The 288,358-nt window shown below is 47.6% G+C and overlaps 1 protein-coding gene across 4 annotated transcripts; it reads right to left on the bottom strand.

Moving 5' to 3' along the window:
• Positions 1–52,940: 52,940 nt before the first annotated feature.
• Positions 52,941–280,289, bottom strand: PPT1 (palmitoyl-protein thioesterase 1). Of its 4 annotated transcripts, none has more exons than XR_011279561.1 (10): positions 280,162–280,289; positions 238,852–238,961; positions 238,614–238,741; positions 233,054–233,124; positions 229,452–229,554; positions 177,451–177,541; positions 157,529–157,627; positions 138,253–138,324; positions 54,852–56,473; positions 52,941–54,738 (listed from the first exon to the last, which is right to left on the bottom strand). XR_011279561.1 is itself a non-coding variant. In XM_069622394.1 (9 exons), exons 1-9 carry the CDS (start codon positions 280,247–280,249, stop codon positions 56,351–56,353), a joined length of 885 nt encoding a protein of 294 aa, XP_069478495.1. In that variant the 5' UTR covers positions 280,250–280,289; the 3' UTR covers positions 52,941–56,350. The 4 variants fall into 4 exon arrangements, 1 of the variants encoding a protein (XP_069478495.1); XR_011279562.1 differs by having other exon boundaries at positions 52,941–54,624; XR_011279560.1 differs by having other exon boundaries at positions 52,941–55,307; positions 55,365–56,473.
• Between the last annotated feature and the right edge of the window lie 8,069 nt (positions 280,290–288,358).

The following is a 288,358-nucleotide window of genomic DNA, read 5'->3' as shown; positions in this document are numbered from 1 at the left end:
TATAATTAGTAAGGCATTAGAAGGCGGTAAGGGAGCTACCGACAGGTAATGATTCTGGGAATGCTATAATTAGTAAGGCATCAGAAGGCGGTAAGGGAGCTACCGACAGGTAATGATTCTGGGAATGCTATAATTAGTAAGGCATTAGAAGGCGGTAAGGGAGCTACCGACAGGTAATGATTCTGGGAATGCTATAATTAGTAAGGCATTAGAAGGCGGTAAGGGAGCTACCGACAGGTAATGATTCTGGGAATGCTATAATTAGTAAGGCATTAGAAGGCTGTAAGGGAGCTACCGACAGGTAATGATTCTGGGAATGCTATAATAGTAAGGCATTAGAAGGCGGTAAGGGAGCTACCGACAGGTAATGATTCTGGGAATGCTATAATTAGTAAGGCATTAGAAGGCAGTAAGGGAGCTACCGACAGGTAATGATTCTGGGAATGCTGTAATTAGTAAGGAATTAGAAGGCGGTAAGGGAGCTACCTACAGGTAATAATTCTGAAAATGATATAATTAGTAAGGAATTAGAAGGCGGTAAGGGAGCTACCTACAGGTAATGATTCTGGGAATGCTATAATTAGTAAGGCATTAGAAGGCGGTAAGGGAGCTACCGACAGGTAATGATTCTGGGAATGATATAATTAGTAAGGCATTAGAAGGCGGTAAGGGAGCTACTGACATAATGATTCTGGGAATGATATAATTAGTAAGGCATTAGAAGGCGGTAAAGGAGCTACCGTCAGGTAATGATTCTGGGAATGCTATAATTAGTAAGGCATTAGAAGGCGGTAAGGGAGCTACTGACAGGTAATGATTCTGGGAATGCTATAATTAGTAAGGCATTAGAAGGCGGTAAGGGAGCTACCGACAGGTAATGATTCTGGGAATTATATAATTAGTAAGGCATTAGAAGGCGGTAAGGGAGTTACCGACAGGTAATGATTCTGAGAATGCTATAATTAGTAAGGCATTAGAAGGCGGTAAGGGAGCTACTGACAGGTAATGATTCTGGGAATGCTATAATTAGTAAGGCATTAGAAGGCGGTAAGGGAGCTACTGACAGGTAATGATTCTGGGAATGCTATAATTAGTAAGGAATTACAAGGCGGTAAGGGAGCTACCGACAGGTAATGAATGATTCTGGGAATGCTATAATTAGTAAGGCATTAGAAGGCGGTAAGGGAGCTACCTACAGGTAATGAATGATTCTGGGAATGCTATAATTAGTAAGGAATTAGAAGGCGGTAAGGGAGCTATCGACAGGTAATGAATGATTCTGGGAATGCTATAATTAGTAAGGCATTAGAAGGCGGTAAGGGAGCTACTGACAGGTAATGAATGATTCTGGGAATGCTATAATTAGTAAGGAATTAGAAGGCGGTAAGGGAGCTACTGACAGGTAATGATTCTGGGAATGCTATAATTAGTAAGGAATTAGAAGGCGGTAAGGGAGCTACAGACAGGTAATGATTCTGGGAATTATATAATTAGTAAGGCATTAGAAGGCGGTAAGGGAGCTACCGACAGGTAATGATTCTGAGAATGATATAATTAGTAAGGAATTAGAAGGCGGTAAGGGAGCTACCGACAGGTAATGATTCTGAGAATTATATAATTAGTAAGGAATTAGAAGGCGGTAAGGGAGCTAACGACAGGTAATGATTCTGAGAATGACATAATTAGTAAGGAATTAGAAGGCGGTAAGGGAGCTACCGACAGGTAATGATTCTGGGAATGCTATAATTAGTAAGGTATTAGAAGGCGGTAAGGGAGCTACCTACAGGTAATGATTCTGGGAATGCTATAATTAGTAAGGCATTAGAAGGCGGTAAGGGAGCTACCGACAGGTAATGACTCCAGGTAATGATTCTGGGAATGATATAATTAGTAAGGCATTAGAAGGCGGTAAAGGAGCTAGTGACAGGTAATGATTCTGGGAATGCTATAATTAGTAAGGCATTAGAAGGCGGTAAGGGAGCTACTGACAGGTAATGATTCTGGGAATGCTATAATTAGTAAGGCATTAGAAGGCGGTAAGGGAGCTATCGACAGGTAATGAATGATTCTGGGAATGCTATAATTAGTAAGGCATTAGAAGGCGGTAAGGGAGCTATCGACAGGTAATGATTCTGGGAATGCTATAATTAGTAAGGCATTAGAAGGCGGTAAGGGAGCTACTGACAGGTAATGATTCTGGGAATGCTATAATTAGTAAGGAATTAGAAGGCGGTAAGGGAGCTACTGACAGGTAATGATTCTGGGAATGCTATAATTAGTAAGGCATTAGAAGGCGGTAAGGGAGCTACCGACAGGTAATGATTCTGGGAATTATATAATTAGTAAGGCATTAGAAGGCGGTAAGGGAGCTACCGACAGGTAATGATTCTGGGAATGCTATAATTAGTAAGGCATTAGAAGGCGGTAAGGGAGCTACCGACATGTAATGATTCTGGGAATGATATATTAGTAAGGCATTAGAAGGCGGTAAGGGAGCTACCGACAGGTAATGATTCTGGGAATGATATAATTAGTAAGGAATTAGAAGGCGGTAAGGGAGCTACCGACAGGTAATGATTCTGAGAATGATATAATTAGTAAGGAATTAGAAGGCGGTAAGGGAGCTACCGACAGGTAATGATTCTGAGAATTATATAATTAGTAAGGAATTAGAAGGCGGTAAGGGAGCTACCGACAGGTAATGATTCTGGGAATGCTATAATTAGTAAGTTATTAGAAGGCGGTAAGGGAGCTACCTACAGGTAATGATTCTGGGAATGCTATAATTAGTAAGGCTTTAGAAGGCGGTAATGGAGCTACCGACAGGTAATGACTCCAGGTAATGATTCTGGGAATGATATAATTAGTAAGGCATTAGAAGGCGGTAAGGGAGCTACTGACAGGTAATGAATGATTCTGGGAATGCTATAATTAGTAAGGAATTAGAAGGCGGTAAGGGAGCTACTGACAGGTAATGATTCTGGGAATGCTATAATTAGTAAGGAATTAGAAGGCGGTAAGGGAGCTACCGACAGGTAATGATTCTGGGAATTATATAATTAGTAAGGCATTAGAAGGCGGTAAGGGAGCTACCGACAGGTAATGATTCTGAGAATGATATAATTAGTAAGGAATTAGAAGGCGGTAAGGGAGCTACCGACAGGTAATGATTCTGAGAATTATATAATTAGTAAGGAATTAGAAGGCGGTAAGGGAGCTAACGACAGGTAATGATTCTGAGAATGACATAATTAGTAAGGAATTAGAAGGCGGTAAGGGAGCTACCGACAGGTAATGATTCTGGGAATGCTATAATTAGTAAGGTATTAGAAGGCGGTAAGGGAGCTACCTACAGGTAATGATTCTGGGAATGCTATAATTAGTAAGGCATTAGAAGGCGGTAAGGGAGCTACCGACAGGTAATGACTCCAGGTAATGATTCTGGGAATGATATAATTAGTAAGGCATTAGAAGGCGGTAAAGGAGCTAGTGACAGGTAATGATTCTGGGAATGCTATAATTAGTAAGGCATTAGAAGGCGGTAAGGGAGCTACTGACAGGTAATGATTCTGGGAATGCTATAATTAGTAAGGCATTAGAAGGCGGTAAGGGAGCTATCGACAGGTAATGAATGATTCTGGGAATGCTATAATTAGTAAGGCATTAGAAGGCGGTAAGGGAGCTATCGACAGGTAATGATTCTGGGAATGCTATAATTAGTAAGGCATTAGAAGGCGGTAAGGGAGCTACTGACAGGTAATGATTCTGGGAATGCTATAATTAGTAAGGAATTAGAAGGCGGTAAGGGAGCTACTGACAGGTAATGATTCTGGGAATGCTATAATTAGTAAGGCATTAGAAGGCGGTAAGGGAGCTACCGACAGGTAATGATTCTGGGAATTATATAATTAGTAAGGCATTAGAAGGCGGTAAGGGAGCTACCGACAGGTAATGATTCTGGGAATGCTATAATTAGTAAGGCATTAGAAGGCGGTAAGGGAGCTACCGACAGGTAATGATTCTGGGAATGCTATAATTAGTAAGGCATTAGAAGGCGGTAAGGGAGCTACCGACAGGTAATGATTCTGGGAATGCTATAATTAGTAAGGCATTAGAAGGCGGTAAGGGAGCTACCGACAGGTAATGATTCTGGGAATGCTATAATTAGTAAGGCATTAGAAGGCTGTAAGGGAGCTACCGACAGGTAATGATTCTGGGAATGCTATAATTAGTAAGGCATTAGAAGGCGGTAAGGGAGCTACCGACAGGTAATGATTCTGGGAATGCTATAATTAGTAAGGCATTAGAAGGCGGTAAGGGAGCTACCGACAGGTAATGAATGATTCTGGGAATGCTATAATTAGTAAGGCATTAGAAGGCGGTAAGGGAGCTACCGACAGGTAATGATTCTAGGAATGCTATAATTAGTAAGGCATTAGAAGGCGGTAAGGGAGCTATCGACAGGTAATGAATGATTCTGGGAATGCTATAATTAGTAAGGCATTAGAAGGCGGTAAGGGAGCTACCGACAGGTAATGATTCTGGGAATGCTATAATTAGTAAGGCATCAGAAGGCGGTAAGGGAGTTACCGACAGGTAATGATTCTGGGAATGCTATAATTAGTAAGGCATTAGAAGGCGGTAAGGGAGCTACCGACAGGTAATGATTCTGGGAATGCTATAATTAGTAAGGCATTAGAAGGCGGTAAGGGAGCTACCGACAGGTAATGATTCTGGGAATGCTATAATTAGTAAGGCATTAGAAGGCTGTAAGGGAGCTACCGACAGGTAATGATTCTGGGAATGCTATAATTAGTAAGGCATTAGAAGGCGGTAAGGGAGCTACCGACAGGTAATGATTCTGGGAATGCTATAATTAGTAAGGCATTAGAAGGCAGTAAGGGAGCTACCGACAGGTAATGATTCTGGGAATGCTGTAATTAGTAAGGAATTACAAGGCGGTAAGGGAGCTACCTACAGGTAATGAATGATTCTGGGAATGCTATAATTAGTAAGGAATTAGAAGGCAGTAAGGGAGCTATCGACAGGTAATGAATGATTCTGGGAATGCTATAATTAGTAAGGCATTAGAAGGCGGTAAGGGAGCTACCGACAGGTAATGAATGATTCTGGGAATGCTATAATTAGTAAGCAATTAGAAGGCGGTAAGGGAGCTACTGACAGGTAATGATTCTGGGAATGCTATAATTAGTAAGGAATTAGAAGGCGGTAAGGGAGCTACTGACAGGTAATGATTCTGGGAATGCTATAATTAGTAAGGCATTAGAAGGCGGTAAGGGAGCTACCGACAGGTAATGATTCTGGGAATGATATAATTAGTAAGGCATTAGAAGGCGGTAAGGGAGCTACTGACATAATGATTCTGGGAATGATATAATTAGTAAGGCATTAGAAGGCGGTAAAGGAGCTACCGTCAGGTAATGATTCTGGGAATGCTATAATTAGTAAGGCATTAGAAGGCGGTAATGGAGCTACTGACAGGTAATGATTCTGGGAATGCTATAATTAGTAAGGCATTAGAAGGCGGTAAGGGAGCTACTGACAGGTAATGATTCTGGGAATGCTATAATTAGTAAGGCATTAGAAGGCGGTAAGGGAGCTATCGACAGGTAATGAATGATTCTGGGAATGCTATAATTAGTAAGGCATTAGAAGGCGGTAAGGGAGCTACCGACAGGTAATGATTCTGGGAATGCTATAATTAGTAAGGCATTAGAAGGCGGTAAGGGAGCTATCGACAGGTAATGAATGATTCTGGGAATGCTATAATTAGTAAGGCATTAGAAGGCGGTAAGGGAGCTACTGACAGGTAATGATTCTGGGAATGCTATAATTAGTAAGGAATTAGAAGGCGGTAAGGGAGCTACTGACAGGTAATGATTCTGGGAATGCTATAATTAGTAAGGCATTAGAAGGCGGTAAGGGAGCTACTGACAGGTAATGATTCTGGGAATGCTATAATTAGTAAGGCATTAGAAGGCGGTAAGGGAGCTACTGACAGGTAATGATTCTGGGAATGCTATAATTAGTAAGGCATTAGAAGGCGGTAAGGGAGCTACCGACATGTAATGATTCTGGGAATGATATATTAGTAAGGCATTAGAAGGCGGTAAGGGAGCTACCGACAGGTAATGATTCTGGGAATGATATAATTAGTAAGGAATTAGAAGGCGGTAAGGGAGCTACCGACAGGTAATGATTCTGAGAATGATATAATTAGTAAGGAATTAGAAGGCGGTAAGGGAGCTACCGACAGGTAATGATTCTGAGAATTATATAATTAGTAAGGAATTAGAAGGCGGTAAGGGAGCTACCGACAGGTAATGATTCTGAGAATGACATAATTAGTAAGGAATTAGAAGGCGGTAAGAGAGCTACCGACAGGTAATGATTCTGGGAATGCTATAATTAGTAAGTTATTAGAAGGCGGTAAGGGAGCTACCTACAGGTAATGATTCTGGCAATGCTATAATTAGTAAGGCTTTAGAAGGCGGTAATGGAGCTACCGACAGGTAATGACTCCAGGTAATGATTCTGGGAATGATATAATTAGTAAGGCATTAGAAGGCGGTAAGGGAGCTAGTGACAGGTAATGATTCTGGGAATGCTATAATTAGTAAGGCATTAGAAGGCGGTAAGGGAGCTACTGACATAATGATTCTGGGAATGATATAATTAGTAAGGCATTAGAAGGCGGTAAAGGAGCTACCTACAGGTAATAATTCTGAGAATGATATAATTAGTAAGGAATTAGAAGGCGGTAAGGGAGCTACCTACAGGTAATGATTCTGAGAATTATATAATTAGTAAGGAATAAGAAGGCGGTAAGGGAGCTAACGACAGGTAATGATTCTGAGAATGACATAATTAGTAAGGAATTAGAAGGCGGTAAGGGAGCTACCGTCAGGTAATGATTCTGGGAATGCTATAATTAGTAAGGCATTAGAAGGCGGTAAGGGAGCTACCTACAGGTAATGATTCTGAGAATTATATAATTAGTAAGGAATAAGAAGGCGGTAAGGGAGCTAACGACAGGTAATGATTCTGAGAATGACATAATTAGTAAGGAATTAGAAGGCGGTAAGGGAGCTACCGTCAGGTAATGATTCTGGGAATGATATAATTAGTAAGGCATTAGAAGGCGGTAAGGGAGCTACTGACATAATGATTCTGGGAATGATATAATTAGTAAGGCATTAGAAGGCGGTAAGGGAGCTACCGACAGGTAATGATTCTGGGAATGCTATAATTAGTAAGGCATTAGAAGGCGGTAAGGGAGCTACCGTCAGGTAATGATTCTGGGAATGCTATAATTAGTAAGGCATTAGAAGGCGGTAAGGGAGCTACCGACAGGTAATGATTCTGGGAATGCTATAATTAGTAAGGCATCAGAAGGCGGTAAGGGAGCTACCGACAGGTAATGATTCTGGGAATGCTATAATTAGTAAGGCATTAGAAGGCGGTAAGGGAGCTACTGACAGGTAATGATTCTGGGAATGCTATAATTAGTAAGGCATTAGAAGGCGGTAAGGGAGCTACTGACAGGTAATGATTCTGGGAATGCTATAATTAGTAAGGAATTACAAGGCGGTAAGGGAGCTACCGACAGGTAATGAATGATTCTGGGAATGCTATAATTAGTAAGGCATTAGAAGGCGGTAAGGGAGCTACCTACAGGTAATGAATGATTCTGGGAATGCTATAATTAGTAAGGAATTAGAAGGCGGTAAGGGAGCTATCGACAGGTAATGAATGATTCTGGGAATGCTATAATTAGTAAGGCATTAGAAGGCGGTAAGGGAGCTACCGACAGGTAATGAATGATTCTGGGAATGCTATAATTAGTAAGGAATTAGAAGGCGGTAAGGGAGCTACTGACAGGTAATGATTCTGGGAATTCTATAATTAGTAAGGAATTAGAAGGCGGTAAGGGAGCTACCGACAGGTAATGATTCTGGGAATGATATAATTAGTAAGGCATTAGAAGGCGGTAAGGGAGCTACCGACAGGTAATGATTCTGAGAATGATATAATTAGTAAGGAATTAGAAGGCGGTAAGGGAGCTACCGACAGGTAATGATTCTGAGAATGATATAATTAGTAAGGAATTAGAAGGCGGTAAGGGAGCTAACGACAGATAATGATTCTGAGAATGACATAATTAGTAAGGAATTAGAAGGCGGTAAGGGAGCTACCGACAGGTAATGATTCTGGGAATGCTATAATTAGTAAGGTATTAGAAGGCAGTAAGGGAGCTACCTACAGGTAATGATTCTGGGAATGCTATAATTAGTAAGGCATTAGAAGGCGGTAAGGGAGCTACCGACAGGTAATGACTCCAGGTAATGATTCTGGGAATGATATAATTAGTAAGGCATTAGAAGGCGGTAAAGGAGCTAGTGACAGGTAATGATTCTGGGAATGCTATAATTAGTAAGGCATTAGAAGGCGGTAAGGGAGCTACTGACAGTTAATGATTCTGGGAATGCTATAATTAGTAAGGCATTAGAAGGCGGTAAGGGAGCTATCGACAGGTAATGAATGATTCTGGGAATGCTATAATTAGTAAGGCATTAGAAGGCGGTAAGGGAGCTACCGACAGGTAATGATTCTGGGAATGCTATAATTAGTAAGGCATTAGAAGGCGGTAAGGGAGCTATCGACAGGTAATGAATGATTCTGGGAATGCTATAATTAGTAAGGCATTAGAAGGCGGTAAGGGAGCTACTGACAGGTAATGATTCTGGGAATGCTATAATTAGTAAGGCATTAGAAGGCGGTAAGGGAGCTACTGACAGGTAATGATTCTGGGAATGCTATAATTAGTAAGGCATTAGAAGGCGGTAAGGGAGCTACCGACATGTAATGATTCTGGGAATGATATATTAGTAAGGCATTAGAAGGCGGTAAGGGAGCTACCGACAGGTAATGATTCTGGGAATGATATAATTAGTAAGGAATTAAAAGGCGGTAAGGGAGCTACCGACAGGTAATGATTCTGAGAATGATATAATTAGTAAGGAATTAGAAGGCGGTAAGGGAGCTACCGACAGGTAATGATTCTGAGAATTATATAATTAGTAAGGAATTAGAAGGCGGTAAGGGAGCTACCGACAGGTAATGATTCTGAGAATGACATAATTAGTAAGGAATTAGAAGGCGGTAAGGGAGCTACCGACAGGTAATGATTCTGGGAATGCTATAATTAGTAAGTTATTAGAAGGCGGTAAGGGAGCTACCTACAGGTAATGATTCTGGGAATGCTATAATTAGTAAGGCTTTAGAAGGCGGTAATGGAGCTACCGACAGGTAATGACTCCAGGTAATGATTCTGGGAATGATATAATTAGTAAGGCATTAGAAGGCGGTAAGGGAGCTAGTGACAGGTAATGATTCTGGGAATGCTATAATTAGTAAGGCATTAGAAGGCGGTAAGGGAGCTACTGACAGGTAATGATTCTGGGAATGCTATAATTAGTAAGGCATTAGAAGGCGGTAAGGGAGCTATCGACAGGTAATGAATGATTCTGGGAATGCTATAATTAGTAAGGCATTAGAAGGCGGTAAGGGAGCTACCGACAGGTAATGATTCTGGGAATGCTATAATTAGTAAGGCATTAGAAGGCGGTAAGGGAGCTATCGACAGGTAATGAATGATTCTGGGAATGCTATAATTAGTAAAGCATTAGAAGGCGGTAAGGGAGCTACCGACAGGTAATGATTCTGGGAATGCTATAATTAGTAAGGCATTAGAAGGCGGTAAGGGAGCTACCGACAGGTAATGATTCTGGGAATGCTATAATTAGTAAGGCATTAGAAGGGGGTAAGGGAGCTACCGACAGGTAATGATTCTGGGAATGCTATAATTAGTAAGGCATTAGAAGACGGTAAGGGAGCTATCGACAGGTAATGAATGATTCTGGGAATGCTATAATTAGTAAGGCATTAGAAGGCGGTAAGGGAGCTACCGACAGGTAATGATTCTGGGAATGCTATAATTAGTAAGGCATTAGAAGGCGGTAAGGGAGCTACCGACAGGTAATGATTCTGGGAATGCTATAATTAGTAAGGCATTAGAAGGCGGTAAGGGAGCTACCGACAGGTAATGATTCTGGGAATGCTATAATTAGTAAGGCATTAGAAGGCGGTAAGGGAGCTACCGACAGGTAATGATTCTGGGAATGCTATAATTAGTAAGGCATTAGAAGGCTGTAAGGGAGCTACCGACAGGTAATGATTCTGGGAATGCTATAATTAGTAAGGCATTAGAAGGCGGTAAGGGAGCTACCGACAGGTAATGATTCTGGGAATGCTATAATTAGTAAGGCATTAGAAGGCGGTAAGGGAGCTACCGACAGGTAATGAATGATTCTGGGAATGCTATAATTAGTAAGGCATTAGAAGGCGGTAAGGGAGCTACCGACAGGTAATGATTCTAGGAATGCTATAATTAATAAGGCATTAGAAGGCGGTAAGGGAGCTATCGACAGGTAATGAATGATTCTGGGAATGCTATAATTAGTAAGGCATTAGAAGGCGGTAAGGGAGCTACCGACAGGTAATGATTCTGGGAATGCTATAATTAGTAAGGCATCAGAAGGCGGTAAGGGAGTTACCGACAGGTAATGATTCTGGGAATGCTATAATTAGTAAGGCATTAGAAGGCGGTAAGGGAGCTACCGACAGGTAATGATTCTGGGAATGCTATAATTAGTAAGGCATTAGAAGGCGGTAAGGGAGCTACTGACAGGTAATGATTCTGGGAATGCTATAATTAGTAAGGCATTAGAAGGCGGTAAGGGAGCTACTGACAGGTAATGATTCTGGGAATGCTATAATTAGTAAGGCATTAGAAGGCGGTAAGGGAGCTACCGACATGTAATGATTCTGGGAATGATATATTAGTAAGGCATTAGAAGGCGGTAAGGGAGCTACCGACAGGTAATGATTCTGGGAATGATATAATTAGTAAGGAATTAGAAGGCGGTAAGGGAGCTACCGACAGGTAATGATTCTGAGAATGATATAATTAGTAAGGAATTAGAAGGCGGTAAGGGAGCTACCGACAGGTAATGATTCTGAGAATTATATAATTAGTAAGGAATTAGAAGGCGGTAAGGGAGCTACCGACAGGTAATGATTCTGAGAATGACATAATTAGTAAGGAATTAGAAGGCGGTAAGAGAGCTACCGACAGGTAATGATTCTGGGAATGCTATAATTAGTAAGTTATTAGAAGGCGGTAAGGGAGCTACCTACAGGTAATGATTCTGGCAATGCTATAATTAGTAAGGCTTTAGAAGGCGGTAATGGAGCTACCGACAGGTAATGACTCCAGGTAATGATTCTGGGAATGATATAATTAGTAAGGCATTAGAAGGCGGTAAGGGAGCTAGTGACAGGTAATGATTCTGGGAATGCTATAATTAGTAAGGCATTAGAAGGCGGTAAGGGAGCTACTGACATAATGATTCTGGGAATGATATAATTAGTAAGGCATTAGAAGGCGGTAAAGGAGCTACCTACAGGTAATAATTCTGAGAATGATATAATTAGTAAGGAATTAGAAGGCGGTAAGGGAGCTACCTACAGGTAATGATTCTGAGAATTATATAATTAGTAAGGAATAAGAAGGCGGTAAGGGAGCTAACGACAGGTAATGATTCTGAGAATGACATAATTAGTAAGGAATTAGAAGGCGGTAAGGGAGCTACCGTCAGGTAATGATTCTGGGAATGCTATAATTAGTAAGGCATTAGAAGGCGGTAAGGGAGCTACCTACAGGTAATGATTCTGAGAATTATATAATTAGTAAGGAATAAGAAGGCGGTAAGGGAGCTAACGACAGGTAATGAATGATTCTGGGAATGCTATAATTAGTAAAGCATTAGAAGGCGGTAAGGGAGCTACCGACAGGTAATGATTCTGGGAATGCTATAATTAGTAAGGTATTAGAAGGCAGTAAGGGAGCTACCTACAGGTAATGATTCTGGGAATGCTATAATTAGTAAGGCATTAGAAGGCGGTAAGGGAGCTACCGACAGGTAATGACTCCAGGTAATGATTCTGGGAATGATATAATTAGTAAGGCATTAGAAGGCGGTAAAGGAGCTAGTGACAGGTAATGATTCTGGGAATGCTATAATTAGTAAGGCATTAGAAGGCGGTAAGGGAGCTACTGACAGGTAATGATTCTGGGAATGCTATAATTAGTAAGGCATTAGAAGGCGGTAAGGGAGCTATCGACAGGTAATGAATGATTCTGGGAATGCTATAATTAGTAAGGCATTAGAAGGCGGTAAGGGAGCTACCGACAGGTAATGATTCTGGGAATGCTATAATTAGTAAGGCATTAGAAGGCGGTAAGGGAGCTATCGACAGGTAATGAATGATTCTGGGAATGCTATAATTAGTAAGGCATTAGAAGGCGGTAAGGGAGCTACTGACAGGTAATGATTCTGGGAATGCTATAATTAGTAAGGAATTAGAAGGCGGTAAGGGAGCTACTGACAGGTAATGATTCTGGGAATGCTATAATTAGTAAGGCATTAGAAGGCGGTAAGGGAGCTACCGACAGGTAATGATTCTGGGAATTATATAATTAGTAAGGCATTAGAAGGCGGTAAGGGAGCTACTGACAGGTAATGATTCTGGGAATGCTATAATTAGTAAGGCATTAGAAGGCGGTAAGGGAGCTACTGACAGGTAATGATTCTGGGAATGCTATAATTAGTAAGGCATTAGAAGGCGGTAAGGGAGCTACCGACATGTAATGATTCTGGGAATTATATATTAGTAAGGCATTAGAAGGCGGTAAGGGAGCTACCGACAGGTAATGATTCTGGGAATGATATAATTAGTAAGGAATTAAAAGGCGGTAAGGGAGCTACCGACAGGTAATGATTCTGAGAATGATATAATTAGTAAGGAATTAGAAGGCGGTAAGGGAGCTACCGACAGGTAATGATTCTGAGAATTATATAATTAGTAAGGAATTAGAAGGCGGTAAGGGAGCTACCGACAGGTAATGATTCTGAGAATGACATAATTAGTAAGGAATTAGAAGGCGGTAAGGGAGCTACCGACAGGTAATGATTCTGGGAATGCTATAATTAGTAAGTTATTAGAAGGCGGTAAGGGAGCTACCTACAGGTAATGATTCTGGGAATGCTATAATTAGTAAGGCTTTAGAAGGCGGTAATGGAGCTACCGACAGGTAATGACTCCAGGTAATGATTCTGGGAATGATATAATTAGTAAGGCATTAGAAGGCGGTAAGGGAGCTAGTGACAGGTAATGATTCTGGGAATGCTATAATTAGTAAGGCATTAGAAGGCGGTAAGGGAGCTACTGACAGGTAATGATTCTGGGAATGCTATAATTAGTAAGGCATTAGAAGGCGGTAAGGGAGCTATCGACAGGTAATGAATGATTCTGGGAATGCTATAATTAGTAAGGCATTAGAAGGCGGTAAGGGAGCTACCGACAGGTAATGATTCTGGGAATGCTATAATTAGTAAGGCATTAGAAGGCGGTAAGGGAGCTATCGACAGGTAATGAATGATTCTGGGAATGCTATAATTAGTAAAGCATTAGAAGGCGGTAAGGGAGCTACCGACAGGTAATGATTCTGGGAATGCTATAATTAGTAAGGCATTAGAAGGCGGTAAGGGAGCTACCGACAGGTAATGATTCTGGGAATGCTATAATTAGTAAGGCATTAGAAGGGGGTAAGGGAGCTACCGACAGGTAATGATTCTGGGAATGCTATAATTAGTAAGGCATTAGAAGACGGTAAGGGAGCTATCGACAGGTAATGAATGATTCTGGGAATGCTATAATTAGTAAGGCATTAGAAGGCGGTAAGGGAGCTACCGACAGGTAATGATTCTGGGAATGCTATAATTAGTAAGGCATTAGAAGGCGGTAAGGGAGCTACCGACAGGTAATGATTCTGGGAATGCTATAATTAGTAAGGCATTAGAAGGCGGTAAGGGAGCTACCGACAGGTAATGATTCTGGGAATGCTATAATTAGTAAGGCATTAGAAGGCGGTAAGGGAGCTACCGACAGGTAATGATTCTGGGAATGCTATAATTAGTAAGGCATTAGAAGGCTGTAAGGGAGCTACCGACAGGTAATGATTCTGGGAATGCTATAATTAGTAAGGCATTAGAAGGCGGTAAGGGAGCTACCGACAGGTAATGATTCTGGGAATGCTATAATTAGTAAGGCATTAGAAGGCGGTAAGGGAGCTACCGACAGGTAATGAATGATTCTGGGAATGCTATAATTAGTAAGGCATTAGAAGGCGGTAAGGGAGCTACCGACAGGTAATGATTCTAGGAATGCTATAATTAATAAGGCATTAGAAGGCGGTAAGGGAGCTATCGACAGGTAATGAATGATTCTGGGAATGCTATAATTAGTAAGGCATTAGAAGGCGGTAAGGGAGCTACCGACAGGTAATGATTCTGGGAATGCTATAATTAGTAAGGCATCAGAAGGCGGTAAGGGAGTTACCGACAGGTAATGATTCTGGGAATGCTATAATTAGTAAGGCATTAGAAGGCGGTAAGGGAGCTACCGACAGGTAATGATTCTGGGAATGCTATAATTAGTAAGGCATTAGAAGGCGGTAAGGGAGCTACCGACAGGTAATGATTCTGGGAATGCTATAATTAGTAAGGCATTAGAAGGCTGTAAGGGAGCTACCGACAGGTAATGATTCTGGGAATGCTATAATTAGTAAGGCATTAGAAGGCGGTAAGGGAGCTACCGACAGGTAATGATTCTGGGAATGCTATAATTAGTAAGGCATTAGAAGGCAGTAAGGGAGCTACCGACAGGTAATGATTCTGGGAATGCTGTAATTAGTAAGGAATTACAAGGCGGTAAGGGAGCTACCTACAGGTAATGAATGATTCTGGGAATGCTATAATTAGTAAGGAATTAGAAGGCAGTAAGGGAGCTATCGACAGGTAATGAATGATTCTGGGAATGCTATAATTAGTAAGGCATTAGAAGGCGGTAAAGGAGCTACCGACAGGTAATGAATGATTCTGGGAATGCTATAATTAGTAAGCAATTAGAAGGCGGTAAGGGAGCTACTGACAGGTAATGATTCTGGGAATGCTATAATTAGTAAGGAATTAGAAGGCGGTAAGGGAGCTACTGACAGGTAATGATTCTGGGAATGCTATAATTAGTAAGGCATTAGAAGGCGGTAAGGGAGCTACCGACAGGTAATGATTCTGGGAATGATATAATTAGTAAGGCATTAGAAGGCGGTAAGGGAGCTACTGACATAATGATTCTGGGAATGATATAATTAGTAAGGCATTAGAAGGCGGTAAAGGAGCTACCGTCAGGTAATGATTCTGGGAATGCTATAATTAGTAAGGCATTAGAAGGCGGTAATGGAGCTACTGACAGGTAATGATTCTGGGAATGCTATAATTAGTAAGGCATTAGAAGGCGGTAAGGGAGCTACCGACGGGTAATGATTCTGGGAATTATATAATTAGTAAAGCATTAGAAGGCGGTAAGGGAGTTACCGACAGGTAATGATTCTGAGAATGCTATAATTAGTAAGGCATTAGAAGGCGGTAAGGGAGCTACTGACAGGTAATGATTCTGGGAATGCTATAATTAGTAAGGCATTAGAAGGCGGTAAGGGAGCTACTGACAGGTAATGATTCTGGGAATGCTATAATTAGTAAGGAATTACAAGGCGGTAAGGGAGCTACTGACAGGTAATGAATGATTCTGGGAATGCTATAATTAGTAAGGCATTAGAAGGCGGTAAGGGAGCTACCTACAGGTAATGAATGATTCTGGGAATGCTATAATTAGTAAGGAATTAGAAGGCGGTAAGGGAGCTATCGACAGGTAATGAATGATTCTGGGAATGCTATAATTAGTAAGGCATTAGAAGGCGGTAAGGGAGCTACTGACAGGTAATGAATGATTCTGGGAATGCTATAATTAGTAAGGAATTAGAAGGCGGTAAGGGAGCTACTGACAGGTAATGATTCTGGGAATGCTATAATTAGTAAGGAATTAGAAGGCGGTAAGGGAGCTACCGACAGGTAATGATTCTGGGAATGATATAATTAGTAAGGCATTAGAAGGCGGTAAGGGAGCTACCGACAGGTAATGATTCTGAGAATGATATAATTAGTAAGGAATTAGAAGGCGGTAAGGGAGCTACCGACAGGTAATGATTCTGAGAATTATATATTTAGTAAGGAATTAGAAGGCGGTAAGGGAGCTAACGACAGGTAATGATTCTGAGAATGACATTATTAGTAAGGAATTAGAAGGCGGTAAGGGAGCTACCGTCAGGTAATGATTCTGGGAATGCTATAATTAGTAAGGCATTAGAAGGCGGTAAGGGAGCTACCTACAGGTAATGATTCTGAGAATTATATAATTAGTAAGGAATAAGAAGGCGGTAAGGGAGCTACCGTCAGGTAATGATTCTGGGAATGATATAATTAGTAAGGCATTAGAAGGCGGTAAGGGAGCTACTGACATAATGATTCTGGGAATGATATAATTAGTAAGGCATTAGAAGGCGGTAAAGGAGCTACCGTCAGGTAATGATTCTGGGAATGCTATAATTAGTAAGGCATTAGAAGGCGGTAAGGGAGCTACCGACAGGTAATGATTCTGGGAATGCTATAATTAGTAAGGCATTAGAAGGCGGTAAGGGAGCTACCGACAGGTAATGATTCTGGGAATGCTATAATTAGTAAGGCATTAGAAGGCGGTAAGGGAGCTACTGACAGGTAATGATTCTGGGAATGCTATAATTAGTAAGGCATTAGAAGGCGGTAAGGGAGCTACTGACAGGTAATGATTCTGGGAATGCTATAATTAGTAAGGAATTACAAGGCGGTAAGGGAGCTACCGACAGGTAATGAATGATTCTGGGAATGCTATAATTAGTAAGGCATTAGAAGGCGGTAAGGGAGCTACCTACAGGTAATGAATGATTCTGGGAATGCTATAATTAGTAAGGAATTAGAAGGCGGTAAGGGAGCTATCGACAGGTAATGAATGATTCTGGGAATGCTATAATTAGTAAGGCATTAGAAGGCGGTAAGGGAGCTACCGACAGGTAATGAATGATTCTGGGAATGCTATAATTAGTAAGGAATTAGAAGGCGGTAAGGGAGCTACTGACAGGTAATGATTCTGGGAATGCTATAATTAGTAAGGAATTAGAAGGCGGTAAGGGAGCTACCGACAGGTAATGATTCTGAGAATGATATAATTAGTAAGGAATTAGAAGGCGGTAAGGGAGCTAACGACAGGTAATGATTCTGAGAATGACATAATTAGTAAGGAATTAGAAGGCGGTAAGGGAGCTACCGATAGGTAATGATTCTGGGAATGCTATAATTAGTAAGGTATTAGAAGGCAGTAAGGGAGCTACCTACAGGTAATGATTCTGGGAATGCTATAATTAGTAAGGCATTAGAAGGCGGTAAGGGAGCTACCGACAGGTAATGACTCCAGGTAATGATTCTGGGAATGATATAATTAGTAAGGCATTAGAAGGCGGTAAAGGAGCTAGTGACAGGTAATGATTCTGGGAATGCTATAATTAGTAAGGCATTAGAAGGCGGTAAGGGAGCTACTGATAGGTAATGATTCTGGGAATGCTATAATTAGTAAGGCATTAGAAGGCGGTAAGGGAGCTATCGACAGGTAATGAATGATTCTGGGAATGCTATAATTAGTAAGGCATTAGAAGGCGGTAAGGGAGCTACCGACAGGTAATGATTCTGGGAATGCTATAATTAGTAAGGCATTAGAAGGCGGTAAGGGAGCTATCGACAGGTAATGAATGATTCTGGGAATGCTATAATTAGTAAGGCATTAGAAGGCGGTAAGGGAGCTACTGACAGGTAATGATTCTGGGAATGCTATAATTAGTAAGGAATTAGAAGGCGGTAAGGGAGCTACTGACAGGTAATGATTCTGGGATTGCTATAATTAGTAAGGCATTAGAAGGCGGTAAGGGAGCTACCGACAGGTAATGATTCTGGGAATTATATAATTAGTAAGGCATTAGAAGGCGGTAAGGGAGCTACCGACAGGTAATGATTCTGGGAATGCTATAATTAGTAAGGCATTAGAAGGCGGTAAGGGAGCTACTGACAGGTAATGATTCTGGGAATGCTATAATTAGTAAGGCATTAGAAGGCGGTAAGGGAGCTACCGACATGTAATGTTTCTGGGAATGATATATTAGTAAGGCATTAGAAGGCGGTAAGGGAGCTACCGACAGGTAATGATTCTGGGAATGATATAATTAGTAAGGAATTAGAAGGCGGTAAGGGAGCTACCGACAGGTAATGATTCTGAGAATGATATAATTAGTAAGGAATTAGAAGGCGGTAAGGGAGCTACCGACAGGTAATGATTCTGAGAATTATATAATTAGTAAGGAATCAGAAGGCGGTAAGGGAGCTACCGACAGGTAATGATTCTGAGAATGACATAATTAGTAAGGAATTAGAAGGCGGTAAGGGAGCTACCGACAGGTAATGATTCTGGGAATGCTATAATTAGTAAGTTATTAGAAGGCGGTAAGGGAGCTACCTACAGGTAATGATTCTGGGAATGCTATAATTAGTAAGGCTTTAGAAGGCGGTAATGGAGCTACCGACAGGTAATGACTCCAGGTAATGATTCTGGGAATGATATAATTAGTAAGGCATTAGAAGGCGGTAAGGGAGCTAGTGACAGGTAATGATTCTGGGAATGCTATAATTAGTAAGGCATTAGAAGGCGGTAAGGGAGCTACTGACAGGTAATGATTCTGGGAATGCTATAATTAGTAAGGCATTAGAAGGCGGTAAGGGAGCTATCGACAGGTAATGAATGATTCTGGGAATGCTATAATTAGTAAGGCATTAGAAGGCGGTAAGGGAGCTACCGACAGGTAATGATTCTGGGAATGCTATAATTAGTAAGGCATTAGAAGGCGGTAAGGGAGCTATCGACAGGTAATGAATGATTCTGGGAATGCTATAAATAGTAAAGCATTAGAAGGCGGTAAGGGAGCTACCGACAGGTAATGATTCTGGGAATGCTATAATTAGTAAGGCATTAGAAGGCGGTAAGGGAGCTACCGACAGGTAATGATTCTGGGAATGCTATAATTAGTAAGGCATTAGAAGGCGGTAAGGGAGCTACCGACAGGTAATGATTCTGGGAATGCTATAATTAGTAAGGCATTAGAAGACGGTAAGGGAGCTATCGACAGGTAATGAATGATTCTGGGAATGCTATAATTAGTAAGGCATTAGAAGGCGGTAAGGGAGCTACCGACAGGTAATGATTCTGGGAATGCTATAATTAGTAAGGCATTAGAAGGCGGTAAGGGAGCTACCGACAGGTAATGATTCTGGGAATGCTATAATTAGTAAGGCATTAGAAGGCGGTAAGGGAGCTACCGACAGGTAATGATTCTGGGAATGCTATAATTAGTAAGGCATTAGAAGGCGGTAAGGGAGCTACCGACAGGTAATGATTCTGGGAATGCTATAATTAGTAAGGCATTAGAAGGCTGTAAGGGAGCTACCGACAGGTAATGATTCTGGGAATGCTATAATTAGTAAGGCATTAGAAGGCGGTAAGGGAGCTACCGACAGGTAATGATTCTGGGAATGCTATAATTAGTAAGGCATTAGAAGGCGGTAAGGGAGCTACCGACAGGTAATGAATGATTCTGGGAATGCTATAATTAGTAAGGCATTAGAAGGCGGTAAGGGAGCTACCGACAGGTAATGATTCTAGGAATGCTATAATTAGTAAGGCATTAGAAGGCGGTAAGGGAGCTATCGACAGGTAATGAATGATTCTGGGAATGCTATAATTAGTAAGGCATTAGAAGGCGGTAAGGGAGCTACCGACAGGTAATGATTCTGGGAATGCTATAATTAGTAAGGCATCAGAAGGCGGTAAGGGAGCTACCGACAGGTAATGATTCTGGGAATGCTATAATTAGTAAGGCATTAGAAGGCGGTAAGGGAGCTACCGACAGGTAATGATTCTGGGAATGCTATAATTAGTAAGGCATTAGAAGGCGGTAAGGGAGCTACCGACAGGTAATGATTCTGGGAATGCTATAATTAGTAAGGCATTAGAAGGCTGTAAGGGAGCTACCGACAGGTAATGATTCTGGGAATGCTATAATAGTAAGGCATTAGAAGGCGGTAAGGGAGCTACCGACAGGTAATGATTCTGGGAATGCTATAATTAGTAAGGCATTAGAAGGCAGTAAGGGAGCTACCGACAGGTAATGATTCTGGGAATGCTGTAATTAGTAAGGAATTAGAAGGCGGTAAGGGAGCTACCTACAGGTAATAATTCTGAAAATGATATAATTAGTAAGGAATTAGAAGGCGGTAAGGGAGCTACCTACAGGTAATGATTCTGGGAATGCTATAATTAGTAAGGCATTAGAAGGCGGTAAGGGAGCTACCGACAGGTAATGATTCTGGGAATGATATAATTAGTAAGGCATTAGAAGGCGGTAAGGGAGCTACTGACATAATGATTCTGGGAATGATATAATTAGTAAGGCATTAGAAGGCGGTAAAGGAGCTACCGTCAGGTAATGATTCTGGGAATGCTATAATTAGTAAGGCATTAGAAGGCGGTAAGGGAGCTACTGACAGGTAATGATTCTGGGAATGCTATAATTAGTAAGGCATTAGAAGGCGGTAAGGGAGCTACCGACAGGTAATGATTCTGGGAATTATATAATTAGTAAGGCATTAGAAGGCGGTAAGGGAGTTACCGACAGGTAATGATTCTGAGAATGCTATAATTAGTAAGGCATTAGAAGGCGGTAAGGGAGCTACTGACAGGTAATGATTCTGGGAATGCTATAATTAGTAAGGCATTAGAAGGCGGTAAGGGAGCTACTGACAGGTAATGATTCTGGGAATGCTATAATTAGTAAGGAATTACAAGGCGGTAAGGGAGCTACCGACAGGTAATGAATGATTCTGGGAATGCTATAATTAGTAAGGCATTAGAAGGCGGTAAGGGAGCTACCTACAGGTAATGAATGATTCTGGGAATGCTATAATTAGTAAGGAATTAGAAGGCGGTAAGGGAGCTATCGACAGGTAATGAATGATTCTGGGAATGCTATAATTAGTAAGGCATTAGAAGGCGGTAAGGGAGCTACTGACAGGTAATGAATGATTCTGGGAATGCTATAATTAGTAAGGAATTAGAAGGCGGTAAGGGAGCTACTGACAGGTAATGATTCTGGGAATGCTATAATTAGTAAGGAATTAGAAGGCGGTAAGGGAGCTACCGACAGGTAATGATTCTGGGAATTATATAATTAGTAAGGCATTAGAAGGCGGTAAGGGAGCTACCGACAGGTAATGATTCTGAGAATGATATAATTAGTAAGGAATTAGAAGGCGGTAAGGGAGCTACCGACAGGTAATGATTCTGAGAATTATATAATTAGTAAGGAATTAGAAGGCGGTAAGGGAGCTAACGACAGGTAATGATTCTGAGAATGACATAATTAGTAAGGAATTAGAAGGCGGTAAGGGAGCTACCGACAGGTAATGATTATGGGAATGCTATAATTAGTAAGGTATTAGAAGGCGGTAAGGGAGTTACCTACAGGTAATGATTCTGGGAATGCTATAATTAGTAAGGCATTAGAAGGCGGTAAGGGAGCTACCGACAGGTAATGACTCCAGGTAATGATTCTGGGAATGATATAATTAGTAAGGCATTAGAAGGCGGTAAAGGAGCTAGTGACAGGTAATGATTCTGGGAATGCTATAATTAGTAAGGCATTAGAAGGCGGTAAGGGAGCTACTGACAGGTAATGATTCTGGGAATGCTATAATTAGTAAGGCATTAGAAGGCGGTAAGGGAGCTATCGACAGGTAATGAATGATTCTGGGAATGCTATAATTAGTAAGGCATTAGAAGGCGGTAAGGGAGCTATCGACAGGTAATGATTCTGGGAATGCTATAATTAGTAAGGCATTAGAAGGCGGTAAGGGAGCTACTGACAGGTAATGATTCTGGGAATGCTATAATTAGTAAGGAATTAGAAGGCGGTAAGGGAGCTACTGACAGGTAATGATTCTGGGAATGCTATAATTAGTAAGGCATTAGAAGGCGGTAAGGGAGCTACCGACAGGTAATGATTCTGGGAATTATATAATTAGTAAGGCATTAGAAGGCGGTAAGGGAGCTACCGACAGGTAATGATTCTGGGAATGCTATAATTAGTAAGGCATTAGAAGGCGGTAAGGGAGCTACCGACATGTAATGATTCTGGGAATGATATATTAGTAAGGCATTAGAAGGCGGTAAGGGAGCTACCGACAGGTAATGATTCTGGGAATGATATAATTAGTAAGGAATTAGAAGGCGGTAAGGGAGCTACCGACAGGTAATGATTCTGAGAATGATATAATTAGTAAGGAATTAGAAGGCGGTAAGGGAGCTACCGACAGGTAATGATTCTGAGAATTATATAATTAGTAAGGAATTAGAAGGCGGTAAGGGAGCTACCGACAGGTAATGATTCTGGGAATGCTATAATTAGTAAGTTATTAGAAGGCGGTAAGGGAGCTACCTACAGGTAATGATTCTGGGAATGCTATAATTAGTAAGGCTTTAGAAGGCGGTAATGGAGCTACCGACAGGTAATGACTCCAGGTAATGATTCTGGGAATGATATAATTAGTAAGGCATTAGAAGGCGGTAAGGGAGCTACTGACAGGTAATGAATGATTCTGGGAATGCTATAATTAGTAAGGAATTAGAAGGCGGTAAGGGAGCTACTGACAGGTAATGATTCTGGGAATGCTATAATTAGTAAGGAATTAGAAGGCGGTAAGGGAGCTACCGACAGGTAATGATTCTGGGAATTATATAATTAGTAAGGCATTCGAAGGCGGTAAGGGAGCTACCGACAGGTAATGATTCTGAGAATGATATAATTAGTAAGGAATTAGAAGGCGGTAAGGGAGCTACCGACAGGTAATGATTCTGAGAATTATATAATTAGTAAGGAATTAGAAGGCGGTAAGGGAGCTAACGACAGGTAATGATTCTGAGAATGACATAATTAGTAAGGAATTAGAAGGCGGTAAGGGAGCTACCGACAGGTAATGATTCTGGGAATGCTATAATTAGTAAGGTATTAGAAGGCGGTAAGGGAGCTACCTACAGGTAATGATTCTGGGAATGCTATAATTAGTAAGGCATTAGAAGGCGGTAAGGGAGCTACCGACAGGTAATGACTCCAGGTAATGATTCTGGGAATGATATAATTAGTAAGGCATTAGAAGGCGGTAAAGGAGCTAGTGACAGGTAATGATTCTGGGAATGCTATAATTAGTAAGGCATTAGAAGGCGGTAAGGGAGCTACTGACAGGTAATGATTCTGGGAATGCTATAATTAGTAAGGCATTAGAAGGCGGTAAGGGAGCTATCGACAGGTAATGAATGATTCTGGGAATGCTATAATTAGTAAGGCATTAGAAGGCGGTAAGGGAGCTATCGACAGGTAATGATTCTGGGAATGCTATAATTAGTAAGGCATTAGAAGGCGGTAAGGGAGCTACTGACAGGTAATGATTCTGGGAATGCTATAATTAGTAAGGAATTAGAAGGCGGTAAGGGAGCTACTGACAGGTAATGATTCTGGGAATGCTATAATTAGTAAGGCATTAGAAGGCGGTAAGGGAGCTACCGACAGGTAATGATTCTGGGAATTATATAATTAGTAAGGCATTAGAAGGCGGTAAGGGAGCTACCGACAGGTAATGATTCTGGGAATGCTATAATTAGTAAGGCATTAGAAGGCGGTAAGGGAGCTACCGACATGTAATGATTCTGGGAATGATATATTAGTAAGGCATTAGAAGGCGGTAAGGGAGCTACCGACAGGTAATGATTCTGGGAATGATATAATTAGTAAGGAATTAGAAGGCGGTAAGGGAGCTACCGACAGGTAATGATTCTGAGAATGATATAATTAGTAAGGAATTAGAAGGCGGTAAGGGAGCTACCGACAGGTAATGATTCTGAGAATTATATAATTAGTAAGGAATTAGAAGGCGGTAAGGGAGCTACCGACAGGTAATGATTCTGGGAATGCTATAATTAGTAAGTTATTAGAAGGCGGTAAGGGAGCTACCTACAGGTAATGATTCTGGGAATGCTATAATTAGTAAGGCTTTAGAAGGCGGTAATGGAGCTACCGACAGGTAATGAATGATTCTGGGAATGCTATAATTAGTAAGGCATTAGAAGGCGGTAAGGGAGCTAGTGACAGGTAATAATTCTGGGAATGCTATAATTAGTAAGGCATTAGAAGGCGGTAAGGGAGCTAGTGACAGGTAATAATTCTGGGAATGCTATAATTAGTAAGGCATTAGAAGGCGGTAAGGGAGCTACCGACAGGTAATGATTCTGGGAATGCTATAATTAGTAAGGCATTAGAAGACGGTAAGGGAGCTATCGACAGGTAATGAATGATTCTGGGAATGCTATAATTAGTAAGGCATTAGAAGGCGGTAAGGGAGCTACTGACAGGTAATGATTCTGGGAATGCTATAATTAGTAAGGCATTAGAAGGCGTTAAGGGAGCTACCGACAGGTAATGATTCTGGGAATGCTATAATTAGTAAGGCATTAGAAGGCGGTAAGGGAGCTACCGACAGGTAATGATTCTGGGAATGCTATAATTAGTAAGGCATTAGAAGGCGGTAAGGGAGCTACCGACAGGTAATGATTCTGGGAATGCTATAATTAGTAAGGCATTAGAAGGCGGTAAGGGAGCCACCGACAGGTAATGAATGATTCTGGGAATGCTATAATTAGTAAGGCATTAGAAGGCGGTAAGGGAGCTACCTACAGGTAATGATTCTGGGAATGCTATAATTAGTAAGGCATTAGAAGGCGGTAAGGGAGCTACCGACAGGTAATGATTCTGGGAATGCTATAATTAGTAAGGCATTAGAAGGCGGTAAGGGAGCTATCGACAGGTAATGAATGATACTGGGAATGATATAATTAGTAAGGCATTAGAAGGCGGTAAGGGAGCTATCGACAGGTAATGAATGATTCTGGGAATGCTATAATTAGTAAGGCATTAGAAGGCGGTAAGGGAGCTACTGACAGGTAATGATTCTGGGAATGCTATAATTAGTAAGGCATTAGAAGGCGGTAAGGGAGCTACCGACAGGTAATGATTCTGGGAATGCTATAATTAGTAAGGCATTAGAAGGCTGTAAGGGAGCTACCGACAGGTAATGATTCTGGGAATGATATAATTAGTAAGGAATTAGAAGGCGGTAGGGGAGCTACCGACAGGTAATGATTCTGGGAATTATATAATTAGTAAGAAATGCTGAGATTATTATGGTGCAGCTACCTAGGGAAGGGGCCAGCAGTGAGAGCCCAATAAGAATTTGGGAGGGCCCCTCAGAGCCTGCTGCGATCGTGGGGATTATGGGGGCCCAGATCCCTCGTTTCAGGGAGGGTGCCGGTCCTGTTACACCAGGGGTTGCAGCACCAGTACACCAGCAGGGAGCCACCGGTTTGGGTAAGTTGATTGCGCAAGGACAAGGTGAAAGAGGGGTAGCAGCCCCAGCATTGGCTTTAGAGGCGGTGGGGGCTACCCCCTTTTAAGCATTGCACCTTTACTGTCTGGCAGGTCTACCTATGCATGGAATATTCCTAGGCGAGTGAAATAGCAGATTTGGGAAAGGGACTATTTCACCATATTCTCATTATTATCGGTACAGGCGGCAGGGCCGGATATTACGGTTAGCAAAGAGGAGGACAAGAAGAGGCAAAAAAAGAAATAGGTATGAGGAGAACATGGTAGCAGTATTGATGGAATATTGCAACAGCCTCTTTCTCAATCTTCCTGCCTCTACTCTCCGCCCTCTGCACTCATCCAGAACAGAACTGCAAGACTTGTCCTTGGCCTCAAGCCCAGGGATCGTATCTCGCCATGACTGAAATCTCTACACTGGCTCCCAGTGGCTGCAAGGATTAAGTTCAAAACCCTCTGCATTGTCCACAAGGCCTTCTGGCGCACGGGGCCTCAATACCTTCAACTCTCTCTTCCTAAATATTTTCCTTCTCGAGCCCTTTGCTCATCTACCTCCAGCTCCCTCAGGGTCAGTCGCTTCTCCGAGCAACGAGTTGGTGGTAGATCTCTTTCCTCAGCTGGGCCCTCTGGAACAGCCTCCAACCCTCCCTAAAACTTGAAGAGAACCATCTCTGGTTCCGGAAGCACCGCAAAACATTTCTCTTTGCTTCTGCTTTTTCTCCTCCTCTCTGCTGCTGATTTCCTGGCTGAAACTGAAACTGCACTGGTTACCTGGTCACCCTCTGATCTCGGACCCAGGCCACCTCCCCTGCCAGTTGCAGACCTGCACTGCCTTCCTGGCAACCCCTGCACTTAGGGAACGTTTTCTGTATCCCTACGGTCCCGCTATCTGCACTTGACACCTGATGCCTGCACTTACCCTCTACCCTTGCACTTGCCACCTGCTGGCCATACTTTACTATTGTTATATATTCTTTTATCCAATGTATTGCACTGTCCCCTCCTTCTTCCCCCGCATTTCCCCGTTCCCCCTCGCTTGCACTTGTGTGATCTGAATGACACCTGGCCTAGTAAGATCGTTGTTTGTCTTCTCTCTGTTCCCCATCCCTTGCCTCGTCGTGCCTTGAAACACTTGTGTATAGGCACGTTATAAATGCCTTATATCATATCATCATAGGAACTAGGACTCTGCGGTGTGGATAGATTACGACAGGGATTTCAGATCCAAGATACTGATGGTTCCGGATATGGCATGGGACCAGGAGGACATGGAGGGCTGTGTTTCATTCATGGGTGGTAAGGCAGGGCAGTAAGGCAACTGTTGAGGTGTCAAAGGGTACACAGAAGCCGGGGTACAGTAAGAAGGAGGGCAACCATTAAACTGACGGGTTGGCCCTTTCACCACCGCACCTCAGCATCGAGGCAAAATGATCAGGCATACAGGTTTTGGATCTGGACTGGCCTGGCCTGCAGATCATTTAACAAGGGGTCGTGCAGTTGGTGCACAGGGTACGGATTTGCCCACCATTGATCAAAGTGTGGGGGTAGTCACCCAGTTGCAGGATGCTTCAATTCCAAGGGGGAGGGCAGGAGCAGAGGGTGACACAAAGGTGCCCAATAGATCGATGCAGGAAAAAAGGAACCTCCCCAGTAGACAAAATGGTGCTTCAAGAATTTCTAAAATTATCATCCAAAGGATGAGTTACTATGAAGAGCTTTAGGGTTCTGCATACTTCAAGTGTTAATACTGATGAACCTATGTTTATATGCTGTCGTAGGAAAGGGAGCTATCAGAGGGCGAGGAGGACAGCCTCAGGTTTGTCCCAAGAGTATGGCCATGAGCACAGCAGACGTGCACAGAAGTTTGGTAGGGTGTGGGATACTCCCACGGGATAGAGCCTCAGCGGTAAGACTGAATTGTAATTCAAAGATTGCAGAGAAAGGCATACAATTAGAAGTATGAAATACAATCAAGACAAATCAAGTCTTGGTGAAGTACTTTGTCATACAGTCATAAGAATAAAAAAAAAAAACACAAGCCTGGAAGGTACACAGACCAAAAGCATAAACGTGTTATGACCAAATCTATGTTTACAGGTGCTTTGCAACATGCTGAATGGACACCCGAAAGGATGGATGGTGAGTATATTGGCCCAAAACTGTTGGGGCAGTGTGAAGGAGTACTAACCTGGTGGTCAGACACCAGAGGTGGGCCGTTCCCGCAAGAACGGAGACATGCGTCATCCAGGTTATGGGAATGACTGACCTGGCAGTCAGACAGCATATGGCAAAAACAGCTCTAAAATGGGCAGGATGTGCTAATGAGAACAGGGAATGTATATGCAGGTAGATAAGGTCAGAACGCTTTTGGGGGCAGCGGGGAGCCATCTCCACAGCATGGCAGTTACGGGGCGGTCCTAGCGAGGGAGGAGTTTGACAGTGCGGTTTCAGCCGTGGGCGGTTCCTGATGGCCACATTCGAGCCAAATACAGACGACGGGCACCGAGTACCTTATGGACAGTTAAGACTTCTTGTCAACGATATTCAGTGGTCCCAGGAAATTACTGCTTGGCAGTTGGTAACCAGAGGCGGACGTCTGCTACTCTGTAAAACTAGAAGTTAAAAGTGTCACCTGTTGGGAAGGGGGCAGCCTCGGCCCACCCCCTAAGCGCTGTAGAGTGAGGCAAGATGCATTCAAAGCACTATGATGGGCCTGGGGGGCGGTGAAAGGACCAATACAAAAATCCCCACTTCAATATAATCAATATAATGAACCCACACAATGTTGCGCAGGGCGCAAGCAGCATTGCTATTTTGCATAGATATTAGTATTCATAGGTAGACGGTAAGGCCTGCGCAGCAAATGTGGCAGTGCATGCACTAGGCCCAAATTACAAGATCAGGGAAATGTCCAGCCATGCCTGAGCTCCCATGAAGATAGCCCACACCCCCAAACACCACAACGCCTATTCATTGTTCTAACAGTGTTGCAAAGATGTGTTTGTTACTCATGAGGAATGTTCCCTACAAGGATGTGATCACAGACCGGCACCTGCTGTGCATGTTATCTCACACTGGCCAAAGCACGACCCGGCCCATCCCCAGGCGACCACAAATTATAGCCCATATTACTGACTAAACCTCATGATCGCTGAATTCCATGGCACCAGGTGCCCTTTGACTACCAACCCCAACGTAACAAGCCCTGAAATGTTCAAAGAGGACGGACAGAGCACATCGTTGAGTGACAAACGTATGATTTTTATTGCGAGGTGCTGGGAGTGATACATTATTGTTCAAAACAAGGGTGGAGACCTTGGAGCCAAATGGCACGGAGGGAGTGAGTGAAATGTGTGTGTGAAGGTTACAGTGCCCCAGAACATTTTTTGTGCCAGACTTAAAGCCTGCTAAGTGCACAGCATAATGTTGATGCCACATTTCGTTGGGAGTGTAGGTAATTTGTTCTTTGACCTTTGATGTGAGAAGATGATCACTGCAGCACCTATGTGATGGAAGATGGATGGACTGGACTGGATCACTTGACACAAAAGGACCAAGAAAAGGGTCTCAAGCCTGAGTGTACCCTTACGTATTCACACAATAGAAGACTCAGGTTTATCAATTTTGTAGGGATATTTTCACAAAATGTTTAATTTTTTATTTTTAGTTCGCCCTCTAGAGAACAGAAGAGAAACACGGGAGATTTGAAATACTATTCTTTTTTATAAAAAAAACAAAGGAATATCAGTACACAATAGAAATATATCTATCTGCACCTCCTTTTTATACCCTGTGGATAGAGAAAGCGAATAAAATCATTTTTTGATCTATGAAGCAGTCTTTTTTTTTTTTTTAACTTTGGTTTTATTGGTAATTTTTCAGAAAAAGAAACAATGACAACACCGGGAGCAGTATGAATATCACATTAACATCATCGTCAAACCCCCGTAGTCTCCCCCCCCACCTCCTCCCCTTCCCAACTCCACCCCTCCCCCCAGATTAGAGTCCCATCGTAAAACCAATCGCAGGAGTCGTCATCCATACTCATGTCTCATCCATACTCTAATGCCTTCAGTGCTTTGGAGCCATGCTGTGCGTTCCCTTCAATGCTGGCTTAGACGGATCTGCTGTCTCCCGGGCCGTGGGCTACCCCATTGTTCTTGAGTGGTTCTCTCTGGGCTACATCGCGCCCCCGCCCCGTGTTGTCCACGTAATGTCAGTGAGCCTCCCACCCCCATACCAATTTGCCTGGAAGGTGCTCGATTCGTTGTTTACCATGGCCGTCAGTTTGTCCATGAGGAACATGTTCTTCAGTTTTTTTAGCCAGTCTTCCTTAGAGGGGGTCTCCGGGCTCTTCCACCTTTGCGCTAGGGCCACTCTTCCTGCTCGCAACATGGTCTCCCACATTCTCGAGTACCTATATATTTCTGCCTCCTCCGGTGGGAGGCCCAACAACATCGTCAGTGGATTGAGTGGGAGAAGTTCTTCAGTGACCTCCGCCATCCTTCCCCGTACCTTCTCCCAGAACCCCTGTACCTTAGGGCAGGACCACCACGTGACCCCTCGTCCCCACTTGGCCACATCCTCTTGGGCAACTGGGGGACACCCCCGGGAACATCTTGGATAACTTAGATGGGTCCCTATGCCATCCCTGTAAAATCTTAAAGTTGTGCTCCATGTCCGACGTGAACAGGTTCCCATGAAAAGCTATTTTAAACACCCTGGACCATGCGTCTTCCGAGAGAGCCTCTCCCGCCAGGTCATTCCAGAACCCACAAAACCCTCTCCTCCCTTCCAAGTTAACAGTGTTCAATATTTGGTAAATTTTGGATACTACTCCCTTCCTCGTTGTGGCCGTGTCTAATAACTTTTCAAAGGGGGTCAGCTGTCTCCGCAGATTCAGGCCCCAAGTCTGGTCACAGAGGATGCCCTTCAGGCGCAGATATTCAAAGACTGAAAGAGACCCCCGCCCAAGCGCTTCTCACAGCTCCTCGTATTCGAGGAACACGCCCTCCTTGAACAGCTGCCCCGCTCATTCCAGCCCCCCATCCGACCAGGACTGGGCATTCCTGAATCCGCTGCTACCTAGTTTGAGCGGGTGGCCCCAGAGCGAAGACATCGGGGAGGGGCAGGACGTGAGGTGCACAGTTGTGGGTCCCTCCTTCCAAACCGACCAGAGTATTCCCAGGGTTCGGTGGGTCTGCAATTTATTTGGGATGTGTTTACGCGGCAGCCACAAAACGTTGCATATTTTCAGAGGGTGGGCATCCATGTCCTCCAGATAAGACCAATAGGGCCTTAAACCTGTCCTCAACTGCCCCCTGCCCCCCCCTGAACTGAACAACCCCAACTGTTCCTTCACCCCCCACCCCGGCGTCCAGCCAAATAGTTCCACCATTGCTGGTAATTGGCCGGACCACCAGCCTACCGCCTCCGGCTGGGCTAATGTCGGAAATTACTCCTCCTTGAGCACCCCCCTTTGTCCTCCTTCCCCCAGATAACCGACATACTTGCTGTTCTGGGAGGCCCCTTACGTCCTTAGGCCCCGTAGTCCTGGAAGTCTACTCGTCCTTGTGCCAGGCCGGACGTTTGTGATCGTGAGTTGAGTTCTTTGCCCGGTTTCCCCGTACCCTTTTGAACTTCCAGGCTACCCTGGGCTCGACCGGCCCGCTCCTCCCTGGCCGGGGTCGGCGTCTTCCCTGTCCATCGCCGGGGACGGCGGGTTCAGTTTCTTAAATTTCCGTGGACCCGTCTTCTTTCTCCTCTCTCCTTGTGACCTGCGTTCCCTGGCTCCTTCCGCTGCCAATCCCGTGGGTTCTCTCCGCGGGGCCGGATCCGACACATACCCTTGGATGGCCTCCCTTATGTCCTCCTCTGTAATCAGGGTCAACCATTGGCCCTCGTACTCGAACGAGAGGGAGAAAGGATACCCCCATCTATAGCGCACCCCCTTCTCTTTTAGCATTTGTGTCAGGGGGGCGGCACATCCGGCGTTTGGCCAGCGTGTATGAAGAGAGGTCCTGGAAAATGGACACTTGTGCGTTGTTATAGGTTATTTCCTGTGCCTTTCTGGCCTCCTCCAGAACCTTCACTTTCTCAGTGTAGTAATAGAAGCGGACCAGGATTGACCGGGGGCCCCCAGCTCTGCCCCCACTCTGTGGACCCGGACAAACGTTGGTGCAGCCGTCATCTCGTCCGAGAAAAGGAGAGTGATGATGTCCCTCACCGTCCGTTTCAGTTCTCTTTCCGTTTCTCCCTCCGACTCCGGGACTCCAAAAATTCTGAGGTTGTTCCTCCGTTCCCTATTTTCGAAGTCGTCCATTTGCCTGGCCCTCTACTCGTCTCTTTTTTCTAGCGCAGCTTTTCTCATGGACATGTCCATCTCTTGGGTCGTTGCTGAGGATTGGTTGGTCTCCAGCTGCAACAGTCTGTCCTCGACCTTGTCCACCCTGCGGTCCATGTTCTCCATTTTCTGGGCAATGTCCGCCCGCATGTCACTGATCTCCTGCAGGACCGGGGCAAAGCCCTTTTCCATTGTAAGGGTGGGCGGGGGCGAGGTCTCGGCCTGGGACATTCTAGTCGTCCGATCCAGGCCGCTAATCTCCCTTCTGGCGTCCTGGTAGCGATACTCCTGGAGGGTTTGGCGCCAGCTCATCCGATCTCCCTATCTCTCCCTCCGGTCGGTGGTCTTCGGGGGCCAAGAGCGATGATCCTGCTGGGAGACTGCCCTTCGGGCAAAAACCGCTCCGTGTGGGGCTATCTTTGAGCGGGCACACGCCTCACCAGTCTCCGGCGGGGGCCTCACACTCTCTACATGCTCTTTTTCCCACTACATCTGTCCTCGTGACGGCGATGAGTATCAAATTTGTGATCGGATGAGGGTCCAGGCCTGGCCCCGGGGACGGGGGGCGCAGCGCCCACAGCGTGCTGGTGGGCCATGTTTTCTTCTGAGTTCGTCTCCAGGCGGGCACTCGCCCTGGGATGGAGCCCAGGGGCCACCACCTGTATAAGTCTCACACCTTCTTCATGGCCTTGCCCCGCTGTTGTCCGCAGTACACCACTCCGATGGGCCTCGCCAGGGTCCGTTGGTTGGGGTCCCGGCGACCCTGTTGTTTGACTCCGTGATCGGGTGCTCGGGTCAAGCGGGCTGCCTCACCTGGATTGGTTGGTACCTTCCCCCCTTGCCGCGGAGCCCCGATGGTGGAGTCCCCGCCGAAGCGCCGGCGTTCTCTATGACCGGAGTAGGGTGGAGGGGTCAGGCGCGCTTGCAGGCCTCAACGGCTACTGCGTACCGCGACTCCCCGCGCAGCTCTGGAAATGGGCGGGTCCTCCTGCGGATTCTCTCGTTGGGCCGCGGGGACTCGGCGTCCGAGGGTCTTTCGGCGTCGCTCTTTCACCCGGGGGGGTCTCCCGGGATTCACCGCCACTGAGAACCGCAGCTGTTTCGTGGTGGGGTTGCGGGGGGGGCTCAATCCCTCAATACGGCCCAGTTTTGGCGGGAGCGGCGTCTTCAGGCAGCCATCGCCTGTGCGCCCCTGGTGGCCTCCCGAAGCAGTCTTTTTAAAGTAATTCCAAGTACCTCTCTAGAGGGCGAACTAAAAATAAAAAATTAAACATTTTGTGAAAATATGGACTGGACTGGAACCAATGAACTGGCATCCCTTATGGAGCCGGTGGATCATGTATAGGCGCACACCAACCAGCCGTGCGCGTTTCTACTGTATATATTGCGACACTTATGACAATGTTTTGCCTAATAAGATTCTGCTTGTACCTCTTTTGGGCAGAACGATCTTGGCGGCCAAGTTCTTTGCTGTTGCTCTCATCTGTGTGTGAGATTAATTTGTTATCCTTACACGATCGAGACTTGGGCCTTTCTTCCCTAGCGGGTTGTATTCTCTCCGGTGTGAGTGCTCAGCGACTTGCCTTCACACCTGGAACAATAAAACTATTGCAAGCCCGGGTAAAACCCTAAAGGGCCCCCTTAGAAGTCTAAGGAGATTGCTTCACTTAGTGGCTGAGACCGCCCCCAAATGGTATATGACTCCATAAATGTCATCTTGTGTTTCCAAATTCCATACAAAATGTCCATGTGATTGTTATGAATAATGTAACCATTGCATCCATGTCTTGGCCCCTGAGGGAGAGGGGAGGGGCCATAGTGGGGGATGCCCCCCCCCTAAGCCTCCAGTACACTTTGTAATGTTGAAAGGGAGGGAGAAAAAATTCCTACACACAGTGGATGAGTACTCGCACAATACAGGGCCCTGGAATAGAGTCTACATACCCCTGAAGCAAGTGGTAAGTTACCAAGCACTAGTACTCACACCACACACAAAGCTCCCACAAGTGAGTTAGGTGGGAGCAGAGAAGCAAGCGAGAGACTCGCAGGAAAGTAATAAAAGGCTCTACACAACAATACTGGGTCTGATCAGGACCCACTTCACCCCTAAATACTCGTGGAATAAAAAAGGTTTCAGAGAAACACTGACCTACTCACCGTCCCAGAGTAAAATGTTGTGACTTTTCCACACAAACTTAGACTACATCCATACGGCTCCTTAAATTCACAGCAATTGTTTTACGAATTGTATGACCGATATATGAATCCGTGGGGTGGGGGTGTCTTCCACTCTTGCACTTGCACTCTGCTCCCCCTCGCTGGGTAGACACTGGGTGCAGAGCCGGATGCTATTCGACGAGCAGGGCGGTCATGCACACCTTTTATTAAGACTTTGCATGTCATCACGACCGTCCCCGTGGGTGACATGCTGTGATCACTCAACTGGGCCCACGCCCAGTCACAACAGACCACAGGGGGTGTAATGAAATGGCGAGTTATGGGTTACTAAACTCCAAGGTCACATTTGAAAAGTGCTAAAGACTTAGGAAAGTTTCTTCCGTAGAAATTACTGGAACACACACACATGGCCTGCTTTTGGTTGTGGGCTGAATTTGAGATAAATACATCCCACAGGTGCAGCAGAGGAGGTAACAACACCACACTGGGGAGTCTAAGCCACCCCTCACCGCCATAAGAGACCCAGCTCAAGGATCAAGAACCAATGGACTGACCAGAGATGGGTGCAGAGTCAGAATCAGAAGGGAACAAGTAGGTGTAAAGACCTGAGGGGGATTATCAGTACCCCCGCCCACCATATGGCAGAGTAGAAGCACAGAGCACCCCAGCCAAGATTCTCTATAGGGTAGCTATGGACGAGCAATCAAGGCTTAAGCTCTCAGGAGGTGGTGCAGACTGGTTCTTAAGTACAGGGTAGCCCCCAAGGCCCCTGCAAAGGAATGTCCACACACTAGGTTATGTGGTAACACAGTTCTTTACATAAATAAGGTTCAATATATATACACAATCAATAACACACTTTGTGCTTTGGAAAATCAGATATGGTAAATATGTACAATGTCTATGTGGTACCACAGTTCACTCTTGACTCCTTTAAAATGCACTAACTGGGAGAGGCCACCAGGGGGCACAGGCGCGGAGAAGAGACGGAGCAAGGGTCCCATCAGCCAAACGACCCCCAGCAGATGCCGTATGAACTTGTGGCCCCCCACTGGGTCCGACTCTGGAGCCAAACCGAGACTCCTGGGCCGAGCTCTGCAGCCCGAAAGTTTCTGCGGCCCCTCCCCCTCAGCCCCGCGCAACACGCCGGGGAAAGCCGCCACGGCCGCGCTCAGCGAGGGCTCCAGGAGTCTTGGCGGCGCATTGAGGAGGGAGCCTGTCACGGGTGAGGAGAAGGCCGTGCCAGTGAAGCGCAGAGACATAACGGACAGCCTGCGGGACGTTGAGGCCCGTGTTCCAGTCTTCCGGGTGGCCCCCGTGCGGCCTGTGCTACGCAGCCCTGCCTCGCCTCGAGGACTCAATAGCCATATACGCGGGGACCGACAAGGAGCGGCCCCCGCCCATCCCCCTCATTCACACCGACGAATACGCCGGGGGGCCGACGCGGGAGCGCGCCCCTCACCTCCTCCACCAGCGGTGTACATCAAGAGGGGACATCTGGGTCTCCGAACATGGACCCTCCACCACCTTGGGCGGGTCCCTTGAGAATGCGGCATAACCTCGGCGGCCGGGTGGAGTTGAGCGCCGGGGGGCCGACACGGGAGCGCACCCCCCACAACCCCCCTCAGCTGTAGACATTGAAAGGGGGTATCTGGGGTGCCGAACGAGTATCCCCCACCATCCTGGCAGGGCCTGAGGCACTTTCACTTCTTCTTCTTCTTAATTATCGGATGCGTGGGTGGACCCACGCAGGCGCTTCCCCATCCTAAAGGATGATGTGCACCAAATCCACCAATCAATGCTTAGCTCACATAAACTCACAACTCCTCCCACCGCCCCGTCTGCCTCACAAAATCCAACATCACACTGCTCCTCCTCCTGCCTCTCACCCAGTCACCTCCCAGCAAAGCCTTCCCACTCAGCTCAGCCACACACAGCGCAGACAACCGAACCCTCATCAATGCTCTCTCCTCAACATGTTACGCGGATCCCCACGGCAGAGGAGACATTGCAACACAGGGAGCCAAAGACCTCACCAACTCCCCCAGTCCGGGCCGTCGCGGGAGCGCGCCCTTGATCCCACAGACTGGGGGACATAGGAAGCAACATACTGCAGGTGAGGGGCCCCCCGGGCCAGAACCCCCATACCTACCCCCAGGACTTGAACCCCCCCGGGGGAGGGCTACCCAGAGAGAGGCTTGGCCGCAAGATAAACCGCAAAAGATGCTACCCACTGGAGACCCTTGGACAGCCACCTATGGAGTGCCCCCAACCCAGAGCGTGCTGTGCCACGCTGCTACCATTACCACAAACCCAGAGCCCACCCGCCGAGGAACCCAGAGATCACCACCACATGGGCACCTGTCCACTCCAAGCAAACCAGACCCACACCAGGGGCCAATAACCATGAACAGCGTACCCCCACCCTCCTCCCATCGTGGTGGGTCCCATTACGGCCGCAGGCCAAACAGTGCTCACCAATAAAGATCGATCAGAACGAACACCCCATGAGTTGGAAAGAGAACCTGTCCAAATATCAATTTGTGGCCAACAAGGGTACTATGGCGACTGGGGGCCCATCCACCCCGCCCCCGACATGGGCGTCATCCAGAACAATATTCAGATGATCCTGGAGGAGATTCTTGGGATAATGCCGGAATGGGCGCCAAACTAGCACGACCAAAGTCACCACCTTACAGGACCGAATGGAGGGAGTCGAAAACAACCAGCTCTCCACAGCACTCCTGGAGACTCAAATGGAAGCCAGATTCCAAGAAATGCAACGGCGCAAAGAAGAACTCCGGCTCAAGGTGGATGACATGGAAAACAGGGAGAGGAGAAACAACCTGCATATTTTTGGACTAGCAGAAGCAGAGGGTGAAGTACACGACATAATAAGGATTGTCATGGGGGCGGATGCCGATGGTGAGATCATATTTGACAGGTTCCACCGCGCGGGTGGAGGGGGCAGAGGCCCACGCTCGGTGCTAGCTCGGTTACACTACTACAAGGACAAAGCCAAAATCCTAGAGAAAGCGAGGAACTTCGGCAACATTCAATATGGAGATTCTAGGGTGGATATTTATCAGGACCTGTCAGCCCTCACCCTGTTAATGAGAAAGAAGTGCGGCAATCTTACCAGATGGCTTCAGGGAAAGGGGTTAGATACCGCCGGGCCACTCCTTCTGCCTGGCATTCGAATGGCTGGGGGAGAGACACCACTTGGTGTCAGAAGAGGACATCCAACGGGTCACGGATGACTCAGTGGGTGACCGTGCCGGCTACTCCGGTGGCCGAGAAGGAGAAGCCCGGGACCCTTCACGGGGCCCTGAGAGACTGGAGAAACTCAGTGGCAAAGCTAAGGTCAAGGGGGCCCGCAAATTCCAAAAAACCAGACACCCATCAACGACCTCGGAGGGTCACCGGAAGTAATAACAGCACCACCTCCCTGGAGGTGGAGGAAATTCTCCTATACTCATTTGCACCAGGAGGTGTCACTGGGGGGGGGGGCTGAGGGCCGGAGCCTGAGGGAACTACAGCTACGTGGCACATTGTTTAGCCCGCAAGGCTGCAGGGCTGGTTGATGTTTGCTAAATGTTAATAATGTTGTTACACAGGCGGCGGTGGGGGGCCTCGGATGTAAGGCCACACCCCACACATTTGTTCTAAGGTTCAATGCATACACTCTGAAAGAAAGAAATGGGTTACCCGAACACCTACACTACCCGGGGCTGGGGTGGAGTCCTTGGTGGTTCGTTGATCGTCCCTGAAGGAAATCGGGCGACATGGACGAACGCCTCAAGATGGAGAGGGGAGGGAGGGAGGGAAAGGGAGAGGGGGAGGGGGAGGGAAAGGGACAGGGGGGTGGGAGGGAATGACCAACACAAATGTCAAAATGGAGTCACCAAGAAGGGTCTATGGGGGGAGGGGGGATTAGCCAGATCGAACCTGAGTCTTTTATTCCACAGCAGGCTGCACACCAGCACTATACCAAGGGGCAGAAAGAGAAGGACTCTCTAAACGTTAAGGGTTGAAGGCAAGATAGGGACTCTCAATGTCAAGGGCCTGAACTTCCAAAACAAAAGGTCTCTGACCAGCAACATGTTCCGCAAACAGCAACTAATGGTGCTTTTCCTCCAAGAAACCCACTATAAACAGGGCAAAGAATCACCCATCAGGGGGAGGGAAATCGGGTCCAACTTCTGGGCCTCCCACAGAAGCTCAAAGAAGGAGGGGGTGGGGATCCTCCTGAGTAAAACATTCCACCTCTCAAACAGTGAAACCAAGAGTGGCTTCGAGGCGAGGTTCCTGGCGATCAAGGGCACCTATGAAGGCGAGCGCATCACTCTGGCCACCCTCTATGCACCCAACTCAGGCCAGATAGGGTTCCTGACCCAAATCATGGGGGTAATGGATGAATGGGCAGAAGGGGCCATGATACTGGGGGGCAAGTTCAATCTTATAATGGATCCCAAACTAGATGGGTGGACGGCGAGCGGGGTTGAGCCGAAGGGAATAGCTAAAGACAACCTGGCATTGCAGACCCTCCTAAGAGAACACTACTGGGAGGATGTCTGGCGAGCGGCACATCCAGAGCCGGGGGGGATACATATTCTTCTCCCCCCCCCACACCACACCTACACCAGAATCGACTTGCTTCTAACTTCAAAGGAGCGGGGTGGGGTGGCTAAAATCCCAAAGGTCGAGGCAATAACTTGGTCCGACCACAAGCTCTTGGTGGCTAGTTGGTCGCTGCCCGCGTCCCCCAGATCAGCCCGCTGGCGGTGCAATGACACACTTCTTAGGGATCCAGTCTTCAGGGACTTCCTGAGAAATGAAATGGTGGCGTATTTCGAGACAAATTATAACGGGGAAACAGACATGGTGACAGTATGGGAGGCGGCAAAGGCCACCTTTCGTGGTCTTCTCATAGCAGAGGGTGCCAGGCGCAAATGTGAAAGAGGGCTCATTGAGGCCAAGATACGAACGGAACTCAAGATCCTGCGGGGTAGGCTCAACCAGGAGGGAGCTGACAGGGAGTCTCTCCTGGCAGAAATGCAAGAGAAACGACAAGCCCTACACACAGTCCTCATAGGGGAGGTGGTCAAGAAATTGAGATATACACGACAGAGGTACTATGATAGGGGAGACAGGGTGGGGACACTACTGGCGCGTAGAGCCAGGGGATGTAGATTGGAGAGGAGGGTCGGGCCTATTAAGGACGGGGAGGGTAATACGCTCAATAAAAAGGCAGAGATAGTAGGCTCCTTTGCAGATATTTACAGGGACCTGTATGCGAAACAGGGGGGTGGGTGGGGAGATCGCCAGAGGAGATCCGGGCATACCACGAAGAATACCTTCTACCCCATTTAACGGAGGTTGAATTGCAGGATCTTGAGGGGGACATAGCTGTGGAAGAGGTTGAGGCAGCCATCAAGAGACTGAAAGTGGGGAAGGCCCCGGGAGGAGACGGATACACGGCTGATTTCTACAAACAATTCCAGCCCACATTGATGGAGCCCCTCGCCAATCTGTTTAATCCAATCCGAAACAAAGACACGGTCCCCCCCCACCTTCCTGCAGGCCCTCATCACGGTAATCCCTAAGCCAGGAAAAGATCTGATAGAGTGCGTTTCCTACAGACCCATTTCTCTCCTGATCCTCGATGCCAAGATCTTTGCCAGGATCCTGGCCACCCGCCTGGAGAAATACCTCCCCCGTCTGGTTCACCCAGACCAGGCGGGCTTCATACTCAGCAGGCAAGCCTCAGACAGCATGCGCAAAACCCTCCATGTGCTACATTCAAGGGAAACCCAGGACGAAGGGGCTCTACTGCTATCCCTGGATGCAGAGAAGGCCTTTGATAGGGTGAGCTGGGCGTTCATGGGGGAGGTTCTGTCAGCAATAGGGATGGGCCAGAGGTGGTTGGGATGGATGGCGGCACTGTATTCCGCCCCCATGGCCAGGGTTGCTGCCAATGGGATGGAATCGGAGGCCTTCCCCCTAGGGAGAGGAACAAGACAGGGCTGCCCACTATCCCCCCTGATATAAGCCCTAGTTATGGAACCCTGGGTGATCTCGGTGCGCAATAACAAAGTTTATCACTGGAGTTCGGATGGGCGACTCCCACTGCAAGATCAGCTTGTTTGCCGACGACGCTCTCCTATATGTCACCAAACCATCACAAACGATCCCCCATGTGTTACAGGCCTTGGCACGCCATGGGGACCTCTCAGGGTACAAGGTTAACCTGGGCAAGTCGGTGGCTTTCATAGGGGGTTGATTGCCGGAAACCGAGATAAAAATATGTGGAGGATCTCCCCTTCCAGTTGCAGAGAGGAGGTTCCGACACCTGGCAATCCAAATCACATCTAACCCGGATGACCTCTTTTCGAGCAACTTCACCCCACTGTGGACAGATGTCAAGAGAGATGTAGAGAGGTGGGCGGCCTCGGGGTTCTCATGGATGGCGCGACTCAATCTGATCAAAATGGTAGTACAAATTCCTGTTTCTCTTCCAGATGCTCCCCATCCAGGCAACTAAACCCTTCCTACACTCAATGAAGCATACCCTGCTCAGGTTCCTCTGTGCGGGAAAGAAACACAGGATCTCCTACGATGTCCTAACAAGGTCTAAGGAGGACGGAGGTGTGGGGTTCCCAGATCTTGACACATACTACAGGGCATCCCAGTTGAGGATCCTTGTTGATCACTTTAACCCTAGGACAGAAAAGCAGTGGGTGGCCATGGACAATAGGTTACGCGCCCCAGTCACGTTCGATGAATGGTTATGGGTCCCAGGAGCACGCATCCTCAGGCGGGTACTGGATCACCCAGTACTCGGGGTCCTCTGGTCCGTCTGGAAGGAAGGTAGTTACTATAGATGGCTCACAACCTGGCCCTTCCTGCTGAGCTGCATTTGGGCCCCGCCGTTCCTAGCTAAAGTGGCGGAACCAGCTACCTACCAGAGGTGGTACGAAGCGGGCCTCATCAGGGCTTGCCACCTGTGGGTGGAAGGGTCCTTCATACCCCTTATGGATCTTGAGGAGGCCCTGGGGCTGGGTAAACTGTCGCCATTCCACTACCTCCAACTCAAGGGAGTTCTCTCAGAACCCTCATGGGGCGACACCCTCAGGAGGGACCTAACGGACTTTGAGAAAATGATCATCTCCACTCGAGGTTCCAGGGGGGTTATATCCTGTTTATATAAGCTCCTCTTGTTCTTGATACCAAGGGATCCCCCCCCCGCCCCGGCATGGACACAATGGGAGAAAGACCTGGGAGTGGCAATAGATGACAAGAGGTGGACAAAGATGTGCCTCCGGGCCCACCGCTCAACGACCTCCCCCCAGTATAGACAACAGTATAGACAACAGGCGCTAAAGGTCCTACACAGATGGCACTACCCTCCACAGAGGATATCTAGAATGAGCCCGGGCTACGACCCTCACTGCTGGAAATGCCAAAAAGCAAAAGGTGACTACATGCACATGTGGTGGTCCTGTCCTAGGGTGCAGTCATATTGGGGAGAGGTCCTGTCCTGGATTAGGGGGGTGGACGGAATCAGTAGACCCCTGTGCCCCTGGTTGCTCCTCTTTGGGATCGAGGTAGGAGATGATCAGGAGGACACCCAGGGTCACATGCTTCAGGTCATGCTGGTGGCAGCCAGGTGCTGTCTGGCCCAAAGATGGAAGAACCCACACATGCCCGAGGAGAAGGAATGGGTCACCAAGGTTTGGGCGATATACGACATGGAGTTCCTAACGCCTGTCCTAGATGAATCCAGATCCAACATTGAGGAGCTCTGGCTCCCCTTCTTTGAAACCCTAGCCCATAGACCCGCCCAAGCCTCAGGACACGACGAGGTTGGGACACCACAGGTGCTAACCAAACAAGGCACGGCCCCCCCTCAGGGGGTGCCACCAAGTTGAGCCCAAGACTAAGTGTGCACAAGACTATTCGACAGTCCGAGTCTGTAAATGCTTCTTGTGGGCCTGCAAGACAAATTTGAAACTGATACTCGGTCACTGGCTACGGGGGGGGGGGGCTAGGGGTGGGGGAGGGAGAGTGGGGGAAAGGGTTATTGTTAAAAGGTTATTTAAGGGAATGCATACGATTTGAAACAATGTTTTTTCTAATAACCTAAAAATGACAATAACAATTATATTTTTTAAAATAAAAAGCACCAACTGCTGACAGTCTCACTGGCATACACATCAAATAGTAATGTGAATCAACATCAGACATAGGAAGGCAGAAATGTTGGGTTAAATACCAAGGTACAATTCTGTGTGAGGATGCCCCCACCTGGGCAACCTGTAATAAAGTCTATTAACAAGCCCAGTCCATATATGTTTAAATAGTCTTGTTTCCTGGTAAAAAATGTTCCTCTACCCCCAATGTACCTGAGTTAGCAGAGTTTCTTTGACTGATCCCTCAAGGGTGGACTCTCTTTAAAACAGGAGCCACAGAGCATGGAGAGTTCTTGAAGAAATGGGAACCTCAGTGTCAAGAATCCTTGAAGAAGAAAGTTTGGTGCCGCAAGAAGATTCGATGAAGAACGTAGGGCTGGCAGTGGAGCATCGAGGGTCAGCGTTGGATGTCAGCATCGGCGATCAGGACTCAACCACGGCTGGACTTTGGATCTTCACTTGTCAGCGGCTTTGTGGACTTCGGGTGGCAGGTAACCCACCAGCAGATTCTCCTTGGTTGTCGACGACCTCAACTTTCTCTGGCGGGAAAAAGCAGTTGACGGTGATGGCAAGGGAGCCCTTTGTTTCAAATGTTCTTAGGCAAACGGTGGAGCGTTGCGGCTCTTGTCGTCGAGCAGCACAGTGTCAAGCTGTCCCAGCTTCTGGGAAACACGACTCGACTGGCTTCCAGCGGTTACGGAAAACCTCTGAACCCCGGTCGATTGCAATGGACTTCGATGTCCGAGTGCTTTACTTCAAGATTTCTCTGTGGACCCAGTCTCCGGTCGACAGTCTTTCGGCACTGGCTTTAAATTTCAACTACAGCTTCTGAACAATTCTGGTAACCCAGATATACTGTTCTGTCTCTCATTCACACTTCTGGGCCAAGCTCAGCAGCCAATCAGGCTCACAGTGCATTCACTTCCACCAAATACTCACAACAAGGAATGTAGATTGGGACAATCTCTCAGAGAGAGAGCGAGAGCAAGGGCGAGGGCGAGGGCGAGAGAGAGAGAGAGAGAGAGAGAGAGAGAGAGAGAGAGAGAGAGAGAGAGAAAGCACATAAGAGAAATGTCATGGAATATGGGTGGTTTCCATAAACTAACTGGTAACACCATGAGTGCTTTCAGATTGGCAAATGTGATAGTACTACTGAAAACAATGGCAGTTGATAAATTTGATCTGATAGGATTCTCAACCTACTGTGAACCGGCAACTCGAGGGGCTAAGGGTCGAGCCAAAGGAGGGCTGGCGATAGCCATGGACATAAGTTGGGAATGTACACATCAGGAGATAGAAGTGATCCCAGATGACCTTATGCCATAAACCTCTTCATTCCTCAGACCCGAGTAAATCTACTCGTAGTGAATGTTTATGGTAATCAAGAAAAAACCTCAATCACGGCCCTACATGGCCTCTTGGATGCCCTGTTCACAGATTGGTTGGGGAGACATGAAAATTCCCATATTATCGTGGCTGGAGATTTCAATGCAGTCTGTGTAAGAACTCACGAGGAACAGTGATCAGATCCAAGAGTGAATAATCTGATGGGCTAGTATCTGTGCCCCTCTACCCCTGCCTGTTAAGACGGATTTCTGAACTCTGTCCTGGCGGCGCAGAAGTTCAGAAGGCCAACCTAATTACTTGGAACAGGGTAACCTCTGGACAAGCCAGACCAATCGGGGTAGCGATCGCGGCGGTCAAGACTAGGTCTCAAGAGGGGTGAGGGTGACTGAAAGTCCGCAATGAGCACACGAAGCAAGGACACTTACAAATTACTCCAAACAGGTGTTATATTAAAAATATATACACATTTATTCCAAGGCCTTTAAAACAATGACGGTAGCGAGAAATCACAATACAACTCTAGTAAACCAACACATACCAAACCAATACAATATATATACAAATACAAACGAGTCTAAAGCGTTAGATGCACGAAATGTGTAGTCCACCTAGAAGGGGACGAAAACAGGCAGTGCAAAATATTGATTAGACCCAGTCCGCCTTCAGAGGCACCGAACTAAAAGGAAGTCCAAGCCCTACGAAGAGTGGAGCCTTGTGCTCAAAAGTACCTGCACACGCTGGTGCCAACGGGCAAAAAGGGAGTCTCTTCGAGGGAATCAGGCAGTTCAGTTTGGTGCACAAACGAAGAAGAACAGAGTTCTGCGACTGAAGCGCAGCCTCCACTGCGGGCAGAAGCAGAGCGCGAGTACGGAAAGGCGTACTGTTTGACACAGCAGGGAAAAGCTATGGGCTCCTGCAGGAGGGCGACCAGTTCCTAGCTATGCTACTCACCGGTCCCCGATGCAAGCAGACCCAGGCTTCTCCGCGTCAGTTTCAGTGCTGGCAGGTTCAGGGGAGCAGGGGACGTCTCGTCGTCGTGTAGATTTTGCAGCAGCAGAGTTGAGTTAAAGATGTCCCAAACGAAGTGAACCCGCACCGTTTGTTACCACAGCAGGGCAACGGAGCGGCCGTGTGTATCTCAGCCAAATGTACACTACTCACTTCAGACCTGGGAATGCCAAGTGTACGAATCGTGTGAGAGTGACAAGGACTCGAAATACAACACAACCTGGCGGCGGTTACAGAGCAAGACTCCTGGGTAGGCTGGTCAGTCTGCTGGATGGCCCAGAGACACTTCCGAAGGCTTACGTGCAGGAGATGGTGAAGATGCCGAGAATAGCTGTACCCGCTATTCCAAGGGTCGAAGTACCAGTACAGGCCTTCTGGTTCGATCAGAGGTAGAAAGGGTTTCACAAGGTGACAGCAGTGCAGAGGAGCAGTCCTTCAGCGGGTCACCAGCGATTCCTCGGTTCAGCCTCGTGGTTGCAGGATACTTGGCTCCTGTATTCCTTTATTCGTGAGAACTCAGGAGATTGACATGGTAGTGGCGTTTCCAGCCCCCTCTTATCCACGGTTCCCTTCGCGCCTAAACGGAGGGGACCCAATGGGAGATCCGCTCATAAAACACTCACACCATACGTGGACCTATCACGGACCACGGTGGTCCCAGGCATTCATACCACACTAGACTCTCTGGCACCCAGGATGTGTATTGGGACCAGACATCCCAGCCCACATCCTGGAGGCACACACAAGGCCCGTAGAAGCCCGCGAAAGCATCTGTGTTTCGCGGGAAAGTACATGCCCAAATAAGGAAGGCCCTGGGTCGGCTCGACCTGGGGAAGGTGAAGGGAGCAAGACGGGCAATGGACAGGACAAAGGAGCCTCGTGGTCTGGCCATTTTGGGAGCCAGGCCACCATTTTGGGCTAAGTGCGAGAAACGCGCTTAAAACGCCAAAAGGAGATCAAAACACAAGAAACGATCGCTGCCACCATTCCTGTCCGTGATTCACTTGCACCGATCAGTTACAATACAAAAAGAGTATCTAGGGCCTGTAGGCGGCTAGAGACCCAAGAGAGCAGTAACTTAGCTTACAGTGCCCTCTTGTGTCATGTTGCACGAAAGCCGCAACATGATAAAGAAACTACGGAAAACAGCGTTTCCCGGTACTGACTGTCTTAAGGGCATGTCAGTTTCCCCGTAAGAATGGAGCGAAAGCCCAGAGGAGTGCGGAAGAAGGCTGCACTTCTCTGGCAAAGTCTAGATCATGGTGAAAACAACAGCAAAAAGTTTAGGGGTTTCCACATGGAAGGAAAATTACCCACAATTAAGAAATCTTTCCTAACACTGCCGAAGAGAACATTGAGGAGTTTTTACTTGGAAGAGAGGAGGAAAAGAATCCTGGATTGATCGTATGTTCCTATCTGCTGACTTGGACAAACTATGTGATTTACTAACTAGGGGAGAGTCCTTATGGAGTGATCACCTTCCTATAAATCTTACCATTTACATGTCCCGGGTACGTACTTTCTTGAACCGTCCTTCACCTTTACTATCGTAGCTAGGGGGGGGGGGTTGCCATAAGGTGGAATACGAAGCCATGTAGGGCTTTTATGTCTATATGGGGAAAATAATTGGAACTCGTGCTAGATGAATGGGAAAAAGTAAATGCTAGCAACAGTAACAGCAAGTTACAAACCTGCATGAAGTTACTCTCTGCGAGGGGTCAAATCCAAGGGAATATCTTCCATCCCCATAGTTGCAACACAAGAGTCCAGAAGGAAAAAGCTAGTAGAAGATCTGCGATCAGAGTAAGCCGGCAAATGGCGACCACTAAAATAGGGTTTCATGAAGCAAAGAGAAGAATCCTACTAGAGCATAAACGGTCATTGAGGCTATTGAGGCAAGAAACCCTAATTAAGAGAAACCAAGAGATGGTTGGGTCGTTCATTGGAAACAATGCAGCTAATTTTTGGTCTCTGATGGAGGGGCACCACAAATTAAAAAGACTTCAATCTGCAGGAGACTATCAGATTAAGGTGCAGGTTTGGGAACCATATGTACCGTAAAGTACTCACTAACCGGAAACAAAGTAATCATGGATTTAGAGGGGAGGGGGGGGCAAATAGATACAATATGACCTTGGGATTTTGAGGATGTCCTCTGGGCAATAAGCAAAGTGAAACCCTCAAGGGCTCCAGGGCCGGACGACATCCCGCTGATGATCATTAGAAACTATCTAGAGATGTGGGTCCCTCCCCTCTGGGACCTATTTAAATATGTGGGTCTCACTCACACGGTGCAGACACATGGAAACAATCTTTGGTAATCCGCCTTCATGAAAAGGTGGATGAACTAAACCCCAAAATCTATAGGCCAATTGCACTCCTAGACTCATCTAGTAAAATCTTTGGAACCCTGTTAAAAGAACTGAAATCTCAGATCACAAAACATAAACTGCTAGCGGAATTCCAAACCCGTTTCATGCTGGGATGGGTACCCCCCCCCCCCCTCCCTTCACCCCCTGCTAAACACTTTTGTTATGGCTCACATCTGGGCAGCAATAAAAAGAAAACGGCAGGTACCGTTTAAATGGCTTCTATCGATGTGGCAAGTGCATTCAATACAGTCAGTAGAGGACGGCTTTGGAGTAAGCTTCTGGCAGGAGGTGTCCCCGGTCAACTGAGTGCAGCTGTTGTCATTGCTGCACACAGATACTACAGTGAAAGTGAGATTAGATAGGGAGGGGGCCATGACAGCTCCAATTAGGACATTTGTTGGGCTAAGGCAGGGTTGCGTGGTGGCCCACACCCTGTACAACCTTTACACAGCTGACATAGGAAATATATGGGAGGGGGCTCACAAATCCAGTCGGGTTGGGCTCACTGTCCCTTGATTAGATAGCGTTTGCGGATGATATAGTCGTTTTTGATCTTACCCCAACTAGACTTCAACAGAAGCTTACAATGTTCCACTTGTGCTCAGCAGAAAACTATCTAAATGGCCACAAATCGCAAGGTCTAATCTTCTCTACAAAGAGAGGTCTGCAAGTAATGTCCTGGCGGTGAGGGATGATGCATTGGAGTGGGTTAATTCTCTGACTTACTAGGGTTATGAGGTTTTAAATACCACCTCAAAACTATATGGGGTAGAGCACATTAATGCAAAATATAGCCAGTTACTAACAAAAATGAAACGGGTCTATGCTCAGCTGTGCTTCTTTTCCATGAAACCTCTGATCCAATTTTACTTCAGGCAAGTGGAACCCACCATTCTCTACAGACTAGATACCAATTTAAATGATTTGGGCAACTCAGGGTATGCTCTGAAAAAAAGACACTCGGGCTAGCAAACTCTTTACCAAATTCCGTGATAAGACACAAACTTGGGCTTGTTTCCTTGGCCACCAGAGCGAAATGGAGGAAAGTAAAGGAATATGCTGAGCTGATAAATCCACCCCTCCATTCAGTAAATAAAGAATGGAATGAAGATCAAACGCGCCCCTCAGGGCTAACAATGACCAAACGAAAGGATCACAGGATCGCTCTGTCGACTGAAGTAGGATCTTCTAAAGAAGAGCTTGCCATAGATCTTTCAAGGGTGAAAAAAACCTATTCCAACATGATTGGGCAAAAACCATTGATGAGTTGGACAACTTTACCCTCCTCAAGGAATATGCCAAGCTCATTAACAAAAGGGAGCAGGTCTCCAAATATTTTACTCATTTTCCCATATCCATTAAAACGGATAATGTATCTCAGTTTCCAATTGAACCAGCTGCCAACACTAGAGTGAGCCAATGGAAGGACCCGGAGGGGGACATGAGCTGTAGGCTCTGTGGAATGGGGAATATGAAGGAAACCACAAAACATCTGGTTATGGGCTGTACGGCCTTGAAGAAAGTTAGGGGGAATTATCTAGATAGCGCTACAGTCAATGAAGCCTTGCGGTGCGGTCTGATGGGTTGTCAACTGCAGGGCTAGATTTTTGGCATTATGTGGTTTTCTCTCTATAATACTTAAAAAGCTAGAAATGCTAACACTTGGTGAAGACTTTTTAACTGAAACAGCTTAAATTGGATTTTTATTATGTAGTTAATTTAATGATGAACTTGATTCTATTATGCAATTTTCTTTTCTTGTATAGTTGTCTTACATCTTCCATTGTATTTTATACTTGTGAAAGGTTCTTACTTGCTTTTGTTTGTAGGAATCAAAACAATAAAAAGAACAGGAATACATTGCGGATTGCTGCTGCATCGCAATACCTTTTGAACTTGCTTATGCAATAGCGGTGCAAAGGCTTCCGCAGATGAGCCTGCTGTACTTTATAGGTCCGGGGTTGACTTTAAGTGATAGTACAAGGGCCAGGCCACCGAGTGAACAGAAATGGAGACGGTGACCCAGACGTTCGTGGACCCTATCCTGAGTTGTCCCATAGTTAGTACTTTGGTGGAGGGTGAGTATTAATCCTGTTTTGGTCCTTGGTGGTCTGGGGGGGGGGGCTGGGTTGTTGCATAGGCTGGTTAGTAGGGGTGACCATTGCTCTCCTGGCCATGGAACACTGCAGCCTCCGGTGTACGTTGGATGCAGCGGGCCTGCTTCGCTTCTTGTTGATCTCTCCCTCTCCACTCCCTCCCCTCTCACCACTCCCTCCGCCCTCTCTCTCCCCTTCCCTCCCCTCTTCTCGCTCCCTCTCACTCACTCTCCGGTTGATCATTACAGTGGTCTGGTGACCGTTCAAATCTCTGTTTTCTTGACTCAATGGATTTTCCTGCCTTCTGGCTCGGATGCAGAATTTCTGAAAACAAGAGAAAGACACTGGCAAGTATCTGTGCAGGGGGGTAAAGCTGGAGAAAACCAGGATATGCTCGCACAAGGGGGCGGGGACAACGGGAATGGAGGCCCTCTCACCTGCCACTATCCACCTCTGGGCTAGGACTGGCTTTCGATTCCTCCCTAGTAGGCCTCTTACACTGCGGCTGAGAGGGGTTCCCATCCCCTCTCAACAAGGCAAGATAGCTTGCCTTGTCGGTAAGCTACCCCGTGAGTTGAGCACTTTCTGCTGCAAACTGTATGCGATCAGCAGGTTGCAGGTTCGAATCCCAGCAAGACCAACTCAGCCTTTCCTCCTTGTGAGGTCAATAAATGAGTTCTAACTTCGGTTGGGTGATAATTGTATGTAAAAATGTTCCATGTACAGCAATATGGCTAAAGTGCTATTTAAATAACAAATCATTATCATACGGCCAGTGGTCGAAGTGTACGAAAAGACGTAGTGGAACTATGTTCCCTACTGGCCTGCACCCTCTCCCCACAAACCCCATTGCCATGCCGCCTCCCATGCACAATACAAACCCCAAAACACATGCACCTGCTGTTTAGGGGAACATTCAGTGAACTGCACGTTTCAAATGCTTCCTACACTTTTGTTTTAAAATGAAACCATTCCAGAACAGTTTCTTTTTTAAATAAAAGTATAGGAACGGTAAAACGTAATTAAAAGAAGTAGAGGAGCACCGCTCCCGACCGCTCCCACCCACTTCGACCACTGCATATGGCCATCCATTTCCTTTCCAACAAAAGAAGTCAAGTTTAACTGTGGCGCTCCTTCAGAAACGAATGCAAGAGCTTCATGTAGGAGCATTCTGCCAAAGAGCAGCCTTGCTCTGTAATTCAGACAGTGTGGGAAATGATTGGGCGACTTGCCACGGATCCTTACTTTATATTATTTTATTTATCGGGTATTTATGGCACCTATATACACAGCAATGATGTTTCAAGCGCCGTGATGCCAGAGGGTTTTGTGCACTTGACAAATGTAAACAATAAAATACAAAATAAATAAGGAGCAACAAGACAAAGGGGGAGGGACAGGGATGAAACGCGGTCCTACTAGGCCTTGTGACATTCGGATCGTGCAAGTGCAGTAACAAGAAGTGCAGGGGAGTGGGGAGGAGGAAGTGCCGGTCAGAGGAAAGTGCAAGTGCTAAGGAGGTAGGAAAGGAAGCGCAGAGCGAGAGCGTGCAAGTGCTGGGAGATGACAAGGGGGTGGAGGGGAGAAGGCCCCTGGGCTAGGCGAGTGCTAAGGGAGGTCAGGTGGATAAGTGCCAAGAGAGCAGGGGAAGCGACGTCCACATGCTAAGTGCAAGGACGGGGCAGGGTGGGGTCAAATGGGTTCAATCCCAGCCAGCCAAGTGCAGGGGGAGGGAGCCTGGTAGGGCAAGTGAAGGATGGGGGGGCAGAGGAGACCAAGTGCAGGGGTAGACTGGACAAGGAGAGACAGGTGCCCTGTATGAATCAGAAGGAGCCAGGCAGCCAGTAAAGGCAGCAGAGGGGACATTATCTGGGGGAGGGAAGGAAGAAGAGAAAAAGGAGGGTTTTGAGAAGCTTCCGGAATTTAAGGCGATACGGCTCAAGTCTGAGAGGGGCAAGGAGGCCATTCCAGAGGGAGGCTCCTGCGGAGGAAAGAGATCTACCCCCACTCTCGGCTTTGAAAAGCACCTGATCTGCAGAGAGTTGGAGCTAGAAGACCAAAGGGCTCTAGCAGGGAAGTATTTAAGGACAGTTGGCTGCCCCAGAAAGCTTTTAGATGATGCAGAGGTTCTTGAACCTGATCCTTGCAGCAACCGGGAGCCAGTGGATAGATGTTAGGGCTGGAGAGATGTGGTCCCTGGGATTGCGGCCAAGGATAAATCCGGCAGTCCTATTCTGGATTAGTTGAAAGGGGCAAAGTGAGGATTAAGGCAGATTGAGGAAGAGGATATTGCAGTAATCCAGCCTGGAGAGGACCAGAGCTCTGGAGACATTGAGTTTCTGGGGGAAGGTGAGGAATGGAAGGATGCCTCCGAAGAGGTGCAGCTGGAAGTGGGCCTTCTTGCCAAGGTCTGTGATGGTCCAGGATTGCTCAGCGGCAGCGTGCTCGACTTGGAAACAAGACGACACGGAGCAACACAGGTTCGATCCCTGGGTCCGCGCTTAGAAACCTCTGGGTATTAAGCGTGTTATAAATAACCTATCATATCATATCATAGCATGGGAGGAGAGAAGGAGAGAGAGAGAGAGTCAAATATGACACCACAGTTTTTCACCTCACAGGAGGGTGATGGGAGGAGGCCTGTGGAGTGCGGTCAGAGAGTAAGAGAGAACAGTGCATTAAGGCAGAGATTGTTGGCAGCACACAATGCCTGAATAGCTGTAAAACAGTTGGGAATGAGGGAGGAGGGAGTGGAGGGAAGCTTGAAGGAGAGCTGTGTGTCTTCCGTATAACACTGGAAGTGAGGAGAGGAGGCTGAGATCAAATGGGCCAGAGAGGCAAGGTAGATGTTGAAGAGCCACAGCGAGAGGATAGAGCCCTGAGAAACGCTGCAGGTGGAGAGTGTGATGGGGAAAGGAAAGGGCCGAGTTGAACCTGGGAAGGTCGGTCAGAGAGGAAGGAGGTCAACCAGCCCAGTGGCAGGTCTGTGATGCCCAGCGTATCACGGAGCCTATTTATAAGGGTGGCATGATTGACCGTATCAAAGGCAGAGGAAAGGTCAAGAAGGCTGAGAACAGAAGGAAAGTTGGAATCGAGAATGGAGAGAAAATCTTTACAGGTATTCAGGAGTGCAGTTTCTATGCCTCTGGCTGCACTGGAGCCAGGCTGGTGGTCGTGGAGACAACCAACAGATTCAGTGTGGTGGATCAGCTGGGAGATGACCAGCTTCTCAGGAGTTTGCCCAGTAAGGCAACTATCTTCCAGGGCACAAACGAGCTAACTAGGCCAGTTTACTGCTGTAGAAGGACACAAGGTACTTTTTGGACATCCGACCCTGAGAGGCTTATGGGGGCCGCCCCTCCTCCTCAGATTCGCCAGAGCACCTGGGGACCACTCCGGTGGTGCCTTTGCACAGTACAAATACCTTTAACATCAACAATTCCACAATGTTGCATCCCTATTGAGTCCTTGGAAAAAATGCTCACTTAAAGAGAAGTTTGGTGACAAGCAAACCAATGTGTGGGTCATGGCAGAGGCAGCCACAGCCCAGGACTTTCATCCCAACACATGGTACCTTGTTACGTTTCCTGTAATTGATGGCATGTGGATTGGGGAGGCAATACTGCTGTCAAAGGGGACATGGAAGCACTGGAGCAGCACACCGGCACCAGTGATGCCGTAGCAGCTCATTACACCAGAAACAGGGGTGCACGGCATAGTGTACAACAAAAGAGAATTTCACACTTTGGAAATCTAGACTTTTATTATTTCAAGTAGAATTATTTACCAGTGCAAATCACAAGTGAGTTTTAAGGTTTTTAGAAAGCAGCTTCAGTGGGAGTATCACACTCTAATGGGCCCTTATAGGTAGGAATGCAGGGGGTTTGGGGGAAAGGAGGTCCCGGGAGACTGTGTACCTACTGGGAACCTGTGCTACCTGACTGCACTATTCCTAAGAGAGATTCTTGAGAAACTGCTGCCTCCCGAGACTGTGCTACCTCAGCCCGAACTGTGCCTTCTCCTATAACTCAGTACGTACTGCATAAAGACTGTGCTACCTTTAGAGAGCGAGCAGGAGTCTTTTGCCTAGTATTTAGTTTACAAATTATTGTATCGTATACAAGATGTTTCACCCTTATCTTCTGTGCCCCTTATTCACACTGATGCAGTCTTGTATTTTAGACTACCCAGCTACGTCACCTCACAGAGAATATTCTCACTCATGGGACATTGGCCACTCCCAAACAGCAGGAAGCGCTATGTGTACATTAGGGCTGCTTCGGATGACTCGTTGGGCCACATCCTGGACCTCACTATAGGCCTTCGGTAGCCCAAGTGGGTCCCATCAAGTTCTTGCAGTTCTGTTAAGGGTGGCGTGGCTGCCTGAGCTGCTCATATCTTGGGACCCACAGTACAGCAGAGGTGGCCTCAGCAGCCATCTCCTGAAAGTCACAGTACAGCAGAAGCTGCCCGAATGGGTTATATTAGGGGCATACAGTATGTTGGCGGCTGGACTGGCTGCTTCAATTGGTTGCATTCTTTAACTCATCATAGAGCTAGCCCTGCTCATGTGTATACCTATGGAGAGAATGGAGGCCCCAGTGTACAGCTCACACTGCTCATGTGTTTACCAATGAAGAGAGTGGAGGCTCCAGTGTACAGCTCCCGCTCCTCATGTGTTTGTATATGTATGGAGAGGGTGGCGGCCCAAGTGTACAGCTCCCGTTGCTCATGTGTTTGTGTACCTATGGAGAGAGTGGAGGCCCCAGTGTACAGCTCCCGTTGCTCATGTGTTTGTTTACCGATGGAGAGAGTGGAGACCCCAATGTACAGCTCCCGCTGCTCATGTGTTTGTATACCTATGGAGAGGGTGGTGGCCCAAGTGTACAGCTCCCGCTGCTCATGTGTTTGTATACCTATGGAGAGAGTGGCGGCCCAAGTGTACAGCTCCCGTTGCTCATGTGTTTGTGTACCTATGAAGAAAGTGGAAGCCCCAATGTACAGCTCACGCTGCTCATGTGTTTGTTTACCTATGGAGAGAGTGAAGCCCCAATGTACAGCTCACGCTGCTCATGTGTTTGTTTACCTATGGAGAGAGTGGCGGCCCAAGTGTACAGCTCCCGTTGCTCATGTGTTTGTTTACCTATGGAGAGAGTGGCGGCCCAAGTGTACAGCTCCCGTTGCTCATGTGTTTGTTTACCTATGGAGAGAGTGGAGGCCTCAGTGTACAGCTCACGCTAGTCATGTGTTTGTTTACCTATGGAGAGAGTGGAGGCCTCAGTGTACAGCTCACGCTGCTCATGTGTTTGTTTACCTATGGAGAGAGTGGAGGCCTCAGTGTACAGCTCACGCTAGTCATGTGTTTGTTTACCTATGGAGAGAGTGGAGGCCTCAGTGTACAGCTCACGCTAGTCATGTGTTTGTTTACCTATGGAGAGAGTGGAGGCCTCAGTGTACAGCTCACGCTGCTCATGTGTTTGTTTACCTATGGAGAGAGTGGAGGCCTCAGTGTACAGCTCACGCTGCTCATGTGTTTGTTTACCTATGGAGAGAGTGAAGCCCCAATGTACAGCTCACGCTGCTCATGTGTTTGTTTACCTATGGAGAGAGTGGCGGCCCAAGTGTACAGCTCCCGTTGCTCATGTGTTTGTTTACCTATGGAGAGAGTGGAGGCCTCAGTGTACAGCTCACGCTAGTCATGTGTTTGTTTACCTATGGAGAGAGTGGAGGCCTCAGTGTACAGCTCACGCTGCTCATGTGTTTGTTTACCTATGGAGAGAGTGGAGGCCTCAGTGTACAGCTCACGCTAGTCATGTGTTTGTTTACCTATGGAGAGAGTGGAGGCCTCAGTGTACAGCTCACGCTGCTCATGTGTTTGTTTACCTATGGAGAGAGTGGAGGCCTCAGTGTACAGCTCACGCTAGTCATGTGTTTGTTTACCTATGGAGAGAGTGGAGGCCTCAGTGTACAGCTCACGCTGCTCATGTGTTTGTTTACCTATGGAGAGAGTGGAGGCCTCAGTGTACAGCTCACGCTAGTCATGTGTTTGTTTACCTATGGAGAGAGTGGAGGCCTCAGTGTACAGCTCACGCTGCTCATGTGTTTGTTTACCTATGGAGAGAGTGGAAGCCCCAATGTACAGCTCACGTTGCTCATGTGTATGTTTACCTATGGAGAGAGTGGAGGCCTCAGTGTACAGCTCACGCTGCTCATGTGTTTGTTTACCTATGGAGAGAGTGGAGGCCTCAGTGTACAGCTCACGCTAGTCATGTGTTTGTTTACCTATGGAGAGAGTGGAGGCCTCAGTGTACAGCTCACGTTGCTCATGTGTATGTTTACCTATGGAGAGTGTGGAGGCGCCAGTGTTTGTATACCTATAAAGAGAGGAGGCCCCAGTGTACAGCTTACGCTGCTCATGTGTTCGTTTTCCTATGGAGAGTAGCGGCCCCAGTGTACAGCTCACGCTGCTAATGTCTTTACCGATGGGGAGAGTGGCGGCCCCAGTGTACAGCTCCCGCTGCTAATGTGTTTGTTTACCTATGGGGAGAATGGAGGCCCCTGTGCACAGCTCACCTATGGAGTGTGTTGAGTGCTCTTAGTGATTGGACTAAATTGCAGGGCATGGTTTCTACCTGTGCAAGGTTGGCGCCTCTGATGGCTCCATTCTCAATGAAAGGTTAAGACCACTAGGGAGGTTTGATGGGTGGGGGCAGAACACTCTGAACTACCTGCCTATGTCAAAAAGAAGGCTCTCCCCATGGAACCCGTCCTGTAGCTACCTTTCTCCCCATAACCAGCTGCACCCTCCTCTGACACTCCAACCATCTCAAGCCTTGGTGTGAGTCCAGCAACTTATTTAACACATTCTCATAGAGGTTTCTGAACTGAAATGCTTTTCAAACATCCTGAGGCTAAAGAAATGACAGAATCTGAAATGTTCTACCCGCTTGCACAGTAGCTGTGTGTGCTGCAGTGGGGCTGCAGCAGAGTCAAAGCGCTGTTCAATGCATGGCGCTTCCCACAGCAATAAGATGTCAGTGCAGGAACTAGAATGTCCAAAATAACCACAGCAGGTTAATTACAGGCCCCGTAGTCACTGGAGAAACCAAAGGATTATCTATAGGAACATTCAGTCATTGGCGGAAAGACGGAGGTCACTGCAGGTAGGGGACGAGATTGGCATTAAACCATTCATCTGTGAAATGGAGGTGGTCTCCATCAGAGGAGAGAAACACCAGCTGTCCAGCCTTATCCATTGCCTTCAGCCCCAAGCGGTCCTGTGAGAAGAAAGAACAATGTCAGTGACTGAAAAACTCAAAATGTCAGCAATGGTGGGTGGGGAGAGAGAAGACAATGTCAATGGCAACCCACTCCCCGAATCTCAGTAGTGTAAAGAAGGCAACAGCAATGACTAAGACACTCCTAGAATCCGGGTAAGGTGATAAAGACACTGACCAACCCACACCCAGAACATCTCAGTAGTGTAAAAACAGCAACAGCAATGACCAGGACACTCCTAGAATCCGAATAAGGGGAAAAACACACTGACCAACCCACTCCTGGAATCTCAGTAATGTAAAGAAGGCAACAGCAATGACAAAGACACTCCTAGAATCCGAGTAAGGTGATAAAGACACTGACCAACCCACACCCAGAACATCTCAGTAGTGTAAAAACAGCAACAGCAATGACCGGGACACTCCTAGAATCCGAATAAGGGGAAAAAGACACTGACCAACCCACTCAAAGCACTGACAATGAGGATTACTCCCCTTCCCCACAGAATCTCAGTAGTGTAAAGACAGCAACAGCAATGACCAAGACACTCCTAGAATCCGAGTAAGGTGATAAAGACACAAGCAACGAAAGTACACAAGGGCAATGACCAAGACATGCTTAAAATCTCACCAACGGAAGAAGACCATGGCAATGACCAACATACTGAGAATCTCAGTAAGGTGAAGACCATGACAACGGCCAACATACTACTATAATCCCAGTAAGGTGATAAAGACACTGGCCAACACACTCTTAGAATCTCGGCAACAAAAGCAGACAATTGCAATGACGAAGACACGTTCCTAGAATCTCAGTAACGAAAAGTAGACAATGGTAATGACTAACATACTCGTAAAATCCCAGTAAGGTGAAGAAGACAACAGTTCCCCTAATCTACAAACATACCTTTCTTTTCTTTCACTGGAACGTGTGCCACTTTTTCAATTTTAAGGACTTTTAGCACCTAGCAACAGGTACTTACCTGGGTAACTTTTCGAGGCACCAGGCCTACTTACCTTAGCAGGGAAGGACTTCTAGAGGGTTGGGGGGTTTATTTGGTAAGTTTGGGTATTTTATTCCAATGCTTTACTGCTGATTTATCCACTTTACTGCCTATGGTCTCCTGTTTTATTGCTAAACTACTTCTACTGTTTTTCAAATGAACGTGTAGCTGGTAACTACTTATCTTCTATTTTACAATTCATGTGTGTGTGAGGAGCCAGGAATGAGAGACGGACACAGGATTCATAGTGGCGGTTACAGACTTTTGATGAAATAATAAAAGGGTTGGAAAATGACTCACTGTCCCTAATCCTGGAGGTATTTACCAACCTCAACCAAAATTAAGGGTCTGTCAAGGGTTCCATGTGATTTCATCGCCAGGCTTTTAAACGTGCACATTCCATTGAATGTGCTCGTTTTTTTTTTTTGGCCCTCAAACCCCCCACCCACACTTATTTTTTACTATTGCCCACCCGCCCAAACTCTTATTTGCCCTTTCCCACCCCCTCCTAAAAAAATCGATGAGCACATACGATGTAATGTGCACGTTTAAAAGCCTGGTGATGTAACAGCAGGCGATGAAATAACATCGTACCCTGTCAAGTTGTCCAAAGCAAAAACGTCCTGTGTCCGAAATCCTATCTTAGCCGTCACATTCTAAAACAAACTAAGGTGTGAAGGGTATTGTGTTTTGTTCAGAAAGTGCACAAATGTTCAAGTTCAACAAAAGATATAACTCCAGAACAAAAGTTCCAAATGGATAATTCTCACAGTTCCAGAGGGAATGGCTCTCTTCCCTAGGATTCTCTCTGCCAAAACAAACATTCAAAGAATAACCAAGTTCTTTATAATTCAAGAGGATAACTCCCTCCTCTTGTGTTGCAATTCACTCTCTGGAAATGACTCCCTTCCCCAGGCCTTTTCCACATTCAATACAATTTCAAATCTTAAGGGCACAAGTCTTCCTTAGGATTCTTCTTCAGGATAATAGAACTTGGCTGCGGGTCCAAGACTCGCAAAAACACCTGGTATACTCTCCTGCCAGGACTTTATATTACATTCTCCCTTTCTCAATTCAGTACAAGGGGGCTTGGATCTTGCCCAAGTTACTTTATGGCAAAGCACTGACAATGAGGATTACTCCCCTTCCCCACTGTGACGGACCCAGGGGTTACATCCCCTTTCACCCACAAGCAAACATTGATCCCATCCCAAAAATCCAACATAGTCAAAAGATCCCCTACACTTCCCCTAATTCTAAAACTCACAGGACACATCAGTCGAGGTGGTTCAATAAAATGAAATCAGTAATACGTGTGTAGTACTGGAACCAGGAGGCCCTATACGGAGGTGCTGAAAAACTGCCATCAATGCTCTAGTGGTATTTCAGTCATCTGAGACATTCCTACCATAAGAAGTAGAGACCAGTTACAGGTGTGGAAGAAGTAGCAGTAGTAGTCGTAGTTGTAGAGGCAGCAACAGTGGTTATAAAAATGGCAGAGGTTGTGGCAGTAAGAGAATGAGAAGTGGATTGAAGAAAGCAAAAGAAATCCCTCATGTCGGCGGGTGACCAGAGAAGCAAGGAAGAGCTGGAATAACAAAAACTGACAAGCAAACAGGCAGTCTGCTGTTCATCAGCCTGAAACCTGTGGAAGAGACATAAGGCTGATAGTGGAACGTGCACAGCGTTCCTAAATTGCAAGTTGAAAGTTCTACCAGGCAACGATTTGCAGTCTGATGTAAACACTGGTGATCGAACACAGTCGGCGTTAGGAGGCAGAATAGGCCCCCACCTTCCGGAGAGCGGCGAGTGCAATATTTGAACACAGACGTTCAAATATACAAACAAGGCACCATCTCTGCCGTAACAGGGAAGAGGTCGTCCCACAGGATCCGTGGAGAGAGACATGGAGGGGTTTCAGGGACCACATCGCGGAGCAGCCGAAGGGGAGGTGAAAGCTCCAAAGAAGTACCAGGGCTACGGAGAAGCATCCCGCTCTGCCAAGAGCAATACAAGGTATGTGCTTTGCGTCAGTGGGAGGATCTGTGCTCTGAATAAAGCTGGGTGAAACTATCAATCAAGGGGCTGAAAATGCAGGTACATTTAAAATAAGAAAAACCCAAGGCACGTTACAACACAGACAACATAGGCCGGCATATGTAATTAAAACAATCCCTTAAAGGAAGAACCTGACCTGGTTTCCCAATGAGAAAAGGAACGGGCATGAACAAAATGCCCAACATACAGCTGGAGGAAAGTAATCAGCCCTTTTCCTCGTCCCAGTGATACTGTGAAACCAAAATTGGGAGTTGGAATAAAATGAATAAAAGGCTGCAGATCTAAAGGACTACCAAGCATTGGGGCCATTTGCCTGGTAGAAGCCACACTCTTCCTTGTCCCAGTGAATCTGGGAAACGCAATACTGGGAGTATTGGGCAGGAGAGCAGATCAAGTCTGCCAAAGGTAGCAAATAACAGCCATACTCTTGGAAAGACCAGGGAAGGGCATTGTCCCTTTGGCATTGTTGGATGTGTTTATCTTTTGCCAGGAAGATCCGTCCTCAGAAGTAAAGGTTAACTCTAGTATACTAAAAACTAGTTTGACATGTTAAGTAATAAGGAAAGCTGCAGAGTAGCAGCCAAAATACTTAATTTCCTCTGGTAGTAGGTTTTTGCAACATTTTGAGTGGGAGGGTGAGAATAGAGTTTTGACACAGGATCGTGAGTATTATTTTGTTTTTGTTTTATTTTGGAGATTCTGACAAAGACTGTCTCATTAGTTTGTTTTGTTGAGGCAGGGAAACTCCTCATAGGTTCATCTCGGGAGGGTAGCTCCGGGGCTACATGCTCACCTTGGAAGGAAGGCGATGCGGAGCACCACAGGTTAGATCCCGGGTCCGCGCTTAGAAACCTCTGGGTATTAAGCGCGTTATAAATAACCCATCATATCATAGAGTTCGGGCTAGAGAGGCATTTTCCATTCCCTTTTATTATTTAAATAAAAGCATTGTGGAACAAGTAACACAATCTCCTGAGGCCAACCCCTTACACCACTCGTGACAAGCAATTCACTCTTTCAGGGTCTCTTTGCCTCAGTTTCAGTGTTCACTTCTCTCATTTGGGGTCACTGACATCATCCGCGTTTTCTCGCTCCACTCACACACATTTGGGTATTTGCCTCGGTATCTGCTGCACTCTCATCGGAACGAAGCCCTGCCGCGACTTCCAGTTCCCGCCACTACTTCCTTCTTCGGGGGCCTCCACGGACAACCGGCACTACTTCCCAACGCGGCTACTCCGAAGCTCAACTTTCCGTAACGCTTCTCGCTAGCAATGCTCTGCCGGCATGGCTCGCTGTCCCGTCTTCTTCCCGATTCGCCAGACCGGCTAGCAGTGCTTGTGTCAGCTTTCTCTGTCACCGTCACCACTCACCTGCCCTCAGGGTTTGTTCCTGGACTGGGACGCTGTCTGCACTGCACCCTGTGACGGTTTCCTAGCCGACGCTTGGAAAAAAGAAGGACTCTCTGCGGCTTCTGAACAAGTCGTATGCTGTTGCAGGCTCCATCTCTCTCTGCCAGCCACTTCTCGTCCAATATTTTCAATGTCCCGCCACCACTCAATCTCTTCCAACAGCTAAAACACAAAGCAGGCTTCCTAGCTCTATTAATCTTAGTCTCTCCAGGTTTGCGCCTCGTCTCTGTGTTTCCACAGGGGGGGTGTGGGGGAGGGGGGCAGCCCTACTGTTCTTTGTCACATCCTTCTCCTTGTATTGTAACTCTGTGACAAAAGAGAGGTTGGAGTTATATAAATAGTCTAACTTAAGCCGGTTATCAACATCCCAAAAAGTGGATGGGGGAAGAATCACTCCAACAGTAACATAAATGTTTACCTTTTGGACGTTCTAGTGCAACACTACAATTGTTCTTGGAGACCTGGGAAGTTTCAGGGTTATAGTTAACCCCTAAGAGAAAAGGGGACTACGTTTTCTCACCTGATGTCGTGTCATCCCCCTGAGGGTCGCCTCCTCCAATGTGATCCTCCCTCAAATAGCCATCCCCAGGCTCAGGATCAGATAGCAGCTGCCGGCCCCTGGCCACACAGCAGCTGCCGGCCCCTGGCCACACAGCAGCTGCCGGCCCCTGGCCACATGGGCAGAGGCTATCCCCAGGAAAGTAGGGATGGCATCATTAGATTCATCACATGTTTTAAGACCCAAGAAACTGAGTATTCATTTGAATACTCTGTGTGGCTCTTTCTACCATTACACCTGCACATTTCCTGCCTTACTGTTTTGCTACACTACGTTAATTGGGTTTGGCTAAACCAAGTGTCAATAACCTTGCTCACCAACTAGGTTGGATACTCGGGACTCGGGACCATCCCACGAGGTTGGTTCTGAAAATCCATCCGAACAGCCAGTGTGACAGTTCACAAAGTGAATGGAACACAGATGTTTAAATTCCACTATCTGTCTCAAGAAGACGCTAGGGAGAAAAGCTTTTCTTGTCTGGGGGTCAAAGATCGTCCATGCTTCCTTGCTCTGGACCAATTGGTGGTGTTTCAAGGTGTATCTGGGGTCACCAGCATACAGGACATTGCAGGAATCCAGTCTGGAAAAGGCGATGACACAGGGAATGCTAACTTTATGGCAGGCACAAGAAAAGGGGAATTCTGTGAAGTTTGTGCAATTGGTGGTTGGTGCTCCTGATGACTGCAGATATTTGAGGACTGAAGGTCATTCCAAGTCAGAAATCATACCCACATTCCTGGCCATCTTCCCTGGTGCAGGGGAGAGCTCATGATGGGAGTCCAAGTAAAGGGCAGGTGTGTGAAATGAATTTTGCCACAGATCAGGATTTCAGTCTTGTACCCGTTAAGGCATCAGACATTGTGGGTTATCTAGCCCTGGGTCTGTAGCAGGTAGTAAGCAACATCAACGCACCTCAATCCCACACACAAGATCTCCAGAAAGATTAAGAGAAAGAGCGCACCCTTGACAAGTTACAAATGCTCCCTCAAGATCGCACCCGTGGTGTGGAGAAAGGGCAAACTCCAAGGTCAACCCACACTCAATATCATTTGTGTTATTATTATATCTCAGTAAGGCTGACCCGAGGGTCCAACAAAGAGTTGGGGCAACCATATGTGAGGACAACTGCTTGTACAAATATACACTGAGGATCCACATAGACTCATGTGCATTGAGGATTTCAGCAGTGGGGTGACTGCACTTACCACGAGGCCAACCTTAGCAGGAGACAAACGGGAAGGTTGCCTCTTTGTCCTGGAGCATGTCAGTTAAATACTGGGGCTCTGTGCATTGTTTTATCTGAAGCTGCCTTCCTTTTAATAGTGTATCTTGCCGGGGGGAATACATTTGTTCGTTTATCACGGCCGTATTACTGGGACGTTTATCTCCCAGTTTCATTTCAGCACGCTGCACGTGACCCACTACACATATGTGCTTGGGGAAGGCTGGGTTCACCCGGGTTCTGGACGGGTTGGGCAAGGTTTCCACTGCTGGACTTATGCGTAAAACGATTCTTGGCCTTGCTCCAGCCGAGATGGTTTCCTTTAAACTGGACCCATACTTTAGATGTGCAGGTGAGGTAAGTTCCTCTCTAAAAGGTATTTTAATCGAATACTCGCTCTCTGGTAGCCCATGCTGCTCACGTACAGGACGTATTAGCTGAGTGCCTTCCTGATGGCTTACCGTGGCTAGTGTCCCGGTGTTGCACAACGCTCTGCCAGCAGATTACAAAATTATCCACCTGGACAGAATGTCTCCCCTCCGTGGTGGGGTGGCAATTATCTTGAAAACTGATTTTCAGTGAACTCAGTCCCCTTTAGTGCACACGATGGGCATGGAAGCTTTGCTGATTTGTCTTACACTATCTGCAACCCTGGCATGGCACTTTTGCAACCCTGGCATGGCACTTTTGCAACCCTGGCATGGCACTTTTGCAACCCTGGCATGACACTTTCTTATTGTTTATAGGCCCCCTGGCTCAGATTCAGGGTTTTTGAACCCTTTTCTTGACCCGATAGCGGATCTAAAGGTAAAATATACACATTTCACTGTGCTGGGTGAATTTAATATTGAATTTAACCAGCCCCATCCTCCTTCGGTCACTCATTTTGTTTGAGGCATGCTCCAATCTGGGTCTTCATCAGTTCATTAACAGGCCCACTCATGTTTTGGGTAACACCCTTGATCTGAGTCCGTCTGAGGAGTCCTCCGTCTCTACCCCTGCTACTGTTCCGGTGGTCTGGTCAGACCATTTTTTAGTTCATTTCACGATTAAACTTCGATCTCTTTGGTAAAGATGCTTCCCGTCACCGTTTGGCATTGGAACTGGCGTTGCGCAGCTCAGAATTCTCAGCGTACTTTTCTCTTACAGAATCTCTCAAGCAGCGGCTGATGCTGTGGCTCCTCTTAAATTCAGCCAACTGCGTAGGTGGGCTTCGAAGCCTTGCTTCTCTAATGATCTTAAATATGCCCGTCCCAAGCCGAGACAGGCAGAGCGTAATTGGTGGCATTCCACTGGATCATTGGCAAAAGTGGCGTTTTGCCAACTCATGAAAAGCTGCCATACTGCTATTGATGAAGCCTAGAGGGCCCACTTTACTCTTAGAATTAAGAATGTGCTAAACCAGGCCAAGGAACATTTCCCGGTGGTTAGGCCACCATCTTCTACCACCAATATCACGCCTACAGTGCCACCATCACAGGTGCTCTGTGAATCAGTGGCCTATTTTGTCACTAAAATGGATCATTTACGTGCCAGCATTACATTTGTCCAGTATCCTGCTGTATGCAGCTACTCTGTACCTGCATCACTGGATATCCTCCAGACTTGGTCCGACTTCCCGATATTCGCTGAGGAATTGGTGGGACAGACCTTGTTGCACTTGAAATCTGCAGCTCCTTACGATCCAGTTCCTCTGGATGTGCTTAAGATATATCATGCCGGATATAGTCGGTCGGGTATCACAAGCAGTCAACTTGTCCTGCCAATCTGGACATAGCCAGCATAAGCTTAAATAGGCTGTGGCCATACCTCACTGGAGCCTTTAGTTATTGCTAACTTTCGTCCTATCTCGTGCTTACCTTTTTTCATGAAACTGCTTGAAGTTTTGGTCTCTCCTCTTCTTTCTTCTTTTCTTGAGTCCTCTGGGCTCTTGGACTCCTTTCAGTCGGGCTTCCGTCTGGGGCGGGGCACAGACAGTGTTCTGGTTTCCATGCTTGATGATAGCGGGGGAGTGGGTACCCTGATTTTGTTGGATCCTTCAGTGGCTTTTGACACCGTCGACCACTCCTGGGCAGGCCTCTCGGGTCTCGTCTCTGAAACACTTGTGAAATACTTGCGCTCTGAGCGCGATAGGAATAAAATATCAATCAATCAATCGTCCGCCCCTTTGGCCTCCGGTGCTACTCTTATGCCGACGACACTCAAATTCTGGTTTGTGTGGATCTTAACCAGGTTGAGATGTCGCTGTGCACGAGTCAGTTCCTGGCAGCAGTGGGGGAGTGGACGAAAGGCAATTGGCAGAAACTCAATGGGGACAAGACCGAGGTGGTGGGTTCTCCCCTACTTCTTCGCTTGGGACTCCTTTGTTTTGGCCCCCTACACTCGAGCAGTTTATCAGCAGGGAGCAGTGGCTTCAAGTGGCCAGGTGCATTGAATTCAAAGCTCTCTGCTTAGCTCCTCGAGCCTTTTATCAGCAGGGAGCAGTGGCTTCCAGTGGCCAGGTGCATTGAATTCAAAGCTCTCTGCTTAGCTCCTCCGAGCGGTTTATCAGCAGGGAGCAGTGGCTTCCAGTGGCCAGGGGCATTGAATTCAAAGCTCTCTGCTTAGCTCCTTCGAGCGGTTTATCAGCAGGGAGCAGTGGCTTCCAGTGGCCAGGTGCATTGAATTCAAAGCTCTCTGCTTAGCTCCTCAGGCGGTCTATCAGCAGGGAGCAGTGGCTTCCAGTGGCCAGGTGCATTGAATTCAAAGCTCTCTGCTTAGCTCCTCAAGCTGTTTGTCAGCAGGGAGCAGTGGCTTCCAGTGGCCAGGTGCATTGAATTCAAAACTCTCTGCTTAGATCCTCAAGCGGTCTATCAGCAGGGAGCAGTGGCTTCCAGTGGCCAGGTGCATTGAATTCAAAACTCTCTGCTTAGATCCTCAAGCGGTCTATCAGCAGGGAGAAGTGGCTTCCAGTGGCCAGGTGCATTGAATTCAAAGCTCTCTGCTTAGCTCCTCAAGCGGTTTATCAGCAAGGCGCAGTGGCTTTCAGTGGCCAGGTGCATTGAATTCAAAGCTCTCTGTTTAGCTCCTCAAGCGGTTTATCAGCAGGGAGCAGTGGCTTCCAGTGGCCAGGTGCATTGAATTCAACGCTCTTTGCTTAGCTCCTCGAGCTGTTTATCAGCAGGGAGCAGTGGCTTCCAGTGGCCAGGTGCATTGAATTCAAAGCTCTCTGCTTAGCTCCTCAAGCTGTTTATCAGCAGGGAGCAGTGGCTTCCAGTGGCCAGGTGCATTGAATTCAAAGCTCTCTGCTTAGCTCCTCAAGCTGTTTATCAGCAGGGAGCAGTGGCTTCCAGTGGCCAGGTGCACTGAATTCAAAGCTCTCTGCTTAGCTCCTCAAGCTGTTCATCAGCGGGGAGCAGTGGCTTCCAGTGGCGAGGTGCATTGAATTCAAAGCTCTCTGCTTAGCTCCTCAAGCTGTTTATCAGCAGGGAGCAGTGGCTTCCAGTGGCCAGGTGCACTGAATTCAAGGTTTATCAGCAGGGAACAGTGGCTTCCAGTGGCCAGGTGCATTGAATTCAAAGCTCTCTGCTTAGCTCCTCCGAGCGGTTTATCAGCAGGGAGCAGTGGCTTCCAGTGGCCAGGTGCATTGAATTCAAATCTCTCTGCTTAGCTCCTCCGAGCGGTTTATCAGCAGGGAGCAGTGGCTTCCAGTGGCCAGGGGCATTGAATTCAAAGCTCTCTGCTAAGCTCCTCAGGCGGTTTATCAGCAGGGAGCAGTGGCTTCCAGTGGCCAGGTGCACTGAATTCAAAGCTCTCTGCTTAGCTCATTAAGCTGTTTATCAGCAGGGAGCAGTGGCTTCCAGTGGCCAGGTGCATTGAATTCAAAGCTCTCTGCTTAGCTCCTCAAGCTGTTTATCAGCAGGGAGCAGTGGCTTCCAGTGGCCAGGTGCATTGAATTCAAAGCTCTCTGCTTAGCTCCTCAAGCTGTTTATCAGCAGGGAGCAGTGGCTTCCAGTGGCCAGGTGCATTGAATTCAAAACTCTCTGCTTAGATCCTCAAGCAGTCTATCAGCAGGGAGCAGTGGCTTCCAGTGGCCAGGTGCATTGAATTCAAAACTCTCTGCTTAGATCCTCAAGCGGTCTATCAGCAGGGAGCAGTGGCTTCCAGTGGCCAGGTGCATTGAATTCAAAACTCTCTGCTTAGATCCTCAAGCGGTCTATCAGCAGGGAGCAGTGGCTTCCAGTGGCCAGGTGCATTGAATTCAAAGCTCTCTGCTTAGCTCCTCAAGCGGTTTATCAGCAGGGCGCAGTGGCTTTCAGTGGCCAGGTGCATTGAATTCAAAGCTCTCTGCTTAGCTCCTCAAGCGGTTTATCAGCAGGGCGCAGTGGCTTTCAGTGGCCAGGTGCATTGAATTCAAAGCTCTCTGCTTAGCTCCTCAAGCGGTTTATCAGCAGGGAGCAGTGGCTTCCAGTGGCCAGGTGTGTTGAATTCAAAGCTCTCTGCTTAGCTCCTCGAGCTGTTTATCAGCAGGGAGCAGTGGCTTCCAGTGGCCAGGTGCACTGAATTCAAAGCGCTCTGCTTAGCTCATTGAGCGGTTTATCAGCAAGGAGCAGTGGCTTCCAGTGGCCAGGTGCATTGAATTCAAAGCTCTCTGCTTAGCTCCTCAAGCGGTTTATCAGCAGGGAGCAGTGGCTTCCAGTGGCCAGGTGCATTGAATTCAAAGCTCTCTGCTTAGCTCCTCAAGCTGTTTATCAGCAGGGAGCAGTGGCTTCCAGTGGCCAGTTGCATTGAATTCAAAGCTCTCTGCTTAGCTCCTCAAGCTGTTTATCAGCAGGGAGCAGTGGCTTCCAGTGGCCAGGTGCATTGAATTCAAAGCTCTCTGCTTAGCTCCTCAAGCTGTTTATCAGCAGGGAGCAGTGGCTTCCAGTGGCGAGGTGCATTGAATTGAAAGCTCTCTGCTTAGCTCCTCAAGCTGTTTATCAGCAGGGAGCAGTGGCTTCCAGTGGCTTCCAGTGGACAGGTGCATTGAATTCAAAGCTCTCTGCTTAGCTCCTCGAGCGGTTTATCAGCAGGGAGAAGTGGCTTCCAGTGGCCAGGTGCACTGAATTCAAAGTGCTCTGCTTAGCTCATTGAGCGGTTTATCAGCAAGGAGCAGTGGCTTCCAGTGGCCAGGTGGATTGAATTCAAAGCTCTCTGCTTAGCTCCTCAAGTTGTTTATCAGCAGGGAGAAGTGGCTTCCAGTGGCCAGGTGCATTGAATTCAAAGCTCTCTGCTTAGCTCCTCAAGCGGTTTATCAGCAGGGAGCAGTGGCTTCCAGTGGCCAGGTGCATTGAATTCAAAGCTCTCTGCTTAGCTCCTCAAGCTGTTTATCAGCAGGGAGCAGTGGCTTCCAGTGGCCAGGTGCACTGAATTCAAAGCTCTCTGCTTAGCTCCTCAAGCTGTTTATCAGCGGGGAGCAGTGGCTTCCAGTGGCGAGGTGCATTGAATTCAAAGCTCTCTGCTTAGCTCCTCAAGCTGTTTATCAGCAGGGAGCAGTGGCTTCCAGTGGCCAGGTGCACTGAATTCAAGGTTTATCAGCAGGGAACAGTGGCTTCCAGTGGCCAGGTGCATTGAATTCAAAGCTCTCTGCTTAGCTCCTCCGAGCGGTTTATCAGCAGGGAGCAGTGGCTTCCAGTGGCCAGGTGCATTGAATTCAAATCTCTCTGCTTAGCTCCTCCGAGCGGTTTATCAGCAGGGAGCAGTGGCTTCCAGTGGCCAGGGGCATTGAATTCAAAGCTCTCTGCTTAGCTCCTTCGAGCGGTTTATCAGCAGGGAGCAGTGGCTTCCAGTGGCCAGGTGCATTGAATTCAAAGCTCTCTGCTAAGCTCCTCAGGCGGTTTATCAGCAGGGAGCAGTGGCTTCCAGTGGCCAGGTGCACTGAATTCAAAGCTCTCTGCTTAGCTCATTAAGCTGTTTATCAGCAGGGAGCAGTGGCTTCCAGTGGCCAGGTGCATTGAATTCAAAGCTCTCTGCTTAGCTCCTCAAGCTGTTTATCAGCAGGGAGCAGTGGCTTCCAGTGGCCAGGTGCATTGAATTCAAAGCTCTCTGCTTAGCTCCCCAAGCTGTTTATCAGCAGGGAGCAGTGGCTTCCAGTGGCCAGGTGCATTGAATTCAAAACTCTCTGCTTAGATCCTCAAGCAGTCTATCAGCAGGGAGCAGTGGCTTCCAGTGGCCAGATGCATTGAATTCAAAACTCTCTGCTTAGATCCTCAAGCGGTCTATCAGCAGGGAGCAGTGGCTTCCAGTGGCCATGTGCATTGAATTCAAAGCTCTCTGCTTAGCTCCTCAAGCGGTTTATCAGCAGGGCGCAGTTGCTTTCAGTGGCCAGGTGCATTGAATTCAAAGCTCTCTGCTTAGCTCCTCAAGCGGTTTATCAGCAGGGAGCAGTGGCTTCCAGTGGCCAGGTGCATTGAATTCAAAGCTCTCTGCTTAGCTCCTCAAGCTGTTTATCAGCAGGGAGCAGTGGCTTCCAGTGGCCAGGTGCACTGAATTCAAAGCGCTCTGCTTAGCTCATTGAGCGGTTTATCAGCAAGGAGCAGTGGCTTCCAGTGGCCAGGTGCATTGAATTCAAAGCTCTCTGCTTAGCTCCTCAAGCGGTTTATCAGCAGGGAGCAGTGGCTTCCAGTGGCCAGGTGCACTGAATTCAAAGCTCTCTGCTTAGCTCCTCAAGCTGTTTATCAGCAGGGAGCAGTGGCTTCCAGTGGCCAGTTGCATTGAATTCAAAGCTCTCTGCTTAGCTCCTCAAGCTGTTTATCAGCAGGGAGCAGTGGCCTCCAGTGGCCAGGTGCATTGAATTCAAAGCTCTCTGCTTAGCTCCTCAAGCTGTTTATCAGCAGGGAGCAGTGGCTTCCAGTGGCGAGGTGCATTGAATTGAAAGCTCTCTGCTTAGCTCCTCAAGCTGTTTATCAGCAGGGAGCAGTGGCTTCCAGTGGCTTCCAGTGGACAGGTGCATTGAATTCAAAGCTCTCTGCTTAGCTCCTCGAGCGGTTTATCAGCAGGGAGAAGTGGCTTCCAGTGGCCAGGTGCATTGAATTCAAAGCTCTCTGCTTAGCTCCTCAAGCTGTTTATCAGCAGGGAGCAGTGGCTTCCAGTGGCCAGGTGCACTGAATTCAAAGCGCTCTGCTTAGCTCATTGAGCGGTATATCAGCAAGGAGCAGTGGCTTCCAGTGGCCAGGTGGATTGAATTCAAAGCTCTCTGCTTATCTCCTCAAGTTGTTTATCAGCAGGGAGAAGTGGCTTCCAGTGGCCAGGTGCATTGAATTCAAAGCTCTCTGCTTAGCTCCTCAAGCGGTTTATCAGCAGAGAGCAGTGGCTTCCAGTGGCCAGGTGCATTGAATTCAAAGCTCTCTGCTTAGCTCCTCAAGCGGTTTATCAGCAGGGAGCAGTGGCTTCCAGTGGCCAGGTGCATTGAATTCAAAGCTCTCTGCTTAGCTCCTCAAGCTGTTTATCAGCAGGGAGCAGTGGCTTCCAGTGGCCAGGTACACTGAATTCAAAGCTCTCTGCTTAGCTCCTCAGGCAGTCTATCAGCAGGGAGCAGTGGCTTCCAGTGGCCAGGTGCACTGAATTCAAAGCTCTCTGCTTAGCTCCTCAAGCTGTTTATCAGCAGGGAGCAGTGGCTTCCAGTGGCCAGGTGCATTGAATTCAAAGCTCTCTTCTTAGCTCCTCCGAGCGGTTTATCAGCAGGGAGCAGTGGCTTCCAGTGGCCAGGGGCATTGAATTCAAAGCTCTCTGCTTAGCTCCTTCGAGCGGTTTATCAGCAGGGAGCAGTGGCTTCCAGTGGCCAGGTGCATTGAATTCAAAGCTCTCTGCTAAGCTCCTCAGGCGGTTTATCAGCAGGGAGCAGTGGCTTCCAGTGGCCAGGTGCACTGAATTCAAAGCTCTCTGCTTAGCTCATTAAGCTGTTTATCAGCAGGGAGCAGTGGCTTCCAGTGGCCAGGTGCATTGAATTCAAAGCTCTCTGCTTAGCTCCTCAAGCTGTTTATCAGCAGGGAGCAGTGTGATGCTGGAAATGCATCTGAGGGACAGGGCCTCTGAATCCTTGTCCTTTTTTCTGTTTTTACCGTGTGTTCTGTTATGTTTTCTGCCCCGGAGTCCATGTGGGACTCCTGGCAGTGCAGCTCTCTCTTTTGGTTTGGTGAACAGACCCATGGGATACCCTTATGGCACCCATGGGTAGGGGTACAACCCTGTACCCCTAGTGTATGTTTATGGGCACCTGTGGGTGGCCCACAGAGCAGGGTATGGGCTGGTGGCAGCTCCATGCTGAATTTGACAGGTGCTCTGGGTGTCCTCCATTTTGGGATACCCAGGCCCTGCCATTGGGATCAGTTGATTCCTGATAGAAAACAAGATGGCCCCTGTGGCCTCTTGCTTTCTATTGCCTGTTGTCTTGTTTTTCCCAAAGTCCTGGGAAGCCCTGACTCTGTCCCTTCCCCCAGACTGGCTGTTGGGTGGAAGTTCCATATATGGTATTGTTGTGAAGGCCCAGCTAGACTGGCTGGAGCCTTCCCAGTGACTGTATGTTGTGGGTACCTCCTGTGGGTGGGACCTGGGTGAATGGAGTGTGTGACCAATATACACTTCTTGTTGTGGTTGTCTGGTTTCTGGCATGTGAGACAAAGACTGAGACAGCCCTGCCCGAAACTGGCCTGAATGCAGTGTGTAGTGTTGAATGGCTGGGTACTTGCCCCAATCCACATTCCTTGTTGTGAGTGTCTGAAAGGGAGGAGTGTGGCCTGAATGCACTGTGTGCCTGATTGGCTGACTGACTGCATGAATGGCCTGCAGTATGATTGGCTGCTGTGTGTGTGCCAGCAGTGTGGATGAGAGACAGGATAGTATATCTGGGGACCTCTCACCACTGAAAATTGTTCAGAAGGGACCTTTGGTTGAGAAGCGACCATTGTGCTCCTAAAGCAGCCAGGGAGCTGAGTCTCCACTCTACGAGTAACTGGAACTGCTGATCCTCGACGTCCAGCTGGAAGAAGAAGACTTGCTGTGGCATTTGCTTCGACCGATCCGAAGGCTGACGAATTCGTCGAGGGCTGACCCGAGAGAGGACCTGGTAAGGCGCCCTCTTCCCGTGCTCCGAGGGACCATCGAGCACCGCTGAATCTTCGCCGAAGCGCCCTGGAAGACAGACCCTCGAAAGGCTGCCGACCCGAGACGGGACCGCCGAGGAGATCGAAGTGAAGCACCCGGACATCGACGCCGTCGAAGTCCATTACCGTCGACCAGGGTTCGCAGGTTTGTGTAACCGCTGGAGGCCCGTCGAAGTTGTGCTGCCCAACCGTGGGAACCAATTGACGCCGTGCCGCCGACGACCGGAGCCGTCCGCTCCTTTGCCTAAGAACATTCAATCGAAGGACTCTCTCGACCGCTTCGTCGACCGCTTATCCTGCCGGAGAAAGTCGAGGACGACCAACGCGCCGAGGAGAAACCTGCCGGTGGGTTTCCCGCCACCCGACGACCTCAAAGACTCGGACGACTCGACGCCCTTGCTGGGCTCCCGTCTCTACAATCTTTGCGGTCCAGAACTATTGTCATCGAGGTGCCCCGCACACCTCCGCCTTGCAGGACGCCGACGCCCCGACGCCGACGAGCACCGCTCGGACGAAGCTGCCGCCTCTTCGACATCGTTCTACCTCGTTTGTCGACGGACGTTCGACGCCCCGTGCCTCCCGCTTGAAAGGGAAGGCATTCAAGAAGGGCCGTCGATTCCCCGTCGCCGAACAGCGAGTCCCTCGACGTTTGTCGACGCCTTTTCGAGGAACTCGACTCCACCAGGTACATTGGGGGGGTAAAAACATTATAGGAGAGAATAAGACTTGCAGAGCAATATATGGACTGGGCTTGTGTTATATCTTTCTTTACAGGTTGCCCAGGTGGGGGGATCTCCACACAGAACTGTGCCTAGTGGTAGGGGTCAGTATTCTGCCTATTGCTCAACCATCTTATTTTCTCTCCTCTCTCTATTGCTGGTTTCCCTCTATTGGTCTGTGTGACATTGTACAGTATTGTTCATGCACTTCAATGAGATCTAGGGTGGTACCACTTTAGGATTGTAAATATTTGCCATTGTAGATTTTGCCAGAGTACAAAGTGAGTTACTATGATAAATGTACATAACCTTAACTATTGACTATATAAAGACTGGGTTCTAACCAATACAGAGTGTGGGTATTCCTTTGTGGGGGCTTGGGGATACACTGTACTTAAGAACCAGCCTGCATCACCTCCTGAGAAGCTAGGCCTTGATTGCTCGACCATTGCTACCGAATAGAGAATCTTGGCTGGGGTCTCCTGTGCCTCTCCTCCACCATATAGGGAGTGGGAGTACAGACACCCCCCACCGGTCGTTGAGGCCCGTTCTCTCACACTGGTGGCAGCGGTGGGATGCTTATGGTTTTAAGAATCAGTGTATAACCGTGCCACTTACAAAGGATATTTGCCCTTTATTAAATTAAGGTTTAGTTTGGTACCAGGTAACTGCATTACAAACAATGGAGTCTATTGCGAATGGCAAATTAACTCGGATGAGCTTGGAGGCTCTCCAGAGTGCTTGTGAAGCTAGGGAGTTAGACTTTGTGGAGAAGTCTAGGGCTGAGCTGATAGCTGCCCTGGTGGACTACCAGACTGATGGTGAAACTCTTGATGAGGGGGGGGAATGCAACCAATGAGGACTCTGCCCCTGGGGTTTCTGCTGAATCTGTTTCTGGGAATGCCGCCATTCCTGCTGCCTCTGTTCCAAACTCCAGCAATTCCTTAGAGCTTGAGTTATTAAGGATGAAATTGGCCTTTGAATACCGCAAGTTGGAAATAGATACTGAGCTTAAGAAAGAGGAGTTGGCTCAACAAGTTGCACTCAAAAATAAGGACCTTGAACTCAAGAGCCAGGACACTGAATGTCAGAGGATCCAGCTAGAGAAAGCTAGAGTGGAGACTTCAGCTAGAACCAGTGAGAGTGTCAGGTCCGCAGCCACCAAGTTTATGAAAGATTTGGTTGGTGTATTTGTGGAGGGTTCGGATATCCTCCAATGGATTGAAGCGTTTGAAATGGCTTGTGAGATTCATGATGTGGATAAAAGAGATTGGGCGAAGTGTTTGTTAAGCAGAGTGCCTCAAACCGGGTATGACTGTATTCTGAAGCTGAGTGTGGAAGAAAGGGGTCAGTACGAGTGTATGAAGTCTGCTTTGATTGCCAAGTTCGGCAAGACACCTACCCAATACCTTAGAAGGTTCAGGGATTTTAAGAAAAAGGAGAATATGTCTTGGGTTGACTGGGTGAGTGCTGCGCACATGAACATGATGGAGTGGATCGATGGATACAAGGTTAAGACTTTTGTTGAATTGTCCCACCTCTTGTTTTTTGAGCATTTCTCTGAAGCCTGTTCACCAGAGCTGCGTCAGTATGTGGCTGACCAGAACATTTTGGACCCCTTTAAGCTGGCTAGGTTGGCTGACAAGTGGGTCTCCCACCGGGTGTCCCCTAAGGACTCCAGTGGGAAGGACAAAGAGAAGGGGGCCTCTCAGAAAGCTGAGGAGTCCCCCAAGCAGTCACAGTCGGGTAGACCAAAACCTTCCTCTCCTAAGACCCAAAAATCTAGTGGGGATAAGTCATCTGGGGGTGGGAATAAGAGTAGTGGTCCACCTGCTGCAAAGCAGGCTCCCAGTGGTTCCAGTACCGTACCCCGCACTCCTGGCGCTTGTTGGGACTGTGGGGCTCTGGATCACAGAAGGGGTGACCCCAAGTGTAAAGGTAAGGCACTTGGAGTACAGGCTGTCAGCCTGACCTACCCTTACCCCGTGTCTGAGGTGGAGGCCACTGTCCTCCCCTCCTCTGCCGGGATCACATTTGGTGCTCCGGTGGAGATTTCCTTAGTGTCCCTTGGGGCCTGGGACCAGTACGCGGAAGTACTGGCGACTATCCCACAGAACACCCGTAGGTTTTTGAGAAGTGTCCTCTTGAATGGCCAGCCTTCTACTGGTTTGAGAGACACTGGGGCAAGCATGACAGTGGTGGACAGGACCCTGCTCAGGCCAGAGGACTATGAAGGTGCTCCTCTGCAAACCACCAGGTTAGCTGGTGGGCCTCCCAAATTATCACCTGTAGCCTTAGTCACACTCATGATTGGCGACAAGACAGCGAAGCTTCCTGTCCTGGTTCAGGACAATGTCCCTGCTAACATTTTGTTAGGGAATGATCTAGTAGAAAAACAAAGGGGGGTCTGGGAATCTCTCTACCAGCACGAACACAGCCCAATGACCTGTTCTTGGGTGAGTAACCCCTGGGAGAGACTCTACCAAGTCTTTAGCTCACTGTCCTTTTGACAGAGAAGAAATTTCCCCGCATATCAGCCTTTGTCCTGCCCAGGGGCAGTCCAGTGCCGAAATGCTAGGCAATTCTCCTCTGAACAAGAGTACCATCAGTAACCCCATACACGTGTTTCAGGCTTGTTGGGCATCATCAGTGAGGTGAAACTGTTGCCTCTCTAAGAACAGTGAGCAAGGGGTCCACGTCTGGATTGCCCTGTTAACCTAGGGTGAAACCCAAAGTTAATGTATGCAAACAAAGGGGGGTCTGGGAATCTCTCTACCAGCACGAACACAGCCCAATGACCTGTTCTTGGGTGAGTAACCCCTGGGAGAGACTCTACCAAGTCTTTAGCTCACTGTCCTTTTGACAGAGAAGAAATTTCCCCGCATATCAGCTTTTGTCCTGCCCAGGGGCAGTCCAGTGCCGAAATGCTAGGCAATTCTCCTCTGAACAAGAGTACCATCAGTAACCCCATACACGTGTTTCAGCCTTGTTGGGCATCATCAGTGAGGTGAAACTGTTGCCTCTCTAAGAACAGTGAGCAAGGGGTCCACGTCTGGATTGCCCTGTTAACCTAGGGTGAAACCCAAAGTTAATGTATGCAAACAAAGGGGGGTCTGGGAATCTCTCTACCAGCACAACAAAGGCTGATATGCGGGGAAATTTCTTCTCTGTGAAAAGGACAGTGAGCTAAAGACTTGGTAGAGTCTCTCCCAGGGGTTATTCACCCAAGAACAGGTCATTGGGCTGTGTTCGTGCTGGTAGAGAGATTCCCAGACCCCCCTTTGTTTGCAATGATCTAGTAGAGTTGGGGTTGATCTCGGATGGTCTTCCCATGACTGCTACTGCAGTCACTAGATCACAGGTGACACCGGGTCTGGCTGTGGGTCAGATACCCGAGCCAAAGGCGAGGCCTAAGGCAAGAAGAAGGAAGACCAAGAAGGCCACCTCTCTGGAGGGAGCACCTTCTCTTCCTGCTGTTCCGACAGCACCCATTGGGATCCATGCTCCGGACGGGCTGGGTCCAGTGGAAAACCCAAACTCAACTCCTTTGGGAGAAGAGGCAGAAGACTCTCCTGTGGGAGAGGTTCTCAACTCGGAGGATCATCCCGACCTTCAATGCTTGTTAGCTGAAGGGGGACTCTCCCGGGCGGACTTCTGTAAGGGACAGAGAGAGTGCCACTCTCTCGAGGGACTGAGGAAACAGGCCCTGGCCCAGGCACAAGGAGAGGTGCCTAGGAATTTCTGGATTTATTGGGAGGGTGAGCTCCTTGTTAGTGAGCCCACTAAGCCTGAACCTGGTGCCCGCAAGCGGTTGGTGGTACCCCAGGTTTACAGGCCCTTCCTACTGCAGTTGGCGCATGAGGTGCCCTTGGCTGGTCATCTTGGGACCAAGAAGACTAAGCAGAGGCTCTCTGCCCATTTCTACTGGCCACGGATGGGAGTAGAAGTGGAGTCCCACTGCAGGACCTGCCCAACTTGTCAGTTGTCTGGCAAGACTGGAGGCAGTGTCATTGCCCCACTGCAGCCGTTGCCAGTGGTTGGCACCCCATTTGAGAGGGTGGGCATCGACATCGTCGGTCCCCTTGACCCTCCCACTTCAGGTGGACATCGGTTCATCCTGGTCTTGGTAGATCATGCCACCAGGTACCCTGGGGCGATACCCCTTCGGACGGTTACGGCCAAGGTGGTTGCCAGGGCTCTCCTGGGCATTTTCACCCGTGTTGGATTCCCCAAGGAGGTTGTCTCTGACAGAGGATCCAACTTCATGTCGAGTTACATGAAAACCATGTGGAAAGAGTGCGGGGTAACCTACAAGTTCTCCACCTCTTACCACCCCCAGACCAATGGTCTGGTTGAGAGATTTAACAAAACTCTCAAGGGCATGCTAGGTGCTTTGGAAGAGCCCCTAAGGAGGAAAAGGGATCTCCTCCTGCCATGCCTGCTGTTTGCTTACAGAGAGGTACCTCAAGAGGGTGTTGGTTTCAGCCCCTTTGAGTTACTCTTTGGACATCCCGTGAGGGGGCCCCTCGCCTTGATCCGAGAAGGCTGGGAAGCCACTCCTCCAGGTCCGGCCAAGCAAGTGGGGGACTATGTGTTAGGCCTCAGGCGGAGGATGACACAAATGATGGGTCAGGCAACAGCAAATCTCAAGGCCAGCCAGGAGTTGAATAAGTACTGGCATGACCTTAAAGCTTCGCAAGTGGATTGGACTCCGGGACAGGAAATCCTTGTGATGGAGCCTACCAAGCCTAGAGCTTTGGCCGACAAATGGACTGGACCCTTCAGGATAATCTCCAAGATGGGCGAAGTCAATTATCTGGTTGACATGGGTGCCTCTGGGGTAGCCCCTCAGGTATTCCATGTCAACAGGCTCAAGTCTTTCCACAGGCGAGCAGAGGTCTCATGTCTCTTGCTAGCTTCAGGGCAAGAAGAGGATGAGAGTGAGCCCCTTCCTTATTTGCTGCATAGCAACCCTCAGGATGGCTCAGTGGAGGGAGTACATCTCTCTCCAGATTTGACAACAGAGCAACAGAGGGCCTGTCGGGCTTTGCTCCAACAGTATGCCTCTCTGTTTTCACTGAAGCCAGGCCTTACACCGTGGTGTAAGCACGAAATTGACACTGGTGACAGTGTACCTGTCAAAAGCAGGTGCTACCGTATGTCAGATACCGTCAAGAACCACATCCAGGCTGAGGTCGCCAAGATGTTGGATCTGGGTGTTATTGAACCCTCAACCAGTCCCTGGTCCAGTCCAGTGGTCCTTGTCCCCAAGGCGAGTTCCCAGGCGGGTACCAAGGATTGGAGGTTCTGTGTGGACTACCGAGGAGTCAATGCCGTCACCAAAACTGACGCGCACCCATTGCCCAGGGCTGATGAGCTCGTGGACACCATCGGTGCTGCCAAGTTTGGGAGCACCTTTGACCTTACCTCAGGCTATTGGCAAATAGCTCTGACGGACCATGCCAAGGAAAAGACGGCATTCTCCACCCCTGAGGGACTCTACCAGTTTAGGGTCATGCCTTTTGGGTTGAAGAATGCCCCTGCCACCTTCCAGAGATTGGTCAACCATGCGCTCAGTGGGCTGGAAGCCTTTTGTGTGGCTTACTTAGACGACATTGCCGTCTACAGTTCCACCTGGGAAGAGCATTTGACACATCTGGATAAGGTGTTGCATGCCTTGAAAAGGGCTAACCTCACTATCAAGGCTACCAAGTGCCAGATAGCGCAGGGGAAAGTTACCTATCTTGGTCATGAGGTAGGAGGGGGTCAAATCCAACCTCTCTCCAGTAAAGTACAGGATGTACAGAGCTGGGAGACTCCCACTACTCAAACCCAGGTGAGAGCCTTTTTGGGCCTCACAGGGTACTATCGCAATTTCATGGCAGACTATGGGACCATAGCTGCCCCCCTGACAGCTCTAACGTCACCCAAGCAGCCTAGGAAGGTTAATTGGACCGAAGACTGTCAGAGGGCCTTTGATGGCTTGAAAGAAAGTCTGTGTAGGGCACCTGTGCTAAGTGCGCCTGACTACAGCCGACCCTTTATCGTCCAGACGGATGCCTGCGACACCGGAATTGGAGCTGTCTTGTCCCAGTTAGATGACAAAGGGAGAGAACACCCTATCATATTCATCAGTAGACAACTCAAGGGTAGAGAACGTAGGTGGGCTACTGTTGAAAAGGAGTGTTTTAGTATAGTTTGGAGCCTTAGGCGTTTTAGGCCCTACCTTACCGGGTCTAACTTCAAGGTCCAAACAGATCATAAGCCCCTGAAGAGGCTTATGCAGATGAAGGGTGAGAACCCGAAATTGCTCAGGTGGTCCATTAGCCTGCAAGGGCTAGACTTCACCATAGAGTACAGACCAGGGAAGAGTCACGATAATGCAGATGGCCTTTCCAGAAGGTATGTTGACCGTCTGGATGAGGGTGTCTATCCCGTGGGAGATTAGACACCCTCCACCTCAGTCTGGGGGGGGCGACTGTGATGCTGGAAATGCATCTGAGGGACAGGGCCTCTGAATCCTTGTCCTTTTTCTGTTTTTACCGTGTGTTCTGTTATGTTTTCTGCCCCGGAGTCCATGTGGGACTCCTGGCAGTGCAGCTCTCTCTTTTGGTTTGGTGAACAGACCCATGGGATACCCTTAGGGCACCCATGGGTAGGGGTACAACCCTGTGCCCCTAGTGTATGTTTTTGGGCACCTGTGGGTGGCCCACAGAGCAGGGTATGGGCTGGCGGCAGCTCCATGCTGAATTTGACAGGTGCTCTGGGTGTCCTCCATTTTGGGATACCCAGGCCCTGCCATTGGGATCAGTTGATTCCTGATAGAAAACAAGATGGCCCCTGTGGCCTCTTGCTTTCTATTGCCTGTTGTCTTGTTTTTCCCAAAGTCCTGGGAAGCCCTGACTCTGTCCCTTCCCCCTGACTGGCTGTTGGGTGGAAGTTCCATATATGGTATTGTTGTGAAGGCCCGGCTAGACTGGCTGGAGCCTTCCCAGTGACTGTATGTTGTGGGTACCTCCTGTGGGTGGGACCTGGGTGAATGGAGTGTGTGACCAATATACACTTCTTGTTGTGGTTGTCTGGTTTCTGGCATGTGAGACAAAGACTGAGACAGCCCTGCCCGAAACTGGCCTGAATGCAGTGTGTAGTGTTGAATGGCTGGGTACTTGCCCCAATCCACATTCCTTGTTGTGAGTGTCTGAAAGGGAGGAGTGTGGCCTGAATGCACTGTGTGCCTGATTGGCTGACTGACTGCATGAATGGCCTGCAGTATGATTGGCTGCTGTGTGTGTGCCAGCAATGTGGATGAGAGACAGGATAGTATATCTGGGGACCTCTCACCACTGAAAATTGTTCAGAAGGGACCTTTGGTTGAGAAGCGACCATTGTGCTCCTAAAGCAGCCAGGGAGCTGAGTCTCCACTCTACGAGTAACTGGAACTTCTGATCCTCGACGTCCAGCTGGAAGAAAAAGACTTGCTGTGGCATTTGCTTCGACCGATCCGAAGGCTGACGAATTCGTCAAGGGCTGACCCGAGAGAGGACCTGGTAAGGCGCCCTCTTCCCGTGCTCCGAGGGACCATCGAGCACCGCTGAATCTTCGCCGAAGCGCCCTGGAAGACAGACCCTCGAAAGGCTGCCGACCCGAGACGGGACCGCCGAGGAGATCGAAGTGAAGCACCCGGACATCGACGCCGTCGAAGTCCATTGCCGTCGACCAGGTTCGCAGGTTTGTGTAACCGCTGGAGGCCCGTCGAAGTTGTGTTGCCCAACCGTGGGAACCACTTGACGCCGTGCCGCCGACGACCGGAGCCGTCCGCTCCTTTGCCTAAGAACATTCAATCGAAGGACTCTCTCGACCGCTTCGTCGACCGCTTATCCTGCCGGAGAAAGTCGAGGACGACCAACGCGCCGAGGAGAAACCTGCCGGTGGGTTTCCCGCCACCCGACGACCTCAAAGACTCGGACGACTCGACGCCCTTGCTGGGCTCCCGTCTCTACAATCTTTGCGGTCCAGAACTATTGTCATCGTGGTGCCCCGCACACCTCCGCCTTGCAGGACGCCGATGCCCCGACGCCGACGAGCACCGCTCGGACGAAGCTGCCGCCTCTTCGACATCGTTCTACCTCGTTTGTCGACGGACGTTCGACGCCCCGTGCCTCCCGCTTGAAAGGGAAGGCATTCAAGAAGGGCCGTCGATTCCCCGTCGCCGAACAGCGAGTCCCTCGACGTTTGTCGACGCCTTTTCGAGGAACTCGACTCCACCAGGTACATTGGGGGGGTAAAAACATTATAGGAGAGAATAAGACTTGCAGAGCAATATATGGACTGGGCTTGTGTTATATCTTTCTTTACAGGTTGCCCAGGTGGGGGGATCTCCACACAGAACTGTGCTTAGTGGTAGGGGTCAGTATTCTGCCTATTGCTCAGCCATCTTATTTTCTCTCCTCTCTCTATTGCTGGTTTCCCTCTATTGGTCTGTGTGACATTGTACAGTATTGTTCATGCACTTCAATGAGATCTAGGGTGGTACCACTTAAGGATTGTAAATATTTGCCATTGTAGATTTTGCCAGAGTACAAAGTGAGTTACTATGATAAATGTACATAACCTTAACTATTGACTATATAAAGACTGTGTTCTAACCAATACAGAGTGTGGGTATTCCTTTGTGGGGGCTTGGGGATACACTGTACTTAAGAACCAGCCTGCATCACCTCCTGAGAAGCTAGGCCTTGATTGCTCGACCATTGCTACCGAATAGAGAATCTTGGCTGGGGTCTCCTGTGCCTCTCCTCCACCATATAGGGAGTGGGAGTACAGACACCCCCCACCGGTCGTTGAGGCCCGTTGTCTCACAAGCAGTGGCTTCCAGTGGCCAGGTGCATTGAATTCAAAGCTCTCTGCTTAGCTCCTCAAGCTGTTTATCAGCAGGGAGCAGTGGCTTCCAGTGGCCAGGTGCATTGAATTCAAAACTCTCTGCTTAGATCCTCAAGCGGTCTATCAGCAGGGAGCAGTGGCTTCCAGTGGCCAGGTGCATTGAATTCAAAACTCTCTGCTTAGATCCTCAAGCTGTCTATCAGCAGGGAGCAGTGGCTTCCAAAGGCCAGGTGCATTGAATTCAAAGCTCTCTGCTTAGCTCCTCAAGCGGTTTATCAGCAGGGCGCAGTGGCTTTCAGTGGCCAGGTGCATTGAATTCACAGCTCTCTGCTTAGCTCCTCAAGCGGTTTATCAGCAGGGAGCAGTGGCTTCCATTGGCCAGGTGCATTGAATTCAAAGCTCTCTGCTTAGCTCCTCAAGCTGTTTATCAGCAGGGAGCAGTGGCTTCCAGTGGCGAGGTGCATTGAATGCAAAGCTCTCTGCTTAGCTCCTCAAGCTGTTTATCAGCAGGGAGCAGTGGATTCCAGTGGCGAGGTGCATTGAATTCAAAGCTCTCTGCTTAGCTCCTCAAGCTGTTTAACAGCAGGGAGCAGTGGCTTCCAGTGGCCAGGTGCACTGAATTCAAGGTTTATCAGCAGGGAACAGTGGCTTCCAGTGGCCAGGTGCATTGAATTCAAAGCTCTCTGCTTAGCTCCTCAAGCTGTTTATCAGCAGGGAGCAGTGGCTTCCAGTGGCCAGGTGCATTGAATTCAAAGCTCTCTGCTTAGCTCCTCGAGCGGTTTGTCAGCAGGGAGAAGTGGCTTCCAGTGGCCAGGTGCACTGAATTCAAAGCTCTCTGCTTAGCTCCTCAAGCGGTTTATCAGCAGGGAGCAGTGGCTTCCAGTGGCCAGGTGCATTGAATTCAAAGCTCTCTGCTTAGCTCCTCAAGCGGTCTATTAGCAGGGAGCAGTGGCTTCCAGTGGCCAGGTGCATTGAATTCAAAGCTCTCTGCTTAGCTCCTCGAGCTGTTTATCAGCAGGGAGAAGTGGCTTCCAGTGGCCAGGTGCACTGAATTCAAAGCGCTCTGCTTAGCTCATTGAGCGGTTTATCAGCAAGGAGCAGTGGCTTCCAGTGGCCAGGTGCATTGAATTCAAAGCTCTCTGCTTAGCTCCTCAGGCGGTTTATCAGCAGAGAGCAGTGGCTTCCAGTGGCCAGGTGCACTGAATTCAAAGCTCTCTGCTTAGCTCCTCAAGCTGTTTATCAGCAGGGAGCAGGTTTATCAGCAGGGAGCAGTGGCTTCCAGTGGCCAGGTGCATTGAATTCAAAGCTCTCTGCTTAGCTCCTCAAGCTGTTTATTAGCAGGGAGCAGTGGCTTCCAGTGGCCAGGTGCATTGAATTCAAAGCTCTCTGCTTAACTCCTCAAGCGGTTTATCAGCAGGGAGCAGTGGCTTCCAGTGGCCGGGTGCATTGAATTCAAAGCTCTCTGCTTAGCTCCTCAAGCGGTTTATCAGCAGGGAGCAGTGGCTTCCAGTGGCCAGGTGCACTGAATTCAAAGCTCTCTGCTTAGCTAGCTCCTCAAGCGGTTTATCAGCAGGGAGCAGTGGCTTCCAGTGGCCAGGTGCACTGAATTCAAAGCTCTCTGCTTAGCTCCTCAGGCGGTCTATCAGCAGGGAGCAGTGGCTTCCAGTGGCCAGGTGCATTGAATTCAAAGCTCTCTGCTTAGATTCTCAAGCGGTTTATCAGCAGGGAGCAGTGGCTTTCAGTGGCCAGGTGCACTGAATTCAAAGCTCTCTTCTTAGCTCCTTAAGCTGTTTATCAGCAGGGAGCAGTGGCTTCCAGTGGCCAGGTGCATTGAATTCAAAGCTCTCTGCTTAGCTCCTCAAGCTGTTTATCAGCAGGGAGCAGTGGCTTCCAGTGGCCAGGTGCACTGAATTCAAAGCTCTCTGCTTAGCTCCTCAGGCGGTTTATCAGCAGGGAGCAGTGGCTTTCAGTGGCCAGGTGCATTGAATTCAAAGCTCTCTGCTTAGCTCCTCAGGCGGATTTATCAGCAGGGAGCAGTGGGATATATGTGTTCTTTATTGTCGGGGCAGAGATCTTCGTTCCACCAATGCCTGCCTGGTGGTGATCCCCAGGTTTCGTCTTTCTCGGGTTGGAGGCCGGGCTTTTTCTATAGCTGCTGGTAGATTGTTCAATGCTTTGACTTTTGCGCTTGGAGCTACCCGCAATCGTCTGGAATTCAGGCATCTCCTCAAAACATTACTCTTTCGAGTGAAGTTGGTTGTCTTTAGGTTGTCCCCTAGCGCCAAGATGCCTTTGGGCGAAAGAGCGCTTTTTAAAACTGGATACCATAACATGTATTGGGGCAGAATTCTATTTCTGGGTGTCTGCAGTCTCATTTTATAGTACCCCTGCTTTTAATCCCCTTATTGGGTTTTATGTTTGTGGTCAGAGGGACATCAGCTGAAGTCCCCCTGCCACTACATTCCTTTTTTACTCCTTAATAGTATATGGTCCTGGGTCGCCAATAAGGCTCCCAGACTCTTTGTACTCTAGGGGGAGTTTACCAACCTATTTTGGTTTTGCTGGTGGCAGCTAATATTTAGTTTTGGCTTCCCAGTGGTGCAAACGGATTTACCTCATTAGTTGCCCAATGTACCTTTTTGGTAACCATTGGGATACTAATTGTTTTCAGTTCTGCACAACTGTTGAGCAGGTCAACTTACCTGGTTGAATGATTTTGGCACCGAAATCCGTTGCTGCCAATTTTGAGACCCCGTCTGGCCATACTGGGGTGGGGGAACTGGGGTCTCTTGCCTGTGATCGGTTTGCATTTCCAAGCACTGGGTGTCCTTTCTCGATGTTCATCTTTCTTCTGCTGATCGTCCTCATCAGCTTGGGTTAGGCCTACCATTCTGGGACAATTTTATGGGCAGTCTTCCACCTACTGTCACTCGATAAAGAGTGTTTGGACCCCCAACACCCTGCCAAATCTGCTTCCATGTGCTGTCTCGGTTGGCTTCCACCATTGCCATGGGCAGGTTCCTCAGTCCTCCTGGGGTCATCTCGTTACTGATTCCACTTCTGGATGGCGGGCCCCACTGTTGGGAAGGACGATGACTCTTCTTTTGGGCCGTCTGGGACGTCGTTAGCTCAGGGTTAAAGTCCCTGAGTGGCTGGAGTCTTTATTTCGTACTTTAAAAAGAAGCGTTTACTAACCAGATTGCTCTGCTTTTCTGGAACAGTGTACTTACCTCTGGGTTCTGGGTTGGCGAGTTATTCAAGATACTAGCTCCTGGGGCTGCTGGTTCTCGAGCCCTCCACTGGATCACTTCTTCTGGGTCTCCACTGGGGTCCTATAGGGTTGATTTCTTTCTTCTGGGATCTTGTGGCAAGGATCTGGGCCTTACCTGGCTTCTCATTGTAACTGCTGGTCAGGCGGCTGACTGTCCTCTTGTTTCCTATGGGATACTGTCTTCAACTTTAGAACTCCCTCAAGTGACACTGGGAGTCACTTACCTGGACTGTGACATACCATATTCAGGAGCTGGGCCTCAGTACCAGCTGCCTGGTGGTTTCAGACTGTGTGGCTTGGAGGCGTGTGGTTCTTTCCTCTATCGCAGCGAGTGAGCGGCAGTGAGTAGCTCTGGCTGCTGTTGGCTGGATGGTGGTCGGACAGGCTTGAGATCTTTTCGACCCCGGTGATGGAAAGCCGGAGAATTCGGCAGTGCAGCACGCAGTGGAGGTGCCCATTGTTCGAGGAGAGTTGCCACCTGCCCGGATTTGGTCCGGACTGACTGTATTTTCAGAGCTTATTCCGGTTACACACAATAAATCTGGATTTATGTCTCCAGTGGGATGGCAGTCTGAGTTCCAATACTCAAAAGCTTTGGTGTAGCAGGAGAGTCTGTGAGCATTTAAGTTTTAAGGTGTGTGTCAGACAGAGCTAAATGGGCCTTCTGCAGTGTTCCTTGGAGCTGTGATTTACAGCTCTGTTTAATTCCTGGAAAACAGGTCACAGGCCAGGTTTCACCATCGGTGACCCTTTCATGTGCAAAACTCCAACTCTGCTTGCATAGTGCTAATGTTGTTGCTATTCATTATGCCCAGGCAACAACCCTGAGACCACCACAGCTGGGAGCGCAAGCGGCTCCATATTGCCAGCGTTCATATATGGCAGTAACCAGAGGGGAAGCAGAGAACGGGGCACCAGAGAATGCGAGGAACAAGAAGCTGAGGAACGAGAAACCAGATACCAAAGAGGACCACCCGAGCAAGTGCCGAGCTCTGCATGGTTCCCCTGCATACACTGAGGTACTGGGGTGAACGTGAAGTGTGGGAGGCCAACGGGGCACCATTATATACATGGAGACACTTGTCCCAGTCATACAGACGAGATACTAAATGGAAAACTGTCAAAAGAGAATTGTAAAACCCGACAAAGCAAGTATCGGATAACCCGGTTTGGGGAAATAGAGGAAGACTGATATTATATGAAGAGAGAAACTCGTCCCTGCCCTAAGGACGAGATATTACCAATGAAACCAACTAATTGGAAATGTGAAAAACCAATAAAAGAGGAATCAAATAATCCTGTGCAGGAAACAGAAAGACTTGAAATTGTAAGGAACTCATGGTGGCAACAGTAAAGACAGACACAAATTATCACAGTTTAAGGGTGTTTATTAAACTGTAGGAAGGGTTAGGAAAACACCTAATCGAAACCTAAATCTAAGATGAGAGCAAGCTACTACCATCGAAATAATAAGGCAGTCCTAAGTAGCATCTTGTCAAGTAAAAAGGGCCTATCAAAAAAAACTATTGCCAAAACCTTACAGCTAAGTAACAGAAATAGTGTGGGATAATGTTTCACAGTAAAGGAAAGAAGTGTCACAAATGATAAGTCAGGATGTGTAGCCGGGGTCTCCCTTCCCCACGTTTCAAGCACGGGACAAGAAGGGACTCCTGAGCACAGCACACTCTTGAGCTTTGCCAGCACGAGACGACAGCTCTGTTCTCAGCTAACAGGACCTTTGGTGGATAAGTCTCTTGTCTCCGAGTACCTGATGTGTTCAAAATAATATACAAAAATGTCCTTTCCGCACGTATGTTGGGTGATGACTTTTCACCCCTCGATCCCCTTCGTCCGGGATCAGATCCACAAACATTCCCAATGATATCAGGGCCTTCAGGGGTTCATTTTCTTGTTTACGAGGGCCTGATTGTTCAAAATAATAAACAAAAGTGCCTTTCTGATTGCACTAGGATAGTGGTTCTTCACCCCTGGGTCTTCCTCTTCTGGGCTCAGACCCCTCTCGAATGTTAACCTCCCTCCGTCAGGTTCACTACGGCTGGTATTCAAGAGCCTTCACCTGTTGCGTTCACAAATCTTAATGTCTCTTTGAACAATTCACTGTGGACATCCCTCAGTCGGGTTCACTCTTTGTGAACACAATGTTCGTGGGCTTACTATACTTCACCCTGTTCTACCGGCATCCCTCAGTCGGGTTCACGATTGCCAATTATACACTTTCCTCTGTTTTATCACGATACAGGATTTACTTCCCTTAGCTTCCTTTTGTTCACGGGTCAAAGACTTACGACTGTACAAAGGGTTTTATTCGACCCTTGTATGTCCACTTCGACCTTCTCTGTGAGGCTCTCCTAGGGCCTTCTGGTATCCGTAGTTTCATCAAATATAACTGCGGTGGGAGGACCAGCCAGAGGCTTTTGAGTGAGCACCCATGTGGTACTAGATCACACTGCAGCTCGCCTTTCCCCTTCGATTTCAATAGTTCTTTGATAAATTGTCGTTGCAACCTTCTCTCAACACTGTTAGGTTTCTTTAACGGTTCCCCTCCGACTCACCGGCTGTGATGCACCACTTGGTTTTTCTTATCTCTGGAGTCAAGGGCGGTACCACGGTTGCCGGCTCCCCTCTCTGCCTTCATCATCAGCATAGGAAGACTCTGTGTACCGTTGACATCTGCTACAACACACTCAGGCTATTGCTTGCGGTCTTAGGTTTCCTATTTCGGAGGCTTCACAGGTCTGGGTTGAAAAGGGCAAGGGCTCTTCTCTCTTTTTTGTCCTTTCAGTCCTCACAGTCTTTCGTCTCCTCTTGAACTGCTGTCTCAGAACAGCTGCCTTGTTGTGCGGCCTGCCTTGCTCGTAGTGTGCTCTTGTGCTCCACCTTTTATCCCTGTGGGGAAGGCAAAGGGCCGTCAGGTGTGTGTGATTATTATCAATTGCCTGACTTTGCATGACCCTTGTGTTGGGAAATGTCAGGTAAATGGCTCTCGTGTTAGTCCGTTTTTCCTGGTGCTGTGAAAATATTAATGTCAGAAAGGGGGGGCGTTAGAGCTTCTAAATATCCTATGGGGTAGGATGGGGACGAATTGGCATAAGGAAGGGAATACCGTGTCTGACCCACGTCTCCCCCAGTGTCCCACTTCCACTCCCAGAGGACCTCCCATCCAGGTGATCCTCCCACACTGGTACACCCACAGAAACTGGAACCAATAGCGATGGCTGTGTTCTGGCCACCTGGATGACAGGTCCCCTGGGACTAGCAAGGGAAACACCTTCAGGTTTCTCACAAAAATAATACTACCCTGGGAGGAAGGGGAAACTACCTATGTCTTAAGATGTGAACATTGGAGAAAGCAAGACATAAAGTGGTGGAATAAAAGATGCAAGATAAGACTGGCAAGTGAACAAGTTAGAGAAAGATATATTCCAAGAAAGAGAACCCAGGAGAAACAAAGTCTTAATTGGGATCAAGATATACCCAAACTTGGAACGTTTGAACAAAAAAAATGGGAAAGGTCTACGAGTTTAGACAAGAGCGTGAGAACGCTTTTGAAGGGAAGAGGTTATAAGTACAGTACTGCAGAGAGTACAAGACCCAAGAACATTTTGGAAGAGCTACAAGAGCTCATCAAAGAGACTATCCAAGACAACTACATTAAGAATCATTTGTACAGGGGATAAAAGATGCTATCAGAAGATAAGAGAAAAGCAGGGGAGGAATAGAGGAATTGGCTTAGTCAAGTCGGTTACATATCGTGGTAGTGTCAGACTTCCTGACAACTGACAAGCACCTTTAGTTCTTTTAAATAGGGAGGGTGGTCCCTCTAGCGTTAGGGAAAGGTAGGCCTTATTCTTGTAACTTCTTTATAGATCATTCAGAATGTCTTTAACTTGTCTGAGGCCTTTTTCCGACTTGCCACAAGTCCCAGATGTCCATGGATTGAGAGAACAGCATTTGCTTTACTCTACTTTTTTGATTTAATGTGTGTGCTGTGTATTTTAGATTATTAACTTTATTGATGGTTATCAGTTGTAATGATGCAAATATTCCCCTTCTATATTCTCCAAACCCCCGAGCACTGACACTCCCCCACTCACCAACATCCCTCACACTCACCAATTCTCCACCACAATTTACACTCCCAAGCCTCCCACTCTGCCAGTGATGTACATACTCGTCGGAGGCGGCTGTGAGCATATCCTGAGTGTACTGCAGTGCGGCTTGATGTGGGAGACCTCGTGTGCTGAGCTCTTTCCTGGGTCCTTTTGTCACGCGCCGATCCCCCTGGCGCTTGTGGTCTGCCTGGCGGCTGTCCCGCCATTAGGATGTTCCACAACGCTCCAGTCATTCCGTGGGCACAGGTCTAGTCTTTCTGTCCTTTGTTTCTGCTTCCTTCCTTTAAAGCGCCGCCCGCTGGTTCTGCAGTGCTTTTCAACCCCTATCTTACGTTTCGCTCCTGGGTTAACATGCTAAGTGTTTTCAACTCTCTCTACCCGTGTTAAGTTTTCTTTTTGTCCTTTGTGCTAGCCTTTCTTTCTCCACTTTTGTTCTGCTTCCTCTCACGCTTGCCTTCTCCTTCCCGCTGTGGCCGGAACGGATCTCGATCCGTCTCGACTCCAGCAGCCTCCTCCACTCTTGGCCGGGTCCCGTCCCGATCCTCTCCGTCTCGGCTTCGCTCTTTTCTCTGCTACCTTCCTTCCGGGATTCTCCTCCCCTCTTTCCTTTGCCCTTTGGTTTTCCATCTTACCTGTTCGCTCACGGGCCGACCCTCCGTCCGTGCCCGACTTCCTCTATTGTGTTCTGTTTGGATCCTTGTCTGTTTTCCTCCGGTTGGCTTCCCTGCTTCCGGATCCAGCGTCAGCTTCTCCTACCGCTTTGGGTCAGCGGCCTGCAGTCTCTCCTGCTTCCGGGTCTCCTTCAGGAGCGGTGCCCCGCTCTGTTCATCCTTTTTCCTTGGACTCACCACCGCAGTGTGTTTGGACTCTTATGGATTGTCCTCCCTCCAACAACTGCCCCATCCTGTGTTCTTCCGGATTCATACACTTCAACCTGCTACATCTCTAGTGCCACGCAAGAACCAACACAAGACGATTTTTCTGCCCACGACTTTTTCCTCTATCGGGCACTTTCGGGAGGGGGCTCTTTGCTTGCCATCACCAGAAAGGCGGCAGAGTGGCTTCAACCCGAGGGAGGCCTTATCTCTTCAGGAAAAAACACAAGGACCGGAAGAAGAAGGGAAAAAGGTCAGAGACCTCCACCGAAGATACAGGAGAGGAGGAAGGGGCATTGAACTAAGTGATGACCCAGATATCTTTTCTAAACCCGACAAGTCTGACACCCTTCCTCTAAGTTGGAGGAGGAGGAGAGCCCCCGGTGTTTCGTCTGACGTTCTGATTGTCTCGAGCGGTGGGTGACATGAAACAGTGAGCCAGTGAAGTGAACCCGTGAAGTGAACCCGTGAAGCTCACTGGAAGCTGAGGAGGGGTTCACCATTCCGAGTCCTTACCCACAGGGCCTGTAGGGGGCATAGCAAGCGGTGCGGTAAGCGCTGTAAGTGCTGTAATTAATCACCGTACTCGAGCACTGGGCCTTGTGTGGTTCTGCTCTGCCATTGCCATGGTCATCTGCCATTTGCCATTGCTCCCATTGCTGCAGGCCTTCACCTTGTCATTACCCTGTTAGCACCCTGACATGCAAGCAAGCAAACACGTTTTTCCATTGTTTTATTATTATTATTATTATTATTATTATTAGGACCCCTGGTTTCCGACAGGTGATGTTTGGCTTGGATGATTGGTCCTAATTTGGAGTACTAATGATAGGGTCTTGCTTTTTCTATTTATCCTGCAAAATGTATGCATTGGCGTCTGTCCCACTGGCCGGGTTTCCCATTACAAGAGTAAAGTGTTAAGGAGCGTTAACCTGTACAGAATGACCTATTCCACCAATTATTAGCACGCACATTTGGGGACCGTGGGCGGACAGCCTTTGACCAACATGCTGAATTTCTGGCTTTAATCAAAAAGATTTCTTTGCACCAAAAACAAAGTCATAAGAAGTATACTTGTTTGTTACAAGCAGCACACTCAATAACAGTAGATTCTTGTGTGGCGCATGAGTGGTGAATCTGCAATTTAAGCGCCCTCCCACTTTGCCTCTAGGATTTAAATATACATTAACTAAGAAAGAGGGACAATAAGAGAACAGTTCTGGGCATTTGGTTGAAAATGTCAAAAATCTACAATCTTCGAAGTGCCCCCCAGGAGACTGGAATTTCTACCTCAATCTCAGGCACTCCTGCAGCATCAAGTCATAGCAGTAACCAGGTGGAGAAAGGCACATTTCAACATTATAAGTCTGGGGGCAGTGTCTTTATCCCTCCCCAAAGCATCTACCCCTCAGACCTCCAACGCCCTGCATCTTTGGGGATGTCTGGGACTTTGAATTTTCAAGGCCTGAAGCAGGCGAATCTACCCCGCTAGGTCATCCTATGTGTGATCTACTTTCAGCCAATCAGATCTATATCCCAACTACGTCAACAATAAAGACCACCATTGAGAGTCACGTTCCATTAAATCAAATGGGCCCCACTGTTGCTGAGCAAGGATCCCTTTATAAGGACCTCCCAAATCTGCCCATGCCCCGAAGTACAAGAAGAACAAGTACTGAATAACATTGATCTACCTGATGAAGATCTTTTGGAAGCAGAAAACCAATTCCTGATGGAATCATTTTACAAACTTAATGCTACACCCATAATCTAAAGACCTGCCCGTCAAGTCTCCAGTAAACTCAAGAAGTCTGCTGGCTACAGCAAGTCAATCGGAAACAAACAAGACAAAATGTACTTGCTCCCCCGACAATAATTGCTCTGAACTTTGTATTGAGTTCACTGGTCACAAGTTTTTGAAGCTTAAAGCTTGAAGTACAACAGCCATCGGGTACTTTATTGGAAATTACAAAAGAGCTAGAAGTGAGTGAAATTACTATGGTTACAATAAAAACAGCTTTCAATGAGTCAGTGACGGAGATCCTAGGAGACTTGTGCCTATCCTCAACAACTCAGTCATCTAAAATGGATAACCTAACTCTTCAATAGGAAGGGGCCAAGGAAGAGATCAGTTCTCTATCTGAGAAACAAACTTGATTGTATGGCTCTAGCAGCGCCTGGAGCCGCTCCGTTGACATCCGAGAATAAGGGACAAGTGGCCGAGAAGGATAATACTCCACTTTCAGCTTCGGTATTGGAGGAGTTTCTCCGTCTAGCTCAAGTGGCTGAGGTGGAACCCTCCTGCAGAATTACTGGAGAAAGCACCCCAACTCATCAACAAAAATCTAATGGAAAAACCAAGAAGCGGATGAAAAAGACAAACAAGGTTTTAATGGAAACTGTAATTACAGCCGGCAAAAAACCCTCCAAAACAAAAAACAAGAATCGGAAATCAGATACCAATCGTTTCTTGATGTACATACTCACTTGCCATGTTGCATGGCCAACTCACAACTCGCATTGCACAGTCCCTGCTGCAATCATAACTGTGCTCTAAACTCGCACCTTACCCTCTCGAGTTACTCCTGCAGTCTACAATCCTTTGTTTCTCTCTAGGGCTCTCCTTCTACATCTCTCAAACTTTCTCTCAGTCTATCGCGCTCTTCCTCATCCTTTCTCCAAATCTGCAGCTCCTTCTCATCAACCGCTCCCTCTCTTCCTGTCCCACCGCTCCCCCTCTGCTTCCTGCCCGCCCGCCCCGATCTACTTTTGTGATGAGTGCTCCCTCTCTGGCCCGCAACAGCCCCTTCTGGTCCCCAGGCTCCACTTCTTCTGCAGTGCTTTCTGACCCACTGCTCCTTCCCTGCTTTCTGGCCCACTGCTCCTTCCCTGCTTTCTGGCCCACTGCTCCTTCCCTGCTTTCTGGCCCACTGCTCCTTCCCTGCTTTCTTGCCCACTGCTTCCTCTCAGGCCATTTGATCTCCTATTTCCCCCTAATATGGTTACTACTTGAAACTTGCAGATTTGGAGGATTTTTTAACAATTACAAAATCGCTATTAGCTGGGGCTCCAATTAACATGTAACGGAGCAAGATATTTATAATACTGCTGTATGATAGGCTCAATAAGGGCCACAATAAAGATAACATGGGGTGGTTCAATAACAGAGGCTCAATAAGCGCCACAACAAAGATAACATCGGGAGACTCAATAACAGAGGCTCAATAAGTGCCACAACAAGATAACATCTGGAGACTCAATAACAGAGCCTCAATAAGCGCCACAACAAAGATAACATCGGGAGACTCAATAGCAGAGCCTCAATAAGCGCCACAACAAAGATAACATCGGGAGACTCAATAACAGAGGCTCAATAAGCACCACAACAAGATAACATCGGGAGACTCAATAGCAGAGGCTCAATAAGCGCCACAACAAGATAACATCGGGAGACTCAATAGCAGAGCCTCAATAAGCGCCACAACAAAGATAACATCGGGAGACTCAATAACAGAGGCTCAATAAGCACCACAACAAAGATAACATCGGGAGACTCAATAGCAGAGGCTCAATAAGCGCCACAACAAGATAACATCGGGAGACTCAATAACAGAGGCTCAATAAGCGCCACAACAAAGATAACATCAGGAGACTCAATAGCAGAGGCTCAATAAGCGCCACAACAAGATAACATCGGGAGACTCAATAACAGAGCCTCAATAAGCGCCACAACAAAGATAACATCGGGAGACTCAATAACAGAGGCTCAATAAGCGCCACAACAAAGATAACATCAGGAGACTCAATAACAGAGGCTCAATAAGCGCCACAACAAGATAACATCGGGAGACTCAATAGCAGAGCCTCAATAAGCGCCACAACAAAGATAACATCGGGAGACTCAATAACAGAGGCTCAATAAGCGCCACAACAAAGATAACATCGGGAGACTCAATAACAGAGGCTCAATAAGCACCACAACAAGATAACATCGGGAGACTCAATAGCAGAGGCTCAATAAGCGCCACAACAAGATAACATCGGGAGACTCAATAACAGAGGCTCAATAAGCACCACAACAAAGATAACATCGGGAGACTCAATAGCAGAGGCTCAATAAGCGCCACAACAAGATAACATCGGGAGACTCAATAACAGAGGCTCAATAAGCGCCACAACAAAGATAACATCAGGAGACTCAATAGCAGAGGCTCAATAAGCGCCACAACAAGATAACATCGGGAGACTCAATAACAGAGCCTCAATAAGCGCCACAACAAAGATAACATCGGGAGACTCAATAACAGAGGCTCAATAAGCGCCACAACAAAGATAACATCGGGAGACTCAATAACAGAGCCTCAATAAGCACCACAACAAGATAACATCGGGAGACTCAATAACAGAGGCTCAATAAGCACCACAACAAAGATAACATCGGGAGACTCAATAACAGAGGCTCAATAAGCGCCAGAACAAGATAACATCGGGAGACTCAATAACAGAGGCTCAATAAGCGCCACAACAAAGATAACATCAGGTGACTCAATAACAGAGGCTCAATAAGCGCCACAACAAAGATAACATCGGGAGACTCAATAACAGAGGCTCAATAAGCACCACAACAAAGATAACATCGGGAGACTCAATAGCAGAGGCTCAATAAGCGCCACAACAAGATAACATCGGGAGACTCAATAACAGAGGCTCAATAAGCGCCACAACAAGATAACATCGGGAGACTCAATAGCAGAGCCTCAATAAGCGCCACAACAAAGATAACATCGGGAGACTCAATAGCAGAGGCTCAATAAGCGCCACAACAAAGATAACATCAGGAGACTCAATAACAGAGGCTCAATAAGTGCCACAACAAGATAACATCGGGAGACTCAATAGCAGAGCCTCAATAAGCGCCACAACAAAGATAACATCGGGAGACTCAATAACAGAGGCTCAATAAGCGCCACAACAAAGATAACATCAGGAGACTCAATAACAGAGGCTCAATAAGCGCCACAACAAGATAACATCTGGAGACTCAATAACAGAGCCTCAATAAGCGCCACAACAAAGATAACATCGGGAGACTCAATAGCAGAGCCTCAATAAGCGCCACAACAAAGATAACATCGGGAGACTCAATAACAGAGGCTCAATAAGCACCACAACAAGATAACATCGGGAGACTCAATAGCAGAGGCTCAATAAGCGCCACAACAAGATAACATCGGGAGACTCAATAGCAGAGCCTCAATAAGCGCCACAACAAAGATAACATCGGGAGACTCAATAACAGAGGCTCAATAAGCGCCACAACAAAGATAACATCGGGAGACTCAATAGCAGAGGCTCAATAAGCGCCACAACAAGATAACATCGGGAGACTCAATAACAGAGGCTCAATAAGCGCCACAACAAAGATAACATCAGGAGACTCAATAGCAGAGGCTCAATAAGCGCCACAACAAGATAACATCGGGAGACTCAATAACAGAGCCTCAATAAGCGCCACAACAAAGATAACATCGGGAGGCTCAATAACAGAGGCTCAATAAGCGCCACAACAAAGATAACATCAGGAGACTCAATAACAGAGGCTCAATAAGCGCCACAACAAGATAACATCGGGAGACTCAATAGCAGAGCCTCAATAAGCGCCACAACAAAGATAACATCGGGAGACTCAATAACAGAGGCTCAATAAGCGCCACAACAAAGATAACATCGGGAGACTCAATAACAGAGGCTCAATAAGCACCACAACAAGATAACATCGGGAGACTCAATAGCAGAGGCTCAATAAGCGCCACAACAAGATAACATCGGGAGACTCAATAACAGAGGCTCAATAAGCACCACAACAAAGATAACATCGGGAGACTCAATAGCAGAGGCTCAATAAGCGCCACAACAAGATAACATCGGGAGACTCAATAACAGAGGCTCAATAAGCGCCACAACAAAGATAACATCAGGAGACTCAATAGCAGAGGCTCAATAAGCGCCACAACAAAGATAACATCAGGAGACTCAATAACAGAGGCTCAATAAGCGCCACAACAAAGATAACATCAGGAGACTCAATAACAGAGGCTCAATAAGCGCCACAACAAAGATAACATCGGGAGACTCAATAAGTGCCACAACAAGATAACATCTGGAGACTCAATAACAGAGGCTCAATAAGCGCCACAACAAAGATAACATCAGGAGACTCAATAACAGAGGCTCAATAAGCGCCACAACAAGATAACATCTGGAGACTCAATAAGTGCCACAACAAGATAACATCTGGAGACTCAATAACAGAGGCTCAATAAGCGCCACAACAAATATAACATCAGGAGACTCAATAACAGAGGCTCAATAAGCGCCACAACAAGATAACATCAGGAGACTCAATAACAGAGGCTCAATAAGCGCCACAACAAGATAACATCGGGAGACTCAATAACAGAGGCTCAATAAGCGCCACAACAAAGATAACATCGGGAGACTCAATAGCAGAGGCTCAATAAGCGCCACAACAAGATAACATCGGGAGACTCAATAGCAGAGGCTCAATAAGCGCCACAACAAGATAACATCGGGAGACTCAATAACAGAGGCTCAATAAGCGCCACAACAAGATAACATCGGGAGACTCAATAACAGAGGCTCAATAAGCGCCACAACAAGATAACATCAGGAGACTCAATAACAGAGGCTCAATAAGCACCACAACAAGATAACATCGGGAGACTCAATAACAGAGGCTCAATAAGCGCCACAACAAAGATAACATCAGGAGACTCAATAACAGAGGCTCAATAAGCGCCACAACAAGATAACATCGGGAGACTCAATAACAGAGGCTCAATAAGCGCCACAACAAGATAACATCGGGAGACTCAATAACACAGGCTCAATAAGCGCCACAACAAGATAACATCGGGAGACTCAATAGCAGAGGCTCAATAAGCGCCACAACAAGATAACATCGGGAGACTCAATAACAGAGGCTCAATAAGCGCCAGAACAAGATAACATCGGGAGACTCAATAACAGAGGCTCAATAAGCGCCAGAACAAGATAACATCGGGAGACTCAATAACAGAGGCTCAATAAGCGCCACAACAAAGATAACATCGGGAGACTCAATAACAGAGGCTCAATAAGCACCACAACAAGATAACATCGGGAGACTCAATAGCAGAGGCTCAATAAGCGCCACAACAAAGATAACATCGGGAGACTCAATAGCAGAGGCTCAATAAGCGCCACAACAAAGATAACATCAGGAGACTCAATAGCAGAGGCTCAATAAGCGCCACAACAAGATAACATCGGGAGACTCAATAACAGAGCCTCAATAAGCGCCACAACAAAGATAACATCGGGAGACTCAATAGCAGAGCCTCAATAAGCGCCACAACAAAGATAACATCGGGAGACTCAATAACAGAGGCTCAATAAACGCCACAACAAAGATAACATCGGGAGACTCAATAACAGAGGCTCAATAAGCACCACAACAAAGATAACATCGGGAGACTCAATAACAGAGGCTCAATAAGCACCACAACAAAGATAACATCGGGAGACTCAATAGCAGAGGCTCAATAAGCGCCACAACAAGATAACATCAGGAGACTCAATAACAGAGGCTCAATAAGCGCCACAACAAGATAACATCGGGAGACTCAATAGCAGAGCCTCAATAAGCGCCACAACAAAGATAACATCTGGAGACTCAATAACAGAGGCTCAATAAGTGCCACAACAAAGATAACATCTGGAGACTCAATAACAGAGGCTCAATAAGCGCCACAACAAAGATAACATCGGGAGACTCAATAACAGAGGCTCAATAAGCACCACAACAAAGATATCGATAGACTCAATAGCAGAGCCTCAATAAGCACCACAACAAAGATAACATCGGGAGACTCAATAACAGAGGCTCAATAAGTGCCACAACAAGATAACCTCGGGAGACTCAATAAGTGCCGCAACAAGATAACATCGGGAGACTCAATAACAGAGGCTCAATAAGCACCACAACAAAGATAACATCGGGAGACTCAATAACAGAGGCTCAATAAGCACCACAACAAAGATAACATCGGGAGACTCAATAGCAGAGCCTCAATAAGCGCCACAACAAGATAACATCGGGAGACTCAATAACAGAGGCTCAATAAGCGCCACAACAAGATAACATCGGGAGACTCAATAACAGAGGCTCAATAAGTGCCACAACAAGATAACATCGGGAGACTCAATAACAGAGGCTCAATAAGTGCCGCAACAAGATAACATCTGGAGACTCAATAACAGAGGCTCAATAAGTGCCACAACAAGATAACATCGGGAGACTCAATAACAGAGGCTCAATAAGTGCCACAACAAAGATAACATCGGGAGACTCAATAACAGAGGCTCAATAAGCGCCACAACAAGACAACATCGGGAGACTCAATAGCAGAGGCTCAATAAGCGCCAGAACAAGATAACATCGGGAGACTCAATAACAGAGGCTCAATAAGCGCCAGAACAAGATAACATCGGGAGACTCAATAACAGAGGCTCAATAAGCGCCACAACAAAGATAACATCGGGAGACTCAATAACAGAGGCTCAATAAGCGCCACAACAAAGATAACATCGGGAGACTCAATAGCAGAGGCTCAATAAGCGCCAGAACAAGATAACATCGGGAGACTCAATAGCAGAGCCTCAATAAGCGCCACAACAAGATAACATCGGGAGACTCAATAACAGAGGCTCAATAAGCGCCACAACAAGACAACATCGGGAGACTCAATAACAGGCCGCTTTCTGTGAAGGACTTGGAGTACTAGGACGAGTCTGTTATGAGTTAAGAGGCCGAGTACACGGACACGATTCTAGTGGAAAGTATTATCTGGCAGGATGTTTAGGACTGGCCTATTACCTCTAAACACTGGTTAGTGATTGGGAAGAGCCAGCTTGATGCCAGATGTGCCTAGAGTATTTTTTTTGTTTTTATGTTCTTGCTCCTAGACAGCGCATTTGGTTGGGCAGTAATGGCAATGTTTCTTAAAAAGTGCCAGTCATCATTCAGTTTTTGGTGTGTGCTTTATAAAATGTTTAAGAATCACTCTCACCTTTCCTCGCTGTGAGATGGCTTTGAAACGTTAGTTTGGCGGGTTAATGTGCCCGCTGCAATCATGTATGTGAAGCGTGTAACTAGTGCTCCGCTGCAAGTTCTCAACCTACTGAGCTATTCAAGGTTTCACTGGCTTTTCAAAGCTCCAAATAAACCTTATAAGAATGTTTTCCCATACACTTTAAAAGTGATACAATGTTCAGAAATTAAATGATCAGTGTCATCTATTGATCCGGGAGATGGGCAGGTGGGTTACTGCGCATCGTGTTAAACTCCGCACAGCGCGACAGTCACTAGATCGATTCTGTCAGAAACAGATCAGATTTTCATTTTTTACTACGCCAAAAAATTGATGGCAAATACATTTAGTGAAATACCATTTTCCTGCCTTACATCATTTATTTTAACAATGCAGACTGCTTTAAAAAATAAATATAGGTATAATTAAAACATGAACAGCAAGCATGTGTTTTTCGTACCCCTTTTGCTATTGTACTAGTTTCAAATCTATAAAAGAAAGGCGCGTTCAAGGGGTGGGGCTTCTCAAATGTGGGTGGGGCCTAAAGTCTGTTTTTTGTATCAAACACAAGTAGCAACCCTATGTTCGAGGCATCACGAGCGAATACCGCCGAGTTGAGCTGGTGAGGTAAAGCGATTAATACTAAATCGCCCGAACACACTCCTCGCATTTCTTCTGTCCTTGCCCTCATGTTCCACCTGTTCTGATATATTTTATAGTTCTCTCATCACTAATCTTACCATGAGCAGAACATTACACATACCATCAAACTGGCTGCAAGAGTCTAGAGCTTTGGGTGTAGAGTGGAGCAGCACGTTCTATTTGCACCCTCCGCTTTTGAGTTCATATTTACTGTCCAAGTGTGTGAGGACCTCACACATGACAAGGTGTGCGTGGCTGCTTACATCTGCAGGCTCGGCATGCGATGCAGGAGTGAAGCAATAAACTGTGCAGTCTGTTGGGATTGCGAAAGTTGGGGCGCCAAGATAACCTATGTAACCCTAGGCCAAACGATTCTGGGAAGGGCTAACACTGTGCTTATACAAAACTGCCATAAAGGTGAGTTGGGTGTTCACCACCCAAAGAAAGGTGCGACTGTCTCCAAGCTTCCTTAAGCCACGGAGAAAGTAAAGCGACCCCCTCAGCTACTAGCAATGCGGCCCTTACGAGGCTTGAGAAGTCGGTACCAGGTGAGCTCAGCGGTACAGCGCGATGTATGGCACATTAAAGGGGCGTGCATCCCAGAGGCGAGCTGGGAGTGGTGCTGCCATGATCCAGGCCCTCACCAATTCAAGCTTTACTTGGATAGATTACGTTGGAGTTAGTAAGGATGCAGACTCTAGCTGCCCCACGTAAAATGTTAAAGATATTTGTACCGCGCGCCGTCACCGACGGCGTTGGTCCCCAGGCGCTCTGGCGGATCTGTAAACGAGAAGGTGGGATGGGTTAGTAGGGTGAAGAGGAAGTAGGATAGTGAGAGGAGTGGCGATGTCAGTCCTCGTGTGCTGTTGGTGTGGTTTGTGTTGTAGCAGTGTGGTGAAGTCCATGCGGATTGGGGTGCGAGAGGTGGTTGTGTTAGTTTTAGTGAGAAGTATGTAGAAATATTTGAGCTTTTTTTGTTTAGTGGATTAAATGGATTGCAGCTAATCACTGTGTGGCTGAAGGCCTAGTTTTCGGGAGTCTTGCCTGGTGTGAAAACGGCTAGACTCGGGAGACCCGCATGAGAGTAAGAGTGGGGGAGAGGCCCACGCCCAAGTGAGAAACTGGGTATAGTAACTTACTTCGCTGAGATTGAGAAATAATTGAATAATTCAGTGCAGTCCTAAAATGCCACTAGAATCGAGAGTTCCGCAAGGGGAAAGAGAGGCTCACACCGGACAGAGATTTGGTTTTGGTGTGACGCAGGAGTCGGGGTCTTCTCTTGCCCTACCATCTAAGGGAATATGTCTGCTTGAAAACTTTCGGTGTGGGACGGGCCGTGATGTTGTGGATGATTCGAGTAAGTGGTTTCGTCTTGGTCTTGACTATGTGTTCTGTCTTTTGTGTACTCCTCTTGTTGTGGCTATCTCTCGAGATGTCTTGTGGACTGTCGTGGGGTGAATTCTGATAGAGTTTGGCGGGGGCCGTCTCTTTATTCTTCATTGATAAGCGGTGTGGGTGTTCTTGTGGGTGGTCTTCTGGTTACGCAGTGAGGAGCCAGTATTTGAGCAGTTTCCCGAATGCTAGGCGATTTCTTGTGTTCTGTATGTTCTTAGGTAGGTCATTCCATGTTCTCGATGCCTGGTGAGAAAACGAGGGTCCCCATTTTGTGAAAATCGTTCCGAAGGTGCGGCGACTGCTCTGTAGCTGCTTCCCCCTTTTCCCAACAACGTCCACAGTAGGCACAACTCCCCCAACCCTTTGTGTCTGAGCCCCGCCTGCCCTTGCAGTTGTTCCTGGGCTGAAAGAGTGGCGTTTATTCGGGGGAAGCTGAACCCTCATTGCTACCACCAGATGTCCCTGCCGCTTAGGCACCAAGAGGCGCTGGTCCCGAGAAGAGCAAACACCATTCCGGCTTACGCAGTGAAGAGCCAGGATTTGAGCAGTTTCCTGAATGCTGGGTGGTTTCTTGAGTTCCGTATGTTCTTCGGTAGGTCATTCCATGTTCTCGGTGCCTGGTGAGAAAACGAGGATCCTTCAAGTTTTCTTTTGTTAAAGGGTTTTGGTTCTAGGCGTATGTCGTTGCTTGATCTGAGCGTTCTTGTCGGCTGGTGTAGGCGTAATTTATCTCTCAGAAAGTCTGCTCCTTGGTTGTGTATAGCTCTGTGTGATGCACATGGATTTGAGTTATTCGTTGTTTTACTGGTCGCCAGTGCAATATTTTTAGCGCAGGTGTTATGTGTTCTCGTCGGGGTAGCTTGAGAAGGAGTCTGGCTGCCGCATTTTATATGCGTTGCAGTTTTTTTTTTTAGGAGTCTTTTAGGCATGCGCAGGTATAGGCTGTTGGCATAATCTACTTTGGACATGACCAGAGCGATGATGGTAAGAGTTGTGTTGGCGAATGACAGGAACGGTAGGATCTGTCATAAATCAATAAGCCTCTACCACTGATCAGTAGAGGATACACTTGGAACCATAAAAGGATACACCATAAAAGCATACAAGTGATAAGGTAACTTCCGGGTCCCTTGATGACGGCAACTGCTTGTAAATAGCGAAGTTAAAAGAAAAGGAGACCTTCCAAATGATGTCACTCCCTGACTGAATGTCACAGTCAGAGAGATGAATCACTTGAAAGGGCGTGTAACAACAAGATCCCTCCACCTATGGGTGAAAAGGATGCATCACATGCTCCATTCAACCACCACTAACCTGTGAATGTTAATAGGCTGGAAAAGATCCGACAACAGAACTCCAAGGTAATTCAAGAAAAAACGAAAAGGAGGGAAAGGTTATTAAGGAGACTTATCCCAAATGACACGAGGGTCACGCTAGATACCGGGTTGGTGCACCACGGGGTAGCGTCCAGAGTCTTGTGCACTAGTAATCAAAAAGAATAAACAAACTTGTCGGAATACAGTTCCTCGCCCTTGTAAATCAAAAATAGAGTGTCTCTTAATTAACCAAAAATGACTTCTTCCAAGGTCTTGCAAAGCAACAGCTGTAGCGGTATGAAGGTTTCTTAATACCTGTTACTATTGAAAAAACATTGTAACCAATTACAATGTGACCATTGGTCGGATAGCACAGCGAGTAGAATGCCCACTTTGACATCGGTGCAGAGCCTGCTGACGCAGGTTCGAATCCCGGCAGGGCCAAACTCAGCCTTTCACCCTTCCCAGGTTGATAAATGAGCACCACACACCGTGGGAAATAAGCAGCGCTCAGATACCTGAGGGTTCGTAGCGCTATATAAATGCACAAACAAACAAACAAACATTATTTGGTGGAGGAATCCCGCTTGGAAAAAAAACGAAAATGCAGCTGACTGAACTTCAGAAGCGCCACAGAGGAAGCCGTGTGTTGGTAAGACGGTTGAAATAGTTCCAAGGTAGCCACGAGGCACACGCGGCTGAAGGCGTTCAAGGCTGACTGAACTTCAGAAGCGCCGCAGAGGAAGCCGTGTGTTGGCAGAATGAGTGGTTCCCCAACGCTGCTTTAACAACTTAGCCTGTGGAATCTCGTGAAGGTCACATGACTTCTACCGGCGTGAATACAGACTTCGTTTTCCTGGTAATGCATCAGAAAACCACCATCTGGAAAAAAAAGGTTTTGAGGTGATGCTGTGTGCATAACAAGTCCTACGAGGATATGATGCTACAGGACCAGGTGTAGCCAGTTTGCAATGCATGACAGGATCCTTTTTGCCGATCGTAGGGGAAAGAAGCATTTCTTGAGTAGAGCGTTTACTAATGGGTCTAAGGTGAGGTTGTTGTCAATCAGGACCCCTAAGTTTTTTACAATCGACAATGGTGTTGGGGTCGTGTCGAGTTCTTTTGGCCAGGGGATGTAGTTAATGTCTCCTCTGTTTTTTTGTGACGATCATTATCTCAGTTTTACCCGGGTTGATTTTGAGGTGGTTCAAGTTCATCCAATTGAAGATATCCCGAAGGCAAATCTCTAGTGTTTTGTTTTCTTCTCGGGTGTCTTGTATTTTGAAGATAATTTGTGCGTCGTCGGCATAGTTGTAGCAGGTGAGGCCATGTCTTTTGATGAATTTGATTAATAGATATAGGCAGATGTTGAATAAGAGCGGGGAGAAGGAGGAGCCTTGTGGTACTCCGCATGTGGAGTCTCTTGGGTTGGATTTAAAAGGTTTCATCCATACCGTTTCCGTTCTGTTTGTTAGGAAGGATTTGATCCATAGCAGGGAGGTGTCTGTTATTCCCAATCCTTCTAATCTCGTTAGGAACAAGTTACTTACCTGTAACTGTTGTTCTCCAGCATGGGTCTGGCATGGATTCACATGCTCATGAATATTCCCCGTCGTCAGGCTGGGAATCCTCGGTAAAGAAAAAACCAGTATCAGTTTCGTTTCTGATCTGTCTTTCGTAGTAGTAACCAATCACTGGTCTCTGCGTCATACTGACCACAGCCAATGACTGCCCTCTACCTAAGCCCCGCCTCTGGCAGCCATCTTCAGATTTGGAAGCATGTGAAGTGGCAGTATGACCAAGTGAAGAGCCGCAGAGGGGTAGGCGGGAGGGTTCGCATGTGAATCCATGCTAGACCCATGCTGGAGAACAACAGTTACAGGTAAGTAACTTGTTCCTTCTCCAGCATGGGGTCTGGCATGGATTCACATGCTCATGAATAAAGAATACATAGCAGTACACACATGCACAACCACGGGAGGTGGCAAAGGCTCAACATTAAGCATTACATCAAACTCAACATTAAGGAATCTTACCTCCTCACCAGGCTCACCTCAGGCGAACAGGTTGCGCAGCACTGCTTGGCCGACCCTGGACTCCTCCCTGGAATCCCGATCGACGCAGTAGAATTTCGTGAAGGTGTGCGTCGACCTCCACGTAGCAGCCCTGCATATGTCCAGCAGGGGCACACCAGATAGGAACGCCGTGGTAGCTGCGATCTCTCTGGTGGAATGGGCTCTCGGACGGCCAGGCAGCGGTCGGTTTGCCAACCGATGACAGTACATGATACAGCCGGAGAGCCATCTGGAAATGGAAGCCTTCGAGAGAGCCTTCCCCTGATTGACAGGTCCAAAGTTCACAAAGAGTTGTGACGTCTTCCGAAAACACTTCGTGCGGTCCACGTAGAACTTCAGCGCTCTAGCCACATCAAGCGAGTGCAAAGTCCTCTCAGCCGGCGACGAAGGCGACGGGAAAAACACAGGCAACACCAAGGGTTCGTTGAGGTGAAAGTCCGACGGCACCTTGGGCATGAAGGAGGGGTGCGTCCTGAGCACCACCCTCGTGTCGTGAAAAGTCAAGTATGGTGGCTTGCAAGATAGGGCCTGGATCTCTCCCACTCGTCGTGCGGAGGTGATGGCCACAAGAAACGCTGTTTTCCACGACAGGAACTTCAACGGGGCCGAGTGCAGAGGCTCGAACGGAGGTCCCATGAGCTTGGTCAGCACCACGTTGAGCTCCCACGCCGGGGCCGGAGCCTTCACCGGCGGGAACGATCTGAACAGTCCCTTCATGAACTCTTTCACCAGACGATGAGACCACAAGGACGTCTGCCCCGTGGTTCTGGTGTATCGGGAGATCGTAGCAAGATGAATCTTGATGGACGCGTGTGCCAGTCCAGCCTTGGCCAGCGTCAACAGGTACGGCAGTACTTGGGGAGCCATAATCCTTAGAGGGTTAATCTTCTGTGCGTGGCACCAGACAGAGAACCTCTTCCATTTGTGTCCGTAGCATTTAAGAGTCGAGGACGCCCTGGCCTTTGCAAGAACCTCTCTGCAGTCGGCCGGTATGTCGTATCCTCCAAAATCTAGCACTGCAGGAGCCAGGCCTGCAAGTTCAGCGACTTCGGGTCGTGGTGGAGGATGGCGCCTCCTTCCCTGGAGAGCAGATCCGCGTCCACTGGCAGCTTGATTGACGGGGACGCTGACAAGTCCAGAAAGTCCGGGAACCATATCTGCCTCGGCCACGCAGGTGCGACGAGGATCATCCTGCACCGTGACCTCTTGAGCTGGTTGATGAGCCGGATCAGCAGTGGCAGTGGAGGGAACGCGTATAGGAAAAGGCCTTCCCAGGGGAACGAGAAAGCATCGCCCATGCTCCTCGGCTGGGGAAACCTGCTGGCAAACCTCCGGCACTTGGAGTTCGTCGCCGTCGCGAACAGGTCGATCTGGGGTGTGCCCCACCGTCGGAAGAGGCGATCCACTAGATCCTGCCATAGTTCCCACTCGTGGCACGAGCGCAGCTCCCACCTGAGTGAGTCGGCGATGGTGTTTTTTATCCCTGCCAGATGAAACGGCACCAGAAACATCCTTTGGGCGACGGCCCAATGCCACAGGTCCTGCGCCTCCTTGGACAGTGCTGGGGACCTGGTTCCGCCCTGTTTCCTGATGTAAAACATGGTGGTGGTGTTGTCGGTGAAGTTCCTCACCACCTTGCCCTTGAGGGACGGAAGGAAGGACCTGAGGGCCCAAAACACTGCACGAGCTCCAGGACGTTGATATGGAGGGACTTCTCTGTCGGGAGCCAAAGGCCTCTCACGTGCAGATTTTCGGTGTGCGCTCCCCACCCTTCCAGGGAGGCATTCGTGGTCACTGTCTCCTGGTGGCCTGGGGTCTGGAAGTCCATGCCCGCCGTCAGATGCACGCGGGTGCCCCACCACCGGATCGCTCGTCGGAAACTCTCGTCGAGTGTGTTCCTCTCCTCGAAGTCGCCCGTCGTTTGGATCCAGCGCGCGTCCAGGAACTCCTGCAACGGGCGCATCCGGAGCCTGCACATGGGAATGAGGTAGATGCAAGAAGACATCATTCCGAGGAGGGACTTGATGGACCTCACCTTGGCCGTGTCGGCAACCAACATCCGCTGTACCTTGCCCAGGATGGCCCTGGTCCTTTCCTCCGACGGGGAGGCCAGAAGGGACACTGTGTCGAGCTTCGCTCCCAGAAACAGTGCGTCTTGCGCGGGTACCAGGTGGGACTTGGCGTAGTTCACGGAGAATCCTAGGTCCGTGAGAAGTTGGACAGTCCTTGCCGTGTGCTCCACGGCGAGCTCCCTCGTCTTGGCTCGGATGAGCCAGTCGTCCAGGTAGGGGTAGACGTGGATCCCCTCTCGGCGCAGCTGCGCCGCCACTGGTGCAAGGCACTTGGTGAATACCCTGGGAGCCGACCGTAGACCGAAGGGAAGGGCTCTGAACTGATAGTGACGCCCTTGGACCACGAACCTGAGAAATTTTCGGTGCCCCTTTAGGATGGGAATATGGAAGTAGGCATCCTCCAAATCCAACGACGACAGGAAGTCGCCCTCCTCCAGCTGCCCCAGGACGTGCTGGAGGGTGACCATCCAGAACTTCTGTGCCTTGATGAACTTGTTCAGCCGTCGTAGGTCTAGGATGGGGCGCCATCCTCCCGTCTTCTTCTTCACGAGGAAGTATCTTGAGTAAACTCCGGAGCCCTGAAGCCTCTTTGGGACGAGTTCGATGGCGCCCTTCCTGAGCATCGCCTTTACCTCCCGGAGAAGCTGAGGGACGTGAAGCTCTTTCCTGGCCACAGGGGGGACGCGCGGGCACCTTCTTTGAAACTCGAGCGCGTGGCCCTGGGCTAGGGCGTCCAGCACCCAACAGTCGGTGCAGATGGACTCCCACACGCTGACGAAGCTCGCCAGCCGGCCTCCCACGGCCTCCCACGGGGGTGCTTCGGTGGGGGCCCGACCCCACGGCCGGTTCAATCCTGCTTTGCCGCCTTGACCTCCTTGGCGACGACGGCGGGGTCCGCCTGACTTGCCTCGTCCCCTGTAAGCTTCCTGAGACGACGAACGGGCCGCTTGACGGTAGGTGGAAAATCCGCCGCCGGAACCTTTGGAGGCACCCTTGCCTCCGCCGCTCCGAAAGAGCGGCCGCCGTTGCTGGAGAACCCCGAGCGCCCGGGCCGTCTCCGTGTCCGCTTTAATGGCTTGAAGGGAATCGTCCACTGTTTTCCCAAACAGGTTGTTCCCATCGAACGGCATGTCCAGGACTCTGGTCTGTACGTCTTGACGGAAGTCAGTAGCCTTGAGCCATCCACGCCGCCTAAGGCACACACCGTTGCCCAACTGGCGAAATCCAGTGTCGGCGATGTCCGTCGCAATCGTGATGGCGTGGTCCGACGCCACCTCACCTTCCTGCAAGATCTCCAGGGCATCCGCCCTCTTGTCGTCCGGTAGGAAGTCCAGCAGGGGAGCCAGTTTGTACCACAGCTCCCTGTCGTAGTGGGCTACGATAGCCAAGGCGTTAGCCGCCTTAATCGCCGTCGCTGCAGACGAGATGTCCCTGCGCCCCATCGTGTCCAATTTCTTTCCCTCGCCGTCCGGCGGGGAAGTCGACGTGGAGGCCGCACCCCCCCCCCCGCTTTCTTCCTGGCCGCCGCAGAGACGACGGAGTCCGAGGTAGGCTGTGCCCGGAGGCACAAGGGGGCTGCGTCCGGGACCCGGTACTTCTTCTCGTACCGGTCTCTTCTAGCCGGCGTCGTGGATGGGTTCTTGAGGAGGGCTAGGCCCTCATCCCAAATATCGTCCAGTAGAGGTACCGTGAGGACCGTCTTCCTCGTGGCCTCGCGCCGCTGATAAAGGAAACCTTCCTTCTTCTTCTCCTCCGGGCAGAGCTGGAAGAGCTCGGATGCACTGGCGATCATGGAGTGAAAAGATCCAATCTCGTCGGGCGGGGAAGCCCGGGTGGGAGGAGACGACGGCAGATCCTCGTCGTACACCTCGTCGTCCGTACCCGTCGCGGCCGTGTCAGTCCCCGTATCATCCCCTCGAGTCGTGGACGGGGAGGAGGGCTGAACGGGGCGCGACGGCTGAAAAGGAGGTGGAGGGTGAATCCTTCTTTTCTTAGGAGGGGGGCTGCCCGAAGGGCCTGGTTCCGGGTCCCCCGACGGGAGTGGTTCGGCAGTCTCGTCCTTATCTCTGAGCATAAGGACTGTATAGCCAACAAAATGGCTGCCGAGTTGTCTTGCGGCACTGGCAGAGGGGAATCCGACAGGCGGTCCGGGGCCCCGTCGGTACCCTCGACGATGTCGTCATCTCCTGCGTCGGGATCCCTCCCGACGGGCTGGTCTTCTTCCACGCCAACGCCGTGGCTTAAGACCTCGATGAGTTCTTCCTCAGAGGTTGAGGCCGAATCCACGACGACCTCCTGCCCCCCCTTTTTCTTCTCCGTCGGAGGTTTCACGGGGGTCCTGTCGATGGGCATAAAAGAGGACTCCCTCCGCGGTGGCAGGGAGACTCTGAGCCCCGAGGTCGCCACCACTGGTGTAGCCTCCACAGGCTGAGCCAGGGCCGCCGCGACTGTCTCGATAGAGGCCTTGGCCGGATGGATTAAGGCTTTCACCACCTTAGGTGCGCTCACCGCCTTCTCCTAGAGGGGGGGGACACTGCCTCGCTCCCCCTCCGCCTTCGAGCTCGACCGGGGCCTCTCCAGGAACTTCGCCGGGTGCTCGGCCTTCCTCTTACCCGACCCAGAGCGTTGGCTCGTGGTTGATGGTGCCGGGGAGGGTGCGCCCTGCCTGGCGCCCGTAGAGCCCGACCATTCGGCGCTCCCGGTGCCAGCGGACTCGCAGTGCTTGGCCTTATGTTGGACCCCGTCGCCGGGGCGTCCTCAAAGGTCTTAGAAGACCGCTCGGATTTCTTCCTCTTCTTCTCGCCGGACGGGCTCTTCCCTTCCAGCCAGTTGGCGAGACGTTGATGGCGGTCCTTCATGGTCCGCTCCGACATGTTGCCGCAAAACGCACAGTCCTTCTCCACGTGCGTCTTGTCCTCATGTAGGCAGTAAAGACAAAAGGAGTGTTCGTCTTCCTTAAAGACATTCTGCAGCTGGCATCCAGGGCAGACCCTGAACAGCTTTCCGGGCGTCGAGCTTCCCTTCTCCTGGGCCATGACCGAGATGGGCCTGAGAAACTTCTGGAGTCCTCCAAAAGCGTAGCTCGACGGATCTTCACCCTTGAGGGGCGTGGACGAATCCAGCACGGGTCCCCGTTGATCAGATGGAGAGTCGGTGGAGCTTGAGGCTCTTTTGACCGAAAAAAACGAAGTTTTTGAGAAAAAACGTGAAAAAATAGCACTAACGCTCGAGAGCAATAGCACGAGGATCCCAACACATGAACGTGCGGTAAAAAATCTGAAGATGGCTGCCAGAGGCGGGGCTTAGGTAGAGGGCAGTCATTGGCTGTGGTCAGTATGACGCAGAGACCAGTGATTGGTTACTACTACGAAAGACAGATCAGAAACAAAACTGATACTGGTTTTTTCTTTACCGAGGATTCCCAGCCTGACGACGGGGAATATTCATGAGCATGTGAATCCATGCCAGACCCCATGCTGGAGAATGAGGATGTCGTGGTTAACAGTGCCAAATGCTGCGGATAGGTCAAGAAGTATCAGGGCGGTGCTGTTGTCCGAGTTTGCGTTCGTTTTTAGGTCATCCCATATTGAGAGGAGAGCCGATTCTGTTCCTCTCATTGGTCTGAAACCAACTTGTGCCTGGTCTAGTAGGCAGTGCTCTTCTATGAATTCTTGGGTTGTTTTGTAAAAGTATGTTTCTAGCAGTTTGGCTATGTATTGGATATTGGAGATGTGCCTATAGTTGGATAAGTCCTCTACGTTTCCTGTTGTGTCTTTGAGTAATGGCCTGATATACGCCGATTTAAAAGCCTGTGGTACTTTACCTGTTTCGATTGAAAGGTTTAGGATGTTTCTATGGTATTCCAATGGAGTTCCTTGTTTGAGGATTGATTCGTATATGTCCGGGGGGCAAGGGTCTTCCGGAGAGCCTGATTTGTTGCTTTGATTTACCAGTTCGACGAAGGTCTCCACTGATATTTCGGGAAAGCTTTGTAGTTTGTTTGTGTGTTCATTGTGAGGATGTGTAGGGTCTAAGGTGTGATTGCGTGGTGTACTTTGTATGGTTTCTTGCATGGTAGTGATCTTATTTTTGAAGTGTTCTTCTAGGTCATTGCATAGTTTCATCGATGGGGTTAGCGTGTTGTTGCATCCCGGTGGGTTTTTAAATTTCATTTATGATTTTGAAGAGTTCTTTTTGGGTATTTGGTGCTTTGAAGATTCGGTTGTCGTAGTGTTTCCTCTTCGCTTTTTATATTTCCTTTTTGTTCGAGCGGATATGTTGTAGAAATTTCACTTTGTTTGCAGTGTGGTTGTTGATCCTCCATTCTGATTCTTGTTTTCGGTTTTTTCTTTTCATGGCGCTGAGTAGCGGGGTGAACCATTTTGCCACTTTTTTTTCATGAGGGAGTGAAAGGTTTTTCTTTGGCGATGTCGTCTAGAGTTGTTACGATCCATGTGTGGATTAAGGCTACTTTTGTGTCCAGGTATGCTTCTTCCATAATTGATGCTTGTGGTTTGGAAAGTTCCAGGAGTTCAGTTAGGTTGGAATTTTTGATGGTTTCTCCAGTTTCTTTTCATTGTGACCGGTGGTTTGTCTTATTGCTTGTTTATTGGAGCGGCCATTGTGATTATGACTGGGAGGATGAGGTGGTCACTCCAGAGTATTTGACTTGGAGGTGCCGTGGTAATGAGTTTATTGTTGGCAAAGATTGCATCATGTGTATGGCCTGCTGAGTGTGTTGCTCCTTTGACTAGTTGTTGTAGATTCATTGCTGCTAGTTGGGCGGTTAAGCATTTTTGAGTATTTGTGGTTTCTTCGTAGAACCAGATGTTGAAATCTCTGAGGATGATCAGATGGTTGTGCTTGATGGCTAGGATGGTGATTGCTTCGGTGAAGGCGTGTACGAAGATTGCATCGTAGGTTGGTGGTCTGTATATCAGTATGAATTTCAGGTTTGTTTTGGAGTTTAAAAATTGGTAAGGCAGGCGCTCTGTTGCCAGTCAAGTTTAGCTTCTCCTCCAAACGCACGTTTTCATGACTCCATCAATCTTCAGGGAGGCCGTGTTACTTTGCTTTTTCAGGCGTGTCTTCATTTCCTTTTCATTTGTGGCAGGTTAATTGACTCTAAGGATTCTGGTACTTGTATTTTTCACACTTTACTTTTCTTGCAGGTAACTGGAAACAACTCCCTCCATAGCACGAATCTTCCCCTTGATGGGGGGGGGGGGGGAGAAAGCCATGGTTGTGGCTCTCCATTGTAAGGAGCATGAGTCATAATAACGTGCATTTGGCGGAGAAGCTAAACTTGACTGGCAACAGAGCGCCTGCCTTACCACCAATTTTTAAACATTGTTCCAGGAGCACGGGCTCAAAAGGCAGCAGCAGCAGGGCCATCATGCCTTACAATGGAGAGCCACAACCATGGCTTTCCACTCCCCGCATCAAGGGGAAGATTTATGCTATGGAGGGAGTTGTTTCCAGCCACCTGAAAGAAAAATTAAGTGCGAAAGATACAAGTACCAGAATCCTTAGAGTCAAATAACCTCTGCCACACCTAAAAAGGAAATGAAGACACGGCTGAAAAAGCTAAGAAACACAGCCTCCCTGAAGATTGATGGAGTCATGAAAACGTGCGTTTGGAGAAGAAGCTAAACTTGACTGGCAACAGAGTGCCTGCCTTACCAATTTTTAAACTCCAAAACAAACCTTAAATTCATACTGATATACAGACCACCAACCTAATTTTGAAACATTGTTTTGGAGTTTACTGATAGACGCAGTATTAAGGATTCACATATATCAATGTTTAATGGATCTTCCAGTTTGATAGCCAGTTGTTCCTTGTGTAGGATTGCCAGTCCCCCCCCCCGCCCCCTCTTTTGGCTTTTCTGTTAGCTTGGATGCATTTGACGTTTTCAGGCAGGCAATTGTTGAGGGTGATCTTGTAGTTGTCCTCTAGCCATGTTTCGGTTACAAATAGGATGTCGATGCCTCCGTCTAATAGGAGGTCATATATTTTGGTTGAGTGTTTGGACATTGACCTTGCATTTATTAAATTACAGTGGATTCTCTTGGTGCGATTATGTTTGGTGGTTGTTCCTTGTTCCGGTTTGTAGTTGTCCGGTCTTGGTATTTCTGTAGTAATTTATTTATTTATTTATTTAAATTTATATAGCGCGCAAGCAGCCCAGGGGCATTGAGGCGCTGTTACTTGCATGAGCTTAGTTACAGGCATGGTATCAGTAAATGGCATATTACAGATAGGTACAAGCATGGTTATCATTACAGCTTATGAGGTTGGTCAATACAACTTAAGCAGTGGGTCCTATGGTTGGTATTCATGCTGCTGCGAGGGACCTTATGAGAAGAGGGTGGTTTTCATTGCTTTGCGGAAGGCGAGGAGGGAGGGCAACTGTAATGTTGGTTGGATGAAGTAAAGCGACGGCTGCTTCTTCATCGAAGCGGTCCACTAGGTTGATAGCGTGACTGTTTAATCGTGGCACTTCTCCAGTGATGGCGATTGGTTGAAGATCAACTATGACTTCTTCATTGAATCGGTCTGTTAGGTTAAGGGTAGGGTTGTTGGTTTGCAAGGCTTCGTCGTCCTGTGTGGTATACTGTGGGTATTGATGGTGCGCCTCTGTTCTTGTAATGTATGGGATGAGGGGGTTGGTATCATTCCACTCTCTTTTTGGGGTCTTGTCTTTTTTCCAGGTGTTTCCAGGGATTCTTTGTATGCGTCAACATTCTAGTGTTGTTGGGGTATGAAGCTCCGTAGTTGTCGCAAGGTAGGGTGTAAAGCTTTTTCTCTTACATAGTTTGTTCTGGTGGTAACTGTGTTTGGCGGGGTGTTTCCTGCCCTTGAGGCTGCTTCTGCTGGGTGCCGTTGGTATTGTGTGTTTGCGCCCATTGTTGCACGATCTTCTTCTCTTTCTCGGCGTCCCTTTCTGTGTCGGGGCATTTTGGTTCTCAGTGAAGAGGTAGTAGGGTGTCACGACGCGCCCGTCCTGGAAACTGTGGAATCGATGGAGGAAACACTAACGGAACTATACACTACGGTCTAGTGTCCGGACTGCCGTGCCACGCCCCCTGAGGTTCAACGTTATCTACGCACCGAACAGCTACGCCGATGCGTTGCAACCCTCAGTCTCCGCTTCGGGTTAACACGCTGAAGTTCCTTCCTTCGCGCTCCGTGTGAGTATTTCTCTGCCCTCCAGCTGTTTCCCCCGCTGGGGCTCTGTCTCCCGCATTTCTCTGCCTTACCTTGCTTGCTTACCTTGTTTGCCTTCCGTCCCCGCTCTATGCTTCTCTTCTCTGGTCCAGCTCTCGTTTCTCGCTTTCCTTCGTGTACGAATCCTGCTTCCACTCAGCTGCATTCACTCACCTTCCGCCTTGTTGTGCCTGGATTTTGCCTCGCTTCGCTTTGTTTGGTTCTTGAACGAGTCTATTGGGAATCACGTTCTACGCTCTCCTGCATCCCGCAGCAGTTTACCATCACGCCAGGGTTTTTTCCGGCATACGCCTTTTTCCCTGGGATTGGGGGCAGACTCCCTGAGGGTCCCACTGCCGAGCAAATCTGCGAACTGGCAAGGTGGCCTCCAGACGAGTTCGTCCCAAAACCTACAAAGAGAGAGAAGAGGGAGCTTGGAGAAACAGAAGGACGATACCTACTGAGAGCTCATCTGAGGAACAAGAATCAGGTGAGAAGGAAGAGAGGGAAGATCCTGGTATTAACCTTAACAAAGAACCCCCTAAATCTGAGAGATTGCAACGCCCAAGGATGGCCAGTTTGAAGCAATATCAGGAACTAGTCAATGCTATTCAGGGGATTACAGCCGAACTGCAGGCAGTAAGGGTCGATAATAATGCATTAAAAGCGGATAATGCTGCTCTACGCCTACAAGTTACACAAAGGGAGGAGGTACGAGATGACCTTCCTCCTATGCCCTTGCCCTGTGGCAAGTACGAAGGAAATCCCAATGGAATGAAAGAATTTCTTGATGCCTGTCGAGTTTACTTTACCTTTCGCCCTCGGATGTTTGTATCTGACAGAGCCAAGGTCGGTTTTCTTATCTCCAATCTAGGAGGCAATGCCCTTGCTTGGGCAACTCCGTTGGTGACTAACGTCGACCCAATTCTAGCTGATTATGGAGCCTTTGTTCAACAGTTCCACACAAGATTCGAAAGACCTGAAGTACTATTCTCCTCATATGAGAACCTAGTGGATATAAAACAGGGGTCTCAAGACGTACAGACGTACTTGTCAACCTTTCAAAGAATCGCAGCGGAAACAGGATGGCCAGATTCTGCCAAACAGACCCTCTTCAGACGGGGTTTACTAGATGAACTTAAAGATGAACTCTCGAGGGTCGCTAGACCAGAGAGCTTCCAGGAACTGGTTACTCTGGCTCTTCAGATAGAGTACCGCATGGCCGAGAGACGCACGGAGAGACGAAGATACAAGTCTGGAATAACACCCTCCTCTTCCTTCTCCTTTGTTCCTACAATACCTGAAAGGACCGCGCGACAAACAGAAGAACCCATGCAGGTCGGAACTGCACGAGGGCCTCTAACTGTAATAGAAAAAAAAGACGTAAAGACTTGAACTTATGTATGTATTGTGGTTCTGAGAAACACCTACTGCGAGATTGTCCGCATGTACCTCCCAGGAGATCGGGAAACGAAAGACCCCGACCCTGAACAGGGACAAGGAAGGGGTTCAAACAGCAGATCCCTGTATTACTAACACACCCCAAGTACCAAATGCCTCACATCAGTTGATGGTTTTACCTGTGGTTCTAGATTGGAAAGGAGGACACTCTGTAGAATGTCTGGCCATGTTGGATTGTGGAGCGGCCGGGAACTTCATGGACGATCAATGGGCTCTAGATCATGCTATCCCCAGAAGAACGAAACCTATCCCAATCCCTGTAGAGGGGGTGGATGGTACCCCTTTGTCCTCGGGCCTTATCAGGCAGGAGACTCAAGAGCTGGGAGTAAAGATGAAATTTCATCAGGAAAGGATGATGTTCGATCTCATAAGAGCAGCGCACTTTCCTATAATCCTAGGCATCCCATGGTTAAGAAGGCATAATCCTGGCATTGACTGGAAAGCCAATGTAGTGGAATTCCGCTCTGAACAATGTCTTTGATCCTGCCTATCCAATAAGGAACAATTATGTCCTCAAGTGTCTACTCTCTCTATAAGAAGTATCAACACCATTCCAAGACACTATCTAGAGTATGCTGATGTGTTTGCAGACGTTCAACCCAGATCTTTACCACCAAGTCGCAATGAGGATTGTAAGATCGATCTGGTACCGGATGCTGTAGTTCCTTTCGGACGTATGTTTCCATTGTCTCTGCCTGAAAGGGAAGCTCTAAGAGATTATTTGGACACCAATATTCAAAATGGTCTTATACAAGAATCCACCTCGTCAGCCGGAGCATCTTTATTTTTTATCCCCAAGAAAGGCACCAAGGAGCTCCGACCTTGTATTGACTATAGGGGTCTTAATAGCTTGACCATTCGGGATCGGTACCCCATGCCCTTGATCAAAGATATAATGGAAGCAGTGCAAGGAGCCAAGTGGTTCACCAAGTTAGACCTAAGAGGAGCATATCATCTCTTGAGGGTACGAAAAGGAGACGAATGGAAGACCGCTTTCCGGACTCCCTTGGGTCATTACGAGTACAAAGTAATGCCTTTTGGGTTGGTGAATGCTCTAGCTCAATTCCAGAGATTTATGGATAAGGTTTTCTGTGATCTATTGTTCAATTCAGTAGTGGTCTATCTGGATGACATATTGGTATTTTCATCAACCCTTACACAACATCGTCAGCAGGTATCAGAGGTACTTCGAAGGCTCAGTATTCATCATCTGCTAGTCAAACCAGAAAAATGTTTGTTTGAGGCTGTTACAGTCCCTTATCTGGGATTTATCCTGTCAGAAGGAAGGGTAGAAATGGATCCCAACAAGACCTCAGCCATCCAATACTGGCCCACTCCAAACTCTGTAAAAGATATACAGAGGTTCCTAGGACTGACAAATTTTTACCGTAAATTTATCCTGGGTTTTTCCAACATTGTCCTACCCATCACAGCCTTACTAAAGAAAGGCACACGATTTTCCTGGAACACAGAGGCTGATATGGCTTTCAAACATCTCAAGGAGGCTTTCATTTCCGCACCCATCCCTCAGGCAACCTGATCAAACCTTACCTTTTATTGTAGAGACAGATGCCTCACAAGGAGCGATTGGAGCTGCTCTCCTCCAAAAGAAGGAAGATAAACTGGAGCATCCTGTTGCTTATTATTCTAGGACACTCTCCCCGAGTGAAAAGAATTACTCTGTAGTAGAAAAGGAACTGTTGGCCATCAGACAGGCATGTGAAGAATGGAGACACCTTTTACAAGGAGCGAACTTCCCGTTCCAAGTACGAACTGATCACCGAAATCTTAGTGTACTCAAGAGTATGGAATGTCGAAATTCCCGCCATGCCAGGTGGGCATACTTCTTCGCTCAATATGATTTCGAACTAACCTACTTACCAGGAAAGGAGAATCACCTAGCGGATGCCCTCTCCCGAAGTTTTGGGGAAGAATCGGGTTCATACTCCGATCACGAACAGTTACTTCAAGGGAAGAAATTCATAGGAACAGTCAACACCTTTTTACAACAAGTGTTTGAGGCACAAACAAGATCCATAGTCACACGTTTTCCATCCTTAACCAAGAAGGGTGAATACTTGTTTAAAGACGACCAGCTGTTCTTACCAAATACCGGTCTACAGTCTCAAGCACTAGCCTGGTGTCACGATCTACCCACGGCAGGACATAAGGGCCGAGCAGCCACATTACACCTACTAAAGAGAAACTTCTGGTGGCCGACTATGGTCAAGGATGTCTATGCCTATGTATCTTCTTGTCCCACGTGTGCTCAAGGTAAATACAGCACGGCCAAACCACTGGGCCTTCTCCAACAGGATACATTACCTGCGGGTCCCTGGCAGCATATATCCATGGATTTTATCGTGGACTTACCTCCTTCAGAAGGATTCACAGCCATCATGGTTGTAGTAGACTCATTTAGTAAACTAGCTCATTTTTCCTCCCTCCAGGGTACTCCATCTGCTACTAAGACTGCAGAAGTATTTCTGAAAGACGTAGTCAAACTACATGGTCTACCACATAAAATAGTCTCGGATCGAGGGACTCAGTTTACCTCGAAATTTTGGTCCTCATTGTGTAAACAATTACAGATCCAAAGGGCATTGTCTTCCGGATTCCATCCCGAGAGCAATGGACAAACCGAACGACTAAACACTACCCTGGAACAATACCTCAGATGTTACTGCAACCAGACACAGGATAACTGGAGCCAACTTCTATCCATAGCCGAGTTCTCCTATAATAATACAGCACATTCAGCGATTGGTATGAGCCCTTTCAAATGTACTTATGGATACGAACCTCGACATATCCCACAGTCAGTGATTCCAACCACTAACATACCTACTGTAGACCAATTGTTAAATACTCTGAAACAAACCCACTCAAGAGCTCAGGAAACATTAACAGCTAGCCGTCAATCCTATAAGAAATGGGCCGACAGAAAGCGACGAGCAAATCCGATCTGGAAGCCTGGAGATAAGGTTTGGTTATCCACAAAATACTTACCAAGGCGTATACGTCCAGGAAAATTCACTCCAAGGTATATTGGCCCATACATCATTGAACAGCAGATCAATCCAGTAGCTTTTCGACTTAAGCTACCCCCTTTCTTACGAAGGATCCATCCAGTGTTTCACGTGTCCCTTCTCAAGGCTTACAAAAAAGATCCATATCTAAGACCGGTCAAGAAATGCATCCCAAACTTAGAAGAAAACCCCGAATATGAAGTTTCCCAAATCTTGGACTCTCGTTACAGACACGGGGTTCTCCAGTATCTCATACTTTGGAAGAGATACCCTTGGACCGAAAGGTCCTGGGAACCTGCAAGAAACCTCAGTGCACCCCGACTACTACGTCTCTTCCATAGAAACCATCCGGGGAAACCCGGAGGAGTCCAGAGGAGAAGAGGTTATACTGTCACGACGCGTCCGTCCTGGAAACTGTGGAATCGATGGAGGAAACACTAACGGAACTATACACTACGGTCTAGTGTCCGGACTGCCGTGCCACGCCCCGAGGTTCAACGTTATCTACGCACCGAACAGCTACGCCGATGCGTTGCAACCCTCAGTCTCCGCTTCGGGTTAACATGCTGAAGTTCCTTCCTTCGCGCTCCGTGTGAGTATTTCTCTGCCCTCCAGCTGTTTCCCCCGCTGGGGCTCTGTCTCCCGCATTTCTCCGCCTTACCTTGCTTGCTTACCTTGTTTGCCTTCCGTCCCCGCTCTATGCTTCTCTTCTCTGGTCCAGCTCTCGTTTCTCGCTTTCCTTCGTGTACGAATCCTGCTTCCACTCAGCTGCATTCACTCACCTTCCGCCTTGTTGTGCCTGGATTTTGCCTCGCTTCGCTTTGTTTGGTTCTTGAACGAGTCTATTGGGAATCACGTTCTACGCTCTCCTGCATCCCGCAGCAGTTTACCATCACGCCAGGGTTTTTTCCGGCATACGCCTTTTTCCCTGGGATTGGGGGCGGACTCCCTGAGGGTCCCACTGCCGAGCAAATCTGCGAACTGGCAAGGTGGCCTCCAGACGAGTTCGTCCCAAAACCTACAAAGAGAGAGAAGAGGGAGCTTGGAGAAACAGAAGGACGATACCTACTGAGAGCTCATCTGAGGAACAAGAATCAGGTGAGAAGGAAGAGAGGGAGGATCCTGGTATTAACCTTAACAAAGAACCCCCTAAATCTGAGATAGGGTAAACGGTCCTCTGACGTATTGTGCAAGAACAGTATTGATGTTTCACTTTAGTCTTGATGCGCTTGGATGCTGTCCAGCTCAGTCTGTCCTTTCTGTCAATGGGTCAGGATTGTGTCCTTTTGGTCCACTGTTTGGGTTATTAGGTATTACGCCTATGCCTATCAGGTCAGTTGAGTACAATATTCAAAAGCAGCGTCAAGTGGCGGGAGAGGCCGTGGACGGCCAATCAAAAGCACCGTCAAGTGGGAGGAGAGGCTGTGGACAGCCAATCAAAAGCCACGTCAAGTGGCAGGAGAGGCTGTGGACAGCCAATCATAAGCACCGCCAAGTTGTAGAAGAAGCTGTGGATGTCCAATGAAAAGCACTTCCAAGTGGCATCTAACTAAAACAAAAATCCTCCAAAGGAAAAACACCTAAATAAACCTCTGATACAAGCCATCAACAAACTAAAGCTAGCTGCCAAGAAGGGTCATTCTAACCCATTACCTTCTCAGATGAAGGCATCAGGGGCACGCTTGAGTAGTACGGAGCCATTATCTGAGGCCAACAAGGCCCCTTCCCTCTATTCTCCTGTTATGAATGAAATGATGCAGGATTACCTTTCAACTGAGACAATTGTGATAAATCATTGCAGTTATTCACTTCAATGGTGACATCCATTATGGAATGACTTCTGATTGAACAAACACTAAAACAAGTGCTCACAATTAAAGCTTTCTCCGAGGACAATTCTATGTCAGGCCGTCCTGTCAATATGCAAAGAGCCGTACACTGGAAGCCTGTTTAAAACCAAGGCAAGACTGATACAGCACATTTTAGGATAAACAGTCAATCTATGCAGCAATTAGACTACCAGAGTAAATTGATGCCAAATATTAAACAAAGTCAGCCTACGAGGGAACTCCCTGTGGAGCAGATCACAAATAAATCTTATGCCAACCACACACGGGAGCTGCCAAACATCCCGCCACCTGGCGCTATGCAAGAGGCACAACCTCCAACTTTCAGCAAGGTTTTGAGTAAAGGTGATGGCAGTGATTTATCACCAGATGGTGTTCCTTGACTATTACGATATCACAAATTCATGAACTTGACAGTTCCAGCCACATATCTGCATCACTAATAAAGTAACTCAATGGATTAATACCTCAATTAGGAGGCCCCGTCATCAACACTCAGTCTGTCCAGGTCTTATGTTAATGGCCATTTGTATAGCGCCTTCAACCATGGCATGGCCTCAACGTGCTGTAGGTTGAACACCCACGTGGTCCGCAGTCCAGGTAAGTGTAAATGGTCAGAGAAGTAAATAGTGCGTGTGTGCACTAGGCATGTGTGCAGCTAAAGCGGATTGATTGTGGAGGATAGCTGCATTCCAATAGCCGTTGCGTTGTGCAAGGTCAAGACGTATGAGCTGGAGTGGCTGTACTAAGAAAACCATTAACTGAGACAGTGCGTTTGTCACCCTAAGGAACCCAGGACTGGTTTAAGGATTTGGTGAATTCCAATGTGTCAATGAATGTGCATTCTGGTAAACCGTCCCCGCTTTCATGGCCAGGTGATTCTTGATGGAATGTTAAGTAGTCTGGAATTTGAAAACTTACCATCAACCAGTACCTATTAAGATACACGGCACCTAATCAGCGCTGTTGATATTAACCCAAGCCCAAACCATTGCCTGACGCCTACTGCGAACACAAGCCTTTCACGTACAACAGCCCATGGCAGAGAGAGACAAATATCACCACATAGTGTTATAGAGTATTTAAAGATCATGTCATTAAATGTAGCAGGGTGTCATGCCTGCGCCATGGGCACATCCATTTATGCTCCATTTGGACTTTGCTGCTTAATGATTATTGTCAACTAACTACGCATACCATAATGCACCTGGCCGCAAGCATTGTTTCCTGGCCGTTCCTATTGGTTTTCTATGGAACTACACCCCCCAGAAGCCCTAGAGACTTGCCCTGCTTCCACCAGCCCAGGAACAGAAAGGGAGGTGGCCGATTGCCTGCAGGTGTGATTCGCCAGGTGAAACCAATTAGCCTGCCTCTGTGCTGGGCTAGGCAGTATAAAGGCTGCTGCCTGCAGTGGCTCAGCCTCTTGCATTGAGAGTCCTTCCTCCACCTTTCGCGTCTGTCTTCGGATCCTTGTATGCTGTTTACCCTCACTCTTGCTTGGACCCTGCCTTGCAGCTTGTTATACCCTGCTGCCTACAGCCCTAGCCTTTTGGGCTCCCTGCCTTGTTGCTTGCTCCACCCTGCTGCCTCCAGCCATAGCCTTCCAGGCTCCCTGCCTCTCAGCCCTGCTCCTCTGGGCTCTCCACACTGCAGCTGATCACGCTCTGCTGCCTTCCAGTCTCCGCCCTTGCCCTGCCAGGCTCTCCACATTGCAGCGGATCACGCTCTGCTGCCTTCCAGCCTTCGCCCTTGCCCTGCCGGGCTCTCCACATTGCAGCGGACCACGCTCTGCTGCCTTCCAGCCTCCGCCCTTGCCCTGCGGGCTCTCTACATTGCAGCTGATCATGCTCTGCTGCTTTCCAGCCTTAGCCCTTGTCTTCTGGGCTCCCTGCTCTGCAGCCTACCTCACACCGGCTGCCTTAGCCCTTGTCCTCAGGGCTCCCTGCTCTGCAGCCTACCTCACACCGGCTGCCTTAGCCCTTGTCCTCTGGGCTCCCTGCTCTGCAGCCTGCCTCTCTCCGGCTGCCTTTGCCCTTGTCCTCTGGGCTCCCTGCTCTGCAGCCTGCCTCTCTCTGGCTGCCGTAGCCCTTGTCCTCTGGGCTCCCTGCTCTAAAGCCTGCCTCTCTCCAGCTGCCTTTGCCCTTGTCCTCTGGGCTCCCTGCTCTACAGCCTACCTTTCTCCGGCTGCCAACAGCCCTTGTCCTCTGGGCTTCCTACTTGCAGCTTATCACGCTCCGCTGCCTACCCCCTACCTTTTTTCCCGCTGGGTCCTCGGCCTAGCAGCCCTCTACAGTCCTCTGCAACCTTTTACATTCGGCAGCCCTGCCCCTCAGGGTTCACTCCTTACTGCCCGGCCCTTCTGGGATCCTTGCCGTGCAGTCTGCTTTACTCTGTTGCCCTAAGCCCTTTTCCTCTGATATTTCTACCTTACAGTCCCACTCCTGTGGGCTTACTCATTGCCTTCCTGCTCCTCTGAGCTCTCCACCTACCCTTCTGTCCTCTGCCATCATATCCTGTTACTCGACTTTCCCTTCATATCCTTCTGCTAGTTTGCTATCATCTCCTTTCCTGGATTTGTCTGTTGTATCTTCTCTTGTACTGTTTGTAGACCCTTTTGTACAGAGCTTGTCTGCTGGTTCCCATCAGTCAACCTCTGCCCCTTCCCTTGTCTCGTTTCTACATCACAGACACCCATAGCTGCTGTTCCAAGTCATGAGCAAATAGCGTGGGCCTCTGTTATAGCAAACTGTGCAGAAGGCTAGAGTATTTCCAAGGTTCGTGGAATACTCTTTTCCTATATCTGCATACACCCCAAGAGGGTATTCATTCTGTATCCTTTCCCTTGCTTACTCTTGCCCACTCTTCGCTCCCTTTCCTTTCCGCTGTGTGTGTTCCTATCTGTCCACTTTATTTGGCACACCACCCAAACCCTTTCTGGGTGTCCTGTGCCGCTCTAAATAGAGTGCCATCCTTGACACAGGGTTAAAAGATACATGTGATGGCATCAATTTCTTGCAGTTGATTGATGAATCCGATAATGGGTTCCTCCAAATAACATGGTCAACAACTCCATTTGCAAGGGATGGTTTTTATGTGCCTATAAGTTCAGAACTTGAATGTACACATGTCAGAAATAAGTGGGGTGGGGGGGGGGGGGTGTTTTTTCAGTTTCATTGTGGCTATCTCGCCAGGTTGTAGACAATAGTAATAGTACTACACTACATACAATTTAACTTAAATATGATGGATCAACACCAGTTTTGTTGGTGAACTGTTATAGGACCCGGTGGTAAGAGGTCAAATTGGAATTTTTAGAGAATTGAAGTAAACTAATAAACTATAGAGTCAATGGGGTCCAAGACATAACCCACTAATTATCTTACACAGGGGTTTTAAGCTAAAACTAGGTATTGGCCCAGCAGGTGAACTCTTTGGCAATCGCCCACATTTCCATGAAAGCAATGTATAGGTCTGATGGTACAAAGTCCAGGCAGAGACTTTGGCCATCTTTAAAGGCTGTTGTGGCAGAAGGTTATCTCACTTAATGCAAACCTTTATGGCCCGAGGGTTCAGTAGTTAATAATGCACCGTAACTGCGGTCAGTAGTCAGTCGGGGTGCACCGTAACAAGCCCTACAGATAAGGTGTGTATCTTGGCTTTATACGCATGTAATTAAAGCCATTACAGAGCATTTAGTTTTCTTCTGCGTACCGTTTACGCTGTATTTATTTTCATTAAAGAGCATACTTTCCTCCACTAGATGGCAGCAGAGGGCAATAATCTCCATATCTGAGTGTATTACAAAACTTCTTTTATTAAATCACTGAAAGTACAGTGGGGTTAACTAGATTTTTGGGACTTCTAGTTTACCCTTCAGGCTTAACATGTTGATGTAAGGATTTATATGTTGCCATGTGGTGTTATTATGCAATTTGTGTTTTTGGAAGTAAACTCTTTAAGACATCATTACTGTAGGCCTTGAAATCCAAACTATTTGTCCTGAGTAACGCTTGGAAGGTATGTGGTCAAATTTGCAGAGTGGATTAAAATCCCTGCTTCACTGTTCAGCCAAGGTTTGTATCCTGGTCCCCTGTCCCCATACTCCACCCTGCCTCCCACCCCATCTGTACAGCCATCCTACTCCCTCCTTTTTGGATGCAGCCAGAGGACCACTAGTTCCTTTTTTCCACTTCCACCACTGATGTGATTAGCGGTCATGGGCTGAATTTGCTGTGATGCTTGTAATGTCCGAGATGCAGATTCTTGGCTATCTAGGAGGAAACCTATCACGCAATTAAGACTGCTCTCCTAGGATGGAAGTAGAAGATGGGGGAAGGTATAGACAAGTCTTTAATACTCGAGGAGTTTATGTGAAGTTATATTAAACAAGCAGCAAGGAGTAATCCAAGAGACATAAACCTTGTCATGTGCATTATATAAATGGTCACTACTATTAATGCTACAGGTCGAACAGTGGAACAGAGGCCATTCAGGCTTTTTTAGTAGAAACTAGTTGGAAATAAATCACTTGTAGTAGCAATTTCTATTTTTGTTAAAAAGGCACAGTGGCAAAAGTATTTGTCCAGGATCACACACTTTGGTGTTGAAGTAGGGCTATGGGACCAGTCTTCAACTTATGCACTTGCCTGCATTTCTTCCTAACTGTAATTGCCAGAATTATGGTTTTTGGCTTTGTACACAAACAATAAACCAGTAAAACTATAAATATGCCGACCATAATGCAATTCAGCTTGCATGCACTTTTTGGTTATTTGAAGTGATATTGTTAACTAGTGTCTGGCGATCCACATTAATTTCCTGCAGCAGACAGCGGGAAAGGTAGATTAGCAGTTTGTGACTTTTGCTAAGATTATGTGTGCAAGTTCCTGTAATTAAATCGGATGCCAACAATTGATTACTCACACTCCCTCTGCAGGCAATACATCAGTCTCAATCTCTAGTAGTTCTTAACAGAGTTTCTAGGCTCTAGAATTTTGGAAAATGAAGCTGTGTAAGTACCAGGTACTTGTAAGTTATTTTATGGCAGAATATTTTCCACAAGTGTAATAAAATTGTTAAAGCCAAGCCAGACAACTTTGATCTATAACTCTTTTGGGCTACGGGTCTGATTTTACGTATGCATTGGGTGTATGTTGGATAGGCTTTACTCTCTTGCAGAGGAGAAAACTCATTTTTACTCTCTTGAAATTGCATTTACGCTCTAAGTTGAAAAATCATGTGTAAAATACTCCCACCTAAAAATCTTATCTGGAGCACTGACGTCAGTCTGGGATGCTATTAGGGTGCACCGTACCTGTAGTCAGTCATGGGTGCTATTACGGTGCACCGTAACTGCAGTCAGAAGTCAGTCGGGGGTGCTATTAGGGTGCACCGTAACTGCAGCCAGTCGGGAGTGCGTGCACCGTAACTGCAGTCAGTAGTTAGTCGGGGGTGCTATTAGGGTGCCCCGTACCTGCAGTCAGTCGGGGGTGCTAGTAGGCTGCACCATACCTGCAGTCAGTCATGGGTGCTATTAGGGTGCACCGTCACTGCAGTCAGTCGGGGGTGCGTACACCGTAACTGCAGTCAGTAGTCAATCAGGGGTGCTATTAGGGTGCACCGTACCTGCAGTCAGTCATGGGTGCTATTAGGGTGCACCGTAACTGCAGTCAGTCGGGGGTGCGTGCACCGTAACTGCAGTCAGTAGTCAGTCAGGGGTGCTATTAGGGTGCACCGTACCTGCAGTCAGTTGGGGGTGCTATTAGGGTAGAGTTGATGCCTCCTCCATACATCAGGCTCTAATTGGTGCTTCCATACGTGATTCGGGTCTGATGCTGCCATTTCCCAGAAAAAGGTGCATTATTATCAGCAGTGGCTGCAAATCATTCATCCAATGTAACCTGTATGAGCTTGAGTGTTCTATGCCAAATGACCTGGTGTGTTATAGTGCCTTCAGCAGGTTTCCTTTGCTTATTCTTCCAGCAGTGTCAAGCCGGCCACATTCCTTTGTTCCTCGATTATGCGGTTTAGTTGAATAAGCTTCACAGGGACATTCCAACTAGAAATGTTCCCTCTGGGCAGATGATTCAGTCAAACCTCAATTAATGTAACATGTTCTGCAAAACAAATGCCGTTTTACTAGTCACCACCACTGGTGCCAGGCATTTGGTGAATACCCTGGATGCCGACTTCAACCCGAAGGGAAGGGCTTTGAACGGGTAATGCCGTCCCTGGACCACGAATCATAGGAATTTGCGATGTCCCTTTAGAATGGGGATGTGGAAGTAGGCATCCTCCAAGTCCAGCGACGATAGGAAATCGCCTCCTTCCAGCTGTCCCAGCACGTGCTGGAGGGTGACCATCCGGAATTTCTGAGACTTGATGTACTTGTTTAGACGACGAAGGTCCAGGATGGGTCGCCAACCACCAGTCTTCTTCCGGACGAGGACATACCGTGAGTATACTCCGGAGACCCGGAGCTTTTTTGGGACAAGTTCTATGGCTCCCTTCCTTAGCATCGCTCGTACCTCCAGAAGTAGTTGTGGGACGTGGTTTTCCTTCCTGGCCATGGGTGGTATGCAGGGACACTTTCTCTGAAATTCCAGGGTGTGCCCGTGGGCCAGGGCATCTAGCACCCAACGGTCGGAGATGGACTCCCACACGTGGACTAATTTTGCCAGGCGGCCTCCCACCGGGGTGCTTGGGTGGGGGCCCAACGCCACATCCGGTTCAGTCCTGCTTGGCCACGGTCTTGCCACCTTGGCCTCCTTAGCGACGACAACGAGATCCTCCTGTCTTGCTGCATCCTCTGTAGGCTTCCTGCGATGAGGAGCGGGCCGCTTGGCGGTACGACAAGGAAACGCCACCAAATCCTTTGTAGGCACCTTGCTTGCCTCTGGAGTTCCGAAAGGACGGCCGTCGTCGTTGAAGAACACTCAAGGCCCTAGCCGTCTCGGTGTCCGCCTTGATGCCCCTGCAGTGACTCGTCCACTGTCTTGCCGAACAGGTTGTTCCCATCGAAGGGCATATCCAGAACCCTGGTCTGCACGTCTTGGCGGAAGTCGGTGGCCTTGAGCTAGCCGCGCCGACGAAGTCAAACGCTGTTGCCCATCTGGCGAAAGCCAGTGTCAGAGATGTCAGTGGCCACCGTAATGGCTTGGTCCGAAGCCACCTCGCCTTCCTGTAGGATTTCCAGGGCCTCAGCCCTCTTGTCGTCCGGGAGGAATTCCAGCAGGTGAGCGATCTTAAACCATAGCTCCCTGTTGTAGTGTGCCACAATCGCAAGGGCGTTGGCCGCTTTAATAGTCGTTGCCGCCAACGAGATGACCCGCCATCCCATGGCGTCCAGTTTCTTCCCCTCGCCGTCCGGAGGGGAAGTTGAAGTTGAAGCCGTCGCCCACGCCGCTTTCTTCTTGACCGCCGCAGAGACGACCGAATCCGGGGACGGCTGTGCCCTAAGGCACATAGTGGTGGAGTCCGGGACCCGGTGCTTCTTCTCATACCGGTCCCTCTTCAGAGGAGCCGTGGACAGGTTCTTCAGGAGCACCAGCCCCTCGTCCCAGATGTCGTCCAGCAATGGAACTTTGAGGACAGTCTTCCTCTTGGCATCACGCCGTTGGTAGAGGAAACCTTCCTTCTTCTGCTCTTCGGGGCAGAGCTGGAAGAGCTCAGATGCCCTGGCGATCATGGCGTGAAAGGAGCCAATTTCGTCGGGAGGGGAGGCCCGAGCAGGTGGTGATGGAAGGTCCATTTCGTCGTCGCCCCCGTCGTCATCCGTCCCCGTCATCGCCGTCTCCGTTCCCGTCTCATCCCTCGGAGGAAGGGGAAGGGGGTGAAGGCTGGAAAGGAGGAGAGGGATGGGTTCTCCTCCGCTTGCTTGGTGGGCTTTCCAACGGTCCAGGCTCTGCTGAATCGTCCGCTGGGGGTAAGGGCAACCTTGTCCTTATCTCTGTACACAAGGCCTGAATAGCCCTCAAGATCGCTCCGGAGTTGTCTTGTGGCATAGGCACCGGTTGCGACGGAAGCAACGGTTGGGGAGTAGGATCCTCCGTTCCCTACACGGCCCGTGGTTCCTCATCGGCACCACCGTCGCTTTGTTTGTCCGCCTCGTCGGGATCCCTCCCATAGTAGCAGACCACCTCGAACTTCTTGTTCAGGATCTTTGCGACGCCAGCCAGCTCCTCTTCAGAGGAGGTATCTGTGTCCGTAATGGCCACCAGGCCCCCCCCCCCTCTTTCTCCACCTGGGGTTTCACAGGGGTCTTATCGATAGGTTGAAAAGAAGATTCGCTCTGCGGTGGCAGGGAAACTCTAGGCCCAGAGGTCGTCTCCACTGGGGTAGCCTCCGCAGGCTTCGCCAGGGCCGCCACGACTCCCTCGATCGAGGTTTTAGCCGGGTAAATATGGGCCTTCGCGACTTTGGGCATGCCCGAGGCCTTCACCTTGGAGGGAGGGTCACTGCCTCGCTCCCCCTCGGCTGTCTCCATCGGGATCGACTGGGACTTCTCCCGAAGCTTACCCTGGTTCCCTGATTTCCTCTTCGAGTCGAGGAGCCAGACCGATCGGCGCTCCCTGTGCCCGCGGATTCGCTGTGCTTTGTCTTTTGTTGGGCCCCCATCGCCGGAGCCCCCTCAAAGGTCTTCTAAGACCGCTCGGACTTCTTCCTCTTCTCACCTGCTGCTGGGCTCTTCCTCTCCAGCCAGTTGGCGAGTCGAGTACGACGATCCCTTATTGTCCTTTCGGACATGTTCTTACAAAACGCACAGTCCTTCTCCACGTGCGATTTGTCGTCTTGAAGACAGTAGAGGCACCGAGAGTGCTCATCCTCCTTAAAGACTTTCTATAGCCCACATCCAGGGCAGCTCCTGAACAACTTGGGTCCAACAGGCGTCACGCTTCCTTTGTCCTGGGCCATGACCACGCGGGTTAGGCCTCAAGATCTTCTGGAATGCTCTGAGAAATGGAAACTCGATGAAATAATTTCCTTGAGGGGCGTAGAAAGTTCTGAAAACGGGTTCCCGTTGATTGGAAGTAGAACTGGTGGAGCTTGAGGCTCGATTGACCCAAAATATAAGCATAAACTCTTGGAAAAAAAACGCAAAATGCAGTAAAAGCTTGAGAGCTAAAGCACAAGGACTCCCAACACTTGAACGTGTGGTAAAAATCTGAAGATGGCTGCCAGAGGAGAGGCTTAGGTAGAGGGCAGTCATTGGCTGGGGGCAGTATGACCCAGAGAACAGTGATTGGCTACTAGTAGAAAGACAGTTCAGAAACAAAACTAAAACTGATTTGGCACATGCTAACATTCACATTTCTATCTAGATGCAACGCCAGCCAAAGCTAAGAATTGCATCTAAGTGTGGCACATGCTAACATTCACATTTCTATCTAGATGCAACGCCAGCCAAAGCTAAGAATTGCATCTAAGTGTGGCACATGCTAACATTCACATTTCTATCTAGATGCAACGCCAGCCAAAGCTAAGAATTGCATCTAAGTGTGGCACATGCTAACATTCACATTTCTATCTAGATGCAACGCCAGCCAAAGATAAGAATTCCATCTAAGTGTGGCACATGCTAACATTCACATTTCTATCTAGAAGCAACGCCAGCCAAAGATAAGAATTCCATCTAAGTGTGGCACATGCTAACATTCACATTTCTATCTAGAAGCAACGCCAGCCAAAGCTAAGAATTCCATCTAAGTGTGGCACATGATAACATTCACATTTCTATCTAGATGCAACGCCAGCCAAAGCTAAGAATTCCATCTAAGTGTGGCACATGCTAACATTGTTACACCTGTCTGAAAAGGTGACGCAGGGTAATCTTGACCGTTTTCTATATGTGTGGCAATAGTTAACATTGGGTATTACGTTAGTGTGTAGTGGAATGCAACATTTACAGTACAGCCAAGAATGGATTTAGGCTGGTGGTCACAAATTCTCTCTAGGTATGCAAGGTGCAATTCTATGGCAGTTTCCCCTATGGAAGGTAAGGTAGAGTGGCGGGGGCTTTCTGGAGTAGAGTGATTGCTCTACACCCCACCCATTCCACACTCAGTTTTGTTGGTGTCTGACATCCTTTGCTTTCCCTGCAGACATCTGCAGACACATCTTGAAGCTGCCAATGTAGGAGCCGCCCTTTGCCTGGGGGCCCTTAGCCCAAGGGGCTGCAAGGGGCAGAGGGCTGCCCTAGGAGGAACAATTAAGGCCAGGGAACTAGCCAATCGCGGGCGGGGGAGGGTAGGAAGGCGGGGTTTAGCACAGGGAGGAAGCCGGAGCTTCAAGCAAGCACGCAGGGGGCACGGGGGCACCAAAGACAAGGCCCAGGATTTTACAGAGGGCGGGGGGCTTCAGGGGACTCACCTGCTCCCCGGGGGACGCCGGATGTTAAAAACGGAACAGACATTTGAGGTAATGCCACCCGGCACTTCTTTCTTTAGAGAAGCTTTGTGGGTTAGAGCAGCATCATAGATCAGGAATAGAAGGACCAATGAGTAGATATAGAGCCATGATAAGCCGCTACCTTTTATAACATGTGACTAAACGTCAGTGTCACCTTTGTATTGAATGTAAGTATTTTTAAAATGCAGAATAGCATTGTTCAATTGTTGGTTGTTATAATGTTTAAGATGTTTTTTATATGCTGTATTGTATGGGTTATATTTATTCACAATAAACTGAGATGGATTGAATTACCTGGATGGTGGCATTTTTAGTTTTGGCCATTGGGTGGCGCTAAAGCACCAGCTATAGACTGAACATATTGCATTAGAGTCCAGCTAGGGAGAAATGGCATTTGAGGAGTGACACAAAGCTTGTAATCTGGTTATTTACCCACCCACCGACTGACCATGGCCATGTTAACCTCTAAGCCTATTCCCACCCTCTTCCTGCCCCTCCCCACCCAAGGATCTCTTTAAGCTAGGTGCATCAAGCCGTGCAATCAAACATCGAGCTTTAAATGTGCATGCCAATGTTTTTAAAGCATTCTTCTGAAAGTTTGACTTCATTTGAACTGTAAATCCGCCACTGGTGTAATACAAATGGCTTAACCAGGTCTGCCAGTACACGGAAGAGAAAACCCAGAGGGCATAATTCTATAGAAAAGTATCACAAATATGTATTTACATCGATATAAAATTACTAGAGGGAAAAATCCTGGCAGAATCAAAAGAGCAACAATTCAATGCAGATAAAATCACAACTGTGACAAAGTACAAAACGGGGGTGACAACAGCTCATGCGCACCCATCAGTCAGGCAATCTATCCGAATGCAACCATCCGTCTCCAGTAAAGACGAGGCGAGACAACACCAATACGTCGAAACCCGTCGGTCCTGTTGTAGTCTTGGAAATTGCGACTGTGCTCCATTTGGCAACTACTTAGACCCATTCCAAGACAGAGAAAAAAAAAAAAGAAAAATGAAGATGCAATTTGTTGATTATGGTGATTGATTGATGTCAAGATGAAATTATCGGTAGTGTGTTGTATAAACATGAGGGTTGAATTGGTGACGGATAGATTGCCTGATTCATGGGCGCGCATGAGCCGTCACCCCGGTTTTGTACGTTGTCACAGTTCTGATTTTATCTGCATTGAATTGTAGCTCTTGATGCACCCAGGATTTTTTACTCTAATAATTTTGTATCAATTTAAATAAAAATGTGTGATACTTTTCTATAAAATGATGCCCTCTGGTTCTTCTCTTCAGTATACGGTCATTGGGTAATTCCCCGTTCCAGAGAGTAGAGATTCCCTGCTCTTCAGCAAAAAAAGAAATTAACCAGGTCTGCCTTCAGCCACTCTATTCATAAGCACTCTGTGTGTCCTTCACAAAAATCAAGCTTTGGCAAAGCCAACAGCAGTTTTGGCTTGTGTAGAGGTATTAGACATTTGCCAGCATTGCTATTAGATGCTCAGGTACTCGCACCATGTTGCAGCTACTACCATCAATGGCATAGCTCTCAACCAGTTGTGTCGCAAAGGCGGGTGAAATCACCCGATTTTGTTTTTGGCAGGTGAGACGCCCATTGAAATGAATGGGAGTGCTGGAGGCTTGGCGGGTGAGTCAGCCTTTTACAAGGCGGGTGACACCCGCCAAAAGCGTGTGAGTTGAGAGCTATGCAATGGCCAGATAATAACACTACGGCAATGCTTGGCAAGTGCCTTTCCCATGCCTACACGAAACCACTCTTGCCATGGCCAATGCTTGTTCTACGGTGACTCTAGGGTCTCTGGAGTTCTTGCCCTGCATTTGGTTTTGGTGACTTTCCCTGATTTGTTAAGGATCTTTCAATCTATTTATTACACTCCTGCTTAAGATACACATTACGTCCCTGCATGGCGCTACGGTTTCCCTCCTTGGTGTGTAATACGACTTTCTGGAAATAGGGACCGTCATCCTCAAGAACAGTGCCAGCACCATCAGAAAACAAGAAAAGACTTGGTGGAGACCTCGCCAAGCTCAAGAACAGATGACCCATCACCACTGCCAACAACTACCGAAACCCCATAGCAAAGGACAACAATGAAGGCATTCATGCACTGCAGCAATCCTCTGCCTGGCCCACCGATACTGCACGCCATTGTAAAATCACCAGAGGTGTGTCCAAAGGTTTCCCTAACACTCAGTGAATGGCCACCCCCTAAACCGACAGAACAAAACCCCTGTGATTACTGCACACCCTGGAGCAACACTCACAGCCTCAGCAAGGGGAAAAGACAACCCGAGCACCAAACACAAAGGAAGTGTTCACAAGCACATAGTAGTCGCACTCGTCGCAGTACTCAGGAATACTGTTCCTCCTGCTGTGCTCTCACTCGTCCCAGTGCACACAGCAGAGAGACTATAATGCAAAGCATCTCTCCCATAGTACAGCCTATTTTATGGTCGACGTAGATAATTCTACAACCATGTAATATAGGAAGGGAGCAACCATTTCCATATTCAGGAGACATTCATTTTCACTCCACATGTAAGAAAAATGATTATCTCATTCTGGTATGAAACTTTGTGTGCCAACAGTTGTTCTTATTTTCTAAGGAAACAAAAGATCCTTAGAAGTCCTTACTCCAAAGAAAAAACGAATTATTTTTCCTTAGTTGCACCTTCCTTATGCATCTCTGGACATGGATGCCATGGCACGCAAGCACCTCATATGGGGCTATTTTATTTCATTTTATTGTGATTGTATTATATTTTGTTAAAGGTTATTTTTAACCAATCAGTAAGAAATCTTTTCATTTCATTATAAATATTTAAAACCAAAAAAATAAATCAAAACTCCCATAAATATACACACAACTACTGCGACCATATTAATACATTGTTTCAAATACATAATTAAAAGCACTTACACAAAAATACAAATAACAATCTATGATACCGTTTGGAGCCATTATAATACAGACTTAAAATCTTGATAAAACCCACCACCGAAATCATGTCAGAAGTTGTTCGACCACTCAAACATCTCCTCTGAAAATGTTCTACGTCGATAAACGACAATGAATGGAAGAATAGTTTAAAACGCCGGATTCGAGTCACTTGATAACAAGGACAATGCATTTATTATATAAGGTCTTTCAGAGATTGAATTCGGAAGTCTGAGAACCCTCCTCCAAATGAGAGCTTCCATCTGGGGCCGAGAGTCTAAGATCCAGGGGTCTAAAGGGTCTATGCCATACACTCATTTAGGAACTATCTTGCCTTCATAGAGTTTCAGGGACACTTGCTACATATGCTGCCTATCTTGCAAAATTGGTTACCAAGCCCAACAGCTCTAGCAGGCAGCCAATCCTTTCATCTGCATTTGCAAGGTTTTTCAAATATGGGAAAACTCAAATAAATAAAAATAATCACTCTCTCGAATTTCTCCTCGTCAGTCCACCATGGGAAGTAGGTCATGTTATGCCTGGCTGTACACTGCAATACTTTCCTTTTTTAGAATTGAGTGATAAAGAGTTGCTCTCTGCACATTTCACAAAAAACATTGAGAGTCTCTGCAAACCTTATGGTGTAAGATCTAACTTGAGCGAAATAAAAGCCTCCTTCTCCAAGGACTCGCCAACATCGGAAACAAAGATTAAAAAAGGCAGGCTGCTAAAATACACCCCTACCTAACCCCAGAATATGTAGGATTCTTTCGAGATAGTGAACCTTGTGGGTCTAATCTCACCTGTATGCTTTTGTGATTATGTAGACCAGTAATAAAACGCAATAGACCCACCAGAATATTCCACCTAGCTAATTTGGCGCATAAGAGGTTTCTATCGACTTTATCAAACGGGCCGAAAGATCAATAGTTACTATATTCACACAATGATTTATTTAGCTCCAAGCTTGCTTCTGAATAGTTCTTAAAATCAAGCCATTCAGATTGGTGCCATGATTTTTCCTGGAAGCAGGTTGCCATTTCAGTGGCCCACCCACCTCATGGGTGCAATGTTCTAGATGATTTAATAGAGCAGCAAAAACCTTGCTCTGCACTTCTAGGGTTGAGATTAGACTATAATTTTCCGGGTTGGAGCGGTCCCTTTTTTGTAAACCGGTACTACAAACGCCATTTATCAGGAACTGGGCAAAGTCTTATCTTCCACTATTTGTTTAAACAAGATTGCAAGTGTAGTGGACCAAACCCTAGGGTTGTCCTTGTAAACAATATAGCAAAGCCTAGTTGGACCAGGCACCCTGGAACTATTAATAGGCATTACGATTGTTTGTATACACTCTTGATCAAAGACCAGATGCCACTCACTACCTCTCCACCCCTCAACCTCTTAAAATCATCTTGAACTACCTGCCCAAAAACATGATTTATTAAAGTTCTTTTGCAACCGACTATAAATAAATCACAAAAATCAGAGATCAAAAAATACACAAATAAAATCAATCGATATTCATACTATACACACAGTGTCACAATTCATAAAATGTTGTTTATACACTCCTATCCAATTCTTAATATCACGTTTTAAAATCACACGGCTAGTGTGTGTACAAAAACCCTCTAAAAATCACAATAATCATTCATACATATACATTTCAAACAATAAATGTATAATATGTATAAAATATAAAAGCAATAGATAATAAATTACATTTAAAATAAGCAATAATTAACTCATCCTCTCCTGGCCCCATCAAAATCAATTGGTATTAGGTAGGCAATTTATGACGCTACACCGCCAGCGGGGCAGGGCAATATGCACACTGTCAGTCTCAGTATTAATACAGTAGTAGGTCCAAAAAGCTTCCTGCTTTAATGACTCATAATTGTGTATAAAACTGCCCCAAATAGTCATGTAGTCATGCATTGCCCAATGCTGCACCTTCGGTGAAGAGATGCTTTGCACGGGTATCTCAAATTATGCACCACGAAAAATAAACAGTGGCAACGGATTTATCCGCAACCTTAATATAAATCTCTGCACTGCTGGGTTAGGGCACTGCCTTAGGTATCTTTGGGGGGTGGAGAAATCGGTGCACCACACATGAGACATAGGTATTGGAACGTAGAGTAGCCAAGTTGGGCATTGTTCTTTATCCAATCCCATTGCTTCAATTTGAGTTTAAAAATATGTTTTAAAACGAGTACCTCGTTCCTCTTTTAAAACCGGGACACCATCCAATACTCTCATATAACTTGGCGATGAATCTATTTAACTTCTCTTCCCAGTATCTGAGGCTGGGTCCCTGGCCAGTCCCCAGCAGGGCAAGTAGCTGACATTTTGGCACGGAGTTGATTTTCAAGTGCAGTAGTCCCCGTCTGGTCAGCATCTGGCCCTTAAGGGATACCAACCCCAGGTCTAATCTGAGGTATTCAACTGTAGCTGAGGGGCACAACCTCAAACTTTGTTTCCAAAAGCAACCCTCTATGGTATCTAACCAATGTAAGTCCCCATGGCCAATGCCTCTAAGCCGTAGAGCAGCATGGGGTAAAAACGCTGACTGCATAAGGTAATTATCCCCTCCAGTGAAACCCGCCGTTTGTTTTGCGAAATAAATGCCATTTAAGTGAGCCATATGTCGAGCCTTAACCATCTTAGCTTCTTACGTGCATGTAAGATCTACAGTCGCCCATTTCTAATCCCAAATATGGGTAAGATGCCACGCAGTCAACCTTAACTCGGGCATTTCACCCTTTTGTGGGGCGCCACCATTAACTTAGTCTTCCCCATGTTAATACTCAGATTGTTTTCAGCCGCATATTTATAAGTAGAGTTTAGCATCACTAGGTCGTCGGCATAGAGAATGCAGTGAACAGACCTCCCACCTCTGTCAGGGCAACAGCGATGCCTGAGACAAATCACGTGGGGAGATCAGACATGTATATATTATAAAGCAGTGGCGCGATCGTGCAACCCTTCTTTACTCCTTTGTATATCGTAATCGGGGCAGACAGTCCCCATTGGTCATTCAATCGCACCCATGCTTGCATATTTGTGTGTAGACCTTTTAGAATATTAACAAGCCATTTCGGGCACCCTCATGATACCATTGTGCACCCAAGCTTCTCTCGGTTGACCCTGTCAAAGGCCGCTCGATAATCCACAAAGATGAAGTATAATGTGGGTCCCCCAGGCTCCATCGCGCCCCTAAAAAAGGAATCCAAAATCCTTAAGTTATGCAACGTGCAGCACTCTGTGCGAAAACCCTGTCTGCGTGAATGTTAACACTTGTGCCTCCTCCACCCATGCCTGGAGAGCCGTCAGTACAAAAGAGGAGAATATTTTGCCCGTGATGTCTAATGACAGCAGTCTGTAATTTTCCAGCAACAGATCATCTCCTTTTTTGTATTCCGTAACAAGAACAGACTGCTGCCATGATGTCGGAATTTTCTGTGTCACACATACCTTATCAAACAGAATTTTAAGTATACCGGGCCACTGGTCAGGGTTCTGCTTCAGAACAACGTTGGCTAAGCCATTAGGGCCGGGGGCCCTAGAGTTTTTAAGCTTCAAAATAGAGATTCGAATTTTGTACTCGTCAATGGCCAGAGGCCAACCTCCAATCACATAATCAAGAGGAGAAGCCCCAATTGGGGCACCACTATTCCCTCTAACGTACCAAAAACATTATGAAAGTGCTCAACACAAGAAAAATCACTTACAGGGTTAAGTTGTTTTTCTGATTGGCTTAAACCAACTTGGTCAATTACTCTCCAGAAAGAGAGCAGAATCAGTAGACCGAAGTAACTCCTGCATCGTTTCTGTGTCCTTTTGATAAAGCATAGCACGATAGGCTAGTCGCCGATTCGTATAGGTCTGTTTAGCTTTCTTAACTATGGATACTCCCGCTTCCTGGCCTACTCAATATTCTCTTCTGATGAGCATCCATTTGGCTCTCAGAATCCTATTTTCTTGTACGACATTAATATACACTTCCTAACCATCACCTGGTCTAAGTGTTATGATCAGGTTATGGGTCAACAAACAATGTGAAGTGGAGAATAACGAAAAATGTAACGAATGAACTGACTGGATGCAACACAGTCAAAACGAAACAGTGCGACAGGTACTGTCAACAGATTGCCTTGAAGAAGCTCATTGTTCGATCTAGATTAATGAATATATCGAAGAGGTAAACACGTGTCCGCAGTAGGCAATGACAATTGGCAATTTTTTAAAACTTTGAACAGAATTTATTGTTTGACAAATTGTGAGGCGTCAAATTTGGCAACTTCAGACAGAATGGATTGTTGGTAAAATTTAAAGGGAAATCAGGATAAAACATTTTAGTTGAAAGATTGGAAAGAATATATTTGTTTAGTAACAAGGAGTGCATTTGCGACATTGTTCAGAGATACATAAAAAAGGTGTAACTAAGGAAAAAGATTGGGTTTTCCCTTAGATTAAGGGATCTAAGGATATTTTTGGTTCTTTAGATAAGAAGAACTGTTGGCACACAAGCGTTTCATACTAGAATAGGAGATCATTTGTCTTACATGTGGAGTGAAGATAAATGTATCATGAATATGGAAACTGTTGCACGACTTCCTATATTACTTGGTTGTAGAACTATCTAGGCGGCGTGTGGGCTCTAGTGGGAGTGTATTCAAGTAAAGAGGTTGCAGCAACTGTTGTACTTAATAAAAAAGGAAGAGTTATATGGTTTAAATATATATGTGATTACTGGGTCAGACAGAACTAGAGTATTTTTCCTACACAAATACAATTTGTTTAGGGTGGAAAGGCCTCACCCCACACAGAACAGCTGCTGCGTCACCCAAAGCACACTCTCTGGAACTTAATGAATTACATGTCCTAAATTGTTAAAATCACCCATGCCTCAGCGTTTATAGTTCCCATCTGGACACTTACCTCTGTGTATAGTGTGCTCTCCTGCAGTGACATAGTCTCCTTGGCCTGCCCTGGTTTGTAGAAGCCGAACCACTGTAAGAAAGAAACAAATCCAGGCTTTAGTTAAAAGGCACAGGGCCTGAATTGTGAGCTTGGCACAGGCATTTCCTGACCGAAGGACCAGTAAGATATGTGGGGGTGGAGGATCATGGAAGGATACGGTTATAGAGTCTCCGTTTTTACACTTTGCCCAGAGCCTGCCCTGCGCAAGTATCCAGGCACAAGTGTTCAGTGTGCCCTTGAACGTTAAAGGGTCCTTAAATGAAAGGGTAACACCTGGAAGAGTTCCACAGGACAGGAAACCCTGTCCTTCCTTGGTCGGGCAGAGAGGAAACTACCAATGGCAGACTCTGTGAATGAGCATCTAGTAACTCAAGAAAAGAATAAAGGAGAGATTATATTATGGGCAATAGACAATGCTCTTGCTTATGAGGATTCTCTGGGATAGTGTTTATTGGACTGATTGAGGTCCTCTCTGGAGTCACTGAATGGGAATGTGGCGGAGGTCTTTACATGCCATGCATGCACATTTGTGTCACTTGCTAAGGGATTGTGTATGAGTGGGGTGTGGTTTGCTTAGCGTGTACCGCTAAAGCGAATCCACTCTGAAACTTGGGGCATCTTGTTCTAGCTGGTTTTTCAATTTCCTAAAACACAAGATTTGTCAGGTTGTCTGGGTCTTGTAACTCCACCTGGTCACTTGCCACAGTTACTTCTTTCTCAATTTGGTCTGAGCACCTTCAGTCTAGAGAGGGTGATTTTGCACCCGACAGACTTGTTGCTGTCTGGGTACTGCAACGAGGTCCACTGACTGAATTTACGGGTGGACGACGGGGGTCGCCAAATGGCCTTGGTGCCACCATAAGCCAGGTGGATGCTTGGACCCGCTGCAGCATTGGGAGGATCCCATGACTACCCCCACAATGCCATGTGTGAAAGGCAAGGGATTTCACGTTGCCACCTTAAAAGCTTCTGTCCCTTTAAAGGGGATTGAGGGTTAGTCTGCAGAGCAGGCAGCAACCCCGAGCTCAGTTCCCCTCAGCAGCTTTAGAAATCATGTATAAGCCTAAAGAGGGCAAGAGTGGGACCTGAACTAGGAAGGCAAATTTACGCAGTCAACCAATCAGCTCACTAAGTCTCTACACTCACATATCTACGACCAGTTACGCTAAGGGAATCCACCCTGCGGCAGAGGGGACCGTCCATGGGGGTCTCTCCCAAACCAAAGTCCCACATCAAAGTTCTAACTCATCCACAGGCTGGGGACCATCACCCAAAGCCCATGTCAGCTGCACAAGGAGACACACCGAGTTCCCTTAGGCCAAAGAGAGGCTGGATGGCAAAGTCAAGGCACTATAAAAGGAAGGGCCTGTGGCATAAAGTGGTAGGACTGACTAGAAGTGCTAATTTGGAGAAGGATGCCAAAGAGTGCAGAAGAAGCTGAAGGAGGACACTGGAGACCACAAGAGAGGCCCAGGAGGCCGGGGAGAGGATGACGCAGGAAGAAGGCCAGCCGGGGAGAGGAAGACGCGGGAGGGAGGCCAGCCGGGAATAGTAAGACGCAGGAGGGAGGCCAGCTGGGGAGAGGAAGACGCAGGAGGGAGGCTGGCTGGGGGGGGAGGAAGACGCAGGAGGGAGGCCAGCCGGGGGGAGGAAGAGGCGGGAGGGAGGCCAACAAGGAGGAGGAAGAGGCGGAAGGGAGGCCAGCCGGGGAGAGGAAGAGGCGGTAGGGAGGCCAGCCGGGGAGAGGAAGAGGCAGGAGGGAGGCCAGCCGGGCAGAGGAAGAGGCGGGAGGGAGGCCAGCTGGGCAGAGGAAGAGGCGGGAGGGAGGGAGGCCAGCCGGGGAGAGGAAGAGGCAGGAGGGATGGAGGCCAGCCGGGGAGAGGAAGAGGCGGGAGGGAGGCCAGCCGGGGAGAGGAAGAGGCAGGAGGGAGGGAGGCCAGCCAGGGAGGAAGAGGCGGGAGGAGGGAGGCCAGGCGGGGAGAGGAAGAGGCGGTACGGAGGCCAGCCGGGGAGAGGAAGAGGCAGGAGGGAGGCCAGCCGGGCAGAGGAAGAGGCGGGAGGGAGGCCAGCTGGGCAGAGGAAGAGGCGGGAGGGAGGGAGGCCAGCCGGGGAGAGGAAGAGGCAGGAGGGATGGAGGCCAGCCGGGGAGAGGAAGAGGCGGGAGGGAGGCCAGCCGGGGAGAGGAAGAGGCAGGAGGGAGGGAGGCCAGCCAGGGAGGAAGAGGCGGGAGGAGGGAGGCCAGGCGGGGAGAGGAAGAGGCGGGAGAGAGGGAGGCCAGCCGGGGAGAGGAAGAGGCGGGAGGGAGGCCAGCCGGGGAGAGGAAGAGGCGGGAGGGAGGGATACCAGCCTGGGAGAGGACTATGCAGGAGGGGGGCTAGCCAGGGAGAGGAAGACGCTGGACACTGAACCGAGGACGACAAAAGATGCTGGGAAGGCTCAAGAGGTTGGCAATTGTAAGTTGCATGGAGTATAATGTTAGGAAAGATTTCTGTTTTCAGCACCTTTCCTTCCATTTTCTTTATTTTTTTTTTATTGTGATATAACCACATTTGTTTTTTTTTTTTTTACACATTTTTTGTTTAAAATGAAACATATTAAAATATATAAACATCGCAATTACAAAATGTAACAAATTCAAAATGATATTTCGATCATGTACCATTTAAAACCAATTCATCAATCTTGCAATTTTAACATAGTTTTAAATAGATATTCATTACAAATGAATATCAAAGGTAATTATAGTAAAAAGACTTTACCCATCCATTGAGATAGTCAAATTACCAGTAATTTTGTGGTATAAAACCTGTAAATTGCAATACTCTTAAAACATTTAAAGTCAATTTGATTTCATAGCCAGCAATCATTCTTTCCCAAAAAGCGTCAGAGGGCAGCCGATCAAGTGATCCTACTAAACTCCCCAAGTATTCCACCCTGATTTCCCAAGTACCTTTGCAGAATCTTAACAAATGCTCTAAGGTTTGTTTACTTGGATCCGAGCATTCCGTACATAAACTCCGAATTCCTTCAGTAATACCCCATTTTATTAATACTGAACCTGTCTTAATCAGGTTCAGACATACTCTCATAAAGTTCTGTTTTCCTTTTGAATCTGGGAACTTTGTCAGATACCTCGGTACAAGATCCTGTTTTTTTCCTATACTTAAATAACGATTTGGGGATGGAAGATGATCTCACCATATCCCCTGTAGAGATCCAATCTCTTAGGGACAAGGCTTTCTTGACCTTCACTGGATTTGTAATGTAGATTTATCAGATTCACAATGAATCAACAGGTTTTCTGCTGCCTTTCTAAGTTCTCTCAGGGTTAGTGAGGTATCAAGATTCATGTTGTCCAAAAGATTTTCAAACAGTGTGTTAGTCATAGGCTCGATGATGGATCTATACAAGGAGAGGAGTTTCCAGTCGACTGCAAACTTGAGAGATTTTAAACCCAACTCATATCTAAGTGTTGCCGTATGTAGTCCTTTAGGCAAACCTAATACCTGTTTCCAGATATAACTTTCTATTTTATGCCAGTCTACAGACCATAACAGAGGTTTTGGCTCAATTCCGTACAGTAGTACGGGAATCACTTTCGCAACATAAAACTTTATTACTGGCAAGATGGAGAATTTACCATACAGACTAGAGATCTTCTTCATTTGAGCTATTAGTTGTGTGCCTTTGGCCAAAATTTCCCCATACTGCATCCCAACTGTGGGGGCCGCATACAAAATGATGCTGAGATATATTACATCTTTTACCACAGGTATCGGATGACCGCCAATTGACCAACAGTATTTATCATCTTTAAGACCTTTTCGTTCAAAAATTACGACCCTTGATTTTTCCGGGTTTACCACCAGGTCATTTAATTTCATGTACCAGTCGAGTGCCCTCAGTAATCTTTGCAGACCGACAGGAGTCCTATCAAGTAGGACTATGTCGTCTGCATACATGAGCCATCTTATAGCCAATGATCCCACCCTTGGACTTACCAATGATGAGGACTCTATGGCCTCCCCAAAATCTCCCAGATAAAACTTAAAAAGAAATGGTGCCACCATACAACCTTGTCTGACTCCCCTACTTATGCTTATGAACTCTGACAAATGTCCAGCTGTATTTAGTCTTATCCTCGCTGTGTTTCCTTCATGGAGATTTACTAATATGTTGATTAGAGTTTGAGGCTCCTTTCTGTTCCATTTTACTCCAAAGTTTATCTCGGTTTACCATGTCGAAGGCACTCGACAGATCAATGAATGCGCCATAGAGTCTTCCTGCATTTTTTTTATCTTTATGATTTGTTAACGAGGCAAGTATGATACCGTTCAAAGAGGTGGAATGACCTCTTCTGAACCCTGTTTGTTGTTTGGGGATTATGTTATTTTTCCCCGCCCACGTTTCCAGTTCTCTAAGTATTAGACTGGTGAACAACTTACTCTCCACATCAAGCATCGTAATTGGTCTATAACTTGTTGGATTTTTGCGATCCCCCTTTTTAAAAATCGGAATTATAATCGCAGTCTTCCAAGAGGATGGAATTATTCTATTATTAATCACTCCCTTGTACAGAGTGTACAGAATTTCTCCCCGCAGTATCCCATTTCCTTTAAGGACTTGATAAGTTAAACCATTTGGGCCCGCGGATCTTGATGCTGAAGATCTTGTGATCAAGTGCAAAATGTCCTCTTTATCAAAACTCAATCCCCAATTTCCATTATCCCCCTTATATTTTGGGGATCCCGCTGGTTCTCGGTATTTTTGACTAAAGTGAGTCAACCAACTCGCTTCTGACACATTGTTTGTTTGAACAATGTCTTGGTGTGTTTGAAGTGCGTTAATTAGTGACCAAAAATTTCATGAGGAATTATTTTGCAATGCACACAACATTTCTTCCCCGTCCTTCTGCCACAACTCTTCTCTATGATGTTTGGACCAACTCATTAAATTGTTTTACATTTTTTTTGTTTCTATCGCTAGTTCTAATGGACTTTTTGGCCATTTTTTTTTACAAGTCTTAACTGTCTCTGGGTCTCGCGTTTTTTTGCCCAAACTACTTTATCAAAACCATGTTTGTGAATTTGTTGAAAACCCCTCTGGGTATTCGGCGGTGGATCGATTGACCATAAGAAATCATGAAACAATAACGGACTACAATTTTGATATAAAATTTTGGGATCTCCCCAATTATAAAGTCCATCTAGGCCTTTATTTAGCCGTTCCCCTTCCCTCTTATATTTCACCAACCGGTTTTTCTGAACGTTGACAGCCACTTGATGGCCACAAATCTCTATTGTACCTCCACAATGCCAATTTATTTGTGTGACTAATCGCTTATGGTCACTTGTTCCACCATCTTCCACTGAAAAATGTGTGCAATTCAAAAAGCAATTTGTTGATAAAAGCATATAATCCAATGTTGACTCTAAAGGCCCCCTCTCCCACGTTGTGGCTGGTGGTACATCACCTTCTATGGATCCGTTTAAAAGTTTTAAATCCCATTCATCAAAGAAGTTCAACCACTTTCTACCATTAGATGTTATTTCTTTTGTTTTCCCTGTATGGCATTTAGATTTAATTTTAATACATTGCGAATTTAGATCCCCAGCAACCACTATATGGGCCCCAGGGTATATTATACTGATATCACTAAGAGCCGCCGAGATCGATTCTAAAAACTCCAAAAGTTTTTCCCTGACAGGGTTCCAATACAGGTTCATAATTATTATGTCCTTGAATTGATCATTTTCTAGGGAAGTGACTGCTCTCACCACCAGAATTCCTTCTTGTTTACAAAATAAGGTTGTAATTTCTTTAAATAAGATCTTTCTACAGGTGATCAGTAAACCTCCCATTGGCCTACCCTTGGCTTTACAATGCAGATTGTGTTATCAATTCAAAGCCTTCGAGTTCCGGGGTATTTACTAACCAAGTTTCTTGTAGTAAGATCAAGTCACTCTTGCCAAATACCAACGCTCTCATTTTATTATTTTTAAATGAGCTGGACCCTCGTGAATTCTAACTGGTAATCCTTAAATTTTTACTACTAAAGAGACACTTGCGTTACACCCAGCTTCTGACAAACTTGCATAATTATTTCTGGTAACATTGGCCAGGATAACGATTGTGACCCTTCCTTGGTGTTATCATCTTCTTTTTTCTGCTGGTTATCATACGTTAAAGAGCCGTTCCCCAGGGTTAGTTCATGTTCCTCAGCTTCAACCACTTCTACGGCATAAGGTGGCAGTTTCTCGTGTACTTCCAGACCCAAACCGCGCAATTTTTCTTGCAAGTTTAAAAAAGCCTTTACCCCCAATTTGGAAACAAATCCGACTTCAACTAAACTTGTACAGTCCATATTAGGAAAATGAACATATTCTATATCTTTTGTTGAGAATAAGTACAATTCAGGAAGTTTTTTAACTAATAACAAGATTGAACCCCTGTTCAGTGTCATGCCGGACTTTCGATTTTCCTCGTTAGTGAACCAAAGTCCGTGAATTGCATACGGGTTTGGATCTTCTTGAGGAGTTGTTGATCTCTCAGTTATAGGTTCAGAGAATAGAATTCCCGCCGGAACAATCACAGTCTCTTCTCTTCCAACCTCTACCAGTTTGTCTTGGTTATTCATTTCCAATTTAGATATTCGGTCATGATTTTTGCCCTCTAAGTGACCAATCACAGGGTTCGCAGATTCAACTGGACCTCCAGCGTTAGCTCTTGTCGAATTAAATATTGGGGCAATTCTTAAACCCATCTGAGTCTGCTTTGGTACTATAGGGACATTTTTCTACTTGGGCAAAAATATAGGTGCTATTTTTAGCAACTTTCCTGTGATCTTTGATCTTACCGAGTCATGATGCTGTCGATTTTTGTCCAAGTCTGATGTTTTTTCTTCTGTCTGAGAACTCATAGATTTTTTTTCCGTTTGTGCATCTTCCACTACTCCTGGGATTCGATCGATTTCAGATTTTTTCCTTTGTTGTTTTTTGGACTTGTTTACTCTTGAGGTTCTCTGCTCTTTCCTACTCCTACCATCTTTATCTGGTGCATTTTGATTCTCAAGGATTTTCTCTGAATCGGAAATCCCCTTTACAAAAACTGTTTACATTTGATTTTTTTGTTCTGGGGTTTTTCAAATTTTTTGTTTTCTTTTCTTTGTCTTCCCCGAGATTTGGAAGACGTATGGTTTGGCTTTTGATTTTTCCGCCTTTCTCTCTCCGTCTCTTGTAAGTTTGTTGCGTACTCTTCTTCCATGTATTTATATTTTCTGACACTTCTACGGAAATCTCAATTATTTCGTCTTGATTTTTGGTTGGATGTTCCAATATTAAATCAGCCACCTGTGCCAATCGGCAAAATTCTTCCATTACAGACTCGGATAGATGAGTGTCATCAACAGAAACACTTGATTCAGGCAGTAAGTCATCTGATTTAGTTACTAATTCTTGGTTTGTTAAGGGTTTGTTATATTTCTTGCATTGATTTTTAACAACAACTCCTTGATCTCCCTGTTGTCCATCAGCAGAGAAGTCAATTGCTGCTTGATTTCAATTAGATCTTCACTTTGCTTTGTGAATCCATCTTCCATTTTTACTAACGTGGGCAATACTGAGCAATTTATTACGTTGTTTTGGCCTACCACTGAGAATTCAAGTTGCTCAATATCCTTGGTCATTTCCATTAAAATCCCTGTGTGCGTCTGCACGTCTCTTTTCAGGAGATCAAAAACTTTCACCAAAGAATTTAGAACAAAATTCAAAGCTGATAGCGATGAGTCCCCTTCTTTGGGGTCCTGACTCTTACTTCCGTGAGTCACGCTTGGCATTTGAACTGGATGATCTGTTGAAAATCCCTCAGACACAGCCGAGTCCCCTCTCGGTGCCACTGTTGAGTTCAATCTCTTCTCATGAGATAATAAGTTCTGAGCTGAATTTGACAGATGATTAGGGGTCCTTGAGAGATCCATAACTGAGATGGGTAATTCCAACTGACCATTCTCTATCTGTAAATTGGTGTTTTGGTTTAAAGGTCTTGAGGAGTTTAAGGTGGGACCACCTGAGCTATTTTGTCCGGATTTCTGAAAATAGTAATCGATAGTCCCTTTTATATTTGTTGATGTCAAGGTGAAGTCTTTCGATTGTATGGATGGAGTATTTCTTACTATATGCCTTAGAATTTCTCCCACTGTTGTCTTATCGACTTGCAGTTCTTGGTGCACCTGTACCTCAACTAAGTTGTTTTTCCTTGTTGAGGCAATGGGAATTTGTGAACCTGAGGTATTTACCTCCACATGCAGGGACTTTTCAATATAAGAGCCGTCCCATTCAGGAGCACTTAAGTCATCAACATGTTGTCCACTCCTTAAATTATAGCGAGACATTTTTCACAGTTTTATGGCTGTATAGGGAAGGCAAAAAAAGTAAAGGGATCAAAGGAGTAAGATCTCCAACAGTCTCCCCACTTTTTACTTTCTTTTTTTTTTTTTTTGCCCGAGCTTGGAGTAATTGAACAATTTAAAAATTGCAATTATAAGGGACTGAATCCAAACAATCTCTCTACTACTGGCACTGGCACACCAACCACTTCACTACACAACTCCAAGCGAACCAAGCTGCAAGCTTCAAGCCGCTTCAAGCCCCTTCAAGTTTAATCGCGTTTAATCACGTTAGAGATCTCTGCTTCAATTCAATTTTAAGGGGCTTACCATACGCAGTTAATATGTAGTTAATACAAAACTGCAATTACCGCATGAAGCTTGCGGCGTGCAGAATAAGAAGAGGATGGAGGGCGGGTTGTCTGGGTTGTCTTGAGCCACTGTAAGTAACTCCGGTCACTCCAATCACCAACCTGCAGCTCGCCCAATATCACAATCTCCTCCTCCCCTGTACCCTTCGGTACCCTTCAGTCCGATGCCCGTATTGACACCAACAGATCAGGCGACTCGGGCGGCGCAACCGCAGTACAATGGCGAGCCCACCACAGCTCGAGACCTACCGATAACAGGCCTTCCAACACTTTTCCGCTTCACCTCACTGTCTCGAAGCTGTGTCCGTTTGAGCTGCGGTTCATGCCGCGGCTCCGGCTCCAGCTGCTTCAGTCGCTTCGGCTGCGGTGTACCATTCCGGTGTCAACTTCTCGGCTTCTCGACTTCTCAGTACGCCGTACACCGAAACTTCCTGTTAGAGGAAAGGACCTGTACACTAGCTCAAGCACGTCACTGTCAAGCCGCACTGAAGGATCTGCACGTAATCGTGTGAGCAACAAGCACAGAAAATCAGCCGCTTCCGACAGAGATCCCTTTCCTTCCATTTTTATGGACCTCCAAACTTTTTGCTTTTCTTTTTGTATCTGACCTGCTCTTTTTGCAGTGCAGTGAAACCTTACACTGGCTTTTGCTCATGGGGAAACTGACATATCCTTCAGGCTGTGAGTACTGGGAAACATGGTTTTCCTTAGTCTTGTTACTTAGTTAATACCTTTAGTAACTTGTTATCACTTTTGGTAACTTATCATTGTACAATGCACCTTACAATGCAGTACAATGGGGTACACTTTTTGTTTTAGCCCTAGACTAACGTACAGAGGATTGTGGTTACTCTAGAGGGCTGTATACGAATTGTTCGTATTACAACCGTTCGAATGACAATTGACCTTTTCACAATTGACCGAATTGTGAAGGTCAATTGTAACATATATGCGGGGGGTAACCCCCCGCAACCCCCCACCCAACCCAAACCCGCCCATATACATATATATTACCAAAGCGAGATATATATATATATATATATGTGCGGTCAATTGTGAAAAGGTCAATAGTGACCCTTTAAATTCGGTCAATTGTTCTTTCGAACAATTGTAAACGAACAATTTGGGTAATACCCACTAGAGGTCCTAATTGGACAAGCTGGTGGCCGCAGTAACTTTTTGCTGTTTTTTGCAGTGTATTTCGTTTAAGCCTTACTGCGTTTACCGTGTTTGGCTACCAACTGTGGCTAGTGGTCAAACATGGCCGTGCCACAAGGTGTTTCGCTTGTCCTTTGGCCATCTTATGTTTTACCCTTCTAAAATCCTTATATGGACTTCCAGTGCCCAGGAAAGCAGAGCTTTTTTAACGGGCTACTGGCGGGCTATGTGTGTTTGCTGCCAGAAAGTGGGCTGGGAGTGCCTGGTCCCAATCCACAAACTGGTTTCAGTGTGTCCAAGTGGTATGAAGAGGGTTTGCTGCCAGTGGTTCTGATTGGACCACTGCTGGGGGGAGGGGTGTGCGTGCGTGTGTGTGTGTGTGTGTGTGTGTGTGTGCCAGATCTGTCATTGGCTTGTTGGAGCTTCAGCTCTTACCTGACTTTTGGGATAAGGAGACCACCTCTGCACCCACTGTAGAGAAATCCTGGAAGGAACCGAAGGAGCCAAGACTCCTGTCCAGCTGCAAGACCCGCAAGGAGAACCGTTGGAAGAAGGCCTTGTGACCAACTTCTGCTGCGGTCTTGGAAGAGCCGTGTCTTGCTCTTGATCTGCAGAAGTCCTGCGAAGGAGCTGCAGCCTTGCAGTGGAGGGAACATCCATTCTCGATGTCAGCTCAGAGTTCTACGAAGAAGAGCTTCGGAAGTGCCCCTGGACTGCCCACTGGCCACTGGCTGACCAGCTCTGAGTTTGGGATACCGTGCTGCAGATGTCACAGTTCCGAGTTGAGGCCTGCAACTTGGGGGATCTTCAGCTTGTGCAACAATACTTACCTCTGTAAAATGTTATGCTCCTAGCATCAAGCGGACCCGAGATAGGAGGCAAAGTTTGACTGTGGGAAGTGAATCCCTTTGTGTCGCTGTGCATCAGTGGCTGTCGTCCGAAACTGTTTACCTGCGTCCAGTCCTGTCCTGAGAGAGACCAACCATCAAGTACTTATGCATTTTTCAACTGTGCACCAGCATTAGTCACTCACCGGAGGAATGCTCGAACCTGCAACCCCTGGGGGATCAAGGGCTGTGGCTGAGGGCGGGAAAGGCTACCTTGGACCCTCTTCAACCGACCTGCCAAGTCCCATGAAGAATCGGAGGGGGTGAGTTGTAGTGATATTTACCTGCATCCCTAACTCCCGCTCAAAGGTTTTCATAACTTTTACAAACTTTTGTATTACTTTGGCGTTGCCATTGCTTGTTAGCACAAGCACTCCAAACGTTGGGGACACGTTCATTAGTTAGATTAATTAGTCCCCCTAACAAATTCATTTTTTCCAGCTTCACAAAACTGTATGGAACGTTACTGAACATTTGGGCACACGACCCCATAAATCTTAGGCATGGGGCCTCATTACGACTCTGCCGGTCCGGTTACAACGGTGCCGGCAACCTTCCAGCAACGTTGTTAAGGGACCAGCAGAGTACAAGTTTGCAGGCCAGATGCCCTCCCACCCGCCAGGTCTGACCTGGCAGGCAGAACGGCACCTGCTCGCAGACTTTGACGGTAGCACCAGCACCACTATGAATGGTGCCGGTGCTACCGTCTTCCCCATTCTCATTGAGGCATATGGAACTCAAATGGGAATGGGGAATACCATTTTTCCTGCGCCTGACTTCTCGGAACGGCGGGGTCGTAATACCACGGTAATTCCGGGAAGCCAGGCGCCAGAAAAATGACGAGTCCGGTGGCAAGCCTACCGGTTTTACTGGCACAGCTACCGCCGGACACGTAACGAGGGCCCTGGACTCCTGAAGTTAGGATCTTAACTTGTGGACCAGTAGTGCTTACACTAATCTATACCTTCCTTTTCAGGGGTTTGAAATGTATTTTGCCCTACTCCAGTGATTGTGTATATGCATCTATTATTGGTGTTGTGTGATAGGATTACCTGTTAGTAGTCATTTTTCATTGTGTTATTTGGCAATAAGTAAAGAAGTATTTTTGTACCGGTTTGTCTAAGTGTGTTTCTTGACTGTTTCACTGTGGGTGCTCATTGTGGACCCTTTACAAGCTCACCACCTCTTGAGACTTAGCCTGGACCACTCGCCTTTCTACCTTGAACTGGTCTAGCTACAGCTCCAAGAGTTGTCCCCGTCACAAACCTAGGATGGCCTTCTATACATCTGTCCACCAGGCCACAGTATAGAAAATCAGTCCTAAAATAAAGTGGTGCCTCACAAGGCGTGAAGTGAAATTAAGCACTGGGTGGTGAGAGGAGTGATGGAAGTGGCTAGAAAGGAGGTGGTAAAGCGGAAAGGTGACTGGGAGGAGAAAGTGGCTAAGGGAAACAAAAAGCTAGGAAATGAAGAGTGGGGAAATCATTTGCCCAAATGCTTAGAGGGTTTATAAGTAAGGTGGCTGCAGGAAAGAGCATGTGGCAAGACCCCAAGGAGGAAATACAAGAAGCAACAGCTCAAGAAAATGTAAGAGACATTAAGGAAGAGGCTGCTGGGTACAAATTTAACCTGGCAAGGAGGAGCGGCAGGTGGAGTGCCACAAACTCAAGACCATGGGGTGGGAAAATATAGCAAGAGCCCAGAAGTAACCCCATTGACATCCTACACTGGCCTGTTTTTCAATTGCGCTGGGCCCAAGTTTTAAACCAGCTCCAGCGTCATGCCCAGAACCACCATCAGGCTACTGTGTATGCTTGATATCTGGGATGAGGTCTGCTCACTAACCCCTCGATGCACAAGAACACCAAGGAAACTACACATTCTAGAGACTGGGGCTTTGCTGAAAGACAGACCTATGGGGAGGGATCCCAGGAAGCTGCAAGGGGAATCATGAGAGAGACTGTTTTGAGTTCTTCATATTTTGTCTTTGAAGTGAGAGTTCCCCAAGCCCAAGATACAGTGTTGATTCTCCACAAGGCTTTCTCTGAGGGTTCTGGGATCTCATACGTCAGAGCTCAGGATAGAGTGTTGATTATCTGCTAAGCTTTTCCTGGGAGGTCTGGGATGTCATACGTCGGAGCCCAGGACACAGTGTTGATTATCCACTTCTCCACAGGGCTTTCTCTGTGGGTTCTGGGATGTCCTACGTCAGAACTGTGAGAAACCTGTAGATGTCTCACCCACTTGTCCCTGAAAATCTGTCATCAAAGTGGCCAGGACATGGCTGTTGCTATTGGATCCAGTTCCTGGGGGTGCACCAGTGAGGGAGGATCACCTGGATGGGAGGTCCTCGGGGGGTGCAAGTGGGACACTGACGGGTGAGACTCGGTATACCCCTTCTTATAACACCTATTCCCCATTCTACCCCATAGGATATACAAACACTCTACCCCACACCCACTTTCCAACTCTAATACTTTCGCACATCATGAAAGACGACAGGCAAACACCAGATCCATTTACCTGACACGTCCCAACACAAGGGTCAGGCAAAGTCAGTCAATTGACCAGAATCACACACACCGGGCAGCCCTTTCCTTTCCCTTCCCCACAGGGATAAAAGGTGGAGCAAGGGAGCACCATACGAGCAAGGCAGATCACACAACGAGCACAACGAGACAGCTATCCAGGCACAGCAGTTCAAGAGGAGAAAAACGGTGGTGAACCAAAAGGATGACCAGGAGAGAAGCGACCTTTCCCTTTCCGGCCAAAGCCTGCGAGAACTCTGCGGAAGGAATTGTTAGACTGCAAATAATATCCCTAGTGTGTTTCAGCAGATGTCAACGCGTGTCTAAGCTGATAAGCAGGACGGAGGGGGACACCTGCTACCGTGGTACAGGCCTTGACCCACGATACGAAGAAAGCCAAGCAGGTCATCACAGTCATTGAGTCGAGGAGAGGACCAATAAAGAAACCAAACTGTGTTGAACAAAAGTAGCAAACGGCTGATTGTACAAAGATCTATTGATGTAAAAGGGGAAAACCAGCTACAGATGAGCCAGGCACCCGGCGGGTGATCTCGAGAAACTCTGGGAAATTACCAGATTGTTGAAACTACTATTACCAGCAGGCCTTGGTAAAGGCAAGGAGTGGATCAAGGAGGCCATACGGGGGTCTAGTAAAATCCTCTGTACAGTCGAAAGTCTTTGTCCGGCAGATGATCGTGAATAATGGAAGTGAATCCCACATCGTAAGAAAGTAAAAGGAATTGTGAGATTGGCAAAAGTGAACCTGAAGGAGGGATACCGATGAAAAGCGGCAAAGTCCACAGTCCCAAAGAACAGTGTGTTGACAAGAGAGAACCCTGCAGAGGGTGTTCCACATTGAACCGTTTGAAAAGACATTAATATTTGAGAACACAACCAGAAGAGATCGTAAGCCATAGTGAACTCGACCGAGGGAGGCAAACAGTTGAGAGGGATCCGCGCCCGGAAGAGGGGGATCTAGGGGTGAGAACCTCACACCCCAATAACACTTGAATACAACCGAGAAAGCGTTTTTGAAAACAAGCCAAAGTGAACCCAACGGAGGGAGGTGAATATTCAAGATTGTTCTGAGGCCCGGAAGAGGGAGAGCCAAGAGGTGAAGAATCAACAGCTCAAGTGGAACACAAAAAGAACTTTTTGTTTGTAGATTTTGAAACCATGAGGCCATCAGAAGTAAGAAAACTAACTCCCAAAGGTCCTGGGATCATTAAGAACTATTTGAGATCTGAGCCCGCAAGAAGGGAAATCCGGTGGTGAAAAGTCTTGGGAGGATAGCTCAGCGGCAACATGCTCTCCTTGGAAGCAAGACGACACGGAGCAACCCAGGTTTGGTCCGCGCTTAGAAACCTCTGGGTATTAAGCGTGTTATAAATAACCTGTCATATATCATATCATATCATACCAAACGTATCGATTGAGAGGAACTTTGTTATTATTTTGAATACATCAGGCCCACGAAAGCAAGAAACTTTATCAGGGCAAGAGACTTGGCCATCGAACGTCCTGATAGCAGAAAAACAGAACTGTTGTCTCGTGCTGGGAAAAGCTCAAACGTGTGCTGTGCTCCAGAGTCCCGCTTTGTGCTGTGCTCAAAACGTGGGAAAGGGAGACCACGACTACCGCATCTTGACATTATTTGTGAACACTTAATTTCTTATGAGCCCTATCCCACACTCTGTTGTATTTAGCGTAAGGATTGGCAATAGGTTTTTCTTATTATAGGCCTCTTTATTTGACAAGACACCACTACGACTGCCTAATTTTGATTTGATGGTCGTAGCTTGCTCCCATCTTAGATTTAGGCTTAGATTAAGTGTCTTTGCAACCTACCTATACAGTTTAATAAAGACCTGTGAACTGTGATCACTTGCGTCTGTCTATTCTTTATACCATGCAATCATTACAGAGCCCAGAATACAGTGTTGATTCTCTGGGAAGCCTGGGATCTCATATATCAGAGCCCAGGATACAGTGTTGATTCTCCACTTCTCCACAAGGCTTTTTCTGAGGGTACTGGGATATCCTACGTCAGAGCCCAGGATACAGTGTTGATTCTCTGCGAGGCTTTCGCTGAGGTTTCTGGGATCTCAAACTTCAGAGCCCAGGACACAGGGTTGATTACCTGCTATTATTTTCCTCAGAGATCTGGGATCTAGTACTTCAGTGCCCAGGATAACAGTGTTGTTCTACTTACCCAGCAATCCATCAGACTGTGTTCCTCATCGTCCGAAATCCAAGCAGATTTGGATTTCAATTCTCCATGTGCATTACTTTGTCCTTAATGGTTCTCAGATTGGTGAGTCTCAGCTTTCACTATTTGTCAGTTAATCCAGTTAATTCAGGCTTTAATTCCAAAAGTGCATTTGTTTCCCAGTGAGTCTCAGGGTAATGACAATCAGCACCCGTTGCCCTCTCTCAGTTATTATCATAGTTTCAAGGATAAGCTCTTAGTATTGTGACTTCTCTGCTTCTGGTTCTTGGTTTCACTTCCACTTCTCTCCCTGCTGTTCCCTCTCCTGTCTCAGTTCCTCGCTCATCAAAGGTTTTCCCACATCTGCTTCTCTCTGTGGGTCTCTGTTGAGGTTCGGATTGCTCTACCATCCCTCCCTTTGGCACATTGTCCTCAACATCTTCATAATGTGGCCAACAGTTATCTTTACAACAGAGCGTAATCAGGCCCAGCAGTTTATTACAGCAGGTCTCTCACCTCTGCAGGAAATGTTCCTTCAGAGGTTTCACGTCTTTGTGATCATCTACGCAGGGGTTCTACTCCACTGCATGGGCTAGTGCCCGACGCCTTCTCCTTCGCAGTGCAAGTTCCATGCTCTGCCTCCATAACGAGTGTGTAGGTCTCAGGCTATTTTCAGGACTACACCTTTTCGTACAAACGACACTGACTCCATGGCTCATCCCTCCTTTTCACCCTCCAGTGAAGCCACCGTTGGTTCCCTCTCATCTCTGTACATCGTTCTGTGGTGATTTCACTGTTGTCAAGTGCACATCAGCACACTGCAAAGTTCTATAAAGCACAACATTTTCAGAACATGCTGTTTGCATGTATGGGATTGCTACACCGCAAACCTAGCGAGAAAATAATTAAGGATTGTACAAAAATGGGGGGAATATAGAAGCAGAGACAGGGAAAGACTGGCGGGGGCAAGGGCAAGAGTTGCTATGAGGGGGCCAATGGAAGACTAGGTGTTCTTTGAAGAGCAGGGACGTCGTTCATTCTGGATATGTAGGGGATGGGGGGCAATCTGATGTGCATTGATATGTTATTCTAGAGTCTAGGCGCATAGGAGGAGCTGTTTTCTGGTTTGCTCCGTCTTGCTTCTCTTGTTTTTTTTATGTAGGATGGGTCTTTGCCATTGCCGTCACAGATGGCACAAAAACAGTCCAAGCCTGACAGACTGTTGAAGGGTCTTCATTTGTTTTTCACCAGGCCCTACGGCATCCCTGTCTCTCGTTTTATAAAGTACCACCTCCCTAACCCAAGCGTCTTTCCCTGCATTAGTAAATGGTGATTATTAACACCCACCATCTAATTGTTACCTTAGCCTGGTGGTGAGGTTCAAAAGGCAGAAACCTGTTCTATCTGCTCTCCCTCAGGGACTTCCTAAAATATTCCCTACTCTGTCCAGTTGTTTGTGTCCTAAGGTGTTGGAAATTGTGCCTTACATACACTTTGCGCAAATCTTCCTACTATCAGACTCATGTTGGCCTTTCCCTCTCGCTATCCCTCACTGTTTTCCTCCTCTAACTCCACCCGCCATTCATCTCTTCCTTCTCCTTCCCCGTCTCTCTGATGTCTTCCGCACCTCCCGTGCCTCGCCCCTTTGATGTTACGATCTCTTCTCCGATGTTACTTCTCCCTCCTTTGCATTCACTCAAACACACGCTTCGCAGTCCACTCATACCATTTACCACTTGCACTCCCTAACCAACACAACACCCAATTTAAAAATCACCTTCACCAACCTATACACAGACATTCCTCCTGCTTGTCTCTTAGCCGGCTACCTATCCCTCCTCTTACCTCCCTCGAACAACCCACACTGCCTTGTAATTCATGCACGCTTATATCTTTATCCCTCCTCCTGTAATTGACGTACTTGTCCTGGCCAATCTGAAATGGACTTCCCCCTCCCGTGCGGCGTTGCAAATGTTGTCTGAGATTTTAAAAAGCGAGTCAAGTCCTGCACATTTTTTCCATGCAGGTGTGCTGCATAATGGGGAGGGTTGCCCAGTTCTTGTCAGGGGCTCTTGCTCATGGTTTCCCTTGGTTAAGTACATCTTGGTGAGGGCCTGTGCTCTGCTGTCTAGTGCTGGTCTAGGCTACAAGCTGTGGGTGTCTGCTGCCAGCACCAGTAGGCACAGTAAGGCTATGCCTGTAATCACGTATGTTTGGGGCAGTCCGGTCCCTCTTTCTCTGCTGGTTCTCTGCCTCAGGTGGTGAAGGGAGGGACACAGGAGCGCTGCTTCTGGATGAACAGCTTTCGTTCTCGGCCTTCATACTGCAGATGGGGTAGTGCTCTGGGGTGCCGCTCTCTCTGCCAGTTGAATCTTGACACGTGCAAGCAATTTGATCTGCACATGGGGGAAGGAATTGGGGCCCTACCGACTGCCACCGTCCTCCCCAGGGGTTGGACTGGCTCTGGTCAGCCTCCCCTCCCGACAAAGCAGGCCTTCTCCCCAGAGATCAGCCATGTCGCTCCAGCGCTCGCAAGACCTCACCTTGCTCTTTGGCAGAGTCCCTTAAGCCTCGAGCAATGCTATCCGCTGGATTCTCTGCCGACTTCCGACTAAGGTCGCCAGGTCTCAGAACCCCTTCAATAACCTGTGCTCTTCAGCCATCTGCTACCCGAGTGACTTCTGCTCACAATACTCCCTGTGACATCTCTACTCGAGGCTTCCACAGCTACCACCTTCGTGTCACCTCTTCCAGGTCTGCACCGCTTCGCCCCATCTGAACTCTGACTGTTCTTACTCCTCATGAGTTCGCCCAATTGGTAGGCAGTTCAATGGCCTTCTCGCTGGCCTTATTGGTCTACCTGCCTTAGGCTGGCCTTGTTCCGCATCTCATGGCCTTATGAGTTGAGTTCATAAAAGCTCAAGACAACACTTTACAGTGAACTGCCTTTCTGGAGATATTGGACCAGAGCTCAGTGTTCCATATTGTGCTGGTTCAACAATGGCGACGGATGGCGCTTCCTGCTTCCAAAAATGATTAAATACAGCTGATACATTTTGTGACGCTATAGGAAGGCACTTCGTCACACCCTCCTTTGGAAATATTAGCACACCTTAATGCCCGCCACCAAAAACTGGAGAATATTAACCCACCCCCATATGCCACCTTTGGAGACTATTGGCCAACTCCCATGCCCTCCTTCCACCTTTGGAGAATATTGGCTCACCCCTATGCCTGCCACCAACAACTGGAAAATAGTATCCCACCCCAATATGCCAACTTTGGAGACTTTTGGCCATCTACCATGCCCTCCTCCCACCTTTGGAGGTTAGATTGCCAACATGTTCACCTCCAACGTCTGGATATTACTAGCCCACGCCTGCCTCCGTCTGGGCAATATGTGGATCCGAGTGCTAGACCATTCAGATCTAGAGATATTATGGGATAGCTCTGGTACCTTGTTCTCCTCGTGGCATTATTAACACAACACCTCCCTCACTCTGCATTCCCCAATCTCTTCTAGAGAGTGTTAGGCCCTCTTGCCACTTTTCCCCTCATACCCACCCAGACATTATTCCTTCTTGCCCTGCTGGCCTCTCCAACATGTCGACCTCCCCTGAATTATTAACCCTCCTATGAGCCCTCTCTCCTTTGAGGGTTATGAACCCCTCCTCGCTTGCTTGAGATTTCCCCCTCACCTCACTCTCCGGTGGAACCACCATCGAGTCTTGCAGAAATTTCACCATCACAAGCTTCTTAAGTTTGAGCAGGTTTATCTTGTAGGTCTCGTTGATGCCCTAGGAAGAAAATGAGAGTTATACAAAACTGCAAAACTGAGGAATGGCACAGAAATTAAGCAAGAATACTTGCATCTTTCATCTGATCCAGATGTGCAACCTCAGCACCGGCATCTCTCGTCTGCTCCACAGGTTCCCCCTTAGCACCTGCATCTCTCAGACCCACAGGGTTCACCCTCAGCACCTGTGTATCTCATCAGATCCACAAGAGCACAATCAGCACCTGCATGTTTCATCCAATCAACAGGTTCACCCTCAGCACCTGCATCTCTCATGTAATCCACAGGTTCACCCTCAGCACCTACAGTGCATCCTCAGCACCTGCATCTCGCAGACCCACAGGGCTCACCCTCAGCACCTGCATCTCAGACCCCACAGGGGTCACCCTCAGCACCTGCATCTCAGACCCCACAGGGTTCACCCTCAAGACATGCAACTCTCATCCGATCCACAGGTGGACCCTCAGCACCTGCATCTCGCAGAGCCACAGGGGTCACCCTCAGCACCTGCATCTCAGACCCCACAGGGTTCACCTCAAGACATGCAACTCTCGTCCGATCCACAGGTTCACCCTCAGCACCTGCATCTCGGACCCCACAAGGTTCACCCTCAAGACATGCATCGCTCGTCTAATCCACAGGTTCACCCTCAGCACCTGCATCTCAGACCCCACAGGGTTCACCCTCAAGACCTGCATCTCTCATCCGATCCACAGGTTCACCCTCAGCACCTGCATCTCTCAGATCCACAGGTTCCCCCATCAGCACCTGCATCCCTCATCCGATGCACATGTTCACCCTCAGTACCTGCATCCCTCAGATCCACAGATTCACCATCAGCACCTGCATCCCTCAGATCCACATGTTCACTCTCAGCACCTGCATCCCTCAGATCCACAGGTTCATCCTCAGCACCTGCATCCCTCAGATCCACAGGTTCATCCTCAGCACCTGCATCCCTCAGATCCACAGGTTCATCCTCAGCACCTACATCCCTCAAATCCACAGGTTCATCCTCAGCACCTGCATCCCTCAGATCCACAGGTTCATCCTCAGCACCTGCATCCCTCAGATCCACAGGTTCATCCTCAGCACCTGCATCCCTCAGATCCACAGGTTCATCCTCAGCACCTGCATCCCTCAGATCCACAGGTTCATCCTCAGCACCTGCATCCCTCAGATCCACAGGTTCATCCTCAGCACCTGCATCCCTCGGATCCACAGGTTTACCATTAGCACCTGCATCTCTCTAGTTATCCCTTAGTCGCAGGTTCATCTTAGGTGACTAAATCTCTCGCCACATCCCAGCCCTCTGGGAGGCAGCTGGGTCCCTCACTGGCTGGCCCTAGTTTTCACCATACGGAGCCAGAAGGGTCACCTACAATTCTCACAATATACAGGGTTTGCAGGCACAATCAGCACCCCCACCAGCAGCTGCATCGATCTCTCCTATCCTGCGACCACATGTGCAAGTGGAGCCAGAATGTCATTTTGTAATCTTAGGATGCCGATTTTCCTATTTAACCGACCTGTAATAGGGAAGATGTTGCCTGGGATCCAAGGGATCAAGGTTTCAGATCAATAAACCGTTTGAAGCAAGTGATCCACAGGAATGTTCACCCGGACCAGACTGGGCATGTCCCAGGTCAAAATATGTCCTGGAATTTACGCAGGTTGGTCATTGATTGTACTGCGTCCTGGGTTACCCCGTGTGCAATAGCAACGCTGGACGCAGTCAAAGCATTTGACTCAGTGAGGTGGGATTGGCTGTATGCAGTGATGGGCAGGCTGGGCTTTGGCAGAGGTATGTGAGATGGGTAAGGCTGATTTACACCCAGCCTGTTGCCAGAATAAAAACTGGGAGACATATCAGACTCTTGGGAACTCGGAAAGGGGACCAGACAAGGATGCCCGCTGTCCCCGCTGCTGTATATCCTTGCCATGGAGCCGATTGCTCAATATTTAAGGTCTGAGTACTTTGAGGCCGGCATTGCCATTGACGGTATTAGCCACCTCATTTCACTGTACGCTGACGACACCTTGCTGTACATCAAGAATCCAGAGGACAATCTGGAATTGGTTATGGAGGCAACAAAGCTGTTTGAAGCATTGACTGGGATAAAAGATTAGAATGGATAAGTCCTCCCTGTTCCCATTAGCTAGTCTGGCAGGTAAGAGCAAGCATACACTCCCGACCTTGGCACCGAAATGGTCGATAGATAAGTTCCGATACCTGGGAGTTAACGTATACCACGACACAGCGTTGGAACACATGAACAATACTGGGTGTATACTGGAGGGGATTAAAAATTCCATGAGGTTTTGGGATAGACTGCCCCTGTCAGTAATGGGCAGGGCAGCCTTACTGAAAATGGTGGTCCTGCCCCAGCTGTTACACTGTTTTGTAAATGTCCCTTACTACGTACCAAAGTCTTTCTTTAAGGTGCTAGATGCACTATGTGTGGGCTTCCTGTGGAAGGGAGGTAGGTACAGGATAGCAATGGCATCACTACGTAGACCTTACGATGAAGGAAGGATTGGGGTTCCACACTTCGAGTTCTATTACCTGGCAGGCCAGTTGCAATTTGTGGTAGATTGGATGGCAGAGGATCCTAAACCCGCAGCGAGGATGCAGCGAAGATGCTCATGCGGACAGTCCTGCATTACTTTCTGAAGGAATGGTTATGGGCCAAAGGTCAGAGGGCGAGAATTGGATCGCTCTTGGTGTCATTGGGGGTGCGATTGTGTGATAGGGCGCTTAAACCGATAGGCCAAGTGGATCAGATTTCTGCTCAGACCGCCTTGGTGTCTGTGCTATCGTCCTCCACACAGGCGCAGTTGGGAATACATGGCAATTGTGAGCCCTGTGGGGTGGCTAGAATTGGGGATGTTTTACAGGACACTGAATTGATACCATTCAGTGACCTAATCGATAACACAGGATTGCCTGGAGGCCAATATTTATTATACTGTACAATTAAGAGGGAGATAAAATGGACGTTGGCCTACCTGGAGAGAGTCACCGGGAAAGCATGCAGTGGTAGATACCTTCTATGACATCACTGAGGGTGGACACACCATATCGAGGATATATGAGTTGCTGCTCACGGGAGGTCCCCCCGCTCCATCGGTGGTGAATCGCAAATGGGAGGAGGACTTGGTGGCCCTCTTTTCGGATACACAGTAGAAGGATGTTCTAGGTTATCACAAGAGTGTCCCGAAGTGACAAATTGCAGCTGATTCAGCTGTTTGTGACACAGAGCCTACTAGAACCCCCTTGAGGATTTCTAGATTTCTGAGCGCAGGCATTAGACTCCCCGAGGTGTAACTCCAAAGAGGCGGGTATGCTACACATGTTTTGGGGGTGCCCCATGGTGCAGGTGTACTGGGGGAAGCAGCTGTCAAACTGCAAAAGGGAGGGCTGCCATTGGACGTTCTCTCCCTGGGGGCGTGCTTGTTGGAGCGTTTTCACGACCAAAGGGTGCGAGGCACATCCTTAAGATGAAGGATCTGGCTTATATTTTGGCTAAACGTTGTATATCAATGGCTTGGAAGACGGCAGGGGGTCCCAGAGTTGAAGACTGGTGGAGGGACTTGAGAAAGTGGGCACTGGCAGAGACAGAGGTATGGAGGGCGGCGTACTCCAACTCTTCGTCAGCACTCGATGGAGTGTCTGCGTGGATATCTTTGGTGCAGGGTTTATGTGCTCAACATGCCACCGAGATTGCTGAGGGGACCAGCATGCCATAAGTCACGTGACAGGTCACCGATACCTGGATGAGACACTGGATGAGGGCTGTCGCTCTTGGTGTGGTTAGCAAACATAAGATAAGGTATAGTGCTGGAGGCAAACCGGTGGTTGGGAAATCAGGGTGGGTGGGGTGGGTAGAATAGATCATGTGTGGTTGGCTAGGTTTATCAGATGTTGCTGTGTAGTATTGGTTTTGTTTATGATGTGTATGCTATTTATTTAAGGAAAATGGCTAAAAATTATTTTTAAAAACAAAAAGGTTTCAGATCAGTAATTCCTAGTGTGATGTCATGCTGATTGTTCACTGTTGGTTCGGGTCTGGCAGTAGATGGCAGTATGTTATCTCTAGGGAAGGAGGACTGGAGATAGTGACTGCATGACTGACAGTGGACTTGATCAATCACTGCTAGGACCTGTGAAAGGACAGGGCAGCAGGAGCGGTCTGTGGGGAGGTGTGTGGTAGTGAAAGGGAGCAGACTGTTTACAGGTGAGTGGTGCTGTGAACAGAGTCCCCGACAGAGGAATTCCAACTAGGATGGCATTACATTATGTAAAGCAATGCATAATGACAGTGTCACTGGAGTGGGGCTAGTCCATGTGCTTAGCCAGGGTGAGCCCCCAGGAAAGGTATTGTAACTCATTATGTACTAATCAGACAGACATGACAAGTAGGGCGTCATGTATAAAAAAGAGGGCATCAAATTTTGGGGGTGGCAGTTATCCTGTAACTGGGGAGTTACAATGCCGCCTACATCGTGTGACAGTCTAAGAGACTAATGTGTGTCCTTACAGGCGACCTACTTCTGTTCTGTGTATGGAAGAAGTGTGTTGCCCCTCAAGTAGAACAAATATAGGTAAACTTTAATAAGACCTCATGCCACCAGGCGAGGGCCAGAGATAGTTTCTCGTGGCCAAAGGAGATCTGACAAAGGTTGCCCAGTCTGTAGCCAACTCATCAAGACTCACATTTAAAGAGAAGCCCTGGGTATCCCAACCGGTAACATGTATAAAATCGAGAAGAGGACATGGGTTACGCTTCCTCCCATATGTGCATGCAACTTTATTCTAAACAAAACACGGGTAATAACATGTTCTATGGAATTTCTTCCACTCAAGAAGGTCTACATCCAGCTTTAAGCTCACAGCACCCTTCACAGAGGAGACGTATCCATTTGCACAACAGTCTAGTCCCATTCCAAACCCTGGAGTATGCACCATACTTTGGGTACATACATGAATTCCATATATGAAGGGTCAACTAACAAACATCATTCTAAGGCAATGGAAAGAATGGGGACTTAGCCGTGGGTATCCTCCCAGCTTCACTATCCCTCCTAGTTATGGTGCATATTCTTAAGCAGTTTGTAAATATGTTGCTGGCATCAGCAGACTGAGAATGTTTCTGAGACTAGTGAATTAAGGACACCATACGCAATTACTGTGGTCATCGTGGAGGTTGCATAAGCAAGTTACGGTATTAACTCAAACTAAGATCAGGGTCCTATTGCCCTTTAATGTATAGGTGGAGGCACCTAATGACAGCACATGAACCCGAAAGTAAAAGGAACTGTGACAAATCCAGAGATGTCGTCACTTCTCCCCGATGGGGAGCTCCTTCCCATGAGGCCAGGGAGGTGAGGCTGCTACCCGATAGACTCCTCTGGGGGTAGGGGGTGCACAGCAGGAGGATATCAGAGGGAGAGACTCAGCATCTGGGGATCAGGGAGAATATCTCAGGAGAGCGCGGTATTCCAGACCTCCACCCAACTCCTGCACACCTCCGTGTCTCATATCTATACCGAATATCTCATACCAAACTATCCAGAAGAGACCACATCACTCCAGCCCTAAAAACACTGCACTGGCTCCCAGTCAAACATCGCATCACCTTCAAAACAATGTGCATAACACACAGAGCAATCAGCGAACAAGGAGCTGAATTCCTGAAAAAGAAATTAACAACCTACAAGCCAACGAGACTCCTCAGATCAAGCAACGAAATCTGTCTGGAAGAAAAACCATACCTTCTCCCACTTAGCCGCAAAAACCTGGAACAACATCCCTAAAGAAATAAGAAACACCAAAGACCACCTACAATTCAGAAAATTACTAAAAACCTGGCTCTTCAACATCACAGATGCAAACTGAAAAACCAAAACCCCCAAACGGGAAACAAAAACCACCAGACGGGAAACACAATGAAAAGGATGATAAATCTAGGACGACAACATCTAGAACCGAATAAAAGAAACTCCTACTACAAACAAGAGAGACGCCTATGTCTAGTAGGACACAAGCGATTCCCTTAAGGACAGAATCCAGCATCCCTAGCCAACTCCCAGCGAACCACCTTCCCCCCAACGATAAATGTTACTATAGATCATACCTGTATAAAGTTGGGTGAAAATTAGCACTTGCCACACTAATTAAGTTGTGGATATTGGCAGGGGCATGGACCAAAGAGAGTTGTGAACGAAGGCAGACGCCGCCCCTGGACATAATTGCAAGCATTAGCATTACGACATTCCAAAGGGGGTAGGAGCGGTAATATGAACGAGCAACCGAATAAGATGATGAATGCTGAGCAGCCCCAACACATGGAGGGAGTAAACCGGGGCTTACCGATGCCACCCCCCTACTAGATTAGGAATGCTTTTGGGGCTAGATTGCAAGGGACGCACAAACACCGCCCGCCCCGCATACTAACAGGGGCCACGTAGGCAGCCGGTTGCCCAACTTGGGTAAGGTTATGCATATGAACGGATGCCATAGGGGAAATGGGCCGTGAGTGTCGTACAGCCCCTGAGCTGGACGTAGACACAGACGCCCACACACCCCTGCGGATTAGAAATATGGAAATTTTGCACCACACTTCAAGACAGGAATGCCAATTAACCAACCCACTAACAACCTCACCCTCTCCATACCCCTCAAATTCTAACCAAACACAACCACAAACCTACAACAGAAAAATCTGCACAAACTTCACTACACTGCAACAACAAAACAAAGCACACATAGTCCCGCACAACAGCACACAACGTCTTCCGACAGTATAACACTGCAAGCCCAGCCAATGGAATTCCGGGCTGAGACCGCCAACAGTGCTCTTGCACTTCTCCAGCTCATCCCCACTAACTCCCCCCCACCCCTCCTTTTTTTTTCTCCAGAGCTGCCAGAGCGCCAGGGGACCCGGTGCGCGGTACAAATATCCTTTAACATTAACATCACATACCTCCATGTTACACTCTTCCATGTATGCCTGTGAAGTTGATGAGACAGCAGAAGAGTATGGATGACTCGACTAGGACTTCAGTAAGTACTGAGATGAGGAGGAGGTGCAGAGCCATAACGAATCCCCATTGGAACCCGAATGAGCGGTCTAGATGTAATCACCCATTCCGGATGAAGACCGAAGAAGGACTTAACGGGCTGCCAGACCCTCCTAGGAGGAACCACGAGCTGGGAGGACATGCAACACAGAGAGGAGAGGTTGCTGCCTGGAGCGAGAGAAGAGCCAAGTCATCCCTACCTGGTCCGCCACACGCAGGGGTATTACCCAAATTGTTCGTTTACAATTGTTCGAATGAACAATTGACCGAATTTAAAGGGTCACAATTGACCTTTTCACAATTGACCGCAATTATATATTGTTAGGAGGTGTTTAGACTTACATCATTTCAGCTGCTGCTATGTAACCTAGTTACCAAAGAACCTTTGTTGTTATTATTAAGCAAAGGTTCCAGATTCGAGCAGCAGAGAGAGGATTGAGAGCAGGAGGAGAGCTCACAGCTGGGGGCCTTTCTCTTGGATGAACTACCTAAATAAATCCTCACTAAAGACAAAGACTGCTGTGAAGTGTGGTCATTTACTTATTAACATTGGCGACGAGGATGGGGCCAAGGAGAAAAGGCCCCCAGCAGCAGCAATATTGATTATAGCTTGGATGCACCTGGAAGGAGTGTTACATTAGATGTGGAATAGCAGGCGAGAAACACGGCCAGCGTCTCGGAGCGGAGTAAACCAGTAAGGTGCATCCTGGAGCGGAGCACGAATTCTGAGGAAGTAGTCAGTGCTTTGGAGCGGAGTGAACCACGAAGGTATCCTGGAGCAGAGCACGAATACTGAGGAGGTTGATTTGTGGATTGTGATTTTAACTACGAGAGACAGCGCTGACGAGACCGAGGTCTCACCTGAGGTCACTCACTTATGTTCGGTTGCCATTGCCTTGATTACTTACGGCCCCGCCGTTGCACACAACCGCTGCGGCTTGCAGTTGTTTATCTTTGAATGAAACCCGGCTGTCGGGTGAATGAATAGTCGACCACGAGCGCGAGGAATTCCCGCATTGGATCTCTTAATGTTGCAGCCTTGTGTCACGTCAGCACGCAATTAGACTAAAGGACCTGGAAACGTGGCGGCCATCTTTACGTCGTGTCAATAATACGTTTCGAATAAACGAGACGGCCGAGTACATTGACACACAGCAACTGGTTGTGCAGTCGGACGCCGGACCTGGAACTGTGTATTAAACTGAAATCTACCTGGTGGGTGCACACCTTGTAATATTTGGTACAGTTAGCTGACATTGTGGTTTTGGAGTGTTTGTTATCTGGGGGTGACATTCATTAATTCACAGCATGGCAAACGTCCCAGGCCCAGTATTCTTCCTTCCTACACCAGGTGAACCTAGAGTGCGTTGGTTAGACTGGAAAGAGAGATTTCATAAATATGCACTGGCAGCATTTGGACCCAACTTCTCCAATGAGCGCAAAGAGGCACTCCTCTTTCACTGTTTAGGCGCCGCAGGGCAGGAAGTGGTCAAAAAACTACCAGAACCTCCAGACATTCCTGATGGGGGGCCATATGAGAAAACTTTAGCAAAATTGGACAAATTGAAGAGAATATAATTCTTGAGAGGTACAAATTTGCTACGAGAGCTCAGAAAACTGGAGAAAGTATTGAGGAATTTGTAACTGCTCTTAGAGGCTTAGCCATCAAATGTAGATTTGACCATTGTCGAGATGAGCATGTCAGGGATCAATTTATGATTAAGTGTTCTAATGATAACATCAGGAAGGAGTTATGGAAGGAAAGAAATCCTTCTCTTGACAGAGCAATTGAGATAGCGAAAATGATAGAACACACAGACAAATGTATAAAAGTTCTTCAGCTGGATAATACATCTCAGGATAAGCCCAAAACAGATGACAATGAAGCTGCCATACACAAGGTTTCGAGAGTGATGCAGAGAAGTGTGGCAGCAACTTTGCGTCGCCCTTGGCAAATGGGTAGGAGACCTGAGGGTCGTCCCCGTATGGGGACAACAAGGGTCATCTACCAGAGGTTCGCCCAGTGAGAATAATACATTTAGGGGTGGCAGAGACTCTGGTTATCCTAGAATTGCTTCAACTAGGAGGTGTTTCAGATGTGGGAGTCTGTCTCACATAGCATCTGACAAAGAATGTTATGCAACACACATTGTATGTAAGGAATGTGGGGTCAGGGGACACATGGCTAGATGCTGTAGGAACTTTTATACCACCTCAGGTCAAATACATGAAGTCAATGCAGATCAAGAATATATCTCAATTGATGATGCTGGTAGGAAAGTTATTTTTTCTGTCAATGCCATCGATGGTAAGGTCAGGAAAAAGAAACCATATGCAACTGTGCTAGTTGGAGGTGTGCCAATATCAATGCTCATGGACAGTGGAGCAGATTATACTTTGATAAGTGTGCATGTGTGGAAGGAGAAATTTGGATGTTGTACATTGTGGGAGAATGTGGTGAGAGCAAATGCTTATGGAGATGTGCCCATAGAAATTTTAGGGTGCTTTGAAGCCGAGCTCCAATTCAAAGACAGGAAGGCGATAGGGACTGTCCATGTGTCCAACAGAGGTGCAGAGCTGTTGTCCTGGAGCGATCAGGCAGAGCTCAAGATAAGACTTGAAGCAAGCCACCCAGAACAGGTGTTGACTGTTGATGGTGAAAAATCTGTCTCGAGCACTGTCATGGAGGGGGCCAGAGGGCAAATGAGTGTCACTAAGCTAGGGTGCTTGAAAGGATTTGTGCACAAAATTCGCTTGAAGAGAGATGCCATTCCCAAAGTTGCCAAATTACGGACCATTCCCTTGGCTCTTAGAAAAGATGTAGAAAGTGAATTGAAAAAAATGGAAAGTGAAGGAGTGATAGAGAAAATTGATTCCGCAGAATGGGTTAGTCCTATTGTAATAGTGAAAAAGGGCAATGGATCTCTGCGGATATGCATTGACCTTAGACACCTGAATAAAAATGTAGTGGCTGATAAATTCCCTTTACCCAGAATAGATGATTTATTGGCAGGTGTGTCCGGTTCCAAAGTGTTTTCCCTTATTGACCTAAAATCTGCATATCATCAAGTGGAATTACACCCTGACTCTAGAGATCTTACAGCGTTCATTACCCCTATTGGCCTTTTCAGATGTATAAGAATGCCATCTGGATTGATTTCAGCAGCGAGTGTATTTCAGAACGTCATGTACAGATTATTGGGAGGAGAGAGAGGTGTCATGTGCTACCAGGATGATGTGCTAGTATGTGGGAAAGATGAAGTAGAACATGATAAAAGGTTAGAGAGAGTGTTGAACATATTCAAAGAGGCTGGTCTTACAGTATCTTTAGAGAAATGTATATTTAAAACTGACAAAGTTGAATATCTGGGTCATGAAATCACAGGAGAAGGGATCAAACCCAAAGAAAAGGCCATAGAAGCCATTTGTAAGATGGAAGCACCAAAATCTAAAGCAGATGTACTGTCTTTTCTTGGTCTGGTTGAATTTTATGGCAAGTTCGTTAGAGGTTTGTCAAATTTGTCAAGGAATATGAGGATGTTGACTCGTAAAGGTGTTACTTTCAAGTGGAATGAGTCATGTGAGGAAGAGTTTTGTAAGATTAAAGATGCCATTGTGTTGTGTTTACATATAATAAATGTCATTAGGTAAACATAGAATGAACAAACACTAACAAAGCTATTTAGTTCTGAGTATGGAATTTACATATTCTATGTTCTGTTTATGTACCTCATGTAATGTTCCATGAGTATTCTTAGAGTGTTATGATTAGAGTGTTTACATGTGAAGTTCTGAAAGTAGTCAGTTGGGTCCTGCCTTCAGAGGTGGTGCCTGCTGTCGCTGGAGTTAACCTTTAATAAACAAGTTTGGATATATAAACATTACATTGGCGACGAGGATTTATACCAAGGACCCGGGCGCCGCTCACGGCTCGTTTGCAGTTGCCGTGTCTTCTCCGCCGCCAGCGACAGCAGGTGAGGCGGATCGACGGCGGAGAAAAGAAGAGGTGAGGCGGACAGACAGCGGTGTCTTTGCCTTGGACATCAACTGTGCCGCCTTGTGGGCAGAGGAGAGCCGCGGGGGAGCCGCGCACGATCGACGTGAGGAGGAGGCCCATTTCAGGCAAGTGACTGATTCGGGGGGAGAGCCGCGAGGAAGCCGCGTGCAGACAGGCAGCACAGCGGGCCTCGCGAGCTACCACACTAACGCTCGCAGCTGTGCGCGATAGCCCCGCCCCCACTCGCGAGCCAGAGCACGCGGCATCAGCTGATCCTGGCGCGCACATGCACGCGTAACAATATACGCTGTGAAAGAAAAGAGCCCCGGTCTCCATTGTGACATTTTTGCATAGCAACGAAGCATTCTCACTCAGAGCCCCGGTCTCCATTGTGACATAACAAAGAAAAGAAAACTTCGTAAAGAAAAGGAAGAAAAGCCATTTCACAACGCATGTGAAAGTAAATTCAGAAATGTTTACACAACTATAAAAGAAAAGTCTATGCGGTGAACAAAGTGATGCATTTGAATAATTGTGCCAATTAGTCAAAGATGTACTGCCTCACAGCCCCTACATCACCATGGCAACATCAATTCCTCCACCCATTTCATTTCTTAATGAGCCTGGCCGCCCACTCCTCAGGTGGGATAAGTGGAAGGATACATTTGAAAATTATCTAGTGGCAATGGGCGGTGATAGATTTTCTTCAGCTCGGAAAAAGGCCTTGTTGGTTCACAATTTGGGCACGGAAGGACGCAGAATCTTTGATGGACTGTCTGGAGAAAATATGCCTGAGGCGGGAGAGGCTGATGAATATGCAGCAGCTCTAAAAAAAGTGAAAGACCACTTTGAGCCCAAGAAAAATGTCAGTTTTGAAAGACACAAATTTTTCCAGCGAGTACAGGAACAGTCAGAGTCGGTGGAATCATATGTAGCCTGTTTAAGGTCATTGAGCTACTCATGTGAATTTGAGAATCTGACTGATTCCCTAATCAGGGACCAGCTGCTCAGGTGTACTAACAATGCAAGAATTCAAGAGAAGCTATTGGCCAAGGACATGAAACTGGACGAGGCGCTTGAGTTAGCCAGGAGCATTGAACGGACATCATTATATGTGAAGGAATTAAAGGGGGACAAACAAAACATGACCACTATGTCAGTGTGTACCATAGATCAGAAGAAAAGGTCAAATGTCATCAGCGGAAAGAAAGGAAATTGGACCGTGAGAAATGCTTGTACCAGATGTGGTAATCCCAGACATGGTGCAAATTTTCCGTCGTGCCCTGCAAAGTTCGCCGAGTGCTTTAAGTGCAAGAATAGAGGACATTTTGCAAACGTATGTAAAGCTACATCCATAAATTGCATTGAGCCCAGAGTGGAGAACAGAGCCAGCATCAAGGAATTGGTTAGGAGAGATTACAACATTCAAGAGGTGTTAACCAACCAGGAGCCAAGTGCCAAGTTTGTATTTGAAATTTCAGCTATTTCAGGCGAGGTCAAAGGACAGGCAGACACTTTTCTTATCGATGGGCGCAGTTTAGTTATGAAAGTGGACACTTGTTCTCCGTGGTCTATAATATCTAGGGACACTCTGATTAAAACATTGAAGAAGGGCGAAGAGGAAATTAAATCCACTGATATCAGAGCCTGTGGATATGGAGAATCTGCAATAGAAATCCTGGGGGAATTTCCTGCATCTGTCAGCTACAAAGGAAAAGAATGCCAAGCCAAGATTCTGGTAGCAAATAAGGGAGCCTCTCTTCTGGGATGGGAGGAACAAAAGAACTTGGGTGTGAGAATACAAGCAAATGCCCCCCAGCCTATATCCATTGCTGAAGTGGAAGATGACTCCTGGACTAAAGAGTTTCCTGAAGTGTTCTCTGAGAAATTGGGCAAACTCATAAACTTTGAACACCATATCAAATTAAAGAACAATGCACAACCAGTGATACACAAGGTCAGACAGGTACCATTGAAGATGAGAAGCAAACTTCTTGTTGAACTGGATGACTTAGTGAAAAAGGGAGTATTTGAGCCCATAACAGCAACGGAATGGTTGTCGCCAGTTGTACTGGTAGCCAAGGCAAATGGAAATCTGAGACTGTGTGTGGATTTACGCAGCCTTAATCGGAACATAGTTGTGGAGAGACATCCTCTTCCTAACATATCAGAGACCCTTTCCACCCTGGGGGAACCGAAGGTATTCTCCATTATAGACTTGTCAGCGGCATATCATCAAGTTCCGTTGTCCAAAGAATGCCGGCATCTCACAGCATTCATCACTCCGGAGGGAGTGTTCAAGTACAATCGCATGCCTTTCGGTTTAGCCTCTGCAGCCTCTGTCTTTCAAAGCGTGATGGAGGAGGTGCTGAGGGGGTTAGGAAAAGTAACAGTGTTCCAAGATGACATACTAGTGTTTGCTGAGAATGAAGAGGAACATAATGAAGTATTGAGGGCTGTGTTAACGAGACTTAGAGAATCTGGCTTAACTGTGCAAAGAAAAAAATGCAAGATAGCAGTTAGAGAAGTAGATTATTTGGGACATAGAATTTCTGGCGATGGAATTGCTCCAAAAAAGTCTCTCATTGATAGCATTAGCAGTGCTCCCCAGCCACGTGATAAAGATCAGTTACGTTCATTCATGGGGCTGGCGGAGTACTATCACAAATTTGTCAATGGTTTTGCCACCATATCCACTCCATTAAGAGAATTGTTGAGAAAGAATGTTAAGTTTGAATGGTCGGGTGAATGCCAGGAAGCCTTCAGGAAAATAAAAGAGTGCATAGTACAAGCACCCTCTTTGGGAGGTTTTGTGTCAGGAAGGAGAACTGTGTTATCAGTTGATGCAAGCAACATGGGGTTAGGCGCAGCATTATCTCAATTGGATTCTGGTAAGACAGAACATATAATTGCGTTTGCCTCAAGGCCATTGAAGGGAGCGGAAGGAAACTACTCCGTGATTGAGAGGGAGGCGTTAGCGGTCTCATGGGCTGTAGCACATTTCAAGTTTTATTTATGGGGTCAGACGTTCACGATAAAAACTGATCACAAACCATTAGTTCAACTCCTAGGTAGTGTAGAGTGGGCAAAGGGATCACCCAGAATTTCTAGATGGATGATTGAACTACTAGCTTATGACTTCAAGATGGTGTATATAGCTGGTAGAGACAATGTGGTGGCAGACTGTTTATCTAGACTACCGGTGGAGGGAAAGGATCTTGAGGAAGCACCATTAGAGCAGGGTGTGAGTATTGCTGAGGTTGAATACAATGCCATAAGCAAAGATGAGTGGGAGATTGCTGATAATGAGGATTCCATATTAAATCAAGTCAAGGCGTGGACTAGGGCAGGGTGGCCCCACAAAAACGAGGTTGGAAAACAATTCGAATGTTTCTATTGCATAAAGGATGAGCTAAATTTATCGGAAGATGGCATAAAGCTCAGGAAGGGCACCAAGGTGATTCCACCTAGTAATGTTAGAGCCAAGCTGGTGGGTATAGCTCATCAAGATCATCTAGGGATGGGAGGAACCAAAAGATATATCAGAGAATTTTATTGGTGGCTGGCAGTTGACAGCGAAATAGAGAGGTGTGTAAAAAATTGTAGAGAGTGTGAGAGGAGCGATAAAAGTAAAGTGGTGAGGGAAGCACCTATTAGACCGGTTAGTGTTCCGGGTGAACCCTGGAAAAAGGTGGCTGTGGACCTGATGGGTCCAATACAGAACTTAGGTGAGAACCTTAAATATGTGATTGTGTTAGTAGACTATCACTCAAAGTGGATAGAGTGGAAGGCAATTGGTGAGGCAACCACGGCCCAAATGATAACATTTTTTGAAGAGACATTTTACAGGGAAGGCTTTCCCACGGAATTAATTTCAGACAATGGTGTTCAATTTTGTTCCGACAAAATGACGGAATTTTTCAAAAAGTTTGGCATAAGGCATTACAGAACAGCACTCTATCAACCCAGGGCAAATGGGTTGGTAGAGAGAGCTAACAGGTTTATAAAGGGAGGAGTGCAGTTGGCCATGGCGGCAGGTCTGGAATGGCAGAAAGTGTTGAGGGAAATGGTTTGGAATTACTGCACGACGCCTCACATTGTCACTAAAGTTTCACCATTTATGTCTCTCAAGGGCAGGCAGCCGGCTACAAAACTGTGTCCAGGGTGGCTTGAATTGGCCAAGAGTGTAAATATTGATAGAGATAAAATTGTTACATTGATCAAAGAAGCTCAAAATGCATACAAGGAAAGATTTGATTTAGAAAAGAAACCCAGAAGTGTGGTATGGAAAGAAGGTGAAATGGTGTATGTAAAAAACCCCAGGGTCTCTCCTAAATGTATTGAGAGTAAATTTATTGGGCCTAAGAAAATAGCGGTAGTAAGAGGGAATGTGGTCATAATGGAAGGTGGTGAGTGCTGGTCAATGTCGAAACTAGTTAAATGTAACAACAATGGTCAAGCAATGGAGAATGGAGAAAATAGTGAGGAAGATGATGATGGGAATGATAATGAGTTGGTGCAGCAATCTGGAGAAGTTAAAAGGAGGGGTCAACAGGATATAATGACTGGTACTAGCACAGAAAGAAGGAGAGATAAACCTCTTTGGTTGAGAGATTATGTGCTAGAGTAAACCAAGTTATTGAAAGGGGGAAGGTGTGTTGTGTTTACATATAATAAATGTCATTAGGTAAACATAGAATGAACAAACACTAACAAAGCTATTTAGTTCTGAGTATGGAATTTACATATTCTATGTTCTGTTTATGTACCTCATGTAATGTTCCATGAGTATTCTTAGAGTGTTATGATTAGAGTGTTTACATGTGAAGTTCTGAAAGTAGTCAGTTGGGTCCTGCCTTCAGAGGTGGTGCCTGCTGTCGCTGGAGTTAACCTTTAATAAACAAGTTTGGATATATAAACTTTGCATGGTGCGTTTAAACATTACACATTGTCAATGCACACATTTTGAAAACGTTTGAGGAAGGTAGACATTCATTACTATTTGTGGATGCAAGTGACTATGGTATTGGGGCAGTCCTAATGCAGGAAGATCAGGAAGGCTTACACACCATTGCATTTGCCTCTAGATCTCTCAAAGGACCTGAGAACAGATATTCAGTTGTAGAAAAGGAAGCATTGGCTTGTGTCTGGGGAGTGGAAAAATTCAAAAGATATCTGTGGGGCAGAGAATTCACAGTGTGTACCGATCATAAACCCCTAATAGGAATATTTACCAAGGGTGGTCTGGAGGGTGTCTCCAGACGCATCATGAAGTGGGTGACTTCCCTACAAGGCCTGCAATATGACATGCTTCACATTAGTGGTGAAACCAACGTAGTTGCTGTTGCCCTATCCAGATCAGTTTTGAGAGAAATTGTGTCTGAGGAATTTTCTCTGACTCGTGAGAAGTGTGTTGAAATATTTCAGGTTCATGAGTCAGTAAAGAAAGAGGAGTGGGACAATGCATGTTCAGAGGATGAATTGTACCAGAGAGTTTTGACATTAGTGACGCAGAACAGAATAAGAAATTATCTTGGTGATTTAGGTGGGTTTGCCAAAGTTAAAGAAGAACTCTGGATTGATAAAGGATATTTACATAGGGGACATCAGATGGTTGTACCTATCAAAATGAGAAAGTTAATAATTGAGCTAGCTCATGTTGGGCATTTGGGACTGCCCAGAACCAAAGGCTTAGTTAGAGCAGAATTTTGGTGGCCTAGTCTTGACAAAGACACCGAAGAAGTAGTCAACAATTGCAGCGATTGCATTGAAGGAAATAAGGGTCTCAGGATTCAGAAAGTACCCATGACCGTTAGGAAACTCTCCACGGTTCCCTGGGACGAGGTTGCCTTGGATTTATTAGGTCCTTTCAATATCAGAGGTGGGAGAGACACCTATGTGTTGGTTGTCATAGACTTATTATCCAAGTGGCCTGAAATATTTACACTAAGAGATATATCCAGCAGTAGCATCATTAAATGTTTGGAGCAATTATTTTGGAGAGAGGGATTCCCCAGGAAGTGTTTATCAGATAATGGCACCCAATTGGTTTCCAAGGAATTTAGAGAGTTTTTGAGTAACCATGGCATAGAACAAGTAACTACCTCATTATATCATCCCCAGACCAATGGGTGCGTAGAACGCTTCAACCGCACACTCATGGATGCCATTAGAATTGCGGTAGCCACAGGAGGTGACTGGGTCAGGACCATAATGGAGAGAACATTCCAGTATAGACTAGCTCCGCACAGTGTTACGGGTGTATCTCCTTTTGAACTATTAAGAGGGAGGAAGCCTAACTCGCACATGGGTCCAGGCTGGATGGGAAAGTCAAAATTCGTAAGAGTAAATTTGGAGGCAGTGAGAGAGAAGATATTCGAATCAGGGGTAAGATCCAAGGAGCAATATGACAGGAAAAATGCTTGTAGAGAATTCAGTCTTGAGGAAGGTGATTGGATCAAGATCAAACTTCCTACCAAGGTGCGCAAAGGTGCATCCATATTTTCCCAGCCCAAACAAGTTGTTAAAGACTTAGGATCATTGGTTCTTGTTAAAGGAGGTGGGGTCTGGAACAAGGAGAGGATAGCAATTTGCAAAAAGGTTAACAACACCTAGTAACTGCACTGCACTGCATCCACTGCATTTTACTTATTCTCTCACATAGCTTTGTATCAGTTATTATGTAAATAAGAAACCGTTTGTTCTTCAATGCAAATGTTTGTTTACTTGAAGCAAGCACTCATATTTTGGTAAAAGGAAGGGAGGTGTTAGGAGGTGTTTAGACTTACATCATTTCAGCTGCTGCTATGTAACCTAGTTACCAAAGAACCTTTGTTGTTATTATTAAGCAAAGGTTCCAGATTCGAGCAGCAGAGAGAGGATTGAGAGCAGGAGGAGAGCTCACAGCTGGGGGCCTTTCTCTTGGATGAACTACCTAAATAAATCCTCACTAAAGACAAAGACTGCTGTGAAGTGTGGTCATTTACTTATTAACATATATATATATATATATGGGGTTTTGGGCGGGTTTGGGTTGGGTGGGGGGTTGGAGGGGGTTCCCCCCGCATATATGTTACAATTGACCTTCACAGTTTGGTCAATTGTGAAAAGATCAATTGTCATTCGAACAGTTGTAATACGAACAATTCGTATACAACCCACGCAGGATGACTGAAGAGCTGGGGAAACGCGAGTCCTGATGCAGGAAGCCAACGTAGAGCGCGGTCGCGCAGAGACATGCAGCCCGCCCACAACAAAACATTGCTGAGCCGTCTGAAGTACAGCGAAAGCCATAGGAAAGTGAGAAAAGCAAAATAAGACATCAGAAATGCCTGCAACCATGAAATGAGGCACAATAGAGACGCAGAAGGTACATGAAGTGTCAGGGTTAGAGAAGGGGGCAAAAGAAACCTCAAACCAAGGGTCTGGGACCCACATATAAACACAGAGGAAAACTTTAAACAATAATACCTGCCAGAAGAGTAAACCATGTCTAGCAGGAATGAAATAAAAAGAAGAGAGCAGGGTCTGGGATCCCCACATTAAGAAGGAGAGCATCAGTAGTCCTCTTCTTCGTCACAGTACCTGGCAGGGTAGTGAACAAGTTCTGCCAAAACAGATCACTAACGGGAGTGTGATACGGGTCTGCGGAAGGGAGTCATGCCTCTGGCATTGTGAAATCGTAAAAAACCTAGTGAAAAGAGCCCAAGGGAAGGGAGTCATTCCTCTGGCATTGTGAAATCCTAAAAAAAACCTAGTAAAAAGAGTCCAAAGGAAGGGAGTCATTCCCCCTGGCCTTGTGTGGGGGAAAACACAGAGAAAGACACCTGGAGAAGGGAGGCATTCTCCAGGAAACCAATAGTGAAGCATCAACTATGGACAATAAGGAAGGTTGATGTGTGAACCAGAACTTTACCTTTTGATTTGAAATTCAGAGCCTTACTGCTTTTTGGCATTTCAACCTGGAACTCGGTGCCTTGGAAAGGGATTGAGACCTGGGAAAGGGAGTCATCATTACTAATAAAGATTTATGCCAACAACCACTCTGCTACCTGTGTCAGTCTCCTTCAGCTGCACCCTTATAGGGGTAGCAGCCACTCTGTGACCTGCGTCAGTCTCCTCCGTCTGCACCCTTACATGGGTAGCAACAACCATGCCATCTGTGTCAGTCTCCTCCATCTGCATCCTTATAGGGGTAGCAACCACTATGCCACCTGTGTCAGTCTCCTCCGTCTGCACCCTTACAGGGGTAGCAACCACTATGCGACCTGTGTCAGTCACCTTCGTCTGCACCCTTACAGAACGCTATCCAGCATAGGCTGGGACCACATTTAAAGGGAGCGACTGAAAAAGCAGATTCACCCACACTGCCTTATTGCACTGCTACCCTCTCCAAAAGGTGGAATATTTCGCACTTCCATCGCATTATTAATCATTCTTTGAACCCTAGGAGTCTTTCACTACATTTTAGGGAAGCGGAAGGCAGCAGATTCCCACTTGGTGCCTGCATCTCTTGCCCTATGCAGACCCCCACAGAAAGCGGTGTACAGCTATCAGCATATTCGGGCCCCAAAGAGGTAGCTGCTTCACCGTCAGCAACTACACGTCTCAAAACATAACAGCGCTGCCACATGCCATGGTCATTGTATCTGCATCCGATACAGACTCGACAGAGCACGTGGCCCACCATCAGCATCGTGTGTCGATAGAGCCTTGAGTTTTCCATTTGCCTCTGCATCACTTACTCTTTCCTGGTTGATATCAGCCAAGAAGATGCTGTTGTTGCGATACTCTTCCTCGTTGAGAGGGTCATGCCAATATTCCGCCTGCACCAGGCTGAAACGAGAAGAGAGGTCAGAGAACATCTACCAGGTGCTTCTATGAACATAATGATTGGGAAACCTCATTTATCCACACCATGCATGGTCAATGGCCGGAAGGGGCCACGTCTCACAGGGTGAAGAGTTCTCTTTTGTTGCTGTGACACATGCCTTATATGGCCAGGTTTGGTGTCCATGTATAGAGGACTCCTTGTTTACATTATACGGGGCACCTCTAGTGGGCTCCAGTTTGGAAGATACATTTGTTAGGGGAGATAGACCACGTGTTACATACGTACAACTGGTCCAAACATGGAGAATGCACTGTAACTGTCAGAGGTCACATCAGCTTCATAGGGACCTATGCTCTTTGCAAGTCTAGAAAACCTTTACAGAAGGAGGATTATCTACCCGTGGAGCCCAGTTAAATGCTTGTGTTCCAAAGAATGACCAAAACACAGGCAGAGAAAGTGCTAGAGTTGAAGGGGAACGCTAGCAGTGCAGTAAGTTAAACAGGACGTCCAGGGTGAGAAGCTCTTCCACCTTCACAAGAGGTTGCTGCTCCTTCCATAGAAAAGTGGCAGCCCCCACACTCGAGCACCCATTCACATGCCAGGGATCCCACCCCAGAAAAATAAATAAGATCCAACTGCAGGTTTAATCATTTTTAAGGCATGTTCTAAGAGGACGACACCAACATACACACAAAGGTTTTGTAAATGAGAGAGAGCTACGGACACAGTAACAAACACCACAGATGTAATCGTGAATTCCTCTTATGTCAGCACTGTGTCTCATTCATAGTCCATTCCTCTTACATCCAGCACTCCCACTTCTTCATAGTCCATTCCTCTTCAATTCAGAATCCTCACTTATTCATAGTCCATTCTTCTTATGCCCAGCACCGTCACTCATTCATAGTCCATTCCTCTTATATCCAGCACTCTCACTCATTCATAGTCCATTCCTCTTATATCCAGCACTCTCACTTCTTCATAGTCCATTCCTCTTATATCCAGCACTCTCACTTCTTCATAGTCCATTCCTCTTATATCCAGCACTCTCACTTCTTCATAGTCCATTCCTCTTATATCCAGCACTCTCACTCATTCATAGTCCATTCCTCTTATATCCAGCACTCTCACTTCTTCATAGTCCATTCCTCTTCTATCCAGCACTCTCACTCATTCATAGTCCATTCCTCTTATATCCAGCACTCTCACTTCTTCATAGTCCATTCCTCTTATATCCAGCACTCTCACTTCTTCATAGTCCATTCCTCTTATATCCAGCACTCTCACTTATTCATAGTCCATTATTCTTATACCCGGCACCCTCTCTCATTCATAGTTAATTCCGCTTATATTCGGCACTCCCACTCATCGATAGTCCAGGACGGATAGCACAGGGGAAACACGCTGGTCTTGGAAGCAAGACCACACAGAGCAATTGAGGTTCGAACCCTTGATCCGCGCTTAGAAACAAACTCAGGTATGGTATTAGGCATGTTATAAAAAAACAATTAAATAAATTCCCCTCATGTCCGGCACGCTGTCATATGAACTGGCCATTCTTGGCTCCCAATACAAACTCATTAAGCTTGACCCCAAAAACAAGTTCTTCATCATTGACGGAAACAATATCAAAGTATCCAACGACACAAAAACAATTGGAATATATCTTGACTCCACTCTATCACTCAACCGACAGACCAACGCAGTTGTCTCAGCATCCTCCTATACCTGTAAATTGATCACTGCTTGTCGCCCATTTTTGACTACGGAGAACTGTCTGATTCTAGCTAGGACTCATGTCCAAAGTCGATTATTGCAACGCCCTTTATCTAGGGACTAGTCAAAGGAACATTGAGAAACTTCAGGTCTCGCAGAACAACGCCATAAGGGTAGTCCTCAACATTCCCAGGCGCTCCCACATCTCTAACACCAGACGCAGCTTGCGCTGGCTACCCATCACTCACCGCATATCCCTCAAAGCACTTATGCTAACACATAAGGCACAGAACAACGCAGCCCCGACTTACCTATTCACACGCTTTATACAACATACTGCAACTAGACCACTTAGATCTCCTCAGGCTCACACTTTGACTATTCCTAGTTTCAAGCTACAGACAGCCGGTGGTACGAGCTTCCCAGTCCTTGCAGCCAAGTTCTGGAACACCCTACCTAATGCTCTGAGAAACGTGCCTCACATCCATTCCTTCAAATCTAAACCTAAACTTTGGCTACATGAACGGGATGCCTTAGACGCCTATTTATAATCCTTACTTCCGCTATCCTCTGTCTGCTTGCTCATTCTACATTGACTTTTCTTTTTTTACTGTATACTCAGATTCGGTCCTTTCAGTATAGTTTATGATCTAACTGTTTATAAATATATGTAAATTTGATACTTCACCTATTTTCTGTATATTGTAACCACTTTCTTAAACATGCGCCCAGATGCCCTGGGGAAAGGCACGCAATACAAATAAACAAAATACAAATTCATAGTACATGCCCATTATGCCTGGCACACACCCATTCATGGTTTATTCCTCTTCCTCTTTTGTCCGGCACCCTCTCTCATTCATAGCCCATTCCTCTTGTTTGGCACCCTCTCTCATTCATAGCTTATTCCTCTTTTGTCCGGCACCCTTTCTCATTCATAGCCCATTCCTCTTTTGTCTGGCACCCTCTCTCATTCATAGCCCATTCCTCTCATATCCGGCACGCTCACTCATTCATAACCCATTCCTCTTTTGTCCGGCATCCTCTCTCATTCATAGCCCATTCCTCTCATATCCGGCACTCTCACTCATTCATAGCCCATTCCTCTTTTGTCCGGCACCCTCTCTCATTCATAGCCCATTCCTCTCATATCCGGCACTCTCACTCATTCATAGCCCATTCCTCTTTTGTCTGGCACCCTCTCTCATTCATAGCCCATTCCTCTTTTGTCCGGCACCCTCTCTCATTCATAGCCCATTCCTCTTGTCTGGCACCCTCTCTCATTCATAGCCCATTCCTCTTGTTTGGCACCCTCTCTCATTCATAGCCCATTCCTCTTGTCTGGCACCCTCTCTCATTCATAGCCCATTCCTCTTGTCTGGCACCCTCTCTCATTCATAGCCCATTCCTCTCATATCCGACTCTCTCACTCATTCATAGCCCATTCCTCTTTTGTCCGGCACCCTCTCTCATTCATAGCCCATTCCTCTTGTCTGGCACCCTCTCTCATTCATAGCCCATTCCTCTTGTTTGGCACCCTCTCTCAATCATAGCCCATTCCTCTTTTGTCTGGCACCCTCTCTCATTCATAGCCCATTCCTCTTTTGTCTGGCACCCTCTCTCATTCATAGCCCATTCCTCTTTTGTCCGGCACCCTCTCTCATTCATAGCCCATTCCTCTTTTGTCTGGCACCCTCTCTCATTCATAGCCCATTCCTCTCATATCCGACTCTCTCACTCATTCATAGCCCATTCCTCTTTTGTCCGGCACCCTTTCTCATTCATAGCCCATTCCTCTTTTGTCCGGCACCCTCTCTCATTCATAGCCCATTCCTCTCATATCCGGCACGCTCACTCATTCATAGCCCATTCCTCTTTTGTCCGGCATCCTCTCTCATTCATAGCCCATTCCTCTTTTGTCCGGCACCCTCTCTCATTCATAGCCCATTCCTCTCATATCCGGCACTCTCACTCATTCATAGCCCATTCCTCTTTTGTCTGGCACCCTCTCTCATTCATAGCCCATTCCTCTTTTGTCTGGCACCCTCTCTCATTCATAGCCCATTCCTCTCATATCCGACTCTCTCACTCATTCATAGCCCATTCCTCTTTTGTCCGGCACCCTCTCTCATTCATAGCCCATTCCTCTTGTCTGGCACCCTCTCTCATTCATAGCCCATTCCTCTTGTTTGGCACCCTCTCTCATTCATAGCCCATTCCTCTTTTGTCTGGCACCCTCTCTCATTCATAGCCCATTCCTCTTTTGTCTGGCACCCTCTCTCATTCATAGCCCATTCCTCTTTTGTCCGGCACCCTCTCTCATTCATAGCCCATTCCTCTTTTGTCTGGCACCCTCTCTCATTCATAGCCCATTCCTCTCATATCCGACTCTCTCACTCATTCATAGCCCATTCCTCTTTTGTCCGGCACCCTTTCTCATTCATAGCCCATTCCTCTTTTGTCCGGCACCCTCTCTCATTCATAGCCCATTCCTCTCATATCCGGCACGCTCACTCATTCATAGCCCATTCCTCTTTTGTCCGGCATCCTCTCTCATTCATAGCCCATTCCTCTTTTGTCCGGCACCCTCTCTCATTCATAGCCCATTCCTCTCATATCCGGCACTCTCACTCATTCATAGCCCATTCCTCTTTTGTCTGGCACCCTCTCTCATTCATAGCCCATTCCTCTTTTGTCTGGCACCCTCTCTCATTCATAGCCCATTCCTCTCATATCCGACTCTCTCACTCATTCATAGCCCATTCCTCTTTTGTCCGGCACCCTCTCTCATTCATAGCCCATTCCTCTTTTGTCTGGCACCCTCTCTCATTCATAGCCCATTCCTCTCATATCCGACACTCTCTCTCATTCATAGCCCATTCCTCTAATATCCGACACTCTCACTCAATCATAGCCCATTCCTCTTGTTTGGCACCCTCTCTCATTCATAGCCCATTCCTCTTTTGTCCGGCACCCTCTCTCATTCATAGCCCATTCCTCTCATATCCGACACTCTCTCTCATTCATAGCCCATTCCTCTAACATCCGACACTCTCACTCAATCATAGCCCATTCCTCTTGTTTGGCACCCTCTCTCATTCATAGCCCATTCCTCTCATATCCGACACTCTCACTCATTCATAGCCCATTCCTCTTTTGTCCGGCACCCTTTCTCATTCATAGCCCATTCCTCTTTTGTCCGGCACCCTCTCTCATTCATAGCCTATGCCTCTTTTGTCCGGCACCCTCTCTCATTCATAGCCCATTCCTCGCATATCCGGCACTCTCACTCATTCATAGCCTATTCCTCACATATACGGCACTCTCACTCATTCCTCTTTTGTTCGGGACTCTCACGCATTCCCAATTTGTTGGAATAGGTTACACAAAACAAATACTTGGAAGGCGGCAACAGCATTCGCAAGCAGGTTTTCAGCAAACCACTTACGCAGAACACCCTGGCCAAAATAAGCAACCCGTCCAGAGGAGATGTGGCTCCCATACAAATCCTGTGATGGGTATCACCATCAGAGAGACACAGGACATAGTGACCGCTTCCCCCCATCCCCTCTCCCCCAACTGCAGCTAGCAACAGTACATGAAGCTCTCTATCCCCTAAGCCCCCCCGGCACTCCTTTTTCAGATCGGCAGAGCACCAGGAGAAGATAATAATGGCAGCGGTGTGCAGTATAAATCAAGAGAACTTAACATGCTTCTGAAAAGCTAGAGATGTTTCCTTGGATCTGGCGAAAGGCTCTGGAAATGATGCATGGCAAAGCGTAAGCTTTAGAAATGCAAGGCGATTCTCCTGGGAGTGAGACCTTAGCCGCCTTATGGTGGAGACGTGACCATGAAAGGCCCGTGCCACATGCAGGGTATACAGAGCTTTGTCTGCTGGAGAAGTGTGGGGGCTATACTGAAAACCCGTAAAATAATTCCCGGATTTAAATGGAAATTTGGCAAAACTTTAGGGATGAAACAAGGAGCCGTTTTAACACATCAGCATAGAATACCGAAAATCATTCCTCACGAGAGAATACACGCAGCCTGCCCACTCTTCTGGGAGAAGGGGACAAAACCAAAAAGGCAGTCTTTCCGGAGAGGTTCATATCGCAAGAAATCAGAGGCTAAAAGACTTCCTCAGCAGCAAACCCAATTTCCAATCTCACAATGGGGAGGATCGCTTAACAGGGTGGCAAAGATGAAGCAGCACATCAAAGCCGTGCTTCATTGCCTTGTTTTGCAAAACAAAATATTCGAAGACTTGTTCAAAAAGGCCACAATACACAGAACATGTTATTTACAAGGATCAAGTGTAAAGCCAGTGCTGACCAAAAAACCACATAAATGGCATCATGTTGCCTCTGGATGCATTTAAATCGTGGATCATCGTATCCAAAGACCATCAGAAATGCATCGGTTTGTAATTGTACTGCCTCCTGCTCAGATCCTTCCTGCTCAGAAACAGAAAATGGATGTTGTGTCCACCCCGTAGAGTATACACTAGCTCGTTTAGGAGCCATTTCTTAGAGATGGTAGTAAAAAGGGGAAGCATCAACCCTTTCTCCTGAAACAGGGGGTCTTTCCTCAAAAGCGGGGCAAGTTGCCTGACTAATTGAGAAAAAAGGAACAATGGAATTCGGACACCTGCATCAAAGATACGTTCCACTGGCTGGCACGCAAGTCTATTTGAGACACCCCCACAGTGGGCATTAATCCACAGCCACATTCTGGTAGTGTCCAGTCCTGAGGAGAGGGGAGGGAGATGACTAAGGTGGTCTGTCTCAGTGTTGATCAGCCATTGGGCATGTACAACCAAAGGAACATTTCTGTATTCTCAGTGACTAATACAACATCTGAATTGCCACCAGACACAATGGAGAAGGTAAAACACTGCAGTGTCTGTCTGTATGCACTGGAACCCCCTGCCACAGTAGCCACAGTACTTTGGGAGAGAAAATGAAAGCCCCGGAGGCCCCAGAAAGAAGGTCATCTGCGCAGGAGAGAGGAGGCATTTCTTTGGCTTCAACTTGAGAATGGTCTTATGCTTTCTGAACTTTCATTAGAAGTGGAGACATGGTGTTGGCTCTGATCAACCAAGCGTTTTAGTAACATTAAATTAATACTCTTTGAGGAAAAGGCTTTGAACATAAGCATCCGGAAGATCCAAAGCTACTTACAAATCTCCTTTATGAAGTGATTCCGCAATCTTCACTGAGTTCAGGGTTCCAACATGAGGAAAAGATTTAGGTATGATCAGTGCAGAAAAGGCCTTATCCTTTGATTTATTCAGAGCTGTAAACACAACAGTCCCAGTTCTTCTGATGTCCAGGAACGACTCCAAATCTACAGGCTCTGGCGAGATCCTGTGGGGTCACCCTTTGGTGAAATGAAAGTAACCACAGTGGAAAACTGAGGAATCCTCAGAGTAGCCCTTCTTCACAATGTTCTCTTGCCAATGATCTAAAAATTGACACCTGTGGCAGGGCTGGTTCTGGCTTTTGTCTGAGTGAGTCTTCTGCCCCAGATCGAGTAGGGTCCCTGTTTCCACCACTTCACGGGATCATGATCCTGAGAGAATCGATAGACTGATTCTTCAACGTAGCTCACCAGGCTGGAAAAGGGGTTTGGGATGGGGCGATGGGGCGGTCTCCTCTGGCACTCCCTGCCATACACCAGGCATCTGCAACTCTCGGTTAGTGCTACTGAACGGTAATCCCTACTGCCTCACTGCTGCCTACGGCTGAAGAGGTCTCCCTAAAATCTGATCTCCCTCAGGGACTTTCTAGCTGGCCCTACCCAGTGGTTAGTTCTAAATAGTGGTGTATGATTTGTGAAGAGTCCGGAATGAAACTGGGACACAAGGTTGCCATGTTTTTCGTTAAGACTTATTTAAAATAAAAGGGGTTAGGAAAAGGCGTTTCTGACCATGCTCTAGTTGAACTTTCCCTACCTAAAAGGATCTGTATGTGTCCGGATATCAAAGACAAAACTGTCCTGTGTCCAATGTTAACCTTTGAGCAGTTTGGAAAAGTGTTAATTAAATAAAGGTTTCTTCAAGGATAATGTTCCTGTTTCCAGAGGGTGGTTTGCTTCCCCTGGATTCTTCTTTACTCCTTGAGGTTTTCATACACTGGTGATAAAGGTCCTTGTTTCAGGGGGTGGTTTCCTTCCCCTGGATTCTTCTTTACTCCTTGAGGTTTTCATACACTTTTGATAAAGGTCCTTGTTTCAGGGGGTGGTTTCCTTCCCCTGGATTCTTCTTTACTCCTTGAGATTTTCATACACTGGTGATAAAAGGTCCTTATTCCAGAGGGTGGGTCACTTCCACTGAATTCTTGTTTACTCCTTGAGTTTTTATTCACAACAGTTCTTAGGGCCTCTCTTGGCCAAGTGCAACACCTGCACACAAAAACTTGTTTGACTTCTTTCACAATGATTTTCAGTTACCTGGTATACTCCCCTACCAGAACCTCTGTTTTACACACTTGAAATTGCCTGGTGTGCTCTCCTGCCAGTGCTTCGGATTCGTACACTTTAGATTGCCTGGTTTACCTCCCTGCCAGGACTTCTGTTTATTCTGCTTTTTGGCCTGCTCCCAAAGTTGTTTGTATACAGTATTGGATAATGCATCGTCCCAATAGATCTTCTCTCTGCTTTTTTTGTATTGGCACTGTGTACATTTACACATTAGAAACGGGGTTGGGACTTAAGTTCCCTTTTTTCTTCATGTCCATTTCTCTTATATCTCTTCGGTAAGTATCTTTCAATTATTCGCACTCACCATGCTCGCCAATACGCCCTGGTGTCCCTGTTGCTTTTGGGAGGTCTCTGCGGTTTCTGTAGGCATTGGCATCTTCTCTCGTGGAAGGCCAGTCAAGGATTCCCGTCTGCTTCCTTCTCGTAGCCTCCTTTTCTTCGTTCGACGGTCCTCCGGAGCATCCGTTCAACTTTTCTCCACGGCTTCCACTCAACACACCTGCTGTCCTCCTGGCTACGGTAAGCAAAATGCTGATTTCCGCCATCTGTGAACACCAATGACTTCTTCACTGACTCCTGCTGGTACTGCAGCATCTCTCAGTTCAGCAGTTCCTTCTTCCTTCGGTGGCGACCCACCTGGCTCCACCAAGCCGGTGCTAGCTTCTCGGCTCCCCGCTCCTCGTGGAGAGGTGCAGCTCTCTCACGCCCGTCGCCACAGCAGCTGTTTCCCATTGCCTTCTTCTGGTGATTACATTTCCAGGGCACAGACGTGTGCCAGAAAACAGAGCGCTCACTGGGTTTGCAGTGGTTTGCTCCACATTGCTCAATCCTTCTTCGTCTCAGTATTTCGTGAATTCTGGGAACAGAAATCCAATGTGATTGATTGACTTATGGAATTTGGATAAGCATTTTTAAAAGGTTTTGAAAGCAAGTGAGCTCTGATTGACAAGTGGCGATGTCATCACATTGGCAAGGCAGACCAGGAATTTTGGACGGTAGATTTGGTAAAAGGGTTTGCCATGCTCCTCATAGAAAAAGGAGTGGATACATGACAATAGGCCATGAGGGTTTCAGACATGTTTTTTTTTCCAAGGGAAAATTAGGGATACCCTATCTCATCCAATGGAGCCATGACATCTTCCCAGAGGTCGCCTCCTCCCATGTGATCCTCCCTCATATAGCTGCCCCAGTGTGACGATCAGGCAGCAGCTGCCGCCCCCTGGCCACACAGCAGCTGATATGATATGGCATTTGTAATATGATAGGATATGGCATTTGTAACGCGCCTATACACAAGTGTTTCACGGCGCGACGAGGCAGTGGGGGGGAACAGAGGGAGACAGACAACGATCCTACTAGGCCAGGTGTCATTCAGATCGCGCAAGTGCAAGGGTAGGGGGACTGGGAAAAAGTGCAGGGGAAGGGGAGAGGGGAAGTGCAGTACATGGTTAGTAGAATACAAGATAAATAATAGGGCCAGCAAGTGGCAAGTGCAAGGAAAGTGCGGTACATGGTTAATAGAATACGAGATAAATAATAGGGCCAGCTGGTGGCAAGTGCAAGGAAAGTGCGGTACATGGTTAATAGAATACAAGATAAATAATAGGGCCAGCTGGTGGCAAGTGCAAAGGTAAGTGCCAGGAGAAGGGGCTGTAGGATACAGAGACAGTCCCGTAGTGCATGTAGGCAGTGCAAGGAAGAGTGGCTGGGCCAGGACATGAGATCGGTGAGTGGCCCAGTTGCAGATTTAGTGCAGGTTCAGTGATTTTAGCAGGGGAGAGAGGGAGAGAAAGCGGAAGCAAAGAGGAAGGTTTTGAGGTGCTTCCGGAACCGGAGATGGTTCTCCTCAAGTTTCAGGGAGGCAGGAAGGCTGTTCCAGAGGGAGGCCCCTGCTGTGGCGAGAGATCTACCACCAGCTCATTGCTTGGAGAAGCGGCTGACCCTGAGGTAGTTGGAGGTGGAAGAGCAAAGGGCTCGAGAAGGAAGATATTTAGGAAGAGAGAGTTGAAGGTATTTCGGCCCAAGGCCCCAGAAGGCCTTATGGACAATGCAGAGGGTTTTGAACTTAATCCTTGCAGCCACTGGGAGCCAGTGTAGTGATTTCAGTCCTGGAGAGATACGGTCCCAGGGCTTGAGGCCAAGGACAAGTCTCGCAGTCTTGTTCTGGACGAGTTGCAAAGGGCGGAGAGTAGAGGCAGGAAGATTTAGATAGAGGCTGTTACAGTAGTCCAGCCTAGAGAGAACCAGAGCTCTGGAGACGGTGAGCTTCTGGGGGAAGGAGAGAAAAGGAAGGATACCTCTGAGGAGGTGTAGCTGGTAGTGTGACATCTTAGAGACGTCAGAGATGTGAGGAGAGAAGGAGAGTGTGGAGTCGAAGATGACCCCAAGGTTTTTTGCCGTGCAGGTAGGAGCAGGAAGAGGGTCAAGGGAGGCCGGCCAGAGAGCTGCAGCCATCCCCTGGCCACATGGGAGAGGTTACCGTCAGGCAATAAGTAAGGACTGCACCGGATTCAACACAGGGTAGTGTTAGCCTCAAGCCCCACACTTCTGCTTACTACTCTCCTCCTGCCCAACTGCACCCAACATCAATTTCCCCTTCCTACATCTCTTGTTTCTCTGATGTCTCATCTCCTTCCATCACCTACCTCCACCCTCTGATCTTACTACTCCTTCCCACTCCCCATTCTCCACATGACTCCCTCCTTTACAGTACTAATCTCTCCGTATGACTACCCTCCCCTCTCTGCACTACCACTCTCCCCCAAACTCAGATATGGTGTCCTACTCACTCTTCCACGGCACTCACTCACAATTTTCACCCCAGCCCCACTCCTCTTCTATACCCTTCTCCTCGCACCCTCATACACCACTCTATATTAGGCTCTTTGCTAACACTCACTCCCTCCCCCTCACACTACTACCCTCATTTTATACAGTCATGTCCTACTCTCAATTTTCCTTCTCTTTCTAGTGTTAAGAAGGCATGGTATCAAACAGTAATACAGATACAAGTAGTCAAAGTTCAAGAGTGTTTATTGAACTTCAATTGGTTTGAAAAATGCCCATCTAATCCTAAATCTAAAGATGGGCGCAAGCTACGACCATCAAATAATAATAACGCAGTCCCAGTGGGGTCTTGTAAAAAAAAGGGCCTATACCAATAAACCTAGCGCAATCCTTACTTCTAAATAGAAATAGTGTGACAAACAATGTTTATGAGAAGAAAAGTGTTCAGGAAATGATACGTCAGGATATTCAAGCCATTGGCTGTGTTTACCCAAAGTTTCAGCACGGGATAAGGCGGCACACTCAAGTTTAGCACAGTCTCTGCTTCTCTAGCACGAGGATGCAGTTGAAAATATCAACATCAGAGCCTTCTGTGCCAAAGTCTCTTTGTCATTCAAAGTCTCTTATTTCAGAGGGCCTGATGCAACACGACGAACATCAAAGTTCCTTTCGTCTTAGGATTTCACATGTAAAAATTCTCTGGTGATTTTCTGTTCACTCCGGGTCCTCCTCTGCTGGGCTCAGACCCACTTTAACACAAAACCTTCAACTGGTCTCCCTCTGCCAGGCTCAGACCAAATTGACGTATTTTTCCAAACTTTCTCAATTTCATCAAAATCGAAGACTTTCGACTGTGCACAGGATTTTGCTTGACCCGTCGCAGGAACAATTTGATTCACATTTATTAGTTCTCTTTCAATTGGTCTCCCTCTGTCGGGCTCGGATCAAATGTATCTACTGTTATTACTTCTCAGCTGGATACTTTACAGAGACCTTCGAGCACCCACGCTTTCTTTAAAGTTCAATCACTCATCGGCAGTTTAACGTCTTTTATCACACACGTTTCAACAATGCTCGTTCCAGCACTCACCATACAATGTTGCTGCTTGCAACCTTGGCTTCAACAGAGATAAGTCTTGCATCAGTCTCCCCAACCCACCAGTTGTGTTGACTTCACTGATGCTGCTTTGTTCTTGGAGACAAGGACGGTACCACAGCGGCTGGTGATTCTCCCCGCCTTCATTACTGACACGGGAGGGCCCCGGGTATCTCCACAGGATTTTTCAACCTGGTTTCCTGGTCTTACACTTTCTATTCTCAAGGTCTCTGGAAAATAATAGTTCCTTGTCGAAAAGGTGAAGGTAATTTTCCTTCTTGTGATCCCCTTCGGTTTTGCCATCTTTCCCCTCTTGCTCAGCTGCCGTCTCGAAACTTCTTTTTTCCTGTGTGCTTTACCCCGCTCAGTGTGCGCTCTCATGCTCCACCTTCTATCTGTGTGGGAAAGTGTAATGGAAGTCAGGTGTGAGTGATTGTTGATAATTGCCTGATCTCGTCTGACCATAGTATGGGGACACGTCAGGTACACGGCTCAAGTGTTAGCCTGTTTTCCCTTATAGCGGGCTGTCCATGAGAAACTGCTTGTGTTGTAAAAAGGGGGGCGGGGGGGTAGAGTTCCTAAATATCCTACTGGGTAAAATGGGGGTAAAGGTGTTACAGGGATGGGGATAACGCATCTCACCATCCGGTGTCCCACTCCCACAAGACCTCTCACTGAGTTGATCCTCCCGCACTGGTCAGGCTCCAGGAACTGGATCCAAAACCGATGGCCGTATCCTGGCCACCTGGATGACAGATCTCCTCACAACAGTCACCCCCCACATTTTCTACACTAAACTACACGCAACTAGTAGCACTCTCTTTCACAAATACCATACATATACTAAGCTCTGCAACCAACCCTCCAACACTTATGACCTTACCCGAACCCACAATCGGCCTCTCCTTCTGCTCTGCTGGTGATTCTTTACCCCCCCCCCTTTCATTTGGCTGCAGCACTCACTTGACTCTCTGCATCAATCAGTGTCCATCTTTTCCCAAAGTGTGCTCACCGGTGAAAGGCTTTAAAAAAGAACCTCTCAGTCCTTCTCTCTTTCCAGCTCATTTTTTGAAACAATCTCGGGTGCTGTATTAGTAGTCATGGTCTCAGACTGCTCATTCTTTTTGTGGCTTTCCTCAGTTGTTGGTAGGTTTTGGTGCTGAATTGGTTTGGGAAGGTTTGTGACTTTCATGTCCTGCTGAAATCTGTCCTCACTCTGCTGGCCCCAGTTTGCCCGAGGTCCGTTTGGGGTTGTCCGGTTTGGTGTTACACGTCTCATTTCTTTTTGGTATTGAGATTCTCAGTTTGTACTCTGGTAGTGTTTGATTTCCGATCTTCTGGCTCCAGTCTGGATTTTCTTAGTTCCTTGCTGTTGCATTGTGGATATGGGGCCCTGCAACAGAAAAGTCTGAAATCTTGCCATCTATCATCCCTTCACACAAGCCCTAACTACTTTTAGCAATAAAGCACTGCCATGAAATAATTGGTAAAGCACAATTCACCACTGTGGCGCACAGTATCCCAAGTAGATACTTAAAGAAATGCCTTGTTGGGGTGGGGGTGAACATGTGTGTCCAGAAAGCAGAGGGAAAATATTAGTCCCACACTAAGAGTTCCTGGGCTGCTCGTGATGGAGTCTGGTGAATTCTTTCATTGGCAGGGAGCAAATATTTCCCATGAATGTGTGTGAGCAACCAAGAATAGCAAAGGTGTCACAGCTAACCAAAGGGGGTTCTGGCCGATATCCCCGTTTCCCATCACCCGCACCCCAAGAAAGGCTTAAAAGTAATGGACAAAATGGTGCATTTTACTGCACACTTTTTGTGAAAAACTGGGTTAAAAGCCATAAAAATTACAATTGGTTTTATAGGATAACACATGAAAAAAACAAGTGTTGTACTTGGCCAAGAGAGGCCTCAAGAACTGTTGTGAATAAAAACTCAAGGAGTAAAGAAGAATCCAGGGGAAAGGAACCACCCCCTGGAACAAGGACCTTTATCACCAGTGTATGAAAACCTCATGGAGTAAAGAAAATCCAGGGGAGGGGAACCACCCCCTGGAACAAGGACCTTTATCACCAGTGTATGATAACCTCCAGGAGTAAAGAAGCATCCAGGCGAAAGGAACCACCCCCTGGAACAAGGACCTTTATCACCAGTGTATGAAAACCTCAAGGAGTAAAGAAAATCCAGGGGAAGGGAACTACCCTCTGGAACAAGGACCTTTATCACCAGTGTATGAAAACCTCCAGGAGTAAAGAAGAATCCAGGGGAAGGGAACCACCCTCTGGAACAAGGACCTTTATCACCAGTGTATGAAAACCTCCAGGAGTAAAGAAGAATCCAGGGGAAGGGAACCACCCTCTGGAACAAGGACCTTTATCACCAGTGTATGAAAACCTCAAGGAGTAAAGGAGAATCCAGGGGAGGGGAACCACCCTCTGGAACAAGGACCTTTATCACCAGTGTATGAAAACCTCATGGAGTAAAGAAGAATCCAGGGGAAGGGAACCACCCTCTGGAACAAGGACCTTTATCACCAGTGTATGAAAACCTCCAGGAGTAAAGAAGCATCCAGGGGAAGGGAACCACCCTCTGGAACAAGGACCTTTATCACCAGTGTATGAAAACCTCATGGAGTAAAGGAGAATCCAGGGGAAGGGAACCACCCTCTGGAACAAGGACCTTTATCACCAGTGTATGAAAACCTCAAGGAGTAAAGAAAATCCAGGGGAAGGGAACCACCCTCTGGAACAAGGACCTTTATCACCAGTGTATGAAAACCTCAAGGAGTAAAGAAAATCCAGGGGAAGGGAACCACCCTCTGGAACAAGGACCTTTATCACCAGTGTATGAAAACCTCCAGGAGTAAAGAAGCATCCAGGGGAAGGGAACCACCCTCTGGAACAAGGACCTTTATCACCAGTGTATGAAAACCTCCAGGAGTAAAGAAGCATCCAGGGGAAGGGAACCACCCTCTAGAACAAGGAACTTTATCACCAGTGTATGAAAACCTCAAGGAGTAAAGAAGAATCCAGGGGAAGGGAACCACCCCCTGGAACAAGGGCCTTTATCACCAGTGTATGAAAACCTCAAGGAGTAAAGAAAATCCAGGGGAAGGGAACCACCCCCTGGAACAAGGACCTTTATCACCAGTGTATGAAAACCTCAAGGAGTAAAGAAGAATCCAGGGGACGAGAACCACCCCCTGGAACAAGGACCTTTATCACCAGTGTATGAAAACCTCATGGAGTAAAGAAGAATCCAGGGGAACGGAACCACCCCCTGGAACAAGGACCTTTATCACCAGTGTATGAAAACCTCATGGGAGTAAAGGAGAATCCAGGGGAACGGAACCACCCCCTGGAACAAGGGCCTTCATAACCAGTGTATGAAAACCTCAAGGAGTAAAGAAGAATCCAGGGGAGGAGAACCACCCTCTAAAACAAGGACCTTTATCACCAGTGTATGAAAACCTCAAGGAGTAAAGAAGAATCCAGGGGACGGGAACCACCCTCTGGAACAAGGACCTTTATCACCAGTGTATGAAAACCTCAAGGAGTAAAGAAGAATCCAGGGGAAGGGAACCACCCTCTAGAACAAGGAACTTTATCACCAGTGTATGAAAACCTCATGGAGTAAAGGAGAATTCAGAGGAAGGGAACCACCCTCTGTAACAAGGACCTTTATTACCAGTGTATGAAAACATAAAGGAGTAAAGAAGAATCCAGGGGAGGAGAACCACCCTCTGGAACAAGGACCTTTATCACCAGTGTATGAAAACCTCAAGGAGTAAAGAAGAATTCAGGGGAACGGAACCACCCTCTGTAACAAGGACCTTTATCACCAGTGTATGAAAACCTCCTGGGAGTAAAGGAGAATCCAGGGGACGGGAACCACCCTCTGGAACTAGGACCTTTATCACCAGTGTATGAAAACCTCAAGGAGTAAAGAAGAATCCAGGGGAGGGGAATCACCCTCTAAAACAAGGACCTTTATCACCAGTGTATGAAAACCTCACGGAGTAAAGAAGAATCCAGGGGAAGGAAACCACCCCCTGGAACAAGGAGCTTTTATTGCCAGTGTATGAAAACCTCAAGGAGTAAAGAAGAATCCAGGGGAAGGGAACCACCCTCTAGAACAAGGAACTTTATCACCAGTGTATGAAAACCTCATGGAGTAAAGGAGAATCCAGGGGAAGGGAACCACCCTCTAAAACAAGGACCTTTATCACCAGTGTATGAAAACCTCAAGGAGTAAGAAGAATCCAGGGGAAGGGAACCACCCTCTAGAACAAGGAACTTTATCACCAGTGTATGAAAACCTCATGGAGTAAAGGAGAATTCAGAGGAAGGGAACCACCCTCTGTAACAAGGACCTTTATCACCAGTGTATGAAAACCTCCTGGGAGTAAAGGAGAATCCAGGGGACGGGAACCACCCTCTGGAACAAGGATCTTTATCACCAGTGTATGAAAACCTCAAGGAGTAAAGAAAATCCAGGGGAAGGGAACCCCCCTCTGGAACAAGGACCTTTATTACCAGTGTATGAAAACCTCAAGGAGTAAAGAAGAATCCAGGGGAGGGGAACCACCCTCTAGAACAAGGACCTTTATCACCAGTGTATGATAACCTCCAGGAGTAAAGAAGCATCCAGGGGAAGGGAACCACCCTCTGGAACAAGGACCTTTATCACCAGTGTATGAAAACCTCAAGGAGTAAAGAAGCATCCAGGGGAAGGGAACCACCCTCTGGAACAAGGACCTTTATCACCAGTGTATGAAAACCTCAAGGAGTAAAGAAGAATCCAGGGGAGGGGAACCACCCTCTGGAACAAGGACCTTTATCACCAGTGTATGAAAACCTCATGGAGTAAAGAAGAATCCAGGGGAAGGGAACCACCCTCTGGAACAAGGACCTTTATCACCAGTGTATGAAAACCTCAAGGAGTAAAGAAGAATCCAGGGGAAGGGAACCACCCTCTAGAACAAGGACCTTTAGCACCAGTGTATGAAAACCTCATGGAGTAAAGAAGAATCCAGGGGAAGGGAACCACCCTCTGGAACAAGGACCTTTATCACCAGTGTATGAAAACCTCATGGAGTAAAGAAGAATCCAGGGGAAGGGAACCACCCTCTGGAACAAGGACCTTTATCACCAGTGTATGAAAACCTCATGGAGTAAAGAAGAATCCAGGGGAAGGGAACCACCCTCTGGAACAAGGACCTTTATCACCAGTGTATGAAAACCTCCTGGGAGTAAAGGAGAATCCAGGGGACGGGAACCACCCTCTAGAACAAGGACCTTTATCACCAGTGTATGATAACATCAAGGAGTAAAGAAGAATCCAGGGGAGGGAAACCACCCTCTGGAACAAGGACCGTTATCACCAGTGTATGAAAACCTCAAGGAGTAAAGGAGAATCCAGGGAAGGGAACCACCCCCTGGAACAAGGACCTTTATCACCAGTGTATGATAACATCAAGGAGTAAAGAAGAATCCAGGGGAGGGGAACCACCCCCTGGAACAAGGACCTTTATAACCAGTGTATGAAAACCTCAAGGAGTAAAGAAGAATCCAGGGGAGGGGAACCACCCTCTGGAACAAGGAGCTTTATCACCAGTGTATGAAAACCTCCTGGGAGTAAAGGAGAATCCAGGGGACGGGAACCACCCTCTGGAACAAGGACCTTTATCACCAGTGTATGAAAACCTCCAGGAGTAAAGAAGAATCCAGGGGAAGGGAACCACCCTCTGGAACAAGGACCTTTATCACCAGTGTATGAAAACCTCATGGAGTAAAGAAGAATCCAGGGGAAGGGAACCACCCTCTGGAACAAGGACCTTTATCACCAGTGTATGAAAACCTCAAGGAGTAAAGAAGAATCCAGGGGAGGGGAACCACCCTCTGGAACAAGGACCTTTATCACCAGTGTATGAAAACCTCATGGAGTAAAGAAGAATCCAGGGGAAGGGACACACCCTCTGGAACAAGGAACTTTATCACCAGTGTATGAAAACCTCCAGGGGTAAAGAAGAATCCAGGGGAGGGGAACCACCCTCTGGAACAAGGACCGTTATCACCAGTGTATGAAAACCTCAAGGAGTAAAGGAGAATCCAGGGAAGGGAACCACCCCCTGGAACAAGGACCTTTATCACCAGTGTATGATAACATCAAGGAGTAAAGAAGAATCCAGGGGAGGGGAACCACCCCCTGGAACAAGGACCTTTATAACCAGTGTATGAAAACCTCAAGGAGTAGAGAAGAATCCAGGGGAAGGGAACCACCCTCTGGAACAAGGACCTTTATCACCAGTGTATGAAAACCTCCAGGAGTAAAGAAGAATCCAGGGGAAGGGAACCACCCTCTGGAACAAGGACCTTTATCACCAGTGTATGAAAACCTCCAGGAGTAAAGAAGAATCCAGGGGAAGGGAACCACCCTCTGGAACAAGGACCTTTATCACCAGTGTATGAAAACCTCATGGAGTAAAGAAGAATCCAGGGGAAGGGAACCACCCTCTGGAACAAGGACCTTTATCACCAGTGTATGAAAACCTCAAGGAGTAAAGAAGAATCCAGGGGAAGGGAACCACCCTCTGGAACAAGGACCTTTATCACCAGTGTATGAAAACCTCATGGAGTAAAGAAGAATCCAGGGGAAGGGACACACCCTCTGGAACAAGGAACTTTATCACCAGTGTATGAAAACCTCCAGGGGTAAAGAAGAATCCAGGGGAAGGGAACCACCCTCTGGAACAAGGACCTTTATCACCAGTGTATGAAAACCTCAAGGAGTAAAGGAAATCCAGGGGAAGGGAACCACCCTCTGGAACAAGGACCTTTATCACCAGTGTATGAAAACCTCAAGGAGTAAAGAAAATCCAGGGGAAGGGACACACTGGGCCTCATTACGACCCTGGCGGAAAGTAACTGACATGACCGCCATAGCGTAAATAGCGTTTCCGCCATTGCACGATGGAGCAAAGTGCGGCTAATTCCGACCCATCGGGCACGAGCATTACGCCATGGCGGAAGTGCAAAGTCCGCGATGGCGGAAATGACCCCAAAACGCCGAATACCACCGTTGTACGCCGCCCTAGGTGCAATTCCGCCACCCATCTTAGCGGTCACCGTAATGAGCGGTCAGCGCAAATTACGGTCACCGTAAACATACGGAAACGGAAGTAAAAACATGGGGCCGGAACGGGAAACAGCACGCCGTACACCCATAAAACCAGAATCCCAACACAACCATTAAAAATCCAACCCTGAGACACATCCAAACCCGTCATCCACCCCAGTCAAAAGAACAAATATGGGAAAAGTAGCAAATAAAGCGTGCGATCGCAAGCGGCAGGTCCACTTCTCCCATGAGGAACTCACCGTGCTTACAGAGACCCTCCAGGAGAATGCTGGCATCGTCTTCTCGACGCAAATGACCAGGACGGCACTTGCGAACAAGAAGGCCATATGGGCCCTGGTGGCACAGCGTGTAAGTGCGGTGGGGACCGCACCCCGCAACCCACAGCAATGCAGAAAGCGATGGGACGACTTGCGGATACGCGTCCGGAGCATACTTTCTGCCAACAGAAACATTGCCACAGCTACCGGGGGAGGATCGGAATCACCCATCAAGTTGACCCCCTGGGAAGAAATCTGTGCCTCCACCATTGGAATGGAGAGCATAGAGGGAGTCGGAGGGATGGAGAAAGGAGTGCAGACATCTGAAGAATCAGGTAGGTGGCCCAAATAAAACAATGCTAAATCCACAATGTCCAATCACGTGAAGTACCATGAGTCCCCATAGTGCAATAGGAACACATGTCCAGGAGAACGTCCACATACATTGCCATGATAGCGCCCATTAAAAGTCAGATTAAATACATAAATAACTAAAAATCCTAAAAACACCCTCTACATGTGCAGCATGCACAGCCTTACTGCAGGCCGCAAAACAACTGCATCCTCAATCCACACAAAAATGAGACCACCTCCAAGGCCCTGATCCAAATCACCCTCAGATACCACCCCAATGCATGTGATACATTGCCATTCCAATTCCCACAGACCCATAAATAACGCTCGCCCTCCTTCACTCCACCACAGGGTCCGATTCAAACGACGAGCTACAGGACACCCCTACCAGCACACCTGCAAAGAGGGCCAAGACCAACGGCCAAAGACCCTCCACCTCAGCTGCACGGATCAAGACACGGCAGCAGCACAAATCAAGTGGCAGCACACTGGAGGGGACTCCAACAGGCACCCCAGCAGCCAGCATGTCCACAACACCAGCACCACAGGTCCCCCCAATGGATGCCACAGAAGGCACTGCTTCTGGTGGCAGCAGCACCATAGGTGACACTGCTTACATGCCAGCATGCTCCGACACAGAAAATGGTGCTGTCGATGTAGGACCCATCCATGACCTGTCTCAATCCCCCTGTCTGTTTCATCCCGTACACCATGAGGAAACCACGCAGGGGCACCCACAAGACGACTGGGCAACCCCCACAAGGCCTGTGGCAAGGCAACATGTGGTGACCAGCCCCTCTGTGACACCACCGCAAATGGCCATGGCCCAGCAGAGGCAACAGTCCCTCGAGCACATGATTGTGCAACAGCAGCAACTGGCCACGCTCCTCAAGGACCATGCTGCTGAATGTGGGGGTTCTAAGGCAGCCATTGAAACATCTACTGAGACACTTAGGGCAGAAATGGAGCGAAGTACCGAGACACTAAGGGCAGAAATGGAGAGAAGCACCGAGACACTAAGGGCACAAATGGAGAGAAGCACCGAGAGCCTGAGGGTGGAACTGCATGCGACGTCCAAAGACGTATGTGGTGAACTTGCCGCTGTGCGCCGTGTGCTCACTGAGCTCTCACAAACCCTTAGGGACATGCATGGACGTGAGCAGGCAGAGACATTATCCATTGCAAGTTCCGTCCAGGGCAGCCCCCAACGTAGATCTGGGAGGAACCTGCGCTCCACAGGCAGGGGTGCCCCTGATACCCGGAGAGGGGGCTTGCAATAGCGTCTGCCCACTGACAATGAGCATCATTGTACACTGTTGTTCGGGGGGGAGGTAGGAGGGTGGAGGGGGTGTGTTGTGCTTTTTTGGGTGGCGGGTCAATTGGGTGTGTAATGTCATTTCACATTTGCCATACATTTCTACTTATTCATCCAATGAGATGTGTGGACATTGTTCTTTGTGTACGAGGCCTTTCTTGGCGTACAGTCCACGTTGTGCATGTTCCAGACACACACAGTGCCACAAGTCCCGTGTCCATGTAACAGCCACCAGGCGTGAGTGCTAGAAGCATGCATCTATGAGATGCTGACGAATTTCACGGGCCTCCTGTGCCTCGCGGACTCCTTGAGGTGCTGCCACATCCCCACCCTCTTCATGACCATCTTCAGGTGCTTGCAGTTCTGCGTCAGGGGGCATGGCCACATTTCTACGTACGCACATGTTGTGTAGCATGACACATGCCATGACCATCTTTGCAACCTTCTCATGGCGGTACTGGAGTGCCCCGCCAGACCTGCTGAGGCAGCGGAAATGAGCCTTCAGTAGGCCGAATGCCTGTTCTATGACTACACGGGTACGTGAGTGGGCATGGTTGTAGTCCTCGTCATGCTGGTTCTGTGGGTTCCGGAATGGTGTAAGGAGCCATCTCTTCAGTGGATACCCGGCATCACCTGTATGTGGACAACAAAGGATGTTTGTGGAATGACATTGCTACGTACGCATCCCCCCCCCTTCCTGCCAGGTCATTGACGCATCACCTACCCCACATTCTCATGCATTAAATGAGACTCACCGAGTAGCCAGGATCGGTGCCCTGCGTGTCGCTCCATGTAGCGTGGTATTGTAGAGTTCCTCAAAACCATGGAATCATGGGTTGATCCTGGAAATCGGGCACAACAATGTGTAAAGATCCTGTTGGAGTCACACACCATTTGTACATTGATAGAATGATATTGTTTCCGGTTGCGGTACTGGACCTCAATGGCATGTGGGACAACCAATTCCACATGGGTGCAGTCGATGGCACCAATGCAACCTGGTATGCCGGCAAGTGCATGGAATCCCACTTTTGTGTTCGTAATCTCCTGCGCCGAGCGTGGTAATGAGATGTAGTCGTCTGTGTGCTTCAGGAGGGCATCAAGCACTTGGAATAGTGTCCGTGAGAATAGTGGCTGTGAAATGCCATGCAACTGTCCGACTGTGTGCTGGTAGGTGCCTGTGGCCAGGAAGTGGAGTACAGACACCACCTTCAGTAGGGGTGGGATGGCGGTTGGGCTATCTATCATGCTGACAAGGTCAGCGTGTGTCATGTCCACAATGGCGGTTATGGTGTCCCGGTCCAAACGGTAGAGGGTGTGGATCTGCTCAGCAGTGAGGTTGAACGGATTAGCTCGGAGGCGTGGGATTGCGGGCTGCCTGCGTGGTGGTAGTGGCTGTGCCGGTGGGCCTTGCTGCCCCTGCCTTGCCCTCCTCCTCCTCCTCCTCCTGCGTCTCCTCTGTGCAGCCGGTTGTTGTACTAGTTGTTGTTCGTCTTCTTCCTGGAGTCGTAGTACTTGCAGTGCTATCAGGTCCCCCAGGCCCAACATCGCTAGTCCTGTCGGTAGCATTTTGGAGTGGGTGTGGTTGTGGGAGGGGGTTGGGTGTGCAATTTATGTGTTTTCAGGCTGTATAGCCTCCACCTGTGGTGATTCATTCCACCTGTGCCAGCTGCAATAACTTTTGGGCGGGCACGTCCCGCACACAACGCTGCAATTTGACACATCGCATCTTGCTATTGCAATCATGTATTTAATCCCGATGGCAGTGAAATATTGGTTTATATGTTGATACTGCTATGGTCCCATTGTTTCACGTACTATATTTGCAGTCGCGAACACACTTGTGAAGGGTCAGTGGAATGTAGTACTCGATCAACGGTGGACCCTCATGCAGCACGGTACCGACGTTCACCGACGGGCGGGGAGTCCCATTGGTGATTGAAGCCAGTTACCATTTCCACACACAGCCGCACTACATAGATGTATTAGTGAATTCAAGCGTTCTCAGATGCCTTTTCGGCGTGATGTTGCAAATGAGGAATTCGAAGGCCAGCGCTTTTGGTTTTCGACTAGCGGCGAGGAGACGCCCACGTGTCTGACTGGAAATATAACGTTCTATTGTTGAACGTCCTTGGGACAGGGCCCATGACGAGAATGCAATGATTGATATGAATTGCATGGGATGCGCAATAGCGTAGTGGACGATAAGGCAGGACGTTCCCAAATACATGTTACTCCAGTACACTAGGAATCCGGGCAGGAGCACAGTGGATTTTGCAGACTGCATTACGCACAGACTCCATGGAAATTCCAAATGTCATGTGAGTAAATATTCAGGCGTTTCCATGCCGGGATGAGGGAATGATGAATGGATGCATGTACAGATGATTCAATTGAGAGTTTGCCATGTACATGGCTTTTTTGAATCTATCCCCTTCCCCTGCACTATGTGATGCAAAGCTGCCCTAGTGGGACCATCGTCTATCTGCCCTTGTTGAACCCTCCCTGTCTCGACGCGCCTTCAAACACTTGTGTCTATGCACGTTACTAATCCCATCTAATGGATTCTGTCTTGACAGACGCATGCACTCACACACTCGTTGGTAATAGTGTATTGAGGTCGATTTATATCGTTATGATTCGCAAGTGATTTTTGGCTGGAATTCATCCTTTTGATTGGGCTAGCATGCATATGGTTGTAGATTTAGTGTGTTGAATGAAGTGAGTAATACATATGAAGTCCGGATGCCCATACTATTCTTTTTTTTTACATTTGGGTGACAGGTATCTCCTACCCTTCTGCTGCTGCCATCTGTACGCCACTCCTGCAGATGGCATTTACAGTCGACACCTGCAGCTTCGAGTTAATCAGTGGAGCACCATTACGATCTTATGGGACGATCGCCAATGGGCCACATGCCCTTACGCAGTACTAGTGGCTAGGAGCAACATATCCTTTCAGATGGACTAGTGCCTACTTCATGGGACGGCCCGGCGGTTCTAGGCGCTTCCATGTTGCCTTTTTGAACGTGAATGTAGCCCCTGTGTACCATGAAGGAACAGGGCGTCACACAAGAAGAAGCTGGTCATTTATTGCGGATGCAGCCCACAGTAATGGACATTATTTTGGAGTTTATGAGCAAATAGCTGTATGGGCTTGGTGATTTGGATGTGCATTAAATTCATGTTCAGATATTGACCGTGTAGTGTTATTCTTTGCTGGTAATGTAGCATATTCCGATTTGTGGCGCGATGTATTGTGAGGAGATCTGCATTGGGTTCCGGCTTCTGAGTGAAGTTGTGTGGTACTGTACTGGCCGCGTTTGCCTACGATGCCCAGTAAGGTCAGGGATAGGGGCTGCCATTATGACTGTTTTAATGTTGTCATGCTCAGGGGCGGGGGATTAGCTTTTGTGCAACAGATGCCGGTCAGCCAGGTCGATTGGTGGAATGATGGGATTATCAGTGAATGGCTGGTCACAGGTGCCTGTGTTTGCGTGCGTTTCTTGGGGGGAGACTGAGGTCAGGTCCATTGGAATGGCTTCTGTATTCGTGCCATCTGTGCCCTACAGCTCCCATTGGCCCCTCTTGAGATGGGCCTGGCTGCTCAGTCACTCTGCCAACTTGTGTGGTACATGCTTATGCTGATGGTTGGTTTGTCTACTGGCAAGGGTACAGGGCTGGTGCAGTCTCCCTCAGGATACTGCTTTGAATGTTGCCTTACACTGGTGGCAAGCGATGGGGGACTATTGTTGTTTTGTGTCATGTAATGTTTCAGTTCATTTTGGTGTACTTGGACCTTCACATGCCTGTGCTGCATCAGTACGGCAATGGTGACATGCCGAATATGGATGGCCACTCACAAGGCACTTGGAGCCCCTGCATGCATTTGTTCGTTGCCATGCATGGGTGACTTGTACATTTCACTGGTTGCATGGTGTGCCTACATTGCGCCTACGAGGTGTTGTGCAACGTGGGCAGGGAGTGGAGTACAGGCACTCAGTAGGGCCATTTACGGTTGGTTCACGTTGCCGTAATTCTCACCATGGCGGAATGGTACTTTACGCCATGCTTGATGGCGCTAAGTAAATGTCTGCTAGGGTCGGAATTCGCGTACCGTTGCGCCATGGCGGAAATTACGGTTTTGCAAGGCGCGCGTGCGCGTGCTTGGTGCAGTTAGCGTTGGCGTTCACTACGGTGTCGCTGTTGGCATCGTAGTTTACGGTGACGGCTCATAATCGCAACGGGCGGTGTTCGATGGCGGTATTGCATTTCCGCCATCGTTTTTCGAATTCCGCCAGGGTCGTAATGAGGCCCACTGTCTGGAACAAGGACCTTTATCACCAGTGTATGAAAACCTCCAGGAGTAAAGAAGAATCCAGGGGAAGGAAACCACCCCCTGAAACAAGGACCTTTATCACCAGTGTATGAAAACCTCATGGAGTAAAGAAGAATCCAGGGGAAGGGACACACCCTCTGGAACAAGGACCTTTATCACCAGTGTATGAAAACCTCCAGGAGTAAAGAAGAATCCAGGGGAAGGGAACCACCCTCTGGAACAAGGACCTTTATCACCAGTGTATGAAAACCTCCAGGAGTAAAGAAGAATCCAGGGGAAGGGAACCACCCTCTGGAACAAGGAGCTTTATCACCAGTGTATGAAAACCTCATGGGAGTAAAGGAGAATCCAGGGAAGGGAACCACCCCCTGGAACAAGGTACTTTATCACCAGTGTATGAAAACCTCACGGAGTAAAGGAGAATCCAGGGAAGGGAGCCACCCTCTGGAAACAGGAACATTATCCTTGAAGAATCCTTTATTTAATGAACACTTTTCCAAACCACTCAAAGGTTAAAGACAATTCCCTTTTTCACCTTGGAGTTAAGTTTATAGTGTGAGAGTCAGAATAGAACTTTGGACACAGGACAGTTTTGTTTTTGATATCCGGACACCTACAGATCTTTTTAGGTAGGGAGAGTCCTCTTAGAGCATGTTCAGAGCGGCCTTTTCCTAACCCCTTTTATTTTAAATAAGTCTTAACGAAAAACATGGCAACCTTGTGTCCCAGTTTCATTCCAGACTACTAAGAACTCCCATACACCACACTTTAGAACTAACCACTGGGTAGGGCCAGCTAGAAAGTCCCTGAGGGAGATCAGACTTCAGGGAGACATCTTCAGCCGTATACATGAAGAAATACAAGCCAGGTAACCAAACGTGCACGCACAAGCATTTTGCAACACTTTATTCATGATGACTTTGTCCACAATATATTTCAGTATTCTGCCAATGGTGACTGCCATTGTAAGAAAACCGGGCTGGGAAGAAAGCTCAGGGGCAACATGTTTGTCTTGAAAGACAAAGGAGAGCAACACAGGTTGGAATCCCTGTCCAGTGCCAAGAGACTGGTCACTGCTATAAAAGATTAATTAATAACATGTCCAGGTAAGCAGAAAAGTCCATATAATGCCACTGTACAAAAACATGTCCATACAAGCTACACCAATATATGTCCCAATATATGTGGCGTGAAAGTATCATTCTCCCCATATACAAAAAAGGGGCTCAGAGTGATCCAAGAAACTACAGAATGTTAGCCATGTTAGATATACCAGCTAAAATATTTGCCAAGGTTCTACTTACTGAACGAAAGGAATGGATCAATGAAAATAATATACTTCCAAAAAATCAAGCAGGTTTCAGAGCTGAATCATCTACCACTCACAATGTCATTAACTTAGTGTCCGCAGTGGAATGTTCTTGGGAGGTAAGGAAACTACCAGTATATGCAGTCTTTATAGATTTCACTGCGGCATTCGACACCATCATAAGAGATAAATGATGGTGTAAGTTAAGTAAGTGGGGGATACCTGAAGGTCTGCTATATATGATCCAACAACTCTACCTAGACACGTCAGTTCGTATAAGACTTGACGCTGAAGGTAGATTGTCCGCACCTATACCCACTCATCGAGGTGTCAAACAGGGATGTACACTGGCGGCGACACTTTTTAATTTATACTTGGCAGATTGTATGAATGAAATATGCGAAGGGAATGCTGATATGATCAAGATTGCTAATCTGCAGCTGTGTTGGTTGGGATATGCAGACGACCTCGTTTTATTAGACTATACTCCCCATGGTCTACAAAATAGGCTGAATAGTCTGGTAAAATTTGCAAAAAAAATGGGCTGGAAATATAAAATATCAGCAAAACTAAGGTGATGGCCTTTCTAGACAAAAGAAAACAATCTAGATCTAAAAGATATAAATGGTATATTGATAAAACACAAATTGAGCAAGTAAATTGCTATAAATACCTAGGGGTGATTATTGACAATAAACTAAGCTGGACGCAACATTGGCAAGAGATCAAAATGAAATGTATGAAAACTATGGGAGCCATTAGTGATTTTATCGGCAGAGAAGGAGACCTCTTTCTTCGGCTGGGCCTCCCTCTGGAACAGCCTCCCTGCCTCTCTCTCAAGCTTGAGCAGAACCATCTTCGGATCTGGAAGCAACTCAAGACCTGCCTCTTCGCTTCCCTCTTCCTCTTCCCTGCCGATGACCCGTTTGTCCCATGCACCTGGTAACCTGGCCACCCTCTGAAATTGGGTCCAGGTCCCTGCCTGTTCAGCTGCGCCTCGCATTGCCTCTTGGTCACCCACCCCAAGCACTTGTGGTCGTATCAGTAACCCTACAGTTCACCCGATCTATGCAGTTATTAGCCACCAGCTGGCTGCACCTTCCGGTTACCGGCACTTAGCCACCTGTTGGCTGCACTCTGTTGCCTGCACTTCTCCCTCTCCCTTCCCTTTTGCACTTCTACATCCCCTTACCCCTTTCGCACTTCTCCTTCCCTGCGCTATGTGCATGACACAAGGCCTAGTAAGAATGTTGTTTTGTCCCCACTCTGTTTTCCCCTCCTTGTCTTGTCGTACCTAGAAACACTTGTGTACAGGTGCGTTATAAATGCCATATCATATCTTATATCATAACACATCACCCAGTCTCTGTCGCAATCACCAGCCTGCACCCACACTTAACAGACATACTGCACTCACATACACATGTGCATTCTTAGTACACATACCCCCTCACAGGCATATACACACCCACATGAATCCCGCTGCTGAGCCAGAGGCTGGCCCCGTCTCAGAATGCAGGAACCAGACACATCCAAGACTCTGCCAGTCGGGGCCATTGTTGTTGGGCTGTTTGCGCAAAGGGTGGAGAGAGTCAGCAGGACAAGTACTGCCCAACTCCGCTGGCCTCTTAATTAAACATTCTACGCCATCTGTGGAGAGCCCTTCGGGATCTGCACAGATTACAGAGCAATTCTACTTTGAGCTGGATGCGGCCCTGCACGGCACCATCCCATACCTTGTGCCCCCAATGCTTGTTCAAATTGCACAGAGTTGAGTCTAGGAGAAAGATTTACGTCTTTATTCTGAATGGAAACGTGTGTCTTTTCACGTCGCATCTGCTGCTCACCAGACGTTCTGGCCAGTGACTCATGAGCCCCACACCATGGTCTGTGCTGGCTAGGGCAGTTGGGGATTGTAGCCCAGAAATCACATGAAGCTGCAAAGAGGGAGCTCTCAAAGAGGTAGAGTGCTAGAAGTTGCCAAGTAGGAAAAAGAGTGAATGCCAATAGAGTAGAAGGGCTGGGCAGCAAATCCAATTTTACACGGCCCTCAACCTACCCATTAGCATTCACTCAGCCGGACAGTGGGGCTATTCAAGAAAGCCGAAGTGGTCAAGCGCTGTAAAATAGACTAGAAAAGCTACCAAGATTTCTTACATTCAGAGCGAGAAGACAATGACACGATCCTGTCCAACAGATCCTGAGAAGACAGAACACATCCCCATAGGAACTCAAGAAGCCCCAATAATCCTCTGGAAGGTGACATGGACATTCCAGAACAGACAGGTGAGCAGATTCTGCAAGGCATGAAACTCCTGCAAAGAGATGAATTGGGCTGTTCCGGATACTAGAGAAAGAAGCACTCCCGGCATCCAGCAGGTGCAGAACATGCTTTTTGTTCCTGCAAGATAAACTCCTGGTCCTCTGCTCCCACAGGAGCAAGGTACCTAATCTGTTCCTGCAGGGCACCCTCCCTGCAGTTTGTTCTTGTGAGGTGCACCCCTTTTTCTTAGCTCTTGATTCCTACAAGATGGACCTGTACTCTTTATTAAGGAAGGGGTCCCTCTGTGCTCTTGGCTGCTACATGGAATGTTCCTGAATGGTGCTGTCTGTATTTCTCAGTGCATTGCCTGCTGTTTCAGAACTGTGCATGCCGTGTGTTAATGAAAGCATACTGCCTGATCTCTGTTTCTGCAGGCCATGCTCCCCACTCCCTTTTCATGCACTATTCCTTGCCTGCCTGTGTCATAATTTCCTGCAGCAAGCATGCCTGGTCATCTGTGAAGGACCCCCTATTTAATGAAGAAGAAATCACTGGCTATGCGCTTTGTTCCTCTATGGCACTCTCCCTACTATGTACTCTTTGTTCCTCTTTGGTCCTCTCCCTACTATGTGCTCTTCGTTCCTCCATGGCTCTCTCGCTACCATGTGCGATGCGTTCCTCTATGGTCCTCTCCCTACTATGTGCTTGTTGTTCCTCTATGGTCCTCTCCCTACTATGTGCTTGTTGTTCCTCTGTGGCTCTCTCCCCATCATGTGCTCTTTGTTCCTCTATGGTCCTCTCCCTACTATGTGCTCTTTGTTCCTCTATGGTCCTCTCCCTTACTATGTGCTCTTTGTTCCTCTATGGTCCTCTCCCTACCATGTGCTCTTTGTTCCTCTATGGTCCTCTCCCTACCATGTGCTCTTTGTTTCTTTATGGTCCTTTCCCTACTATGTGCTCTTTGTTCCTCTTTGGTCCTCTCCCTACCATGTGCTCTTTGTTCCTCTTTGGTCCTCTCCCTACCATGTGCTCTTTGTTCCTCTATGGTCCTCTCCCTACTATGTGCTCTTCGTTCCTCCATGGCTCTCTCGCTACCATGTGCGATGCGTTCCTCTGTGGTCCTCTCCCTACTATGTGCTGTGTTCCTACACAACACTCACTACTGAGCACTCTTTGTTCCTACATGGTCCTATGCGTATCTCCATGGAATATGGGGAGATAAAATGCGATGAGTCCATTACGCCAGGACATGCACAACCTTGCCAGCAGAGTAGGTGATAAAGAACAAAATCTTGATGACGCAGCATCAAGGACCAAGTAACAGAGACAGTGCAGGAGCTGACGATCAAGCTTAGAATGCTGCAAGAAAGGGCAGAAGAAGCAGAAGGAAGAGCGCGGAGGAGCAACATTAAAATACTGGGGTTGCCCAAGGGGTGAGACCCCACAGATTATATTGAAAATCTGCTCCTTCAGGAGATAGGACCTGGAGCCCTGTTGCAGGGATTCACGGAAGAATGAGCCCACCGCGCACTCACAAGGAAACTTCCCCCAGGAGCCCCTCCAAGGCCAATCATCTTGAAAATCCTTAATTATCGTGACAAAGAAAGAAATCCTAGCTTTCTCCAGATCAGGCGAAGTAATCCGAAGAGGCTCAGCACTTAGGCAATATATCCAAACTATACGATCCAAGTCCAAAGAAGGAGAGCATAATTTGTACCCACCAAAGAAAGGCTCAGATGCCAAGGAATTAAGTATAGGCTCCTTTATCCAGCAAAATTGAAAATACTGCATAAAGGATAAAGTGAACAGCAGAAACTGCTAAAATCCAGACACTGCAGGCACAACCAATTGAGGAAATGTAAGTAGAAACTTCATATATCAAGACTACTGTGTTCCAATCGGAAGCTCCAACCTGGTCTACGGCAGTGCATCGAGAAGCATACCCTTCCCTGTCCCAAATCCCCTCTCACCGCAGGCCAAGGCACCGAGCCCCATACTCTAACCTAAAATGGACTAAGAGTACACTAGAGTACTGGGCCACCGACTTCCCGGACCCAACGGGAACATGGTGGAGACACCTATAAGGAACTATTCCCAGTGGGCACCAAGTTAAATGTTATGCTATGGTTCAGTTGTTAAAGTCACAAGCGCGGTCAAGCCGAGAACAAGACTGTTATAGAAACAGCAAGTTACAGAAAAACCGAATGTCACAGACGCAAAGGAAGCCTAAAAAAGGGAGTTGGAGCACGACTGAGGAGAAAGTAGGATAAGGTAAAGAAGCACAATAGTAAAATTAAAGATGGCTGAGAGACCGAGACAAAGCACAAAAACATACAAAAGTACCCTAAAATAGCGCACAACCACAATGCGAGGAACCCAACACCAGGCGGTAGAGACATGGCGCAAATGGCTCAAACCAGATGGCAAACACTCTGAAAATCGTCACATGAAATGTACGTGGCCTGAATAACTACAATAAAAGGATGAGAGTTACGGCCTATTTGCGCAGAAAAGCCATCCAGATTGCACTGCTACAGGAAAACCACCTGACACCAGACAAACAGAAGCATATATTTAGCAAATTGCGGGGTAAGGGGTAAGGCTCAGCATAGTCCAGCTAAACACAAGGGTTACTCATATGTATTGCCCCAGGAACACAGCACCGAATATTGTACACACACTCAGACTCAGAAGGGAGGGTCATACTACTACTCGGTTATATAGTCAGAAAAGAGTTCTGCATAATCCACACATATGCACTCAACCAGAACTCAGCAACGTTTTATCACTCATTATATTCTATTCTGTCTGCGTACGGAGGCGCCCACTGGCAATGGGAAAGAAGATTTTAATTGTGTACTAGATCCGGTACTAGATAGATCAGCACATTCACTACAACCACTCCCCCCCCCTCGTCCCTCCTCCAAAGTGCTGATAACATTGGTACGAGCCCTAGAGCTCCAGGAAACATGGTGATGGCTTCACCAAGACAAACGGGAATTCTCATTCTACTCGAGTGTACATAAGGCATATACAAGAATCAACTATGTCTTTACCGGGAATGAACACCTGGGTAGCATAGCAGAGGCGGTGTACAAAGGCAGGGCCCTCTCTGATTAGTCACCTATGATAGTAACATGGGCCCTTACGGAATGCCTGGCGCCTATACCGACATGGAAACTTCGGGTAGAATCTTTGCGAGCTAGCAATTTCAGAGAAGACCTAAGACTCCAAACAGTTTTTTTAGCATAATTCAGGAACTGTAGAAAATACACGAATGGTGTGGGAGGCTTATAAGGTGGTCATACGAGGGGCAGCCATAGCTACGGCAGGAGGGGCCCGAAAGGTACTGGAAAACCAAATATCAGGGGTAGAAGCTGAGCCTAAAGAATTGGAAAGGGAGGACTCACCAAGGGAGGACAAAGAAGGGGCCCTTATGGCATGAAGACAAAAGTGCACAGAACAATGGGAAAAGCTAGGTAAGTTCAGCTTTGCGAAATATACCGAACAAATACATGGGCAGAACGATAAGCCAGGCCGACTCCTAGCCTGGTTGGTGCAGCCCTAGATACCAGAGAAGAAGCTGTGGCAATAACAGATAAGTGCGGTCACATATGGCAATCGCAAACAGAGATTAACCACACCTTTAGAGACTTTTACAGCAAGCTATACGAAGACAACACGCAGTCTAGGACAACAGAAATAAACAAAACCCTTGAAGACATATGGCTACCCACACTAACGATAGAACAACAAGAAATGCTAGACAGCCCACTGACTTTAGAAGAGATAGAAGGAGTCATCACCTCACTACCCACAGGGAAAACACCAGGTAATGACGGATTCCCCGACAAATTTTATAAAGAATATACAGACCTATTAGTCCTGCAATTACTACTTGCTCTGGAGGAGGCATATGATGCAGGAGCCCTTCCAGACATGATGGAACAAGACCTAATACTTCCCATCCTGAAACCGGGGAAAGATAAACGATTGTGTGAATCCTATCAGCCAATAACACTGATGAACCAAGACACTAAGATACTCACTGCGGTACTAGCAGAACGGCTTAAAAAGGTTAATTACTACACTGGTCCACCCTGACCAGACGGGGTACATCCCCGGGCAGAGCCACAACAGCGAACCTGAGGCGGCATCAGGCAGTTATAGACAGGACACACACTAGACCAGAAGGCTGCGCAGTAGCGGCATTAAACGCCCTCAAGGCATTTGATTCTGTGCGATGGGAACGGCTGTTTACAACCCTAGAACATTACGGGATAGGGCAAGGATTCATGAGATGGATACGCATGCTCTACACAAAACCTTCAGCAAGAGTCCGCACAGGTAAACGCATTTCAGACCCATTCCCGATCCGCAGAGGTACCAAGCAAGGCTGCCCGCTGTCGCCCCTATTGTATATACTGGCACTAGAGCCTCTAGCGATTTACACGAGACTCATTCCAAGATATGGGACTGCAAATAGATGGGACCATGCACATTATAACCTTCTATGCAGACAATATACTGCTGTATATGAAGCACCCAGAGGAAAACCTAGAGACGTACCTAGAGGTTCTAGACAACTTTGCACAGCTATCGAGAATCTTCATAATCAAAAGTAAATTTGGTTGGTTTCCCCTAGTAGGATGGGCAGGCATAACTGAAGATTGGCTTCCCCTCCTTGATCCTCAGTGGAAACCAAACACGTTACGCTACCTAGGCATAAATATATCTCACAATACAGAAAATACCCACATCACCAACACACTGAGGGCGAAAAAGGGCCTAGAAGCATCCATAAAATGCTGGGGAAAACTTCCCCCGTCAGTGATGGGACGGATCTCGCTAATAAAAACGATAGCCCTCCCCAGACTACTATACCACTTTATAAATGTACCATACCTTATACCGAAGGTTTTTTTTAGAAACCTAAATTCAACCTTAAGCTGCTGCATATGGGAGAAAAAGCCAGAAGAGAGTAGCTATAGAAATACTATGCAGGGACTACACAGAAGGCGCAGTGCGCCTCCCACATTTTGAACTATACTACCTGGCGGGCCAATTCCAACATGTAGCAAGCTGGCTGGCAGACACAGAGACAACAGAACACGCCTTGCTGAGCGCTACTCTAACCCCATATTACCTTAAAGAGGTGATGTGGCTGGAGAAAAACAGAATTGCACAACCTCCAACACTTTTACAGATAGGGCTACAGATATGAAGCAGAGTGAAGAAAATTCTAAAACTGGACGAACCATACTCCCAGATACTGTTAGCAGCTCTAAATGGAACCAATAGAGATATTGATATTTTATTTCTATCGCGCTCATACACAAGTGTAGAGAACATCATAATCATGGCAGGACCCATTGGGAGAGCAAGAGACTGATTACGACTGAAGACCTAGCCCCCAGCAGGGACAATACTGGAATTCCAGGTCTTAGTTGAAACCCACAATCTATACCAAGGTCAGTACTTAACTCAAGCGATGCCCGCCAGACTACTAAAGAATAGATGGTCATCCCCGACAACCCTGCAAACTGAGAAACCTGTGCTGGGCCTATGTTAGGGAGAATTCTCTGTTTAGGCTGAATTTCCTAACCTAGTGAGTCCCCCAGCAGCTTTGCTGGATTTTTGGGGTTTATTTTTTTCTCCTACCAAGAGTGAGACTCTTTCACCCTCACTCTTGGGCATGATTTGAGAGTGTTTCTGTGACTTGCTATGTGCTTATGGGCTATGGGGTATTTTTTTCCCATAGGCTATCATTGGTTTTTGAATGTGTGTTACACAGCACCCTCAGTGCAGTAACACAGGGGTGTCATAGAGACCCCCAAACATAGACTCCACACCCTGGGACTGACTACTGTCTCCCTGGGTCTGTAAAGTCACCATTGACTTTACAAGTCTTCACTTAGGAACTTAACCAGTACAAACCATCATACTGTGGAAGTACTGGTAGGGGCAATTAGATTGCCCCTGGGTTTGTTGTCGAGGGGGTACTGTCCCATCCCCCCTTGGCGAGTTTCTGGCTGGTGGCAGTGGATACCACGGAAATATTCCACCGGAATATTTCCCAATGGGATTTCCCATTGATTTTAATGCACCACTTTTTGGTGCAATGTTAAAGATACCGCCGGTTTATGTATTTAATATAAATTCACCGGTTGGGATTTTTTGCCAGAACTCGCCGCCAAAATGGCGTCTAGGTTCACTTCAGTAACCCTGAACCTGAGTCGAGCCTTTGTTCCACTTTTGGCGAGCTTCTGCACAGAAGCCCTCCAAAGTGGTGCCATTCTGTCTGGGTACCACAGGGGGTGTGGGAGGGGGTTTAGGCACCCTGGACTGAGTTGCCTTGCCAACTCATGTCGCACTCTGGTGTGATTGGCCCAAGTGGTGAGCCACCCGCTCACCACTTAGCATGTTTGAGTGACAGCTAGGCTGTATGAATGGGGGTTTGCTGCATAAAAGCAGGGTTTTTGGGACCGGTTCTTCAGAAGTCGCCACAGGACCTAAGAAGCCGAAGAGGGAGAAGCTGAGCCGACCTGCCAAGACGACACCACCGGTGGAGCCCTGCGGAACCGTCTCACCACTTTTTCCCGACAACAGAGGAGATCTCCCGCCGGAGAGTCTTCTTCCCTTGACTGGTGGGGACAACCAGTTTCTGCCTTCTTTTCGCCGCCCTGAAGCATCTCGTGGCCGCCTTGCCTGTGCCAAGCACCCCGGCAACCGGGATACCACTTTTTACCTCAACCGCGAAAGAAGGGTAACATCCTTTTAACCGGAAAAACTCCACGGCTGGTTTCTTCCCTGGTAGTGCAACGACCTTCAGCTTTCCTCCACGACGAGATCTTCTCCTCCTCTGGACGACGCTGCGACTTGCACCCACTACCAGGAACAACTGCCCCCGCTGGAGGATCCTTTCCATTTTAAAAGGTACTGTGTTCCGCCCGGCTTCCCTTGCCACCGATTGTACAGGGTAGATTTAGCCCTCGGCTCTCGACCCTGGGTAAGCCTGGGACACCCTAACTAAACTTTTCTTAACTGGGAAAAACCTTTTCTACTCACCTGTAAAGACTTGTGACATTGTATGATCTTGGGCATCTTTTTGCCTGGCTTTCCCTAGAGTGGGCCTGGCAACCGAACTTCCTTGCTCCTCAATAGACTGCCTTCCTACACCCACTGTGAACCTCTGAAAAGTGTTTTGCCTTGCTGTTTTCACTTCTTTTGCCTTTTCCCTCCCTTTTTAACTAACTTGTTGGAGTGCCATCTAACGTTAAGCGCTCACCTCTGTTTGGAAATAAGTGGTGTTAACTTAGACTTGTCCAACAAATAACTAGGGATGTACATATGAGTAATAGTGACTGTGTTTTGACTTACTTACCTTTTCTGTGCTGGTGTAATTTATGAGTGTGTCTTTTAAATAAATAATTATATACTTTTACACCTAGCTCTGGTCAGTGTTTGCTTGTACTATTGTGCCTCTGTACCTATTATGTATGCTCTGTATACTGCCTGACTCTTCTTGAGGGAAGTCTGACTGCTCAGCCACAGCTACCAGGTAAACCTGGGTGGTACAGACTGCTACCAAGTGAGTTTACTGCCAAACACCTGTAGTCTTAAATCTTTTGCAGTGGTCCCAGAGGGAACTGCACAGGTTTCTGTCTAACACTGGTGTACAGCGGTGGGATTTGTATTGAGCATACACTTTAGTGTACTTTTGAGATACCTTAGTGCAACTAACCACAAAGCTTAAGCACAAAAAGAAAAAGTCATTTTCTAACCTGTCTACTATGGAAAGTTATAGTCAAGAGTCCCTTGCTACAAAAACGGCTGATTGTCTAAGACTTCTCTGTAAGCATAAGAATCTCATGACTAAAGGAAAGAAAATGGAACTAATAGAAAGGTTGTTAGAAAACCAAAGTCTGGATGATGGTTCAGAGGAACCTAACACTCCAGCAAATGTAGAGAACAGCAATGATATTGATATTGAACAAAGTATTGATGATTTTGGATCAGAACCAGAAGAGGAGGATGAAACTATTGTAGATGTTCCCTCTAGGCCTCTGTCTGCTCTACCAGCTGTACCTACTGGACCTTTGCCAGGTCCCACATTTGGTCCTCAGTACTATGAACTGGAGAAAATGAAACTTGAATTCGAGTACAAGAAACTTAATGCTCAAACTGACAAAGAACTAAGGCTAAGAGAAATGGAGCTCAAGTATGAGCTAGAAATGAAGAAATTGTCTGTTGAGAATGCTTCTCTCTCTGGCTCCTCTAGAAGTTCCAGTCCTAAAAGACCCCGGATGCCTAAAGAATTGATTGGTATGTATGAGCCTAAGTTGGATGTGTTGGATTGGTTGTCTATGTTTGAGTATAATCATGGGCTCCAGAACATCACAGGTAATGAGTTACTCACCTGGTTGTTCTCTAGGCTTCCCCCTGTTGCGACTGATGCAGTAATGGAGTTGGGGGAGGAGGATAGGAAAGAGTATGAATGTGTGAAACTAGCTTTGATAGCTAGGTTTGGGAAGACCCCTTCCCAGTATCTTAAGAGGTTTAGAAGCCTCAAAAAGCATGATGGTACCCCTTGGGCTACCTGGGTGTGTGAAGGGTTGAAAAACTTAGAGGGATGGATTAAGGGTTACAAAGTGAACACTTATGAAGGAATGAGAAATCTGGTAATGATGGAGTCAATTTATGATGCCTGCTCTCCTGAGCTCAGACAGCACTTGGCTGACTCACGGGAATTAGATCCTAGAAAGCTAGCTAGGGCTGCTGACTTGTGGGTGGCCAACAGGGCTACTCACAAGGATTCTGGGGTAACTCAGAAGAAGGATGAGGGGAGACAGCCTAAGAAAGACTCCAAAGAGAATTCCAATAATTCCAATTCCAAAGAGGGCCCCAAACCATACCATAAGGGTAAGCCACCTGGGAAACCACAGCAGAGTAGTATACCTTCTGGTGCCAAACCAGAAGGAGGTCAGAACAAGCCTCCATTCCAAAGGGCCTTTGGATCCTGTTATGTTTGTAAGGCTACTGACCATGTGAAAGGAGATCCCAGATGTAAGGGTAAACCTTCAGGGGTCCAGCTTGTCTCCTTAGCCTTCGCTCCAGAGGAGGAAGTCCCTATGGCAAGTGGAAACTTTCTACTACTGGCTGATGAACCCACTGGAGTCTCAGCCAGTGTTTCTTTAGTCTCTCTGGGGTTGTGGGAACAACAGAATTTAGATGTCTATAATTCTATCCCAGATAATACTAAAGAGTATTATAAGGACAGTGTCCACGTGAATGCTCAGGAAACTCCTGCCATCAGGGACACTGGGGCCAGCATAACTGTGGTGGATGAATCATTTTTCAAGGCAGAGGATGTTGCTAAGGCACCCAAATGCCTCACCAAGTTAGCTGGAGGGCCTGTGCAGATGTGTCCCCAGTTACCAGTTCTCATCCAGTGTAATGATATGGCTGTAAAGATACCTGTCAGCATACAATGTGAGGTACCAGGAAGGGTTCTGTTGGGTAATGACCTGAAAGCTCTTGGAGTTGTGTCACATACCCCCAGACCTCCTAGTAAAAGGTTACAGGAGCTCACCAAACCTGCAAGAGAGAAAACCCTGCGAGGTTTATCTCAGGAGATGATGACAGAAATCACTCCTCTTCCACTGGAGCAAGTTACTGCAGTAACTACCAGATCAGGAGCAAAGGGGCAACACCAGACTCCTAGAAAAAAACCTACAGCAAGCACTCCAGTGCTTCCAACAAGGACTTCCCAGAGGTTGTCCAAAGTTACACCTGTAACTCCACCTCCAGCTGAGGCTGAGAGGGAGGTACAACCCTGTCTGGTTGAACTAGACTCTGAAGAAGAGCTAGTAGGAGGCCCAGAACTTATTGGAGACCTGGACCCGGCTGACCATCCTGAGCTGCAGTCTTTACTGGCAGAAGGAGGACCCAGCAGGTCAGCTTTTCGTAAGGGACAAAGAGAATGTCCAACTCTGGAGGGCCTTCGCCAACAGGCAGCTTCTCAGGCTGATGGGCAAGAGCCTGGGAAGTATAGGTTACACTGGGAAGATGGCCTCTTCTACAGTGAACCAACTGAATCTGAACCTGGAGCCTACCAACGCCTGGTAGTGCCCCAAGAGAACAGACAACAGTTCTTGCAACTAGCCCACGAGATTCCTTTGGCTGGTCACTTGAGTTTCAAGAAGACCAAGGAAAAGCTCTCTCTCTACTTTTATTGGCCAAAGATGGGGGCTGAAGTAGACAGATATTGCAGGAGCTGCCACACCTGCCAGATTTCTGGTAAGGTGGGTTCCAAGAATGTGGCACCTTTAGTGCCTCTCCCAGTTGTGGGAGTCCCATTTGAGAGGGTAGGGATTGACATTGTTGGTCCCCTTGATCCCCCAACCTCCTCAGGCAACAGGTTTATCCTTGTTGTAGTAGACCATGCTACTAGGTACCCTGAGGCAATTCCTATGAGGACTGTTACAGCTCCGGCTGTAGCCAAGGCCCTCCTTGGTATTTTCACCAGGGTTGGGTTTCCTAAGGAGGTGATCTCCGACAGGGGGTCAAATTTTATGTCCCACTACATGAAAGCCATGTGGAAAACCTGCGGAGTTACCTACAAGTTCTCAACCGCATACCACCCTCAGACAAACGGGTTGGTATAAAGGTTTAACAGAACCATGAAGAGCATGATAGGTGCTTTAGAAGAACCCCTTTAGAAGAAGTGGGACCTTCTATTGCCATGCCTTCTCTTTGCTTATAGAGAAGTCCCTCAGGAGGGAGTAGGTTACTCTCCCTTTGAACTTCTCTATGGCCATCCACTCCGAGGCCCCTTGGCCCTGATTAAGGAGGGGTTGGAGAGTGCTCCTTCCCCAAGCCAGTCAGAGTGACTGACTATGTGATAGGTCTCCGAAGGAGAATGTCCCACATGATGGCAGAAGCAAGTGACAACTTGAAAGCTGGACAAGCTCTGATCAAACATTGGCATGATCAGAAGGCTAACATGGTTGAGTTTACTCAAGACCAGCTAGTTCTAGTTATGCTCCCAACAAGGCAGAGGGCCTTGCAAGAAAAATGGATGGGACCCTTCAAGGTTGTGGGGAAACTTGGAGAGGTCAACTATCTGGTGGATCTGGGCAAAACCCAGGGAAGCTCCCAGAGTCTTCCACACCAACCGCCTCAAAGCCTACGTCTCTAGACCAGAAGTAGGAGCCTTGCTTCTAGCTTCATCAGAAGAGGAGGAGGAGGAGAGTGAAGCTCTACCTGACCTCCTGAGAGGCTTACCTTTGGATGAAAAGGTTGAAGGAGTTAATCTCTCTTCAGATCTGACCCCTGAGCAACAGGAAGAGTGCAAAGCTATGTCAAATCAGTTTGCCCCCCTGTTCTCACTTTCACCAGGCTTGACCCCTTGGGGACAGCATGATATACTCACTGGTGACTGTCTGCCAGTCAAAAGCAGAGGATACAGGATGTCAGAACATGTCAGAACCCACATCAAAGGTGAGGTCAAGAAGATGCTTGATCTCGGGGTAATAGAGCCCTCTACTAGTCCATGGTCTAGCCCAGTCGTGTTAGTACCAAAAGCAGGATCCAAAGAGTTGAGATTCTGTGTGGACTATAGAGCTCTTAATGCAGTCTCCAAGACTGATGCCCACCCTTTGCCAAGGACAGATGAGTTGGTGGATAAACCTGGTGCAGCCAAGTACCTCAGCACACTGGACCTTACGTCAGGCTATTGGCAAATAGCCCTGACAGACCATGCCAAGGAGAAAACTGCATTTTCTACCCCAGTTGGCCTATACCAATTCAAGGTTATGCCTTTTGGACTAAAGAATGCACCTGCAACATTCCAAAGGATGGTGAACCAAGTTCTAGCTGGGATGGAGGACTTCTGCATGGCATACTTGGATGACATTGCAGTCTTCAGCCACTCCTGGGAGGACCATGTGAACCACCTAGGACATTTGCAGGCTCTTGAGCAGGCCAATCTGACCATAAAGGCAAGCAAATGCCAAATTGGACAGAGTAAAGTGGTCTACCTTGGACATGAGGTAGGAGGTGGTGAGATAAGGCCTTTGCTCAGCAAGATTGAAGCTGTGCAAAATTGGACAACACCTACTACTCAGACCCAGGTGAGAGCCTTCTTAGGCCTCACTGGGTACTACAGGAATTTCATTGAGAACTATGGGACCATAGCTTCTCCTCTGAATGTGATATCCTCTCCAAAATTCCCCAAGAAGGTCAAATGGAATGAGGAATGCAATCAGGCCTTTGAAAACCTGAAGAAAGCTCTTTGCCAAGCGCCAGTACTCCGTGTTACACATTGCGGTAGATGGACTCTGTGGTCCCGTGCCCGCTTGTGCGGTACCGTGCGGAAGTGCAGTTCCAAGACGGATGCCTGTCGGGTTTCTCCAGCCGACATCTACGGTCTAGTCTCTTCACGTCCCTCTGAGACACCACGGACCGCTCACGTGATACTATATCCAGACTCCAAGCCAAGGTTTCATCGCGTCACTTCTGCTACAGACGCTCCGTGAGTTCGTTATTTGAATCCTGTATTTACGTGTCTATTAGTCCTTGATTACTCTTTAAACTGTCCTAATCTTGTCTTTATCTATCTCTCAGAGATTATCTCCATTCAACCTTTCCAATCTCTGCTCCCTTCGTGTTCAGTCCAACCTGGCGAATCCTGCTCAACTTAGCCGTCTATAACACCCCCTCCACGGCATTACCTTCTGCTTTGAACCCCATTTGGGTAAGCTTCCTATTCCCTGAGTCTTCTCTTCTAGCCCCGATTAGAATCACTTACCTGTCTGTTCTTGCAGACCTCCTGCCTCTCTTCTGTTGTTCTTCCGAAGTCCAGTTCTGAAGTTTCAGTCCCAATCCTTCCCTCCAAGGGTGAGAGCTTTTCCCTTCCGCCTTCTCTTTTGGCTGTCTTCCCTTTTTACATTACGCTGATACTATCTATTCCTCTCGTTTACTCTGAAGGGATATCCTGTGCAACTTCCGTTTGAAACCATCTCTCAAGGATTCTCCTGCTACTACTACTTCCCGATCGACGAGCTTCCAGACTCGACCAGGGTTTTCTTCCCATTAGAGGGTTTCCCTGGCGATCCTATCCTCTCCCCCGGTTTTCACCTCTTTCTGGGTCGGAGGGGCCAGGACTGTTTCAGGGGAACTTTCACTGCTGCATTTGGCTTTTCCATATTGGATTTCCGTATTGTCAAGTAGAGCGGTTTTGTTGAGGTTTATTACCGCTATAAGTTGTTTGCAGTAATTCATAACAGCAATCATAACAGTAAGCAACGCCTAATATTGACATTCGGAATCCTTATGGAGCAGCAAATGCAACAATTAATGGCAGCTATGCAAGCCATGTCCTTAGAGATGCAATCTTTAAAACAAGATAATGCTCAGCTGCGACAGCAGGTCACTAGGGCATTTTCAGACACTCCCCCTTCTTCCTTACATGCCCTAATGTACGACGGAGATCCATATAAGCTCAAAGAATTTCTAGATAGTTGTACGGTCCAATTTACTTTTAAATCACGTTTTTTTCCTACAGACAAAGACAAAGTGGGGTTCGTGATTTCCCATCTTTCTGGCCCTGCATTGGCTTGGGCCACACCTCTAGTCACTTCTAATAATGGGATCCTAGATTCCTACCCCGCCTTCTCCAATAGCCTTAAGTCTATGTTCGGCAGAAAGGAAATATCAGTTTCCACACAAGAAAGACTTCTTGATTTGAAACAGGGAAATAAGGATTTGCTAGGATACATAACACAATTCAAACAATTGTCTTCAGAAGTAGGGTGGCCAGATGAAGGGCTTCTTACCCTTTTTCGTAGAGGCTTAACGGAAGACCTTAAAGATGAGGTTTCTAAGGTACCTCGTCCGGCTAATTTGGCTGACATGATTACTCTAACTATGCAGATAGATTATCGAATGCAGGAACGGTCTCATGAAAGAAAGAAGAACAAAGGATCTCGACCTTCAATTGATCATTCCTATGTTGGGAATAGGACTCTTCCCCATACTGAAGAACCTATGCAGATAGGGACCATTAGAGGACCGTTATCTGCAACTGAAAAGGAAAGAAGAAAGAATCTTGGACTATGCATGTACTGTGGGTCCTCTTCTCATGTACTGAAAGATTGTCATCTAGTTCCACCTCGTCGCTCTACTACTCCGAAGTCGGGAAACTCCAGAGCTCTACCGAGAGGGGAAGAACGGTAGAGTTACAGAATTCTGTTTCCCCCTGTAAGTCGGGTCTGACAGCAGAACATGCCTCAACCAATCAGACCATGGTAGTAGTTTCCTTGTCCATGATACTTTCAGAACACATTCTACCTGGTATTCCCGCCTTGATTGACTGCGGAGCGGCTGGGATTTTTTTGGATTATGAATGGGCTAAGAAACACGGGATTACACTTGTATCCAAGAACATGGTTACTCCTATTCAGGGGGTGGACGGTAGTCCCTTAAGTTCAGGACCGGTAAAAGAACAGACCGATCCTATCACTTGCATGATCGCCGGCCATAAAGAAACTCTGGTTTTTGATCTGATCAGAACTGCCCATTTTCCTATCATTTTGGGCCTTCCCTGGTTAAGACTCCATAATCCATATATCAACTGGTCAGCAGGTACTCTGTTCTTGGGATCAGAATATTGTACTCACCATTGCCTTTCTCAGGAGTCAGTAGGCATACGTCTCCCCACTATTGAAGACCATCATCCTGCTGTTTCCTCTATTAACCACTTGGAAATGATCCCTAAATGTCATTGGGGATTCCGATCTATATTTGAAAATCCCGAATTTCCTACCTTGCCGCCTCATAAAAGGGATGATTGTCATATAGATATACACCCCGAACAGCCCATTCCTTTTGGCCGTATGTATGTGCTTTCACAACGGGAGAAGACTGTTTTGAAAGATGATCTTCAAAGCAATTTACGCAATGGGCTAATAACCGAGTCTGTGTCTCCAGCCGGAGCTTCTCTCTTCTTTATCCCTAAGAAAGACTCAGACGAACTTCGCCCTTGCATTGATTATCGAGGATTAAACAAGATAACCATTGCTGACAAGTATCCAATGCCTCTTATCACAGACATCCTTGAAGCGGTTCGAGGGGCTACTGTTTACACTAAGCTGGATCTCCGAGGTGCCTACCATCTCATACGAATAGCTGCAGGAGATGAATGGAAAACTGCCTTTCGCACCCCTTTCGGGCACTATGAGTACCACATCATGCCATTTGGCCTGGTCAACGCACCGGCAATATTTCAGCGGTTCATGGACCACCTCTTTGCCGACATTCTGTTTCATTTCGTCATCATCTATTTAGATGATATCTTGGTTTATTCCAAGAACCCAGAGGAACATATCCGACATGTCAACACAGTGTTGGAACGTCTTCAAAACAATCATCTGTACTGTAAATCCACCAAATGTGAGTTCCACCAGGAGCAGGTAAATTACCTCGGATTTGTGCTATCTTCTCAGGGCATCTCTATGGATCCAAAGAAGGTGTCAGCGGTTTTGGATTGGCCAATTCCCTCTGGCGTAAAAGACATTCAACGATTTCTTGGCTTTGCCAACTTCTACCGGAAATTCATTCCGGGTTTTTTGGAAATCATTTTACCCATCACCAGGCTTCTTAAGAAAGGAGTCCCGCTCGTCTGGAACGATTCGGCTCAGAAGGCCTTCCAAACGCTAAAGGAGATATTCACTTCTGCTTCAGTTCTTATAAACCCTGATCAAACTAAACAATTCATTGTGGAGACAGATGCTTCACAATTTGCGTTGGGTGCCGTACTTTTACAATTATCGGAACAGGGAGAAGAAAGACCTGTGGCTTATCTGTCCAAAACTTTCAATGCAGCAGAACAAAACTATTCAGTTCTTGAGAAAGAGCTTCTGGCTATCAAACAATCTTTCAAAGAATGGAGACACCTACTCCTGTGATCTACCCATCCTATCAAGGTTCGCACTGATCAACAGAATCTACGAGCCCTTCAGAATGCCTACACAACCAACAGCAGGCAGGCCCGCTGGGCTTATTTTTTTCTTCCGTTTCGAATTGAGTTCACCTTTTTGCCGGGAAAACATAATCAGAAGGCAGATGCTCTGTCTCGTAAGGACTCTCCTACATCGACATTCTGTTCCGAGAAGATGTTTCCCAACGGTCGTTTTATTGCTGTCTTAACTGACTTTCTCCAAGAAATACGAACAGCCACTGATCAAAATAAATCATTCTGTGAAAACATTGCAACCACCCACCATCTCACTAAAGATAAGGAATATTTCTTTCACAGCACTCAGCTGTTGATTCCCATTCCCTCTTTGCAACTCGAAGTGTTACAAATGTGTCATGACTCCAAGGCTGCGGGTCATAGAGGGTTTCTTTCAACATTGGAACTCGTACAACGACACTTCCGGTGGCCAAATATGCGATCTGATGTCCAGGATTATGTTGCGGCTTGTAGTATCTGTGCGCACGCAAAGACTCCTCGTACTCCTCCTTTGGGGTTATTAACGAGGATGCCCATTCCAGATCGGCCTTGGCAAATCATCTCTACCGATTTTGTGTCTGATCTACCACCTTCGGAGAACAAGACAGCCATTATGGTGACAATTGACTATTTCACCAAATTGGCACATTTTACCCCTTTAGAGAAGCTACCGGGGGCAACTTTGATGGCTAAAATCTTTCTATCTGAAATGTTCTCCCGTCATGGCCTCCCAGACACCATCATCTCAGACCGAGGTCCCCAATATACTTCACTTTTCTGGCAAAAGACGTGTCACGTCTTAGGGATAAAACGAGCCCTCTCGTCAGGATATCATCCCCAGACCAATGGGCAAACGGAGCGTTTGAATCAAACACTGGAAGGATATCTACGTTGCTTCGTTTCAGCGGCCCAGGATGACTGGGCAGGTTTACTCCCCTTTGCTGAATTTGCCTACAATAACTCCTGTCACTCTGCTCTCCGGACTAGCCCCTTTCATTGTTCTTATGGCTTCCATCCCTCCTTTGTTCCTATGGTGTCGTCTCCTCCTTCCTGCTGCCCAGGAGTAGATGAATTTATTGCGGACATTCAGGATGGTCAGAGACTGGCTAAGCGATCTCTTGTGGAGGCTCAAGACCGTGCTAAGCGGAACGCCGATCTTCATCGCTGCGTTGCCCCGAAACTTACCATCGGTGACTCAGTTTGGTTGGCTTCCCGTTTTCTTCCTCGTCATCTCGTTCCATCTAAACTACCGCCGAGATACTTTGGACCCTTTAAAGTGTTAGCCATGGTGGGCGCAGCTGCGGTCAAACTGGCTTTACCAGCCTCTTGGTCTCGGATACACCCTGTATTTGATCTGTCTCAAATTAAGTTGGTGGTACCGGATCGTTTTCTTCGGACGGGAAGGGTTCCTCCTTCTCCTGTCCTTACTGATGAGGGTCCTGAATTTGAGGTGGCGGGTGTGTGTGACTCTCGCTTTCGGAGAGGTAGATTGCAGTTTCTGATTGACTGGAAGGGTTATTCTCCTGCTGAAAGGACCTGGGAACCTGCCTCTGGGGTTCATGCTCCCCGGCTGGTGCGGCGTTTTTTCCGGCTCCATCCGGGTAAACCCGGGGCGCCCCCCAGGAGGAGGGGGTATACTGTTACACATTGCGGTAGATGGACTCTGTGGTCCCGTGCCCGCTTGTGCGGACTGTGCGGAAGTGCAGTTCCAAGATGGATGCCTGTCGGGTTTCTCCAGCCGACAGCTACGGTCTAGTCTCTTCACGTCCCTCCGAGACACCACGGACCGCTCACGTGATACTATATCCAGACTCCAAGCCAAGGTTTCATCGCGTCTGCTAAAGACGCTCCGTGAGTTTGTTATTTGAATCCTGTATTTACGTGTCTATTAGTCCTTGATTACTCTTTAAACTGTCCTAATCTTGTCTTTATCTATCTCTCAGAGATTATCTCCATTCAACCTTTCCAATCTCTGCTCCCTTCGTGTTCAGTCCAACCCGGCGAATCCTGCTCAACTTAGCCGTCTATAACACCCCCTCCACGGCATTACCTTCTGCTTTGAACCCCATTTGGGTAAGCTTCCTATTCCCTGAGTCTTCTCTTCTAGCCCCGATTAGAATCACTTACCTGTCTGTTCTTGCAGACCTCCTGCCTCTCTTCCGTTGTTCTTCCGAAGTCCAGTTCCGAAGTTTCAGTCCCAATCCTTCCCTCCAAGGGTGATAGCTTTTCCCTTCCGCCTTCTCTTTTGGCTGTCTTCCCTTTTTACATTACGCTGATACTATCTATTCCTCTCGTTTACTCAGAAGGGATATCCTGGGCAACTTCCGTTTGAAACCATCTCTCAAGGATTCTCCTGCTACTACTACTTCCCGATCGACGAGCTTCCAGACTCGACCAGGGTTTTCTTCCCATTAGAGGGTTTCCCTGGCGATCCTATCCTCTCCCCCGGTTTTCACCTCTTTCCGGGTCGGAGGGGCCAGGACTGTTTCAGGGGAACTTTCACTGCTGCATTTGGCTTTTCCATATTGGATTTCCGTATTGTCAAGGTGAGCGGTTTTATTGAGGTTTATTACCGCTTTAAGTTGTTTGCAGTAATTCATAACAGCAATCATAACACTCCGAGCTCCTGACTACCACCAACCTTTCATTGTACAAACTGATGCTTCCAGGTATTGTAGGTATAGGTGCAGTTCTTAGCCAACTGGATGAGAAGGGTAGGGAACACCCCATTTGCTTCATCAGTAGAAAACTGAAGGATCCTGAAACAAGGTGGGCAACAATAGAAAGAGAATGCTTTGCTATTGTGTGGGCACTGAAGAAGTTTAGGCCATACTTGTATGGTTCTACTTTTGTCATTCGGACTGACCACCAACCCTTGAGATGGTTAATGCAAATGAAAGGGGAAAATCCCAAACTATTGAGATGGTCAATCTGCCTCCAGGGGTTTGATTTCACCATTGAGCACAGGTCAGGGTGTCACCATCAAAATGCTGATGGACTCTCTAGGATGTATGTCATCGACTAGAGGTATGAGGTTCATCCAGGAGAGGATTAAATCCTCCTGTCCCTTAGTCTGGGGGGGGAGGGCGAGTGTTAGGGAGAATTCTCTGTTTAGGCTGAATTTCCTAACCTAGTGAGTCCTCCACCAGCTTTGCTGGATTTTTGGGGTTTATTTTTTTCTCCTACCAAGAGTGAGACTCTTTCACCCTCACTCTTGGGCATGACGAGAGTGTTTCTGTGACTTGCTATGTGCTTATGGGCTATGGGGTATTTTTTCCCCATAGGCTATCATTGGTTTTTGAATGTGTGTTACACAGCACCCTCAGTGCAGTAACACAGGGGTGTCATAGAGACCCCCAAACATAGACTCCACACCCTGGGACTGACTACTGTCTCCCTGGGTCTGTAAAGTCACCATTGACTTTACTAGTCTTCACTTAGGAACTTAACCAGTACAAACCATCATACTGTGGAAGTACTGGTAGGGGCAATTAGATTGCCCCTGGGTTTGTTGTCGAGGGGGTACTGTCCCGTCCCCCCTCGCCGAGTTTCTGGCTGGTGGCAGTGGATACCACGGAAATATTCCACCGGAATATTTCCCAATGGGATTTCCCATTGATTTTAATGCACCATTTTTTGGTGCAATGTTAAAGATACCGCCGGTTTATTTATTTAATATAAATTCACCGGTTGGGATTTTTTGCCAGAACTCGCCGCCAAAATGGCGTCTAGGTTCACTTCAGTAACCCTGAACCCGAGTCGAGCCTTTGTTCCACTTTTGGCGAGCTTCTGCACAGAAGCCCTCCAAAGTGGTGCCATTCTGTCTGGGTACCACAGGGGGTGTGGGAGGGGGTTTAGGCACCCTGGACCGAGTTGCCTTGCCAACTCATGTCGCACTCTGGTGTGATTGGCCCAAGTGGTGAGCCACCCCGCTCACCACTTAGCATGTTTGAGTGACAGCTAGGCTGTATGAATGGGGGTTTGCTGCATAAAAGCAGGGTTTTTGGGACTCGTTCTTCAGAAGTCGCCACAGGACCTAAGAAGCCGAAGAGGGAGAAGCCGAGCCGACCTGCCAACACGACACCACCGGTGGAGCCCTGCGGCACCGTCTCACCACTTTTTCCCGACGACAGAGGAGATCTCCCGCCGGAGAGTCTTCTTCCCTTGACTGGTGGGGACAACCAGTTTCTGCCTTCTTTTCGCCGCCCTGAAGCATCTCGTGGCCGCCTTGCCTGTGCCAAGCACCCCGGCAACCGGGATACCACTTTTTACCTCAACCGCGAAAGAGGGGTAACATCCTTTTAACCGGAAAAACTCCACGGCTGGTTTCTTCCCTGGTAGTGCAACGACCTTCAGCTTTCCTCCACGACGAGATCTTCTCCTCCTCTGGACGACGCCGCGACTTGCACCCACTACCAGGAACAACTGCCCCTGCTGGAGGATCCTTTCCATTTTAAAGGTACTGTGTTCCGCCCGGCTTCCCTTGCCACCGATTGTACGGGGTAGATTTAGCCCTCGGCTCTCGGCCCTGGGTAAGCCTGGGACACCCTAACTAAACTTTTCTTAACTGGGAAAAACCTTTTCTACTCACCTGTAAAGACTTGTGACATTGTGTGATCTTGGGCATCTTTTTGCTTAGCTTTCCCTGGAGTGGGCCTGGCAACCGAACTTCCTTCCTCCTCAATAGACTGCCTTCCTACACCCACTGTGAACCTCTGAAAAGTGTTTTGCCTTGCTGTTTTCACTTCTTTTGCCTTTTCCCTCCCTTTTTAACTAACTTGTTGGAGTGCCATCTAACGTTAAGCGCTCACCTCTGTTTGGAAATAAGTGGTGTTAACTTAGACTTGTCCAACAAATAACTAGGGGTGTACATATGAGTAATAGTGACTGTGTTTTGACTTACTTACCTTTTCTGTGCTGGTGTAATTTATGAGTGTGTCTTTTAAATAAATAATTGTATACTTTTACACCTAGCTCTGGTCAGTGGTTTGCTTGTACTATTGTGCCTCTGTACCTATTATGTATGCTCTGTATACTGCCTGACTCTTCTTGAGGGAAGTCTGACTGCTCAGCCACAGCTACCAGGTAGACCTGGGTGGTACAGACTGCTACCAAGTGAGTTTACTGCCAAACACCTGTAGTCTTAAATCTTTTGCAGTGGTCCCAGAGGGAACTGCACAGGTTTCTGTCTAACAGCCTACCATACGACGTAACTGATGGAGGACATATAGTATCCAGACTATATCAAACGCTCCTGGAAGAGATACTCAAAGACCTAACTAAAGGGAAACTGATATGAGAAACAGAAATAGGAAGAGTAATTACAGATAAGGAATGGACTAGAGCGATGTTGTATCCCAAATAGATATCTAGAAACGCCAGACTAAAACAGTTACAATTCTAAATATTCCACAGAGCATACCTGACCCCAAAAAAGATATCACTCTTCCCAGGAGCAGGCATACAGAGCTGCCCAAAATGTGGAGAGGAGAAAGTGATCCGGAGGGACTGGCAAGAAATAGAACAGCGCCTGCGAAAGAACAGAGTAAAAGGCCAAGACTGGACAGCAGAGGCTTGCCACTTAGGACTATACAAATATCCAACCAAAAACCAGAGCAATGAAAAGGATAATAGATCTGGCATGGGCATTAGCCAAGCGGCGGATAGCAATGATGTGGAAAGCCAAAGAAGGACCAAAAGTGTAAACATGGTGGCAAGACCTGAAAAGGTGGCCAACGGCAGAGACAGCAGTGTGGCATGAAGCGATGAGACAGGGAAAATGAGAAAGCGCCACAGACATCACTACATGGAATGCAACAACACAAGAACTATTCACCTCACCAGATGATAATCCCCCTTGAATGTAGCACCTAGCCAGACGACAAGCTCAGAAGTCCTGAGATATGTACAACGCCTAAAGGCTGCCAACACCTGCCATGCTCAGATCTGATTTAGGAATCTGCAAAACCAAAAAGGTGAAGACTTGTGACACAAATCCCTGTTTGAAGTTGGGCTTAGGGAAGGCACTGAAGGGAGGGTGGGTGCGGGAATCTAGCAGACACTATTCATCTGAACAAAGAGTGAATGTGTTTATTTGTAACTGAAAAACAAAAAAAACAAATAAAAAATACAAAAGTTCCTACATGGTCCTCTCCCTACTATGTGCTCTTTGTTCCTCTGTGGTCCTCTCTCTATGTGCTCTTTGTTCCTCTGTGGCACTCTCCCTACCATGTGCTCTTTGTTCCTCTGTGGTCCTCTCTCTATGTGCTCTTTGTTCCTCTGTGGTCCTCTCTCTATGTGCTCTTTGTTCCTCTGTGGTCCTCTCCCTATGTGCTCTTTGTTCCTTTGTGGTCCTCTCCCTATGTGCTCTTTGTTCCTCTGTGGCACTCTCCCTACTATGTGCTCTTTGTTCCTCTGTGGTCCTCTCCCTACTATGTGCTTGTTGTTCCTCTGTGGCACTCTCCCTACTATGTGCTCTTTGCTCCTCTATGGTCCTCTCCCTACTATGTGCTCTTTGTTACTCTATGGTCCTCTCCCTACTATGTGCTTGTTGTTCCTCTGTGGCACTCTTCCTACTATGTGCTCTTTGTTCCTGCATGGCTCTTTCCCTACTATGTCCTCTTTTGTTCCTGCATAGCATCCTCCCTACTATGTGTTCTTCGTTCCTGCAGAGCACTCTCCCTACTATGTGACCTTTGTTCCTGCAGGGTGCATACCTTTCGCTCTGCTCCTTTAAAAGGGGCTCTCTGTTCTCAGTGCCTGCAGTGTCATCAACCTGCTCTTTGTTCTTGTAGAGCCCACTACCTGCTTAGCAGCGTTTCTACCGATATACTTACTGTTCCTGCACCATCTTGGTGTAGGCAGCCGTATTCAGTTTTTCTCGGATATAGTCACACAAGTAAGACATTGCACCCGGGCAGTGGGGTAACCCGTAGACACCTGCAAGAGAAGACAGGGGACACAGTAAATACAGACTTCAAAGCCCTGAATGCAATACACAAACCGCACAAACTACACTCTAGTGCACTGTACTGACTGATGGCAATGGCTCTGGCCGCACTAACTGAACCAGCCTACACATCTAACTGCAAGGGACGGATACAGAACTGTGGGAGCACTGGACTTGTACGGACCCTGAGCTTGGACTACTCTCCAACTGTACACAAAGCCATATTAAAACACTGACCCACAGCTCTGACGGTACTGGCCATTTATGCAATGCTTTGACCACTGCAACCGTGCTGACCCTTGGCTCTAACTATATGGTAACTGCACTGACCACAAACCTATCGCAGAGCACCAACACTCAACCTCACTGTGCCTGTACACAGAGTTGAATACAATGTAACTCTACTTACTGTGGCAGGTCAGAAGAAGGGCACGGACACTCACTGAAGAAGAATGAGGCCTACCTTTCCCGATGACTACGGGATGTTCCCTACCTATTTTACTAACTAAGGTGCTCGTCAGTCTACAGTGAATGCCCAAAAGGAAGAAGTCTGCTGTCCAGAACTAGCACGGACTGACCCTACCCCTCTTCTAAACAAACTAAGGGCAGGAGAACGACTCCCTTCTCCTGATGATGGTTTCCTGTAGTGGTCTACTTTGTTTTTCTTGTTAATATGCAATTTTTAAATAGGCTCTTGTTACTTTCTTTATCAATTGATGTAGTTCTCTCAAGATACTGTTGGCCTTTCTCTCTCATTTAGAAATGTTTTTCTTTAATCTGTGTCGAATCTTTGGATCCGGGTTAATGGACAATGAGTAACATTGGAAAGTATTAATCCCTGTGTGGGTCGTGCTCTCTGGACAATGATATTTCAGCTCTTCCCAGCCGGCTCTCTTTTGTATATTATTTATTTAAGGGGTTTCTCTGTCTTAATTTACAATGCTTTCTCTGCGTCAGATTCCGCTCTCTACATGTTGAATAATGGGACGGATTCCCCTCTTCCCAGGGTCGTGATCCCCAAGCCTACTGGTTTCCCCCTCAGGCTTTTCTGCGATTCTCTCTCTCGCATTCATACAGTTCAAGTTCATTAGCTTTTGTTTCAAGTGTTCGTCACTTATACTTGGACGAGTATCTCTCATTACAAAACGAGTACCTTTTGGCCTCCCAGTCTTCCGGTTCTCCCATTTACCGTCACTGCTTCGGGGAGGCGTAGGGGGTGTGAAGGAGGGACATGTCTCTGGGATCTATATTGGATCGGGTCTTCTCTTTGGTTCCTCTGGACGGTAGATTTGAATTCACTGCCGCACTCCTCTTCTTGCGCTCTTTCTCCTTCACAAGGTCTTGGTCCTTCCGTGGGTAACCGGACTGTTTGCTGTGGTTTGTGCTTGGTGGTGTCAGTGTTTTTGTATGGGTAGTCTACCCACCACTAACTCCTCATGGTCACGCCACCACCGAGGTTTGGGCTCCCATCGCCCCAGTTTCTCCCTTTTCGTACACGCTGGGCTTCCAGCATCTCCTTTTGCCATTCAGAGTCGGCCTACTCGAGGGCTGCGCATCTCTCTTTTGCTCCGCCTCAGTCAGGTGTTACGCATCTAGGCGGCCTCCCCTGCCTGCGTATGCGTTCCTCTCCCTCTCCTTCGTTCAGCGTATACTACTTCAATGTACTCCTCCAAGTTAACTGGGAGTTCCTCATTTACAGGGGCAATTTCCTTTTCTTCCGTATAATGGTGCAAGTTTGTGTTCTCTTCAGGACTTGAAACCATCGGCATATTAGATAGTCCCATGTATGCCACCACGTGAAATGGTTTCGGGAGTTCTTCGCAGGAATGAGAGTCCTTGTCCCCCAAGGGAGGTAGGGGGAGTCTCTCCCGGTGAGGTCCCACGTGCCTCTATCGCTAGTGAGGGTATTGTGTAGCGGGATCTCCTCCCTAATCTCACGGGGGTGGATCCTCCGCCTTGGGGCAAAGGGACAAATTCCATTGATTCATCACATTACCCACACTTCGATTTCCCTATAACTCTACAAACACACAACTGATACAGCACTGCAAGTGTGCTGACCTTCACCTGTGACTGCCAGGTAACTCTACAAACACACAACTGATACAGAACTGCAAGTGTGCTGACCTTCACCTGTGACTGCCAGGTAACTCTACAAACACACAACTGATACAGCACTGCAAGTGTGCTGACCTTCACCTGTGACTGCCAGGTAACTAAACACACAACTGATACAGCACTGCAAGTGTGCTGACCTTCACCTGTGACTGCCAGGTAACTAAACACACAACTGATACAGCACTGCAAGTGTGCTGACCTTCACCTGTGACTGCCAGGTAACTCTACAAATACACAACTGATACAGCACTGCAAGTGTGCTGACCTTCACCTGTGACTGCCAGGTAACTAAACACACAACTGATACAGCACTGCAAGTGTGCTGACCTTCACCTGTGACTGCCAGGTAACTCTACAAATACACAACTGATACAGCACTGCAAGTGTGCTGACCTTCACCTGTGACTGCCAGGTAACTCTACAAATACACAACTGATACAGCACTGCAAGTGTGCTGACCTTCACCTGTGACTGCCAGGTAACTCTACAAATACACAACTGATACAGCACTGCAAGTGTGCTGACCTTCACCTGTGACTGCCAGGTAACTGTAGCGACACACACCTGTGAATGCACTGTAACTATACTGACCCTCACCTGTGACTGCACTGATCCAAAGGTCAGGCTGCACTATAACTGTATTTACCATCACCTAGGACTGCCATGCATGTGTTTTAAATGACCCACACTCTAGCTGCAACGGATGAAGAACAACGATAGCACTATAACTGCTGTGGCCCACAGCGATCACTGCACTACAACTGTACTGACCCACAGCCATTGCAGCACTGTAACTGTACTGCCCACAACTATGGATGCCTAACTGCACTGACCCAAAGCTATGACTATGCTGTAACAGTAGGAATCCACAACTATGACTGTACTAGAACAGTATGGACCTACAGCCAGGACAACTCTGTAACTGTACTGACTGAAGTTTCATGACTGCATTGAAGCTGTACTGACCCACAGCACGTATTGCACTGTAACGAATGACTGAAGAGCAATGGTGCACAGTCACAGCAGAAGTCTGGCTTGCACTTCTCCTGCCCCATAGCTGTGACACAACGGTAACTGCGCTGACCACAGCAATAGGAGTGGACTGTACTGGAGAGCTTTGCCTGTACTGTAATTCTTCTGAGCCATAGCTATGAAAGCACTAACCAAAGAGTTATAACTACACTGTAACTACAATTGCAGAACTATGTCATACAGTAGTACTGAAGAACGTTGCCTGTAATGCAATTCTATTGACAGACTAGGACCCATTACAACAGTTTACCTACATGCAAAGCTCTGAACACACTACAGCTGTAATGAGTCACAGTTCAATGTTGCAGAGCAGGCAGAGAAGTGTTGCCTTGCACTTACCTTGATGCTGTCCTCCGACAGATATCAAATTGAACATTGGAGGAGATGGACATCTCTGAGCTACTGCCCTCCTAGGGGGAATTAGAGAATGTGGGTGAGAAGGTTGCAAGCGTATGCCACTCTGTCCTCACAGAAAACAGGGCAACTATATGCACAGTACAACTATCTACATCTCAAGCGGTTAGTCTCATGCTCTACATACAGCACCAATAAGGCCCACGTACTACACCCTCACTCCCTCCTCCAATCTACAAATCTTATACGAACATCACCTGGTTCCAGCCTTCATCCTAATAATTCATCTATAGTCCTGACTGGTGACTGGCTACCAGGAGCCCGGCATGCATGACTTGCAAGACCGTCTTGGAGACCGCCCCAATGGCCTTAGCCCATACCTTATTTATAGCGTGTCAGGAAACATGTCAGTCTCTTAAAGGAAGCAAATGTGTATGTGGTGTAGGGATTTGCAATGTTGCATCAGTGCATGGCTGAGAGTTGTTGCAATTAACCTTGGGGCTGAGCGGAGGGCAAAGAGGAATTAACTTCACAGCATGGCTTGTGTTGCCCTCAAACCTCCATCACACGCAGACTTCACCAATCTAGGGCTTTCCTTCTACTGCAACTCTAATGATCTAATTACCATGGTACCGGTATTGCCATTGTTTAGATGAGCACACATGCCTGATCAAGGAGTTCTAGAAAACTCCACTTGGAAGACCCTTACCTGCCACGGCGCCTCCGGAACATTAACGTGTGACAAAGGAGCAAGGGCGCGTTCGATAGGCGACTGAATAGTTTTCAGAGACATCCCACTGAGACCCTGAGATCCTTAATGAAAGCTAAAAGCTAAACCTTGAAAGGACGGGAAGGTGCCACTTGTAGAAACTCTGGGGTGACGAGGAAAGACTTCCTTGTTCGGTCCGAGAGCTCAATGAGACTTGCAGTGTCTAACCGAAAGACAATCAGACTAAATGATATCGCTGTGCCCTCCATACTCCCTCGGGGTGCCTGCCTGCCCGCTGTGCCCACTACCTGGATCGCTGTGCCATCCATGTTCCCTCGGAGTGCCTGCCTGCCCACTGTGCCCACTACCTGGATCGATGTGCCATCCATGTTCCCTCTGGGTGCCTGCCTGCCCGCTGTGTCCACTACTTGGATCACTGTGCCCACTTCCTGGATCACTGTACCATCCATGTTCCCTCTGGGTGCCTGCCTGCCCGCTGTGTCCACTACTTGGATCACTGTGCCCACTTCCTGGATCACTGTACCGTCCATGTTCCCTCAGGGTGCCTGCCTGCCCGCTGTGCTCACTACCTGGTGGTGTTAAGAGCACATCCCTGGTCAGCAGCTTGGAATGAGGGCCCTGTAGTGAGAAAACTTGTGGATTCACAAGGGGAGGGGGTAGGTAGGTGAGGGGGGACTTCTGGTTTGCTGCGCTTTTACCTGCATTGCTAGAGTCATAAAATAACATATTGTTGAACTATTCTTGCTTGTGCAGGGGGTTCAGGGGGAATTGGGGCTCCTTGGTGGTATCACCCTAATGAGATCCTGGTGGAGGAAAAAAACCTTCTGGAGACATTTTCTGCTAAATGGTTTGGGTTTTTCTATCACTTCATTTTAAACAAGTCTAAAAAAAAAATTATCTTGATTATGATGCACAGGTTTACGGTGCCCTGTAAGGTTCAGTGATCTGCCAGATTTTGAAAGGGCAGCATTTTTCAATTTTGGGGAACACTGATCATTTGTTTGGATGGCAAAAAGGTACATTGGGTGCCACACACCAAATGTAGCATAATAGAGCTTGCGTTAAATAGGCGCGTTGCTGCACCCACACTGGAGTTCCCGGTAGAGGTTGCACTATAGCATAGGTTGCATTACTCTTTTTTTTTTTTAATTTAAATTCAGTAAGATTTTCCTTATGAATTGGGGAGAGTTAATCGTTTCTATACTTGGTTAAATTTGTGACTTGTATATAATTTCGTCTCCCACCCACTTCTAGACTAAGCTACCCAAAGGGCAACAGTGGCAATCAGATCAAGCAGGATTGCTGCCCAAGCACTTGCAAGGGTGACTCCACCTTAAAGCCTCCGGAAGGCTGGGCGGCTCCACCTTAAAGCCTCCGGAAGGCTGGGCGGCTCCACCTTAAAGCCCCCGGAAGGCTGGGCGGCTCCACCTTAAAGCCTCTGGAAGGCTGGGCGACTCCACCTTAAAGCCTCCGGAAGGCTGGGCGACTCCACCTTAAAGCCTCCGGAAGGCTGGGCGACTCCACCTTAAAGCCTCCGGAAGGCTGGGCGACTCCACCTTAAAGCCTCCGGAAGGCTGGGCGACTCCACCTTAAAGCCTCAGAAGGCTGGGCGGCTCCACCTTAAAGCCTCCGGAAGGCTGGGCGGCTCCACCTTAAAGCCTCCGGAAGGCTGGGCGGCTCCACCTTAAAGCCTCCGGAAGGCTGGGCGGCTCCACCTTAAAGCCTCCGGAAGGCTGGGCGGCTCCACCTTAAAGCCTCCGGAAGGCTGGGCGGCTCCACCTTAAAGCCTCCGGAAGGCTGGGCGGCTCCACCTTAAAGCCTCCGGAAGGCTGGGCGGCTCCACCTTAAAGCCTCCGGAAGGCTGGGCGGCTCCACCTTAAAGCCACCGGAAGGCTGGGCGGCTCCACCTTAAAACCTCCGGAAGGCTGGGCGGCTCCACCTTAAAGCCTCCGGAAGGCTGGGCGGCTCCACCTTAAAGCCTCCGGAAGGCTGGGCGACTCCACCTTAAAGCCTCCGGAAGGCTGGGCGGCTCCACCTTAAAGCCTCCGGAAGGCTGGGCGGCTCCACCTTAAAGCCTCCGGAAGGCTGGGCGGCTCCACCTTAAAGCCTCCGGAAGGCTGGGCGGCTCCACCTTAAAGCCTCCGGAAGGCTGGCCTTAAACCCCATTTATACCATAGCCAGATTCTTGCACAGGGGTCGGTCCTTCTTTAGGGCTACACTTTCTACGTCTGCTTTTACCAATACAAGGTATTTGCCCGTTACAAAGGATTAATGAATAATACATTTGAGTGCCTCTTGACAAGCAGTGAATGAACTATCACCCCAAGAAAACATGATTGATGTAGCTTTCCCCCCCCATCTCTATAACTACAGCTTTGTAGATGTTCCTATGAACCTACTGAATGCTAACTTTGTCTGAGGGGCAGTGTTGAGTATGGGACTGCAAGATGTGGCTCACTAGATGGTTTGATCTACAACTCCCATCATTCCTCACATTGACCACAGTAGCTGGGCCTGATGGAAGTTGTAGTTCCAAACTGGGGAGTTAAAGGTTGCAGACCAGACGCAGAAATGAAAGGACACCGTTTCTTCCCCTTTGGCGTAATCTCCGGAGGGCAGACAAGATCCCTGCCAAGTTACATCATGGGGCATCTTTCTGAAGGGTAACTAGACGGCACTACAGGGACTCATGCCACCATCAGGGACGATGGGTTCCTCTGCATGAATAGAGCTGGGAATATATTGTTTATCCATGAACATAAGGCTCTGCTTGCGGCAGTTATGAAAAATGTACCCGCCATGGCGGCACTATCATATGTATGTATGTAAAATGCAAAATTACACTATATGTTTTGTTGCAAATTTGTGAAAAAAACAAGAAAATGGAGGCCTGGGGGATATTGTCCTTCTGCCTGGATCAAATATTTATAAGTATTCTGGCTTTTGGCTGCATCTTGAATGAAGGGTGCATTACTCAACTTGCATTTGTAATTAACCAATGCTATGTTCCAAGTCAAACTTGTGTCACGCAGTAGTAAAATTACAAAATTAAGAATTAATAATATGTTTTATTGTTTGGTAAACATGTATTATAGCTACTTGAAGAAACTGCCATGTTCATCAAGTAGTGACTAACATTTTGCACAAATCCGAGACCTACTTCAAAACAATGGACTAGTCCCAAACTTGAAATAATAGTAATAGCGCTGAGAGGTCAGCAAGCAGCATCTGGCGCTGCATATAAGTAAGTAACTGGTTTCCAATAGTTACCCAGCAATGCAAAGCATTGCAGCTAAAAAGAACATAATTTAATTCAATAAAGTAGAAACTGTGCAGTGGAAAGTGAACGAGTAGAACATGGATATCATTTTTGAAAAATGTTCATATTGCATTCAATTAGATAATCCAGGAAATCAGACTTGGGGTTTAAAGTAGAAAATCTGCCCAGTTAGAATTACCACCAGCAGTAAATGAAGCCAGGTGTAGAGCCATCTCACTACTTTGAGATGGACCAGCTCTGTTGTCTTTCCTAGTGAACCTATTTTGTTAACCTACTGCAGTGCACTGGCGCGGCTGACTCGACGCGGTCACTTACCAAAAAATCTCTGTCCTTCGAGATAACGACGGTTAACAGACATGAAAAGAATGAAGGTTACTGTTAGAAAAACAAGACCTTCATGGTATTAAACCCTACAATTAATGTTACTGCGCTGACTTGGAGATCAAGCACCAAGGACTTGGTGCTGCGACAATTCACCAGCAATCGGTTTGCAGCAAAACACAACATACTACGAGCTGCCGCCTTTGGAATCAAGTGTCAACTTGCATTCAAAATTGACCTTCGTTCTAGTCTTTAAAGCCTAGATTAGAACCTCACTTGTTTTCATTTTAGGTCTCTTAAAACAAAGGCCTTCAATTTTGGGTTCTCTAACAAATGTTATTGTATGTAACGTTTTTGTGCTTTGTTGGTGTAGCGCCTCGTGACAGTTCAGGTACGGATTGGGTCTGCGCTTACTACTACTTGTCATTCTTAAAAACATCATCCCCTTAATCCAGGGTTTCACCCTGTACTTCCGCCCTCTGCAACTCATCCACAACAGGACTGCAAGACTTGTCCTTGGCCTCAAGCCCACGGATCGTATCTCTCCCGGACTGAAATCTCTGCACTGGCTCCCAGTGGCTGCGAGGAATGAGTTCAAAACCCTCTGCACTGTCCACAAAGCCTTCTGGGGCCTGGGGCCTGAATACCTTCAACTCTCTCTTCCTAAATATCTTCCTTCTTGAGCTCTTCGCTCAGCCGGCTCCAACCCTCTGATCTCAGGCCTGGGTCCCCTCCCCGCCAGTTGCACACCCGCACTGCCCCCCTGGCAACCCTTGCACTCAGGGGCTGTTTCAGTATCCCTCCAGTCCCGTACCAGCACTTGGCACCTGATGTCTGCACTTACCCCTTGGATCTGCCACCAGCTGGCCACACTTTTTACCTATTCTTATTTATTGTTTTTATTTATTACGGTTTATCCTATGTACTGTACTTCCCCTCCCCCTTTCCCCTCGCACTTCTCCTCTTCCCCCCCCTCCCCTGCACTTGCGCAATCTCAATATCACCTGGTCTAGTAAGATCGTGATCTCAGTCTTCCCCTCTTTTTCCCCCTCCCTTGCCTTGTTGCGCCTTGAAACACTTGTGTATAGGCTGGGCCATATCATATCATACTTGCTCATGTTGCCCCATACCGTTGTTCTTTTCACAGACTGCCTAAAACCCATCCCTGGAAACACTTGTCCTGCCCCTTTAAGTCCCCTCCGCCTGCTTCTTACAGGAACTGCCCTCCTTGAGAGAAGCCCATGGCGTTGTATCCGTGTTGCAGATTAGGGTCTTTGGAAAGCTGCTGGCACACCTGCGCCACCTGCTCGTTGGCATTCATGAAGAAGCTGTTCTCCATGTCCTTGGGAAAGAGAAAAACATGCAGGTTAGAATTAAAAGAACCCTGCTTGTCGGTTGCCCTTTCACCCTCACCCGACGGGCCGTGGGATGTATGCCACAGTCTCTGGTTACCTGTGCAATGGTGTTGCCAATTTCCAGCGAGACGACGTAGATGCCTGGGATCTTCTGCTCCACCATCTTCTTGATGGAGCCCATGCTCAGGGGGTTGCAGCAGGAATCTCCTGTGGATAGAAACAGGAGGTTGGTCATTTCTATGCAGCTTCCGAGAACAGAGGGAACGCAAAGAGCAGCAGAACCTGGACTGTACTCATTGAACGCATTATTATCCTCAGCCTATAGAACATGTTTTCGCAATGTGCATGGTATGACCCGGCCTCTGCCATTTATCAACTACCCACCATAATTAGCATGCAGAAGTTATAGGAATTTCATGCAGAGGCACGGAGAAGAATAAAACTACAATCAAACGATGCATGAATTTATGAACAGTGAATATTTCAAAAAAGAACTCTGTGCAAGCAGCGCAGGGCAGAAGAGTCACCTCAGCACACTGTGTCCTTTCCCCTTACATGGTCAATAGCATATGATAACATTGCTTTCTGGAAAGCATTCTGTTTATTAAAGGATGTGATGAAGTTCCCTACATAGTACTGGGGTCCACCAAGGGGATGGGCCATGGGGCAGGGAGCCACCCTGAGGCTGTGGCGGATCTCCTAGTCGTTCTCTCTTGGCTGCCGTCACAGGGAAGGGAATAATCACAGCGCCCCAGTAGAACGCCGTCCTGGCTGCTCTGCCCTCCACTCAATGTAGCATAGTGATAACAAGCCTCCACCCAAACAGAGCACAGAGATCTCGATAGGCAGACCCAAAACCCTTGGAGTGAAAAGCAAGCACTTCACAAGGTTCAGGGCCAGATTCATGGACACGCCGGCCGTACAGTTTGCTGCTCCGATGAGGTTTCTCTTCCCCCAACGGTATCAGAACAGTAATCTCAGAGCCCTCCCTCAAGGTGCTCCTTGAGGTCAGAGGACCAGCACATGATACAAACTTGCACCAGCATGCAACACCAAGTTCCAAACGCAGTGTTCCTTGGCAGGAGTTATGGACCCTTCATGGTCCCTTCTTAAGAGCTTCTCCCCGGCCTCTCACCAGCCTCCGGTTCACCAGCCCAGATCACCAGGTCTCCATCTAGTCCAATTCTCTTAGGCTTTTGCCACAGACTATAGTTCACAAGTCTTTCCACGTCCTCCACTTCTCAGTAAGACTTTTAGGTCTCTCCGAGTTCTCTGGTTTTCAGACTCTTAGGTCTCTTTGGGGCCTCTACAGTTCTCAGGACAACTCCTCTAGGCCCCTCCATGAGCTCTGGTAACTTTTGAGACAGTCGATACTCCAGCCCTCCTGCCAGGGGGTGTTCTCCATTAACCATCTCCAGGATGTGCCCAGTCCTCAGGTGTTCCTTCTGGTTTCAGTCCTTGGTGGTAGAACCTGGCTCTGGGTTCCACACTCACTGCACTACTAATCCTGATGGCATGGTTGTCGCTTACCTGCCAGGCCATCTACTGCGAAGCGAATAGCAGGTACCCCATTCAAAGTAGCAGTCTCCTCAGGTGTCCATAGAGTGGGAAGCTTGCATCTTTCTTTGGCTTTTCTCCAGCCGCTTTATACACCTGGGCAAGTAGCTGTCTCTGCAAGCTGGCCCGGGTTTGGTCTTTCCCCAGAGCGGCTGTCTCCGATCTTATGCCTCGATTGTGTTCTGGGAGGTTTGTCTCATTAGTGTTACCCTTCTGGAACCGGACAACAGTTAATTTAGGTGCACATTAGCTGTATTGTTTAATGGCTAGCTTTACCCGCCCTTCAGCACCTTTCTTGAAACTACTCGTAGGTATTGTAATGAATCTTGGGGAGCCTTTCCTTGTGAAGCTATGGAGGTGAGCGGTGATGAATGATATGGAGTCCTCATAAAAACCCTACCTAAAGTCTCCTCCCAGGTGGCCATGGAAAGGCAGACGCTTCCTGACGCTGTGGGAGGTGTTAGCCAGGAGGATCACCTGGGAGGAGAAGCGCCCCAGAAAAACAGGACTACTTCATGGGATGAGACGCAGTGTTAGGCAGGATTGTATGTAGTAAACCTGTGGCAGACTACACTAGCCTTATCCTCTTGGCAATAGGCAACCCAACCTTTGGTATAGGTCGGTACTACACAAGCTGGTAGAGTGACTGAGCAGCCAGGCTTATCTCAAGAGGGGTCAATGTGAGCTGTAGAGGTGCAACATAGAGATTCACAGTGACATGTATTCAAATAACACTTATACTCAAGGTTTCTTATTAAAATAATTATTTATTAATTTTACAGTCTGTTTTAAAATAAGCCTTCTTTAGAAAGGGCAATATGCAAAATAAAATACACTTCAAAAATACACTTCTTCAGTTTCAATTAAGGAAGTAGCTACCCTTTTGGGATGTCACATGCACACTTCCTACATCCTGAGGTGACTTCAATAGCTAGGACACTGTGGACATTGATATATCACTTTACACAAAATGCAATACTGAAGTTGTGGAAAAAGGGAAAGGTTAGGGAAGGAAACAAAAGGTTAACAAGTTCTCTGAACAGGTAAGGACTTTACAATCCCCCAATGAAGTATAGGTTAACCCTTTCCCAGCTATACAAGTAAGTTATGTATGACTTATTGAGGGACAGAGCAACACAAAATTAGAGGGTAAGAAGCGTCTACAGGGAGCCAGGACAGCCAATGTCAGTTGAGCAAAGTCAAGGAGAGCCGAGGCACTTCTTGAAGATAGCACAAAAGTCTTACACAATGTTAAAGGGTGTTTTGTAGCAAAAAGAATCACTGCTGGGTCATAAGCTGGGAGGCTTGTGAGAAGCAAAGATGCAAGCAACTCTGCAAAAGGCAGCCAATGCAAGTCTCCAGTGAGACCAAGCAAGCTACACACAACCAGAGGCAAGTACCACTAGTTAGACAGTACCTTGAGTCAGAAATGGTTCCATCTGGCTTATGTTCCGATTGTAGTCCTGCAGATCCCGTTGTTCCTGGGCCTCACTCGTGGGGACAAGTGGGAGGACATCTGGGGACTCCTGCATTACAGTGTGAAGGTTGGCGGCAGCAAAAAGCACACTTCAGATCAGCGGCACTCTGCGGTTTCAGCTACTCGCAAATAGCACCACCGTAGTTCTATGACACCTTGTGGACTTTCCATGCTTCTGGGGTCCAGCACTCTGTTGAGGTGGCTCAGGCTTGGTTAGTCCAACTTCAAGGAAGTCCATAGGATCTTCCTGGAGGTCGGGTCTGGCTTAAAAATGATGCACTTGATTCTGGTGTTCCTGTCCCCTGGCACTCGGCTCCAGCAGCAGTGAAGAAGCACAGCCAGCAGGGAGAGGGGTTCCAGTCAAGTTCCTCTTGGGGTCAGCTTGTCCCACCAACCCAAGAGAAGAAGTCGTCCTTTGCGGGCTTCTCTAGCCTGTTCGAAATTTGGAGCATCACACTGCAGCAGGGCTTCACCGGGCAAACCAACGGCCCAGGAGGGTGCAGCAAGCTTCACTTCCAGTTTCGTCTTCGGTTCCTTTGCCCAGTGGTCGACTCTGCCTTCCTTGAAAAAGACCATGGCTTTTATGCAAGTTTCTCCCATTCATTCTCAGCCTAGATGTTACTCACACAGCAAGGTGGCTGTCCTCCAAGGACAGCCAGCCAGCCAGCCAACCAATCACCTGTGGGTGCATTCCTGTATCCAAGGAGACTAATCACAGGGAGTTTCGGAAGCCTTCCTCACTTCCTGCCCTGCCAGACACGCTGTAGCCAGAGGAGGGCTTCAACAGTGAATTCTGCCAAAGACAAAATTAACAATTGGACCAAACCTGGTTTGGCGCGCAGAGTAAATCTCAAAAAGGACCTTTCCAACAAGAAATGGCAAAAAAAGAAGACCAGGGCCATTTTGAAAAAATGGGCACCCATGGGTGCAATACTGCAGCTGAGGATTCAGCCTGCGGTAAAAACGCACAATGGTAGGAAACTTAAACCACTGCCACCAGCCATTAATTGTAGCACGGGTAACATAAAAATGTTACATGAGAAGGTAGACAAAAGGAATACTCCAGCACTCTATGTATGATAGTGTGTGCTGGGTCTAAAATAGCGTGTGCTGGGTCTACAAAGTTACAAAAGGTAAGTAAAGTCAATTTCACTTTACTACTCTTGGGAACAGTAGTTTACCCAAGAGAAGGTATTTAAACCTTAGCAGAAACCCAAAGGACTTCTCTTTGACACTGCACTGAAATGACTGTGTGTCACAATACATAAAGATGATGCATATGGAGTTGGTCAGACTCCAAAACCAAAAGAAACACAGGGTTCAGATCAGAGAAAAATACATGAGCGAGCGGGGAAAAAAGTCTCACTCTCGCCAGGATAAATATTAAAAGTCCTAAAGTCCAGCAAAAGAGCTGGGGGTCTTTAAGGTAGAAGGGAATTAAACCAGAAATGAGAATTCTGCCAAACACGCGGTCCTTACCTACCTCAAGGATGGGAATATCATTAATGCCAGCACATGACGGTTACTCCCTAAAGTTAATTGACAGAGTGCAGTAAAGACAGGTATAACTGGTTGTGTATTAAGAGGGAGAAAAGCTCTTGTAAAAGTTATAACACTCCCATAAATAGAAAACCCTATGGGTCCCAGGAAAAGCATACAGGGAGATCCTTAAAATGTACCTATTTAAAATCGGGAAAAACCTCTATCCCTTGTAAAAACCAAATCCATCTTGTGATTCTTATGATATTCCTTTAAGGAATATGTTTAAGGAAAGAGAAGAACTTGGTGAGAAAAATATTGAGAACATTTACTTTTGTGTTGTGGACTTCAAGGCACAGAAATTCCAGAGATCTGGGACAAAGAAGAGGGCTGCAGAGGCACAAGGCTGCAGAGTTCAGCCAATTAAGGGTGCCTGAGAGAGGGGGCGTGGCTACGAGAGCCATGTAAGAGGACGCGTTCCAGTGGAGCTCCCGAGATCCTGCACAGATCCGGGCGAATTAGTGCGGTGTGACTGCTTATTGAATACCGACGACACGCATGCCAGCGTGTGAAAGTGCTACCTATGCACTGTGAACTTCTGGAGGACATAGCGGATACGGCGGCGAAGATTGGAGAAGAAAAGTCGAGAGACGTTGAGGACAAAGGGCGGCTCAAAATGGCCGACACAAGCCCGAGACGGTATAGAAAAGAGTAGCGAGAAGGCTTGATAAGACCAGAGTACAGTGCGCCCACTCATCGTTCGAAAGACCCGCACATCCCTAGAACCATGTCAAGTAAGACAGTGCGACCCAAGGCGAAGCAGCCCACGCTAGACGAATTCACCAAGACGTCTCCGGGCCCGGACGCCAGTAAGACTATGGATGCATCGGCTGTGGGTGGCGCGACGCCTCAGAGCTCTAATCAAGAAATCCTGGCGGCGATTGCAGACCTGAGAGCAGCCTGGGAGTCGAAATTAGAACTGGCCGTCTCCGAATTAAAAACGGCATTGGACCTCAAAGTTGGGGAGGTCCAGGAGGACGTCAATCTACTGAGACAGGACGTTAGGGCTCTGGCAGAGCGCACAGAGTCCCTTGAAAAAGAAGTTGGCCCGAATACGGCGGACTGCGCCACCCACAAAGCAAAACTGCATGCCCTAATCCAAAGGGTGGGCAACTTGGAAAGTAGAGCGGAGGAGGCGGAAGGACGAGCCCGTCGTAACAATATCCGAATTGTGGGCCTACCGGAGGGGACAGAGGGCCGTGACCCTACTGACTTTGTCGAGACCATGCTGCTGCAGGAGATACCCGGAGGGGCCTTACCCCAAGGCTTCGCAGTGGAAAGAGCGCATAGAGCCCTAACGAGAAGGCCGCCTCCTGGAAATCCGCCTAGACCCATTATTGCCAAAATTCTCAACTACCGCGATCGGGAAAGAATATTGGAACACTTTCGGAAAGGAGGCACGATCAAGAGAGGTGCAGCGAACATCACGGCGTATCCGGATTACACCTTAGCTGTGCAGCGGAGCCGCATGAACTTTGGGTCTGTGAAACGGAGGCTGAGGGAGGCAGGTTACAAATATATGTTGCTATATCCTGCAAAACTGAAGATTATACAGGCGCATAAAACTTTATTTTTCGAGACCCCAGAGGAGGCCATGGAGTGGCTCGACGCACAGGGATGCCCCCAGGAATCGGCAGACCGGCCCAAGAAGGACTCGGAGAAGCTGCAGAAGGCATAAAATGGCGTCGCAAGATGGCGTGACTCATAGACCTTGGGACTTGATTATAGTCGGTTCGGAACCTTGGGTATGGAAGGTCAGTTGATTGCACTGTTTGTCGCAAAATTGAGATTACCACTGAACGGGAGCCCCGTGGGGCGACACTCTTTCCCCACAATAGCTTTAGTTAGGTGGCCATTAGGGCAACCTCACCCTACTGGGCTCCGCGCACTGATCGGTGATTGCGGAACTAGATGTGGGGGTGCCTGAGCTCGGTTGTTGAAGCTGGGCAACAGTTGGGGTGAGTGGTGTTGGGGGGAGGGTGGGTGAGGGAGGGGAGAGGGAGTTGGGGTTTGGTTGAGTGTGTAGTTAGTTCGGGAATGAGCTTATTCGCGGAGTGGCTGCAGTGGGACGCCTTCTGTGTCATGCGAACCGCTGGAGGTTCCTGCAAATGGGGTGGGAAGACATATAATTGCCATGGGAGACCTTAAGATTGTCACCTGGAACGTCCGCAGACTTAATAATTATCTGAAACGGAATAAGGTCATGTTGTACCTTAAACGGCAGAGGATCGACATTGCCTTGCTGCAAGAAACGCACCTGACCCAACACAAGCTAGACCTTGTAAAGAAAAAATGGGGTGGCACGGTGGTTGGCTCCCCGTACTCAGCCTATGCCAGGGGTGTGCTGATCTGGGTGGCCCCGCATGTCCCACTCAGGATTGTACGAGAGGAGATAGACACGGAGGGTAGGCTGGTAATACTGAGGGCGCTGATTGAGAACAGAGGACTAAGCATTATCAATACATATGCCCCCAACCAGAACACTGCTATATATTTTAGGACTTTGTGTACACGCCTGAGCCCGTGCGCAGCGGAACCGATCATCTGGGGGGGGGATTTCAACTGTGTTCTTGACCCCAAGATAGATAGGTCCGACAGTAAAGTGGAGAGGCCCACCCCGGCGGCTAGGGCTCTACGAGAACTGTTAGTCGACTTTGGTCTAGAAGATGTCTGGAGACTGAAACATCCCACCGCCTTGCAGTACTCTCATTATTCGGCCCCTCAACAGTTGCACACGAGACTAGACTATTTCTTCGCCACGCCAGAAGTGGCGATAGCAACTACTCAGATTGATTACAGAGCGAAGGTCCTGTCGGACCATTCACCCTTGGTGATGGCTTGGCAATATGGCCGCCCCAGAGGGCGGATTCCAACATGGCGCCTTCGAGCGGAGGCGCTTAGAGACCCGGTCTTCAGAGAGGATATTAGGGAGGCGATTATACGGTACTTTGGGGAGAACGCGGGCAGTGTAGACTCGGCTGGCACACTTTGGGAGGCCTTCAAGGTGGTATTGAGGGGCGATGCTATTTCCAGATCAAAGGGCCTGCAAGGGGGGGTTCTAGTCGAGCTAGAGAAAGTGGAGAAAGAATTGGAGCAAGAATGTAGCAGAGCGGGGGGGGACATAGACCTAGTAATTGAATTACAGCAACGATGTTCGGAGCTTTGGGAGCGACTGTGTAACCTTAATTACAGGAAATACGTGGAGAGGCAGCATGCAGGCGGTGACAAAACCGGTCGCCTTCTGGCATGGCTTTATAAAAGGGAAACCCCTAGGGCCCCGATCATGTTGATAGAAAAGGAAAATGGGGAGGAGGCTCACACTCAAGCAGAGGTTAACACTGCTTTCTTAGATTATTATAAAGCGCTGTATGAGGACAAAGGGGATGATAATCTGGATGGGATCAGGGACACACTAGAAGATATGGAATTGCCCAGAATTAGTGCAGAGGAAAGGGAAGAGTTAGAAGGTCCCATTACGCTGGATGAACTGGAAGAGGTGGTGAGACGGCTGCCTACTTGCAAGACCCCGGGCACTGATGGACTCCCGAGCGAGTTCTACAAAACATATAGCGCAGAGATACTCCCCCCTATGCTGGAGATGTATAATGAATCATTTGAGGAGGGCCGATTGCCGGACACGCTCAGAGAGGCGCTGATTGTGCCGCTCCCCAAGCCCAACAAGCCGCGACAACACTGTGGGTCGTACAGGCCACTGTCGATGTTGAACCAAGACAGTAAGATCCTGACAGCGGTCCTGGCGGACAGGCTACGCAAGGTCATTGGCAGACTGATACACCCAGATCAGACAGGTTATGTTCCTGTTAGGAACATAACCCATAATCATAGGCGGCTCCACCGGGTGATCGAAGAAGGGAACAGGAGGGATGAGGAAATGGCAGTGATCTCCTTAGACGCAGTTAAGGCGTTCGATTCGGTGAGGTGGCCGTGGCTGTTCGCGGTCCTGGGGGCATATGGGTTTGGGCCAGGCTATATCAGATGGGCGAGGCTGTTATACAGCCAGCCAACGGCTAGGGTGCGCACGGGCACGGTGATTTCCGATAAGTGGAGCCTTGGCAGGGGTACTAGGCAGGGATGTCCTTGGTCCCCGATGCTATACATATTGGCCCTGGAACCCTTAGCGGTATATCTCAGGCAGCAATATGACCTGGTGGGCATAGAGGTGGGAAAAGAGAGCCACTTGATATCCCTATATGCTGATGACTTGCTGCTGTACCTGAAATATCCGGAGGAGAACCTCCAGTATGTTTTGGAGGTCATGCAGAAGTACGCCGAACTGTCCGGCATAGCGGTTAATCCTGGCAAGTCGAGCATGTTCCCCTTAGGGTATTATGCGAGGGTCCCTACGGAACGCTTACCGGTATTGCCCGTGCCATGGGCCACCGAGTCCTTCCGATACCTCGGAATAGACATATATCATACTGCGGTAAACGAACATCTGCACAACACTGCAGTTGCTGTGGATAAAATCCGTGCGTCCATGCGATTCTGGGAGAAGCTGCCGCTGGCAATGGTGGGGCGAGGGGCGTTGATTAAAATGGTTGTCCTGCCCAGACTGTTGCATTTCTTCAACAACATACCATACTTAATACCCAGGAGGTTCTTTGCCAAGCTCGACAGTATGTGTAGGGACTTCCTGTGGCACGGCACTCGTAACCGAGTGGCACTGTGGAAGCTGCAAAACTTTCACGATAAAGGAGGGATCAAATTACCGCATTTTGAGGCCTATTATGTGGCGAGCCAATACAATATGTTACACAGTGGCTCTCTGATGAGGAATCCCCCGAGTCTAGGTTGGTAGGGACAGATTGCGCCCCGTTTTACTTGAAGGAGATCATCTGGGTCCCTAGACAGGACTTAAATGTTCGCCCTGGCATGCTGTTGCTGGGGTGGAAGATATGGCGCAGAGCGTGTCGGCTGCTGGAATGCCCAGGCCCGTGTTCGCCGCAGGTGCCACTGGTCGCCTTGACAGCGGGGGATGGCCAATTCAGGAAAACGATCACACTTTATTGGGAGTCGGTTGGGCTGGCCACGTTAGGAGATATATGGCAAGATGGGACTATCAAGGATTTTGCAGACCTGAGGGTGGAGACTGCGTTACATGGGGGCCAATACGTTACATACCTCAGGTTGGTACAGTTTATCCGAAAATCTTGGCCTGAGACGGCGTTAGCGGAGGATCCGGACGCCCTGATTGACACGATATATGACATATCAGAGGGCGGGCATGAGATTTCCAGATTGTACGAGGTGGTGATGACCCGGGTGGGAAAGAGCTTGATGGATTTGAGAATGGAATGGGAAACGGAGGTGGGGACCCAAATGACTGATGAGATGTGGGAGCGGGCTATGGGATATCATAAAAAAGTGTCCAGAAATGCTAGATTACAGCAAATCCAACTATATATCACGCACAGAGCGTACATGACCCCCAAGAGAATAGCTAAGTTTGCGAACACAGGCAGACAAGCATGCCCGAAATGTAACGAAGAGGACGCGAACATGACGCATATGTTCTGGTCCTGCCCAATAATAGAGGTCTTCTGGGGTGAGGTGTCACAGAAGCTAGCAGACAAAGGGGTCCTGATATGTATTGACACGGCCTGGGCTTACCTCCTAGGGGGGTTCCCCAGACCGAAGAACACCAGACACCTGGGGAAGCTGAGAGACCTAGCGTATATACTCGCTAAGAGAAGGATAGCCATGAACTGGAAACAATGCTACAAACCCAGGATAGAGACGTGGTGGAGGGATCTGCAGAAATGGACAGAGGCCGAAACCATGGTCTGGCAAGAGGCGTGCAGTAAATGCGGGGAGGAGGATGTGGGCAACCTAGTAGCCTGGAGGTCGTTGGTCAATGATCTGTTTGGGGTGCAGGGGGAACCTACTGCCTCTGAAGAGGATGACACCCGGCCACTCCAGGCCGGTGCAGAACTACCCTGATGATAAGCTCTTGGGGGGGAGGGGGGGAGTGCAGTGTTGTGTTTTGCTTTCATTGACAATCATCCTACTGTACATAATGCCACAAGTTTCTTTTGTACTGTTTTCATTCAAAATAAAATACAAATATATTTAAAAAAAATAAATAAATAAAAAAAAAAAAGGGTGCCTGAGAGGCATAAAAAGCCCCCTCAGGTGCAAGCCAGAAAACTAAGATGGAAGACGGCAAAGCAGCACCAGCAGGAGAGCAGCATTAGTAGTAGTAGAATGTGGAGGAGTTCGGAACAATCCACGAAGCAGCAGAGGAAGAAATCTTGGTAAAACCAGGATGCTGTGACCAGAGTGGCGAGAGAAATTGATGCCGGTCCTGAGAGGGTCATACAGGCTCGAGATTTCAGCTGCAGAGATCACGCAGCAGGTAGCACACCTTACTATAACTTTCCCCATTGTGATGCGTTCAGCGGTGGCAGACGAGCAATGGATCGATGGGGGAGTCGCGAGGGCTCGGAGAGAAGCACATGCGAGAAGCCACGCAGGAGGTTGCTGGGCCGCGTAGAAGCACTGAAGCAGACGAGCAGGCAGCTGCAAGTAAAAAGGGCGTGCACGCCAAACCCGGTGAGTTCACCGTTATATTGTGACCCCAGAGCACTGCAGACTCCTTTTTGAATACCGAACAGATGTAAACCAAATTAATGAATGTGACGCATACCAAGCAGATATAAACCAAAGCAGTTGGCATAAAGAGACTTTACAGATCCTACCTGATGGAGGTGATTGTTATATAGTGGGCAATAATGATAGACAACCACACAAAGGGGAAACATCTCGAGAAGGGAACCCAAACCACACTGCCAAAGCCGAAAAGGGATGCACACTAAGGCAGTAAAGCAACCACGGTTGCCTAAAGAGAAAGATGATAACTGAGCATAACAGAGCATGTGAACAATATTGCCCCGGTGTAGAGAATGTCTTAAACCCACATTGCCAAAGACAAAGAACTGTGAAGGGGAAAAGAGCCATTATCAGCATTTGGTTAACAAAGGTGAGACAGGCACAGTATCATGAGAGAAACACAGACACAATGATTCAAGTTTATGAAAACCTTTATTTTGTACAGAAAAGGGTTTGAAGACTACCTATCTTGCCCGACGTCTACATTGGGAGTAGTCTTGACCATCAACAAAAATATAAGTCCATAGTCAGTCAAGTTAGTCAAAACAAAAGTGTCTGTGCTAACCCTATGCTTGCCCTCACACTCTCCAATACAATAATGTACATGGGATTGGACTAAATAAAAAGGGTGCTTCAAAGAAAAGGTCAGGACAGTATTTGAGCTGGTCCACAGCTCCCGTCCCCAAGTCTTGTGCCACTTGGGATTCAGCACGTGTCCCTCAGCTTTCAAAGGGACTGCACAAAATTCCTCTCACAAAGTTCAAACAATTCTGGTCTTTAAAGTTTGTTCCTTTAGGCAACAGTTTCTCTGTGTCACCTCTCCTCATGAAGACTGCAATTTGAGAGGGCGCTAGAGAGCCGACCAAGATGGCGGCTCCCCTGTGAGCTCCCGCAAGGCTCCGAATGAATCCTGGAAAATCAATGCTTCTCTGGTGGGCAAAGGCCAGGACACCGGGTAAAAAGCAGCCTTAAGCGATGGCGCTTGCAACAAGCCCAAAGATAACACAGCAGGCGCCTCTCAGACCCACAAGCCTGTGATATCTGCGAGCTGAGAGGCAACTAGGCCTTCATCGGGGCCCGCGCTTCCTCCGAGGTACAGCAGGCGGGAATTACAGAGGATCTAGCTTCGCCGCCCTGTGCCGCTCAACAGCAACAACAGCCCGCGTCCAGGACCAGCCTAGTACCCAGTCAGATTCGGGAAACTGAGCGCTGCGAGGGCCGTCCCACCCGGAAGAAACCCAGAAGGCAAGGGACTGCGGGCAGATTCAGCGGAGACGACACTACGGGAGGCTGGGATCTTCACCCAGCCCCAAGACCGCAGCCCCTGGGTACCCGGCCTGAGGGACCGCAGGAGCGGGAGGCGTACCAGGCGGTAAGAGCAACCTGGCGAGAGCGCATTACAACGCCCCCCGGCCCCGCTTCCCTCAATCAGGCCCAGCCGAAGGAAGGGACTATAGGAGCCAGCCTCCGCCCCCCCCTCACAACAACAGTAACCCAGCAGCCACAACCCGGGCTCTGCAGCAAGGGGGGAAGAGGACCCCTACTCCGGCATATGTGACCCGCGGAGGACCAGGCACGGATCACCGTTCCCCCCCCCCCAACACGCCCCCCCACACCCAGTGCAGATAAAGACTCCTGGACTTCCCACGGAGTGCAGCCACCCATGGGCTGACCCACCCAATTGGGGCGTTCCCCCTTTCCCCCTATCAAAGGTGCTGTAAATGACCAGCAAGCCGGCAGCAAGCCCACGGGGACAATCAGAAGATCCTTAAAAAAAAAGTGATAGACCGCAGCACACACAGCCATTGATATTAGCAGGCATCAAACTGAAGAGGCTAAACCTCATCCTCTCAACACAGTTTGCTCCAGACAAACGCTTGCGTCCTAAAAACTTTCAGCAAAAGATAACCCCCACCACACGCCCAAGAGCAGGCAGCCCAACATTCTATAATCAAGCAGCTTCCACATACCAAGAGAACATTAGCAGGACAGGCCCCAGACGGAAATCGGCCATCCTGACCACAAGCCACACTACCATCACAATCTGCCAAGACCAAGCTCCACAACATTCTACAGGAGGATTCCGCCCCCCCCAGTACTCCATCCGAGAACCAAAAGCGGAAGTGGGGTCTACATGGGGAACAGACTAGCCGCCCCAGCCGGTACACCGTTAATCACTGTGCCACGCAACCACTGGAACCCCCAAGGACAGGTATCCACCTGAACCACCACAGATCCCCACCACGGACACTCTGCACACTAGCATCGCCATACCAACCGCTGGCAATCCGGCACAAGCCCACTGCGACTGCCCAATACCACCCCCACATCCCAGGAAATTATAAGAAGGTGTCCTTCGAGATCCCAGCCAACCTTAACGATACAAGATGCCGAAGCACCCCCTAGAGCAGCGCAGCACCGGGGCCCAGACCCTCTCAATCCCATCATGGGGAAATCTAACAAGTCCCCGCGTAAACTCAACTTCGAGCCCGGAACATCGGCCAAGACACCCAAGTCCAGCAGCAGGCCGGAATCACCCATACAAGACATAATCCAAAAGGATGAAACCCACCAAACTACTGACATCAGAGAGATCCTCTTAGATCTAAAGACTGGGATCAGTAGTCTCGACAGCAAGATGGACACACTCTCCTCCAAGGTGGACCAATTACAACACTGCCTTGACAAACACGCAGACAGGCTGGATACGGTGGAACAATGAGTATCCGATCTGGACGACAACACAGCAGCGCTGATGGCCAGAGGGTCAACATTAGAGGGTCAAATCAAAACAGTAAATGCGAAGAATGAAGACTTGGAAGGGTGCTCTCGAAGAAACAATATAAAGCTGGTTGGGGTCAAGGAATAACAGCTACAAATGAAAATGGAAGACCATGTTGAAAAAAATCTGTGTGGAACTTTAGGAGCAGAGGCACTGTCATGGCTGTTCGTCGTGGAGAGGGTTCATAGGATCCCGAGCGCGAGACCAATCCCAGGGGCACCACCACGCCCAATCATTGCAACCACAAAGACCGGGACATTATCCTAAGACTAGCTAGGGAGAAAGGGGAACTCCAGTTCGACAGGGACAATATCCAAGTCTACCCAGACTTCTCCCAGGCCGTCCAAGCGCAAAGGAGATCCTTCACAAGCGTTAAACACTGTCTACAGGAAAACCAGATACCCTACTCGATGCTCTTTCCTGCAAAGCTACGAGTCCAGCACGATGGCAAAGCCCAGTTTTTCAACTCACCTGAAGAGGCCAACTCCTTCCTTGATAGGGTCGGCTGTAGACCACCTAATAACAATCCAAGGCTACCACAGAGAGAGATAGGGCGAGGAGGAACCCGCCATGAAACCACATCATGGCACGGAACCAGGCGCAACCGGGGCCGCTGCCCCCACCAGAGAACCACAACTTTATACATCCAAATCCAATGGAGCCTCTCACCCTAGGAGTTCACTAGCGCCCCTAGCGCAGCAATGTTACTGTTTCTACACACCAGGGGGGATATCAAATCGGGCCAGTTAGGGGTTGCCCACACAGGGAGGGGAACACAGGGACAGTTATTGAAGTGCGCCTAAGGGGGCCTCACCCCCGCACCACCCCACCACTCAACACTCTCGAATCTCACCTCCTCACAGCATCCGCAAGAAAGTATCAAAAATGCACTCGGCGCACCGCCTTGATACCATCATCAGCATTCACAGCGGATACTACTAAACACCATCCTCATCCTGTTGCTCTTGCAGCAAATTCAGGGTAGCCACGTGGAATATTAGGAGGGGTAACCTTCTGGCAAAAACCCGGAGAATCCTACAGTACCTCAAGAGGCACAAAGTCGACGTAGCTATGATACAAGAGACACACCTCCTCCCAGAGTCCGAACACTGCTGGGCCCGGGATTGAGGCTGCCACAGGTACTTCTCTTCTTACTCATCGTACGCCAGAGGGGTGGCCGTCCTGATAAACAAAAAAGCTAACTTCAGCTTAATGAAATCAGAGAGGGACACTGAAGGCAGAGCACTCCTAGTTAGAGGGATCCTAGACGGTAAAGAAGTGATCTTTGTGAACTTCTATGCTCCCAATATCAACGGGTCGAATAACTTCAACTGGGTACTGACACAGTTCGAAGGATCAGGCTACGCGACAATCATCTGGGGAGGTGACCCGAATACACCAATGGACCCCCAAAAAGACAAATCACAGACCACAACCGCTCGCCCGTGCAAAGCGAGCCTCTAGGTCCAGGAAGTTTGTCAAGCAATCGGCCTAATAGACCTATGGAGACACACTAACTGGGAATCCAGGGATTATACCTTTCATTCCGGCGTCCATAACACCAGCTCGCGCATTGTCTATTTCATGGTATCACACCAGAGCCCGTTCCAATGGGGGGCATGCCAGATCCTCCCCAGGACCTTCACTGACCATTCGATTGGGACACTGGAATTCTGCCTCCCCAACGCACGGCCAAGAACACCCCACTGGAGATTCAAACCAGGCTCACTGTCAGATGCAGTGTTCGCAGCAGAGTTACGTGACGAAATCATGGCATTTCTAGATGTTAACCAAGACTCTGTCACCTCAGCAGGCACGCTATGGGAGACCCTCAAATGCTACGTCACAGGTGTGTGCATGGCAAAGAAAAACGGAATTCTGAAACTGATCAGGTGGGAATTGGCCACAAGTGAGGACCAACTGAGAAAACTCGAACTCGAGTGCGCTCGCTCAAGAAATTCACAATCTCAAGCTGAACTCAAAGAAGAGCTACTGAAATTCAGAACCATAGCGGAACGCAAATTGAAATTTCTAAGCCAAGGGCACCAAATCCGCCAATATGGCGAGGGTCAGAAACCCAGAGCCCTCCTAGCCCGCTTGATAGCCGCCGACAGGAAACCCACCAGAGTAGAAAGAGTCTGCACCACACAAGGCTCACTAGTACACAGAGAAGAAGAAATGTTAAACACGTTCTGCTCCTTCTACCAAGAACTCTACAGTTCCAAACACAGTGTCGATCCAAACACACTACACAGTTACTTAAACGACACAGAACTATACTGGGTAGAGAGGGACCTAAGCGAGCCACTTAATTCTCCCATTTCGTCTGAAGAAATCATACAAGCCATAAAAACCCAACCCAACTCCAAAGCTCCAGGCCCCGATGGCCTGTCTGGTGAATTTTATAAAACCTTCATAGCCACAGTGGCCCCACTCCTCCAACGAGTCTATGAAGAGGCACTTGAGCGCGGGATCCTGCCACCAACTCTTCGTGAGGCTAACGTGATCCTCCTACATAAAGCAGGCAAACCCCCCTGAGGAATGCGCTTCATATAGACCAATCTCGCTGATTAATCTTGACAAGATTCTGGCTAAAATCCTTACGACCAGACTGCTTCCTCTCATGCCGGGGTTGGTGCTAGGAGACCAAGCTGGATTTGTTCCTGGACGTAGCACAACATTTGGCATTAGGAGAATGTTCAGAGTAATAGAAGCGCTTGACCCCAACCGACAAGCGATCGCAGTCCTACTTGATGCAGAGAAGGCCTTCGACTCTGTCGAATGGCCCCATCTCTTTGCGGTACTCAGACAGATGGGCTTAGGAAACTACTTTATCAAACTTATATCCCTTCTTTATAAAGGCCCTCAATCCTCCATTATTCTAGGCAACCTCAAATCCATAGGTATAAACCTACAAAGAGGCACCAGACAAGGATGCCCACTTTCAGCACCGATATTCGCCTTAATAATGGAGCCACTAGCATTTGGGCTGTGTGCCCGGCAGCTACAGAAAGGCCTCACACTGGGACCCCACAAACTGGTAATTTCTCTCTATGCCGATGGCGTGGTCCTCTTTGTCCATGATCCAAAAGAGAACCTGAGTCCCATCAGGCATGAAGTAATCAAATTTGGCACCATATTCGGCCTAAAGATCAATCACACCAAATCAGTAGTCTTCCCCCTGACGCTGAGCACCGGATAATTCACAGATGATCATGGGGCTAAGTGGGAAGATGCCCACGTCCGGTACCTGGGGATTTCAGTGTCCCTAAGTCACTATGACGTATTCTAAGATAACTATGAGAAAGCGTTTGAATCACTACAAGAACGAGTACACAGATGGCGGGTGCTCCCACTAACACTGGGGTAGATCCTTGCTAGTTAAGATGGTGGTTCTCCACAAACTTCTCTATCTGTTCGCCAATATTCCCCTATTACTGCCACAGTCCTTCCTGAAAAGAGTCAGAAGTCTGATCCCCTAACTGATGTGGGCAGGCAAACCAGCAAGAGTGGTTTACGCAACACTCATACTGCCAACCTCCCAGGGAGGCCTGTCACTCCCTGACCTAGAGCGGTACTATTGGGCAGCCCAGGCACTCTTTTTAAGCCACTGGTATGCCACACATTTCATCAGACCGCACATCCAAATAGAAAGGGCCCTTGCATCCCCCAACCTACTGAAAGCCGTCATTATAGGTCATCTCACAGTACCACAGGCTACGATGAATATAGTCCTATCCACATACACGATCTGGAAAAAGATGACACAGAAATGTAACATCCAGACCAGATGTTCCCCCCGGCTGCCAGTTAAGTTTATACAAGGAATTCCCCTAACCACAGAGACAATCTTTCACCAATGGGTGGATAGATTACACCTACAGACCCTAGGAGATCTGTTCTAGCTAGCTGGGCGTATTTATGACTCCCCAGCTAGCTAGAGAGAAAGGGAGTAACACACCACTTGACAAGTTTATGTATTTTAGACTCCGCTACACCCTCCAAACACTCTTCCCGTCATTTCCGCACCAACCGCCCGCATGGCACCTTCTACACAGTACAATTCAAGCACAAGGTGAGGGCAGACTAGCTTCGATGATATATAGGTACCTCCTAGCAGACACCACACACGTGAACGCTCATTCAAAAGAAAGATGGGAAAATCTATTCAAGCCACGAAACCAGACGAAGATTTTGACGTAGGATGTACGTCCACCCAAAAAGAGGCACTAAACACACGTTTTAAGCAAATCCATTTTTACTATCTTCATCAAACGTACTTCACCCCAGCCAGAAAATGCACACTACGACCGGAATCGGCAGTCTCATGTGAGAGATGTTGCGTCCCAGCAGCAGACTTCTTCCATCTAGCTTGGGACTGCCCGAGATGGCACAATTCTGGGCCCAAGTTCTTCAGACAACAGCGGAAATACTCGGTGAGGACCCATCGCCCATCCCCACAGTAGCCCTACTCAGGCTAACGAGGCACCTGTCACCTGCAACGAGGAAAGTCGCAGCTATTCTGCTGGGGCTAGCGCGCAGGAGTGTAGCTATATCATGGAGTCGCAGACCAGCCCCCACCCTAGCACAATGGCTAAAAGATGTACTGTACTGTCAAGACGGAGTTCATCAGAACACTACCCCTGCACGCACGACCACCCGACATCTGGGGACCATATGTCGCATATTTACTCTCTGCACCCGACGACTCTGCGACGTCAATTCAAACCGAACAAGTAAACTAAGGTGGCCCACCAGCTGAATCACTTGCTGATGAACTTGAATCAGAGCGCTGTTACGAGTAGTCAATAACACTTGCTTGCAATTTTAACCGGGGATTGGGAGGGCATCCCAGGTGCGCACTTGTGGTTACACCCATTGGAGGTGTTGTACTTGCAAATGTTGAAAACTCAAAAATAAAGTTTCAAGAAAATGAAGTCTGCAATTTATCATCAGATTATGATACTTCACAGTTCACAACAGGTTGGTGTATCAGAGCCTTTCGACAACGCCCAGTATTCCTCAGCCCCAGGTACACAACTCTCTTAGCTCTCCTCACGCAGTTATTCAGAAGTTCAACGTATAGGAGACTTTCGACGAACACACAGTACTTTCCGGCCCTGTGTGCAACCACTCTTGTACTTATGCCTCTCTTTCAGTTGTATCTCCTTATCGTGCCCCCAGCACCTTTTTACTGTTCAACCCCCCCTTCACTTGTTTCCATATTCGATCTCTCCACTTCACTCCTGCACACAATGCCTCTGATCACTAGAGCTCCTTTCACCACGTGTTACGTACACGTTAACTCTCTCGCTTTCAACTTTCACAACAATCAAAGCTTTCCTCTTCAGCGCGCTTCTTATCCTACACTTGTCCTTGTAATTATGTTACTGCTTGCAACACTTTATCCCTCTCGCTTTGTCGCTATCATCAACCAGGTTCCCCCTCTGGCTTTGAACTCACAGGTTGCGATTTCTTTGACATCACTGTTTGCAGTCTCATCGACTGAAGACCAAGGATTCCTCAACAGCCCTTCCAACTCTCCTGGGTGCCTTCTCTGGCCCAGGATAACCAACACTCTTCCACAAACTTCACTCGGGAGAGCAGCTTTGCACTTAATCCCCGTCTGGCTCCTTGGAGACATGAATCCCTCGCCACACTTTCGTTAACACTTTTACACCATAGGCCTTCAGCGTCTCGGCCCTCCATTCTCCCCCAGAAGGTCTCGGGTTTTCTGGGCGTCCCAGTTCGCATGTGCTCTCATATTCCGACTTGTGGACCTCCTCTGGCTCCAGCTCGCTCATTCTGTTTCTCTGGCTCACTCCATTTATACACATGTGGTGTGTTAGCAGTCCTCAGGTATGTTCATTCTGTATTCAGTGCCTGACTTTGCCTATCCTTATTAATGGGACATTGATAGAAATGAAAAAGTTCCTCTGTTGGGTTTCGCCGTGTTTTAGCAGAACAAGGAGGTTTTGTCAAAGGGAAAAGGGGACAATCTGTGGTTATGTAATAGGAGGGAATGTCGGGTAGGGGGTTATTGGAAAAAGGGGGGGTACCATGTCTCACCTTTGGGCAATCCCTCCCCAATCCCAAAGGACCCTTCACCCAGGTGATCCTCCCTTGCTCGTCCATCCCCAGGGTTGGGATCTAATGGCTCTCTCCCGGCCACCTGTGCAAAAGATCCCCCGGGAGTAGAGCGGGAAAGACCCTCAGGTTTACCAAACAATACAAAAAAGGAACAAGATTGTCAGGAGAGCTGCCCTTCTGATAAAAGAGGTTCAGGGGGATAAAAGCATTGCCTGTCTTGCATACAGCAAACACTGAGGTGTGGAAAACAGTACCAGCGTGATTCTTATTTCCCTGGAAGACATTCCCAAACCTAATTGCGTGAAGCAGAAAACATTGTTAAAACAATTGAAATTAACCTTTACCACAGAAGTACTTAGAGGTAGTAGTTTGACCTGGCAAGGGAGTACACCAGCTTCTGGAACGTATACTAGTTGGTTCTGCTTGGGCCGGAGAATCACTGAAGCGTTCTGGTGGACTAGTACTGAAACTAAAAGTGGTGCCAAAATATCCGGACAAAGACATTTGTTTTGAAACTAATGAAGTGCGAAAATATTCTTTATTAATGACAAGAAACTGTTTCAATACCTTTGTTGAAGTACGCAATTTTGATGACAAGAAGATATATCAAGACCTTGACTACAAGTGGAAAGAGGACCACTTTGTTAACTGTGAATTACCTTTTGAATCCCAATTGGAACCTTGTGTCGTGAAGTTGGATAGAAAGAACTGAAGTGGACCTTTTTGTTATGACACAGGGGTTCTCTTATCCTTTGTGAACATTTAAAGAAAAGCCTGCTTCAATCTGGGGAAGGGGAGTTAACCCAGATTACGAGAAGAAGCAGCTGTTGTGTGAATAATACTGTGATATTTGTCATTGTTGAACTGCCGTATATATTTCCTTATTGATTTGGTGTGTATACAAAAGTGAGGGACAGAAACCTTTTGTTCGAGTGTTTCCTTTGGTTTATTTTAGGAAGGGAAATCCTTGTCAGGGTAGGGATAGTGAGGCAGTTATCCAATCTTAAATCTTCACAAAGTGATCAACCTCATATTTCTGACCCCCTAAAGAGCCCGCTACGTGATACCCTCCATAGGGGTTGTAGCAAGAGGGACCTCCCTGGGAAGGGACTCCCACTTGGGGTCAAGGACCCCCGTACCGATGAGGAACTCCCTTTCCATCTCACTCATAGATATATTCAGAACCAACCTGTTGACAGAATCCTTGAGAAAACCACTTGCATTTGCTATTGTGATATGTAAACAATAGACAAATAGCCCTCCAATACTGAGACGAGTTAAACTTAGGGAGTAATGCAGAATAGGTACCTATTATATACGGGGACTAAGAAACCCAAAGGAGTCATAACAAATATGGCTCCAACACAGAACCAGACGCTGGGGAAGCCCCAGAATAGCGTCATTCAAAAAAGGAGGGGTGAGAGAGTGTCAGAGAGAGACCCGGGAGTGCAAAGTGGCTGCGTCAGGGAGACCGAAGACCTGTGGAGAACAATGCTGAACGCACCGGCAAACAGTTGTGAAGAAAAGCTGTTCGAGACGAACTGCAGAAGGAGCCAACTAGCGAGAATCTGGCAGGAAGAAGAGGGTCCCAGGAGAGACATTCGAGGAAGACTTATTATTAAAGGAAGCCAGAACGGCAAAGAGCCTGGGCTGCACGGCACCAGTACTAGACCCGTGGGGCTCTGTGTTTATGGAGAGTCCCGGGAAGTGGATTTGAGAGGAAAGCAGTGGCCAGAAGGGGGAGAGAAATGAAAACCCTTTCTGTGCCACCAATAAAGCACTGGAAAAGAAACACCAAAGCAAAGGTAGAGAAAGAAGTGAGCGACATAATGATCAAGACAGGATACGGAACACGAGAAGAAGAGAACACCGACCCGGTGACATAATCCCATTAGACTGCAGGTAACGGGAAAAGCAGGAGACCAGTGGAATACAGCATTTATAACGATTGGCATAACCATATTCGGTTACACACGAAAACCGAATATAACAATTCCAGTATTCTTACTCATCAGAGTAAAGGGCGAGAAGCGACAAACAGTGAGAAGTCTTCCTGGGGTCAGCCTACTCGTCCCAGTGAAGAGCCCGATAAGAAAGAGTGCAAAGCCTTCAGGGAAACAACTTCCTCGTCCCGGTGAAGGAGCAAGTAATAAGAGGGGGAATCCTGGAACGGCTCACCCTACTCGTCCCAGCGGGCGGACAAAAATCCTAAAAAGAGTGCAACTAATCACTGGGTACATGACACAGATCCCAGTGAGGAAAGTGATAGTCAAAGACATGGCAAGTGCTAAAAGGAGAACTGTGCAACTGGTGAAAGATAGCAGACAGAGAAAATCATTATCATCATAGTAACTTTATTCGGCCATGAACCATCAAAGTGCATCCTAATACAAAAAATCTTTAGTAAACAAAATCAGATTAAACACACTAAAGAAAAAGCCATCCCTTTTCAGAATACCACACATTCCTTGGGATCCGTCACATTTGTCCCCAATTGACGTTGACCCAAAGATATAAGGTTTGCCTCAGTTAGGGGGGTATTGGCTGTGGCAGCAACATATGAGCCAACAGTCTGAGAGACGGTGCCAGCTGATTGAGACCCCCCCCCCCCACTACTTCCTAGGACCACATTTGCCATTCGGGAATCCCAAAAGAACATTTTAATGCTATCCAGGGTGTTCTTACCCTTGTTTGGAATACTGCAACATCCCGCCATAGATTCTCTGGAAACAAAGGGACAACCTCTAGTGGTCCGCAGCCAGCATTAGCACTTATTTAGGAGGGTGTCCCTTGGCTCCAGTTTATTTGCTGCCAGTTTGGTTACCTCACGGAGATAAACTGTGGCATGTTTGGGCCTTCCTTGGTCAGGGGGCTTGAACAAACTCTCACTCTTGCGTGGACCATGGACTCTAGACTCCTTCCTTCAGTCAATGCCCACGGTGGTTGGGACATGAGCCACCGGTGACCGAATCATTAACCTAGGGTTAGGGACCCTACTACTCTCCCTGAGAGTAACATTAGGATCACATGGTCAGTTGTTGGAAAGAAATTCCCGAGGTTCCAAGGTGTGGCGGGCAGCAATCGCTTCGGAGGTGGCTGAATCCATGGGGACCTGTTCATTGGGGCGTTCGGGGGGGGGGTGGGATCTTGATGCCCTTGGCGGCTGTTGTATCGACCAGGGGCTCCTCCTGTGAACTTCCTCCTCCCCTCCATTGCGCCTCTAGCAATGTTAGTAGCAATTTTCTGATACCCGCCAGCTCTGTAAGAACTTGATTACACCCACAGCCCCTGGATATGTGGGCCTCCTCAGTAAGTGGAACGATGGTCATATTGCTGTCATGGTTCATGGTATGGCTTGGTGTGCCATAGTGGGGTTAGGCGGAGAAAGGAGCTAGCCCCCGAGCTTGTGGATGACAGAAACTCACTCCAAGGGCTGCTATGGGAGCTAGAAGGTTTGACTCCTGATGCATTGGGGGTCAGAACGCCCCCTGTAACCAAAGGAGGTAACACTGGGGTCAATGGAGAAAGGAAGGTAAGAGAGCCAACAGTGGATGCGAGATCAGGAACCAGGCTGCGGGTAAAAGGGAGGCTTGGTGCCAGATTACAACCGGCAGCTGCACTGGTCGTCTCACTTGCCGGTAACGCCAGTTTCGCTGCCCCAGGGTGCCTTATATCGATTGGCAGATGCCAGATAGGCCCACTGGGGACCAGAGCGGGGACGAGTGGCTCACAGTACAGGGGGTATCAACAAGAGTCAGGAGATAAAGGTTGTCGACCAACAGAGCCCATGACATCATCACTGGCATTGTCACAACAAACAGTGTTCCCAATGACAAATACACTTTCATTTGTGGCAGAATCTTCCTTGGCCTTCACTATACCTCCTACACCAGGGAACAAATCAAACAGACCACCCAATTTGCTGTACATTAGACTCCTGTTACAGTCCGTTTGGGATTCTGCTGCTCCTATTGAAGCATCTTGGCTCCTCAGGTGCTGCAGGGCCTTTTCTATAGACAAACTGGCTTACACCACAAGATGGCCAGGCTTAGGCTTGTTGGCAGATGACCCGTTTACCCCAAAAATAAAGTCAGTGGTAGCAGCTGAGAGCAACACCCCCTGTTGCCGCTGCCTCCTCACGACTAGAGTCTTGCGCTGAGATTGGTGTAGAAGGAGTCCTTGGGCAGTGGTTTGGGGACAGAAAAGGAGCGGGGGTAAAAGGGAGGTAGCCGGCTGCTCTGAAATCAGGTCCCACAGAGCTGGTATTACAGAATGTTCGGGCAGGGGCCCGCTGCACACTTCCACCCAGGGCTTCATCTTAACTAGGTACTCAGTCCCCTGTCCTTCCCTGGCTTTGGGCTCCCTGCTACGCCGAACACCACGCAACACCAAACACTGCACCCGTGCCCCGCTGCGGGCTTCACTGCTGCGGGGCTTGTGCTGCGCATATATGTCCAGGGGGGCATAGCCTGAGGAAAGCAGAGGCCAGATAGTGTTGCCAGGATCCCACGCGGCGCCAAATGCTGCACCCGTGTCCCGCTGCGGGCTTCAACGCTCCGGGGCTTGCGCTGCGCAGTTATGTCCAGGGGGGCATGGCCTCAGGATAGCAGGGACCAGAGAGTGTTGCTGGGATCCTACGGGGTGCCAAATAACACGTCCTTACCCCTATTGCTATTTGGAAGGACAGAATGAAAGAGTATAGAGGTACCAGGGTACCTAGAGAGGTCTATAAGAAAGCAAGGAGAGAAAGAAAGGGACATGGAAAAGTTCCCTACGAGAACTGAATGAACTGGTACAAGAAATAGCTAAGCGCTATTTGAAGATCCTATACTACAAGGACGTTACTGGACAGCAAGCCCCAGGACACTAAAGCCATTCTCCTGGTCCTTAGATGTTTAGTATAAGTGGTAGGGTCAGAATAGACTCCTTTTGGACGGTGGACAGATTGTTACTGTGGACTATAGAACGGATGAAGAGCACCCTAGTTTAGTTTGTTAAGTAGGAGAACCCATAGATTAGGGAAAGTGAGACATTTTCTATTTAGTTTAAAAAAATACTTCTTGAAATGGAAAACCCTAGTCCGTCTCCCGCTCCTGACCTACCACAGCATGCTACTTTCCCTGTAAGTTAGCGGTTTAATTCCCTCCAGTGTTCCAAGTCCACTGAATGCCACGGAATCCTGCTCCATCCACCCTCTAGGAGGCACGTCCCGCATCGATCAGGCCAACCCAGTCCCCTGTGGCTCCACTAACTCACAAACACAGGCGCAAAACCTCACCAAGAGCCACACCCAGGGAGAGCACTACAAATCCCTGGGATCCCAGTCAGCTAGTGTGGGTTGGAAAAGCTGTGGAGAGAGATTGGTGCAAGTTGGAGGAAGGGGAAGAGGTTAAATAGATGGCAGGAGGGGAGAGGAGGAGGCGGTGAGGGCTAAGAGATTGAACTAGGAGGTGCTAACACCAAAAGGTGAAGGAGGAGGTGAAAAGATCATAGGGTGAGGAGGAAGTGATAACATCAGGAGCCAGAGGTGGCATAGAGGAGGCGATACCATCAGGTGGCGAGAGTGATACAGAGGGGATGCAAGTGGCAACACTGAGAGGAAAAGATGGAAGCCCAAGTGGAGAAGGTGGTTTGGAGGTAATAACCGCAGGTGGTATTAGCGTGAGAGAAAGACTGGGTAACAATGAGCGGGTCAGGTGGTATTTGTATTTATTTTATATAGCGCCTTAAACCAAGGCGCTGTACAGAGAATCAAGAACGGTGCAGTAAAAAAAATGAATAGAGATAACCAATAAAAGTAATCAATCATATTAACCAAGGTGAAGAAGATGCAACTTCAAGGACTTATGGAATAAAGAGTCAACAGAGATAGAATGAAGTAAATAAGGAAGAGCATTCCAATGTAGAGGAGCTAGAAGAGCAAAGGACCGAAAGCAACACTGAGCACAGGGAGGATGAGGAACTAGAAGAAGAAATTGGTAAGAGGAACGAAGAGATCAAAAAGGAGTATAGAAAGTTACCAGTGAGGAGAGATAGTCAGGTGCAAGACCAGACAAGGACTTAAAGACAAGAAAAAAAAATGTTATTTAAGTTGAGAATGGAAGGGTAGCCAGCCGAGAGTAGAAAGGGAGGGAGAGGTGAATCACGAAAAGAGAGACGATGAATGGAAGCATTTAAACCAGATTTCAGGGGAGCAAGACGAGTAAGTGGAAGACCAAAGAGAGCGGTAAGGCAGTAAAAGAGTCGAGAGGAGATCAGGGAAGATGTCAGCAGTTTAGAAGCTTGAAAAATCAGAAAAGGGTGAGCTTTGCGGATATTGTATAAATGGTAGTCACAGGCTATAGAGATATGGAGAGTGAAGGATAGAGCAGAATCAAGAAGAAGCCCAGATTACAAGCAGAGAGGGTAATACGAAGCTGGGGTGGTGGCAATCAAACAAAAGAAGGAGAAATGGGAGGACAACAAGTGTTAGCGGGGAAAAAGAGAACTTCCCTTTTACTGGCGTTAAATGTAAGATAGTGAGAAGACATCCAGGATTTGAAAGCTGAAAGGCAAGCAGACAATCTGTGATGGATATAAGAACAAAAGGAAGAAAAAGCTGAGTGTCGTCTGCAAAGAAATGATGACCGAATGAGGAAATAACCAAAGCAAGAGGGGAAATGTAAAAAGAAAACAGAAAAGGATCCAGAACAGACCCTTGTGGAACACCACGAGCAAGCAAAAAGAAGAGTCTGATGCTTTGTCGGCCCAAGAAATAGAAAGGTTCTTTGGGACAGGAATGACTGAAACCAAGAAAGAACAGAACCAGAAAAACCAACGGATGAGAGGGAAGCCAATATAAGGGAGTGATCAACAGTGTCAAAAGCAGCCGAAAGGTCCAACTGAATAAGAAGAGGATTGTCTGGTGTGGCGTCCAGAGAGGAGTGAGTACACAACAGACAGAAGTGCAGTTTCAGTAGAGCGACAGAGGCAAATGCCTGACTGAAAAGGTTGGAAGAATAGATGAATTGGAAACAAAAGTAGATACTTGAGAATAAACTAACTTTTCAAGCAGTTTAGAAAGATGAGGCAATAAGGAAATGGGGTGGAAATTTGAAACAAGCAGAGGGTCAGCAGTAGGTTTCGTTAGAATTGGAATAATAGAGGCATGCTTAAAAGATGGGGGAAAGTTGACGTCAAGAGACAGATGTTAAAGGAAGAAGATATGGTAGAAAAGATGGATAAACTTGGGAATAAGTGCTGAAGGAATAGGGTCACTAGGGGAAGCAGTAGGGTGAACTTTAGCTAGTAGAAGAGAAGTGGCAACATTAGTAACAGATTTAAAACAGGAAATAGAAAGAGCCGGAGTAGGAAAAGTAGGCAGTATTTGAGAAGCAAAAGCTTCAATATCAGAACAAAGAGAAGCTACCTTAGAGGAAAAGAATTGAGCTAAGTCAGAGGCTGAAAGAGTGGTGCTAGCTGAGTAGTCGGGAGTAGGAGGAGAGAGACGACATGAGAGGGTTTGGAAAAGACACCTAGGACAGGCAGATTGAGCAAGTAGAAGATCTGAGACATATGATCGTTTAGCAGAAAGTAAACAATCATCATAGAGAGCATGTTAGGAGAGGTATGAAAACCGATCAGCCGTGGACTTGAGCCAATGTCTTTCAAGGCGGCGAAGAAGGCGGTGCATAGAACAAAGATGAGGAGAGAGCCATGGTTGGGATGGTTTTGAGGTAGGATTAAAGGGTGAGGTAGGGTAGTGTGTGTCTAAGGAGGGAGAAAGAGAAGAGGAAAGAGCTGAGGCAGCCTTCTCAGCCGACAAGACTGCAAAAGAGGAATGGGAGTGCAGACCAGAAACACAGGAAGAAATAAAGAGTGAAGAATTAAAGTCAAGTAAGTTGTGCCGATAGAAAGGTGATTTAAAGGAAGAAGATGGAGGAGGTGTAGAAGCTTGAGAAAGTGATACAGAAAGATTATAGTGGTCAGAAAGATAAACCGGAAGTGGAGAAACAGGTGAAAGATAAAGATGAGATTTAGACAAGATCCATGAAAGTGAGAAGGAGGAGTTGAGCAGGGACAAAGGAAATGAGAATCAAGAATTGAGGAGGAGAAGAAGAAGAGTGGAGTGAGTGGAAGAAAGATGAAGATTGAAATCACCCAAAAGTATAAAAGGGGTAGGAGAAGGAAGGATACCAGAGAGGAGATATCTTCATAAAAAAGAGGCAACTGGTCCAGGGGGTCGGTAGATCAGAAGGAATGAGATGGGGTAGGGTTTGGAGAGGGTGGAATAGGAAAATTCGAAAGAGGAGAAAGTAGGAAGAGATAGAGTTGAAGACACAAGTATAAATGAGGAATGGTAAAGAATGCCAATGCCCACAGCCCAAGCTATGGGATGAGGGGTATGGCAGAAATATGTCAGGGAGGTAGTCAAAGAGGCAGCAAAGGGAGAAATGTACTCTCAAATGCTAGATCCCTCATAGCACACGCTCTGGAAATAGCAGATCTCATACTAGCTAACAACCTAGATCTCCTTGCTATCACAGAAACTTGCCTTCATCCAGCAGCTGGTCCTCACCTCATACTTGCTGTTCCGGATAACTACAACATCACGAGAACAGATAGGACTACCAACAAAGGGGGAGGTATTGGTATCATCCCCAAAACACAACTAGGCTTACGAGAATTCACTTTGCTGCCATTCCCACCAGGGGAGGTCATGTCCGTCAAACTCCCAATCTCCTCCCAAAGCACAATACTAATACACCTGAATTACAGACTTCCAGGCTCAACCTCGAACTTTGAAGGAGACATTTCTAACCTACTATCACACCAAACTAAACACTCTTCCAAAATCTTATCCATAGGAGATCTAAACCTAGGATATAAAGACCCATTAGACTCACACGCAGCAACTATAGAATAATCCCTTCTCAATTAGGATTCAACCGGCTCATATCTGAGCCCACCCACTGCAAAGGCAGAACCCTCGACTGGGTTGCCCACCTAAACTGCAACCTGAACATGCTATCCAATAGCCCACGTGCATGGACAGACCACCACATCATTCACTTTGAACTAGAAGCCTCACCTCGGACACTGCCTGCCCAAGCACCTCCAGCCACTACTAGAAACAATAAGTCCATCACCATGGACACTCTCCGTCCCCTCATCTAGCTCATCATCAATCCCACCTCTGCCAGTGAATCAGACCCAGAAACGCTAGTCGACGTGTTCAACAATAATCTATTGCGAGCACTTGACCAAATAGCCCCCCTCAAAACCAGGAAAGCCAAACATCCCAGCCACATAAATAAATGGTTCACCCCAGAATTCAAATCTCTGTTGAAAGCCAAAAGATCCTTAGAAACTAAATGGATGGCCCTCTTCAAAACAGCAGCAACCAACTACAAAACAGCCATCATCAAAACCAAAAGCGATACATTTAACACCAGAATTCAAAACGCCAGCTCAAATGTGAAGGAACTCTTGCACTCCTCGGGGAAATGGAACCCCCCATACCTCCCCAGTCCACCTGTCACAAAGACGCCTCATTGTGTGCTAACATCCAGAAGGCATTATTGGACAAAATAGCGCTACTTCAGATCAAAATTGAAACTAAGAGAACTCTCCTAGCCACCAAAGGAACTACCACCGCCTTCCACAATCAACGCCTCAAAAACACCAACCTCTTTGACTTCTCACCTGTCACCACTACACAGGTAGAATCCATAATTGCTAGTCTCAAACCCTCCAAATGTGAAGGAGATATATGCCCAGCTTCCATCATCAAAGAAGGAGCCAAAGACTTTTCCCCCTTCATCACCTCACTGATCAACACCTTCTTTGCCTCATGTACAGTTCCCAAGAATCTCAAAGACGCCTGGGTCAAACCTCTGATTAAGAAACCCACCCTAGACCCTAACATTCCTACAAACTACCACCCCATCACTACCGTCCCATTCCTACAAAAAAATCCTTGATAAAGCAGTATACATTCAAATTCAGAACCACCTTGAATCTCTCAACCTTCTAGGCCTCCATCAGTCTGGCTTCTTACCAAGACATGGCACTGAGACAGCCCTTCTCTATCTGAAGATCCAAATGGACGAGGTGAAAGACAATGGCCACCCGTCCCTTCTCCTACTCTTGGACCTCTCGGTGGCCTTCGACTTAGTCGACCACAGCATCTTAACCTCACACCTAACTTCACCAGCCTCCTTTTCACCGAACGCAGCCAAATGGGTCCAATCCTTCCTATCTGAAAGATCCATGAGGGTCTTCTCAGACACTGCATCAGCAGACCCCTCCCCCATTTCGTGCAGAGTCCCCCAAGGCTCCTGTGTCTCCCCCATGCTCTATAACATCTTTACTAAGATGTTATTTGACCTCCTAGATGACATGAATGTTCCATACACCAATTACGCTGATGATACACAGATCCTCATCACGCTCTCTGGCACCTACGAGACTGACTCTTCCGGTCTAAACGGAATCTACAGCAAAATACAAGACTGGATGGCAAGGCATAGTCTGTGTCTTATCGGCGACAAAACCGAGCTTCTACTCATTGGCTCCAGCCAACGACTAAACCAACTCAACCCACAATACAACACCTTCAATATAGACAGAAATGTTACCAATGTCTCCAAAAATGCTAAAACTTTAGGGGTCTACCTTGATTCCCTCCTGTCACTATCAAGGCAAGTAAATTCCATAACCTCTTCATCAGCTTACACCACTAAACTAATAACTGCCTGCAGACCATTCCTGTCCACACAAAGCTGTATCACACTGGCCAGAGCCCCGATACTATCAAAAATCGATTACTTCAACTCCCTCTATCTAGGCACCAGTAAACAAATCCAGAAACTCCAAATCCTGCAAAAAAAACGCTCTTAGAGCAACTCTCAATATCCCACGTTCCGACCACATATCCCATGCCAGACAATCGGCCAACTGGCTCCCCAAAAAAGATAGAATCCCCTTCAGAACACTCATGATCACCCACAAATGTCTCAACAATACAGTCCCATAATATCTGTCTGACAAATTTCCATGGAAAACCACACCGAGGCCCACCAGAGCCAACTATGCCCACTGCCTTAGCATCCCCAAATTCAGACTCCAAAAATCAGGTGGAACCAGCTTCCCAGTTCTAGCTGCAAAAACTTGGAACTCCCTGCCCCCTGCGCTCAGAGATGAACACTCCTTCCTAGCATTCCGATTCAAAGTGAAATCCTGGCTCCTCTCACTGACCACGCCTTCCTAAATTACACCCTCACAACCACTCTCTGCTTGTATATTAATGTAAATATGTAAAATGTATACCACTGTATCTCTCGCTGCTTACGACCTGTAAATTCTAGCACACATCGATTTCCTACTATTTTTTGTATCCTAGCCCTCTGTCACGGTTCGCTCCCTTCGCTCCCGTTCCCGCCACTTGGGGGCATGTTTTGGGGTTTCTTCCCTACTGGACATTTCCTCCGAACCTTATGCTACAGTGTCCTGATGAATTGGGAGCGCTAAAACCTTATTTCCCAAATTACTTCCCTTCCGGATCCATTCCAGGTTTTTGGCAGCCAGCATGCTACTGCTATTATAATCAAATGACTATGCTTCCCAGAATGCCTGGCTCACTGCCTCACCTCCTCCCTTGCTGGACAAGGCTGGGTGGAGGATAGGCAACACCTGTGGCTGCAGGTGCAGCAGGCGACACGCCTGAGGGGTGTGCTCGTTAAGCAGCTTTAAAAGCCTCAGTCTGCTTCAGTCCAGCGCTGGTCATTGTTGCAGCGTTCCTGTCTTGACTGGTCCCTTGTTCCTGGTTCCTAGTTCCTAGTTTTTGTGCCCGGTTTCTAGTTAGTGTTTCTTGTTCCTTGTCCTGGAATTCGTATTTGTATGCCTAATTGATTTCTGCCTTTTGGAAATCCCTTTCTCCCTTTCTCTGTCTGCAGGCAGCCTTTCTCTGAGCTTTCCTTTTGCTGTAGCCCAATTGCCTGTGTTCACTGTTTCCTAGAAATTGTCCTTTGCTACTGAAAGACTTGTTGTATTAATCTTTCCTTTACAGGTTTAGTTTCCTGCCTTTTCACCTTGGATGGGTGGGAAGGTTTCCCTTTTGATATCGTTTTCACTGCTCCTGATCCTTGCCTTCTATTGGGATCCATGCCATGTTTTCCTTTACACTTTTACATTTATTTCCTATTTTATTATTAGGTGTGGGAAGCTGTTGTAACTAGCTCCTGTGTGATTATCTTTTTCCACACTGTACTTTTCCTTCTTGCCTCTTGACTTGGGTTTAGGTATTTAGTCATCCTCACTCTTTGTCTTTACTTCCTTCTGGGTTCTTGTTTGATTTACAGGGTTGTGGGTTAGTACTGACTTTTGAGTGGTCTTTCCGGTCCTCGTGAATACGGACATCCAAGTGGTCTTTCCGGTCTTCGTGAATACTGGCATTCATGTGGTCATTCCGGTCCTTGTGAGTACTGTTTCCAAATTCCTTATCCAGTACCGTCTAGAGTGTCAGCTTACAGATTCTGTCCCTGCTTGCCCTCTACGTGGGCTTAGCGCTGTCAGTATCTGTAATAGCATAGTGGGTAAGGAGTTTGCCGACTTTCCTTTCAGTCATAAGGAGGTTCTAAGTGCTTACCCTACATTCCTTTTCTTATAGTGGTATACACGAGTCTTGGGTATTGAATGCACGTTGTTATATTCAAGGTTGTTTACTGTGTATTTTGTGCACATTTCCCCTGCCATATCCATCGCTTGCTTCCTTTCCTGACAGAATGACCAGCCGTTGTTCCCGTTTGAACATGGCCAGATTACGAAGGAAAGGCAGCAAGGCCTCTAACAAGTCTATACAGAAAGCTTCCCTTACACTTACCCGTGAAAATCGAATCTCTGCTCCTGACTTAAATGAACTCCTTGACACGAATGGGTATTTACGTGCAAAGTATTTTTCCCACTGGGAGACCCATCGTACATTGCCTGATCCTAGCTCTGTCTTTAATTCTGATCCAGAGTCTATGTCTGCACAAGCCTTAGCAGTGGAAAACAACACACTGCTAGAATTTATACACACAAGTACTTCTGTTATTGAACCCCATGACTCCGGTTGTGCTTTACCTCAGATTGAACAGTTTCATGATTCAAACATGAAGAATGGAGGGGTTTCTTGCATATCTTCTGTTTTCTGCCCTCAGTCTACAGCTTACTCCTCTGCACAGATTCTTACTGTGGTCACTAATGCCAAGGGGTCTGATGCCAATAGTCTGCTTAAAAGAAACACAGACCACGTCGGTAAGAGAGAGTATAGATCACAAGACCTGCAAGCAGTAGATGACAATAGACAATCAATGCACTTCCAGATGGCTAGGGCAGGATCCAGCCCTGACGCCACCATGCCTTCCCCTGTGCCTACTGATAGGGATGTACAGTTAGTGCGGGACATGCTAAAAGCAGAATTTGAGGAGTTAAAACAAGAATACATTTCCATAAAAGAGGAGAATAAGATGTTACAGTCTTTTCTGAATACACCTCCAACTTTATCCGTTGATGAAGTGAATACTGTTCAGTCCCTGAGTGCGGAGACTTTTGTAAATCATGATACTTGTCAATATGTAAGATCTATTGGGAGTGAAAGTCTTTTTTCAAGCACAGCGCTTATTCAGGACACAGGTTCTGACAACTGTCCTACCGTTTGTCAGGAATTGCTGTTAGTTGAAGATTCACAAGCCACTCCTTTACCTGAAGCTTCCTGTGTAGCAGTTTGTCATAATTCTGAGCTTGAACACATACATGCTTCTGATTTCCAAACACAATCCACAATGGTGGCATACACAGAATCAGTCACTACTGTAGGCTTAGGTTCTGCCCTTGATCTAGCTGCTGAGACTGAAGTAGACGTTCAAGCTGATGTGGTAAACGATGCTGCCTCTGTGTTCGCTCTTCCTTCTGCCAATTTCGGTCACTACGAGCAGTCAAAGACAGTGCAGAATTCATGTTTTGATGGACTCATTCCACAGATTACTGAACCAAAAACCCGGCAGGCGATCCCTGAACTGTTGATTGTTAATCAGCCACTTTCAGAAGCTAAGACAGAGGAATGGTCAATTGACGAAATCCTGATTAACAGAGACTTTACTATGGTGATTCCGCTGGTTGATTTTGACTTCTACAAAGGAAGAGACTCTGTGTCATCCACTAAGGAGAGGGACGGCAGGGGTACAGCTCAGACTTTGGTTACTGGTGCCAAGGGGTCAACTGCTTTAAAGGGGCTTTCCATTCCTGAACCACAAGTGTGTCTGTCGACTTCTGGGACTTCAGACTGTCCTCCTACTACCATTGACTCTTCAATAATCCTGTCCACAGCTCTGCAGTCATCGTTGGCACACGTATCTTCGATCAATAAAAGAGTGCTATGTCTGCCAGTCACCCAAGAGCCTTCACCATGTACGCAGTCAGAGCCAAAGACCTTGGCAAGTTTGTCTTCAGCTAACAAGACGGCTCCAGCTTGCATGCCCTCAGCCTCAGAATTTCCTCTGGCATGTTTGTCTTCGGCTACAGTGACTCATCCAGCAGATTATCCTTCAGCCATGGAGCCTCCGGTAGTACATTCTAAATGCATGTCTTCGGTCCCAGAGCCTACTGGTAGTTTGGCTTCAGTTCATGAGAGACCTGTATCCTGCTCAGCCTCGCTGCCAATATCGGAGGTGTACCTGTCTACACTGTCAGATCCTGCTGCATATTCCTCTGCTCCAGAGATTCCTCCTGAATCCCAACCATTTACTGATGAACGTCCATCTTGCCCTTCTTATGCTTCAGGGGGATCACCAGAATGTCTGCCTTGTACACAAAACAATTCTCCTGACTACTTGACTGTAGCATCAGCGCCTCCCGAATATGCAACATCTGAGCCTAAGACATCTGCCAGCTCTCTCTTCAGAAACATCAAGCCGGCTCACGACTCGGGAGGGCCTTACATGCGAGGCCGCTGGACTTGCCTGGAGTATTACGAGAGAGAAATGGATGCCATCCACCACGGCCCAGTCACCGAACGAGTAGCCGACCAGGATAGCGGGCTGGACGGTCCGCGTTTGGAGTCCGGTTTGGATCAACCGCTTGACAACCCTTTTGTTGCCGGATCCCACATGAGTCTGAGGGAAGGGACGGGCACGGCCCTCCAGCTGCAGCGCCAGTTGGGTGCTAGTAGCCAAAGGAGGGGAATGTCTGCTGCAGTTCAAGATGTGCCTGTTTTTGCTCCCGCTGCTAGTATGCCTGATGTTCCGAGTACTGTGTCTAACACTCCTATCAGTATGCCAAACGTTCCTGCGGTTTTATCCCACGTGCAACAAGGTGGCTACTTGACTGGCTACATGACTGTCAATGGGAGTGCCAGCCTCGTACAACCCATTGGATCTCCAGACCGCCAAGGCAAGGAACTTATGCAGGCAAGTCTTTGTCACTTTCAACCACAAACCTTTACCCAGATGGATGACAGAGTATCCGAACCTCTACCTCAGCCGCCACCTTCCTCTTCCGAACATAAACATTTCCTGAAACCTGCTGTTTCCTCACCTCCTGTGTGTCCACTCTCGGCAGTGAGGCTAACAGAACTTCTACCGTTGTCTAAGGCATGTAGCACCAGCCTGCCTCTCTCCTCAAGGATGTATGCATATCCTCTTCCAGTGACTAAGCTTCCTGGACCTTCCAACTCTGCTTCGGGTCCTGCAAGTCCTTCATGCCTTTCTTCGACCCATGAGTCTCTTCCTCACCGAAGACCCACCTATGGCTCTTATAGACTGCGGCCTGCTTCTATTCATTCCAGCCCTTCTGCTTCTGCCCGTGGGTCATCGTTTCCGTCAGTGCCACTTCTGAAGACAAAGCGCTCCTGTCATGGAAAGAAGATGTTTTGTGCGAGTAACGGCCGCCTGGAGTCGGCCGTGGAAGGGGGTATAGTGTCACGGTTCGCTCCCTTCGCTCCCGTTCCCGCCACTTGGGGGCATGTTTTGGGGTTTCTTCCCTACTGGACATTTCCTCCGAACCTTATGCTACAGTGTCCTGATGAATTGGGAGCGCTAAAACCTTATTTCCCAAATTACTTCCCTTCCGGATCCATTCCAGGTTTTTGGCAGCCAGCATGCTACTGCTACTATAATCAAATGACTATGCTTCCCAGAATGCCTGGCTCACTGCCTCACCTCCTCCCTTGCTGGACAAGGCTGGGTGGAGGATAGGCAACACCTGTGGCTGCAGGTGCAGCAGGCGACACGCCTGAGGGGTGTGCTCGTTAAGCAGCTTTAAAAGCCTCAGTCTGCTTCAGTCCAGCGCTGGTCATTGTTGCAGCGTTCCTGTCTTGACTGGTCCCTTGTTCCTGGTTCCTAGTTCCTAGTTTTTGTGCCCGGTTTCTAGTTAGTGTTTCTTGTTCCTTGTCCTGGAATTCGTATTTGTATGCCTAATTGATTTCTGCCCTTTGGAAATCCCTTTCTCCCTTTCTCTGTCTGCAGGCAGCCTTTCTCTGAGCTTTCCTTTTGCTGTAGCCCAATTGCCTGTGTTCACTGTTTCCTAGAAATTGTCCTTTGCTACTGAAAGACTTGTTGTATTAATATTTCCTTTACAGGTTTAGTTTCCTGCCTTTTCACCTTGGATGGGTGGGAAGGTTTCCCTTTTGATATCGTTTTCACTGCTCCTGATCCTTGCCTTCTATTGGGATCCATGCCATGTTTTCCTTTACACTTTTACATTTATTTCCTATTTTATTATTAGGTGTGGGAAGCTGTTGTAACTAGCTCCTGTGTGATTATCTTTTTCCACACTGTACTTTTCCTTCTTGCCTCTTGACTTGGGTTTAGGTATTTAGTCATCCTCACTCTTTGTCTTTACTTCCTTCTGGGTTCTTGTTTGATTTACAGGGTTGTGGGTTAGTACTGACTTTTGAGTGGTCTTTCCGGTCCTCGTGAATACGGACATCCAAGTGGTCTTTCCGGTCTTCGTGAATACTGGCATTCATGTGGTCATTCCGGTCCTTGTGAGTACTGTTTCCAAATTCCTTATCCAGTACCGTCTAGAGTGTCAGCTTACAGATTCTGTCCCTGCTTGCCCTCTACGTGGGCTTAGCGCTGTCAGTATCTGTAATAGCATAGTGGGTAAGGAGTTTGCCGACTTTCCTTTCAGTCATAAGGAGGTTCTAAGTGCTTACCCTACATTCCTTTTCTTATAGTGGTATACACGAGTCTTGGGTATTGAATGCACGTTGTTATATTCAAGGTTGTTTACTGTGTATTTTGTGCACATTTCCCCTGCCATATCCATCGCTTGCTTCCTTTCCTGACACCCTCTTACTTTATTGTACTATATCTGTATACTCTCCTGTACCTATTATAACTCATTTGTCTAACTTGTCTGTAACATTTCCTATAAGTCAAGCGCCTAGCTACCTCAGGGTTCAGCGCGCTATATAAGCAAATCAAATCAAACAGTAGTGTTGTAATGGGTAATCCAGGTCTCTGTAATGCAGAGAAAATGTAAATTAAGTCTTAAAAAGAGATCAAGGACAGCAGCAGATTTATTACCAAGAGATCTAGCATTCCATAATTCCAAGATTAATAACAGCAGTGTTCGAAGTACAGGGAGGATAGATAAGATTATGATAAAATATGGTACGGAGGAAAAGACAAAGCCCTCTCCCCTGGGCATAAAGAATAGGAAGGCTCTAGCACTACCAGATGGTGGGAGGAGAAACATAAAGTGGCTATGGCGTTGAAGTTCTAATCAGAGAGGCGAGGAGAGAAGCAGCAAGAGGGACAGATCTTAGCAGATACTCTTCATCTCTCCTTGACAGCTACTCCTCCTGACAAGACTACGTGCCTGAGGGTGTAATAGACTGCAGGACCCCAGAAAACCCACTATTCGACTATCATCTGAAGGAATATTTAGAAAGCCCTAAAAGCCTTCTCACAAATAAAGGGGTAAAAAAAAAAGAAAGAGTGCTGTGTGTAGCAAAACGTGGAGGAAAGCATTTGTCAAATAGAGTTACAAAAAGAAATACAAAATAGGGTAAAAGAAAAAAAAAGGTGACCGGCTCCAGGTGCACCTGTACTACGCCATGACTATTGTGGGTGGCACCTGTTACCCTGCCTGGCGGTGCACATCGGGGGCACAGCGTGAGGCTGCTGATGAAGGGGATACAGACGAGTGACAATAACCACTCTACAGTCAGCGGTCTCATCTATCATAGTCCTGACAAGAGTCCCTGCCCAGTGGAGCGTAGCTGTGAGGTGGAAGGGAGCTGCCAGGAGAAGAGACGCAGTGGCAGAACTCAGGCTGCTCCGAGTACTAGGCATCTCTTCTGCCGCGGCCCGGAAAATGGGGTGCGGCTAGGCCATCAGGTAGACTGTGGTCGCCATAAGGGGTAGGTGGTGAACACCTCCAGAGCTACAGGGGGACCCATTGGCAAAGTGGGTGGTGCTGGAAATTGCATAGAAGCAATACATTGAACTGCCCCAAACACCTTGGCCTCTCCTGCTGCGGCTCTCAAGGAAGATGGTGCTTGTGAGGATAGGCCATCAGAGGCACGTGGGGTTTGGGAGGCTTCCAGTCTTCAAAGAGGAAGGTGTACACCTCCAGAACTGCAGCTGACACCATGTACCAGAAGCCAAGATTTATTGGGTATGAGGAAGGTGCATGGGCCAGGGGGTTGCGACTTGCCACGCCTGGGCCACACAAATATCAGGCATCCAGTCCGGGCCATGTAATAAGGCACAGCTGCAAGTACATTCTTCCATAGTCAGCCGGTTCCAGAGTTCGATGTAAAATAGAACCCGGCAAACCTTGGTGCAAGTTTGGTGCACTGGCTGGAAAGACTGAATGTTTTTTGAAGCAGCCGAAGTGGCAGACGATGCCAAGAAAAAACAATCCTGCTGTGTTTTTTTATGCGGGAATTGATGTTGACAAGATGTATAGGGTGCTGCCCCCAGGGGATGGGCCATATTGAGAGGCAGGAACAGTGCTGTCCAACTTTTTTGCACCAATGTTTAACATGGATTACAAAAGGTTTCAACTCTGGCAGACCATGTAGGAGCCTGATAAGACCATTGATGCTTTTTATACCAGGTTGCGCCAGTTTGCAGCGACGTGTGCGTTTCGACGAAGAGGGATAGTTATGCGGGCAAGTAATCCAAAATCCAATAAACTGCACACCCAGATCCTGAACGAACCAGGAATCCCCATTATGAGGATCCTGGAACTAGGGCGAGCCTGTGAGCTTGCAGACGTGCTGTCGACCCATATGCAGGTAGCCATGAAAGGGATACAAGTGGGGGAAGTAAACACGCTCAGATTCCAGGGGAAAAGGCCACTCAGGCGAAAGGGGCAGAGAGTAGCACCATGCCGAAGAGGGGCAAGGAAGAGGCAACATAGAGAATGTGCGAGTTCTGTGCAGGTGGGATGCCGCATGCAGAACTGTGACCAGCGCCACAAGGAAGGACAATGACAATTTCTGCAAGGCCCCTTGGACGTCTATCTCCACGCCCACCCCATTGAGGAATAGGCGTGCTGAAATAGCTGCCCACATTGTGGAATATGCGGCTGGCCCAAAGACGACAGAGGTGGGGAGCGCAGGGGCCCAGTCAAGTAGGACAATGAAGATGTGTTCTTCTTAATGGAGCAGGTGCAAAGACTGCTGGTGAAAAATGCTGGAGTGGCAGCACGAAAAAGGGCAAAGAAGGCGCAGCAGGCCCACGCCTCCGACGCAACAATGTGCATGGACAAGGCAAGCAATGAAAATGGACTCTGTAATTAAGTTTTGTTGTTTTATGAAAAGTTGTGTGTTTTCCTTTTCTTACCCATGGCATGGGATGTTGTGACTTAAGCACAAGGGTGCGTGCAGTCATGTGTTGTGGTGATCACAGCACGTCACCAACAGGGACCGCTGTGATCACATGCAACCCCTATTGTGGTGATCCGATACAAGATAGGTTTAATATCACCAATGGAAAGATCCCAATGGAAATCCTAAAACTCTTCAGAAAATGTATAAGATCTCCTCCAGCCAAGCCCTACCGAAGTCTAAACTTGGCGCTGAAGAATGGCTCAGAGGCCCTATAAAAGATCGGGCGCAAAAGATGTCACAATCTCTTGATACAGTTGGAATCTGACCCGGACGAACTAGTCCACAATCCCTCAAAGGTCAAGCAGAATTTGTGGGCCAAAGGCTGGATCAGTACCCAGGAAAGAACACGTACAAGTTGCCCACAGCGACCAGAGAGGACACCAAACCTAGGAATCTGTTCCCTAAATATCTCATTAAATTCCCAAACACGTAAAACAGGAATTACTTCTTACGCTTCAGATTGTACTTGCTGCCTACTAATCAGCTACTTTACATTTATAAGCAAACCTCAGCTCCGGGATGCTGCCTTTGCAATAAACTAGAAGAAATTGAAACCTTGAGACATCTAACCCTCTTTTGAACAGCGCCGACAGATTTGCAAACCTGTTATCTCGAAAGATGGGTAACAACGCCCTATAATAACGATGCAGATGTACTGTGGACATTTCCTTTTTTAGCCGCCTTCAATCTAATCCAATTCCTTGATAGGGTCTTTAATGGACCGAAAAGGGCCCCTTAGACGCAGACGTAAGAAACTTTGCTGTATAAATATTCATGATGACTAGGACAGTTGTCTTATTTTCTGTCCTCTCTCTTATCTATCTTGTGAACTGTGACAAAGGTTTGGGATAAACCACAAGTCTTAATAAAAGAAATGCCAATGAAGGCGGCAAGCGGCTTCTTGTTTGCCAGATACTTCGCCCACTGCCTCACTCTGGCCTGTCCTTGCACGTGGTGCACTAGAGTTGAGCCTGCCCCCCCCCAGCCCATAACACTATGCACCTTATTGTAAGGCCAATGGCATTTCTCTGCTAGGGTTTCTGTTCCAAGCATGATCATACTGCACAGAAATACAATATTAAAAACCCAACAGGAACACAAGTAGAGGAATTTAGCAACTAAACTAATTTAGCTCGAGAGAAATGCTTCAAAAGTTACATCTCTGAGCCCAAATATTCTATTTTCTAACCACAAAAAAGCAATTCCACCTCCCCAAGATAATAATAATAATAATTGATGAAGGAGTGGGGGGGGGGGGGGGCTGTGTGGTGCTCTATGACTGGGGTGGGGGATGACATCACACACTCATCACATGAGCCGTGCCCCGGAAGCAGTACCGTGACACCGCGACACGAGCCGGAAGCTGCAAGGCATCACGTGACCCACAGCCCCCTAGTCACATGACAGGCACTCGGCTGTGTCCCACCAGTTCCCCTCTTTTCGTTTGCCGCCCTCGGCCCCTTACCCATTCCGTGCCATAGAACCAGCGGGGGCGCCGCACCCCGCACCGAGAGCACGGAGGCGATGAGGAGCGCGAACTGCAGCGACACCATCTTGCAGGGAGCTCGCGCGAGTGCGGCACTTCCGGGTCATGTGACTGTGAAGGGTCGCGTGGGCGGGGCACGTGACCGCGCCTCCGGGCTGACACGGCCTGCAGTGCCGGCGTAGCCCGCCAGAGGGCGATAGTGAGACCACTGTCTGGGAGGGGAAGGGGGAATGGGGGTGCTCCAGGACCCTGAGCAAAGGGGGAGCACCCCCCACACGGGTGGTCCCTCTACCATCCTGGGGGGTCCGCCAGCCAGTGCAGAAAGAGAAGGCTGAATGCCAAGACCACGTGACACCTGCCCAGAAAACCCCACAGAACCTCTTAAGGGAGAGCAGAATGAATGCAAAAGTACTCCTCACGGTTATGAGATGGCATTTATAGCACGCCTATACACAAGTGTTTCAAGGCGCGACGAGGCAAGGGGGGGGGGGAACAAGGGGAGGACAGGCAACGATCCTACTAGGCCAGGTGTCATTCAGATCGCACAAGTGCAAGGTAGGGGGAACAGGGAAGGGGGAGAGGAAGGGGACAGTGCAATACATGGGAATAACGAATAACAATAAGTGAAGTGAGGGCCAGCATGTGGCAAGGGTAAGCGCAGACATCAGGTGTCACGGGCTGCAAGGGGGACTGTAGGAATACACAAACAGTCCCAAGTGCGGGGTTTGCCAGGTGGGCAGTGCAGGTGTGTGATGCTTGGCGGTAGAGGGATCTGGTCCCGAGATCAGAGGGTGTCCAGGTAGCCAGTGCAGTTCCAGTTACAGCTTGGAGGTCAGCAGAAGAGAGGAGGAGAAAAAGCAGAAGCAAAGAGAAAGGTTTTTAGGTGCTTCCGAAACCGGAGATGGTTCTCCTCAAGTTTAAGGCAGGCAGGGAGGCTGTTCCAGAGGGAGACACCAGCCGAAGAAAGGGATCTACCACCAACTCCTTGCTTGGAGAAGCGACTGACCCTGGGGGAGTTGGAGGCGGATGAGCGAAAAGCTCGAGAAGGAAGATATTTGGGAAGAGAGTTGAAGGTATTGACGCCCCAGGCCCCAGAAGGCCTTGTGGACGATGCAAAGTATAAGACCTAGAGAAACCAAAGCCCTGCCAGCCTAGGGGAACTCACTGCATGCCAGTCAAGAGCCTCTAGGGCGGTGCTGTGCAAACTCCACCCCGGCACCCTTGAGTAGGCTCCAAGCTCTTTAAAATATAACCAGATTTTCTACTGATCATATTTTCGATTAGAAACAGTCAACATAATTCCTTTTTATATTAAAACAGTAATCTCAATACTTTTCTTAAAGAGGACATCCTTTGGGCCCCCCTACGTGGGAAAGACCCCCAGTTGAAAGACTACTCGAGGCGCTTCTGAGTTGCTCCCATGGGCCACCCTCCCAAAATATGCATCTATGGGTAATTTGTATTCCACTCTAAAAAGACACTGTGCTGTGTACCCACTACATTGTGTATGCTGGTGTGATGTCCCGCAATCGTGCTTGTCGGCACAAGCGGGAGGACAGTGGCCTGCTATCTGCTGCACATAAAACACATAGACACTCGTGGTGGATCATCCACTGCACTGCCCAGTTTCTGGCGCAGGTGCATACTTTATTTTCCTTCCACTCCTCCCCTTCCTTGCACCACGTGGGGCGGGCTCCTTCTCCCATCACGTGTTGTCCAGAAGGCCATAACGCCAGAGCTCGCGTTGGAATCAGAAACAGTTCACTTTGATTTACAATTTTTAATACTTTTGACAGTGAAACTGAACATACCGAAACAATGTTAATATATAGTTTCAGTAATTGAACAAACACAACTGTCTCTACTTACATTAACCAAATTGTAAACACTTGGGGCCTCATTATGAGTTCGTCGGTATTCCGGCGGTAACTCTGCCGAGGCTGAATTACCGTTACTGTGAATTACCGTTACTGATATGTGGTTCTGCGGAATTTCTGCCGAATTACAACCTGGCGATTGTGTGCACACACCAATGGCGTTAATGGTAATTCCGCCCAGCACAGTTACTGCCGAACAACCCCTGGTACAACGAAATTCCCAGCACAGTTACTGCCGAACAATCCGTGGTACAACAAAATTCCACCAAAAATCATTTTCCAATTCCGCCCACCGAAATTCATCATCGCTATATAAGGAAGCACTGCGGCTGACATTTTGGAAATCACAATCCATTCAATATCTCGAGATAGGAGTGCAATCCAGGCACAGAGCTAAGGTCATACAAGGGGTACATATGTCACTTGCGTTTATGATAGGTATATAACAAAACAAGGAACAATCACATCTACTGAAGAACTACTTAGAGAGTGCGAATGTATTTTTATTATTTTTTAAATTCGTTTTCTTATTTTTATAATGTAACCATCATCATCATAAAAAAGGAAAAATTGTTAGTTAGCAATCATTTAAATCTTTTTGTAAAAAAAAGCTCACCACACCAACCAGTGATTTCGTATCTCAAAGCATTCATCTCACATACTTTCATCCCCATTCAAACCCATATCATTCATACCTGTGCAAACAAGTGCAATACCTATTATCTATTCTAAGTACACTTGGTCTATCTCATAAACCTTAAGATGCTAGACAGTTTTTATCATCTAGTAATACTAGTGCATCAACATATATTCTACAAATGGCATATATTGTTAGATTACTTTTGAATATATTCAATTGCCACGTTGTTTCCAAGTCAGGTCCAACTCCCGGACGGAGTAGGAGCTATGGTTGTGTCGACTCGAGTTTCGGGGAGCTAGTTGGTTAAACAATTCAAACCAGTGCACCTCATCAGGACATAACAATATAAAAACACAGTTGGTAAATAACTCAAGTTGGTGTGTGTAAACTTTGTTTATCAAATAGTCAACTGTTTTTGATCTTGTGCGTTGCACATTACAACCCTTCAGTAGATACAATAAATTGCAGAAGGAAAGGGGAAAAAAAAACAACATGTTTTTTAATCAATCGTTAAATCAAATCGTTATACATTATACACCAATAAATAGATATGCCCCCCTCAGGTCTAGTTTTGTGTAGATTTGGGCATCTTTGACTTGATCAAGCAATTCAGGGATCAGTGGCAGGGGGTAGCGTTTTTTTACGGTAATCTGGTTCAGTGCGCAATAGTCGATGCATGTTCTCAAGTCCCCCTTTTTTTTCAATACGAAGAATATAGGACTGGCTGCTGGAGACTTCGAGGGACGGATGAACCCGTTGGCCAGGTATTGGTCAAGATAGGCCTTCAGGTGCTTGTTTTCTGGTTCCGTGAGTGCGTACATTCGGCCACAAGGGATTTGTGCGCCGGATATCAGGTCGATTTGGCAATCGTATGGTCTATGCATTGGCAGGGTATTAGCCTGTTTCTGAAAGTCATCTTGAAAGTCCTGGTTTTCACTTGGTAGGGTGCCGATTGCCACAGTCGCAAGCGTGGAGGTTCTGGTGTCTATTGGTTGTTTGTCTTGGCGATAACATGTGTGGGCGCAAGTCTCGGGGAAGGCCAATTCTTTTGCTCGCCAATCGATTCGAGGATTGTGAGCTACCAACCATGGCATCCCCAAAATCAACCGGAACTGTGGTGTCTTAATGACGTCCAAAACAATAGAGTCTTGGTGTCCATCCTGGCACAGAAGGGTTCAAGCTGCAGTGCATTGGGATACTGGACCAGAAGCTATTTTCGTGCCGTCGACAGTGGTAACAGTGTCGGTGGTTGATTTAGGGCGTAACGGAAGCCCCATCTTTGCCGCAAGATCCTGGTCGATGTAATTCCCAATGGCTCCACTGTCAATGTACGCTCTTACTGCGTTCATCTGAGATGGTTGTTGGTGATTGATCAAGACCACAGATAGTGCAAAATGGGGGATCTGTAGTTCACTTTCTTCACTCGACAAGTGGACCCCTACACTTGCCGGGTTGGGGAGTTTTCCGCTTCCTTGATGGTATCTTCCTTGTCCGTGGCCCCTACCGTCCTCCTCGGTGGCTTGACAGGGCACTCTTTAAGGAAATGACCTGACCTTCCACAGTACAGACATAACTGCTGCTGTCTCCTTTTATCCCTTTCCGCTTTGGTCAAGGGGGATCTGACCCCCCCGATTTGCATTGGTTCTCCAGAACCTTCCGTTGTGCGGGCAATATTGTCCTTTGAACGCACATACATCGGGCGAGGGTCCGGTCTGGTTCGATCTGCTCTTCGGTCCTGCAACCTATGATCCAGTTGAACAACAAGGTCAATGAATTCTGAGCAGTCTTTCGGGGGGTTCACTACTTGTGCGAGAACATCCTTGAGCTGCCCCCGCAGCCCCCGATGAAATAACGTGGTTCTCTTCTCCACTGGCCATTCTGCTTCAACTGCGAGTCTATTGAACGTGGCTATGTATGTTAATAGGTCTTGATTCCCTTGGCGTAGGGACAGAAGTTCGTTGTCTAATGCCTGCCCATGAGTACGATGGGCAAATAGCTTTTCCATCTCCTGCTGAAAGCCCCTGAAGTCATGCAGCAAAGGATCGTCTTGGGCCACAAAGGGTGCAGACCAGTCCGTGGCACTACCACTCAGGTAGGATAGCACAAAAGCGACCCGTGATTGGTCATTCGGAAAGGCCCCTGGTCTACAAAGGTAGTGCAGGCAGCACTGGTTCATGAACGTTGCAAACCTCTTGGGATCCCCTGTAAATCGTTCGGCGGAGCCAAGGGAACTGCCCCAGGAAGGGTTATCTGAACGGGATTGGCTGATGGTGCTGGCATCGAGGGCACGCTTTCGGCAATGGTGCATGTCCTGCTTGTGATTGGAGAAGTTGCCGGCTTAAATCATCAGTGCGTTCTTTGGCTACTATCAGCTCTCTCCTCAGGGTGTTGGTCTCCTGCCTGGCTGCATGTACTTCGGAACGTAGCTGCCCCAACATGTGGGCTAACTGGTCGGTTTCTGACCTTTCCATGATGCCAAGGTGGATTTTGATGTGAGGCTTTGTGTTCTGTAACGCTCACCTGGTATCCACGGGGATGTCACTCAGCCTGTTCTGACCTCTTACGACCTCAAACCCTTCCCTGGAGTCTACTCGACTGGAGACTGGGCCTGAAAAACAGGATTGGTAGAGTTTAAATCCCTATTGTCTCTGTGTGCTTGAACCCCTTCTTCCCCGGGGTCCAACCCTTCCCTTTGATCCACAGCTCACCTTGTTTTCTTGGAAAGTGTACTCTCTGTCCTGCTTTCAGCGCAGGGGCGTGTTGACTGATGCGGGCTCGTTGCTGCCTAGTTACTTCACTGGCAAGAGTCCGACAGGTAAGTATAATGAGTTTTTTTAACAGTTCTCTAACTTTGTTCCTTTCCTTCCTTAGATGATGGCCAGTGTCCGGGGATGGCGACGTGCTGCTGAGATGAGTAGCGATGAAGGTGAGTAAGAACGAAATGCGCGATGTGACCCTTTCATATTTGTATTGAACTGAGTTCTTTTTCTGTGTCTTTTAGGTGCCGCAATGTTTTCAGCGTGGATGGCGGTTATGAAGAAGAAATGCGGTCAGTAAGCGCGGTATGCAACGCCTCTAGATGTTTCCACGCTAACCTGGAGTGTCTTTTCCCTCTTGCAGATGGATGAGAAGTTCCGGAGACAGAGTTCCCCCAGAGCGGCTGGGATTCAGGTAAGCGTTTGAAGCTCATACAGTCTTTAAAAAAATAAGCGAAGATTTGCTGAATGCTTACTAATGCCTTTTTTCTGTTCTTTTCCCTTTTCCTTAGGAAGCGGCGTGCCGGGATGCGAATGACACCGCCGAAGATGCCCGCAGAACAGAAGGAGCAATGAATGATGGGCAGAAGCACCGCAAGGTAAGGCTGTTCCTAACGGTGTTCTTGTTTTTGCAGGAGCTGAGCACAGAAGAAAGATGCAGGCCTACTGGAGACCGATCCAAAAGTGGTGAGTGTCACGCTGCAGGTGCAGACAACACAAAGCATGTTTCTCAGCCTGGGCGTGGCTTAAATAGTCTCTGGGTATCCCAGGTGTCTCTGGGCTGAACCACACCCAAAAGACTAGACTGCACATGCAGTTCTGGGAACCAAAATATGTGGGGGCATCCATCTTGTCCCCATCAATGCACTACAAGGCCAATCCCCAATGTTATCCTATGGGAGTGAGTGAGTCTGGTGCCACAAGCGCCAAGTCTGACTCCAAGTGGGTCTTTGGAGGGATGGAGAGGCCCTTGAGGGCCATGTAGGTGATCGTGGCCTGGCTCCAGCCTGATATCTTGGAGGGCTGGGGACATGAGGGGCAGGAATCATGACATGTCTGCACTTACCCCTGCACTTGCCACTATCTGGTCGCACCTTTACCTATTGCTTTTATTTAATTGATTTATTCTTAAACTGTTAATCCTATGTATTGGACTTCCTCCTCCCACTTCCCCCCCGCACTTACCCTTCCCCTCTCCCCTGCACTTGCGCAATCTCAATGTCACCTGGCCTAGTAAGATTGTTGTCTCTGTCTTCCCTTTGTTCCCTCTTCGTCGCGCCTTGTAACACTTGTGTATAGGCACGTTATAAATGCCATATCATTTCATTCACTTGTTCCTGCAAGATCCTAAAAATGGTACAATCATAAGGAGGCTGCTCACAGCTATAATTGAGCAAATCCTCCAGTTACCCGAGTATAGTCCAGAAAGGGCAGATGGTCATATCTGACTAAGACGCGCACAAACTGCTTGGAATGGTCTTTTATTTCTTGATTGATGAGCATCCTTATCTTGTTGGATGAGAGATCCCAGGAAGCAACCTGTGATAAATTGGTTGATAAGTTAAATTTGTGAGCAGATTCAACAGTTGCCAGATAATGTTATAAGATTGTCTGGTTAAAAAATGTTTTTCCCTTCCTTAAAAGTAGTTGCAGGATATATGGGCCACATTGATAGTAACAACAATGTAGCAAACAATGAGAGAGCACCACGACGTGCAAAAAACTATTTGTGTATAAAATTGACATATTGGTACATAATATATACATGTGTTATGTTAATTGTTATTCTTCTTTCTCTCACTATACGAACTGTTAACTATGTCGATCCAAATAGAGCATAGGTTCTTGTATATCTTCCTATGCAGCAGGAAGGTGCAGCTATGGCGATTGTAAAACCGCCAAGGCTGTATGTCATTGTTCCTACACCAGTAGTTCATGTACCGGCAATGATTCCACTGACAAGTGTCCCTATGATTCCCCAGTAAGAAGGTATTATGCTGACATACTTCATGAGATGATTATAAGTGCTCATGAGGCAAGAAAGAACCCTAAGAGAAATGCAAGAGAGGATGATCATGATTTAAATGACTACCTAGATAGTACAGCACACTTGGGTAACAATATGTGGTATCAGCATATCAAAGAAGTGGGCAACCGCACCTCTGAGGAGGAATGCTATGTATGTGCACTCCTGCCTTAATAGTATATGAAAATCTAAGATATTCATAGCTATTGAAATAGATGTGCAGACAGCACACTGTCTATCACACATTGCACCCTGCCGAACAAGAGGTCAGTTCATGGGCCAAACTACTTCTTTAGTGTAGGTAACAGAATGGACAGATCCAGATGAAGTTGATTATGTTTGAGACACGAAGACAAGAGCAAGAGTCTGTAGTGATAAAGGAGAACCTGCACCCACTGGGAACCAGCCCTTAGTGCAAAGTAATCACTTTTAATCACCTTCCCACACAAGTAAGGTTATACAAAGCACGATGAACTCAGTCTGGAAGAAAGCCAATCACACAGAATATATGATGCTTGCATTTATTATCTACAGTGTCTAATGAAAACTAAGCAGAAATTTACAATAATATGGAAATGAAAAGTGCAAGCTGTATAATGCCAATTGTCAATCACAGATGAATATGCAATTATTTTTATAAAATGTAGATGAAGGTACGATCAGTTCACACCCGGGACCCTCACCGCTACAGGTGCCTGGCACTTCTCGAGAGAGGAGGGGAGGACTGGCCAAGCCCCCCACAGTCCTACACCAGAGCGGGGGTGTGATGCTAGGAGTCTCGGCCCAGATAGTGCACAGCTGGTTGTCCAGGCACTGTTCCTCTCAGTACGTGCGTCTCACCAACAGCCCAGGATGAGTCCCTACCTCGCTGGTCCAA

The sequence above is a fragment of the Ambystoma mexicanum genome, chromosome 11, assembly GCF_040938575.1.
Source record: "Ambystoma mexicanum isolate Mex_15411 chromosome 11, UKY_AmexF1_1, whole genome shotgun sequence".
Taxonomy (NCBI): domain Eukaryota; kingdom Metazoa; phylum Chordata; class Amphibia; order Caudata; family Ambystomatidae; genus Ambystoma; species Ambystoma mexicanum.
This window is presented reverse-complemented; position numbering and strand designations above follow the sequence as displayed.

What these genes read in the sequence shown, in the direction of transcription:
- PPT1 (XM_069622394.1), bottom strand. Translation starts at nt 280,249, where the DNA reads ATGGTGTCGCTGCAGTTCGCGCTCCTCATCGCCTCCGTGCTCTCGGTG. An exon ending in TCTCAAGGAGGGCAGTTCCT is followed by an intron (nt 233,125 to 238,613) that starts GTAAGAAGCAGG and finishes AATTCCCCCTAG; the next exon opens with GAGGGCAGTAGCTCAGAGAT. An exon ending in CTGATATCAACCAGGAAAGA is followed by an intron (nt 157,628 to 177,450) that starts GTAAGTGATGCA and finishes TTTTCTTCCTAG; the next exon opens with GGCATCAACGAGACCTACAA.